The sequence below is a fragment of the Hypanus sabinus genome, chromosome 17 (assembly GCF_030144855.1).
Source record: "Hypanus sabinus isolate sHypSab1 chromosome 17, sHypSab1.hap1, whole genome shotgun sequence".
In the NCBI taxonomy this organism is placed as follows: Eukaryota; Metazoa; Chordata; class Chondrichthyes; order Myliobatiformes; family Dasyatidae; genus Hypanus; species Hypanus sabinus.
The window spans coordinates 51,649,693-51,878,225 of NC_082722.1; the positions used below are offsets into that span (position 1 = coordinate 51,649,693).

Sequence of the window (228,533 nt, forward strand, 5' to 3'; positions counted from 1 at the left end):
GGACCTCCAGCACCCAGGGCATGCCCTTTTCTCACTGTTACCATCAGGTAGGAGATACAGAAGCCTGAAGGCACACACTCAGTGATTCAGGAACAGCTTCTTCCCCTCTACCAACCAATTCCTAAATGGACATTGAAGCTTTGGACACTACCTCACTTTTTTTAATATACAGTATTTCTGTTTTTTGCAGATTTTGAAAAAATCTATTCATTATACGTAATTGATTTACTTGATTATTTATTATAATGTTTTATTTTATTTATTATTATAATTTTTTCTCTCTCTCTACTAGATTTTGTATTGCATTGAACTGCTGCTGCTAAATTAACAAATTTCACGTCACATGCCGGTGATAATAAACCTGATTCTGATTCTGATTCTAACACAAAAAGTTATGAAGTATGATCTGAATAAAATATTTAAAATCATTTCATGTTCCATAACTAAAATACATAATATTTCAGAAAATTAACGTTATTAAATTTGCATCAATCTTATTTTCATGTAAATGAACATTTGACATCGATACAAACACTGTCTGAGCTATGCAAAAACAACAGTACTTCAAAAACCCTTCAGCATTCATAGTAATATCTCACATTCTAGAAACCTTTTGGTTACTTTCAGCTGAAGTTTACTTGTCCCCCGTTTCCTCCTGCTGTTTCTCATCCCCACCATTTCACCCATTTAACCAAGAACTTGTTCCAAGAGGTTAATACTTGACTGATTAAAAACTCAATACTCTACTATAAATTTAAATCACGGTGTACTTCACAAGGCAATAAGAGTGTGGAGCAGTAGTAGTAGTCTCTCGAAGTCCGAGGAAGACGGATGTGTTGCGCAGTCAACGTCTGTGGGCACGCATATGACTCCTGAGGCCGAAGTCCAAAGCGCAGATATGGTTGCAGATGGGGCAAGGAGCACCGCCTGTTGGGGCAGGAGCGGACGCCTCCCTGTGTCTTTCTTGACTCTTGGCTTGGAAGTTGTTTGCTGCCTTGGAGCATAGATTGCGCCACTTGGACCGATCAGCAGCAGTGTGTTCGAGATCGCGGGGCTGGAGTTTGGCCCACTTAAGGTTTAACTTGAGGTTGTCCTTGTACCTCTTCCTTGGGCGACCTCGGGCACGGTTGCCCTGCTCCAGTTCTCCATAGAACAACTGACGCGGCATTCTGGACTCATCCATGCGGATCACATGGCCGGTCCATCTGAGCTGAGCCTTCAAAACCTTGGCTTCAATGCTTGTGGAATTGGCTCGGTCCAGGACTGTCAGGTTGGAGATACGGTCTTGCCAGTGGATTTGCATGATTGATCGCAGAGCGCGGTTGTGAAATTGTTCAAGCTGTTTGACATGTCTGCGATACAGTGTCCAGGTTTCACAGCCATATAGAAGTGATGAGACCACAACAACATTGTAAACCTTCAGTTTAGTGGAGAGGCGAATGTCTTTATGCTGCAGAACTTTGACCCAGAGCCTTCCAAGTGCCTGGCTTGCTTTCTGGATCCTTGACGTGATTTCTTTATCGAGGCCATGCATCACCATTGATGACACACAACTACGGAACATTGACAGCTTCAAATACCTGGGGAGTACCATCTCCAGCGACGGTGCCCTTGATAAGAGCGTGGAGTACATAATAGTGAAAGGAGAGGTTAAAGAAGAGATCTTGTTGGGTGACTGGAACCCAAGAAAATAGGAGCAGGAAGTAGATCATCTGGACCCTCAAGCCTGCTGTGCCATTCAATATGACCACGATTAATGTTTTCTGGTTTCAATGTCTCCTCCTTGAAAGATCCCATAACGTTCAACCCCACACATCAAAAATGTATCCACCTTCCCCTTAAGCACATTGATGAAGTGGAGCAGAGGACATAGTGTTTATTGATTGTAATAGGCATTTGATAAGATTCTCTGTGGTAGGTTCATTCAGAAAGTCAGGAGCCATAGGATCCAAATAAAATTGGCTGTGTGGATACAGAATTTGTTTTTCCATAGAAGGCAAAAGATGGTTGTAGGTGAAAGTGTTCTCTGCCTGGGGGTCAACAACCAGAAATGTTCTGCAAGGATCTGTTCTGAGATCCCTGCTCATTGTAACTTTTATAAATGCCTTGGATGAGGAAATGGAAGGGTGGGTTGGTAAGTTGACAGACGCCATGAAGGTTGTTGTTGTGGATGGTGTAGAGGGTTGTTGTAGATTACAATGGGACAATTGACTTGATGCAGAGCTGGGTTGGGAAGTGGCAGATGGAATTCAACCCAGAAAGTGTGAAGTGAATCACTTTGGAAGGTCAAATTTGAAAGCAGAATACAGGGTTAATGACAATTTGGAGGGACAGAGGGATCTCAAAGCTAACACATAAGCTGATAGGATGGTTAAGAAGGCATATGATGTGTTAGTCTTCATTAGTTCGGGGACTGACGACAAAAGCCACAAGGTAATATGGCAGCTCAATAAAGCCCTGACTAGAACACACTTGGAATATTGCTTCTTTTTTATCCTTACCCCCTTCCCCCTTCTTCTATTTCCCACACTGGTCTCTTACCTTAAATCACCTCCCCCGGTGCACCCCTTTCTTGCTTACTCCCAATGGTCTACTGTCCTCTCCTATAAAACTCCTTCATGTTCAGCCCTTTATCTTTCCCACCCACCTGACTTCATCTATCAACTTCTAGCTTATCCTCTTTCCCTTCCCCCAGCATTCTCATTCCAGCATCTTCTCCCTTCCTTTCCAGTCCTGACTAAGGGTTTCAGCCCAAAATGTCGGCTGCTTATTCATTTCCATTGCTGCTGCCTGACCTGCCGAGTTCCACCAGCATTTTCTGTGTGCGTTGCTTGGGATATTATGTTCAGATCTGGGCTCCTCATCATAGGAAGGGTGTGAAGCTTTAGAGAAGATGCAGAGGAGATTTACCAGGATGATGGCTGGGTTAGAGAGCATGTCATATGAGGTTTAGTTGAATGAGTTCGGACTTTTCTCTTTTTATTGTAGAAGAACCTAACATTAACTGCATAATTTAAAGGATTCTTTAATTACTTGGAATTGTGTAGAAGAAGAATTCTTCATCTGAAAAACAAGACATCAGAAATCTGCCTATCTTATAGATATTGGGAGTGTTTTATAGATATTGGGGGTGAAGGTTGAAGTGAATAATGCTATTTTGGTGCAAAAATGCATGATGGACCTGCCAAATTAGGCTGCATCACTGAACGAGATGGGAAGTGCATCCAAAATCTTCAGAAATGAAATGAGAAGATTTGCAGTACAAATATGGGGATGTTTGATGCAATTTATGAAGTCCTGGTGAAGCTGCGCCAGGAGTACTTCCTTACTGTTTTGCTATCATTAATTAATGAATGATATACCTACAGTGGAGGGAGGAGAGTGAAGTTTCACTGAATTGATTCCTGGAATTAAGGGGTTAACTTCCAAAAAAATTTGAGCTTGTTGGTGGCACACTTGTTGGAGTTCAGTAATTTGAGTAGTGATTTTATTAAAACATCAAATTCTGATGGGGATTCACCAGGCCGATTGTGAGTGAATATTTCCCTAGACCGGGGGAGTATGTATTCACTAAGCAACGTCCAGAACTAGAGATCATAGCTTTTGAATCAGAGGTCGCTGGATGCAAATAGAATTGCAGAGTAATTTCTGTTCCGAGAGGGCCATGAAACTCAGATGATTCTAACTTTAAGAACTTTCAGCTGCAGGTAATGAAGGTTTCAAATGTACATTTAATGTCAGAGAAATGTATACAATACACATCCTGAAATGAATTTTCTTCGCAACCATCCACGAGAAACAGAGGAGTGCCCCCAAAGAATGAATGACAGTTAAATGTTAGAAACCCAAAGTACCCTCCAGCTCCCCTCCCTCCCGCGCATAAGGGGCAGCAAGCAATGATCCTCCCCCGACCAAGGCACAAAAAAGCATCAGCACCTGCCACTGAGCAAAGCAACAGTAAAGACAGAGACTTGCAGTACTCCAAGGTCTGCACGTTCACCTGGTATTCAGCATACCACAGGCTCTCTCTCTCCCTAATAAGGGAGAAAGAGATGTCTCCATTTCACAGCGAGAGGGGAGACATAACAAACAATTTGCTGGTTTACGATGTTAAAAGTCTGTTGTGTTATTTTTTCTGAGCTCTGTGCCCAAAGATCTCGGATTTCTAGGCACACAGCCTTAGGTCTTCCATCTCCCACAACACATTGATCTCCTGCCCGGACACCGACCTTTGACCCGCCTGTCTCCAGAATCACAAGATCTCGGCCCTCCGAAGGCGAGCTGAGATCTTAAGCCACGCCCTTGCGAAGCCAACAACAGCCAGTCGTGAAACCCCAAGAGCGGGTCCCATTCCCACAAAAAACCGTAGTCAGCGTGTAACTCCAGGTCAGGGTCTTGAAAAGAACCCTGAAAGGGAAAAATAAAGATATTAAAAATGGAAATAGAGCTGTTTCTGAAGATGCAAGCAAAGGAGTCACCTTTAGGCACCATTGATTCTCATAGGTTGATCAGCATTCAAGCAATATGGGAGACAAGGGATATGGAAAGAGAATGGATAAGTAGTGTTGAGATCAAAATTGGGTCTATCAGGACATTACTGGGCCTCACCCTGATCCTAATGTATTTCTTATGTTCTTAAGACTATATGACCCTAAGATATAGGAGCAGAATTAGGCCATTGAATATACTCTGCCATTTTATCATGGCGGATCCAATTTTCCTCTCAGCCTCAATCTCCAGCCTTCTCCCCGTATCCCTTCATGACCTGACCAATCAAGAATCTATCAACCTCTGCCTCAAATGTACTCAAAGACTTGGCCTTCATAGCTGCCTGTGGCAACAAATTCCATAGATTCTCCTCTCTCTGGCTAAGTAAATTCTTCATCATCTCCATTCTAAAAGGACGACCTGTCTATTCTGAGTCAGTGTCTTCTGGTCCAATACACTTCCACCCTAGGAAACATCCTCTCCACATCTACTTTATCAAGACCTTTCAACATTCGATAGGTTTCAATTGAGTCACCCCTCATTCTTCTGAATTTTAGTGAATACAGGCCCGGAGACATCAAACATTCTTCACATGACAAACTGTTCAATTCTGGAATCATTTTCATGAACCTCCTTTGAACCCTCTCCAGTGTCAGCACATCCTTTCTTAGATAAGGGGCCCAAAACTGCTCACAATACTCCAACTGAGGCCTCACTAGTGCCTCAACATTACATCTTTGCTTTTATATTCTAGTCTTCTTGAAATGAATGCTAACATCACATTTGCCTTCCTCACCTCTGACTCAATCTGAAAATTAACCTTTAGGGAATCTTCACTAGTCTATAATTCCTTTCCTTCTGCCTTTCTCCCTTCTTGAAGAGTGGAGAGATATTTGCAATTTTGGAATCTTTTGGAACCACTCCAGAATCTAGTGGTTCTTGAAAGACCATCATTAATGCCTCCACAATCTGTTTAGCCACCTCTTTCAGAACCTTGGGATGTGGTCCAACTGGTCCAGGTGACATATCTATCTTCAGACCTTTCAGTTTCCCAAGAACCTTCTCCCTAGTATTGCCAACTTCACACATGTCTGACCCCTGACACCTTTGAACTTCCAGCATACTACTAGTGTCTTCCACAGTGAAGATAAATGCCAAATTCTTATTCAGTTCATCTGTCATTTCCTTGTCCCCCATTACCATCTCTCCGGTTCCTGCTGGCCTTGACTTACTTTGCTCAGGATTTTTTGAAGTGTGGCTGCTAATATGTGCAATATATCATAATTTTCAGTTCTCTTTAGCTCATCCATTAATGACTAGAGAAAAGTCCTGGAACAGGAGGATACACCAGGGTCAGAGTTATATAGCATGAAAAGAGGCTTTTCAGCCTTTCATTCTGAGTAAGTTGCCTCTGTCCTTCCTATAGCTACGTGATCAGAAACACACACAAATCTGCAATTGTGTTTCACCATGACATCCCAACGCTTGTACTCAGTGCCTTGACCAACGAAGGCAAGCATGTTAAATGCTTGTTTCAGCATCCTGCCTACCAGTGCCACTACTTTCAGGGAACTATGTACTTGTACCCCTAGTTCTCTCTGTCTACAGGACCCTGCCATTACAATGCAAGCCTTACTCTGGTTTAACTTACCAAAATGCAATGCTTTACACTTGTCTGACTTAAATTCCATCTGCCATTTCTTGGCCCACTTTCCCAATTTTTCTAGGTCCTGTTCCAATCTTAAATAACCTTCCTCACAGTATGGTATACCACTAATTTTTGGGTTCATCTCCAACTTACTAACACATCAACTACTTTCTCATCCAAATCATAAATATAGATGACAAACAACAGTGGAGCCATCCTCAAACCATGTGACACACCACTAGTTACTGGTGACCAATCCAGAAAAAACAACTGCCACAAAAGTTCAGATGGGATGGGATATACATGGAAGGCATTACAGGAACAAAGTGGGTTGTACAAGCTGGAAAGGGGTTCTTGTCAATGGAAAAATACTGAAATGTTGTGACACCAGTAAAGCAGGCGGTGCATGCCTACAGTATCTGCATAATGTGAATCAGATTGTGAGATGAAAGGGAAGTAAGAAAGACAATTACAGTGTGCCACTGAGTACAGATTCCTTGGCAGGCACCATGATGATCCTTACCAGCCTCTTCTCGAATGTACCAGTCCTGTGGACAGGGCAGTGACCACACCAGTCTGTTGTTGATGCCAGTAACTGTGTGACGAGGGGAACAAAATTAAGTTTGGGATCTTTTGACAGTTTTCTGCAATTATGTTAATGAGATGTTCACCCTTAAGTATGTAAAAGTAAAAGATTAATGAATAGCTATGTACCATAACACACACAAAATGCTGGAGGAACTCAGCAGGCCAGGCAGCATCTATGGACATTTCGGGCCGAGACCCTTCGGCAGGACTAGAGAAAGAAAGTTGAGGAGTAGATTTAACAGTTAGGGGGAGGGGAGAGAGAAACACAAGGTGAAAGGTGAAACCTGAGGGGGGAGGGGATGAAGTAAAGAGTTGGGAATTGATTGGTGAAAGAGACCGAAGGCCATGGAAGGAAGAAAAAGGGGGGAGGAGTACCAGAGGGAGTCGATAGGTGGGCAAAGAAATAAGGTGAGGGAGGGAAAAGGGGGTGGGAAATAGTGAAGGAGGGAGGGGGACATTACTGGAAGTTTGAGAAATCAATATTTACCTATCACCTGGCATTTCTCTCTCCCCTCCCCCCACCTTTTAAATCTATTCCTGTTTTTTTTCTCCAGACCTGCCAAAGGATTTCAACCTGAAACATTGACTGTAATTTTTCCCATAGATGCTGCCTGGCTTTTTGTGTGTGTTGTTTGGACTCCTCATGTGGTGAACTATGTGCCTGTCTGGACACGCCCCCTGCTGACTGCTCCTGTGGCTCCTCCCACAGGCCCCTGTATAAAGGCGATCTGAGGCCTGACGCTCGGCCTCAGTCTCCAGGACATAGTATGATGGACACTCACTCCTGGTTCCTTCTTCCAGTCAATAAAAGCCGATATCTCGCCTTACGTCTCAGTGTGAGTTATTGATGGTGCATCAATTTTATTGACTGGAAGAAGGAACCAGGACTCCCCCACTTTTTTTTCCTTCCACGGCCTTCTGTCTCTTTCACCAATTAACTTCCCAGCTCTTTACTTCACCCCTCCCCTCCAGGTTTCACATATCACCTGGTGTTTCTCCCTCCCCTCCTCCCACCTTTTAAATCTACTTCTCAGCTTTTTTTCTCCAGTCCTGCTGAAGGGTTTCAGCTTGAAACATTGACTGTACTTTCTTCCGTAGATGCCTGTCCTGCTGAGTCCCTCCAGTACTTTGTGTGTTGCTCGGATTTGCAGCATCTGCAGATTTTCTCGTTAGCAATGTATTGTTGGTTGTTCACAGCTAGAAACTTCAGTTCTGTCTTCACAAGATGAAAATAACTTCCTAGGAATTCTGAGAAACCAAGTGGATTTCTGGAGTACTAAAAGAGTGAAATAGTGGAGGTATTCATTGATACCTTCCAGAAATCTATAGATTATGGCAGTTACTTGTTGAGGTTGGTAAATGTAGCCCCACTTTTTGAAAGGAAGAAGAGAAGATTCATGAAAGTTATCGTACTGGTTTGGGATCATATACCAGCATGGATTAAAAATTGACTGACAAACAAGTATCAAAGACTAAGAATAAATGGGAACTTCATGACAGGTAACAGTGACCAGTAAGCTACTGAAGGCTTCATTGCTCGGTCCCCTGCTATTCATAATATATTTCAAAGATCTGGCTGAGGGAATTTTATTAAGTCAGCTAGTGACATGAAATCAGATGGGATTGTGCATTGTGAGGTTTCAAAGAGGCTTGAAAAGAATCTAACCTATTTGAGTGAAAAGGCAACTGCACGGCAGGTGCAGAACAACATGGATTAATATGAAACAATTTTTTTGCTATGAAGCATGAAAATATGGATATTTTAATGGTGAGGGCTTGGTTATATACAATGGGAACTGGGAGTCCTTGTACACCAGTCACTGAAACCAAACAGGCAAGTACAACAACTGTTTTAGAAGCCAAGTAGAACATCAGCCTTCACTGAAACAATTTTTGAGAACTTACTCCAATTATTCCAAGCCTTGTTGAGTGTAAAGTACTCAGTGTAGTTTGGGTCTCCTTAATATAGAAAGGAAGAAAGACACCCTGATTTTGTAGGACTGCTTGGCAAAGATTGACTACTACTTTAATATTAATGAAACAATATTTAATAGGTTCACAAGCTCAAAACTGAAGCCATTTTCTGGAACAATAGGGGAAGAAGGAAGATTAATTCCCTTTGTAATTTTATCTTTCTCACTTTTGCCAATTAAAAGAGGGACACAAAAGTCAATTGATGGAATTGTTTTCACATTTTTATGGCCTGCATTACAAAACACTGCCTGATAAAAGGTGAGAACATACATAACTGAAGGAATGACATGGAATCTAGACTAAACAAATCCTCAACACATTCCACTGATTTACAGATGATGTTCAAGACTCTTTCTTCCATCTAACAAAGTAAGCACTGTGTATCAGAAGTATGAAAGTGTAAATGACTTTGCTTTTCAAATTCACTACTGTAAGAATTAAAATAACTCACTAATACCAAAGGAGCTGAAGAAATTATCCATGGCGTGGAGTGAGTAAGTATTTTGTGAAAAGATTTAGTATTTTCACTTGCATAAGCGGTGTTATATATACAACTAATCCAGAGATCCGGAGCACCAAGAGCACATTGCTACTCTGACGTGCATGCCGTATGCCTTAAGGAAACAATCTGATGAGGAGAGTCTCTGTGCAGTTTGAAAAGAAACAATTTACTGTCATTGTCCAAACTGAATTTCACGCTTATGCTTACAGTCAGATAAACACCAAGGAAACAAATAATCCTTGCTGAAATTATCATTTATCCATTCCTAGCCATCCACCAATCAATTAATAGCATGAAATGGGTTGACCATTTGATTGGCTACTGCTTGCTTATATTTAGAGGGACAAGCTATATTATAAATGCTTCCATTTTTAATGAGAATATTTAGTAAACTGGCCTTCCTCACTGCACATTCAGCTTATGCTTCACCCAGCAGCACTTCCTCTGAAGTTAGTTTTAAAGAAGACCAAGAAAGCAAACCTGAAAACAAAAGGAATTCATCATAAAGGAAAAGAACTTTTAAGTATAATGTTACACTTTTAAATGTATCAGTTCAGAGAGCGATGATAGCAAATGCAAATGAACGCAACATTGCAACGGGAACTTGTGCTAGATGCAGCCGAAGAAGCGCAAGGCACTTTCTGCAAAAGGCTGATGAACACCAAAGAGGAACTTAGTCTTCAAGCTCGGGTAATTTCTTTGATACCTTTGGCTTATCTAAGTTTATTTATGATACATTAACTATTTTAACTCTGAGAATTAACCTCAAGTGTATGAAAGTTTTCCAATTGGTAGTCTTCCCTTTCAGTGGACTGATTACTGAAAGCTCCCAGATTAAAAGACTGATTACTGATTACTGATTAAAAGACTGATTACTGAAAGCTCCCAGACCAGCTACGTTCAAGGTGTCAACATTAACTTTTGTATTATTGTTGAACATTACTGAATGATGAATATCACAACATTGGCTCCCCGTGGAACTGAGCAAAAGGACATTCCATTTCACTGGTTGCCGAGGAATGTTAACAATTCTTACAATGTGTCCTCAATGCAGTGCAAACACATCAATATTCCAGAAGAAGTCTTCTTAACACTTGGGATTCTGAGTTTTGTGGAAAACATTCTGGTTATCATAGCAATTATTAAAAACCAGAATTTGCATTCTCCTATGTATTATTTCATTTGCTGTCTGGCTATGGCAGATACATTGGTCAGTATGAGCAATACTATAGAAACAATTGTTCTTATTCTAATGGAGAAAGAAGTTTTGATTGTGCAGAACCACATCCTTAAGCAACTAGACAATATAATAGATCTGATGATCTGTACCTCAATGGTATCGTCTCTGTCTTTCTTGGCTGCCATCGCAGCTGATAGGTACATCACCATATTTTATGCCTTACGATATCATGTCATCATGACAACTCGGAAGGCTGTGATTATCATTGTTGGAATCTGGATAGTCAGTTGTACTTCAAGCATCATGTTCATTGTCTATTCGGAGAATAGTGCCGTTATCATCTGTCTCATTTCCTTCTTTTTTATGATGCTGGTGATCATGGGCGGCTTGTACTTCCACATGTTTATGCTTGCTCAAATGCATACCAAGAAGATTATGGCCCAACGTAAGAAGAGACCAACTCACCAGGCTGCCAACATGAAAGGAGCCATTACTCTGACAATTTTGCTGGGGCTCTTTCTTATTTGCTGGAGTCCCTTCTTTCTTCATCTTCTGCTGATTATCAGTTGTCCGAAAAATCCCTATTGTCTGTGCTTCAATTCTCACTTCAACATGTTTCTGATTCTCATAATTTGCAATTCGGTTTTTGACCCCATTATATATGCATTCAGAAGCCAGGAGCTACGCAAAACCTTAAAGGAATTTATACCCTGTTCCTGGTAGCAGTCTCAATCTGCAGCTTCTGTTTTAGAGTTTATTCTTCCCAATGAGTAACATCAGCCACAGATGAGTTGAATTTATTCTCCAAAATCCCTAACTTTAAAGTCTTCAAATATGTATTTCCTGACTTTCAAAATTGGAATATTAGAAAACCTCCAATTGTTTTGGCACTGTCATGATTTGAAGAATTATATTTGAATTATGTTTTGGCAAATCTGTGTTGACCCACCTGACAATCTTACCCATTTTTGGGATTGTGGATATTTGAAATGGGAAGCACAGGGTCTTCAGGTGATCATCTTAAGAACTCTTATCTGTTATGAAGTAGTAGAATTAACTATCACAAGTCCAATCTATCTGAGAAGCAGAAATTGTGCTTGCAGTTTATTTTCTTTTAGGCCTTTATGTGCCTTTGAGAGATAGAGCAGTAGCAAATTAGACAAACTGAAACTTGTTGACCATCTATTTAATCAGATCTTGCAATGAGATAATTGTTTTAGATTGTATGCATTCCACTGCTCACCACAAAACACTACAAAGTTAGAAAAGAAATCTTTTGGACATACAAAAAAATCCTCTGTGAGTCCTTAAATAAAGAACAGCTTACTTGGATGTTTCTCTCAGCAGAGCAGGCTAAAGGATAATTCACTACTTTGGAAAATGGTTTGTTATTTCTGTTACATTCTTAGCATTATGAAGAGGTGTTCCAAATTCCAGAAGAGTTCCCAAGCATGCTTTATATTTGCCTAAATTGCAGCTATATCTCATTAGGCATGCACAGATTATTATATAATTGCTTGTTCCAGTGATTTCCATAATGTATAAGCTTTGATAGCAGCTTAAATACTTCTTCGCTGTGACTAGAGGATATAAAAAACTGATTATTTTAGAATTTTATTCCATCATTGACCATTTGCTACACAATCTCAGTCATTTTAATAGTATTAATATTTACTTTTTCTTGTTCTGTAATATGTTTTGTAATATTTCTTACACATTTTACTTGTTTCTGGAAATTACAGGGGAGTCTTCCTCAAAGAATGAGTGAATCCATGATCTTGATTCAGTTGTAGTCTTAGGAAATAACTCCAGATATGGTCTGATCAGAGTTTTCAAAAGCTGCAACATGATTTCCTCACGTTTGAACTCAGAATGCCTTGATTAATAAATTCATACATGCCATTGCCTTCTTTACCACCCATCAACTTGTGTGGCCATTTTCAGGGAGCTGTGGACTTGAACCCCAAGATCCCTTGGTACATCAACACTGTTGAGGGACTTGCCATTAACTGTGTAATTTTCCTTTATGTTTGGTCTTCCAAAGTGCAACACCTTACATTTAAGCTCTATCAGATTAAACTCTATCTGCCCTTTCTCTCCCCACATCTGATTGTAAATTCTAAATCCAAATGGCCAAGTAACTGTGGATCCCACGTGCCTTAATTTTCTAGGTGAGCCTATCATGAGGGATCTTGTTAAATGCCTTGTTCATGTAGACATCACCTATTGCTCTACTTTCATCGTTTACCTTTGTCAACTCATCAAAAACTCATTTAAGTTAGTAAGACATAACTTCCTCTTTACAAAGTCATGCTGACTGTCCTTAATTAGCCTATAGTTTTCCAAATACTGTCCCTAAGAATAACATTTGGAAAACCATATCCTACTTATGAACATCTTATCCCTAACGATCTTCTCCAACAGAGTTCTCCTAGACTATTATGATATGTCTAAATATTATAAGAAATTTGTAGTCATTTCAGAATCCATTTAGAAACAAAATTCTTTTAGTGATTAAATTAAAAGTAATGTAATTATGTCAAACAAACACCCTTTTGTCCCACATCATCACAAACTTATTATAATCAAATAAAGTAACATAAGCCTTGCATCCAATTTATTAATCAATATTTCAAAGCAAATATGAAAACTACAAATAAAGCTGCTGTCTTAACTAAGATTGCAAATACAGTGGTATGCAAAAGTTTGGGCACCCCTGGTCAAAATTTCTGTAACTGTGAATAGTTAAGTGAGTAGAAGATCAACTGATCTCCAAAAGTGATAAAGTTAAAGATGAAACATTCTTTTCAACATTTTAAGCAAGATTAGTGTATTATTTTTGTTTTGTACAATTTTACAGTTAAAAAAAGGAAAGGAGCACCATACAAAAGTTCGGGCACCCCAAGAGATTTGAGCTCTCAGATAACTTTTACCAAGTTTTCAGACCTTAATTAGCTTGCTAGGGCTATGGCTTGTTCACAATCATCATTCAGAAAGGCCAGGTGATGCAAATTTCAAAGCTTTATAAATACCCTGACTCCCCAAACCTTGTCCCAACAATCAGCAGCCATGGGCTCCTCTAAACAGCTGCCTAGCACTCAGAAAATTAAAATAAATGCTGCCCACAAAGCAGGAGAAGGCTATAAGAAGATAGCAAAGCGTTTTCAGGTAGCAGTTTCCTCAGTTCGTAATGGCATTAAGAAATGGCAGTTAACAGGAACAGTGGAGGTCAAGTTGAGGTCTGGAAGACCAAGAAAACTTTGCGAGAGAACTGCTCGTAGGATTGCTAGAAAGGCAAATCAAAACCCCCATTTGACTGCAAAAGACCTTCAGGAAGATTTAGCAGACTCTGGAGTGGTGGTGCACTGTTCTACTGTGCAGCAACACCTGCACAAATATGACCTTCATGGAAGAGTTATCAGAAGAAAACCTTTCCTGCGTCCTCACCTCAAAATTCAGTGTCAGAAGTTTGCAAAGGAACATCTAAACAAGCCTGATGCATTTTGGAAACAAGTGCTGTGGACTGATGAAGTTAAAATATAACTTTTTGGCCACAATGAGCAAAGATATGCTTGGAGAAAAAAGGGTGCAGAAAAGCATGAAAAGAACACGTCTCCAAATGTTAAGCATGGGGGTGGATCAATCATACTTTGAGCTTGTGTTGCAGCCAGTGGCACGGAGAACATTTCACTGGTAAAGGGAAGAATGAATTCAATTAAATACCAGCAAATTCTGGAAGCAAACATCACACTGTCTGTAAAAAACCTGAAGATGAAAAGGGGATGGCTTCTACAATGGGATAATGATCCTGAACAGACCTCAAAATCCACAATGGACTACCTCAAGAAGTGCAAGCTTAAGGTTTTGCCATGGCCCTCACAGTACCCTGACCTAAACATCATTGAAAATCTGTGGATAGACCTCAAAAGAGCAGAGCATGCAAGACGGCCCAAGAATCTCACAGAACTAGAAGCCTTTTGCAAGGAAGAATGGGCGAAAATCCCCCAAATAAGAATTGAAAGACTCGTAGCTGGCTACAGAAAATGTTTACAAGCTGTGATACTTGCCAGAGGGGGTGTTACTAAGTACTGACCATGCAGGATGCCCAAGCTTTTGCTTCGGGCTCTTTTTAGTTATTTTGAAATGGTAAAAGATGGAAATAAAAAAGTAATCTTGCTTAAAATATTAAAGAAATGTGTCATCTTTAACTTTATGCCTTTTGGAAATCAGGTCATCTTTTACTTGCTTAGCTATGACAGTAACAGAAATTTTGACGGGGTGCCCAAACTTTTGCATGCCACTGTACTATTTCAAGACATTTTATTGTGCTAATGTTATGTACCGTCACAAAAATACAAATTTAAATGTTTAAATAAACAGAACTTGCACACTGCTATTTCAATTCAGCATTGTCTAGTTAAGCAGTTGGGTTGCACTGAAACAACTACTTTAGTATCAGGGCTACAAAATGAATGGAATTAAGAATTTCTATTCAGTTCTTAATTACCTTTAATGCTTAACCAGAAAAGCTCAATATTTTCTATCATTTTATTCATAGCACAGTAGTTGAACTCAAATGCCTAATGTGTTTTTGGTGTATTTTGCCTACATCATGTACTATATGTAGTCAGCATTACATTAACTCTACAAGATATCTCTAAGAGCGGATCCTAGCCCTATAAACTCCTGACATATCCAACTTCCTCATCAAACTATAAACTGTTTTGCTTTTATTGCTATTTCTACAAGAGTCAAATACCCAAATTACTGATTATTTGAGGAAAGATGTCCACCAGTAATCTTTGAAAAGATGTGAAATCAGTACCAAAATTGATCTTCTTCCTTAATAATCCTTAGAATAAAGCACAAATAGGAAAATGTGAAAAATTTTAAAATATTAACTTACTTGTTTGGAAGCCTCCCTCAGTAAGACTTCCAACCAAGTTAAAGTTTCAAGGAAAACAAAATCATGAAAGTGTAATGTAGACTACATAATCATTTTAATAATGTCTCCTAATATAAATACAATCAGTAAAATATGCTGTATCTCTTTAGTTAATAATGGCACAGATCCTCATTAAAAATAATATTTAGTGTTCTCCAGTTTTTTAAATGAGCTGAAGTTACACAAAACTAAATTTTCAGTATTTTCCCTTTTTTTGTATGTTCTCTATATTTTCAAGATATTGATGTGCACATGTGACTTTTATAAATGACCACTGCAAGTTAATATTATAATTCTGGAAATTATTTTATTGCAATTTCTTTATTTTTATCACTGCTCACTGTTTTTCGAATGATCAGTATTTGCTGAAACAAAACAGACCTTCACCCCATTGCTCCAGTGCAGATGGCTCACTTTTATTTTGCCTTCTTCCTGACACTGAGGTAGTACTTCTACCATCCCATCCCATCTTTTCTATTGTACCACACCACCCGTCTGCCAGGAAAGGTAAATAGATTGACAAATCTGGATTGAATAAAGTAGATATAAACAATGAGATGCAGTGACTTTTTGTTTTTTTTTACTTGCAGCGGTCAGTTTTAAAGTCATAATGTAAAGACTTAATACTTGTGATAAAATTTTATGTTGTAAAAACGTTTCAACAAAAAAATAGTAGGGTACTTCCTTTATTTGTATATAGTTAAGACAGAGGACTAATAGATCACTGAGCTCTTATAATATTCCTACAATCTGTTTTTCTATTTGGCATCGGCAGTATCATTTGGAAGATCTTTCTATGCATTGTTACGAATGTGCCCCAACTCTGAGGGGCCGAAGGGTACAAAGTAGCCCCCTCCTTTTTGAGAATTGCAAGATCGCTATTAATTCGGGTCTGGGACCCAGGAAATGAGAGAGAATCCTCAAGGTTTTGGAATGTGTCCTGGCCTCAGCAAGACAAAGCCACTGATAACGGCCATTGTCTCTTGGAGACGGAATTGTGTATTGAGTACTGTACTATTCATTGAAGCCCTCAGGGGACGACCAGAGTGGGCTGGTTGAGGGATTGCATCATCCCAAACTGATTGACATCTGAGACCCCGTGAGTAAGGATAAAAGAGGATCTGGGGAACAACCCCTTTAGACGCATCAGGAGAAACACTAGAAATCCTGTGACAGTGTCTAATAGCGACAGCCGGTGGGGGGCTCACGTGCGTCTTTTCCCTTTGCCTGGGATTGGAGCCTTACCACGGAAGAACGGCTTGGCTAAAGGAGAGGGAGAGGCCACAAGGGAAGGGCCACACCAACGGAACTCTCGAAGGATCGAAATCAAAAAATGGAAAAGCTGGCAAGTTTCTAAAAATCTCTCTCTTGACTCCAACCAAAGGCTGCAGCCTAAATGAACTGAGTGACTTTCATATTTCCATCGGACAATACATTACCCCCTAGACAACGATAGAGGTATTTCTTATTGATTATTATTATACCCGCACTTTTAGATCTTATATTGATGACGTATATTATCTGTATGTTTGCATTGATATTATTTTTGTGTATTTTTACTAATAAATAGTGTTAAAAATAGGACCATCAGACTTCAACGGACCTCTCTATCTTTGCCGGTAGGTGACCCAGTTACGGGGTTCGTAACAGCATGATTTTTTTAAGCAGATCTCTTTGTATTAAGTAGTTTTTAATGTAGGCACAAAACTATTCCTTATGAATAAATATATATATAGTTTTATATGTATAGTTGTAAATGAGGTACAGGAAATAATGGAAGATGACTGATTGCAAAAACATTTATACATTTACACATATGAGATAAAGCAATGAAATAGCAAGCATTGTGAAGAGTTTGTTTTTCAGCAATGAATGAAAATAATTAAAACAGCTAAACATTTTTGGATTTTAAACTTCAAAATCATGGGTATGCAAATTTCTGTATGTGTATATATTTGATAAAGTTAATGAAATTGCTATTGGTTTCTAGCACATCTTGAATGGTAAATATCAGTCTGGAACTTGCTGGAATGGAAACACCTGAACACTGTTAAATGCTCCCCCTGCCCCTCTCACTCAAAATATTATTTTGTTGTAATTTGCAAGTCTAGAAGACAAAGGAACACTTAGATTTCTGAGGAAAGGTGCAGAAGAATCACTGATAAAGATAATGATTGACAGTCCAATTAGGAGAAATTCTCATCTAAAAAGTACCCTCTACAAACTCAGCATGTCTCACAGACCACAAACAATGTATTATTTGTTAAAGATAGATTTCATAAGGATGCAGAAAACTTGATTCAGACGCAAAAGGAAAAACAGGAGACAACAGGATACAAAAAGGATAATAACAAGTTTAAATATAATTTTTTCATTAAAAATTACATTATTCAATTTACATTATTTTAAGTCTGGGCCTGAGTGGTTGATGACCATTGCAAAAACAATTGTAAAAAAAGATACCTGTATTGTTGCCAAAATTAACTATCCTTAGGAGTTCCATGGCCAATCAAAGTAGAAATCCTTAAACATATTGGAATGCCAATGATGAAACAATTTTTCTTGTGCAAAACACATTCTGGTGAGGTGTAGCAGTTTCTGACAATTCACTCTTCAAGGTGTGTCTCCTAATTCAATGAATTTGCTGGCTAATTTCATATCAACAATCTATTAATCACACGCTATTAATTTTCCAGCAAGATTTGGTTCAATGGACATAATGCATTTTGTGCAATATGTTAAACAATGTTTTATAAATGGATATGGACATAATTTCACTCTCCATTCAATAAAATCAAGTATTGAAATTTAATGCTTAAACATTGTATTCTAGCTGTGGCAACTGTGTTTCCTTAAAATGCAAACAATTGTATATATATATAAAATGCCTGTGTGTGTGTGTGTGTGTGTATATATATGTGTGTGCATGTATGTATCCATATAAAGACCATAAGGTACAGGAGCAGAAGTAGGCCTTTCGGCCTATCGAGTCTGCTCTGCCATTCAATCATGGGATGATCCAATTATTCCAGTCATCCCCACTCTCCTGCCTTCACCCCATACCTTTTAATGCCCTGGCTAATCAAGAACCTATATCTCTGCCTTGAATACACCCAATGACTTGGCCTCCACAGCCACTCGTGGCAACAAATTCCATAGATTTACCACCCTCATTTCTCCGCATCTCATTTCTAAATGGACGTCCTACAATCCTGAAGTCATGCCCTCTTGTTCTAGAATCCCCTACCATGGGAAATAACTTTACCATATCTAATCTGTTCAGGCCTTTTAACATTCAGAATGTTTCTTTGAGATCCCCCCTCATTCTCCTGAACTCCAGGGAATATTAGCCCAAGAGCTGTCAGACATTCTCATACAGTAACCCTTTCATTCCTGGAATCATTCTCGTGAATCTTCTCTGAACACTCTCCAATATCAGTATGTCCTTTCTAAAATAAGGAGCCCAAAATTGCACACAGTACTCCAAGTGTGGTCTCTCAAGTGCCTTATAGAGCCTCCACATCACATCCCTGCTCTTATATTCTATACCTCTAGAAATGAATGCCAACATTGCATTTGCCTTCTTCACAACTGACTCAGCCTGGAGGTTAACCTTTAGGGTATCCTGCACAAGGACTCCCAAGTCCCTTTGCATCTCTGCATTTTGAATTCTCTCCCCATCTAAATAATGGTCTGTCCATTTATTTCTACCACCAAAGTGCATGACCGCACACTTTTCAACATTGTGTTTAATTTGCTACTTCTTTGCCCATTCCCCTAAACTATCTAAGTCTCTCTGCAGGCTTCTGTTTCCTCAACACTACCCGCTCCTCCACCTATCTTTGTATCATTGTCAAATTTAGCCACAAATCCATTAATACCATAGTCCAAATCATTGACATGCATCGTAAAAAGCAGTGGTCCCAACACTGACTCCTGTGGAACTCCACTGGTAACCGGCAGCCAGCCAGAATAGGATCCCTTTATTCCCACTCTCTGTTTTCTGCTGACCAGCCAATGCTCCACCCACACTAGTAACTTTCCTATAATTCCATGGGCCCTTATCTTACTAAGCAGCCTCATCTGTGGCACTTTGTCAAAGGCCTTCTGAAAATCCAAGTACTCCACTTCTATTGCATCTCCTTTGTCTACCCTGCTTGTAATTTCCTCAAAGAAATGCAGTAGATTTGTCAGGAAGGATCTTCCTTTCAGGAAACTATGCCGACTTTGGCCTATCTTGTCATGTGCCTTCAGGTACACCATAATCTCATTCCTAACAATTGATTCCAAAAACTTCCCAACCACTGATGTCAGGCTAACAGGTCTATAGTTTCCTTTCTGCTGCCTCCCACCCTTCTTAAAAAGTGGAGTAACATTTGCAATTTTCCAGTCATCTGATACAATGCCAGAGTCTATCTATTCTTGAAATATCATCGTTAATGCCTCCACAATCTCTCCAGCTACTTCCTTCAGAACCCGAGGGTGCATTCCATCAGGTCCAGGAGATTTACCCACCCTCAGATCATTAAGCTTCCTGAGCACCTTCTCAGTTGTAATTTTCACTGCACGTACTTTACTTCCCTGACACTCTTAAATGTCTGGTACACTGTAAATGTCTTCTGATGCAAAATACTCTGCCATCTCTGCGTCTCTCATTACAATATCTCCCATGTCATTTTGTATTGGTCCTATATCTACCTTTGACTCTCTTTTACCCTTTATATACTCAAAAAAGCTTTTAGTATCTTCTTTGATATTAGTCACCAGCTTCCTTTCACAATTCATCTTTTCCTTTCTAATGACCTTCTTAGTTTGCTTCTACAAGTTTTTATAAGCTTCCCAATCCTCTATCTTCCCACTAGCTTTGGCTTCCTTGTATGCCCTCTCTTTTGCTTTTACTTTGGCTCTGACTTCACTTGTCAGCCATGGTAGTGTGCTTCTTCCCTTTGAAAATTTCTTCTTATTTGGAATATATCTGTATCTGTCTTGCACTTCCCTCATTTTTTGCAGAAACTCCAGCCATTACTGCTCTGCTCTCCTTCCTGCAAATGCCCTTTCCAGTCAACTTCGGTCAGTTACCCTCTCAAGTCTTTGTAATTTCCTTTATTCCACTGAAATGCTGACACATTGGATTTTATTTATATATATATACATACACACACACATATGCACATTCTTTGAAGTGTGCAGTCAGTACTATGACTATGCCAATAACAATTTAGAAATTTCTCTTGTCAGTCTATGGTATTATTATTGTCAAATCCTCTGACAATATCTTAGGAGATGCTATACACAATAAAGTTAACTGGAACAATCATGTTAACTCAAGTCAGTAACTATATTCTGCAGTGAAAGCCTCTTCTGGGGACTTCCGGTAAGATGGCGACTTCTGAAATCTCCCAAAGGCAAGGACAGGAGCATAAATGAATTCTTTTCACATGCCTGCTTGAGTGTAGCTCCACCAAAGCACAAGAACAAGACTAATGGACATAAACAATCACTATCTCTGTTATTTGAACCCCATGAGGTGGCTATTTACCGGATAGCTCCGGTCTTCAACAGCACAGCTACCACCAGGAGTGATAGGAACAGCAGGTACATGTGAACACGCAAGACTCCAGATGATCTCCTCCATGCACACAGCATCCTGACTTGGAAATGTATTGTTGTTCCTTCACTACCATTGGGTTAAAATCCTGGAACTGCTTCCTGCTCAGCACTGTAGAAATAACTCCAAAACATGAACTACAATGAACTTCAAGAAGGCATGCCAAAATGTCTTCTCTCTAGGACAACTATGAGTCACTTCCATATTCAGCGGAAATGATTTTCAGCAATCAACCAGCTTTTCCCAGCAGTTGGCAGATCAGCTGATGCAAGGAAATATTTACAATTGTCTTTGAACTGTTTTTGAAAAATTACCAAAACACTTACTTTACATTTGAACAATTGCTGTGATCACAGTGAAAGCAAGAAGGCTTTATGTTACTTATTTGTAATATGAAAACTCCATGTAGTTTATGAAGTAATTATGTGATATGTGGTTATAATGGATGACAGCATTAAATACAGATAGGAACAGCAAATCAGCTGTCTATTTTATATTTTGTCCAAATACGATGTGTTGCCAATTTCCTGTTGTTCTCTTTGCTATGCCACTTAATATTGATTAATCAAAGACTTTTGAAAAATCTAATTTTGCAATAACGAACAGTAAACACATGATCATTATATAAACAATTTGCCTGACTTTTGTAATTACACTGTTTTTGGTATATTGGTAGTTAATCTGTTATACTGTTTTGACAAAGCAAATGACTTAACTCTATACATTATAACAAATGTTCTGCTTTTTGCTATTTATAAACAGCCAGCCATAAAAATGTAATTCATCATAAACAGACATGTGATGCTGATTTAATACTTCAATTCTTATTTAGATGTACTATTTTAAAATAAAAGGTCAAACCTCAACCACAAAGATGTTTCCTAGTTAAATACATCTTATTCAATAGACTGTTTCTCCTATATGTCTACTATCTATTAGGTATTAAAGCTATAGTCTATTTACAGAAAACTTATGTATGGTGGGTATTCAAGCATTAATATTCTAAGTGCAGTCTTTCATCAAGGAAACCTTGCAAACATTATTGAATATTTCTTTGAATTTTAGTTCAACCAACAGCTAGCTCCAATTTCAATGGAAACGACAGTTACACTGCAAATAGCAAATCTTTTTAAATCCTCACTCTGTTCTGAAATTTAATTTTAATATTAAAGAAAGTGCTATGAGAGTGGCAGTTACTTTCTCGTTTGATGTCTGGTTTATAAGCTCTTATACAACTATATTTACATTTATCACAGAAAGAAATTAAAACACGGAGCAAAAAATTTATAGAAAAAAATCTTTTTCATTGAGTGTCCACTTAACCCTGAGTATAGCTGACAGCTATCTTCAGTATAATCTAACTTCCAAATATCCAATAAAACAAGGGTAGACCTGGTTAGAAACATAGAAAACCTACAACACAATACTGGCCTTTCAGCCCACAATGCTGTGCCAAACATGTACTTATTTCAGAAATTACCAAGGGTTACCCATAGCCCTCTATTTCTCTGAGTTCCATGTACCTATCCAGGAGTCTCTTAAAAGGCCCTATCGTATCGGCCTCCACCACCATCGTAGCAGCCTATTCCATGCACTCACAAATCTCTGCGTAAAAACTTACCCCTGACATCTCCTCTGTACCTACTCCCCAGCACCTTAAACCTGTGCCCTCTCATGTTAGCCATAAAGAATTCTTTCAAACATATTTTGGTTGCTAACTACATACCAGACTACACTGAAGCTTTAAAAAAAGGAGCAATTTGCACAATTTTATTCATACGCAAATCATGCATGAAACTGGTTTGTCCAGATGCAATTGTGTTCTTGATCATTTCCAGTGAAATCACACACAGTTTGAAATATGTTCTCCGTAATGTGCATGATTGACATTATCATTAGCATTGACGTGTTCTTTTAGTGTTAGTTTTTACACTGCCTTCAAAAGTTGAGATTTATTTTAGTTTGTGGTCTACCCTTTCTTTACTGAATACTTAAGATGGAAATTAGTGACACTGCAGTGGGAAGTAGTTAAAGATAGTTCTCAGCTGTACTCAGGGTCAAGTGGACCCTCCCCAAAATTATTTTTTTCTATACCTTTCTAGTTCTATGTTTAATTATATTTTCTGAGAAAAATGGAAATACCTTTGATCACTTACGAAAGATCTTTTGCTGAGATCAGAAACGAGAATCAGAATGCCACTTAAATGACCTACATGGCTACATCAACGTCTTACGTGCAGTGTCTGCAAGATTCACTTTTAAATAGAAAATTTAAATTTTAACATTCTGCAAAATGATTCTGTGGTACTTCCTCCACCATTTACAGGCTTTTTGAAAATAGAAGCATTTCTGAACTGCATGCTGTGACCACTTGCCCCTTGTTAGGGAATGAAGTATCTTGAGCTCAGCAGAGATAGAAAATTTTCAAAGATTTGAAGATGTAGGGCATCGTTTCCATTTATTTTATTTATAGATGTACATGTGGAGTTGGCTCTTCCAGCCATTGCAGCCACACCGCCCAGCAATCCCCTAGTTTAATCACGGTACAACTTATAATGACCAATTAACCTGCCAACTAGTACACACTGAAATGTGGGAGGAAACTTCTGTGGTCACAGGGAAAACATACAAACTCCTTACAGGCAGTGGTGGGTGCTGAACCCAGGTTGCTGGTACTGTAAAGTGTTGTGCTAACCACTACACTATAATGCGACCAGTGCTCTACAGAACTTCTGATCTAATCAATATCCTGCTGCAGCCTAAGACAACCTTTCCTGTTTCCCACCATACTACTAAATTTCATGTCACTGACAAATTTATTAATCATACCTCTTACATTCAAATCTAAATTGATATAAATACAAATAAGTGTCCCTGGGCAAATTCCTGTGGTTGCACCACTGATCACAAACAAAGGATCCTTTGAAGTTAGCAAAGGATCTTTCTATCAGTCCCTTTGTCACCTAACACCTACCTAACGTTTGACTACATATCCTCAACACAGAGATCTAGAACTTCAGAAGGGATACCATCTGCTTCCCAAGTCCTGATAGTTTTTTTAGTCAGGCAGGAATCATGGCAATGCACCATTGAAAAGCCTGCGGGATGATGTCTATGGCAATCTCCATTAGGACAGAATTACACTTGAAGAAGTCTTCAAAATACTCCTTCTATCATGCTCTGTCCTTAGTAAATTTACTTCCTTTGGTGGCTTCTCTTGAGATCACCAAGTGTCTTCGGCACTCAAATGGCCTTGGCAGCATTGAAGAACTCAAGCATACAGCAAAAATCAGTTTGTTACTGGACTCAATAGGTTGTTTATCCAACATCTGTTCTTCAAGTTACAGGTTTTCTGCTGAACCTCAGCCAGTGTCTATAGACTGCTTCCTTTCTCTTGAGGAATGTTGAACTTCTACTCCAGGAATGTCTGTAGTTAATTATCTCCTGGATCTCCTGTGCATTCCTGTCAAACTTGTCCTGGTTCTTCTTGATTAAAAAAAAGCCAAGAATCTGTTCGCAGGCATTAATTATACAAAAATGAATTTGGATTACCATGTTGTTTGAGAGAGTGCTGAAGAGGAGGCAATCCTTTATTTGTGTAGTCAGGTCTCATTTTCCAATTACCTTTCATTCACTGTGTGGCACATAAAATATAGATTAGCATTTATGCAGTACAGCACAGGTTTAACAGTGATAACATGGTAGAAACATAGAAACATAGAAAACCTACTGCACAATACAGGCCCTTCGGCCCACGAAGTTGTGCCGAACATGTCCCTACCTCAGAAATTACTGGGCTTACCTATAGTCTTCTATCCCTCTAAGCTCCATGTACCTATCCAAAAGTCTCTTAAAAGATCCTATTGTATCCGCCTCCACTACCATTGCCGGCAGCCCATTCCACGCACTCACCACTCTCTGAGTAAAAAACTTGCCCCTGACATCTCCTCTGTACCTACTCCCCAGCACCTTAAACCTGTGTCCTCTTGTGGCAACCATTTCAGCCCTGGGATAAAGCCTCTGGCTATCCACATGATCAATGCCTCTCATCATCTTTCACACTCCCCAATCCAGGCAACATCCTTGTAAATCTCCTCTGCACCCTTTCTATGGCTTCCACATTCTTCCTGGAGTGAGGCGACCAGAACTGAGCACAGTACTCCAAGTGGGGTCTGACTAGGGTCCTATATAGCTGCAACATTACCTCTCAGCTCCTAAATTCAATTCCATAATTGATGAAGGCCAATGTATCAATGCATCCTATCAGTCCTGCTATAACCTCTGACAGCCCTCCACACTATCCACAACACCTCCAACCTTTGTGTCATCAGCAAACTTACTAACCCATCCCTCCACTTCCTCATCCAGGTCAACAATAAAAATCACAAAGAGTAAGGGTCCCAGAACAGATCCCTGAGGCACTCCACTGGTGACCGACTTCCATGCAGAATATGACCCGTCTACAACCACACTTTGCTTTCTGTGGGCAAGCCAGATTTGGATCCACAAAGCAATGTCCCCTTGGATCCCATGCCTCCTAACTTTCTCAATAAGCCTTGCATGGGGTACCTTATCAAATGCCTTGCTAAAATCTATATACACTACATCTACTGCTCTTCCTTCATCAAAAGTCACATCCTCAAAAAATACAATCAGACTTGTAAGGCATGACCTGCCCTTGACAAAGCCATGCTGACTATTCCATATCATATTATACCTCTCCAGATGTTTATAAATCCTGCCTCTCAGGATCTTCTCCATCAACTTACCAACCACTGAGGTAAGACTCATTGGTCTATAATTTCCTGGGCTATCTCTACTCCATTTCTTCAATAAAGAAACAATATCCGCAAACCTCCAATCCTCCTGAACCTCTTCCGTCTCCATTGATGAATGCAAAGATCATTGTCAGAGGCTCAGCAATCTCCTCCCTCACCTCCCACAGTAGCCTGGGGTACATCTCAGCCGGTCCCAGTGACTTATCCAACTTGATGCTTTCCAAAAGCTCCAGCACATCCTCTTTCTTAATATCTACATGCTCAAGCTTTTCAGTGTGCTGCAAGTCATCACTAAAATCACCAAGATCCTTTTCCATAGTGAATACTGAAGTATTCATTAAGTACCTCTGTTATTTCCTACAGTTCCATACACACTTTCCCACTGTCACTCTTGATAGGTCCTATTCTTTCACATCTTATCCTCTTGCTCTTCACATGCTTGTAGAATGGCTTGGGTTTTCCCTTAATCCTGCCCGCCAAGGCCTTCTTATGGCCCCTTCTGGCTCTCTAATTTCCTTCTTAAGTTCCTTCCTATTAGCCTTATAATCTAGATCTCTGACATTACCTACTCTCTGAATCTTTTGTAAGCTTTTCTTTTCTTCTTGACTAGATTTATTACAGCCTATGTACACCACAGTTCCTGTACCCTACCATAACTTCCCTGTCTCATTGGAACGTACCTATGCAGAACTCCACACAAATATCTCCTGAACATTTGCCACATTTCTTCCATACTTTTCACTGAGAACATCTGTTTCCAATATAAGCTTCCAATTTCCTGCCTGATAGCCTCATATTTCCCCTTACTCCAATTAAACACTTTTCTAACGTCTGTTCCTATCTTTCTCCAATGTTATTGTAAAGGAAATAGAATTATGATCACTATCTCCAAAATGCTCTCCAACTGAAAGATCTGACACCAGACCAGGTTCATTTCCCAATACCAAATCAAGTATAGCCTCTCCTCTTGTAGGCTTATCTACATATTGTGTCAAGAAACCTTCCTGCACACACCTAACAAACTCCACCCCATCTAAAACCCTTGCTGTAGGAAGATGCCAATCGATCCTGTATTTGGGAAATTAAAATCTACCATCATGACAACTCTGTTATTATTACACCTTTCCAGGATCTATTTCCGTATCTGCTCCTCGATATCCCTGTTACTATTGGGTAGTTTATAAAAAAACACCCAGTAAAGTTATTGACTCCTTCCTGTACCTAATCTCCACCCACAGAGACTCCATAGACAATCCCTCCATGACGTCCTCCTTTTCTGCAGCTGTGACACTATCACTGATCAACAGTGCCATGCCCCCACCTCTTTTGCCTCCCTCCCTGTCCTTTCTGAAACATCTAAAACCCGGCACGAAGTAACCATTCGTGTCCCTGAGTCATCCAAGTCTCTAATGGCCACCACATCATAGCTCCAAGTACTGATCCAAGTGGTCTGAACTGTCGTATGATCATTGAATTGTCATTGAGTAATAGAGTACAGAAATACGGCTTTTGACACATCATATCCATGCTGGCCAAATACCCGTCTATGCTAATCCAATTTACCACAGCTTGGTTCATAACCTACTATGCCTTGGTCATTCAAGTGGTCAGCTAGACACTTCTTCAATATTGTGAGAGTACCTACCTCACACACCCCTCAGCCAATACATTCCAGAGTCCAGGTACTCTGGGTGGAGAAAACAAATTCTTTCCCAATTCGCCCCCTTAGAGCTTTCACCCCTTTCCCTCTACCTATACCCTCTCGTCTTAATCACCTCTTATCCTAACTACATTTTTCAAAATGTTGTACACATCTTTCAAGTCCCATATTAGACTCCACTGTTCCAATAAAAACAAATTCTATCTCCTCATAATTGAAACACTCCATATTAGCAATGTGCTAGTAAGTTCCATTTGCATCTTCTCCAGTGCAATCATGTTCTTCCCATAATGTGGCAACCAGAACAGCATACAGTGGTCAAACCAATATTTTATAAAATTGTCCCATAATCATCTTGCTCTTACATTCCATATCCCAGGTAACGAAGGAAAGATGCTTTCCATCTTACTAACCACCATATCTATCAGATGACACCACCGTCATCGGACTTAACCAGAACAGTGATGAGTCTGCATATTGACAGCAGGTGGACCAACTGGCGCTCTGGTGCAGTCAGAACAATCTGGAGCTGAACACGCTCAAGACAAAGGAGATGATAGTGGATTTCAGGAGACATCCCCCCGTTATGTCCCTCCTCACAGTCCTCGGCAGCCCTGTGTCCACCGTGGAGAACTTCAGGTTCCTGGGAACCACCATCTCTCGGGATCTGAAGTGGGAGCAGAACATCAGCTCCATCCTGAAGAAGGCCCAGCAGCGGATGTACTTCCTGCGGCTCTTGAGGAAATATGGTCTGCCTCAGGAATTGCTGCTGCAGTCATTGAGTCTGTCCTGTGCACCTCCATCACTGTGTGGTTTGGAGCCGCCACCAAGCAGGATAGAACCAGACCACAGCGCACAGTGAGGACTGCCGAGCGCATCATTGGAGCCTCCCTGCCCTCTATTGTGGACCTGTACTCTTCCAGGTTGAAGAAGAGGGTGGGGAACATCATAAAGGACTCCTCCCATCCTGCGCACGAACTGTTTGAACTGCTTCCGTCTGGTAGGCACTTCAGATCCCTCCAGACTAAGACTAATAGGCACTGGAGAAGTTTTTTCCCTACTGCGGTCACTTTGCTGAACAGTTAACTGCCGGTTAACTGTCGGCTAACTATTACTTGGACTGCATTACTTGTATGTATAATCTATATTTTCATTTATATTTATCATCTGTTATGAGCAGAGAGACAACATCTGCCGGAAGTAAATTCCTTGTATGTGTACAGGTACTTGGCGATTAAAGTCTGATTCTGATTCTGGACTTTCACCATTTGTGCTGGCACCACTCTCTGAGTGAAGTTTCCCCTTATGTTCCCTTAAACATTTCACCTTTCACCCTTAACCCATGATCTCTTGTTGTAGTCTCACCCACTCTGCTTTCATTTACCCTGTTTATACCTCTCATTATTTTGTATACCTCTTTCAAATCTCCCCTCAATTTTCTATGTTCTAAGGAATAAAGTTTTAACCTAGTCAATCTTTCCTTTTACCAATCCTGTCCTCCAGTCCTGGTAATATCCTTGTAAATTTTCTCAATATTCCTTCAATCTTATTTACATCTTTTCTGTAGGTAGGTGACCAAAACTGAACACAATCCTCCAAATTAGGCCTCATCAAAGTCTTATACAACTTCAACATAACATCCCAATTCCTGTACTCAATACTCTAACCTATGAAGTCCAATGTGCCAAAAGCTTTCTTAATGATCCTATCTACCTGTGACACCACTTTCAATGAATTATTAACCTCTATTCTCAGATTCCTTTCTTCTATCACTCCTCAGTGCTCCACTACTATGTAACACCTACTCTGGTTGGTCCACCGATACTGCAACACCTCACACTTATCTGTATTATACTCCATCTGCCATTCTTCAGTCCATTATTCTAGCTGGTCCAGATTCTGCTGCAAGCTTTGATAGACTTCTTCTCTGTCCACTACAACCTCAATCTTGGTGTCATCCACAAATTTGCTGATCCAGTTAGCCATATTGATATAGATGACAAACAATGGGCCCAGTATGGATCTCTGTGGCACTCTACTAGTCACAGGCCTCCAGTTAGACAGGCAATCATCTACTACCACTCTGGCTTCTCTCACAAAGCCAATGTCTAATCCAATTTACTACCTCATCTTGAATGCAAAGCAACTAAACCTTCTTGACCAACCTCCTATACAGGACCTTGTCAATTTCCTTGCTGAACTCCATGTAGACAACTACGAGAAAATCTGCAAATGCTGGAAATCCAAACAACACACACAAAATGCTGGAGCAACTCAGCAGGCCAGACAGCATCTATGAACAAGATCTATGATCAGTTGACTTTTCATGCCCTTCACCAGGATTGGAAAAATGGATGAGAAGCCAGAGCAAAAAGGTGGGGGAAGGGAGAAAGAAATACAAGGTGATAGGTGATAGGTGAAACCAGGAGTGTCACAACCACGGTTTCGGCAGCGCAACAGATATGGGAATTGCGCTCGTGAATATGCATGTTCCAGCGAATTATTATTTCATTGTGATGGCATTTAACACCATTCATTCCATTGTAGTTTTTGTCCAGACTTGGACACAGCAACACTTCATTGTCTGCTTTACATTCTGCCTTGCCTGAGAAATTGGACTGTCAAGTCCACTGACTCTGAAGACTAGCAGTATTCATTTTATTCTTAGTTGCTCTTTTCAGCTGCAGTGTAAGCTTTGTTTTCCATTTGAGAGTTTTAGTTAACGGTCCAGTTTGGCCTAATGTTTATTGTTTTCTTTTCCTTTTAATACTATTCGCATTAAAGTCTCTGAACTATTGACCCACTTCAGTGTCTCTCACTCCGCACTTGGGCCATATCCAAACCCGGTGACAGCAAGTCTCGACCACGCAAAGATGGACCCAATGGAGAGAAAACAGCTGACCTTGTCCATGAGATTCATTGGTCAGAGTGATTCGTTAAGGCAGCAGTGTTCTGCTGGAATTCCTATGTATGAACTCTTGTTTCTGTCTGCAGCATAACTGAAGGATCTTGCCAAGTAATGCACCCAGTGAAGTTTGAACAGTGACGTTTTGACATTGGTGGCTTGAGGAGAGGCTGCCTTTCTTCTCAGTGCATGTCCTGCCTCTACATTCTGAGAGTCCTGAGTCTACATACCAAGCTTCTCTAGTCGACATTGAGTTGAAAGCTTGGTATCCGTGCCAAGCTTTTCAAGTCACAAGTATCCAGGTTCCCAGTTTTGTGGTCCCGTGACTCAGGTCTGCATAACAAATGAGCATTTCAAGCAAGCTTTTCAATTGATTCAACAAATCATCATTCAAGTCAATAGTGCAAATTCTGGAATAGCCCTACTCCAAAAGCTGATCCCTAGCTGGAGTGAGCAAATAGACAATTAAAGTAACCCTATCAAGAGTATTCTTAACTTCTTGATGAAAGTCATGGTACAGAATGGGAAAATTGAACTTTCATATAGTAAATTAAACAGATCTACAGAGAACCAGCTAGCTTAGTGATGAAAAAAACCTGTCTATGCTGTTTTGATCTGTAAAATTGAGAGTATATCTTCATTGCCTCTGGAAAAATTGTGAAAGTTAAAACACTGAGCAAGATTTGAAAAAGTTCCTTATCCAGGTTTCAGGTTTTATGGTTTCAAGGTTTCCAAGGACTTTTCTCTATGTTCCCAGGGTTTTCTTTCTCCGACCATTTTCAAGGCTTAATCAATGTGTTTAGGGTTTTTCAATGTCCTCCCCATCTCCAGGACTCCCAAGCCTCCCTCTCGGACCCGCCCGAAGTTTCTTGATCTCCCTTGAGGTTCCTTCATCTCTCAGTCTGTGGGGGTTCCCAGGTCTCAGTCTCTCTGGATCCCAAGTCTCCCTGCTTCTTGAGTTCCCCATGCTTCCCTCTCAAGTACCCCAGGTCTCTCAAGTTTTCAGGTCTTCCTGGGCTATCAGGTGCCAGCTATAGGGAGGGGGGGTCCTGTAGTGACTTCGGGCCTGTGTTGGGCTCTGAGGTTTTTAGATTACCTGAATTGGTTAATTGTTGCTTAACAACAGTTATTAATGGTTTAAGAGTCCCTTGTGATTTTCTTGAGCAACTTGTAATGCGGTTTTCTAGTGCTTGCTGTTTAATAGGCTCAAGGATTCTGTGTTAGTTTTATTGTTGTAGCAGATGCCTGTTTAGCTCCAATTGGAGGGTCCTTTATGAAAATGATTTGTCTCACGGTGTCACTTGGTCAAGCTACCTCTATATAAGCTCTTGTTTCTGTCTCTACATGGAAGTCTTTTGCTCTGATATTGGCAGTGCACACCATGGCACTTGTCTACCGGCATCACTGAAGGACATCTTGGATAAGTCCCTCACCCAGGACTTCCAATGAACACAGGTCTGTGGCGCCTCAGGGGCTGCATCTAGAGAGAGGGGGCCTGTCACAACCATGGATATGGCAGCGCACCAGTTACGGCAATTGCCTTCGTGAATATCACAAGATCACAAGACAAAGGAGCAGAAGTAGGCCATTCGGCCCCATCGAGTCTGCTCCGCCATTCCACCATGAGCTAAACTATTCTCCCGTCTAGTTCTAATTTCTGGCTTTTTTCCCATATCCCTTGATACCCTAATTAGATACCTGTCAATCTCCTCCTTAAAAACCCTCAATGATTGGGCCTCCACAGCTGCATGTGGCAATGAATTCCATAAATCCACGACCCTCTGGCTAAAAAATTTCTCCCCATCTCTGTTTTAAATGGGTACCCTCTAATTCTAAGACTGTGACCTTTTGTTCTGGACTCACCCACCAAGGGAAACAGCCTTTCCACATCTACTCTGTCCAACCCTTTCAACATTCGAAATGTTTCTATGAGATCCCTTCTCATTCTTCTATACTCTAATGAATACAATCTAAGAGCCGACAAACGCTCCTCATATGTTAGTCCCTGCATTTCAGGAATCAACCTCGTGAATCTTCTCTGAACTCTCTCCAACATCAGCACATCCTTTCTAAGAAAGGGGGCCCAAAACTGCACACAGTATTCCAAATAGGGTTTCACCAATTCCCCATAGAGCCTCATCATCACCTCCTTACTCACATTATTCCTCTTGAAATGAATGCCAACATAGCATATGCACATGTCAGCTAATTATTATTTCATTGTGATAGCATTTAACTCCACTCATTCTGTCATATTATTTGTCCAGACTTGGACACAGCACAGCAACACTCCGCTGCCTGTTTTGCATTCTGCCTTGCCTGAGAAATTGGACTGTCGAGTCAACTGAGTCTGAAGACTAGCAGTATTCATTTTATTCTTAGTTGCTCTTTTCAGCTGCAGAGTAGGCTTCGTTTTCCATTTGAGAATTTTAGTTCAAACACGAGGAAATCTGCAGATGCTGGAAATTCAAACAACAACACACACAAAATGATGGTAGAACACAGCAGGCTAGGCAGCATCTATAGGGAGAAGCGATGTCGACGTTTCGGGCCGACACCCTTCATCAGGACTAACCAAAAGGAAAGATAGTAAGAGATTTGAAAGTAGAGGGGGGAGGGGGAAATGCGAAATGATAGGGGGTGGGATGAAGCTAAGAGCTGGAAAGGTGATTGGCGAAAGTGATACAGAGCTGGAGAAGGGAAAGGATCATGGGACGGGAGGCCTCAGGAGAAAGAAAGGTGGGGGGAGCACCAGAGGGAGATGGAGAACAGGCAAACAACTAAATATGTCAGGGATGGGGTAAGAAGGGGAGGAGGGGCATTAACGGAAGTTAGAGAAGTCAATGTTCATGCCATCAGGTTGGAGGCTACCCAGCCAGTATATAAGGTGTTGTTCCTCCAACTAGTGTTTATTGTCTTATTTTCCCCTTAACACTGTTCGCAAAAAAGTCTGTGAACTATCGACTTTCTTCAGTGTCTCTCACTCTGCACTTCGGCCATGTCTGAATCTGGTGACAGGGAGAGGGGGAGGGGTGAAGTAAAGAGCTGGGAAACAGATAGGTGAAAGAGATAAGGAGTTGGAGAAGGGGGAGTCTGATAGGAGAGGGTAGAAAACCATGGAAGAAAGTGAGGGAGAGGAGCACCAGAGGGAGGTGATGGGCAGGTAAGGAGATAAGATAAGAGAGGGAAATGGGAATGGGAATGGGAATGGTGATGGTCGGGGGACAATTACCGGAAGTTCGAGAGATGTTCGTGCCTTCATGTTGAAGGACCCAAATGGAATACAAGGTGTTTATCCTCCAACCCGAGTGTGGCCTCATTGCGACAGTACAGGAGGCCATGGACTAACATGTTGGAATGGGAATGGGAAGTAGAATTGAAATGGATGGTCACCAGGAGATCCTGCTTTTTCTGTTGGGTGGAGCATAGGTGCTCGGCGAAGTGGTCTCCCAAACTACGTCGGGTCTCACCGATATACAGGAGGCCACACCGGGAGCACCAGATACAGTAGATGACCCCAACAGACTCACAGGTGAAGTGTTGCCTCACCTGGAAGGGACTGCTTGGGGCCTAGAATAGGAGTGAACAAGGAGGAGTAGGGAAAGCATGTCAAGTGCTCCACTTGGAAAAATAAGTGCCAAAAGGGAGAACAGCAGGGAGAGACGAATGAACAAGGGAGTTGCGTAGGGAGCAATCCCTGAGGAAAGTGGTGGGGGGAGAGGGAAAGTTGCTTGGTGGTGGGATCCTGTTGGAGATAGCAGAAGTTCCGGAGGCTACTGGGGTGGTAGGTGAGGATAAGAGGAAACCTATCCCTGGTGAGGTGGTGAGAGGATGGGGTGAGAGCAGACCCATGTGAAATGGAAGAGATGTGGGTGATAGCAGAGTTGATAGTGGAGTCCCCTTCAAAGTCCCTTTGTTTGAAGAAGGTTAACATCTCATTAGCTCTGGAATGAAAAGCCTAATAGTGAGAGCAGATGTAGGGGTGATGGAGGAACTGAGAGAAGGAGATGGCATTTTTACAAGTGACAGGGTGGGAAGAGGTATAGTTCAGGTAGTGTGTTTAGAAAAAATACAAGTAGATAAACTGTCTCCTGAGATAGAGACAGAGAGATCGAGAAAGGAGAGGGAGGTGAGGAAAATGGACCAGATAAACTTGATGGGCAGTGTGGTTCAGAAATGGACCACATAGACAAAAATCACGGTCTTGCCTTCATCAACTTTTCTGGTACATTCTTGAAAAAAAACTATCAGATTGGTTAGACACAATTTACCATGCACAAAGCCAAGCCTATGATCCCTAGTCAATCCCTTTCTATCCAACTAATCATATATCATGTCTCATAGAATGCTTTCTAATAACATTCCCACTACTGATGTCAGGCTCACCAGCCTATAACTTCCTGGTTTATTCTTAAATGGTGGAACAACATTAGCTCTCCTCCAGTCCTTCGGTACCTCAACTGTTGCTAAGGATGATTTAAATATCTCTGCTATGGCCCCTACAACTTCTGTACTTGCCTCCCACAGGGTCTGAGGGAACACCTTGTCAGGCCCTGGGGATTTATCCACCCTGATTTGCCACAATACCGCAAACACCTTCTCCTCTGTAATCTGAATAGTATCCATGACCTCACTACCAGTTTGCCTCACTTCTACAGACTCTATTTGTCCATCTCCTGAGTAAATAAAGATGGAAAAAATCCATTTATGATCTCCAGCTCTTTTGGCTCCGCACATGGATTATCTTTCCGATCTTCCAGAGGACCATTTTTTGTCCTTTGCAATCCTGTTGCACTTAATATATCTGTAGAATCACTTGGGTTTTTCCTTCACCATGTCTGCTAGGGCAACTTCATGCTTTCTTTCAGCCTCCCGATTTCTTTCTTGTGCTCTCTTGCATTTCTTATACTCCATAAGCATCCCATTTGTTCCTACCTGCCTGTATCTGCTATGCACCTCCTTTTTTTTTGCTTAATCAGGGCGTCAATATCGCCAAGTTCCCTACTCATGTTATCTTTACCTTTTATTCTGACAGGCACATACATGCCAGACCTATCTTTTTGCATACTTACTTTGTGAACACTAGATGCACAAACACAAACTTGCCCTACTCAAACTTCTGTCACCTGTCCTACCTCACTCCTTAATAGCAGATCAAGTACCGCACACTCTACCAGTCAATATGTGGAAAGTTAAAATCACCTACTATCACAACCTTGTGTTTCTTGCAACAGTGTGCGATCTCTTTACAAATTGGTTCCTCTAAATCAGTGGTTCCCAACCTTTTTTTGGCCATGCCCCACCTAATCACCTCTAAAATCCTGATGCCCCCTGTGGTGATATATAATTCTTACTATTCAAAAAGTGAACTCCTATTCACCTGGAGGAAGCCTAAATGACCATTAACTTGGTTTAAACAAGCTTCCAAAGAACATGGCATTCATGAAAGAGAAAAATAAAAGAACCAAAGGACTGTTAAAGTTCTGAGGAAGAAATTACTAAGAAATTGTAAAAAAAAAGAACATTAAGTGATATTAAAATAATGATAATAATAAATAAATAAAACAATGCCGATTCGTTTCTACAGCATACAAAGACAGATACACCGTTTAAAAGAGATGACGCAATGTACACACCTTCACACCACCAAGAACCGAAAGCTACTGCAAAAAGCAGCATTGGCGTGACCTCGTACGAGTTTCTTACGCGTTTGGACTTGTTCATTTGTTCCTTCCTACATCAGTCAATTCATTAATTTAATTATGAAAGCCATTTGATGGTTGTAATGATGGTGACACACTATATATACAGTACATACGCAATTACACATGTACATACACACAAGTATTTTTATGTATGCATACTGTATATACACATTTGTATTAACTCGCACACACACTCATACTCACACAGACTTACTAGAAAAAATTCACTGTTAATAACTCATTCTCGAATTGCCCCCCCCCTTAAAAATCAAATTACCCCCCTGCGGGGCGTAAGCTCCACTTTGGAAACCACCGCTCTAAATCCTGCAAAACATTTGGCAGTCTGTGATATAGCCCCACTAATGCGGCCATGCCATTATTATTCCTCAATTCCTTCCATAAAGCCTCAGTAGACAAGTTCTCCAGTCTGTCCTCACTGAGCACTGCTATGACATTTTCCCCTTTAGTAATGCCAGCAATCCCCCTTAATGCCTCCCGTTCTATCATGTCTAGAACAACGGAACCCGGGATACTGAGCTGCCAGTCCACCTCCTTTGGCCACAAAGTCTCATTAATGGATACAATATCAGAATTCCATGTTCATCCATGCTCTGAGCTCATCTGCCTTTCCTACAATACTTCTTGTATAGAAATATACACAACTCAGAACATTAGTCGTGCCATGCTCAAACTTTTAATTCCTGACTTTGTCTGAGGTCTCAACAACATGTCTCCACAACCACTCTATGATCTTTTCTGGCACTCTTACTTCAATCCCTCTGCAACTCTAGATTGAACCTCCCCTTTGAGTAGCAGCAAACTTTCCTGCTACGATATTATTCCCCCCCCCCCCCACCAGCTTAGGTGCAAACCGTCTCCTCTGTACAAGTCCCACCTTCCCTGGAAGAGAGCCAAATGATCCAAAAATCTGAAGCTCTCCCTCCTACACCAATTCCTTAGCCATGTGTTAATCTGTATGATTTTCCTGTTTCTGGCCTCACTTGCATGTGGCACGGGTAGCACCCTGGAGATCCTGTCCTTTAACTTATAACCTAACTCCCTAAACTCACTTTGCAGAACCTCATCACTCATCCTACCTATATCATTGGGTCCAATGTACACTACAACCTCTGACTGCTCACATTCCCACTTGAGAATACTGAGGACCCGATCCAAGATGTCCTGGACCCTGGTACCCATGTGGCAACATACCATTGGGGAATCTCATTCTCATTCTCAGAACCTCCCTTCTGTTCCCCTGACTAATGAATCTCCTATCACCCTATCACCACTTCTCCCCCTTTCCCATCTGAGCCACAGGGCCAGACTCAGTGCCAGAGACCTGACCGCTGTGACTTTCCTTGGCTAGGTCATCTCCCAAACAACATTATACAAAGTGTATACCTGTTGTTGAGGAGAATCACCACAGGGTACTCTGCATGGGATGTTTAACTCCTTTCAGCCTCCTGATTGTTACCTAGTTCCCTGTATCCTGCACCTTGTGTGTAACTGCCTCTCTATATATCCTGCCTAACAGCCTCTCGATTGATCTGAACTTCATCCATTTCCAGCTCCAACTCCTGAACATGGTCTGTCAGAAACTGCACTTGGATGCACTTCTTGTAGGTGAGGTTGTCAGGGACACTGGAGGTCTCCCTGCCTTCCCACATCACGCATGAGGACCATTCAACAATCCTGCCTGGCATCCCTACTGCTCTAACTGTGTAATTATAAAGAAGGAAACAGTAAATAGACTGGAAAAAATCTACCTACAACTTTTTGCCTTCTGCCTCTCCTCGCTGATGCCTCAAAGAACTAAAGCCTCAAAATCCCCAGTCTAACACTGTCCACTCGCCACTCCAATTGCCCCTGCCTTATTTTAATTTGTGCTTGCTAATGAATCCTGATCTCTGATTCGTCTCTGTTTAAACGCTGAAACTCCCATGAAGCACTGCTTATCTTGAATTTGGGTTAAATTGGGATTTTCCTTACTCTTGTCTGCCATCCTAATTTCTTTTCTTAAAACCATCTAATCTTTTTTCTCAGCCCAAACCATTTTCCTTACTCCTGAAGGGCCTCTCCAATTTTCAGGTCTCTATACCTGTCATGCCATTCTTTTTTATTCATTATCTAACCTCTGATCTCCCTTCAATTCCAGTGTTCTTTGGACTTGCTAGCTTTAGAATTCCTTAGACAAACCTGTAGACCTTGAATACTGGGTTTTTCACTTAGTATGTATGGCGCTCTTTGGTTTAAAAAGAAGTTTTTCTCCTTAATCCCTAAACTCCATAGTGCCAAAGGTTCCACAAAGTCCATCTTGGCAGTAGCTTATCCACTAAGCTTGGTCTCACCTTAATCAAATCCCTCTCACAAAGAGAGATGGCTGTAACCCAGCCGATGAGCCCCTGACCAGTGTGTGCCTGTCACCCCAATTTTTGTAAATTCTAAGATGACCATCATTTCCAGTATAGGGCAGGATGAATATGTGGGGCCTGCAGTTAATAATATCCTATTTCATGGCAAATCCTGTAATCCCAGCAAATCCACATGGTTGATGCACCATCAATAACTCACTCTGAGACGTAAAGGCGAGATATCGGCTTTTATTGACTGGAAGAAGGAACAAGCAGTGGTTGACCACCATACTACATCCTGGAGACTGAGAGGCCGGGCTCAGACCTCAATCGCCTTTATACAGGAGTATATGGGAGCCACAGGAGCAGTCAGCAGGGGGCGTGTCCAGACAGGTATATGTAGTTCACCACAATGGTCTAGGGGGATGTGAAATGTAATTAATTTTTATTGATTAGTAAACCCCACTGATCTCTCTCACTATTAACTTTGAGTCACCCAGTTTTTGTAAGAAGTCAGGTAAAAGGTATATTTTTATTATTCTTCAGGAGATACAAGACCGATATAATGGGCAATTTTAATTTAACTTAGTGGAATGAACGTCTTGTTGATGGAATACATTAAGTTTAACATCTAATTGCTTCCTTCTAATTTACATTCATGTTTCATGTATATTCAGAATGAAAATTCCTTAAAATTCCATGTTTAAAATAGCTTAACAATATTTCATGTTTTTCCTTTCCATGCATCATGATTATCAGCAGTAAATTCAGAAATATTTGTGCCAATGTATCCAGTATTTTTATCCTTTTTCGACAATGAGGTTTTTGTTGCTTATGATAGTCCGAGGCGTCATATGACTTTAATAGTACTTAAAACTTAAATTTATTTTTCCTTGTGGCACGAAAACCTCCTTAAATCCTAGGTATGAATGGCATAATTTGTTACATCAGTGAATGGTATGCATTTTGCAGGGTCTGTAAAGAATTTTGAACATAATTTTGTACGACAAATGTACTCTGATAGATTTATATAACATTTTTCATTTTCGCATTAGTCATATGCAAAAATAAAATCTCCAAGGTGCAAATGCAATTATTCCTAAAGAATGGAATTCTGTTAGTTTCTTCAAATTGCCTTATAATTTCCACACAAGATGTTTGTAAACATATACAGAAAGGCAACATATTTAAGCTCCTTAAACAAAGATGAATTTCAAAGATAATGTACAAACCATCCATTTTCCTTTACTCTGTCCCTAATTCCTGAACTTCTTTCCTGAAAGTGCTGACTATTGATGGCCTAGGATTACGTATGGAGTTTGAACTGTCGTCACACTTCTTAACCAGATGGACTGTTGAAATGTAGATTTTGGGAAGACTTTGCCATTGCTCAGTTGTTTGACCTTGGGTGACAATCTACAGAACCAAACCTGTTCTTGGTAAACAACACACATTTGCAAAGTTCTAAAGGCCTCAATGGAGAGAACATTTCCGTTCTTTAAAATAACTATCTGCTTTTTGTTTACATGTGAAGATAAGGGAGGTAATAACAAGTAACAGGAATCACAGCTCTCAAACAATCCTCAGTAAGCTAAAATTTAAATACATCTTGCAACATGTTTGCAGATTTACATACAAAAGTGTAATCAAACGGGGACAGTCAGGAAGGATGGTTTGGAAGTAACCTGGGATGGGTTGGATCAGTTAAGAGGGAGTTAAAAACAAAGATGACCTATGGTGGTTGGTATGTTCAGTTCAAGAAGCATTAGGGATGATCAAGGACTTGACGCAGGAGTAGTTCGTAAGTTCACAGGTGACCTGAAGATTGCTGGTATTGTTGATTGCGAGGACAATATTTCTCAGATACAGAATATTGTTTGGTTAGAAAAATGGGCAAAGATGGGGCTGGTGGAAATTTAGTCTAGAAAAACAAGTGAGGCATTGCGTTTTGGGAGGATGATTTTTGGAGGATGTTAAGGCCATGGTATTCACCGAGTTCCTCCAGTAGTTTGTATTTTGCTTTGATATTCACTACGTGTAGTTGAACCCTAAGAAAATAGAGACCATGGTGCACATCCCCAAGGACCCCTGAGAACGAGCAATATAGGTAGATAAAGAGGTTAAGAAGGCACAGTACATTACAAACTTAACACAAGTTAACTTAGATTTAACATAGAACATAAACAGTACCGTACAGGACGGGCTGTTCAGATCATGTTGTTGTGCTGAACAGATGAAACTAATGACTGCGTTAATCTAATCCTTCATCCCTGCACATTGACCATATTGCTCCTTTCTCTGCATATTCCTGTGCCTATCTTAGAGTCTCTTATGTTATCTGCCTCTACCACCACCTCTGCCAACGTACTTCAGGCTCCCTCCATTCTCCAGGTAATAAGCTTGCCTTCCACATCACCTTTGTACTTTCTCCCTCGTCTTAAATACAGACCCTCCATCAATGGACATGTCATTCCTGGAAGAATGATGTTGGCTGTCTCCTCTATGCCTTGCATAAGTTTATAAACTTCCATCGGATCTCCCCTTTGGCTCTGCTGCTGCAGACAAACCACCCCCAACTTGTCTACCCTCTCCTCATATGCCCTCCAAACCAGGCAGCATCCTGGTAAACCTCCTCTGCATCCAATATAAATGATACATTACTTACATGATAAAATTAGCTAAAATAAGCATAACAACATTAGTTCAAGTGAGGGGAGAAAAGAAATATTGTACAAAGCTGTGCTGGAGTTTTTCAGGTTGATTGAACTATCTGGTGGGGAAGAAGCTGGTATCCTTATGATTTTCTATACCTTAATCAGACGCCTGTCAGCATTCTCCACTCCAAAGTAAGCAAAGGTGATGCATTTAGATTATCCTCAAGCTTGAAATCTGGCTTTTGTGTGACTCCAGATCTGTCCTTGTGATTGAGAAAAGGTCCCTGACCCAAAACAATTTACTGGTTTCTCGATCCACAGGTATTCCCTACACTCCAAGTTCCCAGTGACTATGGGGCAGGGTGTCTGCAATACAGCCCCTCTAGACTGATGCTCTCTGAGTATTCCTTTGCCTCCTTTTGCTGTGCCCCAGCTATCCTGATAATTACATTTACTCTGAGAGGGTATTGCTTTATCCCTTGACTTGCTCCTGTGGCAATCTAGTTTAAATCCTTCCACTCTCACTCTTGGCTCCCAACTCCAAAAGTGAAACGACCAAGAAACAAAACAACTTTCCTTTTTATAAGTTTCTGCTCTCACTCGCAGCTCCTGACTCCAGTATAAGAGAGTTGTGGACACGGATTAGTCCATCATAAAAACCGGCCACCCTCCACGGGCTCTGTCTACACTTCTCACTGCCTTGCAAAGGCAGCCAGCATCATCAAAGACCCCTCTCACCCCAGACATTCCCTCTTCTCTCTCCTTTCACTGGGCAGAAAATACAGAAGCTTGAAAACACAAACCACCAGCTTCAAGGACAACTTCATTCCACTCTTAAACAGTCTTCTTGTGTGTTAATCATGAACTTACTAGCAGCACAAGTCCCTGGGTGCGATGGTCTGAAGTCTGGCAGGCTGGCAAAGTGTGTGGTACATGTTTATCTAAGACAGTTACTGTAAGAATGTTACTGGCATTATTATAATAAAACAAGCAGTGGTATAAATATGTAAAATAGCAGCAATAAAAGATGAAAAGGAGCCAGAACAGGATGAGCTTGTGTCCAGGAATTGGGGGTGGGGTGGGGTCAGTGGAGGACATAAGCCATTTTGCTTGTCTTTTGGGTGGTACCTCAGCAATCCTCAGCACATACTGTTGTGAAAACTACAATCCACAGCTTATACTTCTCCTTTTGTTCGGTAGCTGCTAGTGCTGCTATAGAAGCTCCAACTTTAGCTGTCACCCACCTCATCACAATTGTGTCCACAAGTGTGCACGTGGAGTTCAGTACCTTTTCCGTGCTGAAAGGATGGACTCCGGGCTCGACACAGAGTCCTTTACCATACTGTTGCCAGTATCCTTCCTTCCCCATGATTGACACGGGTTTGTGCCTAGCCCACCAGTAAAGCAGGGCATTCATTGTGCAGACACTGAAGTGTACGGATGCTGGAATTCTGGAACAAATGAAATAAAATGCTGGAGGAACTGAGCAAGTCAGGTAGCATCTGTAGAGAGAAAATTAATAGTTGATGTTTTTCATCTTGACTGAAATAGAGATGAAATAACCAGCACGAATAGGAGAAGGGAGACAGTGGGGACAGGAATGGCTGGGGAGAGGTGATAGGTGGATCCAGGTGAAGAGGGATGATTGGCAGATGGAGGTGGGAAGGGTGGAAATGGCAACAGAGGCTGGGAGGTGATAATTGGAGGCAACAAAGGATTGCAAACAATGGAATTTGATAGGAAAAAAAAGGTAGAGGATCATAGAACCAAATAAGGGAGGTGGCATGGACACTGGGAAGTGTATAAGGAGGAGGGAAAAGGGACTAGGTAATAACAGATTGGAGGTATGGGGTGTTGGGTGAATGCAGGAGCAATTGGGTAGACTAGGAGAAGAGAGAAAGGGGCAGAGAAGAATATTCATGCTATTGGGTTTTAGACTCCCTGGGCAGAATATGAGGTGCTCTTCCTCTAGTTTGACCGTTACTGTACTTGTCCTTACTTTCTTCTGTGTGATACTCATCAGAGTCATGCATTAGTAACCATACTTTCTGCCCTCCTGTGAACTACCAGTAATGAAATGCAATTCCTTTTCTTTCATTCTCTCCTGCAACATGATGTAATGTAAAGCACCAGAGAAGCTTGGCAATCCTTGGTAACTGGGTGTCTGTAAATTCTAGACCTAAATATTCACTGTAATCACATGAATAAAAGTTACATAGTGAGGAGCACATCACATGAGAAACAAAAATGCCAAAATACAGAGGAATTTGTTTCTCTGCATAATTGAATAACGTCTTAGTGCTTGGACCATGGGTTGAATAGAACAATGTTTGTTTGATCATTTTTCCAAATGTTTATCTCCAGCTGGGAATTAAAAGCTGGTGTACAGTGTACTTTATTTTTAAATGATCAACCACACAGTCTATGATCAACCATGGCTAGTTAAGTTATTTTGGGGATGGGGGGGAGGGGGAGAAAGCTCTTTTTTGGAAAATAAATTGTGCTTAAAGGGACAGACTGTTTTTATGTTATGATTAATTAACCTAACAGCCAACTTAACGTATACAAGCAATAGCTACCATATCATGCCACCAAGCCAGAACAATTTATATATTTAGAACCTATGCTCCTGTTTGAAAAGTTAATGTCATTCACATGTATTAATACACAAAATTCCAGGGATAATATACAAATAAACAACTTGTTAACTAGATTTTATTTCATTATCCCGTAAAATATGTGGTGGTATTTAATGCAAACGTCCCATTCCCTTTGATTCTCCTCTTCTATAACCGGTTAGTAAACCCATCACTCACACTGTTCCCTGTCTCTGTGCTTAAGCAGTGGAGTGACCAATTATCGCCATGGTCTCCTGCTACCACTAAAACAGCCAGAAGGAAAATGAGCCTGGAATATCAGAAATAATGATCCTAAGCAACTACATAAAGGTGAAAGGCTTTCACATTAGGTTTGACAAATGCTCTTAGCACCCCACATTTCAGCTCCATCCAGAACTCGGCACCACTGAGTCTGGGTTGTCAGAGCTATTTTCTTTCAGCTAAAATGTTAAATCAAAGCCCATACTTTGTCCAGGTAGATGTAAACGTTTCCATAATACCGGTGAAGGCACAAGAGACTGCAGATGCTGGAAACTGCAGGAAAAAACAAGATGCTGCAGGAACTCAGTGAGTCAAGCATCATCTAGAAGGGGAAATAGAAAAAACATGCCAAGGCAGAGAGAAGCCAGCCTGTGAAGGAATGGGGTGGATCAAGAGCATTTAAGTGACAGGTGGATCCAGGTAGGGAAGGGTAATATGTAGGTAGAGGAGGGCCAAGTAGAAATAGCACCAGGAGCTGAGAAGTGACAGCTGGAGGCAACAACGGTCTGAAGATGATAGAGAGAAACATGGAGGATGAGGTCATGTGAGAGATAAGCAGATGGAACCAGTGGCGGAGGGGACCCAGTAAAACGAATGCCTGCGTGACAGGCTGGTGGAATGGGTGGAAGAGAGAAAAGGAAGAGGGTGATGGGGGACTGGGTGAGTGCAGGGAGAACTGGGTACATCATTGCACAAGCTAGGTGAGGCACTCCGTCCACCATTGCCTCCTGGAGCTCCCATTCGTTAGCCATTTTAATTCTCCTCCCCGATGTCATGCCGATGTGCCTGTCCTCAGCTTCTTTCACTGCCAGGATGATGCTAAACAGAAACTAGAGGAACAGCACTTCACATTCTGCCTGGGTAGTCTACAAACTGACAGCATGAACACTGAATACTCCAATTTCAGGTAAACTGTTCCCATTCTGGCCTTTCCTCTCTCCTCCTCATAACCCCTCTTTACCTAGACAATGCTTGTTCTAACACTCAGTTCACCTTTTTTATATTGCATGTCTCCCAACTTCCTTACAGTCCACATGAAGGGCATTGATCCAAATCATCCACTATCCATTTTCTTCCCTCTGAGTTCTTCCAATATCTTGTATGTTACTAATGAACATGCTTTTATTCTCTATTACAATCATCAAGTGAACATGCCAAAATCAACCATCAAAAGTTGTATGAAACTGATAAGCAGGTATTGCAGAGTTCACAAACCTATACCCACAGTAGAATTTACTGATTTCATTTTGCATTTCAGCCAGATAATATCCTGACATCAGTGTCTCATAATGTGATTAGAACTGTAAATGTAAGGATTAACATAAGCAGTATTAATATGTTCAGCATTTTATATACAGTATTTGCTTAGAGCAGGAATTCCCAACCATTCTTATGCCATGGACCTATACCATTAAGCAAGGGATCCATGGACCCCAGTTTGGGAACCCCTGAATTAGAGACTTTAGTTAAATTTAGAGTAATGAACTGATTCTCAGTGACTTCTTGAAGAAATATCAAAATCTTTTTAAAAAATATTTTCCTGTCTTAACTAATAAACTGCAATAAAAATTCATAATACCAGGTGTCCTCCTGTACTTAATTTAATTCCAAATTCTTCATCCAGGAGTTTAAACTCTGGATCAGTAGTCCATCGAACATTGAAGTAACTTGCAGCTGGGGTTTGCGTTATCATTCTGGATCGTCCAGAAGTAGCTGGGGACTAATTGTCTACCCAGTGATTAATTCAAGCTGAGATCAGATAACTCACATTAAGCTTATTTCAAAATTGACATTTAATTGGCTGGTTATCTACTAGACTTTTTGAGGAAGTTTCAAAAAGAAGTCTCTTAATTTTATCTCTTTAGAGTTCAATAAATTCTGGAGTAAAGGACTTTCTTTATTACATCTGAAACCATGGCTTGTGTTACCTCTTGAGATCTATGGTACAGTTCCAAATGCATCTGTTGACCGACAGCGTGTTGAAATGAAGAAACGCACAGCTTCCAATGAACAAGGTAAAAATATCTGGTCTAAATAAAAATCACCAGACTTCTGTGCTGTCCATTCTGCGCTTATAAAAATACCATCCCCTTCTCTCAGCTCCTCTGTCTCAGTGTGCCTGATGTTGTAGTGTCTGAAAGAAGAGAAGTGGGTGCAGTTACTGTTACAAGAAAGAAGGACCTCAAAAAGCTAATAGACCTAAAGGTACATAAGTCATCCAGATCAGATGAACTGCACCCTATGGTTCTGAAAGACGTAGCATTGGAGATTGTGGTGGCCTTAGAAATGACCTTTCAAAAATCATTGGACCCTGGCATGGTGTCGGAGGACTGGAAGATTGCATATGCTACTCCGCTCTTTAATTAAGGAGGAAGGCGGCAGAAAGTAAATTATAGAACAGTTAGCCTGACCTCAGTGGTTGGTAAGATGTTAGAGTCAATTGTTAAGGATGAGGTGATGAGTACTTGGTGACACAGGACAAGATAGTACAAAGTCAACATGGTTTCCTTCAGGGAAAATCCTGTCTGACTAACCTGTTTGAATTTTTTGAGATTACAAGTAGGATAGATAAAGCAGATGCAGTGGATGTTGTACATTTGTACTTTCAGAATGCCTTTGACAATGTGCTACACATGAGGCTGTTTACCAAGTTAAGAGCCCATGGCATTACAAGAAAGTTACTGGCATGGTTAGAACATTGGCTGATTGGTAAGAGGCGGTTAGTGGGAATAAAATGATCTTTTTCTGGTTGGTTGCCAGTGATTAGTGGTATTCCACAGATGTCAGTGTTGGGAACACTACTTTTTATGCTGTATATTAATGATTTAGATGATGGAAGAGATGGTTTTGTTGCAAAGTTTGCAGATGATATGAAGATTGGTGGAGGGGCAGGTAGTGTTCAGGAAACAGGTAGGATGCAAAAGGACCTAGACAGATTAGGGGAATGAGCAAGAAAGTGACAAATGAAATACAATGTTGGGAAATGCATGGTCAGGCACTTTGGTTGTAGAAATAAATGTGCGGACTATTTTCTAAACGGGGATAAAATTCAGGAATCTGAGATGCAGAGGGACTTGGGAGTCCTTGTGCAGAACACCCTAAATGTTAACTTGCAGGTTGAGTCAGTGGTGAGGAAGGCAAATGCCATGTTAGCATTCACTACAAGAGGTCTAAAATATAAGAACAAGGATGTGATGTTGAGGCTTTATAAGGCACTGGTGAGGCCTCACCTTGAGTACTGTGAACAGTATCTTAGAGAAAATGTGCTGGCATTGGAGAGGGTCCAGAGGACGTTCACAAGAATGATTCCATAAATGAAAGGGTTATCATAAAAGAAACGTTTGATGACTTTGGGTCTGAATTCTCTGGAATTCAGAAGGAGGGGGGAGTGATCTCATTGAAACCATTCAAATTTTGAAAGGCCTAGGCAAAGTAGATGTGGAAAGAATGTTTCCCATGGTGAGTGAGTCTAGGACAAGAGGACACAGCCTCAGGATAGAGAGGTACCCTTTCAAAACAGAGATGCAGAAAAAATTCTTTAGCCAAAGGGTGGTGAATTTGTGGAATTTATTGCCACAAACAGCTGTGGAGGCCAGGTCGTTGAGTGTATTTAAGGCAGAGATTGATAGGTTCTTGGTTGGACATGGCATCAAAAGTTATGGGGAAAAGGCTGGGAACTGGGGATGAGGAGGAGATAGGAAAAAAAGGATCAGCCATGATTGAATGGTAGAGCAGACTCGATGGGCCAGAGAGCCTAATTCTGCTGCTATGCCTTATTGTCTTATGGTCTCCACCACATCTGCTGTTAGGAGGACCTTTTTTTTTGTAATTTATTGTTTTTATTGAAGCTCATCATCAAGCAAACATTTCCATAAGATGTATTTCAGACATTGTACATATATATCATATATGTCACAAATCTCCACATAGTATTTAGCTGAGGTATACACTTATAGAAAAGAGTGGAGAGAAAAAACAAGCAAAAGGAAAAAACTGTGTACAAGTAGGGAGTGATTTTTTTACAACATATTCATTGATTTGTGAGAATAAAATCAGGCCTATGAGGCATTATGTAGTTAAACCATTTTTCCCAGTATGAATCAAATTGTTCCAGCTTATGATTAACAGATGCTGTTATCTTCTCCATTTTGTAAATGTCCATTGTAATTTCCATCCATGCATTTAAAGTTGGGCTCTCCTGTGATAACCATTTCCTAGTAAGAGTCTGTTTACCAGCCACCAACAGTATATTCATTAAATATTTACCTCTTTTCAACCATTCTTGAGGTATATATCCAAAATATATGGTCTTACTCTCTAAGGGTATTTCACATTTAAAAATGTCTCGTAGGGCATTGTGTATCCCCCTCCAATAGTCGTTGATAACAGGGCAGTCCAAAAAAATATGATGATGATTTGCATTTTGATTTCCACAATTTCTCCAGCAAACAGGGAGGTTACTATCATAATGGGATTTCTGAGAGGGTGTAATAAAATATCTTATCAAGTTTTTCCATCCAAACTCCATTTCTGTGAACTGGTACACTTCCATTAATACCTCCATATTATTATCCATTCTTCCTCAAATATAATTATTCCTCCTTCCTTCTCCCATTTTTTAATGTATGAAGTCGAATGTGTTTTAAGATTTGACAACCCCTTATACATGCTTGAAATGATTCTACTACCGTTATCTGAATTATATGTTTTTCTAAATAGCTCTATCAAGCATGTACTTGCCTTGATTTTATTTTTAAGCATCTTATTAACATATTGTCGCATCTGTAAATACCGATAAAAATCTTGTTTTTCTATTAAGTGTTTCTCTTTAAGCATTTCAAAACTGAACAGTGTTCCTTCTTTCATTATGTTGCAAAGAACTGTTATTACTTTAGCTGTCCAGTCCTTAAATCTAACATCCAATTTATTTGGTGTAAAATCCGAGTCATATGCACACCATTTAAGAATTGCAGTATCTCCCTCTAGATTATATTCTTTTATAGTAGTTTTCCATATTTTAAGAGTCAATTTCACCCATGGGTTATCAATAGTATTTATGTACCTTTGCAGGTTGTTATCAGCCAAAATTGCTTGTATGGGGATGGGAAGTACCTGCTCCTCAATGTTTTTCCATTGAACGTCACATGTTGGGTTGAACCAACCCATCACAGCTCTCAACTGTGCTGCAAAGTAATAATCTCTAAGAGAAGGTAGGCCCCATCCCCCCCCCCTTTTCTCTTGCTAATTGCCAAGTTTTCAGACGAACTCTAGGCCTTTTACCCTGCCAAATATACCTTGATAACATCTTGTTCCATTCATTGAATTGATTTTGATTAATCTCTATTGGTAGCGTCTGAAAGAGATATAACAGCTTGGGCAGTATATTCATTTTAATAGACTCTATCTTTGAACTGAGACTGAAAAAAGGAATCAGGTTCCATCTTGCCATATCTTAATTTTTTATATAAAGGCTGATAATTACATTCTGATAATTTTGCGAAACCTTTTGGCATAATGATGCCCAAATATTTGAAAGACTCTGAATGCCATGCCCAGGGATATCTACTTTCAATTTCTCTTGGTGGAGTAATATGAAAGTAATTGGGTTTTATCTATGTTGATCTTGTATCCTGATAATTGACCATATTGTTCAAAGGATTGCATCAATTTAGGTAAAGAGTAAGTTGGTTGCCCTAGATAGATCAAAATGTCGTCTGCGTAACAAGCCAATTTATGCTTGTCCCTTTAATAGTAATTCTCCTGATATCTTCATTTTGTCTGATGTATTGAGTTAATGGTTTCAGATATAATGCGAAGAGTAGCAGTGACCATGCACAACCCTGTCTCGTGCCCCTTCCTAGGGTAAGACTATTTAATAAATATCCATTGATTTTAATCCTAGCAGTAGGGTTGTCATATAGTGTCTGTATAGTTTTAATAATTGTGTCTTGGAAACCAAATCTATGTAAAACTCTGTAAAGAAAATTCCAATTAACCGAATCAAATGCCTTTTCAGGGTCCATTCTTATCAGTATTGCTTCGATTTTATTTTTTTGTATATGATCCATAATGTGTAGTGTCCTTCATATATTGTCTTATGTTTGGCATTGTCGTATAAAACCTGGCTGATCGTTACGTATCAGCATGGATAGAAATTCCTCTAATTGTTTGGCAATGATGGAGGTAAATAACCTATAATCTACATTAAGAACGGATATTGGTCTAAATGACCCACATTCCATTTTATCCTTGCCGCCTTTTGGTATAGCTGAGATTATCGCTTCCTTCCAACTGGGTGGCACTTGTGCCTTTTTTAGAATCCAGTTCAGTGTGGGGAGTAAAACAGGAATTAACTCATTTTTAAATTCTTTGTACCACACTGCCGTATACCTATCTGATCCTGGTGACTTGCTTAATTTAAGCCTACTAATTGCAGCTTTTAATTCAACTTCTCTTATGTCAGCAGTCATCGTTCTATTTTGCTCTTCGCTTAAAGTGGGTAACTGTAGAGAATTCAAAAAGGTGTCAATTTGGATTATGCTTCCCCCTGGAACTTTGGAATATAGAGTTTTGTAAAATACCTCAAAAGCTTCTTGAATTTCACTTAGCTTTTTTTTTATCATTTTCGTTCTTGGGTCCCTAATTCTATGAATTGTATTTTCTGCTATCTTTTTTTCTCAGTTTCCACAGCAGTATTTTCATAGACTTTGATCCACTTTCATAATGTCTCTGTTTCAGAAACATTAAATTTTTCCTGATTACTTGCGTAGCCAAACTATTAATTTCATTCCTAATTTTTAAAATTTCCCCTAATGTATCCTGAGCCAAATTCAATTTGTGTTTTTTCTCTAGCTTCTTCAGCCTATTTTGTAATTCCTCTAATGTTTTATTCTTTATTTTTTTCTTATATGAAGATATCGCTATTATTTTCCCTCTTAAAACAGCCTTCAGAGTATCCCATAAAATGGGAGGTGAAACCTCTCCATTATCATTAAATTCTAAGTAGAGACCAATTTCATTTTTAATTTGTTCCTTAAAGTACAGATCATTGAGTAGACTTGAATTTAGTTTCCAAATAGTATTCTTTGGTTGTAGGTTAAAATCAACAGATAAATATATAGGTGCATGGTCACTTACATCTATTGTCCCAATTCCACAGGTGTTTATTTTGTCTTTGTCTTTTCCAAATGTTATGAAATGTATATATGGTTACATGGTTATATATACAGAATGGGGAGCAGAGTAATGAGTATAATCCCTTCTCTTGGGGAAAAAGTCCTTCCATATATCAATTAAACCAACATCCTCAAAAAGTGTATTAACTTTCTTATGTAAGCATTTTGTTTCATAGGTTTTTCTATTGGAAGAGTCTAAGTTTAGTTGTAATTGTAAATTTAAGTCTCCCCAACATATCAGGAGACCTTCTGTTTCCGCTACCATGATATCAGTAATTTTCTGAAAGAAACCAATATCACTTCCCGGGGGTGCATATATATTCAACTATATATATGTAGTTATATATAACTGAATTTCTGTCTATATTCCCCCTTACCAGAATATATCTGCCCTCTTTATCTCCCATTTCAAATACTTTTTCAAAATTTAGTTTACTTGAGATAAGAATAACAACTCCTCTCCTATGTCCTGATTTATATGAGGAGAAAAACAAATTAGTGAAGCCTATTCTCTTTAGTTTTCTATGCTCATTATTACGTAAATGAGTTTCCTGTAAATAAACTACATGGGCTTGTTCTTTTTTTCATTTTGGATAAAATTCTATTACGTTTGATTGGATTTAATAGCCCATTGACATTAAAAGAAATTAATTTTACTTTGTCCTTAGCCATCTGTATTTATCTGTTAATGTATCATTGAAATTAGCAGAAGAAAACTTAATCGATCTACTCCCTGAACAAATAAGAACCAAGAAATGCAAATAATAACAAAAATGGCAATGAATATGTGCTTCCAAGGATGAGGTCTCTGGTAGATGACCCTGCATTGAGCTAGAGGAAATGTCTAGCTGTGGGGGGTAACCCCTCCTACTTGTGACTTGACGGCCCCCATTGCAGTATTGATAAAAGTCAGTGAACAAATCCATTACACAGAAAAGATTTCCCTGTGTACTCCTCCTATATATACACATATATACATGCACACATACACACACACACACGTATATATTACATACATAGACATATATGCACATATATATATATATTCTCATTTTGGTGGGGGAAAAAGGAGTAAGTGAGCAAATAAAGAATAACAACTAAGTAATATAAAATCCATATTATAATAAGTATTTCTCGAGATAGGTATATCACCATCTACTTTTGCTTCTGTTTAGAACCATAGAACATTACAGCACAGAAACAGGCCTTTTGGCCCTTCTTGGCTGTGCTGAACCATTTTTCTGACTAGTCCCACTGAGCTGCATCTGGGCCATATCCCTCCAAACCCCTCTCATCCATATACCTGTCCAAGTTTTTCTTAAAAGTCAAAAGTGAGCCCACGTTCACCACTTCATCTGGCAGCTCATTCCACACTCCCACCACTCGCTGCGTGAAGAAGCCCCCCTAATGTTCCCTTTATACTTTTCCCCCTTCACCCCTAACCCATGACCTCTGTTTTTTTTCTCCCCTGGCCTCAGTGGAAAAAGCCTGCGTGCATTCACTCTATCTATACCCATCATAATTGTATACACCTCTATCAAATCACCCCTCATTTTCCTATGCTCCAGGGAATAAAGTCCTAACCTATTTAACCTTTCTCTGTAACTCAGTTTCTCAAGTCCCAGCAACATCCTTGTAAACCTTTTCTGCACTCTTTCAACCTTATTAATATCTTTCCTGAAATTAGGTGACCAAAACTGCACACAATACTCCAAATTCGGTCTCACCATTGTCTTAAACAACCTCACCATTACATTCCAACTCTTATACTCAATACTTTGATTTATAAAGGCCAATGTACCAAAAGCTTTCTTTACAACCCTATCTACTTGTGAAGCCACTTTTAGGGAATTATGTATCTGTACTCTCAGATCCCTCTGTTCTATTGCACTCCTCAGTGTCCTACCATTTACCTTGTATGTTCTACCTTGGTTTGACCTTCCAAAGTGCAATACCTCATACTTGTCCGCATTAAACTCTATCTGCTATTTTTCAGCCCATTCCTCCAACTGATCCGAATCCCTGTGCAAATTTTGATAACCTTCCTCACTGTCCACTACACCACCAATCTTTGTATCATCAGCAAATTTGCTGATCCAATTTGACACATTATCATCCAGATCATTGATATAGATGACAAATAACAATGGACCCAGCACTGATCCCTGTGGCACACCACTAGTCACAGGCCTCCACTCAGAGTAGCAATCCTCCACGACCACTCTCTGGCTTCTCCCATTGAGCCAATGTCTAATCCAATTTGCCACCTCTCCATGTATACCTGGCGACTGAATCTTCCTAACTAACTAGCTCCTCCGGAAAAATGCATATTAAGCACAGTTAACCCATCAAATATAGTATTTTTCAAAAGTATTTGAACTGATAAGAGGGGCAAGAATGGGGAAAAAGAATGGAAATTAAAAAAGAGACACTGCGGAGCCTGCGGCCAAGAGGAGTACAGTGAGCGGCTCACCTACCCGACCATGTGCTAGCGAGGCAGACGTCGGGCCTCGTATAGGCAAAGCAGCGAATATGATCGAAATTTTGAAAGAGATAAGGGAGTTCCAGAAAGATATAAAACAGCAGCTACATGATATTAAGTCAGAGCTCGCCAACGTCTATCAAAAAATAGCGGTGGCAGAGACTTGAATTGAGAAGGTGGAAGATCGCATTCAAAACATGGAATGGATACTATGTAAGATGATAAAAATATTAAATCAACAAGAAGGTAAACTGCTTGACCTGGAGGGAAGATCACGGCAGAAAAATATCAGAATATACAATGTTCCCAAAGGAGAGGAGGGCTTGTCTATGACGGAGTTTGTCGGAAAGTTGCTGTGGGACACACTGGAGCTTTCCTCAACTATGGAGCTGGAAATTGAGAGAGCGCATCGTGCGCTTGTCCCAAAACCTACCTGATTTAGAGCAGATAAGCCACGCTCAATAATAATTAAATTCCTTCGATACAGTGCCAAGGCGGAGATTCTACGAAGGGCCTGGGGTAAGAAGAGGGTGTTTTTAGACGATAAATTAATATATTTCGACCAAGATTATCCCCCCCTGCAGTCCTGCAGAAATGTAAAGAAAACTCTGAAGTAAAGCGAATACTAAAGCAAGAAAGGATTAGATTTCAAACTCCGTAGCCTACTAAACATATAGGGTTTTATCAAAATGGGATCCAACTGTATCAGACAGTGGAAGAGGTGACTACGAACATGAAGGTCAGAGGGTTGCCCGTCAGCATGATCAAACCGAGGGAAAACCTGGCAGAGGAATTATCTCGCTCTGCTTGGGAAATACTGCGAGAATCGAGATGGCAGGAGACGGGAGGAGGCTGAGAGAAATATATCAGGAAGAGACTGGGAGTTTTCCAAAGACAGCCCTCACCGCCACCCCCCCCCAGAAGAGCCATAAGGTTTGACTAACTTTAAAAAGGTTGAGAAGCTTGAATGTTGAGAAATTGCAGGGGCCCTGGCAGAAATATTTTAAATGTCAATATCCACGGGTCAGGTGCCGGAGGATTGGAGGATAGCTCATGTAGTTCTGTTGTTTAAAAAAGGCTCAAAAAGTAAGCCGGGAAATTATAGGCCGGTAAGTTTGACATCGGTAGTAGGTAAATTATTGGAAGGAATACTAAGAGATAGGATCTACAAATATTTGGATAGACAGGGACTTATTAGAAAAAGTCAGCAAGGCTTTGTGCATGGTAGGTCATGTTTAACCAATCTATTAGAGTTTTTCAAGGAAGTTACCAGGAAAGTGGATGAAGGGAAGGCAGTGGATGTTGTATACATGGACTTCAGTAAGGCCTTTAAGCTGCCATTCTCGACAATGACATCACCGGAACCCAGGAGGACCTTTTCATTCCAGAATGAAGGAGATATCCACCTTCTTCAAAGAAAGGGGCTTCCCTCCTCCACTATCAATGCTGTCCTCAACTGTACCTCTTCCATTTCATGCATGTTTGCCCTCACCCCATCCTTCCGCCACCCCACCAGGGATGGGGTTGCTCTTGACCTCACCTACCACCCCATCAGCCTCCACTTCCAGCACATAATTCGCTGTAACTTCCGCTATCTCCAGCGGGATCCCATCACCAAGCATAACTTTCCCTCCCCCCCCACTTTCTGCATTCTGCAGGGATCCCTCCCCATGTTACTCCCTTGTCCAGTCTACCCTCCCCACTGATCACACTCCTGGGACTTATCCTTGGAAGTGGAACAAGTGCTACACCTGTAGTGATACATTCACTTAAATATCCAAAGAAATCTTACATTAATATGTTTCTAAGAATTTAGTGAAGTTGCAAAATATGACCCATTTTAAGGTTCAGTAGTCACCCATTCAGAAAAGCCAAAAACAAAGGTACAGTTTATATCACTATATTTCCATGTTCCTTCTGCTTAACAACCACAAAATTTTAAACATTTTCTATTCATCAAAACATGCATGCATGTATTTATCATCTAGCTGACTAGCTCTGACTTGAAAAGTTAAATCCACCAGTCCTGCAGAGAACTGTAGCCATAAATTAGCGACAGGTCTTTATCTGATTCAAGACACTTTCAAACTTATGGGTACGTTTACTTATAGAGGTAGGTAGGTAGGGGGGAGAGTGTGTGTGTGTGTGTGTGTGTGTGTGTGTGTGTGTGTTTGTCTTCATAACAAGCTTTTTGCACCAATCTTTTTGGTGATTGTTCATCGTACAGTGTGTCTTGGACATCTGAAACCTGGCAGAGCCCATCCCTCTCCAGGCTTTTTTTTTACAAGGTCAAGTCGCTATCTCGACACTCAACCCAGACACGGATGGAGAGCGTGCAAGGGAGCTGGCCAGATTCAAACTCTGGACCTCTCACCCCGAAGTCCAGCGCTGATGCCATTACGCCACCAGCTGATTGTTTTATAGAGATGTTATCAATTAACAAATCAATACATTGTATTAACAACTATTCCTTGCAGTAGTTTACCAGAATTATTTTTACTGACCTTCCTTCTACAGTCCTTGTATATTCATTGTGTTTAGCTGAATGTCTTGATACTACTTTTGTACTACATTTCCCTCTAAGAGGCCATTTCCCAAAGAACCTCTATCACTAACCCCTTCATTTACTCAGTTTGGCTGAATCTGTGCTTTTGCTAACATTCTGGCTGTTATAAAGAAATGGAAGGAGCTTTCAGGAAATTGCCCTAAATAAAACTGAAACATATTTCCACATAAACAATTCAGTGCCATTATCTGCGTTAATCCATTCCAAAAGGAGAAAGGTACTGAAGGATTATTATTACATAAAACTTCCTATTTACAGAAAACACCTTGTGTAAATTAATAATCAAAACTGCTGCAAATTTTCAGCAGGCCTGGCCCTATCTCAAAACTTCAAAGGTTATTATCAAAGTACACAACTCTGAAATTCTTCTTTTCCAGATAGCCACAAAACCAAGAAAGAAAAGAACAGCAGCACGATCTTCCAACTGCCAAATCCTTCCTCCCCACACAAAAAAAACTCAACAAAAACAGAACACAAACATCAACCCGCAAATCCCCCTCCTCTGCACGCAAAAAGTGAGGAAGATCGGGTGAAAAACACAGTATATAAAAAAAAACTATAATACTGAAAAATGTCTAGTCCAAGTCCATATCCAAAATGCAGAAAACTTGGGTAACATTCTCCGGACATAGTTGCAGGCCCTTCCCTCTCTGGCAGCAGAGTGATCCCACCATCGATTAAAAGGCAGTTTCCCCTTTCTGACAGCGGAATGACCCCACCACCAATCAAAAGGCAGTCTCCCCTCTCCAGTCGCAGAGCAATTCCACCATCGATCAAAAGGCAGTCTCCCCTCTCTGGTAGCAGAGCGATCCCACCATCGATCAAAAGGCAGTTTCCCCTTTCTGACAGCGGAATGACCCCACCACTAATCAAAAGGCAGTCTCCCCTCTCCGTCAGCAGAGTGATCCCACCATCGATTAAAAGGCAAGCAGCCAGTGCTCACCTTCCTCATTCGCCTCAATGTTTCAATCTCCCTCGTCACTTTAATTGGCCAAAAACGGAACCTTTAATCGGTGATATGGAGTTGAACACAGGCTTATGCCCCGTCCCGTGGCTTCTCACCATGAGGTCCACACACTTTGCCTCTGCCTCCTGGAATCCTCTCGGAGACTGCAGAGCGCAGAAACACCCAAACAGTCTCCAAACTGCAAATCACAGGCTAAAACATTTCCAGAATCACACTCAGGATGAAAAACAAACGTAAAAGAAGTGAAATACATGGTTTCATGATCTATCCAGAAGAGTGAAAAACAAAGAGTAAACCTGTGGATTGTGTGCAAAGTGGGAAAGTACTTCAATTAATGAAAGTTACCTTAATTTTTGTGTTCTACCAATGGGCACTTGTGGAAAATGCTGTGACAACTCCTGACGAAGGGACCCAGCATGAAACATCGACTGATTACTCTTTTCTATAGACGCTGCCTGGCCTGCTGAGTTCCTCCAGCACCTCGTGCATGTTGCTTTGGATTTCCAGCACCTGCAGATTTTCTTGTGTTTGCGAAAGTACGTTGAGAAATTGAGAAAAATGTAACAGTCAGATTGGTCACAACTCCAGATATAACTGGAATTCTTAAAGATATGAATTATTCAATATATTATGTCTTGGATATGCAAAAATATTTGAAAACTTCTAAAAACAATGGTTAAATGTTTAAAATCTTTTTTCAAAATCTCAAAGTGTTTACAAACTTCGAAGTTTTAAAAAGATCTTTAAGAAACAAATATGTTATCAGGTGTAAACCTCAAAGCTTAAATTAATAACCCACCTGAAAGTAACTTTTTTAATTACCAGACTTTTACTTAAGCATCTCACAAGTTGTCCCCTTCCATGAAAACAAATGGAAATGGAGCCCTGCATCGCCTAAGCTATGATGCTGAATGATCTGACAAGGTCTAGCCTTAAATGCTGGACAGTTAGGTTGTTTCTCTACCTTATCAAAGTTGATCTCCCACAGCAAATGGCTGGCAGAAACTTTCAGATATTATCACTCCCACATGAATGTGCAGAAATACTTAAATTGTTGCCAATCTTGCAAACCAGTGATAACAAGCATCACCACCATTTACCCAGAAATTCCAGTGTTATCATGACTACCTTAAAAATCCAGGCAATTATTTGAAGTCAAGGCAATTCCTCCTTCTCGTGAAAGATCATTGATCTGAACTGTTTGTGCTGCTTTTCTCTCCACAGGTGTGGGCTGGTCTGTTGAATTTATGCTCCCAACATCTAATGCAATTAGCATTTCCACTTTCCCATTTACCCTTATGTACTTTAAATTTAGTAGTTATATCACTGTAGAAAAAAACACTTGCATTTGGCTTTGAAAGGAAGGGCAATGGATAACAATGGAAGAAATTTGAGGAACTTGAGTTAAATTCTTTTGTTAATTAGACCTTCGGGGCAGAATATTGACTATATTTCTAGATACCATTTTACAGAAAGTTTATCGAGATCCTTGACCGGCTGCAGAGGAAGATATTTAGGGACATATAGAACTTCATGTAGCAGAAATATTGGCTATTCTGTTATTATTACAGATTTTCAATATACACAGTGTTTTAGGTTGTGAAAATGACTTCTGATTTCAGATCTACATTGATCTAGAGGTTTGTATGATAACCCATGGGGAAGCAATACTTGTGCCTTACAGCTTCAAAGGGACATATTGCCCTAGTAACAAAAGGATAATAAAACATTTGTTACATAGAATGAATGAGCTCTTCCTATTGAATAATACCATCCAATGTTCACTAGCTTAAAGTATATATTGCCAATAGCAGTTTGTAGCAAATAAAGAGAGAAAGCTTTTTGTGGAATGAATTGTTTAATTCTTGCTCAGAATGACTGATCTCCTGCCAGATTTATTTTAATATTTTTCCATATTCCATTAAAAAAAATTTTAGCTTCATTTATCAGCCAGCTCCCAGGAACCTCTATGTGAAACATCACCATCCTATGCATTAATAGATTGCCTTTGAGGAAACAATTATCCAGCTATTTAGGGAAAGAAAAACAAAGAAACTCTAATTTAAAGACATTCTCTTGTCCAGTTTAAAGTATCAGTAACTAGTTTTAGTAGTCATTTAATGATCACCTTCAATCATGCCTCTTTACACAAAATATTTTACAAGAACACCATTTGGTCCACCAGGCCCATAGCAACACTCTGAAGGGGCTGTATAATTTAATGCCTCATTTCTACTTTTGCTACCTAACCCCATGAATTAGCACCTCCTGGACACATAATTGGATTTTGATTCCACCAGCCCTTCAGATCATGTTTTAAAGTTTAATATATTTCTGTATGAAAACTAGTTCATTTTAACATCCAATTCTTTAGCCTGTTATTCCAATTCAACACCAATCCCTTCAACATATAAACCTGTCTATATAATTTTTTTCTCAGTCAAAACTCCTCATTATTTATTTGCAAGTTGAAGCCCCTTTCAAAGCTGGTCTGTAACTTCCTGAACCATGGACGATGGTGATTGGCAAAATTGCTATGTTGCCAGGATTAATTTCTGTTCTTGCTTTTATCTTCCATGGTCTTCACAGATGGAACAAGCCATGCTCATGAATGATGTCAATTAAGAGCATCTCATTCTTTCTCAAGAAATACTGTCATACTCCAGGTGCTCCAGTTAAGCAGTTGGTTAGGTTCTCTGCTGGTGCATTCATTCACAAGATGAGCATATCATGGTTTTTACAGCATTCTTGAACAAAGGAGACAACCAAGGATTTGCCATATTGATGGGCCTAGAGTCACAGGTAGGCCAGACCAGGTAGTAATGGCAGGTTTCCCTCCTCGAAGGACACGGTGAATTACATGCACATTACAACAATCTGTTGGTTTCCACCATTGAAGGCAAATTCAATAGGTGTCTATGGAAGAGAAAGCTGTGAAGATCCCAGGTAAGGGTGACTGTCTCTTAGCTTTGCTCAAATGTATACAAGGATTGAACTCTATGACTGCTATGGAGAGGGAGAATGTTAAAGGTACAGCAACAACTTTGCTTGAGTAGAGAGAAACCGGGCTAGAGAGAAAGTCCAGCTTGAATTGAAGTGGATTTTGATGCTGTTGAATGTGTTATAGAGAAGGAGTTTGGCTCCTTATTAACATGTGACCCTTAAAGAATTCTTTGTAGACCATGACCATAGTTCATGGTCTGCACAATGCATCACCAGCAGTGGCCTGCCCCCCATTAAGGACATACATACTGAAAGGTGCTGGAAGAAGGCCAGTAACATTATGAAGGATCCCATCCACAGTACTCATGGTGGGACCTGTTTGTCCCACTCCCATCAGTGAGGAGGCTATGTAGCATCTATGCCAGGACTACCAGGCCAAAAACAGTTACTTTCTCCAAGCAGTAAGGTTGATCCACCCACTAACCCACTCTACTTTATTGTTTCCTGTCAGTGACCTTATGTACAGACACTCCTATGTCTAGCGTCACTTTATGGACATACAATCAAGCTATACAAGCTATCTTAGGTATTTATATTTATTGTGGTTTTATTTTTATTGTGATCCTCATCTTATTGTGTTTCTTCTTGTGCTGCATTGGATCTGGAGTAACAATTATTTCTTTCCCTTTTACACTTGTGTACCAGAAATGGCAGTAAACAATTCTGAATCTTGAAATATATTATTCTGTCCTTCCCTTTTCAGTATTCCAACACTCATCCTTTTGTTTATTCCTGGTTCTCCACCTCCACTAACCATTTCTCTTTTCTTGGGACTTCCCATTACAAGTATTTAAATGTATATTGGTTAGGAATGTGTAGAGGGTAATCTGATCTGTTTTAAAATTTTGTGATTATTTACATCCCCCAAGGGGACAGATCAACCTTGGTTCAAAATCTTATCAGAAAGATTTATAGACTAACATGCCAATTTCCTCATTCTTTCCCACCACCCAGAGATCCAGGCAGTCCTTCCAGATGAATGAGCACTTCCTCCTATCCTGTGCATCTTACTTACTGCTCATAATTTGGTATCCTGTTCACTGGAGCAACAAACATAGATTGGATGATCATTTTGTGGAACACCTCCATTCAGTCACAGGATTTCCAGTTCCGTCACTTTCATTCTCCATCTCACTTCCGTTTTGATTTGTTGGTAGCTTTCAGCATTCTTTCAATAAGAACTGACACTGTATGTGCTTGAAGAACAGTGCTTCGTCCTCAGCTGTGCACCTCACAACCTTTAGGACTTAGATAATTTGTCATTTCTGTTTGTATCAGGATTGGTCAATTTTGCTACAAAATAATCCACCAGTAATAATAATTCAATGTTTCTTACGCCACAGACACTTACTGCACTATTGACCATTTCCAGCAATAAGTCTAACCTGCGTTTCACAAATGACATCTTCCTTCATTTGTTTTCTCTCTCTATCTGCCTTCTATCAACCAGATGTTTGATAAACAGTGGGATCACTTGGCCATGTTAGCCTCAAGCTATCAAAGGCATCTTTGTCCTATCAATCCTTCCCCTAGGAAAATCGGCTCTGTCTTACAACTAACTTCTTTTAACACCTTTTCCATTTCTATTGAAGGATTGTCAACCTAAAATGTTAACTCTGCTTCTCATCCCACAGATGCTGAAAGACTTGTTATGAGGGATAAAGTTGAAAGGAGACACATAAGTGTAAGATCAACTAAATGTGCTTCAACTGCCTTCATCCCTTAACCTGCAACTAACATGCAACCTCTTCTTCCAGTGGCTCATTCTCATCACCACCAACAAAGATGTAAATGAAACATCTTTGGAGAGTCTTCAGTGGATCCAATGGCAAGGTATCCTTGGCGTCTCAGAACCAGAACAACCTGCCTCCATCTTGAGCTGCCATTGGGTATTAGAAAACACAATGCAAAGCAGTTGAAATTCCTTCAGAGTACAATAATGACATTTGACAAAGCTCAGGATTGTTCAGTTCAGGTAGGCTGTGGCATTTAAATGATGCTCAATTGGTATTAAGGGGCCTAATATGTGCCAAGAAAATATTTCCTACACCATTACACCACCAGCAGCAGCCTGAACCGGCACAAAACAGGATGGATCCACAGATTCATCAGATCGGGGAACAATTTTCCAATCTTCAACTGTCCAGTTTTCGTAAGCCTGTACCCACTATAACCCCAGTTTCGGGTTCTTAGCTGATGGAAGTGAAACCCAGTGTGGTTTTCTGCTGCTATGGCCTATCCACTTCAAGGTTTGACGTGTTGTGCATTCAGAGATGCTCTTCTGCACACCCCCATTGTAAAGTATGGTTATTTGAGTTACTGTGACCTTCCTGTCAGCTTGAATCAGTTTGGCCATTCTCCTCTGACCTCTCTCATTAACAAGGTGTTCTTGCCCTCAGAACTGTCACTCACTGGATGTTTTTTTTGTTTTTCACACTACTACCTGTAAACTCTAGAGACTTGTACATGAAAATCCCAGAAGATTGGTCGTTTGTGAGATGCTCAAACCAACCCATCTCGCACCAACAAACATTCCATGGTCAAAGTCACATTTCTTCCCATTCTGATGTTTGTTGTGAACAACAACTGAACCTCTTGACCATGTCTGCATGCTCTTATGCATTGAGTTGCTGCCACATGATTGGCTGATTAGATATTTGCATTAACAAGGTGGCCATTGAGTGTAATCTTGTATCCAAAAGTGACAATACTTACAACCAGCATCCCAAAACAAGCATTTAAACCGTAATATTCAAGTACTGTATTCCAAGACTAACCTATCGCTATAACCATATCCTAAGAATAACCATATACACTCCATCAAATGTTTTGTGTTATTTTTTTCTCACTCTCCAGTTTTGGTTTTAGCTTATTTCCTAGATTACTTAACAAATTTTTAAATACAGGCACAACAACAAAAATTGATTAAAAATAAAACAAATTTAGAAGGCAATTGGATGGGTACATGGATAACAAAAAGTTTTAAAGCGATGTGGATTAAATACCTCAAGACGGCAGCATCCCTCATTAAGGACCCTCGCCATCTAGGACATGCTCTCTTCTTGTTACTACCATCAGGGAGGAGATACAGGAGTCTGAAGACCCACACTCAATGCTTTATTACAGCTTCTTCCCCTCCACCATCAGATTTTTGAACAGTCAATGAATACTACCTTGATAGTTTTCTTTTGTATTACTTATTTATTTTTGCAACCTAGTAATTTTTATGCCTTTCACTATATTGCTGCCACAAAACAACAATTTTCACAGCATGCAACAGTGATAATAGATATGATTTTTGATTCTGAAATGTGGGCAAATAGGACTACTTTAGATAGGAATCACTTGAACCGAAGACCCTATTTTCTGTGCTAAATAACTCTATGACACTAAATGCAAATATTTATGAATAACCATTATACAAATATTTTGCAGCATTTTAATAAGCTTTTGAAATCTTAATCAGAACCTGAGATTATCTGAAAGTGCTATTTTGAAGAACTTATTGCAACTGACAAAGTCAAATGAAAGTTCATTGAGGTAACAATCAAAACTGCGTGATGATTCACCTTTAAGTGTGTGGGGCATTTTAGCTGTACAAGACCGTTGTGTTTTCCTAGCAAACACACAGCTTCTGTTCTTGCCGAGAAGAGACTTTAAATTTATGAGATAATAACTAGACTATCAAAAATATGTCTGGCATCATTTTTCATCTTCTAAGCACTTTAACAGATTTGACATTATCTTCTACCAACACTTTCCTTTGCTTTGATGATCCTTTCAAACGACAATTACATCAATGTGGAATTGATATTCCACCTTTAAATTGCAGGCCCACTAAAATACTCATTAAATAAGGGAACAGTACAAGAATAAATTGATACAAAATGCTTGCTCTTAAGGAAGTCATCTACTATTTAGTTAATTGAAAACAAGTTAAGCCAGTATATCCTAACTAATATTTCTGTTTCCCGACAACCAAACAACTATAAATTTTAAGTCAGTCTAGCAGGATGCAAAATGTTTTCATCTATTTTTAACCTTTACTGAATCAAAGCAGGTTGGATAACAGCATATCAATGATTGATTTATAATAACTATTTCCTTGTAATTATGATGTAATTTCATTCATTGCAAGCAAACACTCTTGTGACCAGAATAATTTGTCGGTCTGGTTACAGATGTAACTCTTATGACAATGAAGTTTAGAAATGGTACTATACTGATAGTCTTCATATCTTCTCCTTCGACATTGAAGAAAAGATCCACTGACACCTCTGCTCATCATAAATGCTCTCATATTTTTCATTATTTACAATTGCTTAATAAATGGAAAAACAATATTGTTTGGCATTTATTGGCGTCTCCATCTTCCCCCCACCACACTTTCCCTGAACACCCCATTTCTCCCCTCTCCTCTAGCACCACCAACTCTCTTCCCCACGCTGATTGCAGCTCTAATCCTTGCTGTGCCTTCACTATTCCTTCCAACCTACCCCTCTTTGAAGCGGAACAGGAGCCTGAACATAGAATACAGAATATAGAAATTTACAGCACATTACAGGCCCTTTGACCCACAATGTCGTGCTGACCATACATCCTACTCTAGAAACTGCCCAAAATTACCCTGCTGCATAGCCCTCTATTTTTCTAAGCTCCACATGCCTATCTAAGAGATTCTTTAAAAACTCTATTGTATCCGCTTCCACCACTGCCATCAGCAGTGCCTTCCATGCACTCACCGCTCTCTGTGTGAAAAACTTACCCGACATCCCCTCTGTACCTACTTCCAAGCACCTTAAAACTATGTCCCCTCATGTTAGTCATTTCAGCCATAGGAAAAAGCTTCCGGCTTTCTATATGGTTGTCAGGCTAAGCCGTGCTTTTCCTGTCCTAGTACCTATAAATGATCAACTATCCAGTTTCCTTTAGGAAAATGCTTTTCATTGTACAAAGCAAAGTACAAGGTGCTGGAGAAAAGCTCAAATGATAACAATGACTTCTTACTACAACCAGCAATAACATGGTTCATTGTCAGGAAAATAATATCAAGAAGGAATTAACTGTGGATTTCAGGAAGGGGAAGCCGAAGGAATGCACACAGGTCCTCATCAGGGGATCAGCTCCGGAAAGTGTGAGCAGTTACAAATTCCTGGGTGTCAACACTTCTGAAGATCTATCTTGGGCCCAACATAGTGATACAAATATGAAGAATGCACACCAGGAGCTTGAGAAGATTTGGTACTGATGCACCATCAATAATTTTCTGAGACGTGAGGCGAGATATCGGCTTTTATTGACTGGAAGAAAGAACAAGCAGCAATTGACCACAATGCTACATCCTGGAGACTGAGGGCTGGGCTCAGGCCTCAATCGCTTTTATACCGGGGTCTGTGGGAGGAGCCACAGGAGCAGTCAGTGGGGGGGCATGTCCAGACAGGTATAAGTAGTTCACTACAGGTATGTCACTAAAGACTCTAGCAGACTTCTACAGATGTACCATGGAGTGCATTCTAACTAGTTGTATCACATCTCAAATAGAGGGGCGACTGTAAAGGATCGAAAAAAGCTGCAGTGGCATGTAAAGCTCCATCATGAGCACTAGTCTTCCCACTGAAGACATCTTTGTATGATGATGCCTCAAAAAGGTGGCATCCATCATTAAGAAACCCCACCAACCAGGACTTGCCCTCTTCTCATTACTACCACCAGTAAGTAAGTACAGGAGCCTGAACATAGAACATAGAAATCTACAGCACATTACAGGCCCTTCAGCCCATAATGTTGTGCCAAATATGTAACTTACTCTAGAAACTGCCTAGAATTTCCATAGTGCATAGCCGTCTGTTTTTCTAAGTTCCATGTACCTGTACCTATCTAAGAGGCTCTTAAAAGACCCTATTGTACTCACTTCCACCACCGCTGCCAGCAGCCCATCCCACACATCCACTACTCTGTGTGAAAAACAGAGCACATCCCCTACATCCCCTCGGTACCTATTTCCAAGCACCTTAAGACTATGCCCCCTCATGTTAGTCATTTCAGCCCTGGGAAAAAGCTTCGGGTTATCTACACGATCAATGCCCCTCATCATCTTACACACCTCTATCAGGTCACCTTTCATCCTCCGTCGCTCCAAGGAGAAAAGGCCAAGTTCACTCAATCTACTCTCATAAGGCACACTCCCCAATCCAGGCAACATCCTTGCAAATCTCCTCTGCACTCTCTCTATATTATCCACATCCTTTCTATAGTGAGGTGACCAGAACTGAACACAGTACTCCAAGTGGGGTCCGACCAAGGTCTTACATATCTATAATTCCACACACAATGTATGCACACTGAATGTGAAGATACACACTCAATGTTTTTGGAAAAGCTTCTTCCCCTCCACCATCAAATTTCTGAATGGTCAATGAACCCATGAACACTATTTTTCCTCTCCTTTTGCACTACTTATTTATTTTATGTGTTGTACTGTACTGCTGCCACAAAACAACAAGTGCCACAATATATGTCAGTAATAATAAACCTGATTCAGATTCCTATTTGTTCTATTACTCTGTGCCAGCTTGTGATGCAGTGGTACTGTACCAAATATATTGTAATTAATTATTTTACTACATCATCTGCTGGTAGAAAATAGAACTGCAGATGCAAAGGATGTTTTTCAAATAAAATTTGTGATTTAAGCTCTCCTTTCAGAGCATAAGATAATTAGTTACTTTATCATTTTTCAAATGGCAAGTCTCTTCGATTTAGATTCAGAATCACTGGAATTCACACAGAAGCTGGTGAAATTATACATAGAATTCTGTGAATCAGCCAATTGGTAGGTTCAAGTTTACTCAGCAGGACAAACAAGTTCCATTACTTACTAAAATTACTGACTAGAAATGCAAGAAGCAGGAATACATGTCCTAAATCAGCAGGGCTCTTCTTACCAACAAGTAAATATGATATAAACAAAATAAGTTGCACTTGATCAGAGCATCATCCAGGAAAATCTCAGTGGATTTCCCAGCAAGAAAACAGCCTGTAGATTTGACAACTCTATGTTTTAAAAATGCATGACAGTTTGTTTAGTCCAGGCATCATCTGCCTCATGGGAAGGTTCTGGTTTCCAGAATGAATATAAAAGCTATGAATTGAGGATAGCTTGAGAGTGAGAACACACAAAAAGATTGTAATAATTTAAAAGTCAGGGCTGTGGGGCATATTTATTAGTGCAGAGAGAAACCCTAGGCCAATCTATCGCAGCTGGACTGGCCAGTTTTGATTGCCAAAAGAAGTGGCTTGATTTAAGTTGTAAAATTTGATATGATGTCCAGAAATTTACAAATTCAAGTTTACACTGAGCCTTGATATAACTGTAGAGGATAGACAAGTCAGAGTGGGAGTTGGATGGAGAACTAAATTGACAGGGAACAAGAATTTCAGGGTCACAACCATTGGGGATACACATACACAGACAGAGTGCAGACCATATTGTGAAAACAGTACTAAATGCAATACAAAGTCAATAAATATACATAGGAGCAGAATGAGGTCATTCAGCCCATCCAGTCTTCTTCACCATTCAATCATGGCTGATTTATTTTCCGTCTCAACCCCATTCGCCTGCCTTCTCTCTGCAATTTTTGATGGGCTTACTAATCGAGAACCTATTAACCTCTGCTTTAAATGTACTAATTGCAGAGAGAACTTGAACAAAGGAATAAAAATGGAGCTAATGGTGAAATAAAAACTGAGCATTATCAGAGATAGTCTAACTAGTTATAATGATGGGAAGCCACAAATTCAAGAAGGGGATGGGTAGATTTAAGGCACCTGTGTGGAAAATAACCTTAGCAAATTTGATGCAAACAGAGGAAGTAAACAAAATAAAAAGCCTCTCCACCACTGTCTGTAGAGAATGTCTGCATCTCACCTATTACCCACATGTCTACTCTTAACCCTTTTCCTCCTGTGCATAACTAGTCCTCACCTTCCATTTTACCAGCCTTCCTGTTCTACAGGTCATCCTTTGCAATATCTGCCAGCATTAAGGAGCTTCCACCACTAGACACATCTACCTATCCCCGCCGCTTCGAGCACTTCATAGGGACTATTCTTTCATAACTCCCTAGTCCACAATCATTATCACCATGCAAGCACAACAATGTAATTAGGACATTAGAGATTTCTTGACATTCGACCCAACAAAGGTTTCCAAATTCCTATTCATATAGTGTGTTGAAATAACTATTGAGTTTAGATTTGTACAGTAAGTCTCTAAAGGTACTACTCTCAACAACACAACTAGGTAGTTGGTTCCATGTGTCCACAACTTACTGTATAAAGAAATGCTTCTTGATGTTAGTCTGAAATCTTCCTTTAATCAGTCTCCACCTATGGCCCCATGTTCTCGTTGATGGATTAATTTTGAAATAGCAGCTGGCATCCACCTTACTTATACCCTTAATGATTTTGAACAATTCTATCATGTCTCCTCTCATTCTACCTCTACTTAGGCTAAAAAGATGTAATTCTTTCAATCTTTCTTCATAGCTCATACCCTGCAGACCTGGGATGAGTTTCATTGCCCTTCTCTGAACTCTCTCCAGTGCCTTCACATCCCTCACAAATATGGAGACCAAAACTGTACACAGAACTCAAGGTGTGGATATCATAAGTGCATTATACAGCTTAAGCAGAACATCCCTAGACGTGAACTCCACTGAGAGCATTATATAGCCCAACTTTCTATTAGCCTTCCTAATTGTGTCTGAGCACTGTCTAGAAGTTGATAGTGATTAGTCTACCAAGATGTATATTTATATTTAATATTTCTACTTTCTACATGTAAAATTTTACATTTACTTACATTGCATTTAATCTGCCATTTATCTGCCCACATCTGGATTTTGTTTAGATCTAATTACATTGATTCTGCAGCCTGAATGTTATCAGCCCATCTCCCTTTTAAATGAAATAATTGTAACTGCCCCTACCACCTCCTGTGGCAAATTATTCCATACAAACACCACCCTCTGTGTGCAAAATTGCTCATCAGATCTCGTAAGTATCTCTCAACAAAGCCATGCCCTCTAGTTTCAGACTCTATTACCTTGGGAAAAAGACTGACTAGCTTCTGTCTAATGCCCATCATAACATTATAAACCTCATCCCTCAGCCTCTTTCACTCCTGTGACAACAAACCCTATTTATCCAATCTCTCACTGTAACTACAGACCTCTATTCTAGGCAACATCTTCAGCAGTCTTTCTAATGTCACAGGCTTCCTGTTGTGTTGTGAACAAAACTGTACAAGTTTTCAGTACTCCTCTCTCCGTGGTGCTCAGTGCCCACTAATATAGACTGATACCAAGGCTTGGGCCTACTTCAGGGTTCAGACCTAAGGACTAATCTGCTGATCTATCCCAAGCTACAAGACAAAGCTTTGAGCGAATGCTTTCATCTTGACCATGCCTAAATGACCAGCATGTAGATCCTCCAACACTTCAGCTCTCAGCTTCGATGGTACAATAACTCTCAATCACCACATAAGGCAATGCTTGTCTCGGGCAAGTTCATCATGGCACTGGTAAAAATGAGGGAACTGGGATTTCTACTGCACATTCCAGCCATTTTGAGTTGCCATGTTGACGATACAATAAGGATTTTTTTTCTCTGGTTTCCCTTTGGATCATCTCTGCAATAGGGAAAACTTTGATTTGCATAGGGGAGAATACATCAAGAGGAGTGCCCTCCTTTATAAATTTTTCAGGTGTTTCTTTTTCCTAGGCAAATGGGACAATCCATCAGCATTTCCATGATCAGTCATCTTCTTGAATTCAATCTTGTAATTGTGTTATTCAAGAAACACAGCCCATCTCTGTATTCGCGTTGCTGCTGTTAGTAGAATGCCTTTCCGTGGATTGAAAATGGTCACTAGTGATTGATGATCAGTAAAGAGTGTAAACCCTTTCCTATACAAGTACAGGTTGAAACATTTTAAATCCAAAACCAGACTCAAGCCCTCTCTGTCAATCAATCTATGCATAGATTTTCCCTACAGCAGTAAGGGAATGTGATGAAATGGCAATGGGTGGGGGTTCACTTCCATCACTCATAATATGCGACATGACTGCACCTATACCATAAAGCAAAGTGTCACAGGCAAGCTTCACTGGACAACGTGGATCATGATGTGTGAATGCAGTGCTGACATTATTATTTCCTTTGTCCTTTGGAAAGCCACCTCACACTGCTTTGTCCATTGCCATTTCTTCCTGATCTGTAGTAATGAGTTCAAAGAGCAGAGCACAGTAGTTAAGTTCAGCACAAACCTGTTACTGTAATTGAAATATCCTAAAAAGGATCGCCACATTGATACTTCGGCCTTGGGGCATTCACCTCTGACTCTATGACTTATCTCAGGTCTTATAAGGAAGACCTTAATACACACCCATGTTTAATATCAGTCACACTGGACAACTGCATGCCACATTATGTAAACCTTACCAGGCAGGTTTACATAATGATAGCCAGCTAGTTTAACACTTTGGAACTCTTGTTTTGCTCCAAGAAGAGTATTAAATTCTCAGATAGATTATTTCTAGGTTTAAAAAACTGCCATGAACCTATCAATTTCTGGATTTAACTCAGAAGCATGAAGTACAGTAGGAAAATCACTCCAAGATGCAAGCAACCAATTTAAATGTTAAGAATAAATTTAGCTATACAATAAGTCTCAATCAAGTTCATAAGATGTGATCTCCCATGCATAAAGCCATATTGACTATCCATAATCAACCCTGCCTTTCCAATTGTTTGTATATCTTATCTTGTAGAATTCCCTCTAGTAACTTACTTACCAAAGATATACGGCCTACAGATCTATGGTTCACAGGGTTTTCTTTGCAGAGAAATGGAAAAAGCTACACTGCAAACTCTGTAAAGCTCTCCTTGTGAAAAGTGAGAGGCTGTCTCAAGATAGGTCATAGACATAGAATCATACCTTACAGTCAATATCCCACCTCTATGTTCCCAGGAACTGCCCTGGGAGTCTCATGGCCTCAGGGTAAACGTGGGCAAAGAAATCTTCCACTGATTACAACCTGCCACCTCCCCCCTCCTCCTCACCCGATGAACCCATTATACTTCATGGAGAAAACCACCAAGAGGCAGCACTGACAGAGCGTACCCTGCATGGGCAACTTCAAAATCCATCATCAAGAAGGGAGTCAACAAGAGGAAGAACCTACTTGATCTCATTCTCACCAGTCTACGTGTCACACTTACATCTATCCACAAGAGTGTCAATAGGAGTAACCACTGCAAGTCCTCGTGGAGGCAAAATACCATTTTCACAGTGAAAATACACTTCAATGTGTTGTGTAGCATTACCACCATGCTAATAGGGTAATGGAGTTGGCTGTGAACAGATCTAGCAGCTCAGGGCTGGGCAACCATGGGGCACTGTGAGCCATTAGCAGCAGGAGAACTGTACTCAACCACAATCTGCAACTTCATGGTCCAGCACACCCTCTGCTGTATCATCATCGTAAAATTCCAAGACAGGATGCTTGTACAGCAAATAACATAAACAGTGTGCAATAGACAGAACTAAGCAATGCCACAATCAACTGATCAGATCTAAGCTCAGCAGTCCTGCTGCATTAAGTTGTGAATGGTAATTGATATTTACACAGCTCACTGGAGGAGCAGGCTCCATTACACTATTACTCTATGACTCCATTACACAATTATTATGGCTCTGTTTCAGAACCATTCATGACCCCTCAGATAATGAATCATGAATCAGCCCACCACCAAATGCAGCAAGAGCTGGACAATATCCTGACTTGAGCTGATTGGTGCCAAATAATGTTCCTGCCAAACAAATGCCAGGTGAAGCCCCACAATAGTAATTCCAGTTGTCACTCCTGACATTCAATGGAATTACCATCACTGACTGCCACTGACTCCAGGGGATTTTATTGACTAGAAACTGAAGTAGCCATATAAACAATGCAGCCATAGGAGCTGATCCGAGGCTAGGTGTCCTGTGGCCAGCAACTTGTCTCCTAACTCCCCAAAGCCTGTTCGTCACCTACGAGGCTTGCCAGCATGTGATAGAATACCCTTCACTTGCCTGAATGGATGTGGCTTCATTCAACCCACTTGATAGGCACCAAACCACTACTACTCAGTAATTCCATTACTATGGACAATTGCATCACTTAGCACCATCCACTGGGTGCACTGCAGTAACTCACCAAGATTCCTTAGACAGCTCCTTCCAAACATACAATTTCTACCACTTTTAAGGGCAGCAAAGGAAGATGTCCTCCAAGCCACAAACCATCCTGACATGGAAATACACTCAGTGGCCATATTATTTGGTGCACCTGTGCACCTGCTCATTAATGCAACTATCAGCCAATCGTCTGGTGGGAACTCAATGCACAAAAGCAGGCAGACATGGTCATGAGGTCCAGCTGTTCACACCAAATATCAGAATGGTGAAGAAATGTGATCCAAGTAACTTTGACCATGAAATAATTTTTGGTGCCAGATGGGGTGGCTTTAATATCTCAGAAACTGCTGATCTCCTGGGATTTTCATGCACAAGTCTCTAGAGGTTACAGGGAAATGCATAAAACATCCAGTGAAAGGCAATTCTCTGGGCAAAAATGCCTTGTTAATGAGAGAGGTCAGAGGTGCATGGCCAGACTGTTTCAAGCCAACAGGAAGGTGACAGTAACTCAAATAACTATGCATTACAATAGTACGCAGAACAGCATCTACGAACACAACATGTCGAACCTTGAAGCCGATGGGCTATAGCAGTGGAGGCTACGAATATACACTCAGTGGCCACCTCATTAAATACAGGTATGTAATAAAGTGGCCTCTGAGTGTACATCACTATTCCTTCACCATTATAGAGTTGAAAGCCCAGATATCTCTCCTTACCAGCATTGTGGGCATACTTAACCTCAAGGACTGTGTGGTTCAAGAAGGCAGTTCATCAGCGTCTTCTCTGCTTCCTCAGAAAACTTTAGATACTAAATTACAATAACCTTCAGGAAGAAATGTGATGTGTTAGGGTATGAAAATTGTCTAAGATGAGCTGAAATCAAAACAATATCCATTAAGTCAAGTCAAGTCAACTTTTATTGTCATTTTGACCATAACTGCTGGTACAGTGCATAGTAAAAATGAGACAACATTTTTCAGGACCATGGTTTACAAAAAATTAGACTGAACTACGCAAGAAAAAAAACACAGAGAAAGCTATATTAGACTGCAGACTATTCAATGTGTCTGCTTCTAAAGAAGACAAGGATATTCCCTGTCACCCATTATATAGAACGTTCTCATCAATCAAATGGGAATGGATTATGAACAGCAGTTTCGAAGAATCTTCTGAGCAATAGCACTTCTAATTTTAAGTGATACTTATTTTGGCAATTTCATATGGTGACTAGAGTATGCAGTGATGATACTCAAAAATACCTTAAAGCTGCACGCATTTTTGATTCATGGTGATATTAGGAGATGGTAGGAAGATGAAGAGGAAATGCAGTTGAAGTCAATTTCTAAGAAAAGCTTTCAAATCCCTGCCAGAAAAAGACAAATGGTTCAGAATGTTTTCAATAATAGCGAAATATCAGCTCAGATCAAGCTGTAGGTACAAAAGTTGAAGATGGCTCAGGACTTCTACTTCCAGCAGATGGGGTTATTTTAGCTAATGCGCAAGAATCAAGGGCAGACTCTGTGATAGATCGGTGACAATGGAATTAAACACTTCAGAGAAAAGATGTGGGCATACTATTAGAATATTTTAAAATAGCTTAAATGTTCAAGTACATCCACATGCGTTACCTTAGCACTTACACCAGATAAAGAGTGTGATTCTTGTATTTGCATGAACAAAACAAGCTTGAGTAATGGAACCAACACACACAAGACGTTGGAGGAACTCAGCAGGCCATGTAATATCTATGGAAAAGAGTAAGCAGTTGATGTTTTGGGCTGAGACCCTTCATCAGGACTGCAGAAAAAGATGAGAAGTCACAGTAAAAAGGTGGAGGGAGGGAGGAAGAAGTACAAGGTAGTAGGTGATAGGTGAAACCGAGGGCGGATGGAGGGAGGGGTGAAGTAAAGAGTTGGGAATTTGAATGGTGAAAGAGATAAAGGGCTGGAGAAGGGGGAATCTGATAGGAGAGGGTAGAAGACTGTGGAAGAAAGAGAGGGGGAGAGCATCAGAGAGTGGTGATGGGCAGGGAAGGAAATTAAGTGAGAGAGGGAAATGGGAATGGGAAATGGTGAAGGAGGGCACAATTACTGGAAGTATGAGTAATTGATGTTCATGCCATCAGGTTGGAGGCTACCCAGATGGAATATAAGGAGTTGCAGTCCTTGAACCACGCAGTCCTTAAGGTTTAAGTATGCCCACAATGCTGGTAAGGAGAGATTTCTGGGCTTTCAATTCTATAACTGTGAAGAAATAGTGATATACTCGCAGTGGCCACTTTATTACATCCCTGTAATAGAAATCAGCCATAGAGATAAGGATGTTTACTGAAGTGTTCTTCTATAAGAACACTTGGCCTGCACATTTGTAAAACAGAAGTGGAGGCTGAAAGACAAGTTGGATAGATTGTAAATATTTAGACTCTGCAATTGGGCAGCTATGTAACTGTTGTGTATGAGTAAAGTTTAAGATTCCAAATTAGCATAAAAATGAAATACAAATCCTCCAAAAGTTGCAAGATGGCTCAAAAAAGAGAATGTTTAATCATCTTAATAATAATCCATGAAAATATAATAAATTTGGTCAACGAATTGTGCTTTGGGGGAGAAATACACTGAACAGCCACTTTATTAGGTTCATTGCTCATTAATGCAAATATCTGATCAGCCAATCATGTAGCAGCAACTCATTGCATAAAAGCAAGCAGAAATATTAAAGAGGTTCAGTTGTTGTTCACACCAAACATCAGAATGGGGAAGAAATGTGATCTAAGTGACTTTGACCATGGAATGATTGGTGGTGCTAGTCAGGTGCTTTGAATATCTCAGAATCTCCAGATCTCTTGGGAAAGTCATGCACAACAGTCTCTTGAGTTTATAGAGAATGGTGCAAATAAACATAAAACATTCAGTGAGCAGGAGCTCTGTGGGAAATAAATCCTTATTAATGAGAGAGGTCAGGGTACAATGGCCAGACTGATTCACGCTGACAGGGAGGGGTCAGTATCTCAGATAACCATGCATTAAAACTGTGAAGTGTAGAAGAGCATCTTTGAATGCACAACATGTCAAACCTTGGATTGGATGGGCTACAGCAGCAGAAGACTGTGAGTGTATAGTATGTTCACTAATAGCAATGAAAAACAGATGTATAAAATCAGTACAATTGTTAAATTATTAAATATTAAGGCTCATCATTTAAGTCCAGTCAGCTCAGTCTGGCCTGATATTGGCACTGTGAAGAGACAGATCTGTCATTAGGGAATACCGCCCACTTAGTTCCAGAAAACCTCACAGGCTAAAATTTTAATGGGATTTCCTAAGTACTGCAGAGATATATTACTCTGAAGTCTCTGCAGCATATTTTGAAGTACAGCTATTGACTGCATTCATGAGCCAACTTTTTCATAAGCAGAAAGGATTTCCATGCGTTAAAGCGACAGTGGTTATCTCCCATATTGGCCATGGAAACAATTCAATAGCAAATAACAGTTGAGATTTTGAACACTCTGCATTGCTGCTTAACAAGCTTTAAAGGGCTTTGGTCAGACTGCACTCCGAGTATTGTGATCAGTTTTAGGCTCCTTATCTCAGAAAAGAAGTGCTGACATCGGAGAGGGTCCTGAGGAGGTTCATGAGAATGATTCCAGAATGAAAGGGTTAAAGTATCAGGAGCTTTGGATGGCTCTAGGCCTATACTCACTGGAGGTTAGAAGAATGAGGGGGAATCTCACTGAAATCTATCAAATATTGTAGGGTCAATAGACAATAGGTGCAGAAGTAGACCATTTGGCCCTTGGAGCCTGCACCGCCATTCTGAGATCATGGCTGATCATCTACTATCGATACCCGGTTCCTGCCTTAATTCCCCTATCCCTTGATTCCCCTATCCATAACATACCTATCTAGCTCCTTCTTGAAAGCATCCAGAGAATTGGCCTCCACTGTCTTCTGAGGCAGTGCATTCCACACACCCACAACTCTCTGGGAGAAGTTTTTCCTTAACTCTGTCCTAAATGACCTACCCCTTATTCTTAAACCATGCCCTCTGGTACTGGACTCTCCCAGCATCTGGAACATATCTCCTGCCTCTATCTTGTCCAATCCCTTAATAATCTTATATGTTGCAATCAGATCCCCTCTCAATCTCCTTAATTCCAGCGTGTAAAAGCCCAGTCTCTCTAACCTCTCTGCATAAGACAGTCCGGACATCCCAGAAATTAACCTTGTAAATCTACGCTGCACTTCCTCTACAGCCAGGATGTCCTTCCTTAACCCTGGAGACCAAAACTGTACACAATACTCCAGGTGTGGTCTCACCAGCACCCTGTACAAATGCAAAAGGATTTCCTTGCTCTTGTACTCAATTCCCTTTGTAATAAAGACCAACATTCCATTAGCCTTCTTCACTGCCTGCTGCACTTGCTCATTCACCTTCAGTGACTGATGAACAAGGACTTCTAGATCTCTTTGTATTTCTCCCTTACCTAACTCTACACCGTTCAGATAATAATCTGCCTTCCTGTTCTTACTCCCAAAGTGTCTAGATATAAGAATCTGGATAGAGTGAATGTGAAGAGGATGTTTCCTTTGGTGGGCGAGTCTGGGATCAGAGGGCACAACCTCACAACAGAGGGATGTCCATTTAGAACACAGATGAGCCAGAGCCACATTTGAGCCAGAGGGTAGTGAATCTGTGGAATTTATTGCTACAGATGACTCTGGAGATGAAGTCATTGAGTATATTTAAAGTGGAAGTTCATAGGCTTGGTTAGTCAGTGCATCAAAAGTTATGGGGAGAAGGCAGATGAATGGGAATGAAAGGGTTAATAAATCAGCCATGATGGACTGGCAGAGCAGACTCAATCAGCCAAAAGGCCTAATTCTGTTCCTACGTCTTATGGTTTTATCACTGAAGCCTGTGCACCAAAGATAATTGCATTCATCAACATATTAATCAGATATACTGTTATGTACTCCGTAACTGGGTGTCAGACCAACAGAGAAAGAAGAATCCGCTGGAGTCTGGTGGTACCAAACTAAAGGTGTTTATTAGTAAACTACACAATACAGTATCAAAAATGCAAATATACTTATAAAACAAGTTAGCAATAATAAACCTAAAAGTGTAGGAATAATAATAAGCAATAATAAACAAGCTCTATCGATGTCTAGGGGTAAATGAATTGTCATAGAAAAGTATAAAGTTCAGTTTATGCATGTTGAGGTAGTTATGGTTGTTGTGTTGTAATCGTTGGAGAGAGAGCGAGCGAGCTGTAACAGCTGCAGCAGGCAAACCTTCTGTTGCTTTCTTATTTCGTCGTATCGTTGTGGTGGTCATTCAGCTATGACCCCTCTGTTCTTCAACTAGACCATTTTTCTGTGGTGGACTCGTCACTCTGGCATGAGTGGACGCACACACACAAGTCTCCACCAGCCCCGCTGTAACACTGTGAGCTTTATTGACCGATCTCCTGATTCGGTCTCCGAAGCCCCCACCTTTCTTGTGGGTCCACAACACTCAGTCAGTGTCCACTGGAGTGTCTGAAGGGTGTCTCCCCAGACCTGTCTTTTATCCCTACTAACGGGGTCTCAGCGATCCATCAACTCTAAACAACTGTGTCCATCAAATCAGGCCACTCCTGCCGTCTCCTGAGGAATTTTAACGAGCAAAGTCCTTGTAGTGAAAGGTAAATAATCCAGGAAGAGTCAAAATACAATAAATCAACAGTCTCCCTCTCCCTCTTATCTATAGCAGATGTTCCTGCCTCCATGCTTCATCTCTCTCTCTCTCTCTCATTAGCAGCATAGCAACAGCAATAGTTCATAGTTCTCAGGAGGGGGGGTTGAGGAATGGTTAACTCTGCACCCTATTTCCATCAGGTCTGTCCAACACTTATAACAATACCTTCAATGTATAGGGAGGTCTTTTGAGGTTCTAATTAATGAAGTGAATATAATCAGTAATGAGAAATCCTCAGGAAATTTCATTTGAATTAATTAATTTTACAACATTTATCCAACCAACCATTTCAAAGCACATAATGGAGTAACATAGTTGCATCACTGTGTTCCATTTCACTTACTTAAAATTGGAGATAATCAACGTAATGCCAAAATTTCTCCGCAATCAATCACAGTTCAATTGTTATCTCAACTATTGCAGTTGCCTTTAATCTCAAAAGGTTCAGTGGTTCATTTGTTATCAAAGTATACACAAACCCCATTTCCAGAAAAGTTGGGATATTTTCCAAAATGCAATAAAAACAAAAATCTGTAATATGTTAATTCACTTGAACCTTTATTTAACTGACAAAAGTACAAAGAAAAGATTTTCAATAGTTTTACTGATCAACGTAATTGTATTTTGTAAATATACACATTTAGAATTTGATGGCTGCAACACACTCAACAAAAGTTGGGACAGAGGCATGTTTACCATTGTCTTATATCACCTTTCCTTCTAATAACACTTTTTAATCATTTTGGAACTGAGTATACTAATTGTAGTAGATTTGCAATTGGAAATTTTGTCCATTCTTGCTTGATATAAGACTTCAGCTGCTCAACAGTCTGTGGTCTCCATTGTCTGATTCTCCTCTTCATGATGTGCCATACATTTTCAATAGGAGATAGATCTGGACTGGCAGCAGGCCAGTCAAGCACACGCACTCTGTGTCTACAAAGCCACGCTGTTGTAGCCCGTGCAGAATGTGGTCTGGCATTGTCCTGCTGAAATAAGCATGGACGTCCCAGGAAAAGACGTCGCATTGATGGCAACATATGTCTCTCTAAAATCCTAATATATGCCTCAGAATCAATGGTACCTTCACCTAGGCTGTGGGCACTGATGCACCTCCATACCATCACAGATGCTGGCTTTTGCACCTTCTGCTAATAACAATCAGGATGGTTGTTTTCATCTTTGGCACGGAGAACTCGACCCCCGTTTTTTCTGAATACTAACTGAAAGGTGGATTCATCTGACCACAGCACACGGTTCCACAGTCTTTTGGTCCATCTGAGATGAGCTCGGGCCCAGAGAAATCGCTGGCATTTTTGCATAGAGTTCATGCATGGCTTCCTCCTTGCATAATATAGTTTCAAGTTGCATTTCTGGATGCAGCGACGGACTGTGTTAAGTGACAACGGTTTTCCGAAGTACTCCCGAGCCTAGGTGGCTATAATTGTCACAGTAGCATGACGGTTTCTTAGGCAGTGCGGCCTGAGGGCTTGAAGATCACGCAGCGATCAACAGTGGTTTCCGACCTTGCCCTTTACGCACTGAGATGTCTCTGAATTTTCTGAATCTTTTCACAATATTATATACTGTAGATGTTGAAAGACCTAAATTCCCTGCAATCTTGCATTGGGAAATGTTCCTTTTGAACTGACTAACAATTCTCTCACGAATTTTGGCACAAAGGGGTGAGCCACGACCCATCCTTGTTTGCAAAGACTGAGCCTTTGATGGACGCTACTTTTATACCCAGTCATGATACCTCACCTGCTACCAATTAGCCTGCTTAATGTGGAGTCTTCTAAACCGGTGTTACTTGAATATTCTGTGCACTTTTCAATCTTATTTTAACTCTGTCCCAACTTTTGTTGAGTGTGTTGCAGCCATCAAATTCTAAATTTGTGTATATTTACAAAATATAATTAAGTTGGTCAGTACAACTATTGAAAATCTTTTCTTTGTACTTTTGACAGTTAAATAAGGGTTCACGTGAATTAACATATCACAAATTTTTGTTTTTATTGCATTTTGGAAAATATCCCAACTTTTCTGGAAATGGGGTTTGTATGTAGTGTACAACTCTGAGATTCATCTTCTCCCAAAAGCCATGAAACAAAGAAAACCATGAAAGTCATTCAAATAAAACTGTCAAACCACTCCCATGCAAAAAACCAAATCACACAAACAGCAATGAAATCCAAACCTCCCCCCATCAAAGAAACTAACAAATCGTGCTAAACAGCAACAAGAAAGAACTGACAAAAACACAGAATATAAAAAAAAAACATGAACTGAAAGAATCCACAGTCCAATCCATTCAGTGCCTATAAAAAGTATTCACTCTCCTCGGAAGTTTTCATGTTTTACTGTTTTAAGACATTGAATCATAGTGGATTTAATTTGTTTACCTTTTGACACTGATCAACAGGAAAAGACTCTTTCATGTCAAAGTGAAAACAAATCTCTACTGCGTGAGATATAAAACACAAAATAATTGATTGCATAAGTATTCATCCCTTTTAATATGACACACCAAATCTTCATTAATACAGCAAATTGGTTTTAGAAGTCACATAATTACTTAAAAGGAGATCACCTGTGTGCAGTCAAGGTCTTTAACTTGATTGTAGAAAAACTACACCTGTATTTGGAAGGTCCAACTACTGATGAGTCAGTATCCTGGCAAAAACTATACCATCAACACAAAAGAACACTCCAAACAACTCCTCAAAAAGGTTATTGAAAAGCATAAATCAAGAGATAGATACAAGAAAATTTTCAAGTCACTGAATATCCCTTGGTGATATCTCCTGATAAAGGGTTTCAGCCCGAAATGTCGTCACTACCTCCTCCCATATATGCTGTCTGGCCTGCTGAGTTCTGCCAGCATTTTGTGTTTTTGAATATCCCTTGAAGTACAGTTAAGTCTATCATCAAGAAATGGAAAAGAATATGGCACAGCTGTAAATCTGCCTAGATCAGGCCATCCTCAAAAACTGAGCAGCTGTGCAAGGGGACAGTGCAAGAGGCCACCAAGAGACCTATGACAACTCTGGAGGAGTTACAAGCTTCAATGGCTGAGATGGGAGACACTGTGCATACAACTGTTGCCTGGGTGCTTCACCAGTTGCAGCCACTGTTGAGAAAAACTCACATGAAATCTCGGCTGGAGTTTGCCAGAAAGCATGTGGGAGACTCTGAAGTCAGATGGAAGAAGGTTCTATAATCTGACAAAACCACAATTGAGCTTTTTGGCCACTTCTATATATACATATATATATAGAGAGAGAGAGAGAGAGAGAGAGAGAGAGAGAGAGAGAGATCACAGCAGCGAGCAAGTAGGCAGTGTTGAACATTCACTCGCCTCAATGCTTCAGTCTTCTTCAATACTTTAATCACTGAAAAATTGACTCGATAATGAGCTTGTGCTCTGTCTCTAAGTTTCTTTGCCTCAAAGCTGCTCGCCTCCTGGATTTTTCTTGGAGACAGCAAAGTGCTAGATCATTCAGTCGAGCTCCAGACTGTAAATTGCAGGCTCCAACAGCTCCAGTAACACACTTAAATTAAAAAGACGTTGTAGAAGAAGTGAAATAAACACTTCAGTGGACCACCTGGAAGATGTCACCCAAGGAAGCATTGTTTGCTGGCACCATCTTGACCGGAGGTCTCCTGAATAATGGATAGCTTTTAAACAACCTGATGTTTCATCTCATTATGTAACCTCACTCATATTTTCAGCCTTTCATGGTGTCCATCTTTCAGAGATAAACATTGTAAAAGCATTATCAGGAGAAGAATCATGGAATAGTGATTAACTTTACATTGAATTATATGCCATAATTCCCAGAATAACATGGCATCGAATTATTTCATGGCATTGTAGTCTACTATTGTGAGGCTATAATTTTCAACTAGAATGCAGCACTTCAATTTTGAGACCAGTGCAAGCAAGTCAAATCCAAAGTCATTCCCATCCATGAAACGTTTGCCTTTGTTTACTGTTTGTGCTGAGATATGTCACATATGACTCTTTGCTCACTGTTGCATTGCTGAAATTAAGGAAAAAATTCTACTGTCAAAGCTAGGAACCTTTTTGATAAATGTGAACTTTTGCATTCACAGTGAAGGGCTAACAAAACTGCATGCATTCATAAAGGGCTTATATAATCCTACAGATAATTTCCAGTCCTTACCATTGCATAAGGAAACAACCACTGCTTCTTCAGAAGCCTCTGCAGATTTCAGCGCTTCTCCCTATAGATGCTGCCTGGCCTGCTGTGTTCCATCAGCATTTTGTGTGTGTTGTGCAGATTTATTTGATGGTTTACCCACTTCCCTTAGTTTTTACCCACAAGCTCCTATAGCTGAGAGTCCTGATGATATTGTAACATGAATCTTTAAGTGCTACTTCCCAAGGTCAGAACTAAAATAAAGATGATATCAAAGATATTATTCTTATAATAACATAAGAACACCTATCTTTGTCCAAATAAAAAACAGGAGCTTCATATTGTTAGAGCTGTTTTGGAACCAGTACCAAAGAATTTCAGATTTACTTGAGAGATATTTCAAACAACATCAGGGAAATTGCTGGCATCATTTTAACAACAGAAGATCAACACAGACACATTTTTAGGCCTTGATTTGGCACTGATGATACACACAATACTGTTAAGCATTCTAAAACTTGGTGAAAACAAATCTATTCTTGACAATAATATGTTCAGACTCACAAAAGCAGAAACCAGACTTAGCATTTATTTCATCAGAACTAAGGAAATCAATAGATTAGTAGTTGCAGATACTGTAGAAAAATGAGAGTGTCAAAGAAAAGATCTTGACTGGTTAAAGATACAATAAGTGGATTCAAGATAAAAGGGATGATTGTGTAAGTAATGGAAAATGAAAAGAGATACAAACAGGAGAAGAATATTTCTCTAAAATTATAAAAGAAAAACCCTGTAGAGTCTGGAAACTTCTTAAAAATAGGAATTAAAAATTTTAAATGTCAATTTGCTGAGCTCTCTAGAAGGTTAGGGTTAATGAGAATATAAAATACTGCTCCTGCATCTCACTAGGAGATTTATTGCAATAGAGTGGGAGGGCAAGGATGGAGAGTTCAGAATGGGAGTGGGACAGACAAATCCAAACTTTGTGTCATTCCTACAAAATGAATAGATAAACAAATAAATTATTTTGAATTTCGGCTGTAGAGGATTGCATGGTGTACAGCGAAGGCAATCTCCTAGTAAATTACTACTTCACCTGGAAAGAATGTTTGAGGTCCTGGAGATAAAAGGTAGATCAGTAGAAGAGCAAGGATGGTGAGCACAAGTCAGATGTATTCAATCCACAAGACCTATGAGCCATGCATTTGGCCGTAGTGCAACACGGACAGATATTACTGTAACTGAATAGATACTGAAACGGGAAAGGGATTGGGCATTGGGGGAGAACAACAGGTAAACCAGGTCATCCAAGAGGAGCTGAAGACATGGTGTGTTTAAGGGTGAAATCATGACAGAAATGTCAGAAGTGACAACAGTTCATACTTAGTAGTTAATAGTATGGAAGTTTGGTGGAATGGCATAAACATGGGAGGAAAGAAGTGAGAGCAAATTGTAGGAAATGGGATGGATGTAGTTAGTTATAAACACAAGAAATTCTGCAGGTGCTGGAAATCCAAAGCAAAACACACAAAATACTGGAGGAACTCAGCAGATCAGACAGCATCCATGGAAGTGAACATACAGTCAATGTTTTGGGCCAAGACCCTTCTTCAGGATTGCATGGAAGTGTGGAGCTTCAATATAGGTAAAATGCAGGAAACTGGACTGGTTGGGTGGGCGTGGTGGTAGCATGGACTTGATAGGCTGAAGGGCCTGCATCTGTGCTGTACTGCTCTAGGACATTATTACACAATTATCAAGGCTCTATTGCAGAATCATTTGTGACTCCTCGAATGATGAATCAGTCCATCACCAAATGCAGCAAAAGCTAGACTGGTGAAGAGTCTTGGCCTGAAATGTCAACCGTTTGTTCACTCCTATGGATGCTGTCTGACCTGCCTAGTTCCTCCAGTGTTTTGTGTGGATGTAGTAAAGGAAGCTGTTAAATATGATAAAATAGGATACTCAATAGAATAAGGAAGAAAGACGCACAAGGAATCATGGAAGGTAGATCAGGGAATGCACTGAAACTTTTACAGCAACCAGGATGGGAGTGCAGTATGGTCAGAAAAAGCAATGGGTAAGTTGGCTTGTGTTGAACTTTGCCACTGGTATAGCCTTTCAGAGTGGAATTAGAGTTGAGGAAAGCAAAGAGTCCCAGGCAAACTTTGTGTAGACAAGAGAAGGATGGAAATTAGCATTAAAGCTGATGAAAGTTTTTAGTTCAGGAGGAAATGGTCCCAATAGTTATCAATGTACTGGAAGAAGATACAGTTGGAGTCAGAGTAGGATTAAAAAAGAGAAAAAGAAATTTCTATATACCCCACCAGCAGACAGGAACAACTTGGACCTATTAGGTTGTCACTGAAACCGTTTTCCATTGGTTGAAGTCACGGAGGAAAAAACACTGCTGTAGGAACTCAGTGGGTTGAGCAGCATTTGTAGGGTGAAAGGATGTTGACTTTTCAGATTGAGACCATGCATCAGGACTTCTTCTTTGTCTTCTTGTAAAGTTTAATGGTGATTGGCAGACTAACACAAAAATACATTACCACCACCTACTGAATTGGACTATGGAGCAAAGAGATAGGAAGTAAATTAAATTAAATCACTAAATTCCTCCACCCCCCAGACTCAAATAATATCAAAAAGTCTATTGCTTTTCAGTAAGTCAAATGCACTTATATACATTATAATGGCGAAGATATCCTAACAAACTTTCCATGTTAAACTGTGTCTATCCCAAAGATCTCAATTCAGCCATTAGATGTTTCTTTTGCACCTCATATAAACCACATTCAAACAATCTATGCTGCACCATTTCTTGACAAGTGCACTCCATACAAATGCCTGTGTCATCCCTATTAATTCTGAATGAAGAATTATTCAACCTAGTATGTCCAATACGTAAACGTGTAAGTATATCTTCTTCCCTCCTTTTACACCCATCTCCCAGTTGAGTTCCCACCATCCTTTGAATTTTATATAAATGCTGTCATTTCTTTTCCTTATCCCAACTTCGTTGTCACAGCAATCAAATAGATTCTTAAAATATGGCTTTCACATTCCCTTTATGCAAAGGCAGCTCTACATTTAGATCCTTAATTTTAAGTGATTGCTTGGCAAGATGTCTGCCAACTTGTTTCCTCCAACCCCAACATGGGCAGGGACTCATAAGAATTGTCCCTCCAGCCCTGCAGCCTCAACACATGTTGTCCAATCCCAAGGTGAATGTCTGGCCTACAATTTGAAATACTGCTCTGTTTTAATAGATGCCGAAACCGAGAATGAATCAGAGCACAGAAGTACATAATCAGGGATCATCAGGGCTGAGGGTGTAAAAGGAATATAACTGATATAAAGAGGAGAGCGGGAGGGGCAAGCCAAGAGCCAGGAAGAGATAGCCCCTCCCCATTGCAACAGGGAAGTCAGGAACACGGACGCAATCCACAGATCACATGACTCTGCAATGCATAGCGCTGAGCTGAGGGACCTGGATGCCCAATCCATCTCGCTCATTAGATTTACACCAATGGCTGATGTGCTGGCACAGTCAATTCTGTAGTTTTTTAACTGACCTGCTTGGAAAAGACAAGTTTATTTTATTTTATATTGTTGTTTTGAGATTATTTGTATCAGTAAGATTATTGTAATTTAGATTATTTGTATCATTTTTAGTAATCTTACTATTTTTAATTTTATCTTTATTTTTTCTAATTATTTAAATTATTTTAAAATGAGATGTCAAGCACATTAGGGGATTCAAACTTTGGCCTCAGGGTGTACACCCAAGGCCTAGTTGCTGCTTGTGGTTAGCGCTGCCATGCACAGTTACTGTGCTACTGAGGCCTCAAGCTCAATTGATCCACAGACTGAGAGGTCAGAGGCTGAGAAAATTGCGCAAGGAGGGGCAAGTCAAACTGATAATTCCACAGGTTCAAATTTCAATTTCACTTGCAAACATTATAATGGCATTGGCAATTATTGAAATCAAAGTCACTTTTCAAAAGATTAATAAAATTTATATTTCAGTCAACATCAGGTTTCCCTCTGCCTCTGTTTCATTGTCAGATAAATGGGTCTATCTGCATTTGTGTCCCAATAAAATGCAAGCTTGGTGTGAGATTTCAAATGAAAAATGTAAAATGCACTAATTGTAGGAATAGTCAAGTTAACCCTTTATGCACTTTGGCTGCAATACATCACTGAGAAACAGGAATCAATGTACAATATAATTTGCACAGATTATATTTGTAATTGTTGGATTAATTGAATACTACATATTCTTAAGGAAAGCTGGTTGTAACAGCTGATCAAAAGGCTTGCAAATCAATCTAATTAAGCTCGGCACTCTGAATGGTAGTAGAAGAGAATGTAATATATATTTGTTCTGCCTTTGTCTTTCCCACCGTAACCTTCATTTGTCCAATGAACTCAACGTTCTTATCATTCCCCTTTGATTTACATCTCCCCAAACAGATCAGCTGTAATTGATACGTCCTCATTGTCCTCTTGTAGTTGGTACACCACACCACTATTAGTCTCCTTTCATCTTGACCTATGACAGATATTGATACAAGAGACTGCAGATGCTGAAATCTGAAGCAACAACCAATCTGCTGGAGGAGCTTAGTGAGGTGAGAAGCATCTTATAGGAGGAAATGAACTATCAACTTTCCTGGATCCTGATGCACAGTTTTGTCCTGAAACATTGACAATTCTTTTCTTCTCACAGATGTTGCTTGTTCCACTGAGTTCCTATACCAATCACAAACGAGAAAATCTGCAGATGCTGAAAATCCAAGTAACACACACAAAATGCTGGAGAAACCTGATGAAGGGTCTTGGCCTGAAACATCGACCGTACTCTTTTCCATTAATGCTGCCTGGCCTGCTGTGTTCCTCCAGCATTTTGTGTGAGTTCCCATATCAAATTGTTTGTTGCTATCACAAAGATTCCCTTTGTTCTGTATACACACACACACACACACACACACACACACACACACACACACACACACACAACAATTTCTAACACCTGGAATTGATCAAGTTAAACAGTCTGAAATAAATCTGTTTATTTCTCCACAAATGCTGACTGAGTTACTGGGTATTTCCAGAATTTTCATTAATCCAGATTTCCAGCATCTATTGTTTTTTTTTGGTGATTTTTTTATTGCAATATTCCAAGGCTGATACAGGCAGCAAAACAGGGCTGTGTGACATCAATGATTTCACTACTGGGAGTGCCAGCTTGTCTATAATTTTACGTGCAAACAGTGAGGAAGTATTATTGCTCTGATATCAACTGTTTGAAACAAACTGTTTGCCATGAAACATGGACATTACTTCCACACTTTTTAAATACGTAAGGTGGACAGGCCATGACATCAATTCTTGTGCAGTGCTGATTCGACACCAATGATGTTAAACCGAGCTGTAATAATCCAGCTGATGGTTTAGTTAAAGATGTAGAGGAATGCATCCCAGATTTACACTCGCATAATTTAAAGGGATCTTTATTTATTAATGGAGTCAAATGGTGATTGACTAGAAATAGAGTGAACAACGTAGATTCATGACATTTCTTTGCTGAACACAGTCAGTGGTTCAGGTGTCATTAAGGTGTTCCATTTAAATATGGAGATTACAGAGCCATACCTCTGAGCTTCCAGCCTGGAAAGGAGTGGAAGGTAGAAATAGAATAGATAAGAGCAGGACTTCCTGGCCTCTCCAGCATATTTTGTCCTTCAGTAAAAATAATGGCTGATCCAATCTTGGCATGGATCTCCACTCTCCAGGTCCTCCATAATCCTGGAGTCTCCTGTAGTCCTAAAATCCATCTAAGTTCAAAGATTCAGCCTCCATAAGTCTATGTGGTAGAGAAGTCAAATCAAATCAAATCAAGTTTAATTATCATTCAAACCATACATAGGTATAGCTGAACGAGACAGCATTCCTTTGGGGCTAAGGTGCAAAACGTTCAAAAATAGCAAGTAACATAATTCAAAATAGTGAGCAAAGAAGCATGTTCACTCAAAAAAAAAATCACAAGTATGGTCCAAGACCCTGAGTGATAATGTCCAGCAATTGATGGTGGTCTCCCGGTAGCATACAGAATTGTCAATGTTTCAGGTCAAAACTCTGCATCAGGAGCCTGTCATTCCACCACTCAAACACAGGAGGGCAGTACCAATGGGAGAGGCCAGGCCATAACCGAGCTTGGAAGCCACACTGTAAACGCTTCCCTGTCTCTCACCTGGTCTGCGGCAACAAGCAAGCCCCAGGGTTGAAGCCTAGTCCTCACTACAACCGAGGCTACACAGCTCCCATATCATCTGTCCCTCCATCAGACAACGATAACAATCCTGAGGCAACTGTCCAACAGAGTCTTGCAATTGCTAGTGAAATGTCTGAGACAATCTCCCACAGTTATACTGCACCAACTCCAAAGCTTCCGAGTAGCAGGCAAAACACAGTCTGCAGCCAGGTCAGCTTCTCTGTACCCAAACTGGCTCCTCCTACACACTGGTGGGCTCCTCCGATATGCTGATCCACTCCTTCAACACCTCAGCTGAGTCCACCGCTGACACCAGTCCAGCTACTCCGCTCAATGAACAGCTCACTGATGGAGTAGCACCCGATGTTCTAGTAGTAGAATTGTCTCTGGATCGTATAAACAAATTTTACAGAACAAAAAGCACCTTGGGTTGGCCCCCTGTGAGTCTGCTGCATTTGTATGTGCCACCATCTTACTGGAAGAGAAGCCCCTCAGCCCACTAGGTGACAAGGCTGTGTGCTTAGTCTGCTACTCTACTCACTTGGTACTTATTACCAAGACACTAAGCACAGCTCCAATGCCATCATTAAGTTTGCTGAAGCTTTTAGGTATTTAATATTTCAATAATATTGCAAATATATTGTTCAATTAAGCAATCTTTGTTTGTTTACATAATTCATATGGAAGAAGCATGTGAAGGGTATTTATATCACCAAGTCATATGTGAGCACCCTGCTAAATGAAAAATAAGTAGACACGCATCTCCCAGCTCCTGAGTTTTTCCTTCAATTTGTTTCTGAAGTTACAGAACATAACAGTGGTGATGAGTAAGTTTTAAAATGAACCAGTTTAAAATAAACCTACCTGTTGAAGTGCAACATGTTCTTTTTCTGCACAAGGGGAGAGAGGCATTCAAGTAAAAAGCAAAGGGCAGAAAATAGATAAAATGCACAGATGAGTACCAGGTGATATGATGATGATGATAATAATAATAATAGGCTGGCTACATTGGAGGGATAGATGCATTTGATTGCACAATAGATGACTGGATGATGTATACTGAATTAATTGAACAGTATTTTGAAGCAAATGAAACAGCCAATAATAAGCAAGTGCTAGATGGAGTGCAATAGATGGAAAAACATACAGTTTGCTTAGAAGTTTAACTGCTCCAACCAAACCAGCCAAAATGAGCTTTGCTGATATTGTGAATGTATTGCTAGAACATGTAGAACAGAAACCATTGTTTTTTTGTTTTTTTTCCCCAAATAATTTTTATTGAGTTTTCAAATAATTTAACAGAAACCATTGTTGATTGCAGAATGCTTTAGGTTTCATAAACAGAATTAAAAGGAAGGGGAGTCTATTTCAGAGTAAGTGGCTGAATTTAAGAGATTTTCTGGGCATTATCAGTTCAACGGTGAGTTTAAAGGTGCACTGAGAAATCAGTTAGTTTGTAGAATCTTACAAGAAATCATTCAAAAACAATTCCTAACTGAAGCACAACTCACATTTAAAAGAGCAGATGAAATCACTATATCAATGGAAGCAGCAGCCAGAGAGGCAATTGAGTTGCAGTTAGGAATGAAATTGAATGTGAACAAAATTGCAACATCTAAACAGAAACATGCCTGTGTTAAAAGGGGGCATTAGGAGTGGACCCAAGTGCAAGACACAGAAACTGAACTGTATTTATTGAGAATTACTCGGTAGGCCAGGAAAGAGGACAAAATGTCAACATAGATGTAACACTGGATACCAAACTGGTAAAACCTGGACTTGACTTGGACTCAGACTTAACTTGGACTCAGGACTTGGATCTCAACTCAGACTCAGGACTCGACTTGAATTGACCTGGAATTTGAAGTTGACTTGACTTGTTTTAGAACTCGGACTTGACTGGACTGGAACACGGACTTGGACAACAAAGAAACAGAATACCCAACTCAGAGCAGCAGCAAGCAGCCAGGCCCACTCAGCTGGAAAACGCTTGGACAACGAGGAGACAAAACCACGCCTTGACAGTTCATTCGTATCTTTGCTCGGAGTGGCAGCAAATGACCAGCAAGTCTCAGCCAGCCACAAAAACGACAGAATTTGTAACTTACTCAGAGTAGCAGCAAACCGTCAGCCACTCAGCTGGGCACAAAGATGACTGAATTCGCTAAGCAGCCACCAGCACCGAAGCAACTTAAGAGCCCACGATTCTCAGCGGCTCCAATGATAGTCCAGTCTTCTCACTGGCCTGGCCTCCGGTGACAAGCTTCCGATAACTGGCTTCTGGTGACGTGTTTCTGGTGATTTGTTTATGGTGACTAGCTTCTTGGTGTGAGTTTCTGATGACGACCCAGCAAAGGAATAGCTGAACCTCGGAACTATTTATGTTGCAGGCTCAAAATGAGGATCAGGTTTCTCAATCAAGGCACCCAATGGATCATGGGGGGAAAGAAATAACTGGAATGTGGGGTCCATGGACTGGACTGTGAACTGAAATGCGGAGTCCATGGACTGGACTGTGACAGCCTGGCAGAACAAATAGTGTTACCATTGTAGCAGGGGCTCACGTGCACCAGACCAAATCAGATTTAAAGGTGAAACTTGCAGAAAATGCAACTGAGAAGGAGCATGTTGGGCAGACAAAATAAATGGACTGCACAGGGAACAGAAAAAGATAAAAAGTCAAGCTGCAATTTCAAAAAAAGCAAATCTGCATGCTGCTGATGAAAAATCTGAGAATGATGACAGTGACACAGGTCTGAGTTGCCTTGATATTTACAATGTGAAAACTAACAAGAAACAAGCAATATGGCAGACGTGAACAGCAAATTAATTAAAATGGAACTGGACACTTGCTCGGCTATTTCAGTCATTACACCAAATGAGTTTCAACAACATTTGAAAGATACTGAACTGAAGCCTGCAGATATCCAACTAAGAAATTATACTAGAGAAAAGATAACTCCTGTGGGAATGACATTTGTAACTGTGAAATACAACAACCAGCAAGCCACATTGGACTTGTGTGTGGTAAAAACAGGAGGGCTAACATTATGGGATGTGATTGGCTGAAACAAAGTTCAAAGTAAATTTATTATTAAAAGTATATATATATCTGTCACCATATGTCACCCTGGGCTTCATTTTCTTGTGGGCATACTCAGTAAATCAAACGTCCATATTATAAACAATAAAATACTGCATCCCACATTGTAAATAACAGTGTGCAAATGACAACAAACTGCAAATACAAAAGAAAAAAGTAATAACATCCACCGCTGCCTGTGAGGAGTTTCTATGTTCTCCCCATGACTGTGGGTTTTCTCTGGGTGCACTGTTTTCCTCCCATAGTCTAAAGTCATGCCAGTTGGTAGGTTAATTGGTCATTGTAAAATGTCCAATTAGATTAAATATTAATCTAGATTAAATCAAGATTAAATCAAGGGATGGCTGGGCAACACGAATCTAAGGGCCGGAAGGGCCTATTCCCCACTGTATCTCAATAAAAATAAATAAGCAATAAATATCATGAGATGAAGAGTTATTGAAAGCGATTCTATTAGTTGTGGGATCAGTTCAGTAATGGAACAAGTGAAGTTGAATTAAGTTATTCCCTCTGGTTCAAGAGTCCGCTGGCTGAAAGTTAATAACTGTTCCTGAACGTGGTGGTGTGCGTCCTGAGGCTCCTGTACCTTTGACTCTTGTGGGTCGAGGGCCTGTAATGTGCTGTAGATTTCTATGTTCTATGTTCTTCCTAACGGCAGCAGTGAGAAAAGAGCATGACGTGGCTGCTGGGTGTCCCTGATGAAGGATGTTGCTTTCCTGCAACATCACTCCGTGTAGATGTGCTGAATGATGGGGAGGGCTTTACCTGTGATGGACTGGGATGTCCACTACTTTTTTGTAGGATTTTCCGTTCAAGAACTTTGGTGTTTCCATACCAGGCTGTGTTGCAGCCAGTCAATATACTCTCCACCACACATCTATAGAAGTTTGTCAGTCTTTTGATGTTCTACCAAATCTTTGCAAACTTCTCAGGAAGTAGAGGCACTGCTGTGCTTTCTTTGTAATTCCACTTTCATGCTGGGCCCAGGACAGGTCCTCTGAAATTATAACACCAAGGAATTTAAAGTTGCTGACTTGGGCTTGCAAACTGAAATGTTCTCTCAACCGAAGGACTCACTTTCTTTCTTTCTTTCTTTCTTTCATTTATTTATTTACTAAATTTTAGAAATTACAAAGAATAAATGTGATGATAAAATAGTAAGAAAAATAATATTAACCCTCCCCCCTCCCCTTAACCCTCCCCCCCTTAACCCTTATCTAAAGAAAGAAAAAAAGGAAAGAAGATAAAGATTGCCTGGATATCGGAGGATCCCCACATGCTCCATGGAATTCAAAATAATTTTGATATTTATTTTTACTTTCCCAATTACTTTATAATTTTATCTTCAAAGGACCTATGTATTTAATCCTATCTTTTGTAGGTATGGGAACCAAATTTTCAAAAATATATCATATTCATTTCTTAGATTATACATAATTTTTTCAAGTGGAATACAACTATGTATTTCATTATTCCAACGATCCATAGTTAAATATAAATCAGATTTCCAAGTAACTGCGATAACTTTTTTGGCTACTGCCAATGCAATTTTTATAAATTTTTTCTGATACTTATTCAATTTAAGTTTCGGTATTGTCCCTTCAATGTCTCCTAATAAAGATAATGGTGGACTATGTGGGAGTTGTACTCCAGTAATTTGTTCCAATAAAAGTCTTAAATTTATCCAAAATGGTTGAATTTTAAAACAAGAATGTAAAAAAGTACCAATTTCTTGATTACATTGAAAACATTGGTCAGACATATTTGAATTTAATCTATTTATTTTCTGTGGTGTTATATATAATTGATGTAAAAAATTATATTGTACTAATCTAAGTCGAACATTTATTGTATTTCTCATACTATCAGAACGTAATCTTGACCAGTTTTTTCCATCAATTTTAACATTCAAATCAGATTCCCATTTTTGTCTTGATTTATGAATTCCTGATTTAATTGTCTGTTTTTGAATCAAATTATACATACGGGACTCACTTTCAAGGACACTTCATCTCGTGACCTCAATATTTATTGTTTATTAATTTATTATTATTTCCTCCTTTCTTCTTGTATTTACACAGTTTGTTGTCTTTTCCACACTGGCTGAACACCCGTTGGTGCTGTCTATCGTTGATTCTATTATGGTTATTATATTATGGAGTTATTGAGTATGTCTGCAAGAAAATGAATCTCAGGGTTGTATATGGTGACATATATATACTTCAATAATAGATTTATTTTTAAATCTTTACCTCCAATTCCCCCAATGGGGACTGGTTCATGGACCTCCGATTTCCTTCTCCTGAAGTTAATAATCAGCTCAACACACACAAAATGCTGGAGGAACTCAGCAGGCCAGACAACATCTATGAGAAAAAGAACAGTTGACATTTCGGGACAAAACCTTTTGGCAGGTCTGGAGAAAAAAAAGCTGAGGAGTAGATTTGAAAGGTGGAGGAACAGGAGAGAGAAACACCAGGTGATAGATGAAACTTGGATGAAGAGGGATGGACCAAAGAGCTAGGAAATTGATTGGAGAAAGAGACAGATAGAAGGCTATGGAAGAAAGAAGAAAGGTGGGGTGGCTGGGAAGGAGCACCAAGGTGAGGCAATGAGTGAGCAAGGACAAAACATGAGAGAGGGACAAGGGGATGGGAAATGGTGAAGGGTGGGGGGGGGGCAGAGGCATTATTGGAAGTTTGAGAAATCGATGGTCGTGCCATCAGGTTTAGAGGCTACCCAAACGGAATACAAGATGTTGTTCCTCCAACCTAAGTGTGGCCTTATCCTAATAGTGAAGGATTTCTGTTTCTTTCACCAATCAACTTCCTAGCTCTTTGCTTCATCCCTCTCCCTCCAAGTTTCATCTATTACCTGGTGTTTCTCTCTCCCCTCCTCCCACCTTTCAAATCTACTCCTCACTTTTTTTTCTCCAGTCCTGCCAAAGAGTTTTGGCCTGAAACATCAACTATATTTTTTTCCATAGATGCTGTCTGGCCTGCTGAGTTCCTCCAGAATTGCTCAGTTTTACAGCATCTGCAGACTTGCTCTTGTTTGACAATAATCAGTTCCTTGGTCTTGCTTACATTGAGTGAGAGGTGGTTGTTATGGTACCACTCGACCAAATTTTCAGTCTCCCTTCTGTTACGGACTCAGCAACAATAAATATATGAGTGAGGCAGGGGTTTTCATAACAAACAACACATTTATTAAACACTAAAAACAAACCCCCCCAAAAGTAAACAAATCACTAACGTAACCAGAAATCAGCTGCTGTGTGGCAGTTTTAAACAGTTCTTAAAGCGACGTTGCAAAAACAGTTCTTCAAAGTAGTATTGCAAAAGTTCAAAATGCTTACAGTCCATTTAAGGGAGAGACTTTTTAAATGATTTAAATTCTCTTTCACATCATCCTGCTTCAATTCCCAGCCGAACTACTTTTCCCACGAAGAATTTACGGAGATGGACAAATGAATCGGCTTGAAGGCACTGACCTTTCCTTTACAAAACTGTACTCAATCCTTTCTGCTATTCACAGGGATTAACACGAGTACAGTCAACAAATTCCTTCCGAATGAGGATCAAACAAGGTCGAACCCGTTTCACCGTCGAAATAGACTTTCCTCGATCTTTTAACTCCCGAACTCCGATCTGCACTCTCCACTGAATCTCAACTAGCAGTATTATAAAGAAACTGCTGGCAATGACCTTTTAAACTTTAGGCATTAGGTAAAACTTTATCTTTCAACTAAACTGCGTCATGATATTAAATCACGCAGTGGCATGAAGTCAACATGGCAAATCCAGCCACGCACTGCCCCTCCTCACAGGGAGGGGTCCTCCTTTTATACCCTGTAAAAAAAACCTGTCACATGACCTCTACTGGTGGGAAAATGACGTCACTCCACCATCACAAGACCATTACCTCAAGTCCAGTACAACTTCAACACCAGTCACGTGACAAGGGTACCACTGTCACGTGTACATAACACTTCTATATGCTGGTTCGTCACCACCTTTGATTTGGTCAACAGTGGTTTTCTCAGCAAACTTCAATATGGCTGAGCCACACAGTGTAAAGCGAGTAGAGCAGAGGGCTGATTACACACTCCTGTGGTATACCTGTGCAGATGGAGATAGTGTTGCCTATCAAAACTGACGGGATCTGCAGGTGAGAAAATCCAGCATTCAGTTGCACAAGGAGGTATTGAGGCCAAGGTATTGAAGCTTATTGATTAGTGTTGAGGTATTGAATGCTGAGCTGTAGTCAATAAAGACCATCCTGGTGTATGCATCATTACTATCCAGATGTTCTAGGGTTGAGTGAAGAGCCAATGAAATGACATTTGCTGCTGGGCAAATTGGAGTGGATCCAATTCACTTCTCAGGCTGGAATTGATGTTTCATCACCAGCCTCTCAAAACACTTCATCACAGTGGATGTAAGTGCTATCGGATGATAGTCTTTGAGGCAGGTTACCATGTTCTTCGCAGGCACCGGTATAAAGCGAGAGGTTAAAGATGTCAGTGAACACTGCAGTCAGTTGATCAGCACAGGGGTTAAGTACTCAGCCAGGTACCCCAGATGGGCTGGATGCTTCATGTAGGTTCACCTTCCTGAAGGATGCTCTTACGTCAGTCGCAGAGGCTAAAATCACAGGATCGTTGGGGCTGTGGGAGCTTATGATAGTTCCTCCATGTTTTGATGGTCAAAGCAAGCACAGAAGGCATTGAGCTCATCTAGAAGTGAAGCCCCATTGTCACCTGTGTCACTTCATTTCACTTTATAAGAGGTGACAGTATTCAATTCCTGCCAAAGCTGCTGAGCATCTTTCATGGATTCAAGTTCAGTTTGGAATTGCCATTTTGCCCAAGAGATAGCTTTCCAGAGATTGAACCTGGACCTCTTGTAACATTGTTAGTCACCATACTTGAATGCCTCTGATCTGGGGATTCTGGTTGGGGAAGACTGAATGATTCTGTGGGGAACACACTCAGCTATGACTGTTATTATAAAGTCCATTACAACCATGGTGTATTTGTTCAGATTCACAGATGAGACCATAAGACCATAAGCTATTGGAGCAGAATTAGGCCATTCAGCTCTGCCACTTCCCTCTCAACTTCATTCTCCTGCCTTCTCCCTGTAAACTTCACATCCTGACTAATCAGGAACCTATTAACCTCCACCTTAAATATATCCAATGACTTGGCCTCTACAGCCACCTGTGGCAACGATTTCCACGGATTCACCACCCTTGGGCGAAAGACATTTCTCCTTATCCCTATTCTAAATCGATGCCCCTCTATTCTGAGGTTGCGTCCTCTGGTCCTAGACCCTCTAAACATAGAAAACATCCTCTCCACATCCACTCCATCCAGGCCTTTCAACATTCGATAGGTTTCAATGAGATTCCCCTCATTCTTCTAGGCCAGCAAATCAATCGCTATTCATACGAAAAACCTTCCATTTTCAGAATCATTCTCGTAAACCTCCTCTGAACTGTCTCAAATGTCAGAAGATCCTTTAATATACAATAGACAGTAGGTGCAGGAGTAGGCCATTTGGCCCTTCTAGCCAGCACTGCCATTCACTGTGATCATAGCTGATCATACACAATCAGTACCCTGTTCCTGCCCTCTCCCCATATCCCTTGACCCCGCTATCTATAAGAGCTCTATCTAACTCTCCCTTGAATGCATCCAGAGACTTGGCCTCTACTGCCTTCTGGGGCAGAGCATTCCACATATCCACCACTCTTTGGGTGAAAAAGTTTTTCTGCATCTCTGTTCTAAATGGCCTGCCCCTTATTCTTAAACTGTGACCTCTGGTTCTGGACTCACCCATCAGCGGGAACATGCTTCCTGCCTCCGGCGTGTCCAATCCCTTAATCTTATATGTTTCAATCAGATCCCCTCTCATCCTTTTAAATTCCAGTGTATACAAGCCCAGCCGCTCCAATCTTTCAACATATGACAGTCCCGCCATTCTGGGAATTAACCTTGTGAACCTACGCTGCACTCTCTCAATAGCAAGAATGTCCTTCCTCAAATTTGGAGACCAAAACTGCACGCAATACTCCAGGTGGGGTCTCACCAGGGCCCTGTACAGCTGCAGAAGGACCTCTTTACTCCTATACTCAATTCCTCTTGTTATAAAGGCCAGCATGCCATTAGCTTTCTTCACTGCCTGCTTTGCCTGCTTTACCTGCTTGCTTGCTTTCATTGACTGATGTACAAGAACACCTAGATCTCATTGTACTTCCCCTTTTCTAAACTTGACTCCATTTAGATAGTAATCTGCCTTCCTGTTCTTGCCACCAAAGTGGATAACCTCACATTTATCCACATTAAACTGCATCTGCCATACATTTGCCCTCTCACCCAACCTGTCCAAGTCACCCTGCATTCTCATAACATCCTCCTGACATTTCACACTGCCACCCAGCTTTGTGTCATCGGCAAATTTGCTAATGTTACTTTTAATCCCTTCATCTAAATCATTCACGTATATTGTAAACAGCTGCGGTCCCAGCACCGAATCTTGCGGTACCCCACTGGTCACAGCCTGCCATTCTGAAAGGGACCCGTTAATCACTACTCTTTGTTTCCTGTCAGCCAGCCAATTTTCAATCCATGTCAGTACTCTGCCCCCAATACCATGTGCCCTAATTTTGCCCACTAATCTCCTGTGTGGGACTTTATCAAAAGCTTTCTGGAAGTCCAGGTACACTACATCCACTGGCTCTCCCTTGTCCATTTTCATAGTTACATCCTCAAAAAACTCCAGAAGATTAGTCAAGCATGATTTTCCCTTCATAAATCCATGCTGACTTGGACTGATCCTTTTACTGCTATCCAAATGTGTCGTAATTTCTTCTTTTATAATTGACTCCAGCATCTTACCCACCACTGACGTCAGGCTAACCGGTCTATAATTCCCTGATTTCTCTCTCCCTCCTTTCTTGAAAAGTGGGACAACATTAGCTACCCTGCAATCAGCAGGAACTGCTCCTGAATCTATCGAACATTGGAAAATGATTACCAATGCTTCCACGATCTCTAGAGCCACCTCTTTAAGTACCCTGGGATGCAGACCATCAGGTCCCAGGGACTTATCAGCCTTCAGACTCAACTGTCTATCCAACACCGTTTCTTGCCTAATATAAATTTCCTTCAGTTCATCCTTTACCCTAGTTCCTTTGGCCACTATTATATCTGGGAGATTGTTTGTGTCTTCCCTAGTGAAGACAGATCCAAAGTACCTGCAACTTGTCTGCCATTTCCTTGTTCCCCATATTAAATTCACCCGTTTCTGTCTTCAATGGCCCAATTTTGGTCTTAACTATTTTTTTGCTATTTGCATACCTAAAGAAGCTTTTACTATCCTCCTTTATATTCCTGGCTAGTTTACCTTCGTACCTCATTTTTTCTTGGCGTATTGCCTTTTTTGTTATTTTCTGTTGCTCTTTAAAAGCTTCCCAGTCCTCCGGTTTCCCACTCATCTTTGCTATGTTATACTTCTTCTCTTTTATTTTTATACTGCCCCTTACTTCCCTCGTCAGCAACAGCCGCCCCTTACTCCCCTTAGGATCTTTCTTCCTCTTTGGAATGAACCGATCGCACCTTCTGCATTATTCCCAGAAATACTTGCTATTGTTGTTCCACTGTCTTCCCTGCTAGGGTATTGTTCCATTGAACTTTGGCCAGCTCCTCCCTCATAGCTCCATAGTTCCCTTTGTTCAACTGTAATACTGACACATCCGATTTTCCCTTCTCCTTCTCAAATAGTAGGTTAAAACATATCATATTATGGTCACTACCTCCTAATGGTTCCTTTTTCTCCAGGTCCCTGATCAAATCCGGTTCATTGCACAACACTAAATCTAGAATTGCCTTCTCCCTGGTAGGCTCCAGTACAAGCTGTTCTAAGAATCCATCTCGGAGGCACTCCAGAAACTCCCTTTCTTGGGATCCAGTACCATTCTGATCCTCCCAGTCTACCTGCATGTTGAAATCCCCCATGACAACTGCATGACCTTTGCAACATGCCAATTTTAACTCTTTATTCAACTTGCACCCTACTTCCAGACTGCTGTTTGGGGGCCTGTAGATAACTCCCATTAGGGTCTTTCTACCCTTAGAATTTCTCAATTCTATCCATACTGACTCTACATCCCCTGATTCTATGTCCCCCCTCGCAAGGAACTGAATATCATTCCTCACCAACAGAGCCACCCCACCCCCTCTGCCAGTCAGTTTGTCCTTTCAATAAGATGTATATCCTTGAATATTCATTTCCCAGGCCCTGTCCTCTGTTATTCCCACAACATCGTACTTGCCAATTTCCAACTGAGCCTCAGCTCATCTACTTTATTCCTTATACTTCGTGCATTCATATATAATACTTTTAATTCGGTACTCCCCTCTCCTTTCATATCAATTCCTATTTCACTTGGCCATACTGTATTATCTCTTCTTGAGCTTTCTACTCCATTGATTCTGTTGTCCTTTTTAACTTTTCTTATTTTCACTTTCCCTTTAACTCCATCCTTATATTTCCAGTTCATTCCCTCCCCCCCCCACTACTTAGTTTAAACACATCCGTGTTGCAGTGGCAAACCTGTCTGTCAGAGTGCTGGTCCCCCGCCTATTAAGGTGCAACCTGTCCCTTTTGTACAATTCATTCCTACCCCAAAACAGATCCCAGTGGTCCAAGAATGTAAATCCTTGCTTCCTGCACCAGTTCCTCAGCCACACATTCAGATCCATTATCTCCCTGTTCCATCCCTCTCCAGCAAGAGGAACTGGAAGCAAACCAGAGATAACCACCCTGGAAGTCCTGCTTTTCAGCCTTCTTCCGAGTTCTTTGAAGTCCCGCTGCAGAATGTCCTTTCTCTTCTTCCCGATGTTATTTGTGCCAACATGCACTACCACTTCCGGCTGTTCACCTTCACCCTTGAGGATTCCCTGCAATTGGTCCGTGATATCCTGGATCCTAGCACCAGGGAGGCAACACACTATCCTTAAATCTTGCCTGTTGCCGCAGAAACCCCTTTCTGTATCCTCTTGCTATGGAGTCCCCTACTACCACGGCTCTTCCTGATGTCCGACTCCTCCGCTCTGCTTCTGCACCAATTTTCGGCTCGCAGACCTGTCCGCCTCTCAGACTGGCAGTATCTTCTGTCCTGACAGCTTCCAAGAAGGTGAACCTGTTTACGAGAGGTACATCCCCTGGGGTCTCCTTTACTTCAAGCATCCTTTCCTTCCTCATCGCACCTCCTTTCTCTCTTTCGGTATCCTTGGTGTAATGACCTCACTGCAGGTCCTGTCCAGAAAACTCTCGTTTTCGCGGATAAACCTGAGGTCATCCAGTTCTTTCTTCAGTGCTGCAACATGCTCCTTCAGAAGCTGAATCTGGACACACTTTCCACAGCTGTAGCAGCCGGGGGCACCATCAGTGTCCCTGACCTCCCACATCATGCACGTGGCACACTGAATCAGCTTAGCGGTCATGTCTTCACCCTCTCCAATTCTTTCTTAAATAAGGGGCCCGAAATTGCTCGCAATGCTCCAAGTAAGGCTTCCCAGTGCCTTATCAAACCTCAGCATGGTACCTTTACTTTTCTGGTCCAGTCCTCTCAAAATTAATGCTAACATTACATATGCCTTCCTCACCACCAACTCAACCTGCAAATGAACTTTTAGGGAATCCTGCACAAGGACTCCCAAGTCCCTTTGCACCTCAGATTTTTAAAATTTTCTCCCCATTTAGAATATAGTCTATGCTTTTACTCCTACCAAAGTGCATGACCATACACTTCCTGACACTGTGTTTCATTTGCCACTTCCTTACCTATTCTCTTAATCTGTCCAAGTCCTTCGGCAACCTCCCTGTTTCCTCAACACTACATTCACCTCCATCTATCTTCGTATCATCCACAAACTTAGCCACAAAGCCATCAATTCCATCATCCAAAATATTGACGTACAATGTAAAACTAAGCAGTCCCAGTACCGACCCCACTAGTCACTGCCAGCCAATCAGAAAAGGCTTCCTTTATTCCCACACATTGCCTCCTGCCAATCCGCCAATGTTCTATCCATGCTAGTATCTTTCCTATAACACTATGGGGCTAATCTTGATAAGCAGCCTTATGAGCGGCACCATATCAAAGACCTTCTGAAAATCCATGTAAATAACATGCACTGAGTCTCCTTTGTATATCTTGCCTGTCATTCCCTCAAAGAATTCTAACAGATTTGTCAGGTAAGTATTTCCTTTAAGAAAACTATTCTAACTTTGGCCTATTTTATCATATGTCTCAAAGTACCCCGAAATCTCATCCTTAATAATGGACTTCGACATCTTCCCAACCACTGGTCCCTTCTCACAGGCACATAAGAAAGAAAACACCTCCCCTCATTGGCCAGTGCACATTCCAAAGCCCCCATTATCTCTAGTCATAACCCAAACCCTGCAGCTACAGAGAAACCATTACATTAGCAGTGAAACCTTTCCCAGGGTGTTATACTTTTTAAAGCAAAGTAGATAATTTCACATTTCTTCATATTCTTTTCTATCCATGAAAATTTTTGCCCGCTCACTTACGGTGTTCATCTGCTTTCCAACCATTGTATATCGTGACAAAGCACTCAGTTTCTCCAAATAATCCAAGAATATATATTTTAAATAATATTTGATGCATCAGCACAGGTTCCTGTGACACCCTTTAGTACAACTTACCAACATGCAATGGACCCATTTATTCTGATCCCCTGTTTTCAGTTGGTTAGCCAATTTTTTACTTATGCTATTCGTTACCCTCAAATTCAATAGTTCCCATCATCACGTGCAGCATTTTTTATTTCACACCCTACTGAATTCCATTTAGGACATCCTCAAAGAAATCTAAAAATTTCCCTTTCATAACATTTTCTTGACTCAGCTGAATTATATTATGTTCTTCTAAATATTCTGTATAATAAATTTTAACAAATTTCAGCTGTTGCCTAATAACAGATGTTAGACTACTGATTTACAGGTTTTGCTTTCTGTCTCCTTCCTTTCTTGAAAAGGGGGATTATTTTTACAATTTTTCATCCATTTGGGCCTTGCCAGAATCTAGAAAAATTGGTAAGTTCACAACAAAAGTATCAATTCTTTCTGCAGCCACTTCTTTTAGAATATTTGGATTTTGCAGGCTGCCAGCAACCCAGATTCACTATCAGGCACAGGCAAGGACTCAGGTGAAGTGGCAATGGGAGGATCACAAATGCTGCCACTCCAAGACAGAACAATTGATTTTAGCATCATAGAGCCATTTTCATTCCCTGGGAGAGACAGACAACTCAACCAATTAACCCTCTGCTGGCAGATTGCTGCAGTATAGTGACATATTGAAAGCCCCACTGAACAATAGTATTCAAAGCCATTAGTGTAGCTGGGTGAGGTTAGATGGCTGCAGGGTGAGATTGCATAGCAGTTGTCAGCAGCATTTATCTTTCATTTTATACTGCAACAGAACCTGAGACATTAACCAACAGAGATTGCATCATGATTGAATCCAGAAGAGCTATCCATCACCTCCCAGTTGAAATGACTGCACAAAACACATGCAGCTTCTTTGCAGATCCTGATTTGTTTGATCTTTCATACATTTTTGTAGATGGATCAAACAAACAACCATCTACTTCTCTAGTAGTGACAAGAATTATTAAGTGGCAATTGGCCTCCTTTATTCACTTAACAGAGCCTGCTTTGTGTTGTGAATTCTTGGTTATCTGAATGAAAACAAGCAATATAAGGGGAAAGGGGCAACTAGGAGGTCCAAGCTTCACCGGTGCAACTGGTAAATAGGAATAGATTCAGCAGTTCAATGGCAGATAAAATAATGATGACATCTTCCGATGAGTCAATAAGATGCTGGAAATCCAAAAGTAAAACAGAAACTGCAGGAAACAATAAGCAGTTCAGACAGCATCTATGGCGAGAGGAAACTAGACAACAGAGAACGGTTCAGGCTGATGACCTGCACTGACTGTGTTGCTTTCTCCACAGATGCAGGCTGCGCTGCTGAGCATTCCCAGATATTCTGTTTCTGTTATTAGTTCACACACAGTTAGATTGTTCTTGCCAGTCTGGTTATGCACCGCCCTTTTCTGTAAGAGAGAGGGTATATGAATGTGAGTCTGTCATGGTTGAATAACTGAGCAACATACACAAAATGCTGGAGGAACTCAGGCCAGGCAGCATCTATGGAAAAAAAGTACAGTCGACATTTCAGGCCAAACCCCTCAGTCCTTCAGAAAGGTTTCAGCCCAGGATGTTGACTGTACTGTTTTCCATAGATGCTGCCTGGCCTGCTGAGTTCCGCCAGCATTTTGTGTGTGTCGCTCGGATTTCCAGCATCTGCAGATTTTCTCTTGTTTATGGTTGAATAATTTCTGGCCTATGGATGTAGACATGTGGTTTGCTATAATGCTAAATATATAAGGGTGTAGTGGACCCCTTGGATAACAACTAAAACAATAAATGGCAACCTTGTGCTGCTCTCTCGTATTGCATTCATAATGCCTGCCAGAGATCTTTTTCTCAGTTCTAATATGCATTTCCTATGCTCCAGTATTAAAAAACAAAATGATATAAAGTCAGACACAATATTAATCTACATGATCAGACCGACAAGACCCTATCTACAGTAGGTGTATACCTCCATAATTGAGTAAAAACGCAATCTATTATTTGGTTTTGAAATAACCAAAGTTAGATTGAGTATGGTATGAATTGGTTAACAATTTGAGTATACTGCAATGCTTTCTATAAAGTGGATTGAGTTTTCTTTCGGTTGGGAAACATGAAAGGAAGTCCTTATGTATGGCAAATGCTCTTTGTTAAGAGAACGGGAACACTCGAAAATAATTACACTCGTTATTAGCATGGAACCTTTTTTAAGATTTCTGTTACTACTGTGAACTTCCATTGGAATCAGAAAAGACTTACTGGTTTTCTTACAGTAATAACAAAATATCTTATTTTGTACTCTTTATTTTATACATCTACTTCCGCTGCAGTTTCACTGAACTTTCCAGTGGTGCTGTCCCACATTCTTTAAGAATATTGACCTCTAACGGCGTTGGTAGGTTAAAGCGTTATTCCACAAATTACTAAAACATGACATCTGCATTTTATGTTCTTCAGATTTCTGTACTGATCCTTTGGCTTTTTTTTTTAAAATGTACGCATCAACGTTGTGCATTCCTACAGCAATTATGACACATCAGTGATCTAATCCTTTGGTAAATGTGCTGTTCAGCATCAGGTCCTTTTGTTTCTAACGTAGAACAGACAATGGTGTAGACAGAATTGCAGCAATGGCGATGTATTTCGTGGGAGGCGACCCTGGCGTTGCAGGGATGTTGCAGGGTTCCTTAGCTCGTTATTGGCCACTGAGTTTTATCTCCCAGGAGACTGACGCAATCCGTCTCTGAAATCAACCTGTTCGAGGCGTTGATCAGCTGATACAGTGAAATAGTATAAAAGAGCAGCCGGCACCATCTCACTGCCTTCTCCAACCAGATTCAGCAGCCGAAAATTCTAATCAGTCGCAGCAAGAAGCCAGCAGCGTGAGAATGAGAGAAATCGTCCACATTCAGGCCGGTCAATGTGGCAACCAGATCGGTGCTAAGGTAAATGATATTGCTGTTACAAGTGTGGAATTAGTAAATTACAATAAATTGCGATATGTGCTCAATAACTTTTTCATTGAAAGAAAAAAAGTAGTTATCTAAATTTAACTAATTTGTCATTTAATTGTTGCTTTATTGTAAGGTAGGTTTAATTAACATTTCTTTATCATTAGTAAACGAAATTGTGCTCAATGTGGAAAGTATGTCTTTTCTGTTTTCCTTTTATTCATGCAGTTCATCCTTCCTGTAAACACCATGAATTGCGGTATTTTATTTGGTTCTTTGTTAGAATTTTTTTACTTAGCATCGGCAAGTTTTGTTGTGGAGTCTGCCTGCTGGCTGCTTCTCGGTGAGACGCATGCTCTGCAGACAGCCACGCCCGAGACTGCAGATACGAGAGGGAGAAAGTGATTAGCTCAGCCCTGCCGCACTGTCCGAGCACAGCACCGCCGCAGGCACCCCTGTATTTGCATGAAGTCAGCGCCTGCAGGGTGGAGCCACGATTTCAATAATGGAAAAAAACAAAGCCTCAGTGTTTGAAATCAATGTCATATTCACGGAGCGACCAAATGATTATGAATAACCTTAGTAGGGGGGCTTTGTCGTCTTGTTTCACCCATAATCCGCGGTCGTTTTTTTTATTGAGAACATTCTTAAACGATTCAGTAAACCTGCAATACAAGTGATGACATACTAAGTAATTCTTGGTGATGGTTCATATATTTGAAAGGTGATTACCAAATGGACTTGCTTAGTCCTAATCCGTTATCTGGAGAATCTGTTAATCTTGCCAAATAAATCAAAGTTTAACGAAATGGCAATGGAATAGAAACGTGATCTGAATAAAGGTTAATTCATGGGCGGGGAAAAGCACAACCATGGATAGAGATAGAATAATTATTCTAACTTGGTGGTCGTGACGACGTCATACATACAAGAACGCCAAGACATACCAAGATGAAAGTAAAATCTGGCGAGCATTCAATGGGCAGGGTGGTAGAAATGTGGTCATTTTTATTCAATCGCTGTCTGGCGAAAAGGACACGGGTGGTACGTGATGAGGCTCACAATACAGTGGTCTCGGAACCCATTGCCTTTTGGGGGGGGGGGGGGTTCTTCGCCGAGCACAAAAGTCGGAATTAAACGGGTGTGGTTATTTTAACGTAATCAGGAAAACTGCCCTAATTAAATGCCACGCTGGGACACAAAGGAGTTCCTTCTTTCTCTGTAGGGATTCGTAAATCGATATGACATTTTCAACGATTGGCGCAGCTATGGGTAAAATGGTTCCCTTTGGCTGCGTACACAGAATAAATTATATGTATTACTGCAAAACACTAAACCTGAAATAACACATTGCGCAAGGCAACCCAGAATAAAACAAATTCATATCTGTTCAAATGCCTTCAAACACTATGCATTTTCAACTAACGTAATTTTAGTTATACTGGAGGATTGCAATAGGCTGAAAACTATTATTCTCCTATCAGATGTCAGTAAATGCACAATGTGCGGTTTTAATACTTGCGACGGCTGAGCGCGCTCCATGATGTGCCACGGGAAGAACTGTTCAGCTGACAAATATCCTAATGCACGATGCGTGTCTCTGATCTTGGCTTGTCTACACGGTCTGCCTCAGACCAGTGATCTGCGCAAAATGGCTAAAGGCTAATCTTTTTAATAATTGCAGACCTAAGAATCCTGAATCACTTTATGCTCATCAACACAAGGGTTAAAAAAAAATTAACTGGACGAACTCGGCGAGTCCAGCAGCGTATGTGTATCTGTGCATGGGGGGGGGGGGGGGGGGGGGGGGGGAAGGAGAAACAGTCAACAGTTTGGGTGTAGGGCGTGCAGGAAATCTCTGATAAGAAGAGAGGGAGAGGGGCAAGACGGGTGTGATGGCGATGGGGTGGATTGAGAGGCGGAGATGGTGAGTAGGTGAGGGGGGTGGGATGGAGCTGGGAGACAGAAGCACATTAGGTAATAGGTGACAGCCAGGACTAAATGAAAGAAAATAGAGCCTGGTGGGGGAGGGGGAGGTGAAAGTCGAGACAAAGAATGGGGGAGGAGGTGATAAGTAGAGACACAAAGGATACTAATCAGGTTCCAGCACTGGTAAGGATAGTGAAAATGCTAACATTTTATGGGAAAGATGAGCAAATGGAACTGTTGCGGGAGGTTGAAATGAATGGGTAATAAGTGGGAGGGGGACAAAAATAAGGAGAAAGAGCAGGAAGCATGGGATAACAATAATAGAATTATTATTTTAGCTTGCATTGCACCTTACCCTGACCGTGGAGAAGGCCATGGATGGACTGATCAAATGGGAAGGGAATTGGCTTGAAACCAGGAGCTTGAATGACCTTCCAGATAAGAGTGCTAATGCTTTTCAAACCAGTCACCAAGTCTGCACACTGAATCTAATATACAAGATTGGAGGAGATGCCCAAAAACCTTCCCCTCCGCTGGAAGGGCAGTTAGGACTCTACATAGTAATGAGCAGGGATGTATACGAACAAATGTTGCACCTCCTGTGGTTACAGGAAAGGGTGTATATTTTGCAATAGTAATGTGGAAACAATAATTCCTGCGAAAACAATGATTTAGTTATGGTCTGGATGGAACAAACAATTAAAGACAGATTTCTGCTTCTCCAATGACTTCAACTAATCATTCCAAAAAACGTTATATTTAAACTTAAAGTTGTGATACTCTCCTCTGTGCATCTATAGAAGCTTGTCAATGTTTTCGGAGACATCCTGAATGTATTAAAGTAGAGGCTATCGTGCTTTCTTTGTGATGACACTTAATGTGCTGATCAGGTATTCTGATATGTTAACACCAAGGAATTCAAAACCGCTGTCCATCACCTCAGTTCCCCTAATGAGGACTGGCTCGTGAACCTCTGGCTTCTTTCTCCTACAGTTGATAATTAGTTCTTCAGTTTTGCTGACTTGAGAGGTTATTGTGGCAGATTTTTAATCTCCTTCCTATATGCTGATTCATCACATCCTTTGATTTGGTCAACAACAGTGAAGTCGCCAGCAAATTTAAATACAGCACTGGAGTTGTACTTAACCACACAATCATAAGCATGAAGTGAATAGCTCAGTGATGCACTTTTGCTGATGGTGATTGTAGAGATGCTATTGTCAATCATACTGAAGTCTGCCAGTGAAGAAATTGAGGATCCAGTGCACAGGGAGGTTTTCTGGCCCAGGTCTTGGAGCTTAGAGATTAGTTGAGGGGATGATAGTGTTGAATGCTGAGCTGTTGTCAATGAAGAGCATCCAAGTCTGCCAGAGCATGGCATTTGCTGTCACCTATTGATCACTTTACCAACTGTTCACCTTGGTTCATTTTAGTCTTAAACTCCAATAAAGTCAGTTCATATTATTAAGATATAGTACAATAGGATAAAACATATTTTAATAAATAAATAGAAATTCTATAGCTCCTTTCATTGTCAAAGCGATTCAATTAAATATTGGGATCCATAGCTATTTATGTTGGAAAATATTGCAGCCAACTGGCATGCAATAATGTCCAATGAGAAACGATGAATGTTAACTAATCAGATAATAAATGTTTTGATGGTCATAATTATTTCATTAGTAAATTTATCAGATATTTAGGCTGTTTACTTTGTCACATTGGTAATAAAAATCTAATAAATGTCCCACATGGAAGAAACTGGCAATTGCTATAATTTATATTTATGAAAAGCGAATAGGTAGTTGGCATAGTTGCATATTATCCTGACTTAGAAAGGTACCTTACTACGGTTCTTGGGTCAAAATCCTAGAACTCCTTAACTAATAGCTCTGTATTTTCAAAACACTAACTCCAGTAGTATGAGGACAGTTCACACTTCAAATTAGAAATGGAAGGAGGGGATAATAAAAGAGCACTTTTATTTCCATTACCAAACATACAATGAACTCTAGCCATTTGTTCCAATTTGAACCAAGTGCTGGAGGCTTTGCAATGGTAGAAACTGGATTTATATAAATTTTATAGCCTTTCCTTAGTTTAACTACTTGTGAATCTTGGGGTTAAATGGACAGTGCATTGGGCCAGATAATCCTTGTTTTAGAAAAGATTAAATTTATGCCAGCAGGGAAAGTTGAAAAAATTTACTGGCCAAAATCACTTTAATATTGCATCTGCTGCTACCAGAAGATTACATATGAATCCATTAGATGCTAGGAACCAGCTGGGTCTAGATGAATAATAGAACTAGAAGGAGACACGAGTGTTAGATTACATCCTTTTTATTCTCTGGAGATCTAGAGAAATTAAACCAGTTCTGTGTCTGCCAGCTGGTGCTGAAAAACTAGCAAGTTTATGATGGATGAGACAGAAGGAAATTCAGATTTATTGCACAGCTGACTGCTTCTTCTTAATTAACTAACCCAAGAAGATGCAATGTACATCTACAGATTCGATTCAAACACACACATCTTTTTAAAAAAGGCTGGGACTAAACTAAAGTAAGTTAATGCATGTATTTTCAGTACCATGATCAGCTACTTTAAATGTAGGACCTCATACAGGGCAACATTTAAACCAAATTCATTTATTCATCCTTTTGAAATGTGGTAATCTTTGTATAACCTTTCAATGCATATATTGTGATTTGAGGGGTAAAAGTGTATTTCTCAATCCTTGGAAGTCCTAGAAAATAAAGTTATCTATCCTTCACTGTCCAATTTTAAAAAAAAGAAACATTTTGTCCTAATTTGAAAAATGCAAAAGTAGTTGTTACTGATTTCTTAATTTGTTGGTTTAAATGTCTAATTATCACTGATTAATATTCAACCTCTAGTGGGGGAAAAAATCTATTTTTCCATTACGATTGTATCGTGATTTATTTTTAAAATCTATTTCATAGACAGCACATTTTTGATGCACAATCATGTATAACAGATACTTATATGGCCTATCAGACAGAATTTAAGATGTGTATTCTGCTTGCATATAAAATAGTCAAATTATTTTTCTGACTTCTAGTATAGATAATTAGTGATCTTGTTTGATAAAATTTAATCCTCACAGATGTCATTCTGAGCACAAAGATGAACATGGAATGCCATGGGGAGATTGGAGATGATGATGTGCAAATTATATTCATACTTCCATACATGGTACTTAATACTTTTTGCAATTTTGCTTATATTTTATCATCTTTAGTTCTGGGAAGTCATCAGTGATGAGCATGGGATTGACCCCAGTGGGAATTATATGGGCGACTCAGACCTGCAGCTGGAGAGGATTAGTGTCTACTACAATGAAGCTTCTTGTAAGTAATATAAACCAACATGAAGTTGAGATTTGATATATATCAGAATTGGGTATATTAAGCATTTAGAAACATGGAAAACCTACAGCACAGTTCAGGCCTATTTATATTGACATTGTCCAGGCTAATTGGATTTTAAATTTTTTTCTAAGTGTATAGCATTTGGTTCAAACCATCAAAACAACATACAGGACAAAAATAGGTTCTTTAAACCACAATGATCCTTATGACCATCAAGCACCCATTTAACCTATTCCTACGCATCCCCATATTTCTATCAGTTTCCCAGGATTCTAGCAACCCCAACATACTAGGGACAACTTACGGTAGCTAATTAAATTATGAACCACATATTTGGAAAGAGAGACAATGCTGGAGCATGTGGGAGAAACCCAAGCAGTCATGGACAGAATGTGGACTCTATTCAAGGTCAGTACTGAACCTGGGTTGCTGAAAATGTTAGCCAGTTGCTTCACTATGCTGAATTCTAAATAATAATTTAATACATCAGGTATTAAACATGCAAATATTCAATTGCATATTTAGGAGTAAGGTTGCAAAGAATCCTCCTAAAGTAAATTCATCATGTCTAAACCATAAACCATTTTAAACAGCAGCTTGGCATTGCCTCATCACTATTTCTTGAATAAATCATTTAACCTTTCTGAAGTTTTTTGGGATATTTAGTGTAATTTATTTCTATGAAATTACTGAATTTCAAATTACTGTAGGACAGCACATCTATTAGAAATAAATATTGGATTATGTAAGATTAGGGATATATATTGGTGCAACACAGAGTCCACTTGTGGGCCAATGGTGATAGTGCCAAGAAAATGTGGGTTGGTCTTCCAATTTTAGTATGGCAAGTTTGAAATAATTGCTTGCCATAATTTGAGCAAAAATATTAGATTTGTATGCTCTCTTTGCAGCTCTTAAGTATGTACCCAGAGCCATCCTAGTGGATTTGGAACCAGGCACAATGGACAGTGTTCGATCAGGGCCTTTTGGACATCTCTTCAGACCAGACAATTTTATTTTTGGTAAGTTGACTTAGCAGGAACAGATAATAAACAGATCCAATTTTCCAAAAATAAGATTAGAGTTAATGCACAATTTTATATTTTGCTGCTAGAAATCTATCATTGTTTCTATTTGTTTCCAAGGTGGTAAATAAAGGCAAATAAAATTTCTAATGACCTGCAATCTAATAGAATAAGGTTTTGAGCATATTTCAGAGGCTAGGGCTAATTTTCAGGCTTTTGGGTGGCTGCTTAAAATAAGCATTGGATCTCTTGCAAAAGGTTCAATATCAGTTTTGTGTTATTCCCAGTAATAAAGAATGAATTGAGAGAAAACAAGGCATTGTCACTAATCGTTTCTGCATTATGGCCACGACACTCCTAGAAGGGGAGTCATTTCTGTACTGTCTTGTCACTGCCACTTCATTTTGTTAGCTTGGTTTTTCAGATTCTGCCATCTTTTCCAAACTCTCTCTTTAGTTTAACAAAAAAAAAAATGATGACAATGTAAAGAATTATATATATCAAGCTTCTTTAACTCAAATTAACAATTTTATGTCCAAATTTTAATCTACAAAGTTCTGTTTTGATTTTTGGACAACTCTGGCTCATTTCCGGCCATTCCAGACTTGGGGATGATACATGCTGCTTTTTGCTCTGCCCCTTGCCATTCCCAGCAATGGTCTTTACCACATTATTATCTGATTCTGCAGGTTGGCCACTTTCTAGCCCCATCCTGGATATCCAGAGAGTACACTTGGGCTGTAGAACTTTACTCCCAATTTTATCTTTTTTACTTTAATTCAAATATCTGCAGCCTGTTTAAATATTGGCTCAGATCTTTTTCTCCATATGAGTCATTTAGACTGTTTCCAAATATGCAATGTGATAAATTGGCTAACATAATAATGCTGAGCCTATGGAAATACTTGGTCTTTGTAATCAATTAAGAGGGAAAATTAGTTATTATGATAGAAACAACCTACATCTACTGATCAGCTTGTTTTGTCAATGGTGATCCACCACAGTTGACAAATTTATACAGCTATTTATCAATGTAAACATAGATGTAAGAAGTTATAATAATGTGATTAAAATATAACTCTGGTAAAATCAATTTAACTTGCATCTGCCCAATGGTGCATTCTCTAATCTGTATAATTCAATGTCAGTTGAATACTACATTTGATTTTCACTTCTATTTACAGATCTTGAATATGATATGTATTATATATTTCATGGTGTTATCGTATACATAAAATCATTGGAAGAAATTCATTTATTGTTATATAATGAACAGAGTAAGATAGCAAATTTGATATTCTCTCCTTTGATTCATACCATAGTCTCTGAAGTGATACCAAAAATTGAATGTTCTTATCATAAAAATCAGATTAAGTGGCTTTATCTTAATTTACTTTTTTTCAGGAAAACATTTCCAGAATATGCAATTGCAGAAATTATTTCTGCTCATGTACACCATGAATATCAGTCATCATTTATTTTATTTTCTCATTATAGGGCAAAGTGGAGCTGGAAACAACTGGGCAAAGGGGCATTACACAGAAGGTGCAGAGCTTGTAGACTCTGTCCTTGATGTGGTGAGAAAAGAATGTGAAAATTGTGACTGTTTGCAAGGTTTTCAGCTTACGCACTCTCTGGGTGGAGGTACAGGTTCTGGCATGGGAACCCTGCTTATTAGCAAAGTACGAGAAGAATATCCTGACCGAATCATGAATACTTTCAGTGTTGTTCCTTCTCCAAAAGTCTCTGACACAGTGGTAGAGCCATACAATGCCACCCTCTCCATCCACCAGCTTGTGGAAAATACTGATGAAACCTACTGCATAGATAATGAAGCTCTCTATGACATCTGCTTCCGGACCCTCAAACTTGCAACACCCACTTACGGAGACCTCAACCATTTGGTATCAGCTACCATGAGTGGGGTCACCACTTCCCTGAGATTTCCAGGACAGCTTAATGCTGATTTGAGAAAGCTTGCAGTGAACATGGTACCTTTCCCTCGACTCCATTTCTTTATGCCAGGATTTGCTCCGCTTACTGCCCGAGGAAGCCAACAGTATAGGGCATTAACCGTCCCAGAACTCACTCAGCAAATGTTTGATGCCAAAAATATGATGGCTGCTTGTGATCCCCGTCATGGTAGGTACCTGACAGTGGCCACAGTCTTCAGGGGAAAGATGTCCATGAAGGAAGTTGATGAGCAGATGTTAGCTATCCAGAGCAAGAACAGCAGCTACTTTGTGGAATGGATTCCCAACAATGTTAAAGTGGCTGTTTGTGATATTCCACCTCGTGGACTCAAGATGTCCTCCACTTTCATTGGCAACAGTACTGCAATTCAGGAGCTTTTCAAGCGGATCTCAGAGCAGTTCACAGCTATGTTCCGCAGGAAGGCATTCTTGCACTGGTACACTGGTGAAGGTATGGATGAAATGGAGTTTACTGAAGCAGAGAGTAACATGAATGACCTGGTGTCTGAATACCAACAGTACCAAGATGCTACAGCTGATGAAGAAGGGGAGATGTACGAGGATGATGAAGAAGAATCTGAAGCACATGGTCCAAAATGAAATGTGAATCATTCATGTCCATTGAGAGGATTTGAAAACAGTTTACCCTAGATCTTCACATCAGGCTTTTACTTGTCTTTATTACGAGTTAGCTCAGTTACAGTGCCTTGTAAAAGTATTCAGTCCCCAACCCTTTGTTAACATAAATGAGTATTACAACCAGGGATCTTGATCAGTTTAACTGAGAATATTTATTTGTGAATCACATGCTCCTTTCCCCCCCCCCCCCACAGAGCCCAAAATCAAGGAAAATTATAAAGCATGACAAACTAAAAATTAAAACCCAGGGATGTCCGTAGTTCAAAAGTATTCATCCCCTTTGCTCAGTACTTAGTTGAACCACCTCTCGCAGCTACAGTGGTGCTAGAAAGTTTGAACTGTGTAGAATTCTCTGCATTTTTGCATAAATGTGACCTTCATCCAAGTCCTAAAACTAGATAAAGAGAACCCAATTCAATAAATAACACAAAAACATCATACTTGTCCATTTATTTATTGAGAAAAATGATTCAATATTATATGTATTGGGAAAAAGTATGGGAACCTTTGTTTTCAGTAACTGGTGTGACCCCCCGCCCCCCCCCCCCCACAGCAACCAAATGTTTCCAGTAACTGTTGATAAGTCCTGCACATCAGCTTGGGAGAATTTTAAGCCATTCCTCCTTACAAAACTGCTTCAACTCTGGGATGTTGGTGAACTGCTTGCTTCAGGTCTTTTCACAACATTTCTACAAGATTAAGTTTGGGACTTTGATTCAGTTGTTCCAAAATGTGAAACCTCTTCTACTTCAATCATTCTTTGGTAGACTGACTTGTGTGTTTAGGTTCATTGTCTTGCTGCAAGACCCACTTTCTGTTGAGCTTCAGTTCACAGATGGATACCCTGACATTCTTCCATAGTATTTGCTGATAGAATTCAGAATTCATGGTTCTAGCAATGATGGCAAACCATCTTGGTCCCAAGGCAGCAAACCATGATACTGCCACCACCATGTTTCACAGATGGGATGAGGTTCTTGTGCTGGAACACAGTGTTTGCTTTTTGCCAGACATAATGCTTCACATTTAAGCTAATTTGGACTCATCTGTGAACAGAACATTCTTCCAATGGCCTTCTGGCTTTTCACATTGTCTTTAGCAAACTTTAGACAGGCAGCAATGCTCTTCTTGGAGAGTAGTGTCTTTCTCCTTGCAATCCTGCTATGCACATCATTGTTTGAGTGTTTGTCTGAGGGTAAGCTCATGAACACTGGCATCAGCCATGACAAGAGAGGCTTGTAGCTCCTTATACATGTTACCCTGGGGTTCTTTGTGACCTGCTGGTGTATTACACACCTCGCCATTGGAGTGATTTTATTTTTTTGTTGTTGGTCGACCACTCCTGGGCAGAGTAACAAGAGTGTTGAATTTCCTCCACTGGTACACCATCTGTCTGACTGTGGATTGGTGGAGCCGAAACTCTTCAGAAATGGTTTTGTATGCTTTTACAGCCTGGTGGAAATATCTGACTCTAATTTCCTCTCTAACTGAAATGATAATCCTAGAGGTTCAACAAATACATATAACATTGGATCATTTTCCTCAAATAAATGAAAAAGTATAATGCTTTTTGTGTTATTTATTTAACTGGGTTCTCTTTATCTAGTTTCAGGACTTGCGTGAAGACCTGATCACATTTTAAGGTTATATTTATGCAGAAACAGAGAAAATTCTAAAGGGCTTACAAACTTTTTTTTAGCACCACTGTATTACAGCCTGTAGCCTTTTTGTACAAGTATCTATTACTGTAGCTTTGCACAACGTGATTGTAAAGTGGAAGCTGGTTCACAGGTTTGGTGAGTGAGACAGAAAACACTGACTGCAAATCCAAAAATAAAACGACCAAACATTTAAGTCCCCTAAGTTGCACAAACTGCAGAACTAAATATTCAACAGATATTTTGCAGAAAGTGCGTACAGGACATACCTTCCCAGTGGTTCTCTGAGGTATGCATTGGGAACAAAGGAAAAGAGAGTGAATCTCTTGCATGTTATTCCTGTATCACCAAGGTGCTTGAGACTGGACTCTAGGTGTCGTGGTGTGTAAGCCAATGAATGGGAAGAGTGGCTGTAGTTCTTAAATGCACCAATCAACAGTCAATACAGTGGAAGCGGCATTTGAATGGCAAATAAACCATGCCTCCACACTACAGTGATGGAGCAAGATTTGCCCAACCCCCTTGCAACACTGCTGAAGATGTGCCAGGTCAGATGGGGAGTGGCAGTGGACAACAATCCTGACATCTTCCTAGAGATGCTTGTTCAGATTAAAGGCGGGAGTCTTCACTGGGTCATTCAAAGACATCAAGTTTTCTTCATTTGAAGTCAATCCATGGTTGCTCTGGCAGCGTGCTTTGTGTAGTTGTCCTGCAGAAAGACTAACTTCCTCCCCAGTTTAATCTTTGTGGCTGAAGCCAGCAGATTTTTATCTAGTATCTCTTTGTATTTGTCAGCATTCATCTTCCCAGCATTCCTGACCAGATTTCTAGTCCCTGCTGCTGAAGAGCATCCCCATTGCATGATTCTACCTCCACCGTACTTTACAGTAAGGGATGGTGCTATCTGGCTGATGCACAGTATTAGATTTACGCCATACATGCCACATAGTGTTGAAGCCAAATGTGTTCCACTTTAGTCTCATTCGACCACAAGACCTTCTCCACATATTTACAGTACCTTAGTGGCACTTTGCAAAGTCTTTATGGGCAAGGATATATTTAGCCAGGACTACTACTTTGCCATTCTTCCATAAATCCCCATTTTGTGCAAGGCCTTAGAGTTTCTGGAACCATGAACTTCATGTCCAGTGTAGCCACTGGCTTGTGCAGCTCATTTAGAGTACTGTGGTGTCACAGTAGTCTCTCTTACAAGTGCCATTCTTCTCTGGAGAGGGACGGTCTGACATAGGCAGTGTGGCTGGTTTGATATTTTTTCTGCTTTGTCACAATGGACTGCGCTGAGATCCAAGGTACGTTCTGTGCCTTTGAGATGGTCTTGTACCCTTCCCCTGATTTGTGGTTCTTTATTATTTCCCTAACTTGTCTTGAATGCTCTTATGTCCTCAATGTGGCTTGGTCTGTTGAAAATATTCCATACTGTTGGATCTTAGAGAGGGGGTATTCTTATGAATTCATTAAGGACTATTTTCTACATCAACAAATTGGGCAAATTAGTAAGGTAATATATTGGTTGCACCTAAGGAAAGTTAGTGTAGTAATTATAAAGGGGATGAATACTTTTTCAGCTTCAATTGTGGTTTTTAATTTTTAGTAAATTATTGACAGATTTAGGAAATTTTCTCTTGATTTAATGCACAATGTTTTGTAGATTAGCTCAAAAAATTCTACTTCAATATATTTTAAATTTAGAAAATGAGACAATAAAATGAAGAGTTGTGGGGACTGAATAATTTTTCAAGGCACTGTATAGATTACTTGCTTCCAGCTAGCCTTATCCTGTTATCCTCTTTACTCTCAGTATTGGTCACCAACCAACTGTATAAGTTCTGGATATTTAAAACTCCAACTTTATTTTAATAACATGAATTCCTAATTTTATTTTTTAACTGTTTTGCCAGTTAATTTTTGAATATTTAATAAATTATTGCTGTGAAACCTTTTCTGATGTTGTGCATTTAACACAAATTTGTGTAACTTGGATGTTTTCCCATTTATTTAGATTGAAAGAAATCAACATATATGACAAATGACACATTTTCAGTATTTCACCTATCTATAGACCAGACAATAAAGACATATCATAAAAATATACATGCATACAAAAATAAACCTGTTCCAGTACCCCAGAGTGCTTTGAGCATAATAGGAATGTTCAATATTAACATTACAGCAAGGCACTAAATCTTTGAAAAAGTGTGAAGTCTTATTCCCTAATTACCTAAAATTCTAACTCCCAACTCTGTCTAAGCCTTAAAGATGCCTTACATTCATGTGAACTGTAACCTTCATTCCTATAGCTACTATTCATTAAATTCAATTATTGTTCTTCCCCACTGCTTTCCATTCCCAAGATCTTTCATATCCTGAACAGCTGGCAAATTTGAAATGTGACTGCACCCAGATAAATTTAAAAATATCATTGACAAATCTAAGGGCAACAGGTAGTTAAACCAAGGCAATTAACTCAAACATTCAGATTTCTCTGCAAGATGCAAAGATGTTGCTGCTGTCTAAGTTCTCACACACTGGACGATGCTTGTACCCCTAGAACAGCTGACAAATCCATCCCAGCAGTCTCACTTTAGGGTTAGGGTTATTTACAGGCCATACATAAATTTGGCATTTGTAACCTGTACAAGACTTGTACTTAAGAGTTTCATTAGTTCTACAATATTATAAATGCTGTTCCATATTTTAAGTCATATCCCCTCCTTCAAGTCTACAAAAGGAAGTAACATTTGCTATGACCTGTCCTTTGAAAAATCATTAAATCACTGCTTCCTATACCTGTGCCCATTTTTCCATCCTCATGCTGATCATCTTCAGTCACATTTCTAGAAATGCATTCTTGCTTAAATCAGAAGGCTGAAGAGTTCAGAATACAACAGACATGCCAGCCTGAGCTTACATGATTAAATTTATCAATAATACTTTCTCTTCTCAAATAGCTGTAAACAATCCCAATGCACATATGAGCAGAGATGTTCTCATCCATATCCCTGTCAACAATTATCCTTAAAATATCACAGACAAAACTGTCTAATGATTATCGATACCATCCATGTACAACCTGTAGAAAGGCCCCCACATTACCACAATGAATACTTGTGTAAAGTCATGCTGAGTTACTTGAATAAAAATAAAGTGCTACAAGAAAAGTATCACTTCTCTGCACTCAACCTGATTTTTTAAAAAAATGAAATAGTTTATGTACTAAGGAGTACAATGTTTATTTCTGGGTTCCAACATTAATCACCTTTTTGAACCACTATGTGCCATAAAGACTTGCAATCTTCCTTGACTAACAAATGACAATGATGAGGCTATCCAATAGACCATTGAAAATGTTGACCAGGTAGTCCACTTGGAGGCGACTCTCTAGGGTCCCTCCTAACCTTGGATACGTGATGGCCTCGGGAATTCCCAAATAGTTTCACATGCAAATTTTTGATCTGAAATTGTCAATAACAAATCTTTGCAGTCATTTAATTCTTCCAGCAGTCTACAATTCATCATCAGAAGCATCACCCTTTGTCAAAATACATCTGAACTCTAAAACTGATTTTCTTGACTGCTCAATCCAGCACACCATCTGGGATTAATCATAAAGCTTTTCCCACCAGAGTCATGATTGTTTAATATACTTAAGTGCAAAGGAGAATGAAGTAATTGTTACTCCAGATCCAATGCACAAAAAAAACAATAAGATAAAGAACACAATAAATATAAATACATAAGATAGCTTATATACATAGATTGATTGTATGACCATAAAGTGACGCTAGGTCCAGGAGTGTCTGTACATAAGCTGACAGACAGGAAATGATAAAAGTAGTGGTAGTGGGGTGTGTGATGGCGTGGTTAATAAGTGGAGGTGTTGAACAACCTTACTGATTGGGGGAAGAAACTTTTTGAATCTGGTGGTCCTGCTGTGAATACTACAAAGCATGCTCCCTAATAGGAATGGACAGTCCATGAACAGGATGGATGGGATTCCTCATGATATTGCTGGCCTTTTTTCAGTACCTTTCTGTATTTAAGTCCTTGATTGTAGGTAGGTAGTGTCTGTGATATATTGGACGGTTTTGTCGTTGTAGAGCCTTCCTGTATGCCACAGGCAGTTTCTGAACCATGCGGCATGATAGTATGCTCTCTGGTGCACATCTGTGTAATAAGTCATGAATATTGATATGCATAGTCCTGCTTTCTTCAGTCTCCTCAGAAAGTAGAGGCATTGAAGGATGCGTTCTGGGACCATGAGAGGTTGTGCGAGATGTGTACACCTAGGAGCTTGAAACATCTCATAGGTTCCACTGCTGTGCGGCCAGTGTAAAGAGGGTGTGAGTTATGCACGTTCTTCTGAAGTTGGTAACCATTGTTATCATTGAGGAAGAGGTTATTTGTCTAGCAGCAATCCTTAAGCTGTTTCACCTCCAAACTGAGGTGCAAGCCTTAAGCTGTTTCACTGCCACTGAGGCTGTCTACAAGAAGGGTCAGAGCCGTCCTCCTGAGGAGAATGAGGTCCTTTAACATCTGCTGGACGATGCTGAGGATGTTCTACGAGGCTGTGGTGGCCAGTGCTATCATGTTTGCTGTTGTGTGCTGGGGCAGTAGGCTGAGGGTAGCAGACATCAACAGAGTCAACAAACTCATTCGTAAGACCAGGGATGTTGTGGGGGTGGAACTGGACTCTCTGATGGTGGTGTCTGAAAAGAGGATGCTGTCCAAGTTGCATGCCATCTTGGACAATGTCTCCCATCCACTCCATAATGTACTGGGTAGGCACAGGAGTACATTCAGCCTGAGACTCATTCCACCAAGATGTAACACTGAGCGTCATAGGACTTCATTCCTACCTGTGGCCATCAAACTTTACAACTCATCCCTCGGAGTGTCAGACACCCTGAGCCAATAGGCTGGTCCAGGACTTATTTCCACTTGACATGATTAACTTATTATTATTATTTAATTATATATGGTTTTATATTGCTATATCTCTACATTATTCTTGGTTGGTGCGACTGTAACGAAATCCAATTTCCCTCGGGATCAATAAAGTATGTCTGTCTGTCTGTACCTGTCTCATCACTGTTTGTTATGAACCCCACTACTGTTGCGTCATCTTCAAATCTGACAATGTAATTACTCAGGTGTTTGGCCGTATGGTCGTGTGTGAGCAGAGTGTACAGCAATAGGCTCAGCACACAGCCCTGGTTGGGGGGCGGAGTGGTGCTATTTGTGTTGAGGATGATTTGGAGGGAGGAGCAGTTGTGCATCCTGACTATGTGAGGTCTGTTCATTAGGAAGTTCAACCCAATTGCACAGTGGTGCATTGAGACCGAAGAGTAGGAGTTTGTTCACCAAGGTCTGTGGTACAATAGTGTTGAATGCTGAAGGGAAATCCAGAAACAGCATTCTGACATAAACATCCTTGTTTTCTAGGTGTGTCAGGGTCAGTCGCATGATAGGTGCTATGACATCAGTAAACATATTGGTGAGTGTCCAGTCTGGCAGAAGTGGAGTCTTAGATATGTGCCATTACCAGCCGTTCAAAGCGCTTTGTGCTGATTGGCTTTGGTGCCACTGGGCAGTAGCCATTTGGTTCTGAAGATGTAAGAGTTCGTTGGTACAAGGATGACGGTGACTGATTTGAAGCTTGTGGGGACAGCAGCTTGAATGAGTGAAGTGCTGATGTCTGTGAAGATGTCAAGTGAGCCAGTATGCACACTCCCTGAGTATTCAGCCTGTGATGTTACCTGGCCTGGCAGCCTTATGGGCTTGACTCTCTGCAGAGTCCTTCTCATGTCTGCTACTGTTACAGACAGTGGCTACTCACCTGGAAGAGAGGTAGCTTTCGTGGCTGGCATTGTGTTGTATGTCTCAAAAGCATGCATAAAGGTTGTTTAGAGCATTGAAGAGGGGCACATCACTGATACAGTTGACACTTTTTCCTTGAGCAGTTAGCAATGCTCTTCATATCCAGCCACATACACCGGCGAGCTTTATCAGACAGGTACTCCTGAATATTTTTATGTGAAGGTGGTCTTTGCCCTCTTAATCCTAAGGTGAGGTTCCTCTTGGCTGGTCAGAGAACTGCTCTATTTCCAGACTTAAAGGCAGTGTCCTGGGCTTTTAGTAGGGAGGCATCTCTGCATTCACTCATGGCTTCTGGTTGGGCCGTGAGATGTCTGTCCTTGAGGTACAACATTGTCTACACACTTACTGACGTGGCCAGTGACAGATGAGGCATATTCCTCAACGTCTGTGACATTTGTAACTGCCTACATGAACATCTGCCAGTTAGTCCGTTCAAAACAGTTGCAATTACCTTCTGTGGCTTCAGGGAACTTATCGAAGGAAGCCTGATGATTGGAACTGTTCCATGGGCTGGAACAGTGTACAAGTGTGACAGGGATGACTAATGAGGCAATTTGATATCCCATACTCAGAAAGCTTTGATTGTCATTTGATAGCTCATTGCTGTCAATTGCCTTTTTTTAAGCTTCTCTGATAAACATTTAAAAACTGTTCAAAATTAAAATTAAAAAGCATTACACTTACACAAAATACTTTTAACTACAAGAAAAAGGTTTTTATAATGAAGTTAAATAAACAAACCATTACACCCACTTATCTTTTTTTACTGAAAGTTGGTCAGTCCAATGAATTGGGTTGTGCTATCTGTGGGGCCAGATATAAAAGCATCTGTCTTCAATACATTTGTGCCCTGACATATCAGAGTCTATTGGAAGTGTAAGCATGCAAGATGAGTTGACCCTTGAGGGGAACATGACCTGAGGCTCTCCACCAACCTACCACCCAGAGAGAAGGGCATTTCAGCCACATATTTTGTCCAACATATCTCCTAACAAACTGCTTCTTTGATATTTCCTGGACCTTTCCATCTTTGCATATTCAAGACATTTTGCAATCTTATTGATACTGGATATATGTCCATTTTGTCAATCTACCTCAAATGAAAAAGATTAATAAATAAGATATCAGATGTGGTTAAAAACAACTGTCTCCCTCATCTTTAAGATATTTATAACTTCTGAAGTCAAGATTCTAGTCAACAAATGAATTCAGTATTCCAAAATCATTGCAGGTAACTATACCAACAGAAGGGTACAACAAGACCCTTTACGAACTTGGGTCAATCTGCATTCATGAAGGCAAAAGGTGTAAGTCAACATTTCAAAGGATTGAAAGTACACTTATTATCAATGTATGTATGCAGTATACAACCTTGAGATTCATCTTCTACACAGCCAGCCAGGAAACAAAGAAAACCATGAGACCCAGGAGCACAAAAAAACGAATCACGCTAACAGCAAAAACATCAACCTCTCCATGTGCAAAAAAACTAACCGCACAAAAGTCACCAAGAAAGAACAAGCAAAACCATGGAAAATAAAACACAAAATCAAAAGAATCATGTTCAGTTCAGCTCAGTGCTCATTATCTTCAGGGCATTCCAATTAAGCCATGGCAAAAGAAAAAGGAGTGACCAGGATGTACAGTCCAATGCACAAACGGCAAATCCAGAAATTAGGTACCATCCTCCAACAGTATCAAGGGAGAGGGAGACCATTTGAAAGCAGGGACCTTCCCTTGGGAGCAGCGAGTGAAAGTGGTGGTGGTGGTAGTGTTGGGGAGAGGGAGAGAGAGAGAGAAAGAGACTATCATATGCAAACACCTTCATCTGGCAGTAACAAGTGAGAGACTGGTAGGTGGTGCAGTGGGATCACACTGGAGCAGACAGAAGATGATATGTTGGATTCTGAAGTTACTGAGATAAAAGGAAATGTATTGTTGTTCTGCTCCATGGAGTTGAGAACTCAGACCAGACAGGCAAGAAACGGAGCAAATATGTGTAAAGGGGGAAGCCATTTTTCTGTAACAAGGACATTACAAAAGCTTTCTAGGTGACAGCTTCCAGAAGAGATGGAGAAATAGGTAAAAAAAAGGGATGGCATCCTTATAGATGCAGGGTGGAAGAATGTATAGTTAAGGTAACTGTAGGAGTTGGTAGGTTTACAGAAAAATGTCTCCGGAGATGGGGAGACATCCAAAATAAGGTCAGATTTGAGTGCAGGGTGGAAGTTGCTGGCAAAGGCGATGAGTTCTGCATGTCTGATCTTTTGTACCAGAGAGCCTGGTGCTGAGCCTGTCCCAAATTTTATCACTTTAAAGAGAAATGGAGCTTTCAGATTTGGTGATATAGGAGTGGCCAAGTATATAAGAATTTTCAAAACCCCACATCACCCTACATAAGGGGCTAAGAGATGCCACACTTCAAAAAATACACAAATAACTAGTACCAGTTTCTGGAAATCAAACAATTTTGCTTGTGGAATTTCAAGAAAATCTGTAGATGCCGGAGATCCAAAGCAACACATACTAAATGCTGGAGGAACTCATCAGGTCTGGCAGCATCCATGTCAGAATAAAAAGGTAGGTTGGGAAGGACAAGGAGATTAGCTGGAAGGTGATAGTTGAAGCCAGGTGGGTGGGAATGGTAAAAGGCAGGAGAGGAGAGTGGACTGTAGGAGAAAGGGAAGGAGGAGGGAACTCAGGGGGATGTGATAAGTGAGACAAGGTAAAAAGCCTGAGTGGGGAAGAGAGGAAGAGGGGAGGGGTGAAAAGTTTTACTGGAAGGAGAAATTGATGTTCATGCCATCAGGTTGGAGGCTACCCTGGGGGAATATAAGATATTGCTCCTCAACCCTGAGGGTGGCCTCATCTTGGCACAAGCTGAGTACTAGAAGGAGAAAGACACTGAAGCAGGTTTAGATCAATTGGCCCCTCTGGCCTCCTCTGTTGTTCAGAACGATGATGGCTGATATTTCACCTTGGTGCTATTTTCCTTAACATCCAGCAACTAAATTTCTTGAATATACTCAGTGACTGTATAGGTTTAGAGAGTTGTGCATGCAAATTAGACTGGCTCACATTTCTCGATCATCAAGGATGAGTTAGGCCGTTTCTGTTTTATATAATTCTATGACTGAGCCTCCACAGTCTTTTTAGAAAATTTCAAGATTCAGAAGAAATTTCTTCTTGACTCAATCCTGAAAGCCATTCCCTTATTTTATAGCACCAGACATCCCAGTCTGAGAAACCATGTCTTCATTTTCTCTGTCAAGCCCACATAACAATCACAAGAAAATCAGCAGATGCCAGAAATCCAAAACAACACATGCACACAAAATGCTGGAGGAACTCAGCAGGTCAGGCAGTATGTAGGGAAAAGAGTAAACAGTCAAAGTTTCAAGCTGAGACCCTTCATCAAACCTCCAGAATACAATGTATACAGTATTTCACTTTTCTTAATACAAGAGAATGTCGGCCCAATATTCTTAAGCTCTCCTTGTATGCCAGACCTGTTAATGCAATAACTTTGGCCAAACCAACTCATTCCATTTATCTTAAGGATATCCCTTCTTGCATAGGAAGATCACATAAATGCACAATATTTCAAGGACAGTCTCAACAGGGCTGCATATACTGTATTTCCTGTTAGACATCTATTCCTCTGCATTCAAGCTCTCTTGCAATGAAGTCCAATATTCTATTTGTCTCCTACGCCTTTTCCATACATAATATTTTATCATGCAAATACGAAAGACAGTGATGAGAATTCTAGCAGATACCACATTACAAAGGTGAACCTACTTTTCCATTTATTATCAGATTTTGAGAACCTTCCAAAAATAAAGAGGTCTGACACAAGTAGGTCCTTTCAAAACTCCACACCTTCCCAGGAGAACTCCAGGCCACTTTTCTTACCAAAAGCATCTTGACAAGCACCACAGTCAGTCTGCTTGCCTATTGTGAGATGTTTGATAAAATCCAGCAGTCAACAATGATTACCTACAAAGTCTACCAGAATACAATATCTGAGAGATACACTAGGAATTATATGAAATAAATGGTCAAATCTAAGACTCAAAGACTGTCATGTTTCCAAAGATCCAGGTATCAATTTAACAACAAGGTTAGTTCGTTGGACAAAACTTAGAAGAGTGAAAATGAAATGAAAGGTGAATGTTATTACAAAGGTTGTGAAACTGATGAATTCCACATCTCTGACTTTTTCTACTGCAGTGGTATTGGTCCTGTCCCAAATTTCAGCAATTTCAGTAGTGCTTTGAGAGGCTTGTCATGGCACACATAAACTCCAGCTTTCTAGACAACCCCAACCAACTGCAATTTGCCTACTGCCACAACAGGTCTATGGGACGGCATCTCCCTGGCTCTACATTCACCACTGGAGCAGCTGTAAAGGCACCTACATCAGACTATTGTTTTTTGACCATAGTTCTGCCTTCAATTCTATTATTCCAAGCAAACTCATCACCTGGGCCCAGATGCAGAGAGTTAATACTTCCCTTTGCAACTTAGATCCTTGACTTTCTGACCAACTGATCACAATCAGTAAGGTTAGGCAGCACCTCCATCATGATTATTCTAAACGCTGGTGCTCCACTAGGTCACGTCCTCAGCTCCCTACTCTACTCAGTGTACAATCACGACCACATGGCCAGATTCTTCTCAAACTCGATCTTCAAGTTTGCAGATGACACCATTATAGTGGGTTGCATGTTAAATAATGATGCGTAGGGAATACAGGGAGGAGACACACAGCTTAGTGACTCGGTATGATAAAAATAACCTTTCCCTCAACAAAACAGCCTCAGAGAGAGGGCAATGCACATGCTCCTGTCTGCATCAATTGCGTTGCGGTTGAGAGCTTCAAATACCCATTAGGTGGAACATCACCAACAGCCTGAAATGGTTCAACCATGTTGATGTCACGGCCAAGAAAGCTCACCAATGCCTCTGCTTCCTGAGGGGGCTAAAGAAATTTGGCAAGTCTCTGTCGATTGTAATCAATTATTATTGATGCACTATACAAAGCCATTCTGCCTGGATGCATAATGGCTTGATATGGCAACTACACTGCTTCTGACTACAAGAAACTGAAGAGGAATTGTGGACGAAGTCCAGCATATCACAGGAATCAGCCTCTCCTCTAAAGAATGCCTTGTCACTGCCTCAGTAAAGCAGCCAGAATAATCATAGACCCCCACCCACTGAACATTCTCTCTTCTCCCCTTTCTTATCAGGCAAAAGATACAAAAGCCTAAAAGCAAGTGCCACATGGCTTAAGGACAGCTTCCATCCCACTGTTCTCACTCGTGAATGATCTTCTTAAATGATATGATGGATTCTTGGCCTGACCACTTTATCATTTATCCGTATTGCACTTTGCAGTAGTTTTTACACTTCACTGCAATATTATTCTTTTACCTTATTCTAGCTCAGTGGACTCTATAAACAGTATGAAAGACAAGCTTTTTACTGCATCTTGGTACATGTGACAATAATAAACCAATACTTCACATACTAGATGATGAGTTTTGGAAACTGTCTGAAGAAGGCCTCAGGAGCCTACATAATCAATTTCCTTAAAGTGGAGATGCAGACTTTCATGTGGTGAAAATTAACTGAAAGTTATAGCTAATAAACTATATGCTATAATTTGACATCTGAACTCTGGATATATTGTATGAAATGCTTTTTTTTCATAAATCTATAGTGTACCCAAGAACTCTGGATTTGTTCCTGAATCTCCAACATGAACCTCATCATGGTTCTCATGAAATGATTGTTGGTTTTAGATTACTACCATATAATGTCACATTATCTTTTATGCACACAATGTAATCAAAGAGTTGTTTCTGCAATCCTTTGAATGAACTTTCTGAATATACTAGACTGCAAAGGTGGTTCTGATAGATGTCCTTGGATTGATTCCTGATGAATGTCAATCAGAAGATTGTATGCTGGCAATGTATATGACAGACAGACAGACATACTTTATTGATCCTCAGGGAAATTGGGAATATGGGAAATAGGACAAGACTAGGGACAAATCAAACACCAAAAATGCTGGGAACATTCTACAGGTCAGGCAGCATTTGAGGAAAGAGAAATAGAGTTAACATTTTTGGTCAGAGACCCTTTGATAAAACTGGGAAAAAGAAAACTTAAAAATTTTCAAATTGTAGTTTTTGTTCATCTTTCTTAGCCAGTTGTGATATTGGTACTTTCCCTAGAATATTAAGTTTATCCCTTTGTATAAGCACAGCCTGATCTGCTGCAACACACACTGCACATCCGGGATCTGCAGATTCTCTTGCTTGTGCCCTGATCTGCTGAATGCTTCCAACTGTATCAAATGATGATTTTGTGATTGGCCAGCTTTCACTAGCCAGAGTTTCCAACATCTAGCAGAGACATTAAAAGTCATTTTCTTTTAAAATTTATTGACTAAATTGTTTATTTACACTCAGTGGAAACACTATCAGAAGTTTAAAGTGATGGCTCTACACCATCAAAGACATCAGAACTCAGAACGATAGTGCAATCTCTTATTCCACTCCTTAAGTGTATTTATTCTTAGCAGGAAGCTTGAGTTCTTGCTGTAAATACTGCATTACTAAAGGAAAAGATGACCAGAATTTCAGGACTTCTATAAAAGCATTCTGCAGCCACAAAATGTTTTGAGATACAGTTTAGTCTAAGATAATACCATAACATCCTGTAAGGATTTCGTACACTCTCCAGGTAACCGTGTGGGCTTCCTTCAGCTGCTTTGGTTTCCTACCACAGTCCAAAGCCATACCAGTTGGGCGGTTAACTGGTCTACTGTGGTCTAGGATTAAATTGGGGGATTGTTGGGCAGCATGGCTTTAAGTACCAGAAGGATACTCCGCGCTGTATGCCAATTAATCAATTAATTAATAAATATATGTACAAATAGAAATGACACATTGTAAAAAATAACATTACCAAAATAAAACAGAAAATACCCAAGTACACGTATTTTCAGCAGTATGTTCAGTATCAGTGGATAGAAAAATGAGTTAGTTTTTCAGATGTGTCTAATTTGATATTTCCAGGACCTGCGCTCTTTTGAAAAGCTAAAAATTACAGTAGATAGAACTCTAAAATTAAAAACATAATGACATGAATTCAGTAGGTCAAGCAATATTTTCAGTATTTATCTGCGATATATTGCTTTTGAATCCTTTTAACAAAAGCGGGGATAGAGGTGATGTTGTTTACCCTATCGAGACCGACAAATTAAATTGCTGAAGCACCTGCTTAGAGATACTTACAGTGAAATTCACCCTCCAGCAAGAGAAACTTGTTTCTTTTGGCGGCATTGATTAAGGAATAAATATTGCAAGACATGGTCTCTTTTTAATACCTCACCTGTAAAGGTAACAATCAAGCTGCTTCCAGATACAAGCTTGAGATCACAACCAACTGCCTCAAAGGACGGGGAGCTACGGGCGAAAGAGTAACCGCGTCGCTGGGTAACACGGCGCCCTTCCGCTGGGACAGCCAGTATCCCGAAATGCGGTGCGGCTCGGTGATTGGTGGGTTGCAGGGGGGGGCGGGCTGCGTGGCCGAGCGGCTCGGTGATTGGTGGGTGGCGGAGGGGGCGGGCTGCGTGGCCGGGCGGCTCGGTGATTGGTGGGTGGCGGAGGGGCGGCTCGGTGACTGGTGGGTGGTGGAGGGGGCGGGCTGCGTGGCCGGACTCTCGGCTCGGTGACTGGTGGGTGGCGGAGGGGGCGGGCTGCGTGGCCGGGCGGCTCGGTGATTGGTGGGTGGCGGAGGGGCGGCTCGGTGACTGGTGGGTGGTGGAGGGGGCGGGCTGCGTGGCCGGACTCTCGGCTCGGTGACTGGTGGGTGGCGGAGGGGGCGGGCTGCGTGGCCGGGCGGCTCGGTGATTGGTGGGTGGCGGAGGGGGCGGGCTGCGTGGCCGGACTTTCGGCTCGGTGATTGGTGGGTGGCGGAGGGGGCGGGCTGCGTGGCCGGACTCTCGGCTCGGTGATTGGTGGGTGGCGGAGGGGGCGGGCTGCGTGGCCGGACTCTCGGCTCGGTGATTGGTGGGTGGCGGAGGGGGCGGGCTGCGTGGCCGGACTCTCGGCTCTGTGCTGAGGAGGTCAATACGATGGGGCGCTGGCTTGTCGGGGTGCTCCAGGTTGTCTGATTTATCCCTCCCGCTCTTTTGCTTTTCTGCCCTCCGGACCGCCACGATGAGGTAGGGTGTTCTGCTTTCCCCGCTGTTGTAATATTCATGCAGCAGCAGCCTCGCTGATTCAGAATCTGCAGTGGCGGCCGTCCGTTCACTCTGTCCTCATCTGGGCCCACCTCGCACCGGTTCTTCCCTCACATCATTGAAACTGTGGCAACTTTGGTCGGTGAAAGTGTTACGGCGATGCAAAAGTACAACGTAGTTTGTTCTTAATTTAAGGCATCGCAATAAATTAAATATCTCCATGTTATTATTTTAGCGCCACTCGTGAATTATTTCCGATCACGTTTGTGCGCTGCGGCTCACGGGATGTTGTTCTAAAATGAAAGTTTAGTTTCTTCCAACATTTGTCAATGGAAGAATATACTTGTTGCGGTTGTAGCTGAAAATATGACTTGACTGATGGGAGTCGGCACTTAATAAGCTGACAATTCGGCCTTTAAGCGACTTCAGTGCAGTTGTTTGCATAATCTGTTTTTTTTGTTGCATTCGCGTTATTTCCTTGATCTTGTGGCGAAAATTGACGGTTATCTTAAAATCGTAAAATATAACAGATATAACAAATTAAGTTAAATTTGAGATAAAACACAAAAGATTTAGAATTGAATGCACTTCGAATTTCCACGCCTTTTTGCTGGTTTTAACAATGCAAGTTGTTAATTGGGCTGAGGCAACACAGAAACTAGGTCACTTTAAGTTTCAAATATATGACGTTGTCACTATATAAGTAGTTACCAATCTTGGACGCTGATTTAAAAATCAGGTATTTTAAAGAAGCCACACCCACGCATTTAGCCACGCCTCTATATTTGAAGTACTGAAACTTGAGAAGGATTTTCTAGTTGAATTGGGGGTTTAAATGCTGTGTAAGAGAAAGGTGACAAGTTTTAAAATCTTGATATGCAATAAGTATTAAGCTGATTAGTGTGCACCAATTAGGCTAAAATGATTAAGTATGAGGTTTGTTAAAGATGCTTCATCTTTATGTTTTGATCACCATTAGTAAATCTGTGGATGATGTAAAAATTGGTGTCATTCATAGTGAGGAGCGGAGTCGGGCTACAGAATAATAATGATCTGGTCGTGATAATAGATTGAATGCATTTTGATAGGGTAGGACATGAATGAAAGGCCCTTGGGGTTATCCATGAACAAAAGGACTTTTAGAATATATGTAAGTTCAAGTACGTTAGGAAGACAAGATGAAGTCCTATCCTACCACAAAAATACACCTTCCCCTCCCCTCCCACTCCCTGCTTTCGACATAACTCTTTTAGCCACTCATCCCTTCCTGGTTCTTATCCCTGCAAGCAGGAAAACTGCTAAACTTGCCTTGTTCCTCACTACCATTTATGGCCCAAAACAGTCATTCCAGGTGCAGTGATAGTTTACTGGAGAATCTGTTGTCTACTACATCTGGTGCTCACAGGGCAGCCTCCTCTAAAACAGTGAGACCTGATGTAGATTGGGGAAGCACTTCATCAAGCATTCCCTCTGCCACAGAGGGTGTGATTTCCCAGTAGTTATCCATTATAATTCTACTTCCCCTTCCCATTCCGAAATGTCTATCCACTGCCATGATGAGACAACTCCCGTTGGAGGACGAACACCTCATTCTGTCTGGGTAGCCTCCGGCCTGACTGTATGAACATAAATTTCTCCAGCTTCTGGTAACTTCTCTTTCCTTCACGTTCTCTCTTTTTCCATTCCCCATTCTGGCACCCTTCTCACCTTTTTTGTAATTTTAAAAAAATTATTGAGTTTTTACAATGCAGCAAAACAATAAAAAGAGGTTTATACAGTGCAAAACAAACATATCAAAGTACAATTCATAACAATTAAGCATAGTAGAATAGTGTAAAGTTAGTTTCGACCCCACCCTCCCACTACCCAACCTTACAACATATTAAAAAGTTAATCAGAACTATATCACCACAGAACTGTATTTACAATAAGAAGGTATATTGCCTACTAACTAAACTATAATATGTTTACCCATCAAAAAAAACCCCATAAATCTTAACCGTAAGAAGCTGGAAGTAAGAGATTTAAATGCAAAAGAATAAAAAAGGGAGGGATGCACCCTTAATCTAAACTGGCATTATGAAAATATTCAAGAAAAGATCCCCACACCTTTTGGAACTTTATATCTGAATTAAGAAGTGAATAATGATTTTTTTTCAAGGACTAAGTAGGACTTAATATATCTAAGCCATTGAGCATGGGTGGGTGGGGCAGCATCTCTCCACCTAAGAAGGACTGCACGTCTGGCCAAAAGAGAGGCAAAAGACAACGTACGACGCTTAGTCGGAGTTAAATTCATGTCAGCTTCTCCCGAAGTACCGAAAAGAGCAATCAGAGGGTTAGGTTCCAAATAGCAATTAAGTGTGTGAGATAAAGTTTAAAAAAAATCTCTCCCGAATTTCTCCAAGCTAGGACAAGCCCAATACATATGAATAAGAGAGGCCTCACCTCCTTTGCACTTATCACAACGGGGACTAATATCAGGATAGAACCTCGAGAATTTAGTTTTAGACATATGAGCCCTGTGTATCACCTTGAACTGTAAAAGGCAGTGGTGAGCACATAGAGAAGTTGAATTAACTGACTTGAGAATTGAATCCCAAACCTTGTGGGACAAAGAAAAATTTAAATTGTGCTCCCAGGCAGTTTCTCACCTTTTTACCTACCCATTACATCCCTTGTACCCCACCTCCTTTCCTTTATCCCATAGTCCACATTCTTCTATCAGAGTCCTCCTTCATCCTTTTACCTCTTCCACCTATCATCCCCCAGTTTATCACTTTATCCCCTTTCCCCCTCACTGGGTTTCAAATATCATCTGCCAACTTGTACTCCTTCTCCTCCCCCCACCTTATTCTGGCTGCTTCTTCCTTCCTTTCAAGACCTGTTGAAGGGTCTTGGTCCAAAATGTCGACTGTTTATTTATTTCTGTAGATGCTGCCTAACCTGCTGAGTTCCTCCAGCATTTTGTGTGTTGCTAGGGCTTATGGGATGCTCGACTTCATTAGCTGTGGCATGACTTATAAAAGCAGGGAGATCTTGAAACATTGGTTAGCTAACAACTGGAATATGTCCATTTTTGTTCACCGCACAATAGGAAGTATATGATTACAATGGAGAGGCCTAGAGGAGATTCATCATAATATTGCCTGTATGGGCTGTTTCATCTGTGAGGTGAGATGAGCTGGGTTTGTCTGCCTTGCAGCATAGGAGATTGAGAAGAGACTTAATAGAAGTATACAACATTGTGAGGAACACAGGATAGGAAGTCAGATACCTTTTCAATGTGCTTAAGACCAGTAAGTATATGAATAAGTTGAAGAGTAAGCGGTTTACTCTTAGGGCCGTCCATTGGTATAGTGGCATTAGCACTGGACTTGGAGGCAGGTGGTCCTGAGTTTGAATCTGGGTGGGTCTCAACCTGAGCAGCAGTAGTATCTGTAGAAGAAAGCTCTGGCCATCTATTTCCATGTCTTGCCATGAAAACCCAAGAGATGCCATTCATCTGTACTCAACAACAAGTGCTTTTGGGGAAGATTTTCTTCACTCAGTGTTGCAAACTTAAGAACACACCACCTGAGAAGGTGGGGGAAGCATGTGCTGTTTCACTGTTCAAGAAACATCTCAGTAAAACATATTACCCAAGATTAAATGCTGGTAGGTGGTTTATGATCAATTTGGATTTAATGGGCCAATTGACTAGTTTCGGTTCTGTCTGATAGCTCTGTGAGGTGAGGGCCTCTGACCAGAGTTGACCATGGATATTGTGTCCAAGCTGTCTAAATGCACAAGCCTGGACAGTACAATATAGAGACCATGTTGACAATGTAGCAAGCTCCCCTTCTCTACGCATCTGCTGAACCCAAAGGAATGACAGAAACCGATACAGTTTGGTACCCGCAGCATTGTAGGAGTTACAAATCAGCGTTGAATTCAATGCAGGACTGCCTTCGGGACTCCAGTTCTGGATTTTTCTTTGAGTTTACTCCTGATGCCTTCAAGGCAGTAGAGGTTTGAGGTCAGAGTTTTTCTTCTAGATGAGGTGCCAACTATGGCTGATGAGCCCCATCTGCTTGAAGCAACTGGTTTCAAGGCACCAGTAACCTGCCTTTGCCCCTTCTCCTGTCAGTAGAAACAGTTCCGCTGGGCTTAGTACCTAAGCCACACATGAAGCCCAGGAGCTTTCAAAATACAGTGAATTGTGGCTAATTGGGACACATTGAGAGTGGTACATTTTGGTTGAATTAAGCAGCTGGCTTAATCAGCTGAAGTTTCATGGAAGTAGTTAAAAAGATTTTAAAAAACCTTCCATTTAGCTGAGTAACAAATTATGTATTGAAATGAAGTACAGAACGAATTAGAACATTACCAGTAATACTACAATACTATGAAACTATTATTTCCTAGTATTTATCGACAAAGGAATTCATCCAGTTGTCATTGCCATGTTCTTTTAATTAATTGTAAATGAACAAAATCAGCGCAGGCACCTACCTAGCGCAGAAAATGGACTGCCTTTGTACAATGCATCCTTCAAATTTTCCACTTCTTTGAGGTATATAAGATGATTGTCAATGCCTTCAGATTCTTTCAGATAGTTTTTAAATTGTTGAGGTAGTAAAATCGTTTCATTTTTCACTCATTTGCTGCTTTTTGGCTATAAATAAATGTACCTGAGACTATTTTTTTGCTCTAAGCACAGTGTAGTGTCTAACAACCACACAAGTGTTTGTGACAGACGCTAGTTAGAAACTGTTCAGCAAGACTCCTGTCCCAAATAACCAAAGGGAATCCCAGCTATTTTCTAGATTAGTTTTTGTACCTTTAAGAATTGTCCTGTGGCGGCTCATTTCCTAGCGTATGCGAACCGACTCACAATTAGATAGCCTACGGGGGTTTGCGAGCACAGAGCTTTGGAGCCTCTTCGCCATGGGGGGCCGGTTGACAGAGGCTTAAAAGTGAGGCTGAAGTTTTCGAATAAAGTTTTTCCTTCGACTGCAGTTACCGACTCCGTGTCGTAATTTTAGCGCTGTTTGTAGCACACCGCTACAATTGGTGACCCCGATGGTCCAAACGATTTTTGGACCAGAAATGACCGACGCCGCCTCTGTTCATGCGGTTTCGTTGACACTGCCGGGTTTCTGGACACAGCGCCCGGACCTATGGTTCCAGCAAGCCGAAGCCCAATTCCACGTTCGCCGGATCACCTCAGAAGACACCCGCTACTACTACGTGGTGGGCTCCCTCGACCAGGACACAGCTGCCCAGGTCGCGGAGTTCGTACAGTCGCCCCCGGCAGACGGCAAGTACACGGAATTCAAAGCCCTGCTCCTCAGGACTTTCGGACTCTCACGGCGCGAGTGGGCTGCCCGTTTACTGCACCTGGATGGCTTGGGCGACAGACCTCCATCGGCTTTAATGAACGAGATGTTGTCTCTGGCCGAGGGACACACAGGCCTCATGTTTGAGCAGGCATTCCTGGAGCAGCTGCCCGAGGACATACGCCTGCTGCTGTCCGACGCGGATTTCAGTGACCCCCGGAAGGTGGCAGCCCGGGCGGACTTGCTGTGGAACGCCAAAAAGGTGAGCGGGGCGTCCATCGCACAGATCTCCCAGCCACGCTCCCGGCAGCAAACCAGTCCAGGCCCGGCCGCAGAGCCCGCCAACCCCCGGCCCAATGAACACTGGTGCTTCTACTACCAGCGGTGGGGCGCAGAAGCCCGCCGTTGCCGCCCGCCCTGCAAGTTCCCGGGAAACGCCAGGGCCAGCCGCCGCTGATGGCTACGGCGGCTGGCCATCGGGATAGCCTCCTGTATGTGTGGGATAGCAGGTCGGGACGCCGCTTTTTGGTCAATACTGGGGCTGAGGTCAGCGTTTTACCTCCGACAAGTTACGACACTCGCAGCAGGGCACCGGGTCCCCCCCTGAGGGCCGTGAATGGCAGCACAGTAAGGACCTATGGCACCCGTCAGGTGCAGCTACAGTTCGGCCCCAGCCAGTTCACGTGGGACTTCACACTGGCCGCCGTAGCCCAACCGCTTCTGGGTGCGGATTTTTTGCGAGCTCACAGCCTGCTGGTTGACCTGCCCAGGAAGAGACTGGTACACGCCGAGACCTTTCAGACGTTCTCCCTGGGCGCGGCCCAGTTGCCAGCCCCTCACCTCGGCTCCATCACGCTGTCCGACAACGACTTCACCAGGGTCCTGGCGGAGTTCCCATCGGTTCTGGCACCGCAGTTCACAGCAGCCATGCCCAGGCACGGCGTACAGCACCACATCCCGACACAGGGACCACCCCTCCATGCCCGTGCTCGGCCGCTACAGTCCTAAATTAACCGATTGCCCAGTTAACCAGAATCCACTAACAAAAACTGAACTTAACCTGCTTTGTCCTTGCGCATAGAATTGGAGAGTCTAATAGTATTTTGGCATCAAAATTCATGGCTGGAAAAAGTACAATATAAAAGTTAAAGATGTATATTGAAGTGCTGTTTGAAGAAAAATAAATCAATAAGACAAAAGAATGGGGAAGGCACTGGGTGAGAATGATGGTGGAAGATTAACATTTGCCTGTTGAAATCTTGCACTGGTGTAATTTCAATGTTAGTTAACAAATAGCCCTCTTCTACAAACTCTTAAAAATGTTTTGGGAGTCAGGAAGCAAAATAAGTTTCTGACTTCACAGAAACACTCTGGTCTTTTAGCAAACACAAGGAAATCTGCAGATGCTGGAAATTCAAACAACAGCACACACAAAATGCTAGTGGAACACAGCAGGCCAGGCAGCATCTATAGGGAGAAGCACTGTCGACGTTTCAGGCTGAGACCCTTCGTCAGGAGTAACTGAAAGAAAAGATAGTAAGAGATTTGAAAGTAGTGGGGGGAGGGGGAAATGCGAAATGATAGGAGAAGACCGGAGGGGGTGGGATGAAGCTAAGAGCTGGAAAGGTGATTGGCAAAAGTGACACAGAGTTGGAGAAGGGAAAGGATCATGGGAGGCCTCAGGAGAAAGAAAGGCGGGGGGGGGGGGGGAAACACCAGAGGGAGATGGAGAACAGGCAAACAACTAAATATCTCAGGGATGGGGTAAGAAGGGGAGGAGGGGCATTAACAGAAGTTACAGAAGTCAATGTTCATGCCATCGGGTTGGAGGCTACCCAGCCGGTATATAGGGCGTTGTTCCTCCAACCTGAGTTTGGATTCATTTTGACAGTAGAGGAGGCAATGGATAGACATTTCAGAATGGGAATGGGACATGGAATTAAAATGTGTGGCCACTGGGAGATCCTACTTTCTCTGGCGGACCGACAGCTACCTGGACTATTCCTCTTCCCACCCTGTCTCTTGCAAAAATGCTATCCCCTTCTCACAATTCCTCCATCTCCACCGCATCTGCTCTCAGGATGAGGCTTTTCTTTCCAGGACGAAGATGTCTTCCTTTTTTAAACAAAGGGGCTTCCTTTTGTTCACCATCAACTCTGCTCTCAAACGCATCTCTCCCATTTCCTGCACCTCTACACTCACCCCATCCACCCGCCACCCCACTCAGGATAGGGCTCCCCTTGTCCTTGCCTACCACCCCACCAGCCTCCAGGGCCAACGTATAATTCAATGTAACTTCCGCCACCTCCAACGGGATCCCACTACCAAACACATTTTTCCCTACCCCCCCCCTTCTGCTTTTCACAGAGATCTACATGACTCCCTTGTCCGCTCATCCCCCCCATCCCTTCCCACCGATCTCCCTCCTGGAACTTATCCTTGTAAACGAAACAAGTGCTACACCTGCCCTTACACTTCCTCCCTCACCACCATTCAGGGCACCAGGCAGTCCTTCCAGGTGAGGCGACACTTCACCTGTGAGTCAGCTGGTGTGGTATACTGCATCTGGTGCTCCCGGTGTGGCCTTTTATATATTGGTGAGACCCGACGCAGACTGGGAGACCGTTTCGCTGAACACCTATGCTCGGTCCGCCAGAAAAAGCAGGATCTCCCAGTGGCCACACATTTTAATTCCATGTCCCATTCCCATTCTGATATGTCTATCCATGGCCTCCTCTATTGTCAAAATGAATCCAAACTCAGGTTGGAGGAACAACACCTTATATACCGGCTGGGTAGCCTCCAACCTGATGGCATGAACATTGACCTCTAACTTCCGTTAATGCCCCTCCTCCCCTTCTTACCACATCCCTGAGATATTTAGTTGTTTGCCTGTTCTCCATCTCCCTCTGGTGCTCTCCCCCCTTCTTTCTCCTGAGGCCTCCCGTCCCATGTTCCTTTCCCTTCTCCAGCTCTGTATCCCTTTCGCCAATCACCTTTCCAGCTCTTAGCTTCATCCCACCCCCTCCGGTCTTCTATCATTTCACATTTCCCCCTCCCCCCACTACTTTCAAATCTCTTACTATCTTTTGGTTAGTCCTGATGAAGGGTCTCAGCCCGAAACGTGGACAGTGCTTCTCCCTATAGATGCTGCCTGACCTGTTGTGTTCCACCAGCATTTTGTGTGTGTTGTTGGTCTTTTAGCTATTCATCCTGTTGGAAATCACCTTTTAACTACCTTGTATCCCTCAAGTAAAATTTCTTAATATGGTCCTTTAAAGTGACCATTGTTACGCCCGTGGCCCCCTCCTTTTTGAGAATCACAGGATCGCTATTGATTCGGGTCTGGAGACCCAGGAAATGAGAGAGAGACACGCAGATTCCTCAATGTTTGGAATGTGTCCTGGGCCTCTGAGAGACAAAGCCATGGTTAACGGCCGTTATCTCTTGGAGACGGAATTGTGTATTGAGTACTGTACGAATCATCGAAGCCCCCAGGCAATGAACCGAGGGGGGTTGGTGGAGGGATTGCATCATCCCAACCTGATTGACATCTGAGACCCTGTGAGTCAGGATAAAAGAGGGTCTGGGGAACAGCCTCTTCAGACGCACCAGAAGAAATGCTAGAACTCCTGTAACAGTGGAATAGCGAAAGCCGGTGGAAAAGCCCACGTGCATCCTTTTCCATTTGCCTCGGAATTGGTGGGCCTTTACCATGGAAGCATGGCTTTAGCTAACAACAAAGGGGAAATCAGCCCCCAACGACTCTCGAAGGATTGACATCATAAAAGGAATGGGCAAGTTAAACCTCCGTCTTTCTCTCCAACCAAAAGCTGCAGCTTGAATGAACTTGAGTGACTTTTATATTTCCATCGGACAATACATTATCCCCCTAGACAACGATAGAGCTATTTCTTATTGATTATTATTATACCTGCACTTTTAGATTTAGTATTGACATATTATCTGTATGTTTGCATTGATAATATTTTTGTGTATTTTTATCAATAAACACTGTTAAAAATAGTACCATCAGACTCCAACGGACCTCTCTATCTTTGCTGGTAAGTGACCCAGTTATGGGGTATGTAACACCATATTAAGAAATTTTGGGTATTTCTACTTTATTTGTATTTTTTTATGTGGGACATTACCCTAGTGAATCTACACAGTAAGCTCTAGGTTGCCTCAATATTCTTCTTAGTGTAAAACCCAAAGTGCAGATAAGTCTCTTAATTTCTTGTAAAATCTGATTTCTCCTTTTGATGTTCTGTACCTCTTTGCCAATATATATCTTGGCTGGTCTTCCACCCCCTCCCCTTGTATTGCTGTTTCTAATGTTTTGTATATCTAAATATCCAAATGCCTGCATTCTGAGATGGCTGTTTTCTGTTGACAAAATAATTTTGAAATCTATCTGCTACTTTAAATTGTCATTTTATTCCTTCTGTCTTTGCAGAATGCCTTGGTGTTCAGAATGCATTATCTTAGTTTCACCTGTGTATATATGTGAAACTAAGGTATTGTATCTGAACACCAAGGCATTCTACAAGGACAGAAGGAATAAAATACACGTTTCATCAGCCTGCACCTGGTATTTAAGATTTTCTTTTCCTGTAAAATCCATGGATTTATTCTGTGAGATCTTAGCATGTTCTCCTTAAGCTTCACAAACTTCGCTGTCTTAATTATGGTATCTTTCATCTTGCTTTTAACCAATTTAGGGATTGCTAACTCTTATCTGTGGAGAGAGAAACGCTTGGTGAAAGATCAACAGATACGAGAAGCTAGATGCTGGAAATCAGAAGCATCAGACAAAATGTTGGCAGAACTTAGCAGGTCAGGGCAGCATCTACGGAAGGAAATAGAGAGCCATCTTTTTGAGTCGGCACCATTCATCAGAGTTCTGTTGACTATCCACTTCCCTCCATGGGTGCATCTAACATTGCTGAGTTCCTCAAACATTTTGAAAGAAAGATCACCAACCTGTAAAGTTAACTGTTTTTCCTTTTCTCCAGATGTTATCTGAACTGTTCTATATCTGCAGCATTTTTTATTGAAAGTATCCCTGTCATTTTCTGTCTACCTTCTGTTAACTTGGACTTTCAAATAGTGGTTCTAACTTACTTTTAACATTTATTCAATTTTATCTGTACTATTAGAAATAAATGCAGCACAAAAATAGGTTATTCAGATCAATTACTGTTTGTATTTATTTTCTTCCTTTGGGAGAATTCGATTGCTGTTGGTCAATCTCGTCTTCCAGCATATACGTTGGCATTCAGCCTTTTTTTTTAATAGTCAGATTTGTATTGCCTAAAGTAAAAATTGTTTGATTGCCTCAGAAGTGGAAACTATTTTATTATTTCACTATGCAAGTGAAATCTATCTTGCATGACTCATTCATACATTTTAAAGTACTTCTCAGATTAAAAAAAAATAGCCTGATCCCATTCAAGCTTTCAGAAAATTGTTTTATAACATGTTTATACACAGTCTCCACAATGGAATAGTCAGCTTTCATTTTGCCGTTATGATGCACTTCAAATGTCAGTTCTATAGTTTATAAAAACTTTGAAAATGCAATTTTGTTCACTTTCTAATGGCATACTCTGTTCTGAACAGTCTAGAAGTTGTAACCAAAATCATATTTTAAAATTAAGGAAGTAATGAGTTGTTCCTTGAATCAGATTTGGATTCTTAAAAGATTCTGCTGCTATGCCTAACAGATGCAAGTCCTGGATCCTGGAATTAATATTTTATCTAGTATAGAAAAAGTATGCATTGGCTTTTTCTTAAGTGTATAATCATTAGTGACTTGTGGAAAGAAAAACAAAACATGTTTATAATCCTTTCAAGGGAAGAATTTTCAATTTGTAATATGTCTATACTGTAGTCATATAAATATACTTAAGAGTAATTATCGATGAATTTTATTTCTAAAAGTTCAAAACAATTTGTTTATAAAGACTGGAGAAAAAAAACACCTGATGAAATTGATTTATATTTCCCTTAATATCTGATTGAAATATTTAAAATGTATAATTGTGTATATATATATATATATATATAGCTTGTATAATAGTAGAAGTTATTCTGCTTGTTCAGGTCAGGCTGACATGGAATATGATGAAAAACTTGCACGGTTTCGACAAGGCCATCTCAATCCCTTCAATAAAGATCCAGGTGAAAAAGGGGAAGAAGATGATGAGGAAGAGGATGATCTGTCTGTAAGAGGTCAGCATGATCAAGTTTGAAAATGCAGTGTCACTCAGAAAGTCGCCAAGTTTCCCTGCCTTCTGTTAAGTACCCTGCATTCTGTGATTTGTTAAAGAAATGAAAAGTTCATGAGTAAATATTTCCCAAGTGTCAGTGATATATTTGGCAGTAAGGGATATTGTGTATTACTATGTATTGTTGTTGTCCTAAGAGCCTACCTATTATGGTGATACCACTTTAGCCTAGTTGAAATAATTCACTTCAACAGAGTTCATGCTGTACTTTTGCTCAATATAACCACTACATCACTAAATTATTTCTGTGGCATGAGTTAATAACACACTTCACATGCTTCATTACAAAATTATAACTTTTTTCTTCACTGAAAGTAGATTACTATTTCCACATTACTTTTGACAAATGATATTGTTTTCTGGTGAACTTGTCTATTGAGGCTTTGTGGGTGGACGTGAGGAATAAGTTAAGTATAACCACATTAATGGGACTATATTACAGACCACCCAACAGTCTGCTGGGATTTAGAGGAACAAAATTGTAGAGTGATCGCACGCTGTTGAAAGAAACATGGAGTTGTGAAAGTAGATGATTTTAATTTTCCACATGTTGACTAGGACTCTCATATGGCAAAAGGACTAGATAGGATAGAGTTTATCAATGTGTTTGGGGAAGTTTCCTGAATCAGTACATATAAATCTCAACAAGAGTGTGCAATAATTAATCTCCTGTTCGGGAAAGAGACAGAGCATGTGACAGAGGTTTGTGTGGGGAACATTTTGTATCTAGTGATCGTAATGCCATTAGTATGGCATCAATATACCTTTTTCAGGGTATGGGGGAGAAAAAGTAAGTCTGGTCTTTGGATTGAGATTCTAAATTGGAGGAAAGCTAGTTTTGATGGTATCAGAAAGGATCTGTGAGGTATGGATTGAGATAGGCTGTTTTCTGGCAAAAGTGTACTTAGTAAGTGAGAGGCCATCAAAAGTGAATACAACGCTTGCATGTGCCTCTCAGAATAAAAGGAAAGGATAACAGGTGTAGGTTTTCAAGAGATGTTGAGGCTTTGGATAAAGAAAAGGAGGTACATAGCAAGTATAGGAACAAATGAAGTACTTCAGTAGAAGATATGCAAAAGAATGCTTAAATGGGGGGGGGGGGGGGCTAAAAAGAAGGCATGAGGTTGTCCTAGCAGACCAAGTGAAGGGGAATCCTTAGGGATTCTACAGATATGTTGAGAGCAAAAGGATTGCACGAGACAAATTGATGCTCTGGAAGATCAGAATGGTAATCTGTGTGTGGAGCCAAAAGAGATGGGGGAGATCTTAAATAGATTTTTTGCATCTGCATTTACTAGGGAGTTGGATACATGAGTCTATAGAAGTGAGGCAAAGCAGCATTGACTTCATGGACCTATACAGACATGTTTGCTGTCTTGAGGCAAATTAGGGTGGAGAAATTCCCAGGTCCTGACATGGTGTTCCCTTGGATCCTGTGGGTGGCAAGTGCAGAAATTGCAGGAGCCCTGGCAGGGATATTTAAATATATTTAAATTATCCTTAATGACAGGTGACATACAGAAGGATTGGAAGATAGCTAATGTTGTTCCACTATTTAAGAAGGGCTCCCAAGAATAAACTAGGACATTATAGGCTTATCAGCCCGCCATTTGTAGTGGGGAAAATTATTGGAAGTTATTATAAGAGACTGGATGTATGCATGTTTGGATAAATAGGGACTGATTAGGATAGTCAGCATGGCTTTGTGTGTAGTTGGTCGTGGCTAACCAATATTGTAGAGTTTTTCGCAGAAATTACCAGGAAAGTTGATGACATGAAAGCAATGTTCTCTGCATGGACTTCAACAAGCCCTTTAACATGGTCCTACATGAAAGGTTGGTCAAGAACGTTCAGTCATTTGGCATTGAAGATGAGGTAGTAAATTGGATTGTACATTGGAGAAGCCAGAGTGTGGTAGTAGATGATTGCCTTTCTATCTGGAGGCCTGTGACCAGCGGAGTGCCACAGGGATTGATGCTGGGTCTGTAGTTTGTTCAAAGTTCAAAGGTTAATTTTATTATCAAAGTATGTATGCAATACATCTCTGCTATTTATCTACTCCAGATAGCTATTAAATACAGGAAGACAGTGAATGTTAATGAAAGAAAAGATATCAACATCACTCCCACCTCGCATGATAAAGAAAAGAAACAAAACTTGCAGACCCCAAAAATCGCCCCCCCCCCCCCCACAGCAAAGAACAATAACAATCCTCAACCCCATCCCTTGCTGGAAAAAAAACAGCGACAATAACAGTCCCCAATTGTTGTTGTCACTTGCTGTAAAGAACAGTGCCAGTAGCACCAAATCCCCAATCACCCCTGTTGCACACAAAAATTGAACAGATCACCTACCCACCAATCGGCTACAAGAAACACTGAAAAACTCAAGGTAACCAATATAAAGTACAATCCAATAGTCACATAAATCTCAGAATATTGGAAACTTCTTTTTTGTCTGCACACAAGGAGAATAGCGGCTCAAACTCAAGTCCTTGCATAAGCGTGACTGCTGATCTGTGCTGAATGCGCCAATCCAGCTGCTGAACCCCTCTGCATTCACGATGCTTCAATCTTCCTCGCCGTTTCGAGATGGAGTTGTTCATAACGCTGTGCCTTGTCTCTGGTCTTTTCCACGAGTCTGCTTGTGTTCTCAGTCCTTTTTGGTTCCCCATCTCTGAGCTCCACAAGGCAGCTCTCCGGACATAACATAGTGCTAGATCCTTTGCGATCCAAACTGTACTCAACTAGCTCCAACAGTTTCTGTAACACAAACAAGTCAAGAAGAACAAGCAGAAGTGGAGAAATAATTGGAAAGATTTACTGTCTGAAAGATGTCACTCGAGGAATCATTGTTCGCAGGTGCCATCGTGACTTGAACGATCTGTGCGATAATGTGATTAACTGGATCAGCAAATTTGTGGATGATGCCAAGATTGGAGTGTAATGAGCAGCAAAGAAAACTATTAAAGCTTGCAGTGGGATTTGGACCAGCTGGAAAAATGGGTTGAAAAATGTCAGATGGAATTTAATGCGGGCAGGCGTGAGGTGTTGCACTTTGGTAGGCCCAACTTGGGTAGGTCTTACATTAAACACCGAAGAGTATAGTAGAGCAAAGGAATCTGGGAATAGAGGTCCATAATTCATTGAAAGAGGTCTCACAGGTAGATAGGTTCGTTAAGAAAGCTTATGGCATGTTGGCCTCCATAGCTCAAAATAAGGAGTTGAGATGTTATGTTGAAGTTGTATAAGACTCTGATGAGCCCTAATTGGAGTATTGTGTGCAGTTTTGGCCACCACCTACAGGAAAGATGTAAATATGATTAGAAGAGCACAGAGAAAATACAAGGATGTTGCCAGATTGGTGGACCTGATTTAGAGGGAAAGATTGAATACTGTAAATTCCGGTATATCAGCCAAGCCCCCCTCCCCCCCACCATTTTCAAGGTTTAAAAAGTGACTTTTTTCATGTTACCTTTGTATAAGCCAACCCCTTTTATAGAGGTCTTTGATTTTACCAGAACAGATCACAAGATCTCACATGCCGGTACTCAGCTTTGCCGGATCCGGAACCGGGAAATTTTGTGAACCAGTACCTGATAAGAAAACAGGCCCACACATTGTAGAGAGTTATAAGCAAATTTTTAATAAATTAATCAGGGAGGGAAGTTTTGGATTAGGTTCCCAATGGTAAAGAATCCTCTGAAATGTACCCCCCCCCCCCCCCCGTGAAACCATTTAGCGCCCGTCATAATCTCATTATAACATAACACGGGGTGGCAGGATCAGTACATGTACTCAGTATTGAGCTTGCGACCACCATGTACAAAAGATTAATGCAATACCATGCTGGCTTTAAGCTGAAGGTTGTTGATTTTGCTAAAGGAACGAATAATTCTGCAGCTGCTAAGAAGTTCAGTGCAAATGAGAAACAAGTGAGAGAGTGGAGAAAGGCAGAGGGCACGCTGAGGGAAATGCCAAAGACGAAATGTGCAAACCGCAGGAAAACATGCCAGTGGCCAGAACTGGAAGAAACCATTTTAGAGTGGGTGAATCACCAGCGATCGTCCGGATACATTGTTACCAGAGAAATGATTCGAGTTCAAGCGTTGAAATGGGTCGAGAAACACCGTGAGGTCAGCGAAAATTTCAAAGCTACGCAAAGTTTGTGCACCCTATTTACAAATAGACGTGATTTTATGTTGAGACAAAAAACAAAGATTGTTCAGAAGTTGCCGAGCTCCCTTGAGAATAAGCTTATGGCCTTCCAATCGTTTGTAATCAAGCATCGAAAAGCACATTCTTACCTGCTCTCACTGATTGGTAACATGGACGAGACACCAATGTTCTTTGATTTTGCTGGTAACTGCACTGTCAATCAGAAGGGAGAGAAAACAGTCCTTGTCAAAACAACTAGACACAAAAAGCAACATTTTACTGTTGTGTTAACGTGTATGGCTGATGGGACCAAACTACCACCGATGGTGATTTTTAAGAGGAAAACATTCCTAAATAAAGAAAAATTCCCACAGGGGAGTGTTGTTTACATTCAAGAACATGGCTGGAACAGAGTGTACAAGTAAATTGAGAAACAGAATGTGTTTTGTAGAGCTTTTCTTTCATGTAGATTTCATAAGCTTTTGTATTTGACTCAAAAACAGCCAGTAAGTATGACCTGTCTTCCGTGTATTCATTTTTCCAAAGTTGGCACCCTCTGTACAAGCTGACCCCCTAATTTTAGGACCAAAGTTTAGGGCCAAATTCTCGCCTTATACACCGGAATTTATGGGGTAGGTTAGAATTTTATTTTCTAGAACATAGGAGATTTGATAGGGGTATACAAAATTGTGAGGGGTACAGATAGTGGAAAAACCTGCTTGCATTTACCCTGAAGTTGGGTGGGACTACATCTAGAGATCATGGGTTAAGGGTGGAAGGTGAAATGTTTAAGGGGAAATTTCTTCATCTAGAGAATGGTGAGAATTTGGAATGAACAGCCAGTGTAAGTGGAGGATGCAATTTCTATTTCAACATTCAAGAGAAGTTTGGATAGGTACATGGATGGGAGGAGCATAGAGGACTATAGTCTGGGTGCAAGTTGATGGGATGAAACAGTTTAAATGGTTTGGCATAGATGGATGTACTCAAGGACCTGGTTCTATCCTGTAGTTTGTTATGACTATGACTTTATTGTTAGTTTATTTTCTTCAATTCCACCCCCACTTCATTACTGTTGATGCCTAGCCAGTAAATTGACACTGACACTTCTATATTAGCATTCTAAAGATCACTGTCTGTAAATCTGAATATTCAACGTCCAGTCTTCCACTGACGATGAGCACATTTTGTAGTTATTGTTTACTTCGAGGATTCTACCAACTTGCGCAATGTTGTTTTTGCTATCTAGACTTTTGAATTTGGAGACAGCTTTGTGGGATAGAGTTGGGTTTGCTGGTGATAAATGGATGAGATACTTAAATGGAACAGGTACTTAAAAGTTATTTTTGAATTGTGGCCAAGTAGTAGAATATGCAGGATCCATTAACTTTGCAGTTTTTCACTTTCTGTATCTGGTAAGTTAATTGCTTACCAGAGTCGCATACAAATGGAAAAAGAAAATTAAGGCTGAAGTAGTAGGTCTTGTGACCCTGTGGGGAATTTGAGGCAGATAATATATATTGTGTAATATGTCAGAGTATTAAAACTGTTGACAAAGCAGTCCACTTCCTTTAATTACTTTTCATTTGGCAGATGGACTTCGAGTTAAGTGAATTTAAAAGTTGTCATTTGAGTTACAAAGTTACTTCAAAACAAGAAAAGAAAATTTTTGGGTAATAATTGTTTAATGATTAATCCTCTGTTTTGACATTGACTCTTCTGTAGTGAATTATTTATGTAAAGCTGACTAAAATAATTGTTATCTGTTTGGGGGAAATGATGTTTGCACAAAATTCTTTGCAACTGTGCACAAGCTTTACTGTTAACCTTGTTTTTTTTTTAAAAAAAAAACTTGTCAATTTCATTGGCCCTTATTTCCATTATTTTCTTTGTACTTCAGCACTGCATATTGATTCTTTGTGCAAGAAGGTCAGTGAGCATGCAGACAGAATGATGGATCTTGGCTTGGCAGAGGATCATTTTTCAAAACCAGTGGTAAGCTTTGATACTTTTGATGTATGTCTCCAATATAATGTACAGGAAGTCCCCAAGTTGCATAAAGATCCTGTTCCCAAGATTTATCCTGAAGCCAATTTATCCTTGTCAGAATCATATCTTTTGCTATAATGATCTATATTATATCACTCTATATCCACTTGCCTTCATTTTTTAAATTTCATTGAATAATTGCCATAATGCCAACAATGAAACTAATGGAATGTGTTTTGTATGTATATGTCATCCAAACTAACATTATTGTTAGCTTGAAAAATGTATGGGAGAATTTGCGTCCTGACAAGTGTCTTGGTCCGAAATGTGACTATTTATTCTCATCCATAGATACTACCTTGTTGGTGTGTTTCTGAAGCATTTTGTCTGTTGCTCAATATTTCCAGCTTCTGCAGAATCTCTTATGTTTAGGATTTCCCTAAATTAGGTAATTCATACCTCAGAAAGCCCTGTATCATCAAGTTCACTTTACATTTGCTGATAATCAGATATGTACCGTAGATTCCGGACTACAGAGCGCATCTGATTAAAAGCCGCACGCTCTAATTTTAGAAAGAAAATCAATTTTGTACTTGTACAGGCCGCACCGGATTTTAAGCTGCAGGTGTCCCACGTTGTAATATGAGATATTTACACAGAAAGATATTACACGTGAGGATTTTTTAACTTTTAATTAAATCCGTATGGTAACATAAACAAATACATATTGCAAATGCTTTTTTTCGAACAGTGCCTGTAACACAGTTACTTTTAAATATACATACGTATCGGTAACACACAAATTACGTTGCATATACTTTTTTACTGAACAGTGCATGAACAACATTCCAATATCTCCTAACGACTGGTAAAAAGAATATATATACTGCAGCCTACCAGGAAAAGTTATTGATTGCCTTCTTCATCTTCCTCCTGCACAATAAAACCATCAAAGTCCTTCAGTGTCCGAATTGAATAAAACCTCAGGATCTCGTCACTCACTTCAGTCTCTTCGTTGTCGCTCTCACTTGAGCGCACGCGGTCCTCTTCATCACGCAGCAGTCCAGCCTTTCGAAACCCGCTGGTGATGGTGGATGTTGTGACACGGCTCCACGCATTTAGGATCCACTGGCAGACTTGAGTTAAAGATGCTCTTCGCATGCGTCCTGTTTTGGTAAAGGATTTCTCGCAGCTCATCATCCAAGCCTCCCACTCAACGCGCAGCGCCACTTTAAATGCCCGGTTCACGCTGATGTCCAGTGGCTGCAAATACTTCGTGGTGCCCCCAGGAATCACAGCTGGAATTGAGTTTGTACTCTTGATGGCAGCTTTCACTGAACTTTCATTGTCAGCCGCTTAAAAATCACCATCGGTGGAAGCTTTATTCCGGATGCTGTGCAGCTCAGAGCACAAGTAAAATGCGTTCTCTCATGGCCACTTGTTTTCAGTGTGATGGACGAGTCACCTCTTTTATTAACAGTCCGAGTGAGAGGCAGGTCAAACGTCAAAGGTACTTCATCCATATTTATGATATCATCTGGCCCGATGGAATTCTCCACTATCTTTGTTTGAGTGAATGTGCGGAAGTTAGCAAGTTTTTCCTAGTGGGTGGTCGGGAGGGAGCTGCTGACACAGAGTCGTGCGTACCCTGACGGACGGGCCTTTTCGTCTCATAAATCTAAAACACCATGATGGCCCACCTCTAAAATCTTTGATTTTCATTTTGGTGGCGATTGCTTTAGCCTTCAGTCTGATCTGCACGGTGGAAACACCGCGGCCACCTGCTCTCTGTGTGTTAACCCAGTCTTCAAGAAAGTTTTCAAGTTCGGGCCATCTGCTATGATTACCTCTGAAAGCTTTCGTTGTCTTTTTGCATTGACTCAGTTCTTCACGCTGGCGTCTCCACCGTCTCACCATCGATTCATTTATGCCAAGATTATGTGCAGCAGCTCGATTTCCTTCTTCAACTGCCAGATTGATCGCCTTTAACTTAAAAGCTGCATCATATGCTTTTCTTCGAGTGTTTTCCATGTTGATGAGGGTGAGTACAAATGACTGATTTACAATAATTTAATTGTGAAAGTGCGCTTGATTTATCGTACAATTTCATTGGACCTCTGTGAACTACTCATCAATTTTATTGGTCTACTGTTACGAGGCAAAATGTTTTTGGCGGCATGAAAAAAAAACATGCATTAGCCACACCGTAGTATAGGCCGCAGTGTTCCCGCAGTGTTCAAAGTGTGGGAAAAAAGTAACGGCTTATAGTCCGGAATTTACGGTAATATAGTTATGTTGAATATTGTTATTTATTAACATTTTGAAGGAATATTCAAATTCTAAGCTTAATGTGTTTTAACAGTCAAATACTGTATATTGAAATATCTTGATTTTATCATTTTCATGTCATTAGTAGTTTCCTTTGTCTAAAGTGTACATTATAATTAAATTTTGTAATAGAATTAAATTTGTATTTTTGTGGTACCTATTCTTTGCATGTCAGTTTTTTATTTGGATGGCAGTTACAGAGCTGGCTTAGGCATGAGGTGTTAACATATTTCCATCTGCCACCCAAGTTAAGAACAGACCTCTAGAAATATCTGTTTTGTGTCTGGAGCAACCTTATTGTATGCCAGTCCAATGGATGCCAAAAGTTAAGGCAGATCAGGATAAAGCAAACAATGGAACCAATTAATTTTGTGTAAAAGTCACTGCATAGTAAATCCACAATGGACTCAATAAAATCTTGTAAATCTTATTTCTAAAGTAACTTATTTTTTTAATTCTTAATTTTCTTCTAATATTTGTATATCTGTGCACTTACAATGCCACTGTAATTTCTTTTGGGATAAATAAAGTATATATGTATCTATCAATTAATCAATCTATAATATTGATACTAGAAGAGGAAACTGAATCCAAAAATTCTGGGGATTAAGAACATGAAATTTAGAAACAGGAGTAGGCCACTGTCTCTTCTGCCATTTAATACTTCAGTGTTTTTGTAACCTCAGCTCCTTTTTCATAATTATTTAACAACTGGCTTATGAAGTATATAACTCTGCCTTAAAACTAATCAATCTTTTCTTCAAGAAGCAGAGTTGCAAAGATTTGAAGCCCTCTGAGAGAAAACATTTTGCCTAATTTTGTCTTAAATGGCTGATACTTTATCAGTGACCCATATGTTTAATTTCTCCCACAAGAGGAAATGTCCTGTGGCGACCCACTTCCCAGTGCACTCGAACCGGCTCACAAAGTGGCACACGCCGGCATTGAGGCCGGTCCCAAAGAGGGAGCCAAGTCTGCTTCACCAGCAAGGAGAAAAGCCCACGCGCAGGACGGGACTGTGAATATGTGCCCCCTACAGTATTCCCGCCCGGGGAGGGCGGGATCAGGAAGGCTTTAAAGTGAGGCCGCAAAGTTTGAATAAATCTCTTTTGCAACTGCAGCTCACGGACTCCGTGTCGTTATTGCAGCGCTGCGTGTAGCACACCGCTGCAATTGGTGACCCCGACAGCCCCAACGATATTTGGGCTGAAGATGAACGACGCTGCATCTGTTCATGCAGTTTCGTTAAAACTGCCAAGCTTCTGGATGCTGCGACCTCACCTATGGTTCCAGCAAGCAGAAGCCCAATTCCACGTTTGGCAGATAACCTCAGATGACACATGTTACTACTACGTGGCGAGCTCCCTCGACCAGGACACAGCAGCCCAGGTTGAGGAGTTCATACAGTCGCCCCCAGCGGATGGCAAATACACAGAATTCAAAGCCTTGCTCATAAGGACTTTCAGACTCTCACAGCGCAAGCGAGCTGCCCGCTTACTGCACCTGGATGGTTTGGGAGACAAGCTGCCTTCGGCTTTGATGAATGAGATGTTCTCCCTGGCCGGAGGTCACAAGCCCAGCCTCATGTTTGAGCAGGCATTCCTGGAGCAGCTGCCTGAGGATATACACCTGCTGCTGTCCGATGCGGATTTCCGCGACCCCCGGAGGGTGGCGGCCTGGGCAGACGTGCTGTGGAAAGTCAAGAAGGAGAGTGGGGCGTCTGTCGCACAGATCACCAGGCCACGCTCCCAGCAGCAAACCAGACCAGGCATGACCGTAGAGCCCGCTAATCCCAGAGGCAGGGGTGAGGAGGCCAACGAACAATGGTGCTTCTACCACCAGCGGTGGGGCGCAGAAGCCCGCCGCTGTAGCCCGCCCTGCAAGTTCCCGGGAAACGCCAGGGCTAGCCGCGCTGATGGCTATGGCGGCTGGCCATCGGGATAGCCTCCTGTATGTCTACGACAAGCGGTTGGGACGCGGCTTTTTGGTCGACACCGGAGCCGAGATCAGCGTCTTGCCTCCGACGAGTTACAACACCATTGACTTCCTGGGCCACAGGATTACTAAAGACGGGGCAACCCCTCTGCCCGCTAAGGTAGACGCGGTCCACCATTTCCCCTGACCCAACACACTCAAAGGCCTTCAGGAATTTGTGGGTATGGTAAATTTCTACCACCGCTTCCTCCCTTCAGCTGCCCGAATCATGCGCCCCTGTTCGCCCTGATGTCGGGTAAGGGCAAGGACATTACCTGGGACGTGGAGTCCGCCGCCGCTTTCATTAAAACCAAAGAAGCCTTAGCAAACGCCGCGATGCTAGTGCACCCCAGAACAGACGTCCCTACTGCCCTCACAGTGGACGCATCTAACATAGCAGTCGGTGGAGTGCTGGAACAACTCATCGAGGGTCGCTGGCAACCCCTGGCGTTTTTCAGCAAACACCTACAACCACCCGAGCTCAAATACAGTGCTTTCGACCGGGAACTGTTGGCGCTATACCTGGCAATCCGGCATTTCAGGTACTTCTTGGAAGGTAGGCCCTTCACCGCGTTCATAGACCACAAACCGCTTACCTTTGCGTTCACGAAGGCATCCAACCCCTGGTCGTCCCGCCAGCAGCGACATCTGTCCTACATCTCCGAATACACGACGGTTGTCCGGCATGTCTCGGGAAAGGACAATGTCGTGGGGGACGCTCTCTCCCGCCCTAACATCCAAGCCCTGTCCCGGGGGTAGACTATGAAGCACTGGCACAGCAGGCAGACGAGGAGATCCCTAGTTACAGAACCGCAGTCTCCGGTTTGCAGCTCCAGGACCTCCCCATAGGCCCAGGTGAGAGGACCCTACTCTGTGACGTCACTACCAGCCAACCCCGTTCCGTCGCCCTGGCAGCCTGGCGGCAGCGCATTTTCAACTCCATTAACAACTTAGCGCACCCCTCCATCAGACCCCTCCCCTCCGTCCGGATGGTTTCCAGCAGGTTCGTTTGGCACGGACTCCGCAAACAGGTCAGTGAATGGGCCAAAACGTGCATGCACTGCCAAACATCCAAGGTGCAGCGGCACACCAAAGCCCTGCCACAGCAGTTCCATCCCTCCCACCAGCGTTTCGACCACATTCATGTGGATATCGTGAGCCCCTGCCAGTGTCGTGAGGAGTACGGCACCTCCTGACCGGTTCACAAGGTGGCCAGAGGCGGTCCCGCTCACCAACACCACCTCCGAATCTTGTGCCCGGGCATTGATTGCCACCTGGGTATCTCGCTTTGGTGTACCAGCCCACATTACCTCCGACAGAGGAGCCCAGTTCACCTCCAGCCTGTGGTCAGCTATGGCCAACCTTTTGGGGACACAGCTGCACCTCACAACTGCCTTCCACCCACAGTCAAACGGACTAGTGGAGTGTTTCCACCATCACCTGAAGTCGGCTCTCATGGCCCACCTGCGAAGAGCCAACTGGGCGGACGAGCTTCCCTGGGTCCTGCTCGGAATCCGCACGGCACCCAAAGGGGATCTGCACACCTCGTCGGCCGAGTTGGTGTACGGCGCACCCCTGGTCGTCCCAGGGGAGTTCATACCAGCCCCAAGGGCGCAAGAGGAAGAACCCGCAGCAGTCCTGGGCAGACTACGCGAGAGGGTCGGTAACCTGGCCCCCATACCCACTTGGTGGCATGGGCAGAACCTGACCTGCGTACCCAAAGACCTGCAAAACTGTAAGTTCGTTTTTGTACGATGGGGCGGACATCAGGTACCGCTACAGCAGCCCTATGAGGGGCCGTTTACGGTGATCAGAAACAACGGGTCCACATTCGTACTGGACATTGGGGGGGAAAGAGGAGGTTTTCACAGTGGACCAACTCAAACCGGCCCATGTGGACGTGGCGCAGCCGGTCGAGATTCAGGCACCACGGCGCAGAGGCAGACCTCCCAAACAGAGTCTGACCCAGACTGTGGACATTGGGGGGTGTATCACCGGTTCTTTGGGGGGGGGGGGGTTATGTGGCGACCCACTTCCCAGCGCACTCGAACCAGCTCACAAAGTGGTGCGTGCCGGCATAGAGGCCGGTCCCAAAAAGGGCACCAAGTCTGCTTCACCAGCTAGGGGAAAAGCCCATGTGCGGGACGGGACTGTGAATACACGCCCCCTACAGCATTCCCGCCCAGGAAGGACGGGATCAGGAAGGCTTTAAAGCGAGGCCGCGGTTTGAATAAATCTCTTTTGCAACTGCAGCTCACGGATTCCGTGTCGTTATTGCAGCGCTGCATGTAGCACACCGCTACACTTCCTCCATTCCATCCACCACATGTCGAGATCCTCAGAATTGTGATAGATTAATTTTTCATCTTCTAAACTCCAGCAGACATAAATATTAGGTAGGCTATGTTTTAAGGCAATCCTTCCACGACGTGTATTAAACTAATAAATCTTCCTGAAACACATTTATATCTTTACTAAGGATACCAATTCTGTACACATTGCCGTCACCTATGTAATTGAAGTATATTCTTCCTACTATTGATTCAATCCCGCAAGCAATAAATGATAGCCTTCATTTGGTTTCCTTATTTGCTGTACCTCCATTGTGACCTTCTGTGTGTTCTCCCCTAAGTCACTCCATATCCCTCTGTATCTCTAAGTTCTGCAATCTCTCACCACATCAGAATCACTTAAAAGATGTGCTTTTTAATTCATTTTTGCTGGATATTTCCCCGTGTCTACATCCCTTTGTAGCATCCTTGTACTCTCCTCACAAGTTATTTTTCTACCTACCTTTGTGCTATCTATAAATTCTGTAACCATCCCTTTGGTCCCTTCATCTAAATTTATATAAATTGTAAAATGTTGAACCAAAATTGTTGAACCACAGAACCACTGTCTGTCACGCATCTTTAATCTTGCCATCAGATAAAGACCATTCATTCACACCTCCTGTTTACTGCTGATTAGTTAATCTTCTGCCTGTACTAATATGTTATCTTCTATTATCAGGAACTTTTATTTTTCATGGAAACTTTTCAATATGACGTCTTATCAAACCATCCACTGCTGTCTTTGATCAGCAGTGGCAAAGCTAGTAAAGCTGCTGTTTATCAGGTCCATTGAGCCAGGTTCAATCATGGCTTCTGGCATTGCCTGTGTGCAGTCTGCAAGGTTTCTTTACAATTTACTTCAACAGCCCAAAGTTCACATGGTTTGGTATATTAATTGGCCTCTAAATTGTCCCAACTATGTAAGGGAATTGTAGAGTCTGGGCCAATAAAAGTGAATATGGAAAAAATAAAATAGGAATAATGTAAGATCCCAGTCAGAGCTGTTCATGTCCCAGCAAGTGCACATTTCTTCCAGATAGCAGGGAATGAAGGTTGACTCTGGTGTTTTGGCTTGCAAACTGTGCATATACAAGAATTGGAGAGTTGGGTGCTGGCTTTTGATTCTGGGCCACATGAGACAAATATAAATTCATATTTTCACTTTGGTCATTGTTTTCTTTCTGCTGTTTTTGAATTTTGCAGGGATCATTTGTGGCATTGGATATTGAAAAATTAAAGCGTGCAATTGATGAAGTGAAACAAATTATCTTAGATTTGCCTGAACACTCTGAGAAGCAGAAAGATGCTGTTGTAAAACTTATTCATCTTCGACTCAAGCTACAAGAATTAAAGGTTTGGAAATGCGCATAAAAATGATGATCTTTGCAATTTTGTAAGTTTGAGGGAAGTATAATTCTACAAAATCACATGCAATTCTGCTAGACCGTAGAAACGCTGGACAAAGTTTTGGAACTGGCTGTTTGAAAAGGGGAAGGCAATTAAGCAGTAATTACTTTGTCAACTTGCTGGTGAAATATGTAAGGGCATGTGAAATGTAGTAACTTTTAGGAAGTATTAAACAGAAAAAACTGAGCGAATGAAATTTAGTGCGGGAAAATAAAAAGTGAATCTTATTGCTAAGAGCAATAATGAGAAGCATTAAACTAAGTGGTACAGTTAAAGGAGATGTACAAGCAGAGACATCCAGACATATGCAACCAAATGTTTGAATTAGATGGAATAGATAGAAAAAACAGAAAACGTGGTGTGATTTGAGAAAATTGCAGTTATTCTCCTTAGAAGATTTGCTTGAAAAGGGACTTGGTTAGAAATATACAAAATCAGAAAATCCTTAATAAAGTAAATAAGATGAAATAGAAAATCCACAAAACATTGCTTGAAAAGGTTATACTTTCAAAAATAATTTTATTAATTGAAATAGAAGCATTTACTACAGGCCCATAGAAAACGATGTTGCTTAAATTATATTCCTAACCACTCATGCTAGTGCTATTATCAACTATTTCAACAACAATCAGTAGCTTGCATTGTGTAATGGTATTATTGTTATAAAATAAACACCTTGCTACTAGTACATAATACAAAGAAGTGACCTTAATGATTTTTTCTTTAAAAGGGTCTGGAAGGAAGAGCAACACATGGAGTGATGTTTAGAAGAAATTTCTGAGGATTGGGTATAGACACCTCCAACAATGGTTATGGATGATGGGATGAAGATTTGAGTCAGAGAAATAGCTTTACTTCTGGAGAAGATAGGAGGATATAGAAAAGATTAATATACAGTACTGTGCAAAAGTCTTAGGCCTTCTGGTGCCTAAGACTTTTTCACAGTACTGTATTTGTCAATGCGGAACAGAGAGTGAGTATGTAAATCTGGCAGGAGCAAATGATGTAAGGGTGGAGTGCCGCTGGAGAGGTGTAGGACAGGTGGCAGAGGAGGAGTGCTAGGGTTGGGAGGGTGCATTTAGTGTGGGTGCATTCAAACCCAGCCCTGAAACACCAGAAAAGGTTTTGATTCCAAACAATTGGTTTGTCGATCATTACAGAATGTGTCTCTGGTGTTTTCTGCTCCCTCTCCTCTCCCCCTTTCCCAACTATAATTTCTCTCCCCCTGCACCCTTCCCACTCTCAGTCCACAATAAAAGCAGATATCAGCATCAGGTTTATCATCAGACACATATGTCATGATTTTTTTTTGTGGCAGCAGTACAGTACGTTGCAAAGGTCCTAGGTACCCTAGCTATTTACTGTGCCTATAAAAGGTATTCATCATCCCCACTCCAGAAATTTTCATGTTTTATTGTTTTACAACATTGAATCACAGTGTATTTATTTTTTTTAACACTGATCAACAGAAAAAGACTTTCATGTCAAAGTGAAAACAGATCTCTCCACAGTGATCTACAAATGTAAATTAATTACAAATATAAAACACAAAATAATTGATTGCATTAGTATTCACCCCCTTTAATATGACACACCAATTGGTGTGGCCAATTGGTTTTAGAAGTGACATCATTATTAGGTACACCTGCACACCTGTTCATTAATGCAAATATTTCTAATCAGCCAATCACATGGCAGCAACTCAATGCATAAAAACATGCAAAAGGTTCAATTGTTGCTCAGACCAAAATTTTGATCACATCTTCCCTGTGATCCATTATGGAGAGATTTGACAAAGTGCAGATGGTAAAAGAAGGATGACATGCTTTCTCTCCCAAATGTTATACTCAGTGGAAATGTTCTGATTCCAAAATGGCCCTGAAATTATAATTGGTACCCATTGAAGACCAAAACATAACCCGGAATCTGCCAGGCTGAGAGGCAGCAGTAAGGTTAGAATTTTCAGTTCAATATTCAGGGTTATAGCAAGAGTAGTTCTTATGTGTTTGTGCTGTGCACTTCATTGTTTGTTTTATGTGGCAGCAGCCATTTTCTATATGCGTGCTGCAGCCAGTAGTGAACTGTCCAGAACCACACTGGTGGAAGATAGAAACTCAAGAGATTCTGCAGATGCTGGAAATCCAGAGCAACATACACAAATTGCTGGAGAAACTGAGCAGGTCAGGCAGCATCAGTGGAGATAAATAAACTCTCAAATGTTTCAATCCGAGACCCTTCTTCAGGATACCAGGAGATAGGCATTTTATAAAATTGAGACAATTTTATTTTTCAGTATGGTTTGAGGGATATGTATGTATATAATAATCATCCCCAAAATTTCACCTTGGAGTGTTTTAAACATTTTGGCTTTACATTGCAGGGTCCAGAGCAGTAGCACACTGGATAACACAAGTCTTTGGTTTCAAAGCATTTCTCCTTTACATTATCAAAATGACTTTATCCATTCTGCTTGGCATAAGCAAATGTCCCTAGGTAGATTGTGACAATCTTTTGTAAAATGTATTATTAGAGTTTTATACTAACAGTAATTTTCAATTTTAAAATTTCAAATAAAATAGGTATTAGCAGAACTTGAATAAAAAGCCCATGTTAATATGGCCTTTACTTAATTGAGGCAAGAGAAATGAAATGTGAATTTAATGAGATGAGTCAAAATAGTTCATTATCTTCAGCTGTTCCATCAATGCTCTTCCTTGTATCCATAAGTTTGCTAACAATTACATAATATTCAACTTAATTTGCAACTCCTCTGCAAATGAAGCAGACAGTAACGATACCGGAAAGTACATGGTAAATAACATCTGTGCCTCCCTTATCAATATTCATGGTTCATCATTGACCGGCCACATAATACCATTGCTAAGGGTAGATTCTCCTAGCACACACCAAGCATTTCCACTATCAATAGGTGCAAGTTTAGGAGTATGATGGATTAAACATGATTTGCCACATGAGTATAGCACCAATAATGTGCTATCCGGGACAATGCAGCTGATTTTCACAATCATCAGCCCCCCAAATACTCTTTCAGTATATCACTAAAAAAATACAGGGTGCAGTGTGCACCAAGAATTAAATACATTCAGTTTTTCCGATAGCACCTCCCAAGCCGGTGATCATTATTACCAAGGACAAAGGGAGCAGGTGCATTGCACACCACCACCTGCAAATTTCTCTTCCTCCCAGTGATGATAAAACCCCGATGTTTCAATTTAATAATGATGGGATAATCATTTTAAATCTTTTTGTTATCCATTATAGGACCCTGATGAGGATGAACCAAATATTCAAATTTTGCTTGAACATCGTTTCTTCAAGGAGAAAAGCAAAAGTGTCAAACAGTTCTGTGACAAGTGTGGCACCATTATATGGGGTTTGCTGCAAACATGGTATACCTGCACAGGTGAATACTTGCTATATAGCAATTTGTATTTCCCTAGTTCTATTTAGAATGACAATTGTAATCATATTTAGTCAGTTTATATTTGAACACAGATTTTCAAAGAAATGTATATTAAGAAGCCACTGTAGTATTTTGTAATACACTTATGGTTACCATGATTGCTAGTTGTAAGAAAAGATGACTTAATTAAATCAATATTTTATGTAAGATCTGTTTTAAGTTGACCTGTAGACTCTACATTTCTGAAATCAGAACTTGAAGTTTGTTTGAAAGAAATTTAGCTGTTTTCTGGCTTGTTCTTACAACTGTCAACAGAAGTTATTGAAATGGAACCTTGTGTAGTCGGCTTCAATTTAAATCACAATTACCTGTCTTGGACTTAATGTGACTTAGATAACGCAAAGAATCTTTGTATCTTAATGCAGTTTTAAGTGACAGATAAAGGTTGTTATATCTGACTTGTGTTCAGAAAAGATCAAATAATAAGCAGCAAATAGTGGTCAACAGACTGAACAGAATTTCTAGGAAACATTGACCCATAAATTGGATTTTAATTGTATAATATCACATTTATAATTCCATTAACTTGGAGAACCAAACTGTTCATCTTTAGCTAATTTAGTTTCCAAACCTGTACACTAGAAATCTGGTGTAAATTCTTAATTCTGAAGCAAAGTAATCTTGAGCAGAAATAGATGCCCCTCAAAAGATTAAATACAGTAGTTTGAGAAGCTGCGATTTCTGCCTTGGAAGTTGCAAGTAACCATTTTTAAATATTTAATTTTGTTGCTAGGTTGTTACTACCGCTGTCATAGTAAGTGCTTAAACCAGATTACCAAATCCTGTGTAAGATCGAAGGTTAGCCATCAGTCGGAATTTGAATTAAACATCTGTCCAGAAGTGGGACTGGACAGACAAGATTACAGATGCTCAGACTGTCGACATCCAATATCCCTTCGTGAGTATTCTGTTCTAATATGCTTTGAAGTATCGAATTATTTAAAGCTGTTTATTTGAAACATATTCTGCTAAAAAGGGGGAAGGTTTTTTGCCAAAATTTGATTTTTCTTATCTGTAAGGTAGTAAGATATGTATCTTTATTCACTGCTATTCTGTGAAGAAAAAGTTAGCAATTTTATATAAAAGATTTCTGATTAATTTTGTATTTCCGTAGCTAAGCAAATCTTTCTTGTAGATCTTAAGAGCATGATTGAGCAATTAAGAGCACTTTGTAATTTATTTACCTCACATCATGTGGTTTAGGTGAGGTCATCCATGATGTGAACTCCTGGTACTTGGTGCACTTAACTCTCTACAGAGGAGCTGTGTATTCACAGAGGAGGATGGTCCATCTGCACCTTCCTGAACTCCACAATGATTTTCTTGGTCTTCTCTGTGTTCAGGCTTGTGTTGTTTTTTTCTCACACCAATCCACCAGTTGCTCCACTTCCTCTATACGCTGTCTCGTCGTTGTTCTTGATAAGACCAACCACTGATGTGTCATCCACAAACTTGATGACCCGGTTTGAGCTGGATCCAATGACACAGTCATGAGTCAACAGTGTGAGTAGCAGCAGGCTGAGCACACAGCCTTGGGGTGAGCCTGTGCTCTGCATAATGGGAAGAGGGATGTTGTTGCCCACATTGACTGACTGTGGCCTTACTGTTAAGAAGTCCAGTATATATTGCAGAGAGAGCTGTTGAGGTTCATCGAGAACCATTTCCCCACCAGTTTCTGGGATATGGTGGCATTGAACATCGAACTGAAAGCTATAAACAGCAGTCTGACATTTTCCGGGTGGGACAGGACAGAGTGGAGGGCAGCGGCTATTGCATTGTCAGTGGATCGAATTGAGTGATAAGCGAACTGGAAAGGATCCGGTGTAGCCAGGAGAAATGCTATAATGTGCTCCATGACCAGCCACTCAGTATTTCATAATTGTTGATGTTAATGCCATCATGCAATATTCATTTAGGCAGGCTACTGTCGCTTTCTTTGGCATAGGAATGATGGTTGCTGCCTTGAAAATGGAGAGGACAATGGACAGAGAGATGTTGAATGTATCCATCAGCACCTCTGTCAGTTGTGCTGCACAGCCTTTCAGAACTTGACCTGGTATATTATCAGGCCCTGCAGCTGTGTGTGGGTTGACTCTGGTCAGGGTCGTCCTCATCTCTGCTTCAGCCGGGCGGAGTGTCTGCTCCCCTGGGGGAAGGGGTGCCTTCCTCTCAAGCACTTTGTTCTACAGACGTGAGTACTAGCTTTTCAAAATGTGCTAATCTCATGAAATCTGTTGTCCTTGAACTCCAACAGTTACTCCAGCCTGATATTTGTACTTTCACATGTCTGGAGCAATTCTTTTTGTACCAGGTCCTGCTCATCTTTGCTCCCATTTAGGTAATGGTTCTTTTGCAGATTCTCAGTCATGTTTCTGGATTCCTCCATATTCTTCTCATGTTTGATATTCCCTATTTCAAGAACTCACCCAAATACACAACTCTAGCTCTGATCGTTTGTGAACCTCTGAACTGAATCATTCCATTGTTAGTGGTATGCCTCCAGTTGCCAAAGCCTAGGTCTATCATCTCTAACTCTCTCCCTCTTTTGTGCAAGTTAGAATATATTTCTTGTTGACCATTTACAATGATATCTATTTAAGTGGTTCCACAAGAGTTTTATTAGTAATACTCTTATGAAGTGAATTTGGACATTTCTTGCTTCTTGTGTAATAGGAAGAGGAACAGGTCAAGCATACAATCCCTCTTGATGAGATCATCCCTGATCTTTTTCAAGCTTGAACTCCTCATCTATTCTAATTCCACATAGCCCTGAATTGTCTAAACTTTCAAAAATGTATTTATCTCTTTAAAAAAAAACTCCACAAACCTTTGGATAGAAAATTACATGCATTTACATGAGAGGTTAAATGACTGAAACCTTATTTTGCAACTATGTCTTGTCAATTTAGAACTGGAATTGTCTTGTCCTATGCTCCAGCTTAGGATCTTTCATGTTTCATTAAGATCACCCTCTTTCCTCAGCTAAGTATCACATAAGTGAAGGGTATGCTTATTTCAAAAGGACAAGTCTCAGCTTTAAAGATTGTGCTTGTTTAAATGTATTTTTATCAGTAGATAATTATAAAGGAGTACTGTAAATGTAATGTATTACATTGCTGTTCCTGTATTTTGCATTGTGAATGATAAATGTCTGAATGCCATGCAGAAGATCTGTCGCTGGAGAAATTCATTCCAGGTATGTGCCAATCAGGTGGGTGGATGATTTATGGTAGGTTATTTTCCAAGATAAGCTCTACTAGATTATATACATTCCATCCTTCATACTGAAACATTTGTTATCTTTATTGTCATGGTTCTGTGACTTGATAATTGTACTTTCAATTTTTTGGCACCTAATGTGAACTTGTGCTATCCTCCTCATTTTGTGATAGCTCTAATCACAATTCATTTTGTAATATGAGCCCTTAAGTGGATATTTTTTAATTCTCTCAAAGACTTGTAGTCATAACTTTGACATACTGCTTGACTAGGTACACAAAATAAAGTATTTTCTATTGGAAGTGAGCAATTCTGCAAATTAACATTTTAAACATCTGTTGCCCCTAGAAACTTTTAATATTGAACTAAAAACATTGTTCTGCTAACCTTCTCTTATTTCCTGCTTGATTTGTTTGTTGCCTTTTACCTGTGCCTTTCTCATCTGGATTTTTAATTTGTACTTCAGGTGGTGTGCCTGCTGAAGCACGAAAGTGTGATTACACAGGCCAGTATTACTGTAGCAGCTGCCATTGGAATGATGTAGCTGTCATTCCCGCCCGTGTCATTCACAATTGGGATTTTGAAGCCCATAAGGTGGGTGACATTGATGGGAGAAGAGAGAACTTTGCATTTGGGAACAAGAAAATCTAGTAGCAGTCTGAAAAATTAAAGTGAAACCTTTTTATTTTGCAAATTGTGGAACATGTAAGTTGGCATTTAAAATAATCATAGAATCCATATGCATAACTTTCAGATATCTTTTAACTCTGCAGATTCTTTAAATGATAAATTGGTGTACAAATAGAAAGTATTAGCGTTAGTAATAGAGTTCTTCAGGCCAACTTATTCATGCTGACCGAGGTGCCCGTCTAAGCTAGTCTCATTTTCCTGTGTTTGGCTCATACTCTTTAAACCTTTCCTATCCAAAACTCCCCGAGTGATGACACTTTCATGATACTAATAATCTACATAGGGATAGACTTTAACTTAAAATAAAAGTTCTTTAATCCATTTTAGCAGTATTTCATGTTAAGAAAGTTTGGTTACGTTCTGAGAAGGAGAACATCAATATATATGTACTTATAAACCACACAAAATGCTGGTGGAACTCACAGGTCAGGCAGCATCAGTGGAAAAGAATAAACAGCCGATGTTTCAGGCCAAAATCCTCCTTTAGGAATGGAAAGGAAGGGGAAAGATAGGAGGTGGGGAAGGAGGACTAACTTGGAGGTGGTAAGTGAAGCCAGGTAGGTGAGAAAGATAAAGGCTGGAGAAGGAATCTGATAGGAGAGTAGAGTGGACAATGGGAGGAAGGGCACCAAGGGCAGGTGATAGGCAGATGAGGAGAAGAGGTAAGAGGCCAGAGTGGGGAATAGAAGTGGGAAGGAGGGAGGAAAATTGTCAGAAGGCAAAATCAATGTTTATGCCATCAGGTTGGTTGGAGGCTATCTCCAAACAAGTCTTCTAAATGCAAATGGATACCTAACATCTGCTAATGTTTGGTAGCTTTTGATACTTGGAGCAGACTGATTAATTTTGTTTTTTTTTATTACTAGGTGTGCCGACATAGTATGAGGTATCTCACACTGATGATATCTCGGCCAGTATTGAAACTTCGAGCAATTAATCCACTTCTCTTCAATTATGTGGAAGAACTGGTGGAAATTCGAGTATGCTTAGATCTAAGATCTATCCTTTGTACTTGTATCCAGGAATGCAATGTAATTTTCTGGTGAAAACCACCAACTGGAAAGTATAAAGAAATTGCAAGCCAAACAGCTTAAAGCTTGGAGATTCTGGCAGAAATTGTAACCCAAAATAATCCATACTTCAAAACTTACAAAGTGATAAAAGGAAATCCTGAAGCAATATATTAAGGGAAAATTGAACTTAATTAACTTGATTAATTATTTGTTGTAATGGAGAATGTTCATAAAAATAATGGTGTATGATGTATCTTTACACACAATATACGTTGAGCGAAGAAGCTGCAGTTAGACATCTAGCCCTTCTGTGCTGGTTCTGCCATTGAATAGATCATGGTTTTCTTTTTTTTAAAACTTAATGATATTTACTTCTACCAACCCAAATCCCTTGATTTCACAAATCCTCAAAAACCCATCTGTCTCTAGTTTGTTACCTCTATTCCCTGTTTTGCTTCTCATCTCATACATGAATGGCTAATCTCTCGTTCTAAGTACCATATCCAAGAGGAACATCATCACTCTGACTATCCTGTGAAATCTCTTAGTCTCTGTTTTTCTGCGCTGGCATGATCCTCTAAATGAATCTTCCTGGGACAATCTTACAGGCAGCACCTCCAATCTTATCCACAGCAGGACACTATTTGGTGATCTGCACTCCCTTGTTTGTGAAGGTATCCCTTCTCTGGTAAGGAAACCAGTTCTGTACAGAATACTTTGGATGCAATTTCAGCAGGATTCTATATAACTGCAAAAGGCGCCTTTACTCTGATTATTCAAATCCTCACAGTAAAGGCCAGTGTATTATTTGTTCTTGATTGCTTGCTACATCTACACATTAATTTCCAGTGATTTGGGTACAAGAGCTCCTAGGTCTCCCTCAATCCCACACTTTTTGAGCTATCACCTCTTGAATATTTTGCCTCTGTTTCCTGTCTGCAAACTCTGAAAGGACTTACAAAAGATGTTTACAAATTTAAAATCTTGGGCTAAAAGGTACACTGCCTGCATAGGTGCAGAATTAAATTTGAATTGGCTACAAAACCTATCACTGGTGGTTTATTAGAGTGAATGGGAGCAGATAGTGATTACTATAAAAAGAGTTTGGTTTTTTATAACCTGGTGATGCTGATTTGGATTAGAGTATGCAGAAGACACTAAGCGATGAAATATAGGAAACGATGAGGATAGATTTGATTTTATGAGAACATAAAACAGGGACAGGCCCTTGGGCCCCAATGTCTGTACTGACCACGATGCCAATTTAAACCATACAACTGCCTGAATGTGGTCTATAATTTCCCCATTCTCTTCCTATGCATATGTGTACCTAAGTGCCTCTTTTAAACCTTGCTATTAAATCTCGATATCTACCATTTCCCTGACAACTTGTTCCAGACATCTACACTTTTTTTTCTCTCTTTAAGAAAAACTTTCTTGTAAATCTCCTTTAATGGTAAACGTAATAGAAATTATTTTTGATTTAAAGCATTCCATTATTCACTTGATTATTTTGTCTTCATTTTATCGTACAACTCCTATTGCGTCTTACTGGAAGTTGACCTTTGCTAATGTAATTTAGTTGGTGACATTTATTGTCTTTTTGATGCAGAAACTCCGGCAAGATATCTTGTTAATGAAACCATACTTCATCACTTGCAAAGAGGCAATGGAGGCAAGACTCTTGTTGCAGGTTAGACTTCACTAAAACTGATTATTTGATCCTGTAATCTAGATTCAAAGTTGAAATCAAAGTCAGTTATTTTCCGTGATCTCTATTTTTTGCCAATAAAGTTGTGAAGAAAAAAGAATTTTGTCAGATTTTTTAAGATAAATAATTGCGTTTAAATATTTGCATTTGTAGTTACAGGATCGACAGCACTTTGTGGAAAACGATGAAATGTATTCTTTACAGGATTTAATTGACATTGCCACTGGCCGCTTGAGCTGCACTTTAACTGAAATCCACACCATCTTTGCTAAACACATTAAACTGGATTGTGAGGTACAGTCAGATAGAAAATTCCTTAAGTCTTTATCCGCCAAAGGGGATGGTAACATTTGGCAACCCGACAATGAGAAAATGTTGCATGTTTTGTTTCATTACAGTGTTATTAATGTGTAAGAGTATCACTTTGTCACATTCTTCAATTCTGTTTTGAATATTCCTGCATGCAAATGTGGTTCTGTTAATTTTGTTGCCTAATTCATTTAAGCAACATGATTAACAATTAAGAGTAAAAGGAGATGCTTCTGGAAACTCTGGGCTTGATTCTTTGCTTTAACTGTGAAATTTTTGCTCAATTGCTTTTTCAGGTTTTCAAACATACAGAACTGTTGGAAATAACCAGCCCAGGGCAGCTTCTATGCTGAAGTTTCTAATATCTGCCATGCTCTTTCTTATTAAAGTATCCTATAGCTGGCTTTTTTAAATTGCACTCTCATTTGTTAATAACATTTCCATCAAAAGAGCTGGGTGTGTTCCTTCAGTTGCTCATTTGGATGAAGCAATGAAAATCTGAGTCAGGCAAACCATTTGGTTTGGACTGTATTACATCGATTTCTCAAACCCCCCCCCCCCCCCCCACTTCACCATTTCCCCTCCCCTTTTCCCTCTTTCACCTCATCTCCTTCTCTGCCCATTGAGTCCTTCTGGTGCTCTTCCCCACCCCCCACTATTTTCTTTCTTCCATGGCCTTCTGTCTCACCTATCAACTTCCAAGCTCTTTACTTCATCCCTCCCCCTTCAGATTTCACCTATCATCTTGTGTTTCTCTCACCCCTTCCCCCACCTTTTAAATCTACTCCTCATCTCTTTCTCCAGTCCTGCTGAAGGGTTTCGGCCCAAAACGTGGACAATACTCATTTCATAGAAGCTGCCTGGCCTGCTGAGTTCCTCCAGCATTTTGTGTCTGTTGCTTGGATTTCCAGCATCTGCAGGTTTTCTCTTGTTTGTGATTGGATTTCTTAACTTCAGTTTGGTAGGGCTGTTGAACAGTGATTCTTAGTCCCTATTGTCAGAATCAGGGTTATTTTCACTGGCACGTGATGCAAAATTTGTTAACTTAGAAGCAGCACTTCGATGCAATACATAATCTAGCTGAGGAAAAAATATAATAAAGTAATAAACAAACAAGTAAATCAATTATGTATATTGAATAGATTTTAAAAAGGTGCAAAAAGAGAAATACTGTATATTTCTTTTTAAAAAAAAAAGTGAGGTGGTGTCCAGAAGATTCAATGTCCATTTAGGAATCAGATGGCAGAGGGGAAGAAGCTGTTCCTGAATCGCTGAGTGTGTGCCTTCAGGCTTCTGTATCTCCTATCTGATGGTAACAGTGAGAAAAGGGCACATCGTGGGTGCTGGAGGTCCTTAATAATGGACGCTGCCTTTCTGAGACACTGCTCTCTAAAAATGTCCTGGGTACTTTGTACGCTAGTACCCAAGATGGAGCTGACTAGATTTACAACCTTTTGCAGCATTTTTTGGTCCTGTGCAGTAGCCCCTCCTTACCAGACAATGATGCAGCCTGTCAGAAGGCACTCCATTGTACAATTATAGAAGTTTTTGAGTGTATTTGTTGACATGCCAAATCTCTTCAAACTCCTAATGAAGATTAGCTGCTGTCTTGCCTTCTTTACAGCTGCATTTATATGTTGGAACTAGGTTAGATCTTAAGAGACCTTGACACCCAGGAGCTTGAAGCTGTTCACTTCTGATCCCTCTACAAGGATTGGAATGTATTCCTTTGTCTTGCCCTTCCTGAAGTCCACGATCAGCTCTTTTGTCTTACTGACGTTGAGTGCCAGGTTGTTGTTGCAGCACCACTTAACTAGTTGGCATATCTCACTCCTGTACGCCCTCTTGTCACCACCTGAGATTCTACCAACAATGGTTGTATCATCAGCAAATCTATAGATGGTACTTGAGCTATGCTTAGCCACACAGTCATGTGTATACAGAGAGTAGAGCAGTGGGCTAAGCACACACCCCTGAGGTGCGGCAGGGTTGATCATCAGCGCGGAGAATATGTTATCACCAATCCGCACAGATTGCAGTCTTCCATTTAGGAAGTTGAGGATCCAATTGCAGAGGGAGGTACAGAGGCCCAGGTTCGGCAACTTCTCAATCAGGATTGTGGTGGGAATAATGGTATTAAATGCTGAACTATAGTTGATGAACAGCATCCTGATGTAGGTGTTTGTGTTGTCCAGGTGGTCTAAAGCAGTGTGGAGAGCCATTGAGATTGTGTCTGCTGTTGACCTATTGAGATGATAGGCAAATTGCAATGGGTCTAAGTCCTTGCAGAGGCAGGAGTTCAGTCTAGTCATGACCAACCTCTCAAAGCATTTCATCACTGTCAATATAGGTGCTACCAGGCGATAGTCATTAAGGCAGCCCACATTATTATTATTCTTAGGCACTGGTGTAATTGTTGCCTTTCTGAAGCAAGTGGGAACTTCTGCCCATAGCAGTGAGAGGTTGAAAATGTCCTTAAATACTCACACTAGTTAGTTGGCACAGGTTTTCAGAGCCTTACCAGGTACTCCATCAGGACCTTCTGCCTTGCGAGGGTTCACTCTCTTTAAAGACAGCCTAACATCAACCTCTGAGACGGAGATCACAGGGTCATCAGGGGCAGCTGGGATCTTCACAGCTGTAGTTGTGTTCTCTCTTTCAAAGCGGGCAATAAAGGTGTTGAGTTCATCTGGTAGTGAATCATCACTGCCATTCATGCTATTGGATTTCACTTTAGAAACATAGAAAATAGGTGCAGGAGTAGGCCATTCAGCCCTTCGAGCCTGCACCGCCATTCAGTATGATCATGGCTGATCATCCAACTCAGAACCCTGTACCTACTTTCTCTCCATACCCCCTGATCCCTTTAGCCACAAGGGCCATATCTAACTTCCTCTTAAATATAGCCAATGAACTGGCCTCAACTGTTTCCTGTGGCAGAGAATTCCACAGATTCACCACTCTGTGTGTGAAGAAGTTTTTCCTCATCTCGGTCCTAAAAGGCTTCCCCTTTATCCTTAAACTGTGACCCCCTCGTTCTGGACTTCCCCAACATCGGAAACAATTTTCCTGCATCTAGCCTGTCCAATCCCTTTAGAATTTTATACGTTTCAATAAGATCCCCCCCTTCAATCTTCTAAATTCCAGTGAGCATAAGCCTAGTCGATCCAGTCTTTCTTCATATGAAAGTCCTGCCATCCCAGGAATCAATCTGGTGAACCTTCTCTGTACTCCCTCTACGGCAAGAATGTCTTTCCTCAGATTAGGGGACCAAAACTGCACACAATATTCTAGGTGTGGTCTCACCAAGGCCTTGTACAACTGCAGTAGAACCTCCCTGCTCCTGTACTCAAATCCTTTTGCTATGAATGCCAATATACCATTTGCCTTTTTCACCACCTGCTGTACCTGCATGCTCACCTTCAATGACTGGTGTACAATGACACCCAGGTCTCGTTGCATCTCCCCTTTTCCTAATCGGCCACTGTTCAGATAATAATCTGTTTTCCTGTTCTTGCAACCAAAGTGGATAACCTCACATTTATCCACGTTAAATTGCATCTGCCATGAATTTGCCCACTCACCTAACCGATCCAAGTCACCCTGCATCCTCTTAGCATCCTCCTCACCGCTAACACCGCCGCCCAGCTTCGTGTCATCCACAAACTTGGAGATGCTGCATTTAATTCGCTCGTCTAAATCATTAATATATATTGTAAACAACTGGGGTCCCAGCATTGAGCCTTGCGGTACCCCACTAGTCACTGCCTGCCATTCTGAAAAGGTCCCGTTTACTCCCACTCTTTGCTTCCTGTCTGCCAACCAATTCTCTGTCCACATCAATACCATACCCCCAATACTGTGTGCTTTAAGTTTGCACACTAATCTCTTGTGTGGGACCTTGTCAAAAGCCTTTTGAAAATTTAAATATACCACATCCACTGGCTCTCCCCTATCCACTCTACTAGTTACATCTTCAAAAAATTCTATAAGATTCGTCAGACATGATTTTTCTTTCACAAATCCATGCTGACTTTGTCCGATGATTTCACCTCTTTCCAAATGTGCTTCAATAACTGACTCTAGCATTTTTCCCACCACCGATGTCAGACTAACTGGTCTATAATTCTCTGGTTTCTCTCTCCTTCCTTTTTTAAAAAGTGGGATTACATTAGCCACCCTCCAATCCTCAGGAACTAATCCAGAATCTAAGGAGTTTTGAAAAATTATCACTAATGCATCCACTATTTCTTGGGCTACTTCCTTAAGCACTCTGGGATGCAGACCATCTGGCCCTGGGGATTTATCTGCCTTTAATCCCTTCAATTTACCAAACACCACTTCCCTACTAACATGTATTTCCCTCAGTTCCTCCATCTCACTAGACCTTCGTTCCCTTACTATTTCTGGAAGATTATTTATGTCCTCCTTGGTGAAGACAGAACCAAAGTAGTTATTCAATTGGTCTGCCATGTCTTTGTTCCCTATGATCGATTCACCTGTTTCTGACTGTAAAGGACCTACATTTGTTTTGACCAATCTTTTTCTTTTCACGTATCTATAAAAGCTTTTACAGTCAGTTTTTATGTTCCCTGCCAGCTTTCTCTCAATCTTTTTTCCCTTTCCTAATTAAGCCCTTTGTCCTCTTCTGCTGGTCTCTGAATTTCTCCCAGTCCTCAGGTGTGCTGCTTTTCTTTGCTAATTTATATGTTTCTTCTTTGGACTTGATACTATCCCTAATTTCCCTTGTCAGCCATGGGTGCACTACCTTCCCTGGTTTATTCTTTTGCCAAACTGGGATGAACAATTATTGTAGTTCATCCATGTGATCTTTAAATGCTTGCCATTGCATATCCACCGTCAACCCTTTAAGTATCATTTTCCAGTCTATCTTAGCTAATTCATGTCTCATACCTTCAAAGTTACCCTTCTTTAAGTTCAGAACCTTTGTTTCTGAATTAACTATGTCACTCTCCATCTTAATTATTGAAGAATTCCACCATATTATGGTCACTCTTACCCAAGGGGCCTCACACGACAAGATTGCTAACTAACTCTTCCTCATTGCTCAATACCCAATCTAGAATAGTCTGCTCCCTGGTTGGTTCAGAAAACCATCCCGCATACATTCTAAGAAATCCTCTTCCTCAGCACCCTTACCAATTTGGTTCACCCAATCTATATGTAGATTGACGTCACCCATTATAGCTACTGTTCCTTTATTGCACACATTTCTAATTTCCTGTTTAATGCCATCCCCAATTTCACTACTACTGTTAGGTGGCCTGTACACAATTCTCTCCAGCGTTTTCTGCCCCTTAGTGTTATGCAGCTCTACCCATATCGATTCCACATCCTCCAGGCTAATGTCCTTCCTTTCTATTGCTTTAATCTCCTCTCTAATCAGCAATGCTACCCCACCTCCTTTTCTTTCCTGTCTATTGAATATCCCTGGATGTTGAGCTCCCATCCTTGGTCACCCTGGGGCCATGTCTCTGTGATCCCAACTATATCATATTCATTAATAACTATCTGCAATCCCAAAATTCACCTTGTAGGACCTTATCCCATTTTTTACTTATATCGTTGGTACCTATCTGCACCACGACCACTGGCAGTTCACCCTCCCATTCCAGAATGTCCTGCAGCCGCTCAGAGACATCCTTGACCCTTGCACCAGGGAGCCAACATACCATCCTGGAGTCTTGTTTGCAGCTGCAGAAACACCTATCTATTCCCCTTACAATCAAATCCCCTATCACTATAGCTCTCCCACTCCTTTTCCTTCCCTCCTGTGCCACAGAGCCACCCATGGTGCAATGAACTCAGCTGCTGCTGCCTTCCCCTGATAAAACATCTCCCCCAACTTTGTAGGAAGTAATGTCGCGTAGACGCCGCCAGAGTTGCCGTGCATCTGATGTCGCCTCCAACCTCATTTGAAATTGTTTATTCGCCCTTGAAATAGCCCTCCGCAAATCATACCTGGTTTTCTGGTACAGGCCTGGGTTGCCAGACTTGAATGCCACATATCTAGCCTTTGTCATCCATTGTTCACTTCTAAAGATGTGCTAGCATAAGCAAGGAGATCAAAACTTCTGCCAGGTGTTTCCATGTACTGAAGCCATCTACGTAGTTAACCAATAGTGGCCTGTATAACAAACCACACAATGATGATGCAAAAATAATTGGCAATTAATTATGTACATGTGATTCCTCCACCCCAGTCCACATTTTGGGGAGATCAGAGGGAAGATTGTGTTGCTAGAAAGCAGCCCATGTCCTGATTTTTCTGTAATGCAAAGCTGCGCTCTGTGCATGCTTCAAGGAAGACAAGTTGGAAAGAATATTTACTTTTCCACATATTTTATGGAAGAGAATTTCATATTCTACATAATTTTTTTGGATAGTGATATGTGAGTTCTGTAAAGGCAAATTTCCATATCTGGTCAATTATTATGCAGAAGTCACCTGTATTGTTTCATTTAATTTCTTATTGAAACAAGCCATTTAATGGTGTTTCACTTGTCTGTAGTTATGCAGCAATGTGTATTCAGTCATACTTAGATGAGCAAACATTCTGCTTATGTATAATGGGTGATTGAAAATTGTATCATATAATTTGTAATTGCATGTCAAAATATATAATGTTAAGACATTGTTCCAACAGTTGTATTAGCTATGTTTAGAATGATGAATGTGGATTTGCTTGCTGGATTTATAACATGTAAATAAGTTTGAGTTTTGTCACTCCATTTGCAGCGATGTCAGGCTAAAGGGTTTGTCTGCGAGTTATGCAAAGAGGGAGACGTACTTTTTCCATTTGACAGCCACACATCTGTGTGCCAGGATTGTTCAGCTGTTTTCCACAGGTTGGTACAGAGGTCTAATTTGCTTCATTGTTTAGCTGTTCTAGATGTTTGTACTCATTTCACAAATTTTAATTATAGATTTTAGAATTTGCTTCAGTTATGGACAATAGACAATAGGTGCAGAAGTAGACCATTCGGCCCTTCAAGCCTGCACCGCCATTTTGAGATCATGGATGATCAACTACTATCAATACCCAGTTCCTGCCTTGCCCCCATATCCCTGGATTCCCCTATCCATAAGATACCTATCTAGCTCCTTCTTGAAAGCATCCAGAGAATTGGCCTCCACTATCTTCCAAGGCAGGGCATTCCAGACCCCCACAACTCTCTGGGAGAAGAAGTTTTTCCTTAACTCTGTCCTAAATGACCTACCCCTTATTCTCAAACCATGCCCTCTGGTACTGGACTCTCCCAGCATCTGGAACATATTTCCTGCCTCTATCTTGTCTAATCCCTTAATAATCTTATATGTTTCAATCAGATCCCCTCTCAATCTCCTTAATTCCAGCTTGCACAAGCCCAGTCTAACCTCTCTGCGTAAGACAGTCCAGACATCCCAGGAATTAACCTCGTGGAGCAGCGTCTAAAGCCAAGCATAATGGAACATATTTAATAGATTGGGGATTATCTTTGATCAGGATAAATTAATTAACAAAATTTTATTATATCAGGTTTATCTTGTATGTTAGTATATATTCTTAAAAACACTCAAGTTCATATTAAACAACTGTTGACTAAATGCAACCAAAATTAGGACAGTTGCTCCTTTAAGTGTACAAGTATACAGGGTTTAAAAAATAAGTAGAGCGATGAATTTTACAAGTAAGAATTTCCACATAGAGGGCATAAGTATTTGTATGCTGAAAATGTTGCCAGAACAGCCTAAGGAACAGAAGTATTAAGTATTAGCATGGAGTTTATTGTTGACTACCTCCACAAATGTCAGCTTCAGTTGAACATTAATAAATTGGTATTATTACTCTTCCATCTGTTCAATCATCAGGCTATATATACACTAAATATTAGAATGGAAATGTAGCTTTCCAGTGACCATAACTCCACATATCCAAGCGTTATACTTTATTGAGCCCTTATTATAAACTTCACATTCAGTACATTGGTACAGCCATAATATGAAATGGGCTCGACTTCAAAATGTTCAAAGCAACTTGGCATTGTATTTGCCCTAGGAGGATAGCTATACTCCTGAATGGACACTTGGCAGGATGGGTGGGGAGTGTTCTCACAGTACTCAACAGAGGTTCCTTATGAACTTGGTGCACCCTCAGAAATTGAAAATGACAAGTGTTGTCATTGATATTTGCAACGAGGACAAGAAATAATGAGGAAAAAATATTTCAGTTAATAATTGAAGTTTTAAACTGGAGTTGCAGGGAGGTCGAAACCAGAGTGACAGAGCAGATAGTGGAGTGATTGTGGCAAAGGATGATGTTAAGTCTACATACAAAGTCAAAAATTGAAAGTTTGAGCATAGTGCAATTAACGTTCTGAGCTGCATATATTTCAATGCAAGGAGAATTGTAGGAAAGGCATATGAGCTCAGAGCATGGATCAGCATGTGGAATTATAACATTATAGCCATTGATGAGACTTGGTTGCAGGAAGGGCAGGACTGGCACTTCAAAGTTCTGTGCTTCTGTTGTTTTAGATGTGATAGTGGGAGAGATTAAAGGGGGAAGGATGGCATTATTTGTCACTAGACATTAATGTCATGGTAATACTCAGTCAGGACAGCCTGGAGAGCTCATTTAGTGAGGCTTTATGGGCAGAACTGAGGAATAAGAAGGATATGGCCACATTAATGGGATTATATTATAGACCTTCCAAAAGTCTGCTGGATTTAGAGGAGCAAATTTGTAGAGAGTTCACAAAATGCAAGACATATATGGTAGCCAGCTCAATAATTGGCCTTAAACTCAAATGTGCTTTCATCTAGGCTAATTCTTGATCTGAGGAACTTTGTAAAGTACATTTGGGGGAATTTGAGTCGTATCTAAGCATTCCACTATTTACTACGTTAGTCTGCTTTTTAAAAAGTGCACCTTTGGGTTCATTGGCTGTTGCCTATTCTTTAGAAATCCATTCTATTTATACTCTGATCAGTGTTTCCACCAATCTAAATGATGAAATCTAGCAATTTCTCTTTTGACTTCCTGAAAGAAAGTGACAGAGGTTGTAGTTGAGGCTTTGATGATAATTTACCAGAATTCTCTGAACTCTGGATTGGAAGAAGGCGAATGTTACGCCACTGTACAGAAAAGGTTGTAGGCAAAAGCCTTGTTAGTTTAACATCTGTAGTTGGGAAAATGCTTTGCTTGAAGCAGTTAAAGAAGAAATAGGGAAGCATCTGGAAAGAAATGAATCTACCAGGCAGATGTAGCATGGATTCAGCAAAGGCTGGGCCTGTTTGACAAACTTACTGAAGTTCTTTGAGGATATAACAAGCGCAGGGGTTAGAAGGGAAAATATAGATGTTATTTGCTTGGATTTCCATAAAGTGTTTGATAAGGTACCACATAAAACTTCTCCATAAGATAAGGATGCATAGAATTCGGGGTGATGTATTGGCATGGATAGAGGATTGGTTAACGAATAGAAAGCAGAGAGTTGGGATACATGGGTGTTTCTCTGGTTGACAATCAGTGGTGAGCGGTGTGCTGCAGAGGTCGGTGCTAGACCCACAACTGTTCATGATGTACATTAATGATCTGGAAGAATGGACCAAGTGCAGTGTATCTAAGATTGCTGACTAAATTGAGTGGAAAAGCATATTGTGCAGAGGATATGGAGAATCTGCATAGAGATGTAGATGGGTTAAGTGAGTGGGCAAGTGTCCGGCAGATGGAGTACAATGTTGGGAAATGAGAGATCATCCACTTTGGAAGGAAAAGTGGAAGAACAGATTATTATTTAAATAGTAAAAGATTGCAGCATGCTTCTGTGCAAAAGGACTTGGGAGTGCTTGTGCATGAATCGCAAAAGGTTGGTTTACAGGTTCAGCAGGCTATCAAGAAGGCAGATGGAATGTTGGCCTTCATTGCAAGAGGGATTGAATTTAAGAGTGGGGAGGTTATGCTGCAACTGTGTGGGATACTGGTGAGGCCACACCTGGAGTACTGTGTGCAGTTCTAGTCTCCTTACCTGAGGAACGATATACTGGCTTTGAAGGTGGTGCAGAGGAAGCTCACCAGGTTGATTCCAGAGATGAGGGGGTTAGACAATGTGGAGAGATTGTCACCTGGGACTGTACTCACTGGAATTCAGAAGAATGTGAGGAGATCTTATAGAAACATATAAAATTATGAAAGGGATAAATAAGGTAGAGGCAGGGAGGTTGTTTCCACTAGTAGGTGAGATTAGAACTAGAGGATGTAGCCTCAAGATTCGGGGGAGCAAATTTGGGATGGAGATAAGGAGGAACTGTTTTTCCCAGAGAGTGGTAAATCTGTGGAATTCTTTGCCCAATGAAGCAGTGGAGGCTATCTCAGTAAATATATTTAAGACGAGGATGGATAGATTTTTGCATAGTAGTGGAATTAAGGGTTATGGCAAAAGGCAGGTAGGTGAAGATGAGTCCATGGCCAGATCAGCCATCATTCTTATTGAATGGTGGAGCAGGCTCGATGGGTCAGATGGCCGACTCCTGCTCCTATTTCTTATGTTTTTATGTTCTTCTGTTCGAGTTCCTCTTAAATATCCACTTCATGATTGCTTTGTTATTTGTGATATGAGACAGATTGTAGCTGTTAGTACAATCATGGTAGTTACTAAGGAAGAAATTGCTGTTTAAAAAAAAACACCAAGACTGCCAAGAAAGCATTAAATAAGAAATGAGTATCACCACTGGTCATGAAAATTCAGTAAACTCTGAGACTGACACCAAAATGTGTTTATACTCTTGAGCAATACAAGTCAAATTGAACTTTTGACAAGGGAGTTACAATAATGTTCTTGTAACCTTTAAACCCTAGTGTTTAGTTGTTTTTTTTTAGTGTAGTTATATTTTTCAAGATAATTAGTTTGGTTACACTAATATTGGCAAATACTGAAACATCAGATCCAATTTTTAGCTTCCTTAAGTAAGATGTTGGAAAACTGTCCTCCTCCTAATGTAACATTGACTCAAAATAATTATCATTCCTGATGTTTACTTATAACTTAGAAAATCAGAGTCCAGATTCCCATACTTAATCATGCAAATTAAGAACCTGTATTTAATCTGCAGCTTATTCCTTTGTTTGATTTACTATAATATGTATTTAATTAACTATCATGTTAATGTTTCATTTGCAGAGATTGTTATTATGACAACTCTACTACATGCCCAAGATGTCCACGACTGTCGATGAGAAGACGGTCTCAAACAGGACAAACTCATCCAGACTGAAACCAGATCAAGCTGAAGAATTCTCATTTGAAGTTTTATGTGTGCTGATTATTTAATGAACCAAGCTGAATTATGTGGAAATATAATGTAGATATGAACAGTGGAGTTTAATTCTAGTAGTGACCAATTAATATGAATTGTGACTCATCTTAAGTAACCATAAGAAGTTGAAAAATACCCTTGAATTTTTAAGATGAGTTACAAATTGTTGAGTTACAAGGATAGCTTTTGGTTCTCTGAGGAGCTGTTACAAAAATCTTGATGAATAACTTATGAAAAGTGACTTCATAGCTCATTTGATGATTTGTAAAATCCAACCACTTATGTACATTTTATATACATTTCTCTCAGAGCACTTTCTTCTAAAACTGTTTAATTTTGTAGTGACATTAGGGCCATCAATTTGTGAATTATAGGAAAATAATTCTCACTGTTAGAAGCTTAAGTGAAACTCAATAATGCAGTTTCTGGAAATATTTTTGAAGACAAGATGTTAATCTGCAGCCTTTTTCCATTTTCTGCTCATGAGCATCAGTGCAGTGATTGACAAAGAAGGAAATGCTATTCTGGAATATCTGGAACTCTGCTAAGTTTATCTTCAAGGTTGATGAATTATACATTTAAATTGACGAACAGACCTGGGATTATAACTATTTCAGATGGTTGATAGAAAAGCAAGAAACTACTGTTTTTTTAAAGTTGTACTGATTAAGAGCACATAAATATATAAATTTAAGGCAGCAGTGTGCACAACCCTGTTTCAGAATAGAGGATTAAAATGCCTTGTCGTAAGTGTAGTTTAGTTTAAATTTATTAATCTCCGAACATTGCAATTATACTGAAGACTGCTTTTCTTTATTCATTTGTATATTTGATGAACAGAAAAGCCACTGTTGTACAACAAATCTTCAAACTAAGCTATCAAGGAATTTTCAGATAGTAATTTGCTGAGTTCGTTTCATAAACTGATTTCCCCAATTATGCACACGGTCATTTCACCAACTAAAACCGTAGTTTGTCAGTCAGTACTGGTAAATAAGATATTGTTTGTCCATGAAGACCATCTCTTCAGGCATTTCTGAGGAAAATTATTTAATTTTTATTTGAAGAATCTATTTCTTACTGAGAATTCCAGCTCTCCATAATGTGTTGGTGATTCTTTGAATATTGTATATCTTTGTCCCAGGCATTGTTTGAGTGAATATGATATAATATTTATTGTTTAGTTTGCTACACTATGAAATGAAGTTGGGTTTTAATTTAATTTTCATTACAAATGATTGAAAATTATCTTTGTTAAACCAAATATAATAATATTATTTGGCCTATTGCACATTTTCTGGAAAGGTTTAAAATTCCTAATGGAATGTGCAAAGTTGGTATAAAGCCACCATATTGATCACTGCTGAGCATTCAAAATTTGTTTTGAAAATGTCATTTTCTTCATTCAGCTAATTAGAATATGAAGCAACACCAGCCAGGTCCAAGACAATTACCCTGGTCATTTACTCTTGTAGGCTAGTTTTAACCAGCACATTCTATTCTCCAACAGTAGAGTGTATATTTCATTGGTATATTTATTTTCTCAGGCAACTTAATGATCTATGACTGGTCTGATATTGACTAAGACAATCTGATCTAACTTGGAGTTTAAGATATTCTTATTTTAATAATTGTTAGAGTTGACACCTCAACCTTTTTGAAGATTTAAATAGTACTCTGTAACAATGAAGTTGGCTTGTTTTAGATGACGTCCACAAAGAATTATTCTGATGTAATCATTGGTAAGATATTCAAAACAGGAATAGATAAATAGAATAAGCATTGAGAAAGAGATAGCAAAGAAATGATCTTGTTTTAATGACACAAGAACTTGTGATCTGTGACTTGTTTTCTGATCTATTGTTCTGTTTAAATGGTTATCAGAGCGGAGGGAAATTAGTTAACACACTATTGAACCTGGGTTGCAAAATGATATGCTGCTTTTCCTCTTTCCACCCTACATTCACCAATCCCCCCATCTTCAATGAACCATGAGGTAACATATGACAGTATTCCTAAATTTATTTCACCACCACTACAATTTTTAAATGCTGCTAATGGTTGTCTTTCTCAAAAGCTGCATTTTGAAGACACTAAGATTTAAGTTATGTACTTTTTGGAAAACTTTATCTCTCATTAATATTTGGATCTCCTTCTGAAGAAAGAGTATCAGCTGTCTTGTGCACATTTTGTAAAATGTTTTCCTTTTTTGTAACTTGGTAACAAAGGCCAATCTGATAACTGGCCTTTGGTAACTTCATGCAGTAATGCGTTACTCTTCCCTTTGGATGGTTACAGATTGGGGGGGGGGGGAAGGGAATAAATCCTGATGGCAAGGAATTATCTGGAAAGATTCTGCTGAAATTTTAGTTGTCATTCAAAACAATACCATTGAAGTCAAAATACATTTAAACACAATCAGATTGATCAGCTTTTGAAGAAAAAAAATAAAGGTAACATTTAAAGCTGATTACAAATGGAAATTTCTAGAAAATTTTCTCATGTGCAGAGGAAACAAAGATTGGATTCGCATATTGCTAATGACTTTATCAAGCTATAATAAAAGACCATAAAGATGAAATTATAGATTAAATCTTTTCTCTGTTTGCACTTTACGCTGTCTGGTTTTTGTTTACTGTTTCCAGCTCTGTAGCTGTTATTTGGAGAATGCAGATACTTTTTATACATAGTGTTTGTTAGGAAAATTTAAAATATGAATGTGCTAAACTCATTCCACTATTTAGGAAATGGTGGTTCTCTGGATATGTTTGTACATTGTCTGTGTAAACTACCAGAAATTACATAATCTGATATTTAATGCATGTGCATAATCAAAGAATGTATCGACTCTTGACATTTTACATGGTGCTTTAATTATACTAATGACTATGTTCAGTTAATAAATTTGCTATATTTCAAAGCTTTGTCAAAATAGTATGTCTTAAAGTGCATCTTAAATTGTTTTGCTAAAGTAGATCATGGATGACAGAATTGATGGCTTTGTGGCCAAGTATAAAGCTATGTGGAGGGACAGATAGTGTTGAACAAGCGAGGAGTTTGCAGAAGGACTTGGACAAATAGGAGAATGGACAAAGAAGTGGCAGATAGAATATGGTGTTGGGAAGTGTATGGCCATCTGCCTTGGTAGAAGGAATATATGTGTAAATGGGGAGCAAATTCAAAAATCGGAGGTGCAAAGGGATTTGAGTCCTTGTGCAGAATTCCCTGATGGTTAACTTGCAGGTTGAGTCGTAGTAAAGAAGGCAAATGCAATGATAGCATTCATTTCAAGAGGACGAGAGTGTAAACCTCCTCTGGACCCTCTACAATTCCAGCTGAATCTTTCTTCAATGGGGAGCCCAAAACTGCTCATAATACTAAAAGTGGACCAGCCAAATCCTTATAAAAGCATCAGCATCACATCCTGTCATTAGAGAGTCGAGAGGAGGCTTACTGATGCACCATCAATAACTCACACTGAGACGTAGGCGAGATATCGGCTTTTATTGACTGGAAGAAGGAACCAGGAGTGAGTGTCTACCATACAAGGTCCTGGAGACTGAGGCCGATCTTCAGGCCGCAGGTCTCCTTTATACAGGGGCCTGTGGGAGGAGCCACAGGAGCAGTCAGCAGGGGCGTGTCCCGACAGGCACATAGTTCACCACAACTACATCCCTCCAGTGATTGAAAGGGGTTAGCGTGTGAAGAACATTTGATGACTAGGCGTCTACTTGCTTGAGTTTAGAAGAATGAGGGGGATCTCATTGAAATTTACCGAATACTGAAAGGCCTAGATGGAGTGTATGTGAAGGGGATGTTTCCTATAGTGGGAGAGTCTAGGACCGAACAGCATTGCCTCAATAAAAGAACAGCCCTTTAGAATGGAGATGAGAAGGAATTTGTTTAGCTTGATAGTGAATCTGTGGAGTTCATTACCACTAGTGGGGGGGGGGGTGATGTATCAAGTATATTTGAAGCAGAAGGTGTCAAAAGTTATCGGGAAAAGGCTTCAGAATTGGTGGGAGGAAAAAGTAATCGATCATGTGATCGAATGACAGAGTAGACTCGATCATCCGAATAGCCTAATTCTACCCGTGTCTTAAAAGTGAATCGGGAGGGAATGCTACTTTAGCCTAATTTGTCTACGCTGATCAAGACAAACCCTATGTCCTGCATTTGGGCCCTATTCCTCTCCACATCAATATAGTTACTCACATGCTTGTTAAATGCTGTTTGTGGATGTGATGCCAGAAATCTCTAATGAGGGATGGAAGAGACTGCAGAACTGGTAGAGTGGGATTTGAAAACTAGAGTGCTCTAAAAATTGATTCTTTGGCACTGGACTGGTAATCTCGGCTGATTTTGGATTTGGTTAATTGACATTCGGAGGGAATATATTGCATGTAATTGTTAGATTTGTTTATCTTTAAAGAATAACATCACAAATGTGGCCCTAAATTATCTTCATTAAGTTGGCAGTTTATTAGCAATATGGGAATTGGAATATGATTGTTGTACCATGAAAATCTTGTCTTGCGTAATTTTTGCACAGTACAAGTAATAACGCAGTCTATTGAGGTAAAACGATAATGCAGAATAAAGAGCAACAGTTGCTGAGAAAGTGCAGGATCATCGTGAGGTGGTCAAGTGTCCAATATTATCGTAGGTCTGTTCAAGAGTGACAACTGCGGAATAGAAGTTTAAAGTTGTAGACAACACACAAAATGCTGCAGGAACTTAGCAGGCCAGGTTATCATCTATGGAAAAAGTACAGTCGACGTTTCAGGGCCGAGACCCTTCGCATGACTGGAGAAAAAAATCGTTGCAGTTACTTTTGGTTATAAGTTGGGGGAGGGGTGGATAAGGCAAAAGGAATTTTCTTGGATCTAAGGACTGTCTAAGAGAATGCAATGTTTACAAAATAATCTAATTAATAGACTACTAGGAATCTTTAAGAAGGGGAAACGGACGTGCTTATTTTGCAAATATGTCACTGTGGTAACACCAAAAACAAAAAGCTGGCAGTACCTGCCTGTCTGTATTTGAGGGCATTGAGCTTTCCTTGCTTTCCATTGAGCTGGTCGCGGAACAAACTGCACCCGGACGGTTTTCCACCCGGAACGAATTAACTGAAGGGCTGTGAAGTTCATTTAAGGACGCTCGTCTTTTCTCGTCTTTCGAACTGTTTAAAGTTTAATTTCTGTAGCAGGAGGGACTGGGGGCATTTTGTTTCCTGTAGAAGTGAATGTTATTTAAATTCTGCTGTGCATTTTGGAGGAAGATCGGGTGTTGCAAAGAGTGAGGAACGGGTTGCATAAGGAGAGTTGCGGCCTGACGTTCCGCTGGCACCATGGCGCTCGCGTTGAGGCTATTGGCAGGGTGGCCGGGTGTCCGCGCATCGTGGTCTCGAGTCTGGCCGGGACAGCGGGTCCGCTGGCGGGTAAGAAGGTGCTCAGGATGTTTAACCTGCAAATCTTTTTCGCGAGCTCGGGCAGACTGTTGACCTGTTACACAACATCTCAAACTCCCAGTCTTTAAACCACCTATTTTGATAAAGTGTCTTCATTCAGCTGTTATAATTTTACCACGATCTCCACGGTGGCTTTATCTATTAACACCCTGTTACTAGATAACAAAACGATTGGTCAAGAAAGATTTTAAAGAAGTGGCCGTCCACGGGATGGGAGGGTTGGTGCATGACGCAAGAACATTTTCAGAAAGGTAAAGCCACTTTGGCTGGAAATGTTTGAAATTGGACATAATCAGTGGGTCAAAATCAAAGGAGTGTCATCTTCTCGCAAAGTTATATGTACCGGAAAATAATGTCAAGAACGTGGAATTGGGTTTGAGAACAAAATACAATGGTCTCCAATATTTAATTGGAATCAATTTCTAGTCAACAAGTATTGATCTTTGAACAGTATAATTAATCAAGCTTTGTGGGTTTTAAAGCTGGTGATGGTGAAGTAGAAACACACACAAAATGTTGGAGGAACTCAACAGGTGCCATATGGCTTGTTGAGCTCCTCCAACATTTTGTATATGTTGCTTGAATTTCCAGCATCTGCAGATTTTCTCTTGTTGATGGTGAAGTAGTGCTGGCTTTTGCCAGTAAATATTTGAGATCTGACATTGTTTGAGATGATGTTTCAGGGAGCCTAGGGATGTTTTATTTGGGGATATTTGATCAGATTGGGGACCTGAAGTGCAACTATTGTATGCCTAGGACTTCATTGATAAAAACAGGATTAGGTGGAAGCACCAACTGAATAACAAAAAGAGAGCTGTTAAAATCAATCACAGTAGTGACTTGGAAACACATTGCTGTTAATTCATTGTCGCTAGGTCAAAATCATGGAATTCCCTCCCTAGCAGCACTGTGGGTGTGCCTACACCTCAAGGACGGCAGCAGTTTAAGAAGGCAGCTCAACACCACCTTCTCAAGGGCAACTAGGGATGGGCAATAAATGCTGGTTTAGCTGGCGACACCCACATCCTGTAAATGAATAAATTTAAAAAACAGTGGCTGTAGACAGGTAGAAGAAATAGCAGAAGTATTGGTTACAGCAGCATAGGTTATCATTTTTGACATTTTTAAGATCTGTTTCCATACTATGGTAGGGTTGAAAACCTATCTGAATGGTTTCAAATATCAAATCCTTCTGCAGAGATTTTATATAGCAATGGCCTGTACAGATGAAGAAATAAGTAGTTTGGGGGTAAGGGTGGCTTTTTGTAGATTTTGAGCTTGGAAGGCAGTGTCCAAGTAGAATTTGTCATTAATAATATCAACTAATGGGTGGGTCTGGAAGTGAAGTTAGATATTCAGCAGTTTCATGAGTACAAGATTGAAAGAACAAGAAATGTGAGAGATGGACAAAATAAGTTCACACTTGGGATAGGGTTCCCCTTGTCCTTACCTACCACCCCACCAGCCTCCAGGTCCAACGTATAATTCTCCGTAACTTCCGCCACCTCCGACGGGATCCCACTACCAAGCACATCTTTCCCTCTCCCCCCCCCCCCCCCCATCCCTTCCCACCAATCTCCTTCCTGGCACTTATCCGTGTAAGCGTAACAATGCTACACCTGCCCTTACACTTCCTCCCTCACCACCATTCAGGGCCCCAGACAGTCCTTGCAGGTGAGGCGACACTTCACCTGTCAGTTGGCTGGTGTGGTACACTGCGTCCGGTGCTCCCGGTGTGGCCTTTTATATATTGGTGAGACCCGACACAGACTGGGAGACCGTTTCGCTGAACACCTATGCTCGGTCTGCCAGAGAAAGCAGGACCCCCCCAGTGGCCACACATTTTAATTCCACGTCCCATTCTCATTCTGATATGTCTATCCATGGCCTCCTCTAATGTCAAGATGAATCCACACTCAGGTTGGAGGAACAACACCTTATATACTGGCTGGGTAGCCTCCAACCTGATGGCATGAAGATTGACTTCTCTAACTTCCGTTAATGCCCCCCCTCCCCTTCTTAACCCATCCCTGACATATTTAGTTGTTTGCCTGTTCTCCATCTCCCTCTGGTGCTTCCCCCCCCTCCCCCTTTCTTTCTCCCGAGGCCTCCCATCCCATGATCCTTTCCCTTCTCCAGCTCTGTATCACTTTCGCCAATGACCTTTCCAGCTCTTAGCTTCATACCACCCCCTCCGGTCTTCTCCTATCATTTTGCATTTCCCTCACTACTTTCAAATCTCTTACTATCTTTCCTTTCAGTTAGTCCTGACGAAAGGTCTCGGCCCGAAACGTCGACAGTGCTTCTCCTTATAGATGCTGCCTGGCCTGCTGTGTTCCACCAGCATTCTGTGTGTGTTGTTGTTTGAATTTCCAGCATCTGCAGATTTCCTTGTGTTTGCAGAAGTGGACTTGGTGAGATAGATAGATAAACTTCAAAGCAAATAATCAGATTTAAACTTTAAATTTTTGGATACATTGGAAGAATAGCTTATATAATTGATTCAGTATTATTAATCAGGGAAACAGTTAAATTATTTTGCATATGAGCTGGTGGTGTTTGGAGTTAACATTTTTTTTAAAGTGAGTTTTTCCTTTTCTGTCTATTTTAATGGGATTTTTAAACATATTGTAAATCAAGAATGCTCAAAACAAAGATTGTACAGCACATCGCCCACTACAGTTTTTGTTTTGTCTTGCAGATGCTGGCTAATTATATATGTTGGGCATTGATTAGTGTTGAATAATTTTATGAGCTTTAAGAAATACAGCATTTAATTTAAAAAATAATTTCAAATCTTACTCTAATCATAATCAGGGAATCCCCTTACCCGAATTACCTGTTTAATAATTCAATTAGAAAACTTATTCTTTAATGCCATGGGTAGAAATGTTCAACGTTTAATTCTGATATTTTTCTGAATTCAGTTTATCAGACCCTGCATTGGGAGAAGCTCTGGTTATCAAGACAATGTGTCAACTTTTAGATTGCTCTGTTCAAAGCAGCCAAAAGGTAATGTGTAAATAAATCTCTTACATTTGAGACGCATCTGGGTCTTTCCATAGCAAGGGAATTCAGGATTATGTTGAAAAGCCAGGTCGGTGGAGCTGAGTCCACAGCCAGATCAGCCATGATCCTTTTGAATGGCACAGCAGGCCCGATGGGCAAGATGACCTGCTTCTTACTCGTGTTTCTTATATTTTCTAGAAATCTTGGTTGATTTTTTTTGGAACCCAGTGTGGCTTTGTCAGTACAATTGGTTTTTGAATGCATTTAGTGTTAAATGTAGCAATGCCTTCAACATTAATATTTATAATATGGGACCTGAATGTAAAGATGAAGCTTGTTGCTGGTAAAGGCTAGTCGGTAATATGAACTAATTCATTAAACAGAATTAACATAACCAATGTGAAAATTGAATTAACTGTTTATTTCTTAGGTTTTGAGAAGTATTTCTCCAAGAATAAGCAGTCAGCAGAATCAAAAGCTGGTGAGGAGAAAGGTAAAATACCTTTTCTGTTGTGATTCTTAAATAGGATGTATCATATTGCCAGTACTCATGTTTCTAATTCTAGTATCATTCAGCTATTGACTATTGTTATGGCTAAATTTTTAATCACACTGTCTTTTTTTATTTATACTCTGGATCTGAATTTTATTGGCAATTCTGGTATTGATGACTGTTCCTAGTTTCCGTAAGAATGTAAATGAGTGGCTTCAAAAAACAGTTAACAACCTGGTGTAGATGGCATAGCGTGACCAATCCAAACAAGGATAGCAGGCTTATTTCATTTTAAGATATTAATAAACCATTTATTTAACAGACCTGAAGATTCATGATAACTTTCGCTGAATCCAGCCTTTTTTCCCCTAAATAATACTTCAATATTGAGAACAGATGTACTCCAGAACACGATATATGTGCAGTATTTCTTGTTATTTGTTTATCCTATTGTGGAATCTTCCTGTCAATAACATTGTAACACCTATCACTGTCTTACCAAGATTGAATATGGAATTTTTTGTGCTAATATATCCCCCAATGTGCAGAATCAACGGTAATCTGATAATGTAATATCTTTACCTACAGCAAAGTCAAAGGAGTCTGGAGGAAGTACTGGAGGTGGACCAGGAGGAAGTAGTAAGAAAAGTGGGAAAAAAGGGCAGTCCACATGGTGGAACCGAATGCAGAAGGTTTGTTATATTGGCAAAGGTTTGGCTAATTAATGGGGTTCCAGGCTCAGTATCACGGTCATCTGTTCTAAAATATAAAAGTAATCCTATTCTTCAGTCAGCAATTCAAACGATAGCAGGGGTAACTCAGTTACGGTGCTAAACTTGCTGAACTAGAATCAGTTATGAAATTATGAGGGACATAGGCAGGTACAGTCTTTTCCCCAGGATAGTGGAGTCTCAAACTAGATGGGACAGGTTTAATATGAAAAGGAAAAGATTCAAGGGGTTTCTAAGAGGAAGGTTCTCACACAGGGTAGTAGATATATTGAACGAGCTGCTAAGGAGATGATAGAAGCAGGTACAATTACAACAATTTAAAAAGCATTTTGATAGGTACATGGAAAGGACAGCTGTGTAAGCCAGTGCGGTATTAGCCTAGACATACACCTTGGTTGGAATGTACAAATTGGGCTGAAGAGCCTGTTTCCATATGTGTAACTCTTTTAAGAATCTACATAAAATGACATTAAGCATTGAAAGTTTAAATCTTTCAGAGTTAAAGAATCATTTGGCTGTCCATTTTGTTTCATTGTAAATGCAAGTCAGATGTCACTTCTGAGTAACTGAACTTGCATTGTTTAAAGTACGTGAACAAAATCCAAAATGAGAAATAAGTATCAATAAACTCAACACACACAAAGTGCTGGGGGAACTCAGCAGACTAGACAGCATCTATGAAATAAAAAATGCAGTAGATGTGTTTGGCTGAAACCCTGCTGAACAGTTTCGGCCTGAAACACCAACTACTTCTTTCCATAGATGCTGCCTGGCCTGCTGAGTTCCTCCAGCATTTTGTGTGTGTTGCTCAGATTTCCAGCATCTGCAGATTTTCTCTAGTTTGTGATCAATAAATTCAAACCTGATTAATCAAGTCACACTAATAAAACACATTAGTTGACTGGAGAAGAGTGCTGTTTCGCAACATTGATCAAAGCATTTAAGCCTTGCTTGTAATTTGATATTCTGACTTCACTGTTTTTTTGTTTAACAATATTATCTAACATTATTATTTCACTGGATAGTTAACTTAAATATTGTAGTGACTTGATTGCCATTGATTTCTTTGACCAATAGTTGACTTCAGAAGAATTGAATAGATATCACATTATTAAATTTTAAACTGAATTCTAGGGAGATATTCCATGGGATGACAAGGAATTCCGGTATTTAGCTGTGGGGATGGCTGGACTTTTCTCTGGATTCATGTATTTCTACTACCGAGATCCAGGCAGGGAAATAACTTGGAAAGATTTTGTAAACTACTATTTGGCACGAGGTATGGTAAGTAATTTTAAAATCTGCTTTCCACATTACACAAAGATCTTGACACCATGGTACCTGTTCAGCTTCCATCTTCCACCCCCTCCCTTTCTTTTGACTTATAATCAGCACATAATAAGCCATGGTGTTTACCCACCTGGATAAGCAGGTTCACTGGGAAGTGTACTTTTAGGCAAGGGGATGGCAGGGATCACTTATGTAGTCGCTTGAGCTGAGAGGCACCTGAGTGAATGCTTTTTCTGTCTTTGGAATTGTGTCCTTTTCAGGTCAGGCAATATTTATTATGTCATATTATGGAAGTCAGGTCCTAGTACAGTTGTAGAATATGGCTTCTCACTTGGGGTTAAAATTTGTAAATTTTGTGGAGGCTGAAATGATGCAAGGAATCTTTACAAAGTTTTTCTGAATAGTTTTAATATGTACAAAGTCAAAAAATTTTGTCTAATGGAAATTGGTAATAGGATATAGAAAGAGGGTGATGGTGTCACGAACAAGGTAGAGGATAATTGCATCTCCTGAGCCCTGTCTTGAATGACAGGATTTGCTGCTATGCAAGCTGGCTTCCTCCTCTTCCCATTCTGATGAAGGTTCATTGACTGCTTCTTTCTCTGTGGATGCTGCCTGACCTGCTGATTGTTTCCAGCTCTTTTTATTTTCATGTCAGAGAAGACTGTCTCTTCATCACTCTGGGGCACTTTTCTCAGAACGTAGAAATACAGCACAGTTGGCAGCGGCTTTTGGTTCAGCTCCATACTGTGCATTGCTGTTTGAACTGGCAACTGACGCCAAGGATTGCAGAAAATGCAGTGATGGCAACATCAGTTGGAAGTTACAACATTGTAGATAGGGATTAGTTCCTAATTTTGAGCAAATATGAAGTTGCTTGTAACGCATCAATTTTGGGCAGCATATTGGCTGGTAGTGCTGTTAAGCTACATATCAGGTGGGACAGAGATGGAAGCAAAAGATTTGAGTGTGCTGGTAATCTTGCCTGCCACTGATGGTGCTGTCCCTGTGGTACAGGTTGGGTGCAAACGTCACTGCAGCAGGTGGAACAGATCTGTAAGCAGCTGATATGGAGCCTGCAGAGCCAAATCACTGCAGTCATTGACAGGTAGGTGTGCCAGGCCCTACAAATATTTACCATTTCATCAAATTTTACAGCACAAAGGGAGGCTGTTAGGTCAGCTTTGCCTTGAGAAAGCGTTCCTCCACCCCATCATCTCCCTTCCTCCATAGCATTTTAAATAGATTTGTGGATCTTATTATTTTACATAGACACACCATGGTGGGTGATAGCACATTTGTTCTGTTGTTTCCTGATCTCCTTGGACTGTATTCTTACATCACCTTCTGTTTAGAATATAGCATGTTGTATCTGGGATGCTTAAAAAAAAAAGTTAGCTTATCAAAGGACAAGGGCACGAGTTCAACAGTATATTCCAAATAGATGCTGTAGTGCTTGCTGTGTAGTATGCATGCTTTTATTTTTATTGATGCTGAACAGAGCTCATCTTCTTCATGGGTCATTATGATCTATAGAACAAAGAATTTATTGCAGCTTCTTTGTGATTGTTGTTGTTCTTATGAAGTGAGCATTGCTTTGATGACAATTATCTATTTATAAAGAATACATTAAATGTTTAATAAACCATAAACTTTTTGAAATCCTCAGATCAGACCATATCCACGCAGAAAAAAGAAGTGGTTCTGATGAAAGTTTGTCCTGCTGAAACCTTAATTCTGTTTCTTTTTCTTCAGGTGCTGCCCAAACTGCTGAGGTTTTTCTGGCATTTTCTGTTTAATTTCCAATGCCTTTGCTTCAGATTGTAGTACACTTTGCTTTTATGTGAAATGTTACTAAAAATAGTGTTCATATATTCCACACTAAATGAATTAATAATGAGTTAAAAGCTATTTGCATATACAGTAACAGACATTAACTGAAATTTGTAATTAAAATAATTCCATTTAGGTGAGGACATTTATCAGTTTCCCTTTTGATCTCTCATCGTAATGGTTAATCGAAAGAGGAACCTTTCTCATTGGGTTTTGATTCAGTTGTCTCATTAAAGGCTTCCATTGACATGCTGAAATCATGTATAATTAACTCCTGCTGGGGTCATGGCTGTATATGTCTAAACAAGAGGTCCAGGTATGAATATAGTATGTGCTCTGTTGAGCAGCTTGCATCTCAATCCTTAATCACCTGTGTTCATGAACCTGTAGCACCCAGGTAGAAAAATCTTATGTTAAAATTGACTACTTAGTTAAAGCCTGTCAGTCATTATCACTAGTCTGTACAGTATGAAATATAGCAAGCAACTTGGCTTTTGACATCTGATAACCTTAATCCTGCTTGTCCTTATGTTTCCTTTTTTGAAAGTTTTTGCTATTTGTGTTTTGAGCTTGGAGGTTAGGAAAGGGCTAGAACATTTTTCATTTAATGACAAATCTCAAATACTGTGGTAACATTGCCGGCTGGAACCTGTCGTAATAGCATTGTGTTTATCACACTTTCCCTTATTATATTAAGGATAATAATATGGCTAATACTTTCTTTGCCATGCTAGTAAATGCCTGATTACCTAAATTCACATACTCAATCTGCACTCTGTGATTCCTAGATGTGTCAGTTTAAATTTTTTTTAATTCCTTAATTTTAGGGAAAATGACATCGGACTGGAAAATAATAAATATTTTTTGCCAAAATAAAAGGAGACAAAGCTAGAAACTACAGGCCAGTTAGTCTAACGTATTTCATCGGACAAATTTAGAGCCCATTACTAAAATCATTGCAGTAATGCATTCAAGGTAATCAGGCAAAGTCAATACAGCTTGGCACAATTTCTTTTCTGATGGTTTATGCAGGAACTCGGAACAGTTTGAAATCTAATTTGTAATCTGGTATCGTTGATTCCGACTTGTGGTTCAGAACTTCAGAACAGTCTCCAAAACGTTAAAGCATCCTGTTAACTTTAATTGTGGTAATTTTCTTGTACTGATAAAACAGGCTTTTAAAAAATTGTTGCTAGTGTTTTCAATCATTTTATTTCTTGTTTGAGGTTGATCGCTTAGAAGTTGTCAACAAGCAGTTTGTGCGAGTGATTTTCAACCCTGGAGCCAAAAGTGATGCTGTAAGTCAACTTTATCTGTCTTGTTCCCATGCTCCTTCGATATTCACCAGGGTCTCAGTTCCTGTGCTCCCTTTAAATTTACAGGATTTGCTGGAAAATCTGTTACATTATTTATTACTCATCTACAGAAAAAATAATGAATATTGAGGCATTTACCAGGCTAACATCCGATGGATTAGAAAATCTATGGTATAATATTACCAGTGTACCTAGTATGCCAGGTTAACGAAGTTTTGTTATATGTGATATATTAAAACTGGTTGCTTATTTGACATATTGATTAGTTTGCATTAGCCAATATAAGGAATACTGTTTCATTGGGAATTTCAAACATGTTTGCCTCAATTATTCCTGCTTTAGGATGTCCTGAAATACAGAATGTGCTGAAAGTTTCAGTGCAATGTCTCCACCAAACCTCTGACTCACTCAGTGGAAGAGAGTATTCAGGATGGTGTTGCACGTAACCCTTGTCTACAGCAGGAGGTGCTCATAACCTCACAAGCTACCCACTTAAGTGTGCCAAACTCCGTTCACATATTAGGTCGCAGCCATCTCAAAGCCACAAAATTGGAATGAAAGCAAGCCATACTCAAGCCAACACTTGAGCCTAAGAAAGAAAATAAAAGAAATTTATCCATTGGGAGCCAACTTGATGCTGTCAAAAATTAATTTTCGACAAAACAGTGATCTTGTTTCAATTGATTTAAATCTCATGTCAAAGAACAATGTGTAAAATGGCTGTTTCTCAGTCTCCTCAAATCCTCTGGGCATGTTTGTGCTCACTTCCTGAAGCATTGAGTTGATGAAAAAGGAATTTTTGCAGTTCGAAGCAAACTTACTGTGTGGCAAAAGGACCAAAAGTGATGTGGAAGTGAGAGAGAGTTCATGTAGCAAGTGGTTGGTCTCTTGAATGCACTGTTACAGTTACAGGTTTGTACGAGAAGCAGTACATCATTCAAAAGCGAGCTGGGAAAGTATCTGAGAAAAAAATGCAGAGGCAAGGAAAGCGTTAAGTATTAAGGCTGGGGAGATGTCTTTTGTACAGAGCTAGTACAGACATTACAGGCTAAATGTGCAGTGCTCTAACCATTCTGTAATTGTTCTGAAAAGAGCATCTTTTCAGAATTTGGCTTTTTCTATCATTGTAGAAGGAATAAGTTTATCAAATTAAAAGAATGGAGTGAAATTGATTGATGTTGAAACAGAAAAGTAACTTCTTTCAAGTAAAAGTTCATCAAATTACCAAATCTGGTGCAAGATATAAGAGTATGTTACTGAAATGTTTACTAATATGATGTTCTGTCCCGTTAACAGAGCTATGTATGGTTTAACATCGGAAGTGTGGATACATTTGAGCGTAATTTGGAAACTGTGCAACAGGAGATTGGAATAGAACCAGCAAACCGCGTTGCTGTGGTGTATAACACAGAGAGTGATGGGTGAGCAGGAGACTGAACATGTATTTGTGCTGTGGGCTTTGAGGATGCATGCACATGGATTCTACAAATATCTCTACTTTTTGTTTAGTAAATATCAAAATACCAACTGGATTTGCAGAGGGTAGTGAGCTTGCTGGGATCAAACTTTTAGAAGAGTAGCTACAGGAGTAATGCCCTACAGTAATAGGGTCAACACTTGCATAGAAATTATTTCCTTTGCTTTTTGCCTGTCAGATCCATAACAAAACCAATTCCCTGAAAATACAAAGACAATTCTAGTTTTTTAAAAAAAAAGTTAACATAAACTAGTCAACTTAAAACTTTGTTTTTCTTTAAAAGAAAGGAGGGGGTAAAGTTTAATATTAAGGAATAGGATGCTAGTTGTATAATATTTGAATTATATTCATTCCAACTGCATACTTTTATAATTAGGTCAGATTACCAAGTGGTACTGATAAAGCCTGAGTAAAATTGTAGGCCAATAAATAAAAAGCAACTCAGTGAAACATAATGGTGACCATGAAACTAATGGATTGTCGTTCTTTCGCTAGAAGTAGTTTGATATTTTTCTAGGGCCTGGAGGGTTTTAAGGATATGGGGAGAAAATCTGGAACTGTGTATTGAATTTGGATGATTAGCCATGATCATATTAAATGGATGGGCAAAATATCCTACTTCTACTCCCATTCTTCTATATTTTTGTATTGTTATTGCCCTTCAGAGAAATAACAATATGGTAGGTGATGCCTCCCTCCCAGATGCACTGAATAACTACTACACCCGGTTTGAGGCGGAAAGTGACGTGGCAGCGAGGAAGTCCACCCCTCCTACAAGTGACCAGGTGCTGTTTCTCACCGTGGCCGATGTGAGAAGAACCCTGTGCAGGGTCACAGGGAAGGCTGCTGGACCAGACAACATCCCTGGTAGAGTGTTCAGAGGATGTGCAGACCAACTAGCAGATGTTTTCACTGACATCTTCAACATCTCCCTGAGCAGCGCCACCATTCCAACGTGCTTCAAGGCTGCCACCATCATCCCCGTGCTGAAGGAGTCTTCAGTGTCCTGCCTAAATGACTACCGTCCCATTGCACTTACATCCATTATCATGAAGTGTTTCGAGAGGCTCATCATGAGGCATATCAAGACCCTGCTGCCCCCCTCACTGGACCCCCTGCAGTTTGCGTACCACCCCAACCGATCAACCGATGACACCATTGCCACCACCCTCCACTTGGCCCTAACCCACCTGGACAAAAAGGACACATACGTTCGAATGCTGTTCATAGACTTCATTCAACACAATCATCCCTCAGAAACTGATTGGAAAGCTGAGCCTACTGGGCCTGAACACCTCCCTCTGCAACTGGATCCTAGACTTCCTGACTGGGAGACCTCAGTTAGTCTGGATCGGGAGCAGCATCTCCAACACCATCACACTGAGCACGGGGGCTCCCCAGGGTTGCGTAATCAGTCCACTGCTGTTCACTCTGCTGACCCACGACTGTGCTGCAACACACAGCTCAAACCATATCATTAAGTTCACCGATGACATGACCGCGGTAGGTCTCATCTGCAAGAATGACGAGTCTGCTTATGGAGAGGAGGTGCAGCGTCTAACGGATTGGTGCAGAGCCAACAACCTGTCTCTGAATGTGAACAAAACAAAAGAGATGGTTGTTGACTTCAGGAGGGCACGGAGCGACCAATCCCCACTGAACATTGACGGTTCCTCAGTAGAGATCGTAAAGAGCACCAGATTTCTTTAGTGAAGCATTCGGGCTCTCACGACCAGACTATGTAACAATTTCTTCCCCCAAGCTATCAGACTCCTCAATACCCGAAGCCTGGTATTCACCTTGCCCTATTGTCCTGTTTATTATTTATTGTAATGCCTGCACTGTTTTTGTGCACTTTATGCAGTCCTGTGTAGGTCTGAGGTCTAGTGTAGCTTTCTCTTTTTTTTTTACGTAGTTCAGTCTACTTTTTGTACTGTGTCATGTAACAGCATGGTCCTGAAAAACGTCTCATTTTTATTATGTACTATACCAGCAGTTATGGTCGAAATGACAATAAAACTGACGACTTAAGTTGTATGTTACTCCTAAAACCATAATGCAGTGATTGAATCTTCACCGTCTTCTGGGATGCTCAATTGTCTCCACCACATTCTCTGGGATAAATATTGATGGAAATTCGTATCAAATCCAGCCAGTCATCTTCTAAGCTATCAGAGAACAATAACTACAGTTTTAATTCCACTGTCTGCATTTCCCAAGCTTTCTGCTTTTTAAGCTCTCAGTTACTTAAATACCATAATGATTACTTCCCCTTGCATTCCTTCACTTATCATTTCTTCAAATTGTAGTGAATTGCCTGCTTACCTCTTCCAGTATTTCTCATTGGTGATGAGGCAGTCGCATCTGGAATGCAGATTTGACTTTTAAAATGTGCCTACCCTGCCTTAAATTTCAAACATTTTAAAAAATTAATCAGCTGATCTTAGAACAGCTATTTTATCTCTAGTCTTTTGTTGAATGCATGTCTTTGCTCTGTTCACAGTTCATTCGTGCTAAGCATGTTCCCCACCCTGTTGCTGATTGGCTTTTTGCTCTACACACTGCGGCGAGGATCTATGGCAGCCGGTCGTGGGGGACGAAGTGGTGGACTCTTCAGCGTGGGGGAGACAACAGCAAAGATGCTGAAAGATGAGATTGATATCAAATTCAAAGATGTTGCAGGATGTGAAGAAGCTAAACTGGAAATAATGGAATTTGTCAACTTTCTGAAAAACCCTAAACAGTACCAAGATTTGGGGGCCAAGATCCCAAAGGTATACTGACTATATTCAATCCAAAACTTTGTTGGTAACCTTAAAGTCAGTTGTTTGTTTTAAATAAGTTTGGTATTATAGTTGAAAGAATTTACCAATTATGGTACCTTAATGTGAAGAATATCGAAAGAATATTCTCAGAAGTGCTTGAAAGGTGCAGACTGTACAATATTGTGCAAAACAATGTTTTATTCTACTCTCACACTTTAGTAAACTATTGGTAAACAGGCTATGCGTGTTTTGTGTTTTATCCTGTAGTGTATAGAAACAATTGCATTGCACGGGGTATATAGAGAGTTTCTACCTTTGTTCAAGCCCAGTGTGTAGAAAGTGTGTGTGCCCAATTTATGTTAATGTATTTTCAAAATCACATTTAACATGTTCTTATCGGGTTTTTTTTAATTCTAGAGATCTTGGAAATTGTAATTGCACAGATTTTCAAATAATCTATGATAATATTCCTGATGAAGGGTCTCAGCTGAAAATGTTGACTCTTTACTCATTTTGATAGATGCTGCCTGGCCTGCTGAATTCCTCCAGCATTTTGTGTGTGCTGCTTTGGATTTCCAGCATCTGCAGATTTTCTCATGCTTATGGTAATATTCTGTCATTTGTTGCAGGGTGCTATCTTGTCTGGGCCACCAGGAACTGGGAAAACACTTTTGGCAAAGGCAACTGCTGGAGAAGCAAATGTTCCTTTTATAACTGTGAATGGCTCTGAATTCCTTGAGATGTTTGTTGGTGTTGGACCTGCCAGGGTATGAATTGTAACTCTATATATCACCTGAATTGTTTGATTATTTATCTGCTCCATTGTCTTCTTGCTTAGCCACTGATGTCCTTCCAAAACCAAGTGAAGAATGTTTGATATAACTTATAACTATCACCTGATAATTTGATCCCCTTCAATTTGTTTTTCTTGCTTCCATGAACCTTTTCTCTGTTCTCTTTTCTCTGGGTTATTATTATCAATCTTTCATTGGGTTGCTTCTGTTTATTTTTAAGATTTGTATTATAATTTCACTTCCCTTGAGGTAGAATTTCAAACTTTTTGTTTTCATTTTGAAGTCTAAAATGAGGAAAAAGATTTATGAAGTTTGTACTGTAGATTCTGCACCTTCTCTACATTCAGTCTCGAGATAACGAAGAAGAGTGCATGCAGGAATTTAAAATTCAGATTCTCAGTACCATTTTGAGACTCCTCTGAAACTTTAGTACATGAGAGCATTTGACGTTCATTCTTAAGCTTGTCCAGCAAATCTTGGAAAATAATTCAAGGATCAACTTCTTTATTCTTTATAATTGTTGAATGTTTTTTGTTGCATGTCATGCCGACACACCACAGCAAAATCCTAATACAAGTAAATATGTATGATAAATAAAGAATTATATTAAAAATAAAGTTGGCGGTTTAAGTATTGATATGGAATAAAATGTGCGTAAGTACATCAATACCAGCAATTTAAGAGCTGCGTTGCCATTAAGTCTTCCTCTTCCTCATGCAATCTGTGTGTGGAACAATCATATTGTTCACTTTCTGACCAACTGTGAGTCTTAGGCAGTTCCATTGCCAAGAAGTTTATTTATGTACCTGCTCTCATAGTCAGTAAATGCTTATTTGTATGGAAGTCTTTGGAAGAACTAGATGTTTTCAATTACACAGCTAAGTAGACTTTGACTAAGTTATTTTGCAAGGACAACATAACATTAACGTTTCTGTAGTAGGTAACTTGTCAGAAAATAATAATTGACACATTACCCAATTGTTGTCATGGCAATTCTTTTCTCAGGTGAGGGACATGTTTGCAATGGCACGAAAGAATGCTCCCTGTATTCTCTTCATCGATGAGATAGATGCTGTTGGAAGGAAGCGAGGAAGGGGAAATTTTGGTGGACAAAGCGAACAGGAGAACACTTTAAATCAGTTGCTGGTTGAAATGGATGGTAGGTGACAAGTGTAGACGTTCTCTTGAGTCACAACTAGATGGTGTAAAAGCCAGTGTAAATAAGCCCAGTGATTAAATTATAATCAATATATATCAAATTCTTCCTACAGTACTTCTCTATATACTTTAAAGACTTAGTCTGTACCTAGCCCTTGGACAGATTGAGGTCAAGAAGCTAGTTTTTTGTCGTATTTATTTTATATTTGGTATTTGACCGTAACCAACAAATAAAACAATCATCATATAAAGCAGTTAAGACTGGATGGAGCACTAGAAAAACTGAAGGATGCATTCTCAGAGTGAGTTTATCACTAAGGGCTAATACTTCCAAAATAATCTGCCTCCAGTGCAGCAAAGGTGGTTGACTTCAAACTGCTCAACAATGGCTGGCAAGATTAAAATTGAGTACATGGATAAAGCAAAATAAAAGAATATGGTCTTCACATGGTATATAACTCCACAAATGTCTAGAAATTTCAAAGTGCCATCTTTGTCCAGTAGTAGTTCCCTTGTCCCTGAGATAGATGTTTCTAGATTTCATTCTATTATTGAGGGAATACTACCTTATTGGCAGAGAACTAGGGGCCCCTAAGGGTTGCTTTATGAGTGAGATGTAAACTTTCTTATAATGTGTTATACATGTATGCTAGTTCCTTTTGTTTATTGTACTAACACCTCCAGGCATCTCTGCACAACAGAAGTTTGCAATCTCACAGTTAGAATAGCCTCTTTTATGTTACAGAGAGGGGAAAGGGTAGAGAGATGTGTGAATGCCATGGATCCAAGGGTGTCCAGGTGACATAATTACTTTTGGTGCCATCTAGGACAGAAATTAATACTTGTTAAGCATGGATGATCTGCCAGATAAAGGTTATGAAGAGAGGGTCAAGGCCATGCTGTAATGTAAGATGCAGCACTACAGTTCCATGAAATCCAAAATAAAAGACAACTCCATAATCTATTATAGATCAGATAGCATCTGCAGAAAGAAAACTGAGCCATTGTTACAGGTGATGACCTTGTATCAGGACTGTCACGATCTGACATAATGAGGGAGAATGGTTATCTGGATTTGTTAAACTTCAAGATATTGCTGCTAATGTACCTGCATAGTAATATCACTGGTTTAATTTCCAAGAAAAGGCGCCTCTGACATAACAATTAGGTGCAGTGGATTCCGGTTAATTGAGATGGCTACCTACTTGGGACAGCTCTTAAAGAACAAAAACTAATCGAGAAAATAGCCAGGATTCCCTTCATTTGTTTGGAACACCATGCCGCTTAATTGGAGCAGGGGTCTGTTGCCGAACAGGTTCTAACTAGCGTCGGTTGCATGCACTTGTGTGGAATTAGATTGTAGACCATGTTTAGAGCAAAAAGCCAGGAGTGAAAATGAAACTATTTCACTAATTCAGGAAGTTGGCAACTATGTAGAGTTTGAAGTATCAACGATCATGTAGAATGTTACAATGAAAATAAGATTTGGGGGATGCAATCATCGATGGCTTTGTATGAAGTCAGTCCAGTATCTACAGTAGAAGTCTATGCTGATTTTGTTCATTTACAGTCAGTCAAAAGAACAAGGCAACTTAATTTCTCTGTCTATAACCATTAGGAACTAATATACAGTTTTATAGCACTGTAGAAGTACTGATAGTGTCCTAGTTTTTTTCTGTATTTCATTTAAATACACAATTTACTACTCAGTTAAATGGTAGCTTGTATTTTGTATACTTTTTTTTAACTATTCCCAAGAAACTATGGCTAATTAGGGAACCATTTAACTGGGCCAAAATGTACTGGTTCCAATGTGTCCCAATTAACCAGAATCCCCTGTATATAAATTTACTGTGCCCTCTTTAAAAGTTATTTGAGAACTAATTATGCACTGCAGAAAACATTTTTTTTGCTGCAAAAGAATATATCTCCAATTCAGAATGCAGTGTCTACTGGTTGACTGTGGAAGTTGACTTTAAAATGAAAAATCAATCAGAATGCAAGAGTCCAAGTGTAATCAATATGTGATTCATTTCAAGAATACAGATCCTCACATGCACTTTACACTAGTGCTTTGTAGCACATTAACTACCTGGTAATTGGGAGTCTAATTGTAACAAATTGTATTTTAACACATGAGTACTCTACATTAACTATATGGTTTCAATACATGGTGCATTTATAGCTTAGCCATCTTGTTCACTTTATGTGTTGGCTATGTGGGAAAATGTAAAGAGTTCATCTTGAAAACAGCATGTATTACACTTTGATTATCTATTAAAATAACATTTCACCAGGACAGATATCATCTATGAGATATGGAAAAGACAGTTGAAATCATAGTTAGCTTAACCAATGCAAACTGCCCCAGATTGCAAATCAAAGCAGACTAGGTAGTACCCACCAGGTGCTTGGAATCACCCATTCTGGATGTTGGATGAGGTGATTCTTCCACAGCTTGTGAAAGAAGTATAAATAAAAGTGACACACACAAAATGCTGGAGGGAACTCAGCAGGCCAGGCAGCATCTATGGGGGAAAAAAAACAGTCAATGTTTTGGGCTGAGACCCTTCAGCAGGATACATTTTTTCCAGAGATGCTGCCTGGCCTGCTGAGTTCCTCCAAAATTTTGTGTGTGTTGCTTGAATTTCCAGCATCTACAGATTTTCTCTTGTTCGTGATAAATAAAAGTGATTTGAGTTACATATAGAATTATTGCAAGATAATTTCAAAGAGCAGATTTGTCTAGTTTGTTAGAGAACTAATTGATAAAGGCACTGATATCTTCTGTCAAAACCTGTAGAATATGTATGAACAAATATTTGAATAAAATTTCATCATAATTGCAAAGATTCAGATTTTCATAATGGAAAATTACAAGGAGGCCCTTTGCCTCTTCAGTACCAAGGTGATTGGTAAGAATTAGATGGCAAATTTAAAGTAACATTTTGAACATTCAGAATTTGAAGATTTAATCATCTGCTAGTAAACTGGATTTTATTTCAGTATTAATATATGTCAAATCGTGTAACTATTTGATTGTGCTGTATTAACATCTTCCTTTTTATTCTTCTTTTAGGATTTAATACGAACACCAATGTTGTTGTACTGGCAGGAACTAATCGACCTGATGTACTTGATCCGGCATTGATGAGACCTGGACGCTTTGATAGACAAATCTATATTGGTAAGTTGATGGCTAATCTTATACAGCCAATGGAACTTTATTTTGAGTGCTGGAAAAAGTTTATATACCTGTTGATCTAAGGTAGTACTGTTGTAAATGTGATAGGAAACTATCCTGCTATTTTGTAACAGGGCAGTTATTGTTTTTATGTCTTAAACTGATGTAGTAGTGGATGGCACTAGCTGAACCTTTGAAGATAAGAATGCCGTAGTGTTCTAATGTTGTGGTGTAAAAAGAAGAGTGTTGAATTTTATTTTCTAAACTTTGCTTTTGAAAGCTTGTTCGTAACTTGGTTCTGTTGATTTGCATCCAAATTCCAGGTTAAAGCAGTACTTAATAGTTATTTATAAATATTTGTTATTACCTGATATTAGGCTTTCAAATACATGAATTTAGTTCCACAATTTTATAAAAGATCTCCTGTATTTGTATGAAAAAATGTATAGATAATCAAATAATTAGAAAAGTCAAGAAATCTGAAATAAAAACAAGATGTTAGAAACAGGTCAGGCAACATTTGTGGAAAGAAAAACAGGGTTTACATTGAATCAGTTATACGAGTTCAAATATCAAGCTCAATTCACGTCTATGGTTTTCACTCCACACTATCACATGAACATTGTTGTAGAATTTTACACAATTGTAGAACAGCTATTTCAATGAAAAGAAAAAGAGGTCAGAGCTGGAGTAGATAGTATTTATAGCACAAACAGATTAAATGTATGTCACTAATACATCCTTGACCTAGTTCAATGTATCAAATTAAAACTGCTATGAATAACTATATGTAATGTATATTTTTGTTCATTCAAAAAAATGAAAATGTTAGATATAAAGCTAATAATTTAATATGAAGTTACTAGTGTTATAATTTAGCTGAATTTTATCTCACTTAAATTTTTTTTTGCAGGTCCTCCTGATATTAAAGGAAGAGCATCCATTTTCAAGGTGCACCTGAGCCCATTGAAAATGAAACCTAGTATTAGTAAAGACTCCTTGGCACGGAAACTCGCTGCACTCACTCCAGGCTTCACTGGTGAGACTCAGGAAAATAATGTGAATGATTACATTGCTGATTCTGTATGGCTTATAGCTATAAACGTGAATGGCTCACCAATTTATTACCAAGCACCTGTGTATATAGTACCCTATGAGGCATAGAATAAGTTAAATGAGCATTGTGATTTAAATACCTACAACAATTTTGATGAAAGAAATATAAAAAGATACAAGTCAGAAGTTGAAAGACAGTTATTGGCTTAAGACCGTTGTTTAAACTGCCTTTATAACTTGTGGATTCAAACCCACTTATTGGAGTTTAAACTGAAATCCATGTCAGGCAGAATTGATGCAAGTTTTCCAGTTAGATAGCTCACTGATATAGAATTGCTTTAACTTGTGCTACATTGCTAGTTTGCTGTTAACTCAAAAACCTGAGGGAAGAGGTCGGATTTTGGCAAGGTTGGGCCAGTGCAGAATGAGTCTTATTTTGCATCTCGTTCACAATTTACTTTCTCTGGGAGAGTTTAATGATGACACTTGGTAGGTGAAAAAGAAGTACATCTCTTTAATTAGTAATGCTGCAACTTCAGTCATCCCAGAAAAATGCGTAACTTGTGCTTGAGTCTGAAAACACATTTTGACTTTTCTTTAGGAGCTGATATTGCCAATGTATGTAATGAAGCTGCCCTGATTGCTGCTCGGTATTTAAATGAATCGATCCATGTGAAGCACTTTGAGCAGGCAATAGAACGTGTGATTGGAGGTGAGGCCACCATTTATGTTTATTGAAATTTCCTTGTTTGAATCTGCTGCTTCCTTTTCCCCTTTGTAATTACATGGCAAATCACTGTTGTCCAACCATGGTGATATCTGATAGTTTGTTCATTTATTGCAGAAGGTTAGCTAAAGAGCTAGCTAAATAACTTCCGTAGTTGGTGGAAATACTCTGTTTAACACCTGTTTTGAGAGTTTCTTGTAACCTCTTCATAGATGCTGCCTGACCTGCTCAATTTTTCCTGCCACTTCTGTATTTGTTTGTATCTTTATGCAGAGACAAGCAATCATTATTTCCTTCATTCAGCCACATAAAATGCAGTACTGTTTAAGACACATTGAGAAAGCTCTCATTGGTACTTTGTTCAGTGCACCAGTCTGGTTTTTCAGTTTAGTCAAGTAACTGAAGGTAAATGTGCACGTTAAGAGGAAGCCAAATACTTGTGTATCCCAACGCAATTAAATAATCCTCCATTTCACTGAGAATAAACATTAATCAGAGAGGGAGAGAGAACATAGAAACAGGACCTTCTGCCAGCCGGCCCATGCTAACCATCAAGCATCTGTTTACATTATTTGTATAAAAGAAACAAGCAGATTAGCTCATCTAGTATGAGCAGTTTGAACTGTAGCAAGTACACGACAAACACATCTGTATGCAGGAGTGCGACAATCGATCAGTCACACAGCTGGTCGATTGTGAGAATACAGTAAGCGTGCATGTGCATGCCTGTCAATCAATCACTTGGCAATCAATAGCACTCTCCTCTACATGAGCGTTGCTTCATGGGACTTCAAGAACTCAAGTTTTTGTCTCATTTAGTCTTTTCATTGCTCTCACACTAAGTTGCTTGGTGTTTACCATGGTTAATGTGACTCAGTAAAAAAGGACATTTACTCTACTGCACTATTGTTGACTGTGCCCATGTATACTTAACACAGTTAGGGGTAACATCAACCCAAATGGAGTACTGCTTTACACTGTATGTGCTGAACACAACTTTATCATTACAAACAATCTCCACCAGAAAAACAAACTCAAGGCATCTTGGTAGATCCAATCAGTGGCATCTTATTGACTATGTCATTGTTTGAGCTGGCGTGATGTGAGTCTGATAAGGGCCTTGATTGGCAGAGATGAGTGTTGGATGGATTATCATCTGATTCACTCCACCATGTCCATCTGGTTCAAGAAGAAGAACAGGCCAAGACTAAAACTTGAGAGCTTGTTTGATACTGTCACCCAACAGCACCTTCAAGCCTCGTCTGGAGAAAACTTTCAACAGGAATATTTGGAGAATGTCGAGTACACTGAGGTCTGCTTAACCCCATTGTCCACAATACCTGCATGAACATCCATAGCTGCAAATGCAGAAACATCAGGTTTGGTTTGATGATAACAACATGGAGTTATCTCCAAGGAAAGGAAAGCCTGTCAGAATCACATCAACAGCAGGGCCAAAAGAGAAGCTTATTTTAGAGCCAAAGCAAATGTCCAGTGCCAAAGAAAGGAACTAAAGAACTCTTGTTGCACTGAGAAAGCCTTGAAATCCAGAGACTGGCATACTCTGATGACACAAGAGGCTTCTTCAGTGCCCTCGAAGCAATTTATAGTCCTAGTTACTGCAGATTCAACCCCCGCATTCAAAGGATAGGAAAAAAAATTGCTAAAGGATCAAAAGAGTATCAATGATCAATGGAGGGAGCACTTTAAGAACTTCTTAACCATGACAGATATGCTGAGCCAAATACTCCAGAGATTTGTGAGAGAAGACAAGACAGCAGCGATATTTTATGATGAGATTGAGGAGATTTGATTTGTTACTTAAGACACTTGAAAACTTTTACAACTGTACCGGGGAGAGCATTCCGACAGCTGCATCACACTCTGGTGGGTGGGGGCGGGAGGGCAAAGGACTGAAAGAAGCAACTGAAAGTTGTAAAATTAGTTAGCTCCATCTTGGGTACTTGTGTCCGTCGTATCCAAGACATCTTCAAGGAGTGGTGCCTCACACGGGCGATATCCATTATTAAAGACCCCCATCACTCAAGGCATGCACTCTTCTCATTGTTAACATCAGGAAAGAGGTACAGAAGCCTGTAGGCACAAACTCAGCAACTGATCCTGTGGGATCCCAGCAGAGGTCCTCAAGGAAGGTGGACTAGCACTCTTGCACCAGCTGCTCCTGAAGATTTAGGAAAAGGAACAACTGCCCTCAGAGCTCAGGGATGCTCTGATAGTGGCCATTTTCAAGAAGGGAGACAAGGCAGATTGTGGCAATTACACAAGCATCTCCCTCCTGTCATCAAGGGGCAGGATGCTTGCATGTATCCTTGTCAACTGACTCCTTCTGTTATCTGAATTGACTTTATTTCTTACATTCTTCACATACATGAGGAGTAAAAATCTTTACGTTATGTCTCCATCTAAATGTTCAATGTACAGTTTATAGTAATTTGTAATAAATAGTATGTACAACAGGACAGTCAATATAGCACAGAAATATAATTGTCAGCGTGAATTAATCAGTCTGATGCCTGGTGGAAGAAGCAGTCAGTCCTGGCTTTTATGCTGCAGTACTGTTTCCCAGATGGTAGCAGCTGGAACAGTTTGTGGTTGGGGTGACTCAGGTCCCCAATAATCCTTTGGGCCCTTTTTATGCATTTACTTCTGTAAATGTCCTGAACAGTGGGAAGTTCACATCTACAGATGCGCTGGGCTATCCACACCACTCTCTGCAGAATCCTGCAATTAAGGGAAGTACAGTTCCTATACCAGGCAGTGATGCAGCCAATTAGGATGCTCTCAATTATGCCCCTGTAGAAAGTTCTTGGAATTTGGGGACTCGTACCAACCTTCTTCAACCGTCTGAGGTGTCTTTTTCACCACACAGCCGGTATGTACAGACCACATGAGATTCTCAGTGATGTGTATGCTGAGGAACTTAGAGCTGTTCACCCTCTACACCCCAGATCCATTGATGTCAATAGGGGTTAGCCTGTCTCCACTCCTCCTGTAGTCCACAACCAGCACCTTTGTTTTTGCAATGTTGAGAGACAGACTGTTTACTTGACCACTGTGTCAGAGTGATGACTTCTCTGTAGGCTGCTTCATTATTATTTGAGATTGGGCCAATCAATGTAGTATCGTCAGCAAATTTTATTAGCAGATTGGAGCTGTGGGTGGCAACACAGTCATGGGTATACAGAGAGTTAAGGAAGGGGTTTAGGACACAGCCCTGAGGGGCACATGTGTTGAGGGTCAGAGGAGCAGAGGTGAGGGAGCCCACTCTTGCCACCTGCCGGCGATGTGACAGGAAGTCCAGGATTCAGCTGCATGAGGCAGGGTGAAGGCCAAGGTCTGAGCTTCTTGTCAAGCCTGGAGGGAATTATGGTGTTGAATGCTCAGCTGTAGTCCAAGAACAGCATTCTCACATAAGCATCCTTCTCCAGGTGTGTAAGGACGTGTAAAGACATGTAAAGAAGATTTCCCTGAATCACAGTGTGGCTTCTGCTCATAATCTTCACAGCATGCCAGTTACAGGAAATTTGCTGTGAACAAAGGCAACCCTTGTACTTGGCTTACATAGATTAGACAAAGGCATTTGATACAGTTGACTGCCAAGCTCCCTGGCATGTACTGTCAAGACATGGCTACCTTGACAAGTACTTATGAATACAGAGGCCACTGTGCTGAGCAATAAAACCGAATCAAAACCCTTCACTGTTAAAACAGGAGCCAAACAGGGCTGCATCATTTGCACCCATCCTATTTGTCATCTTTATTGCTGTCATCCTTCACCCTTTGGCCAAGACCTGCCATGGGGAATCCTAATCATATATAGAATGGACAGAGGGCTTTTCAACCTCAACTGTTTCAAGGCCAAGAACAAGGTCAGCACCACCACTATAATGAAGCTTCAGTATGCGGAAGACAACACCACTGCAGCACACTCTTAAGATCTCCAATGTATTCTGAATGCTTTTTCCAAGGCATAAAGGGCCCTGGATCTTGTCTTGAATATAAAAAAGGCACATCAGCCACAACCCAGTCAGCCATTTATCCACTCCTGCGTAAAAGTTGACAATATCACCCTTGCAAATGTGGATAACTTTCTCTCCTTGGCAGCATTCTCTCCTCAAAAGCAGATATTGACTCAGAGATCACTGTCACCTGAGTAGTGCAATTGGAGTCTACGCAAGATTACGGAAGAGTCTTTGAAGACAGTGACCTACAGGTCCACTCAAAACTTTTGGTCTATAGAGCAGTTGTACCTTCCTTCATGGAGCTGAGTCATGGACCACATACAGCAGTTATGTGGGAGCCCTGGAACAATCCCACCAAAGATCCTGATATTGAGAAGCAGCTGAAAGAACAGACATAGCATACTGGAGGAAGCTGACATGAACAGCATCTGCACCACAATAAAGCAACACCAACCCCGATGGATGGGTCATGTCATCCGGATGCCTAACTTGTGTCTCCACAAACAGGTCCTTTAGTTGAAGGCAGGTCAGTGAGCTCCTGGTGGGCAAAGGAAATGCTTCAAAGTTAACATTAAAGTCAGCCTGAGTAAGTTCAACATTACTTCTAAAACTGCGTCATTGCACTCAATAGATACACCTGAAGGAAATCTGTTTAAGAGGGAGTCGTGCTGCAGGAGAACGATGTCCACTGTACTGCAGCAAACAAACAGCGGCTGCAAAAGACCCAATTGCTAACTTCAACTACCGCTTGCTGCTGCCCACACCTCACCGGAATACGTGGATCCTGGATCAGCCACCTGAGGACCCACCAATAAACAATCCCGGAGGAAAACTTCATACTCAACTCAAGTGCTCGCACTACTACATAACAGTTATACTTGCCTCTTCCCGTTCTGTCCACCTTATTTGTCAATCAATTTTGTCTGTTCGCTCCAGATCACATAAATTGATTTTCAGATAGATAGATTAGTAAACTATTTAAGAACTTTTTAAAAGCTATTTATTAATGCTTTTTGGGTGGGTGATTTTAGATGCATATCATATTTTAAATACTGTATGTAATTAGTTTTGCTACAATAAGTGTATGGGACACTGGAAAAATGTTGAATTTCCCCTTGGGGATGAATAAAGTATCTATCTATCTATCTAGATTGAGAAGCCGCTGGTCTGAGGGGAATGGAGAAAGTTAGGCTTTAATTAACAAAGAACCAGAAAGCCTTTGTAAATGTAAACATGGGCACAAGAGCCAATAGGAATTCAACCAGTGACCAAAAGCAGTAGAGCCAAGAGAGGGTACAAAATATGTTAATAGAATCCTGAAGCAATCAGGGTCAAGAAGTACTCAGATCATTAAGAAACCAATCCAGCAAAAATGACCAGAGTTCTGCAGCAGAGTTATGAATGTAGAATGTCTAATTGTGCCATTTTCTAGCACAAAGGCTAGAACCCTGAAGGTCATGGGCTCTTCAAGCATGCACGTAAATGCCATGTCATGATGAGGGTTTCTGCCTTCCTCAGCGTTTATTCAAAGTAGTGAGTTTCAAATCCCCAACGTGTTCTGGGTTTTAAAAAAAATCTCCATTGTAGACTTCCACTATTTTAAACTGTGCACCCTAGCTTTTGGCTCATCTTTTGTGCAAAATCAGTCCTTCTTAATATGCTGTACCTAGATGCTTCAAATTTTTATTCACATCAGTTCAGCCTTCAATCTTCTTTATTCTAATTATAACAATGCCAGTTATCTTGCTATTTTCCTGACAACATCATCAGTAATTGCTCAGTACTATCTCCTCTGCATTCACATTTTTTTCTGATGTACTTAAGCTGTGATTAATCCTAGGTGTTAATTGACTTTCACTCTGTACAGTTGCTTCCTGACCTGCTGGATATTTGCAACATGTTCTATTTTTATTGCTAGAAATAAATCTGTCTTTTTATTCTCATGGCTTGCCATACTAAAATCGCTTAAGTATTTTCAGTGGCCATTTTATTTATTAAACAAATTCCAAGTTCTCGCTGAACAATTTGAATTTTCATCTTTCCTTTGTTGATCAGTTTTCCCTCCTGTTTTATTTTAGGATTAGAAAAAAAAACACAGGTTTTGCAACCAGATGAGAAAAGGACTGTTGCGTATCACGAAGCTGGACATGCTGTTGTTGGTTGGTTCCTGGAGCATGCAGACCCTCTCCTTAAGGTAAAGAATTATTAGGAATATGCTTGGGGAATAAATTATTCTGCATGGTAAATATTCTTAAAATTTATTAACATTAAATGACCTTCACAATACAGTGCAGTAGGCACAATAATCTTGAAATGTTATTTTATACTCTTGATTTATCTAGAGCAAACTTTGCTGATCCTTGTCTGCTTAATGCTTGTAATAATTAAAGCGGGCTGGTCCTTTCAAAGGCATGGAAGAATTTGAGGGTGTTTTTGTTATTGGTAAGACCTAAAATAAAACAAATAAATTAGCATGTTGAGAGGTTTGAATAATGCTGTTTGTCATAAATTTTTGAGTTTATAAGGAATGGGTCAGATTTGCTGACCCTAAAATCTATATCGTCTTCCTCTTGGACCACATTTTCTTCCAGTGGTGGGATCTTTGGGTACACCTTAGACTTTGTCTACTGCAGTGATGGACTTCTCCGCAACTATTCTCATAGAATGGCTTTGAGAGTTAGTGGAGCTCACTATGTTCACAGACTTTCAAAGGTACCACAGAAGCTATTAAAAAACTCTATATCAAAAATGTTACATCACTTTTCAAAAATTAAGTTCAGACATTTACAAACATAATTAAATCCATTTAAACTATCAGGAGGAGTAAAATAATACATGAGGTTGCTCTGGCAGACGAGCTATGGGGAAATTCCAAGTGCTTTTATAGCTATATAAAGAGTAAAAGGATAGTTAGGGTCACAATGGTCCACTTGAAGATCTGCATGGCCACCTATGGATGGAGCCAAAAGGGATGGGGCGTGGGCAGGAAGATCTTAAAAGTTTTTTTGCAGCTGCATTTACTCAGGAGCCAGACAAAGTGACGATAGAACTGAGCAAAAGATTAGTGAGGTCATACACTGTTTTCAGATTACAGAAGAAGAGGTACTTGCTGTCTTGAAGTGAATTAGGATGGATAAATAAATATTCAGAGCCTGACCTCAGACCTTGTGGAGGCTGGTGCAGAAATTGCATGAGCCCTGGCAGAGGTATTTAAAACATTCTTAGTCATGGGTGAGGTGCCGAAGAACTGGAGAATAACTAATGTTGCTTCATTGTTGAAGGAAGTCTCTAACAGTAAGACAGGAAATTACTGGCTGATGCCAGTTGTGGGAAATTATTAGAAGATATAAGAGATGGGATGTTCAAGTGTTTGTATGGACAGGGCCTAATTAGGGATAATTAATATGGCTTTATGTGTTGCAGGTTATGTCTAATAAATTTCTTGAGAAGGTTACCAAGAAGTTTGATGAAGGAAAGGCAGTTGACATCTACAAGGACTTTAGCTAGGGCTTTGACAAAGTCTTGTATGGGAGGCTGATCTGACAGGTTAGATCACTTGCTGTTCAGGATGAAGTAGTCAGTTCACTTTTACATTGGCTTAGTAGGAGTCTAAGTAAGGCCTTCGTAGGCCTTAGTAGGAGTAATTACTCTATCACATAGAGTAATAGTAGATGGTTGCCTCTCTGACTGGAGGCTAGTGACTAATGGTGTTCCACAAGGATCGGTGTTGGGCCCTTTGTGGTTTATTATCTATATTAATGATTTAAATGATAATGTAAACTGGATCAGCAATTTTGCAACAACACCAAGATTGAGGTTATATTAGATGGCGAAGAAGGCTATCCATACTGTCCTTTGGCTTTAACAGTCACATACTTACAGATACTGATTGCAACTTTACAACAGTAAACCCAACTGTCTTCCGCAGGCACAAGTTAGTCAAATGACAAGTCTCCCTAGAGACACCTCCTATATACGCTCTTAAGTGAGCAGGGCATGGCTGGGATTAATGCTCTATCCTGACTGGCTGGATCTGAATTGCCTATTCCTGGTTGGTTAGTTTGCATTGGTCTTGTTTTGATTGGCTGATTTTTTTATATATATATATATATATATATATATAGGGCCAAACTGCCTTTAGGAGTGTAAGGTCACAGACTGGAGCTATCTCTACACTCTTAGAACCCACATTTTGGTCTCTCATGTGCTCCATCTTCATCTCTAGTGATTCACTAATCTTTTTCCACTAGGCATTCTCTTCCTTGTCAAGAAGTTGACCTTGTCAAACCCTGGTCTGTGTGAGGCTGTTTAACAAGCTATGAGGCCATAGCATTCAGGAAGGATTCTAGCATGATATAGCAGTAGCTGATTGGCAGGAAGCAAAGACCAGTGATAAAGGGGGTCTTTTTCAACTGGCTGCCTGTAACTAGTTCCACAGGGGTCTCTTGGGACCTCTTTGTATGTTATATGCCAGTGACTTGGATGATGGAATTGATGGCTTTGTTGCAAAGTTTGCAGGTGATATGAAGATAGGTGGAGGGGCAGGTAGTTTTGAGGAAGAAGGGAAGCCAATTAGAAAGACTTGCTACCATTCTGCTGACACTGGTTTCTTCATATTGTACTTAGGAAAGGTTTGACTGGCACAAGTTCACCAAACACATTTGCTGGCAGTGCTAGTGCTTGGGCAGATGGTCTATTCCAGTTGCTTTTTTGGGTTGTCACTATAATGGGGCAGATCTTGCTCGGCTGGTTATGCTGCTCTCGATCCCCATATAGATCATGGGTTAAGGGCAAATAGTGAAATATTTAAGGGGAACCTGAGGGTGATGCAAATGTGAAACGAGCTGCCAGCAGAAGTGGTGGATGCAAGTTCAATTGCAACATTTAAGAGAGGTTTGTATGAGTACATGGATGGGAGGGGTGTGGAGGGCTATTGTCTGGGTGTGGGTTGATGGCACAAAGCCAAATAACAGATTGGCATGGACTAAATGGGCCAAAGGGCCTGTTTCTGTGCTCTGGTGCTCTGACTCTATATACCCACATTACCTAGTCCAGATGTGGGGGACTGCCTCGTTGGTTTATGTGTCCCAGAATTCAGCAGCATGCTGAGGTGATCTTGCCAATTAATAGCCTTTGCTGACTTTGCTGACTGCAAAAGCTATAATTCATTTTAATGCTTTTTAAAAGTTTCTGGCATTTAGGTACATAAGTAAAAATTTTAAAACATTAAGCATTAAGATAAAATGCAAAAACAGATAATTCAAAACATTCAAACTAAATACAGTCAGCCCTCCTTAGCTGCGGGTTCCACATCCACGGATTTGACCAACCGCGGATCGGGAAAACCCGGAAGTTCTCTCTAGCACTCATTGTTTGAGCATGTACAGACTGTTTTTTCTTGTCATTATTCCCTAAACGATACAGTATAACAACTATTTACATAGCACTTACATTGTATTAGGTACTATAAGTAATCTAGAGATGATTTAGAAATACAGGCAGTACCCAGGTTATGAACGAGTTCTGTTCCTGAGTCCGTCTTTAAGTCGGAACAGGTACATCCAGTATTATTTAGCGTCAGTTAGTCAAACGTTTGTCTTAGTATATAGTATACATTTTACCTTTCTATGCATATAAAACATATAAGAAATGTATGTATTTCAATAATTAAACCACCATTATTGCTTAGTAATAATTGTAACTTTCATCAGGGTAGGGCCTTTCACATGCTCCATTAAAATTGTTTGGATTGTTGACCGACTGTAGCCTAATGCTTTTCCGATGACTGATGGCATTTCATCTCTTTCCGATTGCTTTATTATTTCCACTTTATTTTCAATCATGATTGTGATTATTTTCATGAACAGAAACACTGCGGATTCAGAGCTGTGCCGGGTCCTAAAGACCACCTCACTGGTCAGCTAAAAAAGGGACTTGAGCATTCTTGTTTTTTGGTATCTGCGGTGGGAGGGTCCCGGAACCAATCTCCTGTGGATAAGGAGGGCTGACTGTATTGTTTTAAAACAGCTTGCTTTTCCCTTTACCCCTTAAATCCTTGTACAACTATTACGGAAACAGATATGATCAGGATTTGGGAAGCAATCAGCAGTAGGTCAGGATACTGGCATCTGATGCCGTAACATCTCTGTGAATAAACAGAGTTACAGAATCAGTCTTCTGAAACTGTCAATGTATTTTGGACTTCAAAATGTACGTGTGGAAGTTTGTAGCAACAATGGCTGAAGAACTATGGTCCAGATCTAACCACTGGCAGTAGTCAGAAAGGTGCAACTTATTCAAGGTCACTATCATCCTTTTAATATCACAGTAACTCAAAGCAGAAATATTTGCGTTCACTAAGGCTGTATAACCTCCCATCAGCTTACAAATTGGATTGAGCTCGGATTGCCCTTGAGCAGTGAGCCAATGGTCTCTCCCCTCCTGCAGTCACAGAAATTGTAACACGGTCCCACTACATCATGACAGCTCTAGACCAGGCAGATTAGAGCTGACCAGTTCATCTAGTTCACCACTAGGCCAGCAGGAGCAGTGATCTCAGTCAACCTAATGTCCTCACTGACCCCAGTGCCAGAGTCTGCAGAGACCACAGCACTTGCTGGGATATGTATTATCTGCATTCACTGAGTCAGCCTACAATAAGTAACCTTGCCTGGACAAAGATTAAAGGTGAAACAAAACAAAGCCTGATACGTGAATTATTAATGTATTCCCTGTTGTGCTTGCCTATCAGAGATCAGTGAGTTTATTTTTGAGATATGCATTCATTTTGCTGCATTCAGATTGTGAATGGGAAAGTAAATGTAAAACTATTTTCCCCAGTTTTATTTTTTTCCTTGGTAAACTACTGTTGATTTAAGGTTAGGCTAACTTACAAAAATGACCTGGGTGGTAGGAAGTAAAGTTTTTCCTTGTGTATCGTGTTTGTTGATGCACGTGAACTGTTCTGCTCAATGTAGGAAGGATTATATGTCACCTTTAAATGTTTTGTATGGACTTATGAATACTTAAATATATAATATGTATTTCTTTTTATAGGTGTCTATTATACCTCGTGGTAAAGGTCTTGGCTATGCACAGTACTTGCCTAAGGAGCAATATCTTTATACAAAAGAGCAACTTTTTGATCGCATGTGCATGATGCTTGGTGGTCGAGTGTCTGAACAAATATTTTTTGGTCGAATCACAACTGGTGCTCAGGATGATCTGAAAAAAATCACCCAAAGTGCTTATGCCCAGGTAAACCTCCATCCATGTGTCGTCATTACCTTAATTGCTTTGAGAACCTAGCCTGTGAAACGGGAGCAAAAGTACCACTGAGAAAGATCATGTCTAATCTGATCTCAGCTGCTCCATCTTGCCTGTACTCTGAATTCTCGATTAGATTTCTTTAATCCATCAGTCTCCGCATTGAATGTTATCAGTGATTCAGTCTCCAGTGTTCCCCAGTCTAAAGGATTCCGAAGTATCATGACCCTCAGAGAAGAAATTCCTCTTCACCTTCATGTTAAATAGAACATCCAGTATTCTAGTTAATGCACTCCCAACTCCAACAAAATGCCGAGAGGTGTTTCTCCTTAGGGGGCACAGTTTAGTTTGCAATATCTGCTACTTTTGTCATATTTTTTGACTCTGCTCCTGATGGAAATGCATTTTTATTACTAACAAATTCCATGTCATTCCTGATTTTTATTTTTAGGAATTGGAGTGTTGTCGAGAGTAAGAGAGCTCAGAATAATAATTTTGTTGATGTTTAAAAACTATGCTAAACTGTTAAGAATTTAATGCACTATGTTCATACAGTATGATGTTGCTTAACATTCAGGATGCATTCCCAAGAATGAGATAAATAATGGAATTAAAGATAAAGGGGTTAGTTATATTCCTGACAGCCTGGTGTTGTAGCACCCTAGCCTTCCTGCTGTTGCTGTTGATTTGATCTCTGTCCCATCTCTGCTGATGTGCTGGGAACATGGTGCAATCACTGCCCTCTGCCATCTCTTCCACAGCAATGAATCACCCACAGCTTGGAGTGGAGGGGGCTGCCTGTTAAGTCTGTGGTTGGGTTGGCCTGTGTGAGGAGTGGCCAGTTGTGAGGTCAAAGGCTGCACCTTGTTCAGCACAGTGAGTGCAGCCATTTCAGGAATCTACTTGTAACAGACCCACCTGTATTGTCTCTCGCTATCCCCTCTTGTTCTTCCACTGCCTCTCCTCTCTCATTGTTTGGCTGCAAGCTGTCTTCAGCCCAGGGGTTTTTGTATGATGTTTTCATTCCCCGGCGATGGCCCCCGTTCACCATGCCGGCCTGGCAGCCTCGTCACACACTCAGCACCTCACTCTACAGGGCTTACACAACATTCCTGGCACTCAGTGGGCGAGCCGGGAGAGCAGGATTTGCACACCACTGTGTGTAACCCAGCCAGATGTCGTGTTTAAATTGAGTGCATACCTGTGAGTGTTCGGAGTGCTATAATGAATCAAAGCTTTGAGCAGCAGTAACCTGCTCAGTGTGACACCTGATCCAATTCCCGAATTATCCTCAACACCCAACCTTCTTTCTTCCTTCATCTTCTACATCGTGTAATCTCTTGTCCAAGTTCATTTCAGTCTCCTCTTCCCTGCATTGAATTATTGAACACGCTGGTATCACTTAACCTGTCCCCACATTTAAATTCTCCAACCATGTTCACAACCACCTCTTTAATTTTACCAAAGCCCTCACACTCATTTTTAACCATTGGTCAATATTACTTCCATTCCAACTTCTGCTTCATACAGCAGTTATTCATTTGATGTCAGCGTTATCAAGAAACTCTGATCCGTTTTTTCTTATTTCCATCTTTGGATAAGAACATGGGTGGGAGGGGTTTGGAGGGCTAAGGGCTGGGTGCAGGTCAGTGGGCCAGGCAGAATAATAGCGTGGACTGGATGGGCTGAATGGCCTGTTTCTGTACTGTATTACTCTATGACTCGCTTTTCTCTCTCCACACCATATCCTGTTTATCAGATTGTTCAGTTTGGAATGAGTGAGAAACTTGGGCAAGTGTCCTTTGACCTTCCACGTCAGGGTGACATGCTGGTAGAAAAGCCATACAGTGAGACCACAGCACAGATGATCGACGAAGAGGTTCGTGTTCTTATTGGGAGAGCAAGCCAGAGGACCTTCACATTATTGAATGAAAAACGACTGGAAGTTGAAAAAGTAAGTAATTATATGGTCATATTGATTATGTTTTTATTCTGCACAACTAGACTTACTATCTTGTGACACTCCATCGAGTATTACAATTTTTGTTGTTCACCCATTCAATTCATTCTATTTTATTTCAAAGACTTATAAAATTCTGCTTTAAAACAGTGACTCCAACTCCGGGCTTTCTACATGTTTAATTGCTCAGTCAATATTCATTCATTTATAATCTGCATTTCTAGGTGCTATCATGTTTTTCGGGATTTTATTGCCTCATTACTGTATATATTACCAGAAATAGTATTTTCACAGTTCATTTTTATTAACATGTGGCACCATCAGCATTATATCTGAATATACATAACATAAAAGTACATACTTTTTTCATGCCAATATAAAATATCTTTTTTGAAGTATTGTTAAAGTAGTGAAAGGAGACATAGAATTTTGGCAGCAGACACTAAGTAGAACCTTAATTTTACCAAGACCATTTTAATGAATTAAAACTTAAAGACCATAAGACATATAGGAGCTGAATTAATCCGTTTGGCCTATCAAGCCTACTCTGCCAAGCCATCATGGCTGGTTTATTATCCTTCGCAATTCCATTCTCTTGCCTTCTCTCTATAACCTTTGACATCTTTACTAATCAAGAATCTATCAACCCCACTTCAAGATGAGATAATAACTTTATCCAAAAGAGCATTATTGTTGCAAGATTGCTCAGTCAGAAATATATACTTTAAAATACAAGATCTAAGTATTGAGGTATGAAAAAGAATACAAAATGTGTATTATAAAGTAATAGGGCAAAATACAGATGTGCAATGAAACCATATGTACTTGAGGAGGAGTTGTAGATTCTTATAGCCACAGGGAGAAAGGATCTCCTGTGGTGTTCAGTGATGCATTTGGTGGAATCAGTCTGTTACTGTAAGTGCTTTTCTGTTGGTCTGGTCCCATACATCATGGAGGGGATGAGAGGGATTGTCCATAATGCTCCGTAGCTTCTGCAGCATCTTCTCAGATACAACCACCAGGGAATTCAGTTCCACTGCCAGAACAGAACCAGTTTTCCTGACGAGCTTATCGACCTTCTTGGTATTGGCTGTTCTCACCCTGCTGCCCCAGCAGACAGCAGCGTAGTATAGAATGCTGGCCACCAGCATAATCCTGCAGACATCGAATGACCAGAGCCTCCTCAGGAAATACAGCTAGCTCTGTCCCTTCTCGTACAGAGGCCCTGTATTTTTAGTCCAGTCTAGTTTATTGTCCAGTTGAGTTCTCAGGTATTTGTAGTCCCTGACGACTTCCACATCTGTTCCCATAATGCAGATGGGATTTCAGGGTATTTTCACCTTCCTGAAGTCCACCACCAATTTGTTTGTCGTCGTGATGTTGAGCTGCAAGTGATTCAGCCCACATCACTCAACAAATTTGACCACACTGTTCTGTACTAAGCCTCTTAACCCCGGCTGATAACAGCCCACAATTGCCGAATCGTCCAAAAACTACTGCAGGCGGCAGGGCTCAGAGTTGTATCTGAAGTCCAAGGTGTAAATGGGGGACAGGACAGTCCTCTGAGGTGCCCCTGTGCTGCTAACCACAATGACTTGGCTTCCCAAGTATACCCAATCACTTGGCTTTCTCAGCCCTCTCTGGCAATGAATTCCACAGATTCACCAACCTCTGGTAAAAACTGACCAGATATCACAATAATTTTTTCTTTGCTTTGATCAGATTCACTTATTAATTCAGAATTTTACAACGTGTGACATTACTCTCATCAACCTGTATTTACGTTGCTATCTTGAAAATGAATCAATATTTCATCCCCTTCATGCAAGATTTTGATGGTAATCGCTCTTAAATCACATTGCTTATTCCATTTACTTGTCTCAAAATGACCCCTAATGCACAGATAGTGTAGAGAATACCATTTTTGAAAATGAGAAAATATTGATGCACAATATTGACTTTCTGCAGAATCTTTGTGCAGAAATAAAAGCATTTTTATTCAGATAGCCAAAATGTAAAGGCCTTTTGATATTATCAGCTCCTTCCTATCTGTTCAAAAGAAAGCACCGAACAAAATTTTGAAATCAATTTTGCCAGATATCTCTCACATCCAGGTGAACCACATTCCTTTTGAACTGAAATCTGTGTGTGTCTTTATTCCTTTGTTAGGTGGCTGAACATTTGTTACAAAAGGAAGTACTTGATAAAACTGACATGATTGATCTTTTGGGACCACGGCCATTTGCAGAGCAATCCACATATGAAGAGTTTGTAGAAGGAACGGGCAGCTTTGAAGAAGACACCACTCTGCCTGAAGGTCTAAAGGATTGGAACCAGGAGAGGGAGGAGAATAAAGAGGAATTGCCACAGAAACAGCTGGCGTGAAATACCTCAAGCATCTTTCTGCCTTTGACAATTGGAGAGCTTGATGCTGTCCTAATTTAGTTTGCATTGCAAATACAAGGTGAAACTGAATACACTGTAGTTTGGAGCAGTTCATATTTTAAATGGCACATGATGACTAAGGTAGTATGAAGCAACTCCTGCAGTTCCAACTTGCATTGACCTAAGTGGCATGTTGATTTATGATTCAGTTAGAGAAGGGATCTGCTGAGCCTGCTGGACTCCTGGAACTCGGATGAATCTGATAATGTTATTTTTCTCTGTCTGGAGGGAGTATTGTGTGTATCAATTTGCAAATGAAAGACAAGGGTAAATATAAAGGATAAAGGGGGATAAAAGTAATAAATTTCAAATGATTATAAGCTCACAGTTGCTAAAAGATTTGAAATTTTTGCAAATGTGAATGTTCATCTGTGAACAAACACCACCTTTCTTTGTACTTTACAATATTTGTGGTTTTTTGTTATCTTAATTATTTTCACTGTATACTAAACAAATTTTGTAACATGAAACATTAAGCTGCTCAGGGTGTTCAAGTCAAATCTGAATAAAACTCGGGAGACCAGCTTCTTATAGTTACAGCAGTTTATTGCACACCCTCCTGCAGGAGTTTGAAACCCAGTTGTCAAAGGGAAGGCACATAAGTACTGCCACCATCCGACAAGTGGACCCCTTAGTCAGGTTACAGCCAAATATTTATACATAGTAAGTCCCATACATTATTGCAGATGTTATTAGAACTGGTACTCCCACCAAGTCTATTGGTGCAAAACTTAGTTACAGATAAGAGAGTTCATTAAATCAAGATTTTAATTACAGATGGATGTACTGTCCAGTCCTTATCGGTTATTCCCTTTACAAGGCCCTGACTTAATTACAGATGGATGTTCATTCCTGTCCTTATCAGTGAGTCCTCTTCTTACTCAAACGAGGGTACAATATATAATGTTATCAACTCTCAATGTCTCCCTCTGCATACCAAAGGAGAACTAATATAAGCTGGGTTTTTTTTAGCTAACTGTTGAAGACAGAGTTTATTTCAGTTCAAAAACTCCTATTTAGTCCCAATGATTATTCTAGCCAGAGGTTACATAGGTTCAAAATGATTTTTTTTAATATCCTCAATTTCTCAAGGGTTTCTTTTCTTTTGGATAATATGCCCAGGCCTAACCTATTGTACAGCAAGTACATTGAAAGTAATTCACAATCAGTATGGTATTTCAAGTTGTTTTTAAATTGCATTTCAAACCAACATTTCATATAGTAGGAATCAACCTAAGCAAATGCAACTTGTTAAATTAGCATTCTGTAAGAATGCTTATTAAGTGGTTAATTTCTTTTCTGAATTGACCATGTTTCAGTAACTGTCAGTCTTGTGTCACAATGGCTAATAAATTTTCTAAGCAGTCAAGGTTGAGTTTATTGTCATACAATGATATTCTTAGCATATTGCTGCTGGTTGTTCAGAAACTGATCAGTGTGACATGTTTAAAAATATGTACATAATGTCTAGTATTTAAATTTATTGTACTGTAGTCCAGGGTGAAACAATGAGATCTTTTTGGGAGATGAACTGAATATATTGCCATAGTTGACTACTGATTTCAAAAGAGAAATTTCTGAACAGGGTTTTAATTGGCTCATTGATTTTTTTTTGTATTGCAGGCAGTGAATAAATATACAAAATAATTTTCCCTTCTCAATATTAAAAAATGAACAATAATATCCCTTTATGATGCCCAAGCATTTGTGTCACATTTCCACCTAGTTATTTTCCACAGAAAATGTTGAGTTTTGCATTTTCTATCTGCAGCTACTGAACCCTAGCATGCAGCTTACATTCTCTTACCTGTTTTTAACTTAGCAGTTCAGATGATGGTAAATGAGTTGGTGTATGCAACTGACTTTTTTAACCATGTCAGTAGAAGTGGCTTAATATTAATTGTTTCTTTGAAAATATGTCCTTAGTAAATAAGGACTTTCATGTCCTGAGGAGAATGGGACCATTTGGCTAATGGGATCAGAGAGTTGACTGATAGAAGTTTTACTTGTCCATCCAGCATCTGTGGATATTTTCAGTACCTGCAATATGTTGCCTTTTTAAACCTATATTACCGCTTTTGTTTAAAAGTACAAATTTCATTCTGAGCTATTCCCAAAATTCTTTCCAAAAGACAAAAATGTCAAAAAAACTTGAACAAGGATTATTATCTTGTAAACCTGGCAAAGTTCTGTTTATAGAATCTGATTTAAAGCACTAATGAGGTGTTAAATATTCTGGTTTTGTTATCTCTTGTGTAGTTGATTTTATTTTTATATATCTGTGATTCAGATATTGATCATTGCTTTCATTCTGTAGTATGTCTTGTTCATCTCTTAGATAAAACTTTGAAAGCTGTTGTTTCCTTTTGCCATTTTTATATTAAAGTAAGGTATGGTCATTAACTTTGCTGTAATGATACTCATTAATTCTTAAAGCTTACTGTTCATCAACTATATCAAACCTTTTGAAGAGACTAATAATATCCTCAGTGTCATGAGGCTGACTGCTGGCAGCTGAGTCAACCAAGTCATTCAATATACATTAATTGAATTATTTGAGGACTGTTTTCCATGGATATGGAATGATTAATAATAATAGATTTTGCTGCAGCCTTTTTTGTTAGCTCATATAATACTGCAAATGCAGAAAATTGCCTGGTTAAATTCATTCGTAACAGACAATGCACTGTTTTACAATATAAATAGAAACTAATGGTGGAAGTGTTCAGCAGTCAAGCAGAGAAACAGCTGCCAATTAATAAAATTATTGATCTGGAATGAACTGTCCTTCTTGCTAAGAATTTTAGCTGTAAGGATGCTGCTTATATTGGCATCCTGATGAGTGGGATTTCAAAGTGTTGCAATGCATGGTGCAGTAATTTATTAGCTTTCATATTTGTTTGAATGCTATTCATTTATTAAACTCTTTTTAATTACTTCTGTCGCAGAACAGTTCTTTACTTGATAGATTACAATTCCCGATGTTCCTGGGCAAGAGGTGACCTTCAGTTCCTTGCCCAGTAGCTGCTATTTATCAGTGAATTTTTAAAAAATATCAATAAGATGCAGCAATGAATGTCTAAGCTATTCCAAAGGACCTATCACAGCTAAGATAGATCAATGTGCATATTTTCCATTTGAAGTCATTTGGATCTTTTCCTTAATCCATGGTAAAGATGGTTAAGAAAAATTAGAAGACCTCTACCTCCATCCTGCTGCGATGAGCTAATTCACATTCCAGGGATCAAACATTGCCTTGCCTGTTTTGCTCAGCTGTTAAAACTTATTTAAAGCTATTATTGGAGATGTGATGCAAAGTGACTATTAGTATTCTTTTCATTGTGAATTGAGTATTATACCATTGAAATGTTTGATCTTGATGATTTGATCACTGTAATCACTGGATTTTGGTTTGTCTTGTCCCACTGTTATGTTAAGTGGTGAATATTGCTGTGTACTACAGTTGTGCTGATAAGTACCCCAGCAAGTTGCTCAACTCTCCACAGACTTTTTCTTTTCAGAGGCTTTACTCCAGTCAGAGATTTAGATTTTGTTGGTTTCTAATCATTAGTGACCCCAGGATGTTGATGGTGTGAATGTCCGTAGTTGAAAGCATGGTAGCGTAGCAGTTAGTGTAACGCTTTGCAGCACCAGCAATTGGGGTTCAATTCCCGCTGCTGTCTGTAAGGATTTTGTACATTTTTCCCCGTGACTGCATGGGTTTCCTCCCGCGTTACAAAGGCAGATGGATTAGTAAGTTGTGGGTATGCTATGTTGGCACCTGAAGCATTCCAGCAATTGTGGGCTGTCTCTGGCACACCCCCAGGCTGTGCTAGTCAATGATGCATTTTGATGTACAAGTGACAAATAAAGCTAATCTTTAACTCTTTAAAGAGCAAACACGAGGAAATCTGCAGATGCTGGAAATTCAAACAAATTCAGGGCCCCAGACAGTCCTTCCAGGTGAAGCAACACTTCACCTGTGAGTCGGCTGGTGTGGTATACTGTGTCCAGTGCTCCCGGTGTGGCCTTTTATATATTGGTGAGACCTGACACAGACTGGGAGACCGTTTCGCTGAACACCTACGCTCGGTCCGCCAGAAAAAGCAGTATCTCCCAGTGGCCACACATTTTAATTCCATGTTTCATTCCCATTCTGATATGTCTATCCATGGCCTCCTCTATTGTCAAAATGAATCCAAACTCAGGTTGGAGGAACAACACCTTATATACTGGCTGGGTAGCCTCCAACCTGATGGCATGAACATTGACTTCTCTAACTTCCGTTAATGCCCCTCCTCCCCTTCTTACCCCATCCCTGACATATTTAGTTGTTTGCCTGTTCTCCATCTCCCTCTGGTGCTCCCCCCACCTTTCTTTCTCCTGAGGCCTCTCGTCCCATGATCCTTTCCCTTCTCCAGCTCTGTATCACTTTTGCCAATCACCGTTTCAGCTCTTAGCTTCATCCCACCCCCTCCGGTCTTCTCCTATCATTTCACATTTCCCCTTACCCCCTCTACTTTCAAATCTCTTACTATCTTTCCTTTCGGTTAGTCCTAACGAAGGGTCTCGGCCCAAAACGTTGACATTGCTTCTCCCTATAGATGCTGGCTAGCCTGCTGTGTTCTACCAGCATTTTGGGTGTGTTGTTCTTTAACTCTTTGTTCTTTTCAAGATGGTCATTGCCTGAAAGCTTGTCCCTGGATGTCATTGTGGAATGCACGATGCTAGCTTGGATTGCTCCATTAACTGAGGAGTTACAAACTGGATTGTTCATTGTGTAATCATCAGGAAACTGCCCCACTTTTTATATTGCAATTGGAAGGTCATTGAAGAAGCTCCAGCGGTGATGTCAGGGAGCAATGCAACTTCAGTCACGGATTGCTAACATGAGTTTTATAGAGCTTCTTGTTGCCACATTTGATGAAATGTTGCCTTGAGGACAGCTATCCTCAGCTCCTTAGTGCAAGTGTAGAGTGAGGCTGGTGTAATGGCTTGGAGTGAATTGATTTGGGTGAAAATATAAATAAGCTTCAATGAACTATTTATTACTTGGTGAGTTCCACTTGATAGCACTGACAATGGCAGCTTCTGTCACTTTGAGAGTAGACTGGGCTGTTATTAACTAAATCAATTTGTCCAGCTTTTTTTTTAAACTGGATGTATTGGACAACTTTTCATATTGCCAAGTAGAAACCCCTATTGTAACTGCACAGGATCAACATGGCTGGAGGCAGGGATTTTGTATTCAGCCATAGGATAATCTCAACCGGCACCATCAGTGAAGAACTCCTGTCAGGGCAGTCGAAAAATCAAGCTGAAGGATTCAGTTTTTTGAGAATTTAGTTAAAATATAATCTCCATACTGTTCTGGACATACAAGCTATCACGCTGATAACATTGAACTATATTAGTTCCAAATTACTTAACTTTACATGCATTAATCGTTTCTATAATGATATGTTATGTATTAAACCAGTTAGTTTGAGTGATTTATCTTGTAAATTTCCATGCAATTTTATTTTCCCTCACTGTGTAATAGGAGTATAAAACTGATTAAATCCATTATAGTAATTTTATTGCTCTTGTAGTTTTCCCCTTCCACCTATTAGTGACATAAATTCTTACTTGAGTACAATTCCACATTTGCATTCCTCAACAGCTCTCTGGCGCATATAGCATCAGTTGGGATATTCACTGTAAGTGGAGAGAATGACAGATGACTTTATCCTGAGCCAATCTTGGACATAATTATCAGCTTCTCAGTAGCAGTCACCAATTAGCAATCGGGCAGGAATCTATTCCAATTCTGATTTAGTTTCTTTTGCTCCAGCTACTAAAACCAAATGTAACAACCCAATTGTAATCTCACAAGAATTGAAGTTGGGATTTTGTGCACGTGACTTTGCTATTTGATGCTGAATAATCACCCACCAATCCACTAAGAAGCTAAATTTCAGTTTCAGGCTTTCCTGAGTCTCTAGCTATTCACTGGATTACAGGTTTTTGATCAATTTTTGACCAAACATAATGATGGGTATTTGCAGTTGTGGAAGTGAAGGTCAGTAACACTGTCGTTACTGTGTAAACCAATAATTGAAGGTCACTGGACTAGAAATCTGCTTCTTTAAATCTCCAGGATTATTTGTGCTGAGAAGAAGAATTTGTCATGGGAGTTTCAACGTAATATAAAAACAGCACATTGGAAGAGAATGTACACATTGATTATAAGGCTAATCTTTTGAAGGATGAGTGTATCTCCGGTAGTTAGCATATTGTGTAAAATGATGATATTGCCCAAGGATCATTGACTAACTTTGCTACTTTAAGATCAGTTGTTTCATAAATTCATGGGATTTTGTATTGAATATAGATGTATTAGCCATTTTGGAACCTTGATTTTGAGAAGGTGTTGGAAGTACTTCGCCTTTTGTTCAAGATGCTTATCAACTGGTCCCTTTGACGATGGTGGCTGTTCACAGATTGGTAGAACTGGATGGAGCTAGTTTTCATTGCAGGCATTAACAATTATCACCTTACCAAATGTTATGAATTCTGCGCTAGCACCTGGGTTTTTAATACACAAAGGCTCTGTATTGTCAGATACCTCATTCTTCAGATAGATTATTAGTTTTGGAGTTGTCAGCATCGGTGGAAAACCTATAGTCATCTGTCTTCTTTTGAAGACATGCTTACTCCTTGCTCTTAGTATGGGTTTCATTAAGTGGTAGGACATCCATCAAATTCAGTGTCTTAGCCAGTCAGTCAGTTGAAGCCCTTGAGGCATCTTCAACGTTCAGTTGACAGATTCATCTCTCTTTTCCTCTTGGATTCCATGAGTACCCATGAACAATCTGTCATCTGCCAAGGTTAAATACAGAAATCCAGAATATTTTTCACAGAATACACTGTTGCAGTTTAGCAAACAAAATCACTTGAAGATCACTGATTTGGCATAAATATTAACTAGTTTCCATTTTAAGTTGATAATGATGGTTTCTACAGACATTAGCATGAAACAGTGACTAATTGCTAATCAGGATAACCAAATTGTTAATGATACTGTGAGCAATAATTTCTGAACAATTTCCCTAGCCAGGAAAATAATATCCAACAGAATGGGGTTTCATCCTGTCAAAAGAATGTTTAAAAACTGTAGATTTAAAAATTAATGTTTTGCCAGTATTTCTCCTTTGAGTATAGTCCAAACTTTATTTCACATGCTATGAAAGAGGTTTAACTGTGATTTATTCTGAAGCCTTTCAGATCCTTATTCAACAGCAAGCTTATTGGAAGAACAAGCTCCCTGACCTCTTGCTAGGTCTCAAATTTCCTGCAGAAAGGAACAAATTTGGAACTCCAGATTTTGATAAGAAAAAGCTCCACACAAAAATATTGGATATTACAGAATCCAACCAATTATCAATATTTTGTGTTAATCTGAATCTTTTTGTTGTAATACTGTGCTCAAAATTAAGCATTGCAGAACTATCTTGAAAGAGACTGCCAAACTGAGGTGCACCATTGTGATCAATATATCAACAGTGATCAATATATTAACACTGTTCACAAATTAATACCTGCCATAAAGCCAATTGTACATTTTTATGCATTTGTCTTTAATTATCTTTGGGACCATATTCCCAATGAAAGCCTGCAAGAAAATTAATGTCACAGTAGTATATAGTGACATATATGTACAATTGCAAGAGAAAGTTTGTGAATCCTTTGCAATTATTTAGTTCACTGCATTAATTAATCATAAAATGTGGTCCGATTTTCGTCTAAGTCACAATAATAGACAAACACAACCTGCCTAAACTAGTAACACAAACAATTGTACTACTTCTCATCAATACTTAGCACTGCACTTAAACCATCACAGTCTAGGTTCAATAAAGTATGTGAACCTCTGGTGTGATGCCTTCTACAAGAGCTATTTGGAGCCGGGTGTTCCACTCAATGAGATGAGATTGGAGGTGTGAGTTGTAAAGGTGCCTTGCCCTGTAAAAAAAAAGACACAAAGTCAGGTTACTGACAGAGCCTACTCTTTACAAGAAAGGTCTGTTTTTGTGCACTAGGCCTGGATCAAAACAACTTTCAGCGGACCTTAGAAGAAGAATTGTAGAGATGCCATGAAGCTGGAAAAGGCTACAAAAGCCTTTCTAGAGACCTGAGTGTTCATCAGTCCACCTAAGGGAGATGGTCTACAAATGGAGGTAATTTAGTGCTATTGCTACTCTCCCTCTGGAGTGGGTGTCCTGGAAAGATCACACCAAGAGCACAATGTGCAATGCTGAAGGAGGTGAGAAAGAACCCAAGAGTTCAAAAGGCCTGCAGAAATCTCTAGAACTTGCTGAAGCCTCTGTTCGTGTGTCCACTATAAGAAAAACACCGAACAAGAATAGTGTTCATGGAATGATGCCACGGAGGAAAACACTGCTCTCCAAAACAAACATTACTGCACATCTCAAGTTTGCAAAGACCAGCTGGATGCCCCACAAAGCTTCTGTGAATATTCTGTGGACAGATGAGACAAAAGTTGAACTTGTTGGCAGAGATGCACACTGCCATGCTTGGAGGGAAAAGGGCACTGCACACCAACACCAAAACCTCATCCCAACTATGAAGCATGGTAGAAGGGACATTATGGTTTGGGGCAGCTTTGCTGCCTCAGGTCCTGGACAGCTTGTAATCGTTGAGGGAACAATGAATTCAAAATTGTATCAAGCCATTTTACAGGAGAATGTTAGGGTCGTGGTCCATCACCAGAAACTTAATAAAAACTGGGTGATGCAACAAGTCAATAATCCAAAACACACGAGTAAATCAATAATAGAATAGTTTAAAAAGAAGAAAATTTGTGGTTTGGAGTGATCAGGTCAGAATCTAGACATTATCCCAATGAGATGCTGTGGCATAGCCTATTCATGCAAAGTATCCCAGAAATACTGATGAACAGAAGCAGTTTTGTATGGGGGAATGGTCTAAAATTCCTCCTTGCCATGATACAAGTCTGATCAGCAGCTACAGGAAACATTTGGTGGAGGTTATTGTTGCTAAAGGAGGTTCTACCAGTTATTAAATACAAGGGTTCATGTCTTTTTCTTGCCTGTACTGTGAATAGTTAAACAATGTGTTCAATAAAGACATGATAAGACTGTGTTATTAGAATGGGCATATTGTGTTTGTCTATTATTGTGACTTCGATGAAGATCAGACCACATTGTATGAGTAATTAATGCAGAAAACCACAAACTTTTTCTTGCAACTATAAGTTTGATAATAAATTTACTTTGAATTTTAATCTTTTTGAACTTTGATATTATTTTAAAAATTTTGCACAAACATGTTTTCCTTTATTACAAATTTAAATGTCCATATTTATAATGAAGTGTGAATATATTTCCTTAGATAGAACAGCTGCATTGTTGCTGGGGTGTGGTAAATAGAAGCTTACCCAAATAATTCCCATTAGGACTGCAAGCATTTAAGTTTATCCTATAAATAAAAAATGCTTTGTAATATGCTTTAAAATGAGGATTTCACTACACAATTGTTCCTTTTGTAAAATCTTCACCACTTATAAAGGACAACACATCAAGTCCCCACGTGTAGTACTGTGGATGATCAAGTAAGGCAGGAAATTGCTCATGGAGTTTGTAGAAAACCATAGTCTTATAAATGATAGTGTTTAAATCCTGCATATTCAGCCAAGTAGAAAAGTGCCAAATGATGCTTGGAATGGGAAATACTAATTGAACAAATTTGTTTAATTGTGCCCATGGTTCAGTGAACTTGTACTGCCATTTATGTTATGAAAGCATATTTAATTTACACATGATTTATCTTATATGAAAATGCTTAATCATCAGTTGCTTAGATTTAAAATAGATGTTTTTGCTAGTGTGTCACACCTCTATCCACTCCACAAGATATTCCCAGCATTTGTAATTATCCA

At 40.2% G+C, this 228,533-nt stretch overlaps 5 protein-coding genes across 16 annotated transcripts; 4 read left to right on the forward strand and 1 right to left on the reverse strand.

The window, feature by feature from the left end:
• Positions 1 to 650: 650 nt before the first annotated feature.
• LOC132406918 (uncharacterized) lies at positions 651 to 129,351 on the reverse strand. 11 transcript variants are annotated; one of them, XR_009516306.1, is made up of 6 exons: positions 129,216 to 129,351; positions 57,404 to 57,579; positions 53,959 to 54,039; positions 45,797 to 46,002; positions 42,278 to 42,440; positions 17,177 to 24,567 (listed from the first exon to the last, which is right to left on the reverse strand). XR_009516306.1 is itself a non-coding variant. In XM_059993050.1 (5 exons), exons 2-5 carry the CDS (start codon positions 57,481 to 57,483, stop codon positions 4,180 to 4,182), a joined length of 543 nt encoding a protein of 180 aa, XP_059849033.1. In that variant the 5' UTR covers positions 57,484 to 57,579; positions 129,216 to 129,351; the 3' UTR covers positions 651 to 4,179. The 11 variants fall into 11 exon arrangements, 4 of the variants coding, with proteins under 4 accessions (XP_059849033.1, XP_059849032.1, XP_059849030.1 ...); XM_059993050.1 differs by lacking the exons at positions 17,177 to 24,567; positions 45,797 to 46,002; positions 53,959 to 54,039 and adding exons at positions 651 to 4,407; positions 6,660 to 6,731; XM_059993049.1 differs by lacking the exons at positions 17,177 to 24,567; positions 45,797 to 46,002; positions 53,959 to 54,039; positions 129,216 to 129,351 and adding exons at positions 651 to 4,407; positions 6,660 to 6,731; positions 106,811 to 106,991.
• On the forward strand, positions 9,980 to 11,103 carry mc1r (melanocortin 1 receptor). The gene has a single exon (XM_059993487.1). The coding sequence runs from the start codon at positions 10,147 to 10,149 to the stop codon at positions 11,101 to 11,103; it is 957 nt and encodes a 318-aa protein (XP_059849470.1). The 5' UTR covers positions 9,980 to 10,146.
• LOC132406917 (tubulin beta-3 chain) lies at positions 105,155 to 120,917 on the forward strand. Its single transcript, XM_059993045.1, has 4 exons — positions 105,155 to 105,286; positions 110,483 to 110,591; positions 111,524 to 111,634; positions 113,135 to 120,917. The coding sequence occupies exons 1-4, from the start codon at positions 105,230 to 105,232 to the stop codon at positions 114,208 to 114,210; spliced, it is 1,353 nt and encodes a 450-aa protein (XP_059849028.1). The 5' UTR covers positions 105,155 to 105,229; the 3' UTR covers positions 114,211 to 120,917.
• A 565-nt stretch (positions 129,352 to 129,916) lies between the features above and the next one.
• On the forward strand, positions 129,917 to 180,533 carry def8 (differentially expressed in FDCP 8 homolog). Of its 2 annotated transcripts, XM_059993052.1 has the most exons (12): positions 129,917 to 130,050; positions 141,498 to 141,626; positions 147,740 to 147,834; positions 155,667 to 155,816; positions 159,153 to 159,294; positions 160,088 to 160,252; positions 163,040 to 163,167; positions 164,130 to 164,243; positions 165,889 to 165,969; positions 166,141 to 166,281; positions 173,056 to 173,165; positions 177,480 to 180,533. In XM_059993052.1, exons 2-12 carry the CDS (start codon positions 141,509 to 141,511, stop codon positions 177,571 to 177,573), a joined length of 1,338 nt encoding a protein of 445 aa, XP_059849035.1. In that variant the 5' UTR covers positions 129,917 to 130,050; positions 141,498 to 141,508; the 3' UTR covers positions 177,574 to 180,533. The 2 variants fall into 2 exon arrangements, with proteins under 2 accessions (XP_059849035.1, XP_059849036.1); XM_059993053.1 differs by lacking the exons at positions 129,917 to 130,050; positions 141,498 to 141,626 and adding an exon at positions 147,490 to 147,512.
• A 2,139-nt stretch (positions 180,534 to 182,672) lies between these two features.
• Positions 182,673 to 220,975, forward strand: LOC132406919 (AFG3-like protein 2). Its single transcript, XM_059993051.1, has 17 exons — positions 182,673 to 183,055; positions 186,013 to 186,097; positions 186,525 to 186,587; positions 187,176 to 187,279; positions 188,453 to 188,602; positions 191,668 to 191,739; positions 193,054 to 193,178; positions 195,738 to 196,008; positions 196,629 to 196,766; positions 197,799 to 197,952; positions 201,031 to 201,138; positions 202,049 to 202,174; positions 202,793 to 202,903; positions 208,980 to 209,095; positions 213,958 to 214,158; positions 215,927 to 216,121; positions 218,297 to 220,975. The coding sequence occupies exons 1-17, from the start codon at positions 182,966 to 182,968 to the stop codon at positions 218,510 to 218,512; spliced, it is 2,325 nt and encodes a 774-aa protein (XP_059849034.1). The 5' UTR covers positions 182,673 to 182,965; the 3' UTR covers positions 218,513 to 220,975.
• The last annotated feature ends 7,558 nt before the right edge of the window (positions 220,976 to 228,533 follow it).

Bases quoted from the DNA above. Each gene is read 5' to 3' on its own strand.
- mc1r (XM_059993487.1), top strand. From the start codon at position 10,147: ATGATGAATATCACAACATTGGCTCCCCGTGGAACTGAGCAAAAGGAC.
- LOC132406917 (XM_059993045.1), top strand. From the start codon at position 105,230: ATGAGAGAAATCGTCCACATTCAGGCCGGTCAATGTGGCAACCAGATC. The intron at 110,592-111,523 runs GTAAGTAATATA...CTCTCTTTGCAG, and splicing joins CTACTACAATGAAGCTTCTT to CTCTTAAGTATGTACCCAGA. The intron at 111,635-113,134 runs GTAAGTTGACTT...TTCTCATTATAG, and splicing joins ACCAGACAATTTTATTTTTG to GGCAAAGTGGAGCTGGAAAC.
- def8 (XM_059993052.1), top strand. From the start codon at position 141,509: ATGGAATATGATGAAAAACTTGCACGGTTTCGACAAGGCCATCTCAAT. The intron at 147,835-155,666 runs GTAAGCTTTGAT...TGAATTTTGCAG, and splicing joins ATCATTTTTCAAAACCAGTG to GGATCATTTGTGGCATTGGA. The intron at 155,817-159,152 runs GTTTGGAAATGC...TATCCATTATAG, and splicing joins TCAAGCTACAAGAATTAAAG to GACCCTGATGAGGATGAACC.
- LOC132406919 (XM_059993051.1), top strand. From the start codon at position 182,966: ATGGCGCTCGCGTTGAGGCTATTGGCAGGGTGGCCGGGTGTCCGCGCA. The intron at 183,056-186,012 runs GTAAGAAGGTGC...TTCTGAATTCAG, and splicing joins GACAGCGGGTCCGCTGGCGG to TTTATCAGACCCTGCATTGG. The intron at 193,179-195,737 runs GTGAGCAGGAGA...CTCTGTTCACAG, and splicing joins TATAACACAGAGAGTGATGG to TTCATTCGTGCTAAGCATGT.
- LOC132406918 (XM_059993046.1), bottom strand. From the start codon at position 1,633: ATGTACTCCACGCTCTTATCAAGGGCACCGTCGCTGGAGATGGTACTC.